The sequence below is a fragment of the Mugil cephalus genome, chromosome 13, assembly GCF_022458985.1.
Source record: "Mugil cephalus isolate CIBA_MC_2020 chromosome 13, CIBA_Mcephalus_1.1, whole genome shotgun sequence".
In the NCBI taxonomy this organism is placed as follows: Eukaryota; Metazoa; Chordata; class Actinopteri; order Mugiliformes; family Mugilidae; genus Mugil; species Mugil cephalus.
In genome coordinates, this window is record NC_061782.1 from 4354937 (window position 1) to 4643294 (window position 288358).

Sequence of the window (288358 nt, forward strand, 5' to 3'; positions counted from 1 at the left end):
TACTACTAGTGTAGATTTCACATCCATTTCTTACAGTGTAGGAAAATACTGTGTGTGGCTGGAGATTAGAAAATATTTAAAAATAAATAAAAGGGATCTTTAAAGAGAGAGTAAGGGACAGATGTGTTGTGTTAGTTTATGAATAAGTCACAAACTCATTTTAAAAAAATAAAGTGCAAATCTTCTAATTTCAAACCTCTAATACATGAAGTTTTAAGGTTCCTGATTAACTTTTTGTTACTTTTTCCTTTTAAACTAACTTTCTGCACAGAGTTTGAACTAATTTTATCAGCTAAAGTCAGTTTAACTTAGCTGTAAAAGATGCTAGCTTAGCCGAAGCACACATCACCTGAGTTTGTACATTGATTTTGCATTTTTAGATGTGAATGATGACGAGACGTTGATTATTTAACTGATATTTATTGTTTCCCATACGAACTAATATGGATCTGGAAAAGTGGATTAGCCTCAGTTTTGGTTCATTTCAGGTAAGATACATGTAGCTAAATAAAAGATGCTAATGCTGTGAGCTTTTCTGAGAAGTAACGTTAGCCATACAATAATCTCCATGATCAACTGTCACCGTAACCATGGAGACTTCCTCTAGAAATCCCTAAATAAAGATAAAAAGTCTTTCCCGTTTTTTTTAAAGTCTGTTTATTTATATAAAGACATGAATAAAACATAAGAGACATCTGCTGCATGAAAGCGCTTTGATTACAACGATGATTTTAAAGTAAAAAAAACAAATTAAAAAAAATTAATAATAAATCAATCGTTCTTAAGCCAACTGAGTATCATCAGGTTTGCAGAGCTGAAGTGACGCTGGGCTTTAACACGTATTAACTGTACGGTAGGAACAGTACTCAAGTCAGTTTTTAGCTTTCGGCTCGGAGGAAACTCTTCTCCTCCCGGGCGCAGTGGTTAAACGTCCAAACAAAACAGTACACAAGTAATCTAATTACACACAGGATACGATTAAGGCAGATAAGAAAGTACAACGTAGAAAACGTAAAAGGTCAACGTACAGCAGCAAATCCTCACGGAGCTTCAGTCTCGACTACAAGTGGCAGCAGTTTGGTTTTAAATCAAGTGTTTTTTTCAGGCCAGTGTGAGGTCGGACGACTCTTTGTCATCGATCACACTGAAGACTCCAGCTTTCTCCTTCGTGGTTTTCTTTTGCTTACCTGGAAACATAAAAATAAACAGGAGTCGGTAAGTAGTAGTTGAAGCCTCTAAATCAGAATAAAAAGGTCAGAAAGGATCCTGTTTTTTTCAAAATACCCAAAAGTTATTAGTTTTCTTTCTTTATTTCAAATATGCAAAACAAAAGAATGAAAAAGAACCAAAAGACAGAAAAAAGAGAAGTAATATCAGTATTAATATTTCATTATTCAGTGTTTTCTTCCTCCTCTGCTAATACATTATTTACAGAAGCACATTCTGAAAAACACAATAATAACCAAGTAATATTTAAAGTGCTTTTCACACCTCGTCCCAACACTGTTCCTAATTTATTGCACATTATAAGAGCGTAATAACCTTCAGGGAGACGGGCAAGTAAGAAAACCGCCCTAATGACCATATTAACTGTAAAGTGCAACGTCTCAGCTTTCAGAAACCTGCCATTCCTGCTACTAGCGACACATTCAGGCTTTAAAAAGGCTGAAAGGTTGAACCTCATCCTAATTACGCTCACACCCGACATCATAACGTGTCTCCGGTCACACGAGGGCGACTCTGAGGGAGCTGGAAATTCACTAAAGACGTGTTAAAACTTGAGGAACAATCAACTCAGATAAGAATAAAAACCTCTCTGGGTCATAATGTGCAGCGTTTGGTGCCTCAATAGTTTTACATCTTGCTCTGAGAGTCCATGAAATTACAAAAATATACCTTGTTTTTTTTAATAGGGTGAGATTTTTAATTTGTCTTGTCCCTGTAGCTGTTAATTTCATAAATGATTTAGTTAATTAACAAATTAAAATGACTGAAAATTAACACAATATGTAGGTATTGGATTTCCAGGTATTTACAGGGGGATATTTCTTTTTATCACTCCATAAATCACAAAATACAGAAGTTTTTAGGAGTACAATGTTCTATGAATCAGGCTCTGGATGATGTATGAGAACGTCCCTCTGTAAATACCTGCAGAATGTATTTAGGGATAAATCTGGAACGTTTGGTTTGTCTAAGTGATACTGAAGTGGAGATTTCTGGCTCAGAGCAGCAAGAAAAACTCATTTTGAGAAAAGGGCCTTTAAAGTTTTACATTGAAAAATCATGTATATTTTAAAGATTTTGCAAAACCAAATCTACTCAAATCCTCCAAAACATATCATATAATCAAATCAACACACACAATATCAAAATACCAGATTCAATTTTCAATAAGTTCATTCAATGATGATCCATCTCTATTGTCTCCTTTTAAAGACAGTTTACGTCCAGATGAACTTCCCGTCTCCTCTCCTCCATCCGTCTTTTCTTGCTAATTTCAGCTGTAATTTTATTTTTAGAGAAGACTTCACAGTTTTTAGAAAAGACTTCACGGTTTTTAGAGAAGACTTCACAGTCACGTGATGCTTTTGAACGAATCACATTGTCAGCAAATCGACACCAACCAATGAGAGTTCGAGTTTAGCTTCAGATCTGCGTTGTTACTTTTTATGATTGGTTTTTAAATACAGAGACTATGACCATATTAGGACCTGACATTATTCTGTAGGAGATAAAAAGCTTCACAACGTTACCTCATACGCTGGATAGAGACGAGGTTTAGAAAGCTGAGTTTTAGCCAATTTAGGTGTAAATTAGAGGCAGAACAGAGACTAAGTTTAGTGAAATGAACTCACAAATGTGAATTTCGAACATTTTTTTTTCATAGAAGACGTGTTAATGAAGCAAAAAACTCTCAAAATTGATCAGTTTATGCTCGACCTGTCCTGCCTTAACGTCATCCCTGGAGATTTAGACCAAATAGGAAGAAGGAAGGAGGAAGGAGGACAGATGTTAGACAGGTGTGTACTCACCCAGTAAGTCACTGCGATCCAGTAAAGTCTCCAGGTCTTTGTCACTGATCACCTTCCCCCTGGAAGCTTTCACCTCTCTGAATGAGACAAACAGACCAACGTTAGTCCCACTCAACTAAACCCACTCAACTAAACTCCTTTTAAAAAACATATCTAATTCCTTACTTCTCCATGTCTCTGACTTTGAGCAGCTCCCTCAGTTCATCCAGATCGATGCAGCTCTTGCTTTGGTTCAGTTCTGCCTTCCTGCCTTTGAACTTATCTGTGGAGCAAACACACAAAAATTCAGACCTTCAATAAAATATTTCATCATCATCATCATCATCATCACCCTCTCAGTCCGGAGATCAGTGTAGATTCATCTCATTAAAAAGACGGAGCCGCTCACTCTTGGGGATCACCATCATCTCCAGCTTCCTCTTGGCGGCCGCCCGCTCCCGGATCTTCTGGTCCACGGTGTTGGCCGTGACCAGGCGGTAAACCACCACCGGTTTGGTCTGACCGATGCGGTGGCAGCGGTCCTGAGCCTGCAGGTCGGCCTGGGGGTTCTGAGAGAACAAGAAGCAGGAGACACTTAAAAACTGTCCCCGTTCTTTTAGAAACACAGGTGTGTGATTGTTTATTAATTTAATCTGCACCCACCCAGTCGCTGTCGAAGATGATGACGGTGTCGGCAGCCGTCAGGTTGATCCCCAGACCTCCGGCCCTGGTGCTCAGCAGGAAGATGAAGACCTCGGGATCTTTGGAAAACCTCGTCATCTGGAGGAGAAAGTAAAAGAAACGCGCTGAAAACAGCCTCATAAGAGTCTCAGGCTGTTGCACCATGTCGGTAAATTTCCCAGTGTGAAGATTTTCAGTACAGTTTCGCGGTTTCGCGGATGTTTTTAGTACAGTTTTTAAATGTTTTTTTTGTTTGTTTGTTTGTTTTTTAACGGTGCATTTTACAGTGCATTGTGTTCTATCAAAATGCAGATTAATACACCAATGCACAAGGCTCGTGTGTACATTTTAAAGTTTAAAAGGTGATAGTACGCCTGAGCAGTAGACCTTTAAAATAGTGTGTATTTTGCTTTTTTATTTAGTTTTTTTTCAGACTTACATTGCGAAAAATTCGTATTTCGGAAAGAAAAGTAATAGGATACCGATCCCGATCGATCGATCGCACGTTTTGATATATAACTCGTCAGTTAAGGGACGGAAAAAAGGGAGGAAGATGAAAAATAAAAATAATAATAAGAAACACGTGGGATAACAATAGAAAAAATAAATAAAGCTGACTATTTCACAGATTTCGCCTATCGCAGGTTCTTTTTAGAACGTAACCCCCGCGTTAAACGTATATTATGACATATTATGTATATTATGACTCCATGTGAGATTAAATCAGGGTTTATCAGGTTTGAACAAGTGAAATTTAAGACTTTTTAAGACAATTAAAGGTTTAATTTAAGAGATTTAAGGAAAATCAGAGACTCAGAATTACTTAAAATAACAAAATATATTCTCATTCAACTATCAGCTCAGGACGTCTCTGGGGTTCTCCACTAACGAAGAACAGGAACTTAACAAACCTACAATGCAAAATATGCTCGTATTTATAATTCTGACTTTTTAAGAAATGCCTGGGACATCAGAACCTACGTTTTCGTCTCTGTCTGCGTAGGACATGCTGCCGTCCAGCCGGCTGTACTGGAAGCCCCTCAGGTAGCAGTAATCCATCAGAATATCCAAGATGGACGTCATTTGACTGAAGATAAGAACCTGGACAACAACAAGCAATCAGTACAAATCTGTTTTCAGCCACAACATTATGACCACTGACAGGAGACGTGAATAACATTTAAACCATCGTGTTTCAATTCATATGTTCTGCTGGGAAACGTTTGCACCTGGGATTCATTCATACTGTTGTTGCTTAGACATGTAGCACCCACCGAGACTAGACCAGACCCCCCACCCCATAGCAATGACATTCCTTGATGGCAGCAGGATGCACCAACTAGAATATGTTAAATAACTTCAAGTTGTGCAGGTGGTGACGGACTGAAACATGTTTCATTCCTCTGGAGGCTCCTACTTTTACAAACCTGCGCAAACCTGCGCATCTGATGATTCATTCATTCATGTACCAGCAGACTCAGGTCTGTTCATGCGTTCAGTTTATGGGCCCCTCTACTCTACGCCTCAGGTAAAAGGAGTCAGTATATTCTGGTGTTTTTTTTTACCTTATGTCCTCTTTCTTTCAGAGCCGGCAGCAGCCTGTCCAGAATGAGGAACTTGCCAGAGCTCTGCACCAGCTGCTCATCAACCTGAAAGGAGGACAGGGTGAGGAGAAGAAGCACTGGAGCATGTTAGCGTCTAATAATAATAATAACATTTGCACCGAGATGAGTGCACTCAGGTGACTTAGCAGTACCTTGAACTCCTGTGTAGCCGGGTCGAGGGGGTACTCCACCAGGTACGGGTGGTTACAACATCTCTTTAGCAACATGAAAATATTCTGCAGCTTCAGGTTTATCTGAGCGTCCAGCGGACTCTGGACATCCAGGACAGGACGGGAGCTGGAGGAGATGGGACGAAGTGTGAGCGTTCTGATCCAATCAGGGAGATATATACATATATGCGTAAGTAAAGGAGTTACATCAGTACTTACTCCTGATCCATCTCCTTGCGGACACTCTCCAGATATTTCTCCAGGTCGTGCGGCGTGTCTTTGTCCGTTTCTTTGTAGTCCACCACACTCCTAGTGCGACGCTTCGGTCTGCCGCTGGAGGTCAACGCCACGGGACCTTCAGTCTGAATAAACCAGTAAAGAACGGACCGTTTTCACCAGTTAACAAAAAGAAACCAGAGGATGAGCGACGTCATTCCTCCTGCTAAGTTGTGGACAGTGTGGAGAAGCTCAGCCAATAAGTGTTTGATTTGTACGACATCTTCAAAGAATAAGAAGCTACAAAAACATGGAGGCACCAATATATCAATTAACATAAACTAGTACATAACACACTTTAGAGAGACTGAAAAGACAGATTTTAAGTATCATGTGGACGTGATATCAACATGGAAACCTCCTAGAAGACAGGTGAGGAGTCCAGCTACCGTGACATGTCTGTCCTACGTTAATACAACTAAAGTCCCACTGAAACGCACCTGAAAAGACATGCTAAAGCTAACGCTAGCAGAGGAACGGTCCAAATCCTCTGGACATCTAACAACACACTGTGAAGTGCTATTAAATGCTACTGATGGTGCTGAGGTACAGCCTGTTTTTATACAGTCTATACATATCTGCAGCTCACAGTTTGTAGCACATGAACCGTCTGTTTGTATTCACATTATAAACATCTAAAACAAAGATAAGGCTCAATACTTAAAAATATTAGAATGTCAATAAATAATTAACTATTAATCATAACCAGTGTAGCGGACACTGACTTTATTATATAATAATTATATTATCTTCTGGATCTAATTCATAGGAAGTTTTCATTTTGATGCACTGAAGGGAGAAACTGCCGTGGGAACCAATTTTAAACAAACTACAGTAATTACAGTAAGAGGTGAACACCAAACCTCCAAAACTAGACATTTAAGACACAGCTGCATGTGTGTGTCCCACTATTAGCTGGCATGTGGTACCTTTTCCTGTCCCAGCACCTTTGCGATGGTCTTGTTGACCACAGCGCTGTAGAGGGCTTCCTGTTTGGCCGTGAGAGGAGCGTAGACGATGATCTCCTTTTTGGGAGGAACCTCGAGTGTCACGTCTGACTTCAGCCTCCTCAGCAGGAAGGGAGTGAGGATCTGAAACAACAGAGGAAGAAGAAACTTTGAGGATGGGCAGAATTTAATGGGATTCATGTCATCGATGTGGACTGAAACAATGAAACTTGAGGAAGCTGCAAAAACTGAAGTATCTAAAGTATCTAAAGCTCTGTTTGCACACAATTAGTTTTAAATATTAAATATATTAAACCTGCTACTTTGCAAATTATAATGGATAAACACAGTTATTTATACATATTTTACCAGCTCTTAATGTTGCTATAACTTGTCGATTTTGCTGTTATGTTGATGTCTGTGTATAGCACTGAAATTTCCGGGGAAGATGAGCAGTAAACAGGCGAATGGGTCAAAGATATCACAACTTTGCATCCTAACATCTGTCCAAACTTTGATTTTACAGCACATCTTTCATAATTATTAAGTGACAAGAGGCAGAAAAAAGCTGTGAATGAAACAAAAGTCTTGAAAATGTAAAAATTAAATTACAGAAATGTCAATTTGCACTGGTCTATTAAAGGGTCCAACCTCTATATTAGTACAAATCACCTGAGGTCCCCAGATAAAACTAGTCCCGTGCAAACAGGGCTTAACTCTCCCTTATAATTAACATAAATAATAATGATCTGACGCTGCTGAGGACCGACCTGGTGCAACATGCTCAGGATGTTCTGCTCCCGTTCATCCACCTCTTTGGACTCACTCAGGGTGTTGATGTCGAACCACGACTCAAAGCTGCAGGAGACAAGAGGTCAGATCAGAACAAAGGTTTTTTTACACGTTTGAGATGATGTCTAGAGTCTCGAACGTCAAACTTTAAGTCACAGCCTCTAACTGACCCTAAATAAAGTCCCTAAAAACTTCAAACTCACCTCTTGAGGTCATCGAAGACCTCTGGCAGGAGGAAGTTGAGGAGGGACCAGAGCTCTGCCAGGTTGTTCTGCAGAGGCGTTCCCGTCAGCAGCAGCTTGTTGTCGGTGGGCAGAGACTTCAGCTCCCGCACCAGACGACAGTTCAGGTTCTTGATCCTGTGGCCCTCGTCCACTATCAGGTACTTCCACTGGTGGTGCTGTGGGGGGCAGAAAATAAGACGTAGAACGATGTGAACGAGAGAGAGAACTACATTTTGTCTTCTTGCATTTAAGGAAAAGTCGACAACGTGTATAGTAAAGGATAAACTGGAGTCCTACCTGCAGGAATTTTCTGTCTCTCATGGCGATCTCGAAGGACGTGACGACGACGGGACACATGTTGAGGGGCCCCTGAGGCCTTCGGATCTGCTTCAGCAGCTTGGTCCTCTCTGCATGATGGCCGTGGTAAAGCAGCACAGACACCTGAGAGAAAACACACATATACGAGGTTTTTTCCTTTGTTTTTATGGCTCAGTTATAGATTATTTAAATGTAAAACTTAAAGCTCGACTCCCAGAGACTAGAAGTCAGACTGATTCGCCCTCTTACCTCGGGGGTGAAGCGGTTGAATTCACTGATCCAGTTGGGCAGCGTGGAGAGAGGGGCCACCACCAGGAAGGGGCCCGTTACCTTCTTCTGTATCATCATGGCGATGTGGGCGATGCACTGGATGGTCTTCCCCAGTCCCATCTCGTCAGCCAGGATGCCGTTGATGCCGTTCTCCCACAGCATCTGGCAGAATAGAAGGAAACAACACATGGGTTGTTGATTCACAAAATCTCCTGAGGTCATTTTTCCAACTAGTGTTTCTGTTTCTGTGTTGAACTCACCCTTAACCACTCGATGCCCTCGATCTGGTACCACCTCATGACGCCGCCGGTGAAAAGCAGCGGCTGCTGCGCGGGGACCGGCTTCCCGTTCACCTTCCTGTCGGGATGCAGGAGGTGCTTGGCGTTGTCTCGCACCGTCTCCGACAGCCGGTTCTTGATGTCCTGGTTGGAATCGCTCATCTTCTCGATGTCCTCGGCCTCCAGCTTCTTGTTGGCTCCGTGCTAACGTCGCAACACAACAACAGCAACGTCTGGTCACTGGGTTTTATCACGCATTTTATAACAATAATATAAGACGAGTGTCAAATAAACTCTAAATAAAACAGAATTTACAATTTTCTGTCTGAGTGACTTCGTTTTCCAGAGAAAAGTTGTTCCATAGAGCAAACATGTTTAGTCACGTTCTGACTCTACAGGGACGTGGTTTTGATTTATGGCAGATCTAAAATAAATAAAAGACCAGATTTGGCAACAAAATGCTGCTATTGCTGCAATTTGCCTCCGTCTTGAATTATTAAGTGAATCTCAGTGATTTCTGTGGATGAACGTGGACGTGGGGACAATATGAAGTGGCTTTAATTAATTTAATTAATTCAAATCCAAACTGCAGTGAGGAACAAAAAGTAATTGGACTTAAAAGCTGCTGCTATTTCTTTGTGAATTAAACACATGAATGTTCAGAGGTGATACCATGTGGGGATTGAACACACAAACACACACACGACAACGAGTTAAATTAACAAAAACCACAGGAATCACTTTATCTCCAGCCATGATTGTAGTTCTATTGGAATGAGAATACATTTATACAAACGATTTCACTCCCGACCTGCTGAATTATTAAAATATTAAATTAATTAACAGTAAAAATAAAATAAAAAAAAGAACCGTTACCGTTTCCTCCACTTTTGCTTTCTTAGCTTGCGACATGATTTCCTGGAAGACAGAACCCAACGTGAGAAAATAAATAAATGACAAAACAAATGAAATACAAAAAGAGAAACGACACTCACCTCTTTTGACATGACGTCTGCTATTTTATAGTCTTCATCCCTCCTCCTCTTCTTTTTATCTGGAAATAAACACAAACCTGTTCATGAGTGGATGTGCAGGGTTTGATCTCATCTTCTAATAATTTAATAGGAAAAGATCTGCTCACCTTTCTCAGTCTCTGCACTAGTGGTGGGTTTTATCTAAAAAAAAATAAATAAATAAAGATGAAATGTGTGAATAATGTAGAAAGAGTATTTTAATGCTAAGCTAAAATGTTTCTCAGTAAAAAAAAACAACCCTCACCTTCTTGGTTTTCTTTTCAAACTTCTCCTTCTTGAGTTTCTCCTGAAATCATTTAAGGTGAAGCAGATCGTCAGGTGATGGTGACGCTACTGGATCAGGAGGTTTGTAGAGTTTCACACCGAACACACACACAAACAGACACACACACTCTTTCTGTACCTCGTTTTGTTGCTGCTCCATTTTCATCAGCAGGAATTTAGCGTAGATGTTGCTCTTCTGGAGCAGATGCTGCAGCCTCTTGAAGCGCATGTCGTGTGACTCCCTGTCCAGCGACTTCCGGGCCTTGAAAACAATCGCATGTTAATGACAAATCCCGACATCAGACCAGACATTTGACCCCATGTCCACACACACCTTATCCATCATCTCCTTCTCCTTCCTCTCCCCTTCCTCCATCAGCTGCTTCTCTTCTTCCTCCATCTCCTTCGTGATGATCGCTTCGGGCGTCACGCTCTCAGATTTCACGGTCACGTCTTTAAAGGAACAACAGTGACGGTCACAATGAGTGTGTGTGTGTCCACAGACAAGTTAGACAACTGATGTGACAAAATATTAGGCACACCAGTGAAAATGAATGCAGTGCTGCACTTCACGACTGTTTTAATGTCCATCTGATGTTAAAGCAGCATCAGAAAGGTGGTTTTTCAACTGGATGATCATTTTGGAGGATGGATGTATATATATATATCTTTTAATACTCAGTATAGGAGATGCACGTCCATTTCTGATCTTAAATAATTAAAGTTTTGGATTCATAAAGGTTTTTCTCATCTTCCTTGTATTTGTCATAGATCACATGTGAACCGTGTGACTGGGTCAAGTCCAATGAATAGAGACGTCAAAGTTAATGTGGAGTGTGGAGAGGGAAGCTCGTCCCTCGTGTTCTCTACTCCAGAAATGTTCTGGTCCTCCAACGCTGCCATAAACTCCCTAACCCTCTCTGAACCCTCTCCAAGATTAACCTGAGTGGACCTGGCGCTTTATATTTTTTTGTCTTCAATTTTGGTACCACCTTGTAAAACATTCACGTCTCATAATTTACAAATTTTCTGCCCGACTTCATTTCCTGGAGTTAAGTTCTTCCACACAGCAGGCGTGTTTAGTCACGTGATTTTGGCAGCTTTGACGCTAGCCGACTTATAAATAAAATAAATAATCAGAAAAGATCAACTCGGCTTAAGCCTGATATCAATCTGATCCTCAAAATAATAAAAACATGCATCATTACAGCACTATAGAGGGTATGTACGCGACGTCACAGCCACTGAGTGGCACAAAAAGTGGCAGCTGATCATAGAGATTAGCAGCATTAGTTTCAATCATAGCGTCTAAACGGTAAAATTAATTTAAAAAAAAAAAGGTGAAGAGCTTTTGTGCGATTGACTGAATTTGAAAAGCAGTCGGAGATTTATTTTTTACAGATATTTTACTGCCAAAGAACAGAGAAGTAAATGTATCGCTGCAATTAGAAGAAACAACTGGAATCCAGACACTGAAGCCTGGTGTTGTGGTTCACATTTAGTGTCAAGTGATATTTTCACTAGTGCTGTATCTGATAGACTATCAAGTGTAAGGTCGCGTTGTGTAATATAAGACAGAGATTCTTTCTACTCACCATTGGCAGCGCTGGTCTCCATCGTTGTACCCAGCGGCTGCTCAGACTCATCAGGTTTGGGGCAGTGAGGAGACACACTCCGAGTTTCTCCCTTCGTACTGTCAGCATGAGAAAGGAGACAAAATGAAAGGGGTGAATTTTTCATGAAGGCACAACAACTGTACAGCACGAATAAGACCCTTATAACCTGAGGGGAGTTTCATTCTACAATAACAAAACTATTTAACGTGTTGTCTTTAGGCACAATGAAATACAAAGACTGTATGAAAACAACCACATATAAATAATGTCTCAAAATTAAAATGTCAAAACCCTTTGTTCTATTTTATAAAACTAAGAACATACTAAAGCAAAAGTCATTATTCACACTTTTATTGCTCTGTTACTTCCACACATGACGACAAACGTACTTGTTCTTAATTAAAACACCCATATATTTTATGATTTAGTTGAATTTAAAATGGAGCAGATAATGTACAAAGTACATGATAATTTACTTTGCAATGTTTTGTTTTGAGCTTCGTCCTACACCTTGTTAAAATTCATTTGTTTGAGTGAAGCGGGTTAAATGTTAATCAAATAAACTGAACTGAACTAATGAACATGTTAAAATATTCCAACTATTTCTATCAATTATCTATTTTTTACCTATTTTGAGGAAACTGAAGCTGAAACCTGCTGATAGGAAAAAATGGGATTATCGGTTTAATAATTAATTACCCACGTATGGCATCTTTGTGAACGATTAATAGATTTTACATTCATTCTTAAAACATTTTTTTTTGTGAAATAAAAAGTGTGCACATACTCACTTACTGTTCATTACATAATATCAACACTTTTCTTTTGATCATGTGCGCAAACCTTTAACTTTGGCATCATTCCCAGACTGATATACAGATAAAGACAGATAATCTCATTCATGAGCTAAACACAAAACCCAGTTGTGATTTTTTTTGTGTGTGTGTGTGTGTTGCAATATCAGGTTACATGGTGCAGAATCCTTTGGAAAAGTCCTACACACACATCAATCATTGAAAAAAAAAGAAAAAGGCACCATACCCAGAGTTACAGTTTGGCATAAAACACAGTTTTTAACTAATATTTCAATTAAAGTACAATGCAAAATCTCTGTTAAGATTTTTTCGGTGTCTACTTATATGTTTCAATCTTTACTTTTAACACTGAATTTTTCCAGCCCTGGTAGGATTAAATGGGATTTACCAGTTTTAAATGCTCCTTACATTTCCTCACTCTCTAATAAACAAACAAAATAAACAAAACAAACAAACAAAGTTACCGGAAATTACTTTTTCCACATTTACCTACAACGCCTGTTTGTATTTAAATGCACGTTTTAGGCAACTTACCTGCTCATTATTTCCAACGACGGTCGGCGAAGAGATAAATGAGGCTACTTAAAAGGTATTTTTAAAAAAAGGTACTTTTTAAAATGTTTGTTCTTTTTCTCCACAAAGAGAAAAAAAATGCGTTGCACAAGCACGTTATTTAAGCTAACGTCCTGGAAAGTGGTTGCTAGGATACTCCCTGAGTGTACAGGTACGCGGATGTACAATATAGCTTATTGCCAAAATAAAAACAAAAAAAAACAGAATATATACATATAAGAAAAGAAAACCCTATCAAAAACTCTGTGCAACTATGTAAAAGTGACTGTATGCCTTGCACAGACCCTCCTCGTTTCTGCACCGAAGAGAGTATGAGCGTGTCAAAAGGCGCAGCTAGCTTTAAAATGGAAATACACTTCCGGTCTACACGTGTTTCCAAATAAAACTGCACGGGCAAACGTTACATTGAAAGACCAAGCGCCAGAAGCCGCTTATCTTTTATTTTGAAAGGGGGGAAAGGCACAAAGTCCGCCATCTTGTACGTACGCCCTGACGACTTGACGCAGCTATGAGTTTTATGAGAGGGCGGTGCTAGTGAGTTTCGCGCCAGTCAGGAAGAAACCACCACACATGGGGAGGAGTGCGATGGTTGGAACATAGATATTGTGATATTTTAGAGATTAATCGGCGCGATCATAAAGTAAAAACACATTATATAACCTTTCTACAATTAATTAACTAGATATTTACCTAACAAAGGCAATTTTATGCAAGGATTGAGATACTTTACAGCGCAGTCAACCCCTCCAGGTGGAAATATGTACCAGGCCTAATCTGAATTTTTCTGAACTTTCCCGCGAGTAAAGCGTGCCGGAAAAGCTGTACCTATAGGGTCGACGAGTTCATGTTCTCTGCCATGTGCAGGCTATTAAAACACGTCTGGAGTTTCCTGAGATTAAAGACACTCTGTTTGTTTCTTTGTTTGTTTGATTGATTTTTAACCATTATTCTTTTAAATGCATCATATGCTGTGCAATCTGATGCATTTGCAGTGATTCTGTCAGCTCCTGCAATCATTAAGACAGCTACAGAAACAGGTAAACGAGATGTGAATTACTCAAGAATGGGCAGACAGGTATAAATACCTGTGCATTCAGGTTTCATGGGAAATAAGGTTGCAGAGGCAGCTTTTGTACTTTTGTACTTTCTCTCTGTAGGTGCAGATAAAAGATCAGTCATGTAGCCGAGGTCATGAAGAGCGTTAAAGATATCAGTAAGACCTTAAAAATCAGTTGCAAAATACACTGAGTGCCACTGGAGATCCAAAGTCTTCCTTTGTTCCTCCTCTCCTTGCTTCCTTCTCCACTTAACTCCTTCCTTTCTTCTGTCTTTTCTTCCTTCCTCCCTACATCCTTCTCTGTAAACGGTCCTTCTACTTTCTTCCTTCCTTACAGTTTTATATTCTATATTCTTTTCTATTCTATTTTTAATGTCCTTATATCTTACTGTTTTTATATTTTATCAATTTTATATTTAATTATTCTAATTTATTTGTTTATTTTTTGATCTTTTATAGTTAAAGAAGGACGTCTTTCCATATCGTGCACTTCCTTAATCAGGCCCGTCCAGGTATCTGCTGTAGGTGGATCAGATTTCAACCAGTTTCGTTAGACACCGTATCTTATTCATCCAGCTCTTTCGTTCGTGTTCCCATCTGCCATTGTCTCTCATTTTCTGCAGATTCTGTAATTGCATGGAGGTGAATTATTTTTCAGCTTCCTTCTGCTGCAGTTCCAGCCGGTTGCCTGCAGACGTAGATAAAGTTCCCACTGACAACAATGGCAGTTTTCTTTTTTCTTTTCATACAGTTTTCGTACTTTGTCCTTTTTCCTCACGTCATCCCACTTCTTTACTTTCACCAGCAGCTCCTTTTGTTCCTTCTCAGGGTTTGTTGTCCAGTTTTCTTTCCTTCTGTCTGACACAGCAGCTGCAACATATTGAGCCTCATGCATGGATGTTTTCTTTCTTTATATCTTACTTTTTATTTTTCCTGCATTGAGAGAGAAATAAGACGACACGGCATGAAAAATAGCAACTATATCTGTCCTCACCCGCCCAAGTGTGTTGATGGATTATGTTTTTTCACCTTAAACTGGAAAACTCCCCCAAAGAAACCTGAGAGCAGCAGAAAACCACAAACTGACAAATCACAGCACTTAGCTGACAGGTAACGTTAAACTTGTGAAAACAAGAAGTGAAGAAAATGGAGGAGAAACAGATGAGCAGGAGAAAGAAAAACAAGTCTTTCATTTATTTCTTCTGAAGCCTGAAGACGAAGAAGAGAGCAAATCGTGCAGGAACAGCATCAGTGCAATTTAATGTTTATGTTCAGGAGAAAATTAAAAATGGACGCCGGTCTGTAACAAACTGTCCAGACGTGGACATTCAGCTGGACAGTGACGACCAGAAAACAACGACAACAACAGCAGCAGCAGCGAGACTCGACAACAATAATAAGCATCAAAACACTTTGTCTCTAAAAAATAACTAATTAAAAACCTCATGCGTTTTATAGCTTTAAAGCTGTATCCCCATTTAATGCATCTGGACTTATTGAGGTCATGATGTTAGAGCATGTACACTGATCAGGCATAACATTACGACCACCTTCCTAATATTGTGTAGGTCTCCCTTGTTGCCTTCGAAGGGTTTCCTTATTTTTTAATGTTTTTATTTTGTTTTTTTTGAGTCGTTTCTTCTAAACCATGTTTTGTGCGTCAGGCTGCATCCTGCTTCCATCATGGAAAGTGTCATTTCTATGAGGTGGGGGTGTCTGGTCTGGTCTAGGTGGGGGCTACATGTCTGAGTAACATCCTCATGAATGAATGCCAGGTCCAAGTTTCTATTTTTTATTATTTTTTAAATTTTCCCCCAGAAATTTAAAGTTTCTTTCAATACTAATTAACATGAATCCAACATATTTTAGTAAAGGGATAATAGCTTAATATTGAATGCAAAATGATGATAATAATAATGTATATTTATAAATAGCACTAGGTTGAGTTTAATATAGAACACATATATAGTAGGTGGGGGGTCCCTACTTAATCAGTTTGTGGTCCTTGGTCTGAAAAATGTTGAAGACTCCTGGTTTAAATGTTATTCACTTCTCCTGCCAGTGGTCATAATATTGTGGCAGATTAGTGTAAGAGTAAATAATTGAATTATTTAACAGGTTTTCTTCTTAAAACCAACTATGGGTAAAGATGGTGATGATATCACAGTGTATTATGTTGAGATTAATAAACTCTTGGATCCATTTAATCCTCGTCCTGTTTTAAAACGTCCTCCTTCCTGTTTGTTTCCCCTCCAGCGTTTTCTCTCCTCGTGGCCGAGCCGGCGTCACTGCGAAGGTTTCCAGGAAGTCTTGTTTCTCTTTGTCCAAACGTCCCGTTCGACACTGAAGCTGTTATTTCATTTGTATTTTTTCTGTTTGTTTTTTTAGGGAAGTTGCCGGCTCAGATGCTTCCTCTTGCCCGACAGTAACGGATTATCAGCGATTCCTGCTCTGGTTGTTGTTACCCAACGACTGATGTGGAGCTTTTTAAAATGCGCTTTTTAGGAATTTTTTGTCTGTTTAAGTCTTTATCATATATTTTATATGTATATTAGACATATATGTACTGAGATGACACACACACCAGTTTGCAAACCCGATAAATGATAAATAAAAGACGTTAATCTATCGAAGAATCGTAGACACGTCCTCGCCTCTCATACAGTCTGGTAGTACAATATTTATTTTTCAGTTTAAGTGTTACATGTTGAGCAAGAAACTTACAGTCGTCTTTAGCCACAAATTTAATGCAGAGATAGAAGAGTCAAGACTAATTTTTTTTTTTTTTTTTTTTTTCCAGAATATATTGGGGCACGAACAGAACTGGCAAATCAGATCGAACATTTACTGTATATACTGTACATAATGTTTATGTACATGTACGGTTGCACTATACTTCAGATGCTGGACAGTTCAGACACTGTTGGTGCAGACGTTTGGTGAGGAGGAGGAAGAAGAGGAAGAAGAAAAAGAAAAAAAAAATAATAATAAAAATACTCCTTCAAAATGGGAATAGACGAAGAGAGAGAGAGAGAGAGACGCATGCTGAAAAAAAGACAGCGAGACGATGAGTGAAAGGACAGAGGACGTCCGTACAAACAGAAAAGCATCGATGGAAACGGTTCGTTTACCAGCCCTGCTGCAGGAATGCAGAGAAAGACACATTCACACACCCAAACACACACACACACACACATACGTAACACACATTGTTCTCATCAACCTGCATCCAGACGACTTAATAAAGCCTCTGGAGGTGGAGGGGGGGTCTGAAATCTGAGGGAGGATGATAGGGAGTCGAATTCTATGTGTAGAATCTGTCTTTAATAACAGGACAGTATGACAAAAAAAAAAAAAAAAAAAAGATGCTTTAATTGTTTTTTTTGGTAGTACGGCTACGTGATGGACCAACACAGGAAACTTCACCTTGTTCTCACACACATTTGAATGTGAATCACGTCTGTCCTGTCTCGGTTTTTGTGGTTGGTGGGGGGGGGGGGGGGGGGGGCTTCGCTGGGACACAGTGGAGTTTAGAGGGGGAATGGCAGCCGGGCTGCAAAGTGGAAGTGGTTTCTCTCTTTCTTTTCTTTCCTTTTCTTTCTATCTTTCTCACTCTCTCTTTCTCGCTATTTCTTTCTCTCAGCAGCATCCTCCTGACGAGGCCTTGACCGAAGTGCCCGGGGTCAGCTTCACGTTGGGCTTCTCCCCCCCCGCGGCCGTGGCCCCGGGGCCCATCCTCTTCTTGATCTCAGCAGCCATGGTCATGAAGGCCTGCTCCACATTGGTTGCGTTCTTGGCACTCGTTTCCAAAAAGGGGATTCCCAAAGAGTCTGCAAACTCCTGGACACAGTGGGGGGGGACAGAGACAGAGACAGAGGGACATTCTGCATCATTAAAAGCTCTGACCTAGAGGACAAAGACCTTATACCACAAAAAAAATAGTTCTTGTGGGACACTAAAGTAAATTGGTGGTAAGTTCCACCTTAAATGAGCCTTAAAACAATCAGATTGTAAGTGATGTTCAATACAGAGCAAATTCAGGCTGATATCGGCGATAACGAGCCGATACTTTGTGTAAATACACACCAATGTGTCTGTAAAACTAAAAAAAGAGTATTTCAAATAATAGCTTCATAAAAAATACAGGACATCAGAGTAATTTATTTATTTATTTATTTTAAATTCTGAAGTTTATTGAGGTAGTGGCCTCATTTACTATATAGCTGAGTTATACAAAATATGTGAAAATGTTGTTTCAAACACAAAAAAAAGAAGAAATTAGTAAAATAATAAGAAATAAATGATGTTTAACTATTAATAACTGCTATAAAATGAAAACTTGCATCTTAATTGTGACTCTGTTCTCTCCTCCTCATTATAAACGTCTCGTATTCTGTGTTGTGTTTTAACCTGAGGTTGTGTTTCACAAGGTTTGTTGTGTTGCCACAACTCAACTACAACTAGTTTAGTTACTTTCCACTGTTTTCCTACATCACCTCCAACGACTGAAGTATGAAAAGTATCAATATTTTGATACGAGTATCGGTTTTAGAGCATGAAGGCCTGGTATCGGAAGTATTGATATTTCAGTATCAATTCAGTATTAACTAAAACTAAATCTGCTGCCGTGTGGTTTCTTACCTTCGCTGTTGTGTAATCTACCACCTTCTTTGTCGTCAGGTCGCACTTGTTCCCAACCAACAGTTTGTTGACATTTTCACTGGCGTATCGGTCGATCTCCTGTAGCCACTGTTTGACATTGTTGAAGGACTCCTGCAGCGTGAAACGAACACAACTTAGCAACTACAGGACCGCAGCACATTTTAACACGTTTTTACACTTCACGCTGGGAGTCAGAGTCGGAGGGAAGTCGGCCTTGAACACGACAATTTAAGAAATCAAATCAAAAAAACGACTGTAGATCCACTCACAGGATTTCACTTTTCCCCCTTTTTTTTTTGGGCAGACAAGTATTAAAGTTATTTCTCCCTGGTGGTGAAAAGAAGTCAAGTGAGCGCATGTGACCGCTGATTAGGTAGGTGTGGCGCCCTCACAAGTAAAAGATTTATCACATCACATGTAGGAGGAGGTTCGACTGCCGCCTGCCACCGTTTTATACAACCACAGCGTTAAGTGTTATTGGCCTGAACTGGTGTAAATTGGGAATCAATCATTGAAGAAGTTGCTGCATGAATCTAGTTAATCTAATTAATACATTGGTGCATCCCAGGTTCATGCTGGTCTGGGGCCTTTAAATCAACCAAGCTTTTATCACAACTCGTTCAGATTATTGCACTTTATGTTGGGTTTAGCCAAACGTCACTTTCTCGTCTGCAGCTTTTTCAAAAAAAAAAAATGCTGCTGATCGACTTTTAACTGGAACAAAAAAGACAAGAACACCCAGTTTTGGCTGAACTTCTTTCTTCTTCTTTTGTTTTCAAACGCTCTCTCAGGTCTCGGATCAGTCACTGATGGTCGTCTCCGAGACAAATAGGAAGCTGAGAGGTGACCGAGCTTTTTCAGCCGCTTTCCTCACAAACTCTGGAACAACGTGTCTTTGCGTTATCAGAAAAGCCGACACTTCTTCTTTTTAAATCCTCTCTTAAATTGGCTTTTAACTCAGTTTGAGATGCTACCTCTCATTGTTTTTATTGCTTGTTTTATTATTTTTAATATTGTTTTATCCGGCCAAGTGTGTGCGCACATACAAGGAATTTGAAGAAGTGAAAAGAGGTAACACAACCCTCACCACTACAACCTCTACACCTCCACACAAACCTGCAGATGCTCTGTTTACTTATGTTACTCAGTGACGTTTTATTTTTATGCAGTTGGATTTTTATAATATTCAATAATTTCTCGGGGTTTGGTAAAAGATTCAGGACGTATCAGGACATTATTGAACAACTGGAAACACAGCGATAAAACAAAGTAATTGTGATTCTGATAAATTCCCGCTGCTTAGACTGAAGCCTTGAAGACATAGCACCATAACTTTAGTACTGGGTTTAAAGATTTTTTTTTTCCCAGTTGAAATCGATCTTGATTGGAAAGATCCAACATTGACTCATAAAATCTTCTACATCAGGGGTTTTCAAAGTGTGGGACAGTGAGCTTCATTACTACATGGTTGCATACTGTTGTTAACTAGCACCTCTTTGCAAATAACAATCAGTATGTTTACATGCATGTGGAAAAAAATAAAATATTATTGCCTTAATCTGATTTTAACAACTTAAGTGCATGTAAACGGTTTGTAAATTAATTTTCTCTGGCATGTATACGTCTTAATCAGAGTTTAACTGGACATGATTCACAACTGCTGCGCTAGCGTATGAGCCCGGAACAAAAATATCCAAGAAAGTCGGTCGCAGAAGAAGAAGAAGAAAGAAGGTAAACGGAGAAACTAGAAGAACCACCTGAAGGACAGCGCCATCTATCTGCACCATAAGTAACGCGGACATTACCCACAAGAAAATATTATCCATCTGGTTGTTGGTTTAAATGTTGGTCTGACACATGAACGACTCCAGCTGTTTAATATATAATCGGTCAACCAGAAAAGGGGCTGTAATAACAAACACATATCGCCACCTAGTGTGTAGGAGGAGAACATGTTCCCGTCAGTTATTTGATTTTCTCCGCTGCATGTAAACTGGGACCATATACAGAAAGTCAAATTCAGAGCACAGCTCGATTAAGTGATTGTGCATTATGCATCGTCCAATACCAATACACGAGAAGCCGAACTTTAAATAATCAGGGCCACGCCTCCTCTGAAGTCCTCTGCGCCCCCCCCCCCCCCCCCCCCCCCCCAGGGGAGGCCCCGCCTCAAACTTGTTCTAGACAGATAAACTTTACTGATCCCGAGGGAAATTCAGTGGTGGTCAACTGCTCATACAGATAAAAACCCAGCACAACAACAGCGATAACAAGAAACATATAAATAAATAAATAAACTAGTTATAAGCCTTGAGACAACTACAGTTACTAAAATGAATAAAGCAGCTTCTGGTGTTTTCATTTCTATGCATTATCAGCATCAACTATTAACCACGGCAGAAACTCAATCATCACTTTATGCGAAGCGTTGAAGAAACTGACCTGGTCTGTGACGTCGTAGACAACAATGATACCATGAGCGCCTCTGTAGTAGCTGGACGTGATTGTACGAAACCTCTCCTGTCCTGCTGTATCCCACTGTGAAAGGGAAACGCAGGCAACGCAGCAATTAACTACTACAAATCCAAAATAATACGACCGATATAACCGATAAATATAACCTCATGGTGTATGCAGAGTTTAGATTTTATATGGCCAATCATATAAAAACAACAATAAACGCACTTTATTTAAACTTTATTTAAAAGTAGATCATTAACACACACTATTGACATTTTCATTTATTTAACCGAAGGGGAAGTGTGTTCTAGTTTCTAAATGTTTTACACCTTCACCACGAAATGAGAAGCAAGTAAAAGTAAAATGCAGAGAATTTGATTTGATAGAAAACCTTTACAGAAGCAGGTTACTTACAATCTGAAGTTTAATGGTCTTCCCATCTAGTTCTATGGTTCGTATTTTGAAGTCCACACCAATAGTGCTAATGTAACTTTCTGTGTATGTGTCATCCTGCAGAAAAGAAGAAAAGTTTGATGGGTTACACATATCTTATTGTAGCACAAAATGGCATTAACACACAAAAAAAACAACAACTCACTGCAAATCGGAGAAGGAGGCAAGACTTTCCAACGCCAGAGTCACCAATCAGGAGCAGCTTGAATAAATAGTCACTATGAGGGAAAGACACAAAAGAAATAGCATGTAGTTATAGTCATATGATCCCAGATACGTGCACAACTCGTCTGTCCATCGATATTCAGCAAAGTTAGGCCCCTGATCACACCTGACACTAACGAGTTCCTCCAGAATTTAAAAAAGCAGGGGGGGATATTACGCAAACAGCTGCTGCAATCCAGCGCTGTTACAGAACCACGAACACCAACGTCTGCTGTGTGTGTGTAGAGGGATCGGCCGCGCAGGTAAATAAACGTGGACAATAAAACACAGAATACATCACAGCTGCTTCTTCATCAGGTTCATAGGTGCTTGTGACGCACACAATGTAAAAAAACAAACAAACAAACAAAAAAAAAATACAACTATTTATGCAATTACGTCCCTAAAACCCAAAGCAATTACTGTTTTAACGATTTGTGCTTATTAAACGTGCCCAGATCTCACTCTGAATGTGGTAAACACCGTTTTAAGTTCTCCAGGCAGCACCTGCTGCCACGTTTCACATCTTTGTTTTGCTTTACTGCATCTTGCAGGCGCCTTAATTCAGTGCAGACGTGCTGAATTATTCTGTGCCGCTCTATTTTATTTATTTTTTTTATTTTATTTATAGTGCTTTCTGCTTTAGCCAGGAGCTACCATTAAAAAATTCATTATGTACACACATTATAATGACAATAAATGTTTTAATGTAAATGAAATACTAGTTATGTTAATAATTATTTGTTACAACTGATATAAATAATTAGTTTCCTTGTCTTCTTGTTACAACTTTCTTGGTGGTAGATTTATTTTTAATTAGTTGTGTTCTTTCTCATGGTGTTTGAGTACTTTGCTAACGTTCGTGTATTTTATTTGTGTTGTTGTGTGAGTTGCTGTTTTCTGTCTTGGCCAAACGTCCCTTGGAAAAGACAATATTGTGTCTTAACGGGATCGACCTGGTTAAATAAAGGTTAATAATAACAATTTATATATATATATATATATATATGTATATGTTTGTTTTTTTAAGGAAGTTTGAGTAGGAATAGAGATGCTTCAGCAGGGCAGGAGAAAGTTGGGTGTTGTTATTTGTAAATTCACACACTGAAGTCACAAGTTTAAATTTTAAACCCTGTCTTCACACCCGAGTCTGACGGGACAGGGACAAACAAGGCGTCTGGTTCACTGCCTTCATAAAATACGTGAGAAAAAAAAAGTGTATCTGCTCTACTAATTTAAGTAAATATGGTAAAAATGTTAAGCTAAGTAAATATTTTTTATGCACTGAGCGACAAAACCAACCATCGTCCACCATCATCATCGTCTTCAGCAGCGTCTTGTTGTTTAATGGTTATTTATTTATAAATTCGGACACTTGTGTTACCTCAGAGAGACAGATATGTACATGCACACTGCACACACACACACACACACAAAACAGCACCATCAAATATGATTAAAACACCACCTGGCTTGTGATCAGATTTAGTTGTGACAGACCAGGTCAAAATTTGAACTTTATGCCGTGATGAGAATAAAACACAAATCCTTTCTAACACATTGTAGATGATTTACAAACACAACTTTTAGACTCTTAACCTCTAATGTTAAGTTAAACATAAAAAATAAGATAAAAATGTAAAAGGTTTGAGTTGTATATCTGTGCTTGTTAGATTCAAACCAACATATTTATTTTTTTATATTAGAAAACTGTGTATTTTCAATAAAGAAAAAAGTGATTATTACCATTTTACAGAGATTCTTTCTGCACAATAATCTGCTTTTTATTGCACAGCCTTAACGTGCACAAACTACCTCACCGTCGTAATCTTTTTCAAATATATTATATTATCAATTTTTAGCATTTTTAATTCCTATTCCACACTGTATATACAGAAAGTCCTTATATTTCTGTTTTCCACTGTATATTTTCCAGAGTGCTGTTATTTTTTTGTATATTCTTTCAAACTTGATGCTTTTTGGATATATTCCTGTCTAATTCTGCACTACAGTGACAATTTCTCATACGTGAGATAAATAAACATCGTCCTTATCTAAATGTAAGTTAATGTAGAGCGAAAGGACAATCCTGATACTACACCCGTCAGCTGACACCGGACGTCTGAATATTTTCTCAGTGTTTCTGCTCATTGTTAAACATTCATGTCATTCTCCTTCCATTAAGTCTCCTGTGACTTGTGGACAATGATTGTTCCTATTCAACATTAACCACAGGCTACTCAGTAGCAAGCTGCTAACAAGCCAAACTAAAACAATCCAGGGACCGGGCTACATGAATAACTCACTCTATTACTTTACTTCACTCCTAATTTAGTTCACTTACAGAGTGAACAGTTTGCTCTCTCGGCCCTTTCTTTAATTAATATCCTTTTTAATAGAACTACCAAGAGTTGGGCCTGGTCACGTGACCTCCAACTTCTTCTTCTTCTTCTGTTATGCCGGACCCCTTGTATTTGGGAGAATGGTGCATTAATGTTGCACCCTGAATTGTCGGCTAGTTTTTTTATTATTTTTTTTCCCTTAGACTAATGTACTTCCACAGAGCAGATGTGTTTAGTCATCGTTCCTCTTCTTCTACTTCTGATTTCTGGCAGCTTTGACACTAACCAATCACCATTAAAACAGAAGAAGAAGAAGAAGAAGAAGAAGAAGAAGAAGAAGAAGGAGAAGAAGAAGAAGAAGGAGAAGGAATAAAACGTTGTGACGCAAGGAAGCAAAGTAACATCCTTGAAGAGAACTGGACAAAGTGTCTCAGCGATGTGTCAAGTGTGTGATGTGTTTGTGTTTGACCCTGTTGTCGTTCTTAATGAATAAATCCTCCCCTCGTTGTGTTATGTTGTATGTTTTGTGCCCGTGTGCTCGCACATACGTTGCAACACTACACAGGTGCCTGGTTTTGGTTACAACAAAACATCCGGCTCGGCTTAAGCACGATACCGATGCAATGATACAGATCAGGACACGCCTAATGATGCTGCTAATTAATAATGGTTATTGCACTGACTCATGCAATTTTAACTAAACTAGGTACTAGGACGTGTTTGGACAACCCCAAACCGAGGCTGTGTTTGATTTCCTACCTTTTTTCAGTGACTATTTTGGGTGTGGTCAAACAAAGAGTGATTTTAAAGCTTGTGTGTGTGTGTGTGTGTGTGTGTTGGCTCTGCCTGTCACCGCCTTCAAGGCGTCGGACTCCACCCGACTCCCGGATAATCGAGATGTGGAGCAAACAAAGGGTTGATTAACCATCACTTACCACTACACAACCATCATTTCTACTGAAAAGAAAAGAAAAACCTCAAAGCTTTTCTCCCCTTTATGTAGTTTTAACATGAAATCTGTGGAGGAAGAAACCACTTAAAACTTTTACCCACTAGTAATTAAGATTTAGATAATGTGCCCAATTAGGAAATGTGGTTTCTTCTGTAAATATAGATGAATATAGATGATATAGAATTGATTTTGCCGTGATTGTAAATACACCTGCTCTTATCCAGTTAGTCGTGCTGCATAAATGATAAATCTTCCTAAGTCTTTGTTGAGTTCTTGTGTAAAAACAGTTCTGGACACGACACCATTCATGCATTTAGTCTGTATTTGGTCAGAGTGGTTGTCCCATGAATGGCTCAGATACAGCCACACCCTGAAGTATGCATATCTTTAGATCTTAAGACAAAAAAAAAAAACAGGTGAGTAAAAAAAAAAAACACACCCACATCTACAAAAAAAAAACAGAAACCAACCAAAGCTTAGTGTCGGCCGGGACTTCGATCTCCCCTAGAGTGAAAACCTAATCAGGAAGTTGGGCAGAAGAGGACAGTTCCTACATTTTGCCCAACAGTTGTGGAAAAAAACAGACGTGTCACCCGTGCTTTTGTCTACACAGCATGTTTTTTTTTTCGTCTTCACCTCAAACTTGCAAATTCCATCCATGTTACCACCACTACACCGTGACTATGGTCTGATCCCGGTGGTTTTCTGCAAATAAATCCAAAACATACCATTGACACAAGACAAAAAACTAGTAAAAATCACCACAGTCCTACTAAACTCTGCTCTTATTTTATCCTCCTGCAGCACTTTGTCTCTGCTGTAGCCGTTGTTTAACGTGCCATATAAATAAAGTTGAGTTGGGTAAACAAGTATTCGCTTAAATCCAGGAAAATCATGGCATCATGGAAGATTCATTCCCACCCTGCTCATGGACTGTTTGGCCTCCTTTTCCCCTCAGGATGAAGGCTGCACAGCTTCAGATCCAGAACCAACAGACTCACAAACACTGACACTAATATAATAACAATAATAATAACTGGTGCAAGAACGTTCTTATATATACACAATCTGCATAGTTACCCAGATATTTACTTAACAACACCCACTTTGCGTCACTGCTACAGCTGTTTTGAGATGGTTTAGCGTATTGATCTTGTTAGATCAATAATTTATTCTTTTGTTTTCTATTGTGCTGTAACTAGACCTCAGCACTTCAACTCAAGTTTCTGGAATGACAACAAAAAAAAACAAAAAAAAAACAAAAAAAACATGGAGCCGTGAAATCTTGTAAATTTCCCGTGCAGGGAAAATGTGCTTCCCTTTCATTTTGACACTTCCCATTATTGACCAAGGCTGAATCTTGGACTTTATCTGCAAACATCTCAATCATACCAAGGAGTTAAATCACCAACACAACACACACAAAAAAAAAAAAAAAAAACTGAGGATTAGAGAAATCAACTAAGAGAATTTACATTACTTGCCTAATAAATGGACTATAGGTGGATCAGATTTGGCATTTATTAGCTATTTCTGTTAGAAGGTGTATCAAAGTTATAATAATCTACTCAAACACAACTCTACACGTTCACATTTATGAATGGAAAAGTAGGAACAAAGCATTAAGTAACCGTGTACTCAACATTGCTATGGGGAAATCGGAGGCCTGTTTAGTGGCATGTGACCTACACATGACTGTGGAGGGGCAGCTTCAGCATTACTAGACCATATGACCGACACACGAGACATCAACAACACTGCGTAAAGTGCAAAATATGATAATATATTTAACGTGGTACTGGACCAAGGGTGATTGTAGCAACAGGACCTGTTTGTTCATGATAGACTAATAAAGGAGTGAGCTGTCACAATGACGCACACACACAGACTAAAAAGACAACCCCCGGGAGTCTTTTATTTATTTTTTTTTTATTATATTTTTTTGCCTGATTTAAAGGGGGAAAATTTATTTCAATTGCAAGGAACTAATCTCAACGAAGATAGACGAAGAGAAGCGAAACCGCAGCCATTTAGGCTACAACCCCCGGGGGCTACCATGTAAATAAAGACCGTATAAAATTAAAAATCTTAAGAGTTTACCAGCCAAAAATCCGCTGATATCCATTAAAATGCTCTCGGTGCCTTTCACAAAGAGGTTGACACACAGCTACAGTCAGCTGTTAGCTTCGCTGCTAATATCAAGTTACTCACTCGTTAGCACTTAGCTTTTAAGCTAGCGTACACAAAACGTTAGAAATGAGACTTACTATTCAGGATTCATGGTTGTCTCGGTGTATAGTGTATACAGTCAAACGTCTCCTTTCCTCGGTCCGCAGATGTGTGGGGGAAAAAAAAAAACAGGAGCGGCAGGTAGCTCACACTGGAAGAAAAATAAAAAAAAACACACACAGCCGAGCTAGCAGTTTCTCAGCAAAAAGAACCAAAATGGCCGCCAAAGAAAAACGCTACCATTAGCTAGAGCAATAACACCAAAGGTACGAGGTTTTCTAGTTATCTAATCTTTCTTTTTACAAAGGAAAACAGATTTGTAACTCGTCCCGCGGGCGTAAAACGATCGAGCAAGATTAAACACGGCCAAGATGTGTAGCTAAATGGCTGTGGCTCTTCCTGTGGTTGTCGCTGACTGTGTCGTCTCTGCCACTGAGAGCTGTCAAGTAGTGAAATGCCGATACCTCCGATACCAGACCTCTATGCTCTAAAATCGATTCTCAAACCCAAGTATCGATACTTTTGATACTTCAGTCATTCGAGGTAATGTGAATCATTGAGACGATCCAGGGGCGATTCTAGGTTTAGAGCTTCAGGGCTGATTTAATGTCAAACTATTTTGTTACAAAGCTATAATTTGGTTTATAAAAAATAAAGAAATTTAAATGAGAAGATGAGGTATGAACGACAAGTGCAAAACAAATTAAAAGATATTAAGATGAATAAAGATAGGCAGCCCAGCCTAAGAGACAATATCATTCTATCCTTTGTCTGTCCTTTTGCACTTTGACTTCTTAATTTTAGGGGTGCTGGGACAAACTTAAATAAATAAATAAAAATAAATGTGTGTATGTGCACACATACTTGGCCAATAAAACTGATTTTAATTCCGAATACGAGGCATTTACAATTGTGCAGACAGAAGAGCAAACCATAGTGTAAGAATTACGACTCAAGTTTTCATTTTTATAATAGTTCAATAATTAAACAATAATTTATTTAATGGTCTTATTATTTTACTTTTTTTTTTAGCATTTGAAACAGCATTTTCACATATTTTGCATGACTGTGTCTCTGTTTGATTGTTTCTGTTGCTGTATTAGCTCGGCTATAAAGTAAATGAGGCCACTACCTTCCGATTATACTTTTATTGGACACATTAAGTGTATTTGCACAAAGTATCGGTATCAGATCGGTATCGCTGATTTTTGCTCAGTATCGGATCGGAGAGGAAATCGGTGGTATCGAGCATCACTACTGTCAAGTGGAGGGATTACGTCATTTAGTGAAACGTGGCAAAGAGGAGTCAGCTCGTACCCCGTGTCATTTATTACATATTACACAACTTCCGGACAAATATTTTAACACAAACTTTTAACGCACTCTATTTTTTGTGTATGGATACTATTTAAATTATTGAGCTCTATCCAGAGCAGCTTTTTATTAGTTTAGTTTCGGGGTGAACAGACGTCCCCGATTTCTGGGGACAGTCCCCGTTTTGGATGACCTGTCCCCTGGCTAAAGCTTTCCCCAGAAAACGTCCCTTATTTTAGCGTTTTATGAATGAGGAAAAATAAATGTTGCGCGCAGACTCCAACAACAGTTATTACGGTGGTCAGATAAAAAGTGCTTAGTGAGCATGTTGCACACAGACTACAATTATTACGGTATATTGCTCACAGCAGTTTATGTTAAATTACATCGTAATTGTCCCTGTTTCTTCATTTCTTCTTGATAATATTTTATTATTACTATTATTTCTATAACAGAATATTTACTTAAATGATATAAAGCCACTTGAACATATCTTTTTCCAATTTAAGATCAGTAATTGAGATTTTATGGTGATCTGCATATTTCTCTCTAGTCATGTAACAGGTATTCTGGATATATAAGGGGGTGGGATGAGAGTTTTGTTTTATTTAAAGAGCTATTTAAGTAGACAACAAACAAACAAAAAGCACCTGACACATAGAATTTGGGATTTTTTTTATCCTTATTCCTTATTGATCCTTATTCCTAATGAATTATCTTAATTTCATCTTTACTATTATAATGTTTTGCTTCTCTGTTTGTTTGTTTCATATATGTGTGTCCATCCTCCACTATTTACCTATATTCATATTATGCATCATGGCTAATACACCAATACCATAATATTCACCCATTTATTTTCACATATAATTATACTATGACCACTATATCCGTCACAAATGTTCTTCCTGTCTCGTTGACCTTAGTTCTCGCTCAGTCTCTGGGTTTTGTGAAGTGCCTTCAAACGTCTCGAGCTAATATTTAAACAGACGATTGTCAGATTCCACCTGTTGTAATATTAACCTTGTTTAGGGTTTGCACAAAAGGAGGATTTTAACCTGCGGGCCTACTCCTGCCGGATGTGGGAAAAATAAATAAACCATTTGTTTTTGACAGTTCAGTACATTATGACACGCTGAAACGTCTTATTTCCCATTTTTATTTCTCAAAAACCATTCATGAATCATGGAATAGAGGCACTTTAAACATACTAAACTTTTTTTTTAAGAGTCAGCAATTTTAAGGAGTAGCTGAGGCCACAGACTTCATGAACTAGGTTCATTTTCACATACAGTTCATTGCTGATGACATGATATATAAGGAATGCAGTTTTTCCAGGGTTCCTCCAAACAAGGACACACTGGTTTAGGTGTGTCATCTCTCACCTATATAACCTCCTGTTGGTGTCTCTGGAGAAGCACAACACAGTTTTATAGGTGATAAGAAAACTGAGCAGATGGCGGCTCACTTGGTCTGACGATAAAAGTCTGAAGAAGTTCCTGTTATATGTATTTTTATATGTTATTATAAGGTGTGAAGTGTTTGACTGGGGGGTTGTGCTGCAGGGTAACAATTGAGTTTGTGGTATTTTGGACATGACATCCAGGACACTTCACTGTTAAGACTTCTTGAGGTGTCGTGGGCCTAAAGTAATGAAACATCAGTGAAAACCCCAATGATTTGTCGCATACCACCTACTGCTGTAGGCTAGGCTAGTTAGCTTGTGTCTTCTTGTGTTTTACTTCCAATCTTGGCAGAAGGGAGAGATGTTGGTTGAAGTGTAGTTGCATCTCCCATAACTTCTTACCTGCTGCTGTTGGCTAGGCTAGTTAGCTGGTGTTTTCTGGTGTTTTACTTCCGTGGCTAGGCTAGTTAGCTGGTGTCTTCTTGCTGATTGCTAGTTGGTAGCTAGCCTGCTGGATGGTTTTCAGTTGGACTGGTCTTCTAAATGAGGGATTGTAAGATCTTATCCTGCGTATTAATGAATATTGTGTGAATATAGAGTGGGCGTCATAACGTTTTGCTGTATTTATTGCCCTCTTTGCAATAATGTTAAACTAATTGGCCATTTCAGGCTTTGATATTCTCTATTAAAGACGGCAGTAGCAGTATTTTTTTGTGTGTGTGTGTGTGTGGTGAAAAGATCTGGAGTCATTATGTTGGGAAGTGGACCAATCAAATCATTTGCTTGAATTTGTTTACAACAAAATGTCTCCAACCGGTTGTAAGACCAACCTAATTATATGCAGAACTATTTCTTTCTCTGTATTTGTTTAAAACGTGACCCATAATAAAATCCTAATGAGAACAGAACACTAAACATAAACTCGAGAGGAGCTCCAGCAGGTGACACTAACCAGATTAATCAGCTACCACTTCAAGCAATCATTACCTTGAGTTAAATGCTGACTGAGAGGTTCCAAGTAGCTCTGCACTGCTTGGAATAAATTCAGAGGTCGCTTTTTACAGTGTAGCACATAAAAGAAAGAAGCATCCCTGACCCCAACCATAAATTATAACATTCGTCTTAAAACCAAGGCTTAACAGGTTTTAATTAACCTATTAACTAAAATGAATGAAACCTTCCCTGTTTTTTGGTTTTGCAGAAATCCCACCCACTAACATGGAGGCCTGTGGTTTTAATGCTAAAAAAACTGGTGACGAGGGTCCAGAAAAAAAAAAAACGTCCCCACAACATAAGTGTTCTGCAAGAGTTTGGTCCCCACAACGTAATAAAAACAAGAACCATCTGATGCACAGCTCACGTTTCCCCTCAGCTCTGATTGCATAATTACTTAAAAACTTGTGTTTATTTTGAAACATACACTACATGGACAAAATCATCCAGCCACACCTGTTAAAAACAAAAATTGTGCAGTGGTAGATTCATGGATTGGGTTTTCAGGAGGCCAGAGATGCTTCATACAAGCCTTGCATCGAATGTAGTGGTTCCAAACGCAGATGGTGATGTGTTTTGTTGTTTTAACAGTTTTTTACGTTTTGTTTTGTTGCTTTTGGTTTTTTTATTGTGTACTATATGTTGACGTCCTTGCAAAAGAGATTCTGAATCTCAATGGGATCATTTCCTGATTAAATGAAATAAAATAACCTTAAACACGTTTAGGAAAATGCTAAGCTTTTTTAACTCTGTGGCAACAGTTTGTGTTAAGGTTCCTTTTACTCCATATTCCAACACGATTGGGTCCCAGTTCACAAAGCAAACACTCATGGTTTCGATGAGTTTGGGGTGGAAGGTTTGGGATGAGATTTTGAGCTAAGTCTTTATATCATTGCACAAATTCCTGTAGAAACCATCCAAAAATGTTATGTAAAGCCTTCCAAGAAGAGTAATAGCTGATATAAGTTGTTTTTTCTTCTGTTTGTTTTAATGCCTTCAATCCGTACCCTGAAATGTGCTGTCCTGCTGCGCCCCCGTGTGGTGGAGGACTGTAGTGACATCCTGAAGGAGAAAAGAGATTTAAAAGTTATTAACATGAGGAGAGACTCATTTGTCAGGATGCTCATATTGTCTCCTTTAGAACTTGTGCTTTTTATAGGATCTTGGGTTCAGATCAACTCATTCGCAGCTGTCTATGCATGCATGTTAATTTATACTCAAGTATGCTTGAGTACAAGTATAGCACGTATACAAAGGACCATGTACTTGTAGTGTACTGGAAAGTATATTAATTTAATGGATTAAATTGGAACATTTTTAAGTTTACAAACCTACACTTTCAAGTATACAACAAGTTCACTCATCTATATACTACTAGTGTATGAGGGATATCACATTATGAACTTAGAATTACTAAAACTAAAGAATACTTTCTTCTTTCTGGTGTTTTTCCAGTTGAAACCTAAAGTATTTGCTTAGCATATTACTGGTAGCATACTATTTATATACTTCTTAAAGTGTTCTTAACTCATACTGTATGTACATTAGACTGCAATGTATTTACAAAATCACAAGACAGAACGTTCACAACAAGTTTGATATATTGAAATAAACTACTTCTCAACACATCATCATGTCCCCCGGGTAGAACCAGGCAGTAAATGGTTCGCTCCACCTGCAGGATCCTAATCTCCTGCAAAGCTCTTTAAGCTCCCACAGGTTGTTTTGTCTCTGAGTCACAGCAAAGATGAGCTACGGGGACCGCTACACCTCGTCGTCCTACAGGAAGATTTTTGGGGACAATCCTCGGTTCTCTGACTCCTCCGGCCGCATGGGCAGCGCGTCTCCACGCGGGTCCGCGGGGCTCAGACCCGCGGCCGCGTCCCGCAGCGGCGCGTCCGGCCTGAGCCTTTACAAGAGGACGGGCCGGTCCTCCGTGTCCTTCTCCGCGATGCCCATGGGCTCCCTGGACCTGTCCCAGACCTCCGTGGTCAACAATGAGTTCAAAGTGATCCGGACTAACGAGAAGGAGCAGCTGCAGGTATGGGGGCAGATTACAAGAATAGAATAGAAGTGGTGATTCATTTAATTTCCTGCACATCAGTAAATGACTTTAGGCATGTTAGACTATCTTAACATAAATAAAAGTGTTGTCATTTGCTTGAGTGTTGCTAAGTGTCCATCTAGTTTTTATAAAAATACACAAAAGTACATCAAACTGATGCTTAACCAACACAAAACTGTTTTTCCAAAATGATTCAAAACGACCACAAAGAATTTTATTTATATTATTGCAAAGTTTCACTTATAAGGAGAAGAAGAAAAAAAAAATATATGAACTTAATTCAAAATTCTTCTTTCTATTTAATTTATTCATCATTGGTAAGTGGAGTCCATGCATTTAGATCCACAAACACGCCAGAATATCTCATTTTGTGCAAAGTTTCCGATGACTAACTGTACGGTTATACCAAAAATATATTTGTAGCATAAAACTTTGCATTTAAACATTAAACTGAGTGTAAACAGACGCCAGACCAACTCAAAAAGCCACAAACTGACTCAAAAATTATTGAAAATACCACAAATAAATGCATTTTATTTATATTACCGGAAAGATTCACTTATATATACAAATTAAAAATAAAAAATAAAAGTTAAAAACTGATAGTAGCTGTTTATATATATAAAAAAACAATTAGTCAGAAGATAAGTATGAATGTATAGTATTTATGTGATATGTGTTATTTATCAGTATGTTATATTTATATATATTATATTTAATACAGAAAATGAATCAAATGACTCTTTGTACTGTGAAATAGGCTTAAACTATAACATGTTAGATCATTTTGGAGGCACAATATTAGGAAGGTGATCATAATGTTATGCCTGATCGGTGTAGACGGTTCTGCAGCTCAAAGAAAGTCGGGTTTAGAAGCTTTTTGGAGGTGGAACTAGAAGATTATAGAGTACACGATGTCAGGAGCTTCTACAGATGATGTTGTCGTTTTCTTTTTGTTTAAAATTGCTCGACGATAAACAAGCGTTCATCCCGCCACGTAGGGTTTGAATGACCGATTCGCCATGTTCATCGATAAAGTCAGGCACCTGGAGCAGCAGAACAAAGTGCTGGAGACGGAGCTGGTGAGCCTGAGGCAGAAGCAGACCGAGCCGTCCCGGGTGGCTCATCTTTACCAGCAGGAGCTGAGGGGTCTGCGCTCGAAGCTGGAGGAGCTGAGCAGGGAGAAGGACTGCGTCCTGATCGAGAAGAACAACATGGAGGACGAGCTGCAGGTAACACCACGGTTTTAGAGGTTAACCTCTGTGCACGAGTTGTGTTTGCGTAAGCGCTGCATGATGCAATATGTCATTTTCAACCGACACGTTTTGTTCAACCCAACCAAACCCAACAACTTCTTATTTTTTAGAGTGAGTTTTGTGACAGAAACTTCCGAGTCTTGGCTTTCAAAAGAGACCAAGACCATGAATGAGCTCCAACATGTTCATGAACAGCATTCAGTTTATTTTAAGAATGTCCTAAGGACATAGGCTGGAAATTTACTGTCTCTTAACTCTTAACCTTCCTCCCTTTAATGTCTCATTTCAGAAGCTCAGTGTGAAGTACGATGAGGAGGTGAGGGCGCGGGAGGAGGCCGAGCAGACCCTGAGGTCCTTCAGGAAGGACGTGGACGACGCCACGGCCGTCCGCCTGGACCTGGAGCGCCGCCTGGAGTCGCTGATGGACGAAATCGCCTTCCTCAAGAAGGTGCACGAGGAGGAGATCCAGGAGCTGACCAGCATGATGGAGGCGCAGCAGGGCGCCGTGGAGTTCGAGCTCGCCAAGCCGGACCTCACCTCGGCCCTGAAGGAGATCCGCAACCAGTACGAGTCCATCGCCTCCAAGAACCTGCAGTCGGCCGAGGAGTGGTACAAGGGCAAGTTCGCCAGCCTGAGCGAGCAGGCCACCAGGAACAACGAGGCCGTGAGGGCCAGCAGGGAGGAGATCAACGAGTTCAGGAGGCAGCTGCAGTCCAAGACCATTGAGATAGAGACCATGAGGGGAACCAACGAGTCTCTGGAGAGGCAGATCGCGGAGATGGAGGAGGCGCACAACGTCGAGGTCACAGCCATGCAGGCAAGCGATCATAGAGCTCACCGGGATGACAGCAGTTTGTTGGAAACAGAGGGTTTAGGGCGACTGGTGTTTTCTGAGTATCACTAAAACAAACAACTCTTGCACTCGGCCCAACGTAAGACGTCATTACCGTCCGCGTTTCTGCAGAATAATAGGATTGGAAGTGAGTAGATCTCGGGCTCAAGTTCATCGCCGAGTCACGGCTTGAGCAAAGCTGTTAGGTAACCGAGCGCAGCGTGACATCCCACACGTCTAGCGTAGAGTCGCCTCTACTCATAAGGTGACTACGATAGATGATAGATTCATGGTTTCTCTATCTGACTGTGGTAGATACTTCAGAGTCTTGGCTTTGAAAAGAGACCAAGACCATGCATGAGCTCCAAAATGTTCAGTTCACTTTGGGTGTGTCCTAAATAGGAGTTTTTCTGCAAAAAAAGGCTGGAATGGTAAAGGGTCAAACTAAACAGCTGTGGAAGCTTTAGAGCAGGAGGGTCAAACTCATTTTAGTTACATGCAGCTCAATTTGATCTCAAGGGGGCCAGACCAGTACAATAAAACATATAAATAACAACAACTGCAGACATCATGAAGATGGGTCTCAGTGTCGTGTTATATCTGCAACTCCACAACTTTTTTTTTGCAAATCCATCCCTCTCACACTCATTTTACACTGATTTACATTATATACTGTAGTTGTTGCATGGAACGGATTATTATGACTGCTGAAACGTTTTAAATAGTTTGGGGGAAACTCATTTATTTTGTTTTTATTATACTAAGAGAAAGGAAACAGGTGGGGACAGACATAGCCTAGTTCATTTATTGATCTTTATATGTACATGTGGTGAAGCCTGTGAAGGTTCTCAGTCGTCCAGGTCGCGGTAAATATTCAAAAAACTCGAAAGAAAATCACTTGGACTTTCTTGTAGACGTTTCATCCCAGTAGATTCTTTGGTTTTAAAGTATTGGTGGAGGAGTTGGGCTTTAACTGAGTGTTAAACCTGTAGTTGGATCAGACTATTTGTTCTTGTCCTTTTTCCTCCGATGAATGGTGCGTTCATGACTAATCTGGATGGTGTCTTCTCTGCACGGTGCAATGCATCAGGAACTAACTTAACTCCTCACCCCTCGATTAGAACTGAAGAGATGAGTCTTAAACTCAAAAAAAAGTCCAGTTGCATTTGCTTTTCTTTCATTTTAGACCTGGAAGACTGAGAATCTGCACAGGAAATTTGCTCATAAAGTGGAGTAGAGAGATAAACGATTCCTTCTTCCTGTAAGAATGACCGGTTTAAAACCGTCCTGACTTCCTCTCTGAGGTGACGATGAAGGTCTATCTCAGGTTCAGCGTGAAGTCTGCGACCTTCAGTGTGGCTCAGTCGGACGAGAACAGACGCTGCGTGTGCGAATTAGATTAACCTCCGACCTGCTAAATCGGATACAGCGAGGCCACCTGGCCTTTCACTGCGGGCCTTTCTTTGCAGGAAGGTCTTCCAAACTTCAGATGACCTCTCTTGATTGTCTGATTGTCGTATCTCCCCCCCCCCCACACACGTTTATCAGGACACCATCGGGCACCTGGACACCGAGCTGAGGAACCTGAAGAGCGAGATGGCTCAACACCTGAGAGAGTATCAGGACCTGCTCAACGTCAAGATGGCTTTGGACATAGAGATAGCGGCTTACAGGTTTGATCATTCACAAAAATGCTTTTAATAGCTCCTCCTGTCCAGTCTGGTAATAACGCTCTCTCTCTTAGGAAACTTCTGGAGGGAGAGGAGACTCACTTTAACTCGGGGATGTCGTTCAGCTCCTCCAGCTACGTCTACCAGGCGGCTAAAGTCCCGGCCGACTTCTCCAAGAGCAGCCAGAAGGAGAAAGACGGAGCCATGAAGGAGCTGAGGGAGGACAAGGACGAGAACTCCAACAACTGAGGACTCGCAGACACGACGATCCGTTCAACCTTCATAGTCAAACGATGTGTATTTGTAACGGTGTAATATTCTCAGGATTTAGATCATCATTCAAAGTAAAAAAATCAATGGTTTGTGAGTATTGATAGTGACATAAGTGTCCGACGTTAAACAGAGGAACGTAGCTGAATATTTACACCACACGTCCTCCCCGGTAAATATGTGACCAAGTAATGAAAAAAGACTTTTAATCCAAGTGCTATAAATGGGAGATTAAACCATTAACACATTAGTTAAAATATGATGAACAGCACAGATGCAGATGTCAACCACTTGTTCTCGTTTCAGATTCACTGGAAAATACAACAAATAAAAATGACATGAGAAAATGTGGCTTTTTTTAATATATTTATTTTTAAATCTTAGATTGAACGTGAATCTTATCTTACAGAAGGTTCTGGGTTCAAAGTTTGCATGCTCTGTCAAGGCACATGAATGAATGAATGAATGAATGAATGAATGTCGGGTCCAAAATTTTCCCCAACAGAACAACGAATTGTCACAAGATGTTATTCACTTCTATCGTCAGTGGTCATAATGTTGTGGCTGATCGACATTATGACCGTGAATGTCATTTACATTATTTCACATCATAAAATCTCAGGTTAACTTTAATTTGTACATTTCTAAAAATCGTGAAACGTGGATGAATGAGGAAACGTTTTTTCAGTTGTCGCACGTATTTATTTTATTCATTCAAATTGACAAAAATCAAGTAGAAAAACGTCTTTACACAAACTCCAGACACAGCTCATAAATGTGTGAATTAATTAAATGAGACTTGAGATATAATTAAACACAGATCCCAAAGCTGGAGAAAAGTACATACACACATACATACATACAAAAAACAAAAAAAAACCTTTGGTAGTTGTGGTGTTTTATTCATTTCATTCATTTCAAGCCCTTATAATAAAAATGAACAAAGATATAGAGATAGCGAGGTCCCTGTTTTCTGACAACATAAGAAAACTCTTAGTTCCAGTTTCAGCTACAGCAGCGAGAGTTTTCTGACTGAAGATTCACTCATTCAGAATCAAGTAAATCCATTTTTTTGTAAGTGTTGGTGCTTAAGTAGAGTTAAATATGGAAGTGAACTGTCTTTAACAGCACTTCTCAGATGGTTATGCAGTAGTTACAGTTAGTAGCATTAATGACAAATGCAAAAAACTTCACATTATGAGTCTGACAAAACGTTCCCAGAGTTCAGTTCAGGAGGGGAGGACCAAACCGAAGTGTAGCACCAGTAACCCGTCCTGGTGGAGCGGAGAGGAGGAAATAAAGAGGTCAAAAAAAAGGATCATTAAAGGCCCAACTATTAACACATTAAAATATAAACCGGTTCCTACCTGTAGTGCTTCTTCACCCACGTCGTTCTGGATGTCTTTAAGTGACTGGCAGTGGTCTAAGAGATGGTCTCCACAAACGACGTCCACCTGCAAAGACAAAGGGAGCTCTATTAATGTCTAAAAAACAAAAAAAAATAAACAAAAATGTAAAGAACAGGGTTTCTGCAGGTTTGAACAAGTGGAATTTAACACCTTTTTAATTTAAAACCTGCATAAAATACAAAAAATAAGGAAAATAATAACATTTATTGTCATTGGCTGAACTCTGGATTCCACCTCCAGGTCTTTTTTGTAGTTTTATTTCCACTAATAGCTACATTACTGCTAATAGTTATATTTCACAAAGAACCACACGGATCTAACTGTGAAATGCATTAAACATAAAGTGAATAAATAAAAGGACGTGAGGATTTAAGACTAAATGTAATAACTATGCAAAATATGCTCGTATTTAAGACCTCTTCAAGACCTTAAATGGGGATTATCAAATTTAAGGCTTATTAGTACTGAAGGAAACACACAACTAGGGAAGAGGAACCAGGGATGGAGGCATTTTTAAAGTGATCGGCATCAGGCTTCAGTCAAGCCTGATCTTTAGTAGTTATTTAGTTCTGGTCTGGCTTATAGGAGGTTTATACTTCTGCAGACACCTACACAAACCACAAGAGCTATGATGGGTCCATTTGGTTGTAGTGTGTTTCCGTCTGCATCTCCATCTCTGCAACTTTCAAATTGATTGTTTTGGAAGAATAAAGATGGAGGAAAGATTAAGTGAGGAGGTTCGGAGGAACAAACATTAGTATGACCAAGTTTCAGTCGCCAACAAGTGTTTGGGTTTGGAGTCGTTACAGAACGAGCCGGACTGACGGGACACTATAAGTGTCTGTGGAGCGGGAGGAAGGAGTTCAAGTCCAGGAACATCCTGCTCCTGCTCCACCTCTACAACATCATCACTGGCCTTAAGGATCAGTTTGTTGAGTCAAGTAGAGTCCACCACCCGCATGCAACGACGTACAGGATCACAAACCAAACCAAACACAGGTCCCTTGTTGTTTGCTAGCGTCAAAGCTGCCAAAAACCAAAGAACAAGAAGATGCAATGTGGATGTTTGGTGAGGTCATCATTCAGTACAGCCAACTTGATCCGATTTAACATCTGATTGGCCAATACCAACTATTAAATGATTGGTATTGGATCCGAGGAGGGAAAGAAACCTGATTGGGGCGTTAAAGTGTTGTAATACCTAATGTATGAGGATAAGAGTGACAGCAGCTCTGGTTTAATGGACAGTGACCTCTGAGTTTGTCCAGTCAGATCAGAGCAGCGGAGCCGGGAAATCAGTGTAAGCTGCTAATCCTCGTCCACGTGTGACTAAATATAAAACACACAACCCCATCACTGACTGAGCAGCCACATTTATTTTCAGGACAGTGGGACACTTCTAATTAGCAGACTGATATTTATAATCGCGCTCGGAGACAAGGCATGTGAGGCACGGCACTAATCGTTTGATTAAATCAGATTAAAGTTGTTCTGATGGAGAGTCGAGCTCCAGTGACGCCTCCTGTATCTGGAAGACGTCTTCAATTAGGTGTGTGACAAAAGAAACCTCTCTATTATTCTGTCTAAAACAAAAAAAAGGATTAGTTTTAACCTGTGGACCTCCGGTAACTTCTAATAATAGAGCGCAAAGTTGAGATGTAGCTGAACTATCTACTCGTTTGGACCAGGGATGAAACCATTAAATCATTTATAAATGTGTTCATTGGTAAAGTTGGAGCTGATTTAAATACTGACAGGTCGCTGGTAATTTCTTCCCCGGGATAAATAGTATCAAATATACATTTTATCATCCATTGTAATTTGCAAAGTAATTAAAACTGTCTGATGCAGTGGGGTGAGATGGAAAGTAGCAGAGCCACAACTACAGAACGTGAATTTGCGTAAAACACAGAGTTTGTTTATGTGTCACATGAAACACAGATGTTAAGAGGTAATATCTGAATTTCTACTAACTTTTAATAGAGAGCAAACAAAATCATTGACATCAAGTTCTTCTTTTTCAGCTACAAAAACATCTGTTTTTATATGAACCGAATAACGTCTGTTTTCTGGTTAAATTCTCTTCCTGATTTCTTTTTTTTCATACATTAAAAGAACAAATCAAATATCTAAATCACATAAACTCTTATTTGTTGTTTATTTTAGAGTCTAAAACCATCGTCCCTCAACTGGGGTCTAAGCAATAAATAAAATCCTAACAAACATTTTACCAATACTTGGTACCATAATGACATAATGGTAGTAACCATTTTAATTACCACCTCTTAGCTCTATTGAAAAGTCAAACGTGTTCATCTTTTTGCAGAAAAACTGCTGAAAGAAGATGTTTTTGCTTCTACATGTTTCAATTCAGTGATGTTTTCATTATGATAATTATGTGACAGTTTGTTGTGAATTTAATTTTATATTGGTTCATTTATTTCTTATATTTATAATATTTAAATTAATATTCTGTTCAACTTGCATGTAACAAAATGCCTTATGGCAACATTTTCGGATAAAGTTTGTGTGTTTTCATTCTTTAAGCACTTGTAATGTTTCAAAAGTACCAGTTTGACATCGATATCGGATAAAACGTTAACGATACTCATCCCTACACTGCAAAAAAAGGAAAAAATCCATGTATCAAAGAAAACATCTTATATTTTATTCAGAGACAAGAACTTTGTGCTTGTTTTAAGAATTTTTGTCAAGCAAAAAATAGCTTAACTCATTGGCAGATTTTCTTTTCTTAATACACGATGATTTGATGGAATATAAGAACATTTTGCTTCTTTCTAGTGAAGCTGTTTTTGCAGTAGTTTTAACATGAATCATCAGGTACCAACCAGTGAAGTAACACATGTTTCCTGCAGGAGTTAACACTCTTAGCCCTGAGGTCCTTCCTAACACACGCCCCCTGTTGTACAAGCCTACGCTAAACTTTAATACCGATTTCCTGTGGACTGTTCCAAGTGAGAAGAACGGGGATCAAAGCCTCAACCACGTCACTTTGTGAACTCATTAGCCGCTCACCTGGCAGGACGAGCTCAGCTCCATCTTCCTCCTGATGAACAGCTCCACGTGGCGGATGGTGGCGTCGCCGGACACACGGACGTAGCGCCGCTCCAGCGGCTAAACGGGGACAAGGAGATCAGGGTTAAAACCCCCATATATCTGTGTATATTTCAATAAATACACACATTTAGAATGAAAACAAATGTGTTTCTCTGTGTGGAAATTACACTTGAAGTCATATTTGGTGACTCACAGTTCAGAGCATCATGTCAGAAGATATCAACTAGTCAGAAGCTTTATAAGCGTTTTTTACCCATTCATTTTATTTATTTGAACAACAAAGAAGCAGAAAAGTAAAGCAATACTGAGAGAACTTTCTTCCTGAAATCATATCCAACATGTCCTTGATTTGTAGGATAAATAAAACAGCTCAAAATGTCCAAAAACTCCCTCAAATTCGCTGCTACAAGACACGACTACCAATCTAAAAAGAAACATTAGGTGTTAAATGTCTTTACCTTGTAGTTGTCGATACCTTCTTCAGCTCTGAAAACAAAGAAAAGATCCAAGATGAGCAAAAACTTTATCGTACAGACGTTCAAACCTTCATTCAGAGCTAAATACCGGGTTGAAAGTTTTTCCTTAGAGTAAACGAAAGATGAGTATAATAATAATAATAATAATAATAAATTTTATCTGTATTGCACTTTATATTTTAGCAATCTCAAAGTGCTACAGAGCAATAAATGAAAGATGATCAAGAAAATAGTTAAGATAAATGATAAATACATTCAGCACAAAGTTTTTTTTTAAAAAAGATGTGTTTGTTTCTAGGTTTTGTTTAAAAACAGCTGTAAGTCTGTGGGGCCCTCAAGTGGTCAGGGAGGGAGAAAGATGTTCTGTGCTCACATTTTCAAGATGATTCCCACCAGCGACAGACCAGATAGCACCAATTAACCTTCACATAAAACTCGTTTGTTGGTATTTTGTAAATGGACACAGATGCTGAGTCTTTACTGACAAACATCACCAATAAATACCAAAGTGCAAAGTCCTGGGATTAAACATGGACCCAGACTGATGTTCCTGACTTTGTCGGAGTTTTGAATGTGGTGCAAAGTGTTGCCCAGATGCTTAGAGATGTTATGAGCGACTGAGTTTAAGCTGCTGACGATGGGTCTGAGAGGAGCCTCCTGGTATTTTGAGTCGTCTGTAAATACACCAAGTGGCCTCACCCAGGTAGTAACTGTCCACTGACTTCTCCTTTTTCCAACTGTTGCAGGTAGTTTATTATTATAGGAATCAAGACTACAAACACAGACATGAAGCACCTGCTCACCTTTTTTTTTTTTTTTTAAATTTGAATAAACAACTTGAGCCCTAACCCACAGTTTAGGCTTCTGCGTTAAATCCTGCATAATAATAAACCGGCTGAAAAGTGACTCTGCATGGGTCGAATACTCAGTCGACCTAATAGACAGTGATAAAAGCTTCAACAAGAGAGGTGTGCTCCACTTTTATTTATTATTTTTATAACTTTATTTTAAGTTTCCATTTCCCCAACTTGCCTTGTTGTGCAGTTGATTTTGTTTATTATGCTACTACTTCACACAACGTCTGCAGGAACTAAGCATCTCACGTCGAAGGTGAACTTGATTCAGAGAAGTTTCTGTGCTTGTGCAGCCACATTGATACGACTTTATTTACTCACGACCGTATAAATCCTCACCCGACAAACTCCAGCAGCAGAGACACATCCAGCTCAGGAGGAATGGTGAACACAGACTGGGGAACGTTTTCCTTCCTCTGCTTCTTCAACACAACAGGACACTGAGGGGAGGCCGTCACTGCGTAAAAGGAGAGAGAAGATTAAATGATTATGAAAATAACTGTTAATGAATGAATGTCAACAAGAAATTAACCCGTTATCTAACGTATTTCACCTGGTTTTGGCACCTCAAGGCCTCTCTCTTTGTAGAAGTTGCACATTTGTTCTCTTTCAGCTGCAAAAAAAAAGTGATCAATAATTACATTAAATACATGTGTGTGTGTGTGTGTGTGTGTCTATAATGTGTGTGCATGTGTCTGTACTCACACTCCTCCAGGAAGGGAACCATTTTGTAAACAATATCCTGCAGCTGACGGTCGGGCCTGCAGGAAAGGAAAAGAAAAGCTTTATTTTATATATTTTTTTAATTATATTTTAAGGAAAATAAGGTGTAAGTAAGAAAATATAAGCACATAATTGTAACTCTGCATTATTAAAGTCATTCAATGGGGACACAAGGTGAAATATAAGTGCACCCACCTGATGTTGTACAGAGGTTGTGTCTGGTGGACCACGATGCTGCAGGTTGGACACCTGTTGCTGTAGAAGAAGTGCTTCACGATGCAGCTTTTGCAAACTAAGAGAAGACAAAGGACGAGAAAATGACAAAACAGATTAGGGAAGAAGTTTACGTGTATGAACTAACGTTGATTGTGATTATCGCAGTCTGATGATTTGGTCGGATCTGACCAGACTCTTGTCAAACAGGGAGAGAGCAGATAAATGATGAAAATCATAAGACATAAGATTCATAAGATGCTTATTTCACAGGCTACAGAAAATGCATCTGTTCAGGGTTTCAGCGTAGGTGTGTTCACCTATCGAGCTTTATAACTTTATAACGTGCTACAAGGAGATCATAAATCAAAACTCCCAGACACAGCACGTCGTTGTCAAGGTAACGTCACGTGAAAAGGAGGTAAGTGCTGTTCTGTTTCTATTTACGGGATCTGGAGCCCTTTAGACTCTCGTGCTCAACCACTTACAGCTGATGTTGCTTAAGTCAAATGAGGGTTGAGGGCCTGAGACTTTAGGGAGCGGATTTGATCTGCAAACCTCCTCAGTTAACTTTTCCTCCAAGTCTTACATCTTTATTGATCCAAAACAACCAATTTGAATGGATTTGGAGATGGATAAACAGTTGGAAATACCAAAACGGAAACATGATATTACCAAGCAGATCAATCGTAACACATTTGTACGAATCTGTTTGGCGAAATTCGGACAAAATTTCAGCAAAGGTTTCAGTTGCCATTGTTGTAAAGTGAAGCAGGAAAATTAACCCAACTTGCAAAAAAGACACAGCACCGACTAGTGTTTGGGTGGAGTTGTTATAAAGCCTATGGACGTAGGTCACAGTACTTAAAAAAAGCCTTAAGTATAAGTGTTTAATAATCTATTTGCAACATCTAACTTATGTTATAACGTGGACACTTCTGTACTATTTGGTATCTATGTATCTTACATCTTATTTTTTATATATTACTTCTTATTCTACTTGTATTTGACTGTCACCTTGTAACTGTTGCTTTATGGGAGCAACAAAACGATTCCCATGAAGGAATAAAAAACGTATTTTGATTGTGATTACCACCCTTTGGTTAATCATAAAACACTGCAGCGAGTCCACTTCTGCTACGAACTCACATGTGTGAAGACACTCTGTGATGGTGGTGGCGTCGATGAGGAAACCGAGGCACAGAGAACAGCGAATGTATGGGTAGAACTGATTGAGGGGGAGCATGGTCTGTGGAAAAGGAAATAAAAGTAAACAGACATGTACTTTTTTAATGTCAATGTTGCAGCAGCAATCACACACTAGACAAATCTGTACACACAATGTTTACATGAAAAATAACATGCTGATGAGTTGCACAGAAAGATTTCTTGCAGCAGTCCTTGAGACAATGAAGTCTGGAAATGTGTGCAACTTTATGCATTTAAAATACATGCAATCACAAGAAGCCAGCTCTCTATTTTCCATGCATCTGTGTTTGCAGGAAGTCTGCATGGTCGTGAGTTGTCAGCGTGAAAACAAGACTCTAGTTGTGAATGAAATAAAGTGGAAGAGAGAGAGATTGGTTTGATTGTGAGATGAAGTTTGTGTTACCTCGTCCTCTGAGTCGCTCTCGGATATGTTTGTTGACTCTTCATGACTCCTGCGACTAAACGGAGGCGAAGACATTTCCAGCAACACTACACCACACTTTGCTTATCTCGTTCAGTCATGAGAACAAAATGGCAAATTATTAGTATTTTACTTAATTGTTGTTGTTTCTTTTAGCGCGAAGTTCAACTTTGCTCAAAACGTCGAAGGTTGAGTGAACTGGCTAAAAAAATAACACTTGAAATACTTAAAAATAAGCTACATATGCTAACTTTAGCTCCTTCTTCTCGCTCAACGTTCCCAACTCGCGCTCTTGTTCCGCGAGCCCAGCGGCGAAAACTTCCGGCCGTAGACCTTCAGAATAAATGTGACGCGACTTGTACCACTGAGGAAAGTAACTTAAAAATGAGATACATTTCCTGCATGCATATAATATAAGAGCAATAACGTAATATAAAACAAAATATACCAACTCGGTGTTTTCTATGTTTCGCTAATAGGTACAAACGGAAATTTACAAATTCAGCGGATATATTTTGAAGGCGCCGTGACTCCTCCATGTTACCGGTGTCGGAACTTGAGCCAAACTAAAACACTAAAATAAATTATTTTTTGTTTGTTTGTTTTGTTTTTGTTTTCAATGATGGCTTGAGTCATTTTTATGTAGTTATTATAATGTTGAAGAACAGGATAATTTTCGTTTTAGTAAGTCATTTGACGCTATAGAAACAGGATGTGACGCAATGGCGACCACCCGTTGCCATGCCAACCTCTCCGTAAAGCGTTCTGTGGGGCTGTGAGAGTAAACAATTTTTAAAGGTAAATTCAGTGTATAATCCAACATTTCTTTGTAACTGGTGGAGATAGAGTAGACTGTAGTAAATTAAACGAAAACACGAGTCAGTCTGGAGGTCAGTGTGTGTATAAAAGATTGTATTATCTGTATTTTGTTTCTTATTTGTGAGTTTTACACTGATTTTTAATGGGGAAGCAATACCAAGTGTATTGTTTCTTTCTCTTTCGTTTTTGCCATTTAAAAAGTCAGAAATAAGCCTGGTGATGAAATTTCAGCTCCCTAGGTTGTTTAAATTCCCTGATCTTAAAACTCTGATTTAGCTAAACCGTAACTTAAAATTAAGTATTCTTCTAATAGATAATCCCACCAGCAAGCAGCACAGACATTGTTCTACATCATGCATCATTGCACATGGTTTTATGCTGCAGCAGATCAAACCTCTCTTACTGGAGGTCATGGGCCCCTGAGTGCACATAGTCACTGTAAAAAATCGTTGTTATAAAACCTCATTTCAGTGGCATAAGACATAGTTCAAAGGCCTTCAGTTCACAGATCTAGTTCTCTCCATGTCAAACCAAGCAACTAAATGTGCAGAATATATTTACATGCAAAAAAAAACAATGCTGCATAGATGAAAACATATTTGGATAATTGCAGGAAAACTCATTCTTTCAGTATTTGTAGGTGAAAAGTAAACTTTCACTCCTTCGTTTCAGTCTGACAGCATTACACCTTCATGTGTCTGCAGTGGAAAGATTGCACCTTGTTCTCCGAGGAGTGTCGGCAGGAAGGAGCAGCTGAACAGGAAATGGAAAAAGTTAACACACTTACAGCCTGTCGCAGGCATCTCACGACGCCGTTAGACACAAAGGAGGGGGAGATGACATTTTAGAGATGGAAGACTGGCTTGATTCGAAGCCCAGATAAACACGATTAAATCACAAAACTTGGCAGCTGTCGTGACTTTTGTGGAAAAGACGTTCTGCTTACAAACTCGTTATTTTTATTTTTAGATTCAATGAAAACACATTAGTTCAAGGGATCTACGGAGAGAACTGCAGCCACAATTTTCAGGTCATGAATATGAGCAAATTCCAACATTCACGCAAAACTCCTGAGAAAATATCAACTGGCCACCAAAAATGTTACTAATATTATTTTTTTTGTTTGCTTGTTTTTTGTTTCTCATTTAGGAATTTTGCATCGCTTGTTTAAACTATGGGCAACAAATACCAAGTACCTTCATTCATTCTCATTTGTTTGCCACTAACATAATCAAAAATAAGCCTTATTGTGACTAAAGAATACGAGAATTGTCTTTTAAGTGAAATTTTGAAATGTGCTCAGCTTCCTAAGTTGTTTAAATTCCCTGGATAAATCCTCCAGACACATACATTGTTTTTGCTCCTATTTTTTGTGGATGGGGTGAAGATGATTGCCGATTTAACTAAGCTATTAAATGTGAAACAGTGGTTGCAAGTTTGTCACCACTGACTTATCAGTAGGTCAGACAGGAAGCTTGAATCACTGTTAGTTGACAGATTTAACAGATTGAGTGTTAGGTGGTGGGCTACACTTTTATAAGCAGGACGGTGTTTATCTTTGTTTTCTCTTAATGGTGTCAGTGTGGTGCGTGAGAATCAGCTTCAAAAGATGGTTCAGGTCATCTTGCATCTGAAAGATAGAAATCTGTGTGTTTGCTGACTCAGAGAAGACAGTAGACGGAGAGGAAAGAACCACAATCTGTTTAGTGTGCAGATGCATGAAGATGGCACAGCAACAAAACATGCATACATGCTTTGCTTCAGTTAAACCAGTGGGTGTCAAATTCATTTTAGTTCAAGGGGGCCAGTTTGATCTTGAGTAAGTCGGACCCGGACCAGAGGACATGATCTTTCTTTTTCTCCACTGACTGAAGAGAAGTACCAGCAAAAAGGACTGGACATCAGCAGATCAGCAGGGAGTTAGAGACGTTTGTCTCAGTGAGGGACAAGAGGACACTGGATAAACACCAGACTATAGGGGGCAGCGGAGGGAGCTCTTTCTCCAACATCCTCATCCAGCTCCACTCCCACAGTCAATGCTACAGGACGTCATTTATACCGAACTCTATCCAGCTGTAAAATAACTCACCTTTCTGTAACAAATAGGTCAATGTTATTACTGAACCTTATTTATCCTTCCTATGTAAAAAAATAAAAATACAGCCCATACATTTGTGAAATATCGCATTAAGAATCACTCTTAGGTCTCCAGGTGCAATTTCTTTTCATACAGTCACGGACAAAATACTAAACAAATCCTAAAACAGCCAATAAAAACTTAAAATTGATTGGTTCCATAAACATACGTACGAAATTTTGAATATTTTTGGCATTTGGTCCCAATGATCCACTGTCTCTTAATAAAAGACACAATTTTTGTTTTTCGCTTTGAACTTATGAAAGTTCTTCACAGACAATAACGACTAAAACATGGAACCTAACGCTGGAAACAACAGTTTATTCATTTTCTGTTTAGTTTTGAACACATTCTCTGTTATTTGTTGACTTTGATACCGACAATGTTGAGAAGTGACGCGTTGAAACTGTTAAGAATTTGGTTTTGTTAGTTTTCCTTGAAAACAATCAACAACAAAAAAATATATATATATAATTTGTATTTGTTTGTGAAGCCTAATGCAGCTACACCCTCTGAAACATAAATATTTCATGAAAATATTTGAGATGTGTAAAATTTGTGTAAAATTTTAAGGGTGTCCAAAAGCTTTTTTCCACCACTGTATATGATATATATTTACTTGTGTCTCTTTGTCTTGTACATTTGTTTATATGCAAATCTTACACTATTTTACTTTATTTTATCAGATATTTACTTATATTTTATTCTGATTTATTTTACTTTATTTTCATTTTTACTTATGGTTTTAGTAGTGTAGTGTTTTTTATGTGAAACTGAGGTGCTGGGACCAAGTCTCCTCCCTCGTGGATGATTAAGTCTAATGCTAACATGGTTATGACGGTAATGCTAATATGCTAAAATGCTTTTGGGGTGTAATGTTTACTTTTTTTAGCCTTAACTTGATTTTCGCGTAGTCGACTTCTGACGTTGTGCATTTTAGACTTTTTAAAAAATATCATAACCACCTACAACAAAGATAAGGCACCAACATATCCAAATATTATCATCACAATAAGTGATTAAACAGCATCAACACGTAGGAAAACTTAAAATAAAAAGACCAGATTTCACGTTACCTTATGAAACACTGGTTATATTTTTTTTTTTTTCTAAAGCCAGAAAAAGTGACAGACGTTACAGTTTCCACATAAAGAGAGTGATGTTCACGTAGTACCACAGTCAGGAAACAGCTCAAACTGTCTCTTCTATGTCTATTTATATCCCTCCAGCTCTGCAGAGCCGTTCTTTGGCCACTGGGGAGCTCAGGTTTCCCTCGAAGAATGATCGATTGACGTCTGACATCCAACTGTTGACAGAAGCGACACACTTTTATGCACTATATACTGTAAAGCCTGTCATGATACAAAACAGCTCCTCTGAAGATAACTTTAAAAAATGATGTATGTACACGTCCAGTCACTTAGGTCCTGGGTTCTCCCGTCAGATCCTACAGGCCGACGCTACCTCCACTCATGGCAGGATGGAGACGGCAAACGGATGCAGCCAAAATGTCCACATCCCTCCTGTCGGTTTATCTTATTTCGTTAATAGGCCGCATTTCGATTGCTTCCTTCATTACAGTTTCTGAGTGCGCAATTCGATTTGGGGCTGAGAGACGAGAGGAGGTTCTGGTATCTCCGTAACCGGGGTTAGTCTGGTTGGTTGAAATCTCCTTCTTCTTTCCAGATGGTTACACCGGCACACTGACGAAGATCTGCACATCAGGGTAAAAACATTTCTGCGTGGCAGAGCTGCTCTGGAGTCAGAAATAAACTCGTTTAATTTAGTTACAGGAATAACACTGCACTAACTAGGGCCCGTGCATTCAAGTTATTGTGCGTTAATTGGACCCATTTCCCCCTGTGAATACTTGTCCATGTCCTGATCACATCTTGTGGATGATGATACAAGGATGTTGGCAATGAGGGCGAAAAAGTTTGACCAATAAACTACTGTTCTGACAACTCGATTTTTTAAACCACCTCCGAATCATTTTGTGCCAGAAACTGAAGCAGACTCTACACTTGGTTCCTGTTTTGTGATATTTTGCTTTGTTCTCCTTTGATATTCTGTCATAACCTGGAGTTCAAGCAAACTTTAGGCCTTTATCCTCCCAATGAAACACATTTATCTCTCATCAGCCCGTCTTGACAAACAAATATTGATGTGATTTGCTTTTAGTGGCCTTTTTTAGACGATATGCAGCTTTAAGGCACTTGTGCATTAGCTTATAAGGATCTGGCTATGTACTAAAAAAAATGCAGTATCTCAGCTTGATAGTAATCACAAATGACAAGTATTAGTGAAATGTCACATCTGGGACCACTTATGTCCCCTTACACAGGTTATAAAGGTTATTTGGCTCCGTATTGATGGATTAATTGTCACGTTTAAATTAATCTACGCTTCCAAAACAGCTCTGCCGCAGAAAAATGTTTGCGTAACTAAAGCTACATTCTGTTGGGCAGAAAGGAAGACGTCCGTCTCTCAGACCTCCAGGAGACTCTGGGGCCGCTCGGGTGCCTGAGGGGAGTCGGGTCGGAGGCGACAGATGGGCTTGTTGCACATGGGGCACACGCTGCGGATCTCTAACCACTTCAGCAGACACCTGAGAAAGAGCAGAAAGAGGAGACGGAGAGTTTGCAAAGTTACGCAGGAGGAGAAGTCTCTGCAAAATAAAGATCATGTATTGAAGAAGACGATGAAGGCCACTGAAAAAAAATGTAGTAAAAGCAAATTCATTGGTCTGACTGTAATCTCAGAATTCTGAGAAAAAAAGATGATTTCTGAGATTCTGAGACTTTTTTCTCAGAATTCTGACTTTAATCACAGACTTCTGAGAAAAAAGTCCCAGAATTCTGAGACAAGAGTCAGACTTCTGAGATTAAAGTCAGAATTCTAAGAAAAAAAGTCAGAATTCTGTAATTTAAGTCGGTCATCTGAGATTAAAGCCAGAATTCTGAGAAAAAAAGCCTCAGAATTCTGAGAAAAAAGTCTCAGAAATCAGACTTTTTTTCTAACAATTCTGAGATGAAAGTCAGAATTATGAGAAAAAAGTCTCAGAATCTCAGAATTCTGACTTTTTTCTCAGAATTCTGAGACTAAAGCCAGAATTATGAGAGAATAGTCAGAATTCTGAGAAAAAAGTCTCAGAATCTCAAAAGTCTGAACTCGGTCAGAAAAATAAATAAATAAATAAATTGCTCTAACTATGATTTTTTTTTTTTTTTTCAGTGGTCCTAATCCAGTGCTGTAGAAATCAACTGGTCTCCTGGGTGGAGTTCATTCACTGATCAATCATTCTTGTCATTTAACCTTGTACTACAGTTTAACTCATCCTTATATTAGGTATTGTGAGTCAGTTTGGGTTCCTACATGTGCTACTGTCTCAGTAAGATTTAATTAATAATTTTGAGAATGATTTCTCAAATGAATAGATGTTACCCTTCAGCTTCTTTATTCAGAAGATACACATTTTTATCTACGACATCAACAAATACTAAATTTATATATTTATATATGCATTTAACTCACGATTGGCCAGATGTTTTTCAAAACTTTGTCTTTTTTTTCCATCTGATATTCACTCTTACTCCACTAGACAGTCTAAAGACATTCATTCCCTTCATGTCGGTATCGTCCTTAGCTCAACATTCACCGCGTTCTAGACGACCATCTCTTTGTAATCTGCCAGCATCTCTCAAAGCTTCACTGGTAATCCTCAAAGACCACATGAAAAAGTACTGAATCACTCATCTTTAGCCTGGTGTTATCATTTCTTATCACTTTTCTGTTTGGCTATTTATTTGTTTGTTCACTGCCAGTGTGAGTCTCATTTTTCTTTTGATGTTTTGATAGTGGAGGTTCTTTGATGAACCTTCAGTGGCACATTTCTTCTTTCCTATTTTAACATGTATGCAAATAAACATAATTAAACTAAAACGAAAGAGAAGCTGGCAGATCGAGTCCGGGAAGAAACGCAGGATATTTACACAGCGCACACATGCTCTGGATATAGAATGTAAATGTTGGAAACCTGTCTTGAAGCCGCCGGGGTCACGCCTTTGCTGCAGGGTGGAAGTGATCGTGTTCAAACATGCAGGGACACAAGTTCACAAATCTTTTTTTTTTTTTTTTTCTGTAGAAACATGATGGATATTCCCCTGTAACGTAATTCTCCGAATACTTGAGACATCTGCTGAAAGGCAGGATCTCGGTATAAATTGGAATTTGCAGCAGATTTGCAGTCATCTCTTTGAACTGGTTGGTCGAGATTTTTTGAACGAGACGTCTTTTGCGCGTCGTTGAGAAATCAAGGCCAGAATAATATTTTTTTTAGGTGGAGCTCGATTTGCTAACTGAATAACTGAACCTTAAAAGCTTCCAGCACATGAGTCAATAAAACAAACAGAGAAATGGATCACGGCAGGATGTTTTTCAGCTCTGTTGTGCACGCTAACAATTATTATATTATATTATTAGACTGTAAAGTATTCAAATATTATCGATCTATTAAGACCAGATGGGATCAAATAAATCTGTACTTCCTCCCACTTCTTTTTCGAATATGTAGAATAGGTTTATTTCAGTTTATGCTTACTTTCATTTTCATGTTGTGCTATTTAGGTTCATTATGTCCCTTGGTGTGTGTGTAAGTGTGGAGCCGGATGAAAGGTTGTTAACTTACTTCTTGTGAAAAGCGTGGGAACATGGACACACTCCCAGCTCGTCCTTGGTGCGAAACTCCTCTAAACACACCGCACACGTTTGCTAAAAAGAGGAAATGATGAGAGTTAGCTCAGAGCTGAAATGCCCAGTACATTCAATCATAACTCCTTAATTCAGCCAGTGTAGCGCAGCTACAGAGTGTCACAGCCATTAGGAGACAATTCAAAAGGAAGCATCATTGGGCTGGTGTATATACCAGACTTTTACCTTCTTCTCCAAAGAATAAACTTCTGCCAAATTAGTTAGTTTGTTTTTACAGATCCTTATCCTGTTCTGTAAAGACTTTACTTTATTGTTTTTAGTTTTTTTTTTTCCTGGATCTGATTATAGTCACAGAATTTGGATTAAAAAAGTCATGAAATAAACATTTTATAACTACATCCAGTCTTAATTATCTCAGATATTTTAAATATCTTGTATAGTTTCTTACATATAGTCATATATTGTCTTTAAATCCATATTTATTGCACTACATACATACATATTTAGTACACCGTACATCTTTGAACATGAAAATTATGTCCTCACTCATGGACATGGGGATTATTTCACTCGATATTATAATAAAATCACCAATATGTGACAAAATATGTTAATTTCCATGTCTGTACGTTGCCGTGCAAAAGCTGAATTGCAAATTACGAAGTACCGAGGTCCTCAATCGAGTATTTGCTAGTTAAAAAAGTTATAGCTCGTTACTATTGATAGAATTTGTGTGTCATATCAAACTAGAGAAGTTATTAGACATAAATAAACAAGTTTCAACTGTAAAATTTGATGAGGTTTTGAGCCTTGTTTTTTTGTTTTTGTTTTTTCATATTACAAAACAACTTACGTGGGTTTATTGCTCTGGTAGCTAAGACAGCCATAAAGGTTCATAGTAATATTATTCCACTATTATTCCACTTAGCATTTTGAAAACAAATACCTGCAGTAGAATAAAGTAATAAGATATTTAGTGAATAAATACCAGAATAAGTGCTAAAGCCTGTTTCTGATATGCCTGTATAACACTTAAAAACGTCGTAATTAACTCGTGATTAGCTTCATTGCTAATCACGAGAGGTTAGAACATTTTATTTCTTTTTATTTAATGGTTCCACAGTCTTATTTATAATGTAAACTGCTTTTTATTTGCTTTATTATAACTTGAAACAACACATTATGATTTCCACATATTTTGGTCATCTGTTCATTTTTTTTTATTTATTTTTTTTTTTTTGATAAATGTTTATTCCATCAAAGCATATTCAACTTACTCCGAGGAGGCTCAGCTTCTTCCCTGCACCTTTTAAAACAACCTGTTGAGGAGAATAAATGTGGGAAATGTAGTTTACTGCATAAAAAAAAGATTTCAAAAAATGCAAATGAAGATTGTTAAAAGTGAAAACATTACCTCATTGTATCCATACTGCTCTCTTGCTCCTTGTTTTCTCAGCCTGTGGAACGCAAACAAAGTTATCGTGCAGCCATTTGGAGTCATAATAAGTGTCCTGGTCCCGTATCTGTCTGCATCAGGACATGTCCTGCCACGCTTATATGAATCAGCTGGGACACTCAGGCAGTCCTGGAATTCATACAATGCCAAGTACAAGTAACAGCCTGTGCCTCTGCTCTCACACTGAGCAGAACTGTAACACTGGCGGGGGTTTGCAGAAATTCAGCTTCATCCAACTGCTGAAAGACTAAATAGTGCCCATTTAACCATTATTTGGTTAAAATAAATCTGTTTATCATGGAATACTGAAAAGTCGTAAATCTAAACTCAGCTATTTAGAATGTTTTTTTGTTGTTTTATCGCTTTTATTATTTATCATACTTTTACTCATTTACTTATTTCTTGTGATCAAATATTCTTATTGACGTTTTCTTTTTTATATAGGGTATGAACTGACGTCACTTCCGCCTGGGGCCACGCCCCCCTGAGTGAAATGTATTATTAAATACAGCGAGACCGGGAGAAATGTGGATTATCAGATCAAATTAAGGACAAATTGGACTCGACAATGATCCATTCGACCCAATATGGATTTGGAAAAAGTGGATTAGCCTGAGTTTCAGTTAGTTTCAGTGAGTTTTAGGTCATTTCAGTCACGATAAATGTAGCTAAATAAAAGATGCTAATGCTAAGAGCTTTACTGGGAAGTAACGTTAGCCATAGCAAATATTCGTAACCATGGAGACGTCCGCTTGCTGTGACGTCACGTGCATACTCGCCCTATACAGCGAGATAAACAGTCCACAGCCACTCAGGTAAGCTATGACAAAATATATTAATTTAAATCATCTTGCAATTCATTTTTTATGTTTTTTGTTTGTTTGTTTGTTTGTTTCGCATTATGGATCCAGGCTGTAGAAATTTGGTTGAGCTGTACTTTTAATTCTTGTAATGACCCCTTGTAAAGCACTTTAGTTCACCTGTGGGTTGTTGTAAAGTGCTATTAAATAAATAAAGTACATTTACATTTACAGTTATGTTAGAAATGTCCTTTCACCCTTTATAGGCCACTCATTGATTTCAAAAAGAAAAACAAGATGAATGAATTTACCACATATGACTCCATAAGAGGCAAAGAAATGTAAACATGTATTTTGGGGCATTAGAATATAAGAGCTGATTCAGGCACTTGTCAACATTTTCACATTAGACAATATTAGGCCACTTCTTCTTGTTCATGGTACCTGGTAATAACTCAGTTCTGCTCAGTGTTAATGCAGAGGTGGACCTTGCAGACCACACTTGACCCTGATTATGGTTCCTTACACCATAAAGGGTTAAAAAAATAAAACAAAAAACACCTCTGTCTCCTCTGTCAGCAAAACGTTAACATCCACGTAGATGCATAAAAACACAGCCTTCCTTTCAGTTCTTTAGCAGAACTGATCAAATCAAAATCCACATTCATTTCACTCGACTCAACCTTCTCTAATGCTCCTCGATCCATGACCCAGCTAAGCTTTTACGTAACGTTTTCTCACGGCGCGTTAATGCCTCGTCAAATATTTGGCCGACAGTTCACCTGACAAAACATAAACCACTTCTGCGCGGCGTCGAACAGACAGGTTTTTCCTGAAATCCAGAAAAGAAAGCTGACAGCAGCGCGCTGACCTGACCTCAGTCTGTCTGCAGTCGCCTTAAGCAGCGTACGCCTTGTGATTTGTCAAGCGAAAAACAACACATCATGTACAATATGGGCGTGTAATTAGATGACGGCCTCAGGCGTTGGTAGCTCATGAAAATATTTAGAAACTCTCAGCGTTTATAGAAGATTTATTAGCCGATTAGCTTTGCGCATGTGAAACTAGCCTATAATACAAGTATATGTGATCTTATAATTATCTTATAACTGTAATAATATTACAATTACAATCAGGTTTTAAATAGAAATAGAGAATTCTACAGTTACAAGCTTATTATATAACATGTTCAAAAAAAGGAGGAATTTTGCTTGAGGGGAGGCAAAGGCTGCTTACGTCGCACAGTTTGACACACGGCTGCGTCTCACCTGAACAGGTAGCAGCAGAACAGGAGGCTGAGCATGAGGACGAAGAGGCCGATGCCCAGGATGATGATGTAGACGTTGAGGGGCAGGTGGAAGAGCATCGGCTCGGACGTCATCTTGCAGTGAGGCTCGGAGTCCCGCGATCGAAGGTCACACAAACACCCTGAGAGGACGGGAAATAAACTGTTTTAAGTTTGCGTGTGCATGAAGTACACATGGTATAGTACCACTCCACACAACAGTAACGCTTTTACAACTTCCCTCAACGTTTTTCTCAACAAATTAAGTTGTATATCTTAGTCCACACCTCAAACATCCAATTACCTGCACCTGCATATATAGATACACACAATCTCCCCTTAACCCGCTCAAAATAGACTTTAGATCTTCTCTGAGGTGTGGTCTCGTTAGTGAAAGTCTCTCTGTGTTGGGAGAAACTGATTATGCTCCTGCAGAGATCTTCCGGGCCAGTCGAAACATTTTGTTGGCCACATGTGGTGATGGAGAGAAGAGATAACTGGTTGTAAAGACGAGCTGATTGCATGAAGAGGTATTTTTGTTTTTACTCTGTTTTGCCTGAAACACGTCCCATAATGCCTCTTGCTGGTAAAAGGTTGGATCCTCTTTTTTACTTCAGAACTGAATTAATTCTTTGTGGCATATTTTCAACGAGATGTTGCGCACTTTCCTCAGAGATTTTGATCCATTTTCAGACCATTCTCTGTTAAACCATAGAGATGGTTGTGTGTGAAAATCCCAGTAGATCAGCAGTTTCTGAAATACTCTACAACCAGACCACGTTCAAAGTCACTTAAATCCTCTTTCTTCCTCATTCTGATGCTCGGTTTGAACTTCACCAAGTTGTCTTGATCACCTCTACATGAATAAATGCATTGAATTCCAGCTATGTGATTGGCTGATTAGCTGTTTGTGTTAACAAGCAAATGAACATGTGTATCTAATAAAGTGGGGAATGAGTGTATGTATATAATAGCCTCACAAATTCCCTCTGGATAAAAAAAGTATCTTATCAAACCTCATCTAATTTAGCTGTGATAGGTTAAGTGTGAGGTTTGGTCCAGTTTTTGGAATAGTAGAGGAACATAGATCGGGATGAATGTGGCTAAAGTCTCCAGGGAAAAAGAAGAAAAAGAGAACTTGTGTATATGTTGATCAGATATATTTTAAATTTAAATCCTGAAATATCCATTCAATATGCATTAACACTAACCAACAATAATCTTTTGTGCAAACAGATCATAGCTCAGTTCACTAAAAGGTGATGACGCACGATATCCATCACTTCAACATGAGATATAAATTTCATGAAAGTCTCGGCACAAAGAACAAGGCTCTGAACGCTGGATAAAACCGCCGGTAATAATTCAAATGCACATTCATGCTTCTACACGTAAAAACGCTGCATTGAAACGCGAAGCACAATAAACAAAGCCACGCTATGACCGTGCGTAAAGGATAAAGCCGACATTATGTAGGGTTGGGAATGCAGGCAGATTTAACAGAGGAAGAATGCGTATGCTGCGTCTGCACTCGCTGTTGTTCGCAGCGAATAGTTTGCACATTTTATAGCGACGTGGGAGGGAGTCTGTGTTTTTTTTTAATGTCTTTGTGAGCAGAAAAGCTCCTCATCCTCATCCATCTCGGCTCCGTTTGAGCATCTTTAAAGCATCATTTCCTCTCATCACAGACACTTGGAAGACGTTTTCTGATGTAAAGGGACTCGCTGGTGAACATATGGAGCATTCACGTTCACGGGACAGTTTGACATTTCTGCACCAATATTTACAGCCCCTGGATCAGCTCCATCACGTGCCCCGCGGGGCTTTCACAACAAGCCCCCGCCGTACGTCGCCCTCCCTGCCTTGACGAGCCCATACTTAGAAAATTTTCCACTTCCCTGCAGTGGAGAGGATGTGGGGTTAAATTTAAGGAGTATCTGCATAACTTGCAAGGCCTGGCTGGCACACATACCCCACACGCCGCTGCTGCTGCTGCGAAAGCCTCTTGTTTCCAACTGCAACGTAACACCGCTTCAGCTGCATGGAGGTTTTTTTTTTTTTTTTAAACTTGGGTGAAAGTTGAGATATGAGTGCATGGTTACTTTTTCTCTCTAGTATGCGTTCGCCATCCTGTGAAATCCACACTGCGAAGTAAACAAAGTGTCCCACTTGCTTTTTTGACCCACGTCTCTGGTGTCTCAGCTTGTGCAGAAAAAAAAAAAGTGTTTTCACCCCGAGGGGGTTTCGAACCTGGCACTTTTCATTCCACACAAACGCACGTCAACCTCGCACTGCGGCAATTAACTCTTTTCTTGAGGTGAAGAGCAGCAACTCGGAGGCGCTGGCGTTGGCGGCCTCGTGGTTCAGAAGTCGTTCTCTAATGGACAAGGTGGGGGAGTTTGGAGGGAGGGTTTGGTGAAGGAAGAAGAGGCGGCTGTAATCTTAGCACGATGTTAGTAAATCATTGATAGTGGAGCACTGGAGGGTTGGCCATTTGGCCGGGGGACAGGATTGAACGGGAGGAGCTTTAATGGGAAAAAACGGTCGAGTCCTGAAATGGAAGATTTTGGTCTAATGTTTGATATGTCAGTGATAAGAGTCATTTATATTTACTTCTATTTCTATTTCTTGTGGATTTGTACATATGCAAATCTTGTAAACTTAAGTGTGCACTACTGTATTTTATATTTTTTTTAATTATATCAATAATAATCATTTATATTTATTTTATTTTATTTTATTTTAACATTTATTTGATTTTAATTTTACACTTATTTTTCTTTGTTTATTTTATTTTATAATATTAATAATAATCATTTTTTTTATTTTTGCATTTATTTTATTTCATTTTTATATTTTACAATTTTATATTTATTTTTTTATTTTTATATATTTTTGTATTTATTTAATTTTTATAATAATTTATTTTTATTTTTATTTATATTTGTTAGCTTACAACTGTCTTACACCAAGACAGTTTTTTTTTTTTTTTATGTGCAACTGAGCTCCCGTGACCAAACAATTTCTCTTGTGGTTCAGTAAAGTCTAAATCAGAGCAGGTAGAAACAACAGCAAATTATAAATCGCTTGCAGGAAAACATATTTAGCATCATCCAATCCAAAGCAGTTGGATGCAACAAACTAAATGCAACAGTTTTATGAGATGAAGCTGAATATATTAGAGAAACCATGCAGCTGAAAACCCAGTTTTGTGAAGTGTCACGCATGGAGATGTGTTTCACAGTTGTGTTTGTGCAGTGCATTAGGAGCCGGATGTGTCTAATTGACCATTAGTCATTCATCCAACTCTAATTTGATATTATTAGGGTTGAACATTCTGTTATATTTGGGTCATATTCACCTATAGTTGTGTTGTGTATTAATTTGGCTTTGAACTTGGTTTAAATGTGTGGTGTGCACATACAAAACACTTAACACACACAGGTGAAGCCGGTGTAGCTGGTTCATATTTACCTTCGCACCATTTGACAGGATACATGAAATGAGCAGATGCTCGTGTGGCAGGACGTCCTTGTTATTATAATAACCGAAAGTCTGCGTCCGACAACTTCTCCGGGGGTTGTTTTGTGGAAGTCTCTCTCTCTCCGTGTGGCCGCCGCCTCACAGCTCCAGATTGTGTTACCTCGACAGTTGTTGAGTGCAGATGTGCGGCGAGTTAAAGGAGTCAGGACATCTGATTAGCGGTTCCCGGTTCCTCCTGGAGGAGACGTCAAGCCAAACAAGAGGCTGCTTATTCGCCCGTGAACGATGTGTCGGTATGATCCAGATTCAAACAGCTGGATGTTTTAACGGAGGTAGAAGTGTCGGTGTAGTTCTACCTCTCAGTGCATGACACAGAAACACAAAGGAAGACGCTGACGTCTCTGATGAGACGAGGAAATGTGCTCCAGGTCCAGCTTTTTTTTGGTGCTTTGTCTCCGCTTCAAAACATTGTCACAAGGCTCCGTCCCTCCTCCTCCTCCTCCTCCTCCTCCTGCTGCTGCTGCTGCTGCTTCTCACTCTCTCTTTCTTAGATGTCCATGTCGCTCTGATCCTCTCTGGCCGGGAAAAACCCGGCGTTGCCAATTATGGAGAGACAAAGGGAGAGGACATGGATGGGTTCCCCCTCCAGCAAACACAACCAGGCAGCCCCGGGCCAGACACCCAGCCTTTCACCGCTCCCGTGGAAAGTAGCAGCTCCTCATCTCCTCCTCATCTCCTCCTCCTTCCTCCTCCTCCTCCTCCGAACAGGGAGGTATGTAACACAGGAAGACAAACGTGGCCGTTGTTAATGGAGACTCCCCTCTCCCTCTCTCTCTCTCCCTCTCGTCTGGCTGTGTTTCCTCTCTTCTCCACTTCTTCTTCTTCTCGTCCACGGCAGCTCTGAGTTTGTAAACAGATCCCTGCTCATGTGATTCGCTGCCTGCATCACAGCTCTGCTTTCACCGCCCCCTCTTTCCTCCCTCCCTCCCTCCCTTCTCGCTCGCCTGCATGCCCTCCTTTCACCCTTCACCCTCCCCTTTCTCTCTCTCTCTCTTTCTCTCTCTCATCACCTTCTTCCTTTGCAGCTGCAGCCTGTTATTGAGGTGGCTGCAGAGAGGATGGCAGATCCTAGTCTGATTGATTACATGCCATTAGTTTGAGCTCTCTTTGTTTTATACCTGGATCATAACCCGACTTTTAAAATAAAACCGTGTCCACCTCGGCTGGACTGGACCGGACAGATGTTAAGACGGAGAGAAGTCAAACCAGACGGGCAGAGAAAGATGAGGAGCTACTACTATATGGGTCAATATATATAATTGTGGGACTTTTAACAGAGTTGACAGGCGTCATTTTGTCTGTTTTCAGGCCTAAAATCAACATGGCCGCCTACAACCAATCACCACGCGGTGATTTTACAGAAAGATTCTTCCAAATATTATAGTTACAAATGTATTTATTCATAAATACGTCGTAGTAACACTGCTGACATGTGATAGATCCACACATTACTTTATATTAAATAACTAATAAAGAGGAGGAAGAACAAACCTCAGAGCAGCTCATGTGATTTGGATTTAACTGGGATGTCATGTGTTTGTACACAGATACAGTTTGTTATTTTGCATATAAAATTTCATATATTGTCCAAAAAAATAAATATCTGTCAAGATTATCTCAACTTAACATTTACATTTTATTGATATCCAGTCATTTTTTATTAATTATTTGTTTCCATAATAAATAATTACACATTTTGTAAAGATATGATCATAATGAACATAAAAAAACATGAGTTTTTTAGCTTTTAATAAAAAAATATGCAAGATATATCCCATGGACTTCAAAGGTCCCTCTATAATATATTGACCTTGCTATTGATGAACAGATGGACGGATGCAATTACATGTAAATACACAAACTATGAGCCGGTTTCCCTCCCTCTGGGGAAGCGCTGCAGAGAAATCAAAGCTCCGCACTCATAAACAGTTTCTATCCAAAAGTAATAAGTGAGATAAATGCTTATTGACTCCGGGCCGTTTATTCTCACCACCGATCGATGCTGGACACTGGCACCGAACCCATTAAACACACAATCTACCTCACTTTAAATAACACACACCATCTTTAGACAATTAAATGTTCTGCCTTTGGACGTAGCTCCCACCTAGACCAGACCAGACCAGACCCCCCCACCTCATAGTAGTGACACTCCTTAAAGGCAGCATGATGCAGCCTGACACAATAACTGTTTAGGAACAACTTAAAAAAAAACATGAAGAACAGCACAAGGTCTAAAATTCACTACATCCCAAACTGATCAGGTATGTTTTGATCCCCTCCACTCAACCCATAGAAGGAAGGTGGTCATAATGTTATGCCTGATGTGTATGTACTCATATATTATTGTGTTTCTCATATCTGGACCTTTACTGTGACTTTTAGAGACTTCTCATCTGACCAAAGGACTGGAGCCAAAGGGGCGAGAGGTCAAATAAACTAATACTAAACTAATAATGATGCACCAGAAAAACGGCCTAATCTTCCACCAGCCAGTTTATTTAATAATTTCCTGTTATTAGACGGGAAATACTCTCAATACAGAACATCAGAGTCTATAACTTATTCTCTGTTAATAAATCTGAAATTAAAATATAAGTAAAAGAACTGAGGTTATAACGAAAACCAGACACGTGCTCCGTAGGCAAAATGTTAAGTAGAAGTTTTATTCATGATTTCTTTACTTATTAACGACACCTTTTTTAATATAGTTTGAAGTTCATCATAGAAGTGAATAACCACAACTTTATTAACTTTATTAACTAAAAAAAAAGACAAAGAACAGAGAATTCAATGTGTGTGGCAGGAAAACAATGTTGTGCAGTGAAAGGAAAAATATCAACATAACTATTCCACTAACACCAGAGTCATGTATATTAGAAGAACTTCCTCTTGTTGTGCATGATCACAAAGAAAATAATTATAAACAACTGGATCTGTTCAAAAGATCCATCAGAGAAGAAATGGTGATGATGAATGTAAAAAAAAAAAAGGCCTTCAGGTTGGAAATTAGCTAAAGTCATCATGATGTTCATATTATACATCATTTATTTTACTTCATCTTCCTTTAGATGTTGCACATGATGTTTGCTGCTATTAGTATTTACAACAAAAGCATAAGAAAACTGAAGAGGATTCAGTGTGTGTGGCAAGAAAACAAGTTCACACAGTCGTTTATTTACTAACTTCATTAGACCGATGCATATTTTATTTAATGTCTTTTTTCCTCTACACACTTAGAAGGTAGGAGGTGAAAACTTATTTCTTCTACAGCGTCTAAGCGACCGTCCAGAACACAAACAGCTGCAGAGGATGAATGAATGAACTGTATTTACGTGGTATAATTACCTTTTTATCTGGTAACGCCTTCCTGTGCTGCTATTAAACTGATTGTTGTGGGATTTTGCTCCATCGCAGCAGCTTCTGAGAATTTGCTTTCATCTCGTTTCAAACATTTACATCCACTGCATTTCTTTTATTCACTGATCATCTCCACAATACTGAGCTGTTGTTACTGAGCTCTTTACCTTCGTCACAGCGCGATCGCTGTCATTTACCTCGTTACTCTGAACTGTAGCTTCTTATGTGAGTTTGTTGAACAGGTTTGGTTCATTCTGATGCTCGTTTCTTATTCTAGTTTGAGAAAATAATGTAATAGACCCTGTGTCCCATTCAGATATCGTCACATCGTGCATTAGTCTGACTGACTGAGACGTTCTGGTCTGTTCGCTAGTAAAAATTCTGCAAGAAGCATCATCAAGAATGAAACACAAACAACTTTTAATTCATGTTTTGTAAAACTGTCTCTAATAAAGTCGCAATCCTCTGCATTAAACTCTTAAAGCAGCTCTACTTTCGGTTACTTTTCCTCAAATATCATGAAGTCTCATGTAATCTTGATGATAGAAATGAAAATTAAGACACTTTTACAATTTTTAAAACCCTCACATGAGAGTATAGTAGCATGTAGTAGTGTCTCCTTTCAGTAATCTGACAGCGCCCCCTAGAGGAAGGTAAAGTAACCAGCAGTGTCAAAATTCAGCAAAAGTAAATGTTTAAAACAGTTTTTAACATTTTAATCAATGATACTGTTTGACTGCATGGGAACCACTTTTCTTTTTTATTCTTTTTTAAGGAGGTTTGATGGTGTAGGTTTTACTATGATTAACCACAAACACAAAAAAGTCTATTTGTCAAAAGAAAAAAGCGACATTTGGAACTTGAAATGAAGCAAGAAAGTAAAAATCCCTGTTTTTAACTCTCACTTAAAATCACAGATATAAAAAGAAAGACAAACACTGAGTTGGCTCCTGAATTAACAGGGCGTCAAACTTATTTTAGTTTGGAGAACACATACAGCTCAGTTAATCTCAACATTTTAATCTCAAGTGGGCTTCACCAGTAAGATAGTAACATAATAACCTATAAATAACGACAGTCCAGACCTTTTCCATTTGTTTGTTTGAATAAGTAAATTGGAAGAATGTTTACATTATGAAATATAAGTGTAATTTGGGTAAATTGATGTTGGTTGTTTAGTCCTGGTCTAGTCTATTTCTGAAACAGTGGATAAATTAGAGATATTAGTTATTTTCTATGTTTTCTACGTCATTTTGGTACCAGATCAGACCTTCTGCTTTCAGCCCCCGGACCGTATGTTTGACACATGGGCTCTAAAAACATGCTTGTTAGTTTAAGTGGTGATTCTAAAAATCGGCCAGTGATAGACTCCCTTCCTGTCCAGGAAACATGAGAATAGAGGATGTTAAGTAGGTACAGTAATAGAAAATAAATAAGTCGGTGAACTGGAACAACACTTATCAAAGGTCATGTTTAGTTTAGTCATTTGAAAAGCAGAAAATAGTGCAGCAAAGAATATTTCCCCCCTGAAATGTAGAGTTATGAAGTATGAAGGAGCAGAAAATGAAAAAAAATCAAATATTAATATTTTCACTGTACAGCACTTTTGTGTTTATTTAAATTGTGCTTTATAAATACATTTGATTATATTGGAATACTAATAATAATTATGTACTTAAACTTGAGTAAATATCCAGATCAAATGCCCATTAAAGATAAATATTAATTACAGAAACTGTCACTAGAATAATTAACACAGAGGTTCACATCTGAAGAATAAATCTATGGATGAATCTCAGGAAATGGAAGGATTAGACAGATAGATACCATCCACTACCATCTCTTAAAAGCTCCTGCAGGTGACATGACTCTGTGTTGTAGTTGAAGTCTGAGGTGTAAATAGGACGTGACCCTCTCAGCATCATTCCTGTCCAGATGTGAAATAGTCCAATTAAATGGAGCAGGTAGAGGATGTAACGCATTGGGTCCAGTGAAATCAAAACACTTATGAGCAATGAGAAATACTGATTTAAATCACAATTACAATTTCACATAAAGCATATTAACCCTTATATTGTGTCAGGATCCAATCTGACCCGTTTGAAAGGTAAAATGTGTAAAAAGATCCTTTTTTTCTTCATGATATCCTCAAGAACAGCTATTGTAACACAACTGAAGAATCATCTGTGGTGTTATAGGTTATTTAATCCAGTGTTTACATGAATATGAATGGATAACAAGTTATAGATATGAGGGTGTTTTTGTTTTTGATAATTTTGTGCAGCTTTCCACCACATTATAAGGTTTAAGTCATTCATATGCGTATATAGTGGGACTTGCAGTGTTTCATTTCTCCAGCAGGCGGCGCTCCCGGATCAAACATCAGACTTGGTTTCAACGCTGGTTCTGCAGAAGATGGCGCTGTTATTTGTTTATATAATGTCCTGACCACACAGACAGCACTGACTGGAGCAGCAGGCTTATCAAAAGGCAATAAAGTGTCCTCATCCCACGTTAACAGATACGAACTCCTGTACAGATCATATAAAGCAGATGAAACGATATGAGGTCAAAAACATTCCCGGGAGCCTGATTCATAACTGACATGTTGACTTGTCTCTGTCACATCAGCATTGTTGCGCAATACCACCCATGTAAAAAAAAAAATGTCCCGCTTTCATTTCTCTTTTTCCCAGACACGAGCGGCCGGTGCCAAGGATTTTCAGGTGGCAGCAGCAGCAGCGCGACAAATTACAAATTTTGTTTGTTTTGTTTTCGTTTTTAGTCGATTGCCACACAGGAGGTCAGCCCCCTAGTGTGGTGCAATGATAATATATGTAAATGGACTGGCCCCAACCAGACGGAACAAGATTTAACCAGCCTGCGCCTGACTGAGGTTGCTTACCTTCCAAACTTCACACACGTTTGACAACAAATTCCTGCGCTGCACTAAGTCAGGCCGGTTGTGTGTGTGTGTGTGTGTGTGTGTGTGTGTGTGTGAGTGGACAGCGAGGGCCTGCAGGCAGCAAACAGAACTACTCTCTGAATGAAATTACATGAATTATCGTAGTACTACATCTATTTTTAACTCCATCGGACTGACGTGCACTTTTAAGTGTGGCCTACTTCGAGTGGGGAAAGAATAAGTAAAACCCAGCTCTGATTGTATGTTTTGCTTTGTGGAAAATCATTTTTTCATCAAACAACTTCATTCACTACATTTTTTTTAATATTATTTGACAGCAAGTGAAGGCAAACACACAAACTTGTGCAGAGTTTTGTTTGAAAAGTCATCTTTGCATGCTTATTTTTACTTGTAACAGTAAAAAATAACAAATATGGACAACTGTGAGCATGCAGTTTCACAACCATACAAATATGGTTGGGTATGGTTGAACTTCAGACAACTGAGTGGCAAAAAAAAACAGAAAAAGAAAAGTGGGCTGGCTGTATGAAACAGTGTGAGGTTTCTAGGAATGTAAGGGGCACGTAGGCGCAAAAGCAAATGGCGTTGCACGAATCCACACACACACACACACATAGATAATAGGCTTTGAAATCTTGTTTGTTAATAACAAAGGCTCGGATATAGGCCAACACTCTCTGTCTGGGGAGGGAAAGGGGAGGGAAGGGGTGAGGCTGATCCAAGGACACGCGGTGCATAGACAGAACAGGTGAATTACTGCTATATCTTGGAACTTTTTTTTTTTGTGTTCCCCCCAGATTAAAATATGTGCAATACTCTGCAGGTGAGTGTGACTGTCACTTCACAGTTAATGAATATAACAATTAGTAAATGCACTTTTTTTTAAAGGTGGTTGCGAATGAGACGTTTTAATTTCACGAGCAAACCGAATGAAGACATGTGCAACTTTTTAAAAATAGAAAGTGCACATGCAGCACTTTTGGGGGCGTCGTGCTCGGTGAAATGACCAAAAACGACCCGTGCAGAGCAGAGAGGGACGGAAGGTATATAAAAAAAAAAAAAAAAGCGGTAAGACGACGGTGTTGCTGGGTAAACACCAGCCCCACAAGACAAGACGCCCTTCGAAGAATCCTCTCTGAACCCACTTCACTGTGTGTGTGTGTGTGCGCAGGCTACTGTCTCCACTACACACCAAATCCAGTATTTTTCCATCAAGTAGCGCGCTGAGCCACGTGATCGCTGAAGAAGAAAAAAAAAAAAAAACACACACACAAAAAAAAAAGAAGAAGACTGCTGTCATGTTTGCATCCTCGAAATTGACAGCGGTGCACGCAATTAGGGAAAAACGCACATCCTTACGCACGCTGCATGTGCGCAGTGCGCGCATTATGCAAACATAATATGCACGCACTTTATGCATTTAATTGCGCATTTAAAGCCTTACTTTCTTTTTTGCATCGTTAAACATATTCATCCTCCAGGTCGTTTTCTAACCCCGTGCCGTTCATGATCGCGTAAACCACTCCCACTCGTGGCTGGTGGAAAATTACCAGCTTGTAAAAAAGCAACAGGCAAAATGAATGGCAGTTGCGGGTTTTTTTCTCCTGACTAACAAGTGTACGTGCACTGACAGCTCAAATGAAAGTGTCATTTTTTAAAAAAAAAAAAAAAAGTAGCGGTGCAGCCGTGGATGGATGGATGTATGAGTTGAGGGGGGGTGTAATAAGTGGATAAAAAAAAAGTCGTTAAATTGGATTTAATGTTTCATGCGTCGTCGCAGCGTACGCGTGTTTGCAACGCTGCAAAAAATAAAATAAAAAAATATTAAAATTTTTGTTAATAAATGCGGCTGCGTGGATTAAGACGACGTGAATTTGAGAGTGGCGTTAAAATTAAATTTATTCTGCTTATATTTCTGCCATTCGCGGAGTCGTGTACGAGTCCGTTCTGCGTTGGGAGTCTGCCCTCCTTTTTCTCTCCGGGGGGGCGGAGCGGCAGCGTGGGCGCTTGAGCGAATTGAAATTGACTGACAGCTCTCTCCGCCAATCAGAGGCCAAGTAGGAAGTCTCCTCCGATCGGGCGGCCAATCGCGGCGCGGTGTGGGCGGGACCCAAAGTCCAAACTTTACGCGGCGCCATCGGCTGAAAACTAAACCGAGATGGAATCTCCCAGTCTGAACCGGTTTCAACCGGTTGTGAGTTAGTTGAGAGAGAGGAGAGGAGGCGAAGGCACACAACCTCTATACCGCCCCGCTGGATATATATATAAAAATATATAAATATAAATATATAAAAAAAATACATTAAAAGTAACGAATTAATTAACTCAATCAAGGTTTTTTTGCTTTGTCTCGTAAAATGTATCGGAGTTACAGATTGCTGGCGTTGCCGTGGTAGCAGTTTGGGAATCCACATCAGTGGTTCTGACCAGCCAGACATCACTCACTTGCTGGAGCTGGAGATAGTCAACGCTGCAGAAAATAGGAAAAATCTCTCCCAACTAAAGATACCGAAGTGCTCACTTTACCTTTATAGCTTCTCTCTGGGCAAACGCCACCTCTTTTCAGTCAGAGCCTCGGACTTTAGGTAGGTAATAACTGGGGTGAAGTGCTAAAAAAAAAAAAAAAAAAGAAAGAAAACTGCCATGCTGTGATTAACCTTTTTTTGCTATACGCGGAATAAATTGTGTTAATTTTTTTTTATTTAGAGCGGATTAAGTTGTGTTTTAGTTTACATAGTCACGATAATAAACGCTAATTCAAAACGCAGTAGCATCAGTGGCACCGAGTAGCCTTCGACTGACCGCTAGCTAGCATTCAGCTCTTGGACTCGGATTACCTAAGAGGAAGTACTGTAACTTTACTTTTTATTTATCCTTTTTTTTAAAAAAAAAACAAACTAAGCAGCTTGTCACGTTACATTGCAGATGACGGCGTGTGTGTTTAAATTAAATCCGTGCCTCTCTTCCCACCACGACAGTGAGCGTGATGTGAGCGGATGTCACATTTACGTTGCTAAGTCGTTAGCCGCCGCTAACTTTAACCTGAAAGGGGGAAACATATAAATAAATAAATAGTCAGTGAAAGGGTTAAGGGTTTTGTAGTCTTGCTGTGGATCCGGAGCAAGTTAAAAGCAGCTGTGATGGGCTGAATATATTAATGTATGGAGCGTCCTGCGTCCTCCCTGCTTATCCTGGTGGTGGGTGGGAGTGGTTGTAGTGAGCCACATGGCTGCTAAAGCACGCCATTAGCACACATTAGAAAGAGCACAGTTAAACACTTTTTGTTAAAACTCAGTCAAAAAAAAAGTAAAAAAAGTCCTTTAACTGTATTGATTGTGCAGTTGTTGTCGGTGATTGCTGTGCGTTTGTGTCGCGGGGTGGGTGTTTTGGAGGCACTTGCAGATGTAAACAACGTGACGTCGCCTTGTTTATCAGGCACATGGCTCGTTTAATCGTGTTAAAATGGTCGTGGAATAAATAGTGTGTGATCGGTGGGAGAGAGAGAGAGACAGAGAGAGAGTGTGCAGGGCAATGTGTCTCCACTTCAGGGTCTATTGTTAGGTTTTGTTTGTTTTAAACCAACCGGGGAATGTCATTGAGTTTTATGAATGGTTTACTCAACTGTTTACTGATCAATATTGACCCATTCCTTTTTATTATTATTATTATTATTATTATTTGAAAGATAGTGGGGACACTTCCAAAAGAGCTCAGTATCAATAGTAAAGTTAAGGTTAATTGACCCTTTTTAGAGAAGTGTCTACAATGTTATGAGCCTCTTGAGTGTGAGAATTGAGTGAATTTGTCTTTCCTGCTTGGTTTGTGCTCCCCTGCAAGTCCTGACTCCTGGTGCAAACCAAAAACAGCCAATTTGCCCTTTTTCTAAACTGAGCCCAGCAGAAGAAATGACAGAATTCTCATTCCTCTCGTACACTTTTTCTGAACAGCATGTGATACCGTGAGCTTCTTAAAATGCCGGCTCACTGGTGGGTCTAGGGGATGTTTGTTATACGGTCAGCTGTTTTGGAATTGTTTCTAAACACACAGTTCACATGACTTTGCTCTTTGAATGTGTTCACTGCACTCATGACCCCTCCCTCTGTTGTCCTTGTTGCAGAGCTCTATGCCAGCAATTATGACAATGTTAGCAGACCATGCAGCACAGCAGCTGCTGGACTTCAACCAGAAACTGGATATCAACCTGCTGGATAATGTAGTGAACTGTCTATATCATGGGGTGGGACCACAGGTATGTTGTGTCTTTCTATTAATTCATGCATGACCTAAAATAATAATCTCTACATTTGTTTCTCCTCGCACATTTTTATCTGTAAAGTAAATCTTATCCGGGAGTGACAGATACACATGATTGTCATATGACATGAGTCTGTAAATGACTCAGTATGTTTACATGCACGTGAAAAAAAAAAAAAAATTGCCTTAATCAGACTCTAACTGGAAAATGTAAGCACAAGTAAACACGTTACTCTGACTAATATCTGACAAAGACACTCAGAAAATGAAGATTTGGGAATCAATCTACACCAGCATGTATACGCCGTAATGAGAGTTAAACTAGACAATGCGTGCGCACACACATGCTCCACAACTGATGCGCTGGCGTATGACCCTGGAACAAAAACATCCAAGAAAACCTTTCGCAGACCAAGAGGGATACAGGGCACATTACGTACAGTATTAAAAAGCTGTTCTATTATCCATCATGTTGTTGTTTGAAATGCCAGTCTGCCACTTGAAGCACTCCAGTTGTTTATTATATGATGTAATAGGTCGACTGGAAAAGGGGGTCGTATTAACCCGTTGACCAGATACATATTGCCACCTAGTGTGGAGGAGGAGTAGGAGGAGGAGGAGGAGGATTTGTTCCCGTCAGTTATTTGATTGTCTCCGTTGCATGTAAACTGTGACGAGTGCTGCATTCAGAAAGTCGAATTTTGAGCATAGCTTGATTAAGTTGTGCATGTAAACGCACTGACTGTTTAAGTCTCTTAAATGTCATCTCGTCGTACGTCTAAGGTGTCATCCTCGTTTGTTTCACAGCAAAGAATGGCACAGGAAGTGTTAACACACTTAAAAGAGCACCCGGACGCCTGGACGAGAGTGGACACCATCCTTGAATTTTCCCAGAACATGAACACCAAAGTAAGCTCGCTGCAGCCTTGAAAGTCAGCAAAAAGACACTTGCTTATGCTTTGAGGAAGAACTAATTTCTTTGGAAAGTACACACAAAAAAAAAACAAACAAAATAAGCATTATGCTATGTCACAACGGTTTGCTTTTACCATATCTTTTATATAAACGATGCTTTATGGTGGGTTTTTATAGACACACATACCACAGAACCACTTAACTCCGGCAGAAGTAGAGTATTGGTCATATTTATTTATTTAGTGCTGGACTAACAGATCAAACGCACCAAACAGACATCAAAGAAGTATTGGCAATAAATTCAGACTGTGGTATTGCATCACGTCGCCTGCGTCTGAACCAAAAGTTGCATTTGAATGAACACACCGCAAAGACTACAGACAATGACCGAGTGTTAGGTGCATTTTCTGCATGCATCAGTAGTTAAATCACTACCAGTAGGTGGCGTTAGTCTGTTCTCACCATTTAAAATGAGGCAGCCAGGACTGACTGGGAGGAACTGGAAACTATTGTGCAGAGATTGCCTCCTGAATCACCCTGATTCATTTGATTGGTGCACTCGTTCACTTAACCTGAACGGCCTTTAGAGTTGTTTTTTTACAAACTGATTCTTTTGCATTTACTTTTTTACGACCAGAGTTGTAAAAAAAAATAGAGAGCACAGATAAAAAAGCTGCCACTACAATTATAATAACACAATTATTGGTTAATGATTAACATCCCAGGGTCCTTTCAAGCTTGTATTCGAAGTCCACAAATCACTTCCTGTGCCTTTACAATGTGTCCACAGATAAGTGTGCACCGATACAGGTGGTGAAGCAAACTGTGAGTTATTAAGTCTTCGACTTTCCAAGTATTCAGGTGCATTGGAAGATCAGATAAATTGAAATTGACTGTGATATTTAAAAAAGATCAGTCGTAATCTTATATGATGAAATAACACATCCACTGCTTCCTCAAAGTAATGATGACATTTGCCTTTTTCCTTGCTACGTTTGCCTGTAAATATTGCTTTTAACACTGACATTGATTACTAATGTTTAAGTTGATGTATTAACATTTTCTTCCCTAGTTCTTATTCGTAATTTGCCAAATAAATAGGGGCATTAGAAAAGAGGAAACAAAAAGGTAAACACTTCTTGAATTCTGCCTTTACCTTGATATTAGTTCAAAAAAAGAGCATAATTTCAAAGCACCTTTGAGCTTCTGCCTTTTTCCTCGTAACTACAATAATCGTTATATATGAAAATGTAAATGAATTCAAGCTGTGACTATTTGACATTAATCACAATGTTCCATTATGTTTATGGCTTGTAATAGGAAGAAAAGTGGTGTGTCATCCTGTGCATCATGACACAGCTAGGCTTTGACGGCAGGCCTCCACAAGGTCTACCCTTTTTTAAATTCCCTTTGACTGAATTCTGTTCATCCGTTTCTATTGCATCTGTTTCATTGGACACAGGCAGGGTGCAGGCTGCAGTCAGTAGGATCCATTATAGTAGAGAGACAATTTTTATTTTTAAGAGACTTTATTTCACCTGTAGGGATCATGATGCTATTTCCCTCCCTCAACCCTGTCGCTGTCTTCGCAACCTTTTCTCCATCTCCCCTCCCCCTTTTTTAAAGATATGCTTTAGCTAAAACACTACTAAGCAACTTAATGATTTCTTCTTACCTCTTGTGATGTGTTATGCGCTGTAGGTCATCATAAAACCCTTCGACTTATCCCACAGTGGGGAAATTAAAGGTGTAAAAAAACAACTTATTGACGTGTTTACACCTGGTATTAACATGTACCTTGGGTGACCACAGTCGTTCACACATAAAATTGGACGGCGTCTCTAATAAATAGATCTCTATTTAATAATATATGTTATTTTTACACACAGGTACAGATCTTTTCATATTCAGTATCAGACGATCTGAGTATTGATCCGATCTTAAATAGGCAAAATTTAGTAAAATAGTCACAGTAGCTAAAGCTAAAGCTAAAGTTAGCACAGTTTCAGAACCGCAAACTATGCGATTTACTAATTTAAGATTTAAGATGCCAAAGTAAAGGATCAAATGAAATAACATGAGAATAAAATGCAACGTGCTGAAAGAACGCGGCCAAATGTGCTTCGGGAAATCGGATCTCAAATCTCGATGCTTTCACACCTGTATCTAAAGCTGCATACTTGTAATTAGATTACCCTGCACACATGTTAATACCAGGTCTGCACAAGAGAAACACTCGGTGTGTCTGTAAAGGAGATTTCACTTTTAATCTTTCCACCGTGCATCGTCTGCAGCACGTCGCTAACCCTGTTTTAAATCCTATTTACATGCACATTCATTAATATTTTTTAAATCTTTGTTCTCCTGAAATGATCCTACAGGTGAAAGAGTTCTCAGATGAAGTAACACTAGATCAAAGACTAACTTTTAAACTAAGTGTTGTCTTTTTTTTTTTTTTTTTTTTTTTTTCTTAATGCTTCAAAATCAGTAAATCATAAATTGATACAGAATAAACCTGTGGTTGGTCTTGCTGTTCCTTGTGACACACCAGTTAAATAGATCTGATTTAGTCTTTGCTTAGATGTGAATGAACTATTATTTTTATTAATAAAACAGTATAATCGCATAGTTTGGGGTTGGGTATCGACAACTTTTTATTACTTTGGATTCGGTCGTTGATTCTCGTCCAGACTGAGTAGTGGTTCAGATCTTGGTGTGGTATTGTGGTAAAGAACAAACTTTATTTTTGCACTTTTTTTTTAGTAGATTTTAGTCTGAACAACAAAATCTTTCTGGTTGAGCCAAATTAAGCATCGGCATCATAGGTTCTTGTGTTGTTTATTCTATATTGCTGCAAATTTGCACGTTAGATCTATAAGTTTGGAGGCTTATAAGACTGAAAGGTGGTTTTATTATTATTATTATTTTATTTTTCATAGTGGTGATCTGTAGAAACGAGGAATTGTCCGAGTTTCTTTTCGTCACTGCTGCATCTGTTCAAACGAATGAGCGGGCAGCGTTTTTCATGTTGTTCCAAATGTGGCCATGTCCTTTATTTACTTATTACCTGTCTGTCTTACTATAAACACCGTACCTGTGTGACACATGCTCCACCTGTGAGATAGACCCAAGAAGCACTGGTGGGTTCACACTTTACGTTCACGAATCAAAATCGAGTTGGAACAAATTTTGACAAACCAGTTCTCGATGCCCAACCCTGCATAGTTTGTGTAGCCTTGTTAGAGTGATACTGAACATGAACTTTATTTCTTTTTGATCATTAGACTCAGCTAGAAAGCAACAACAAAAAAAAAAATAAAAAGAAAAGAAAAGCTGGTTAATGGGTTGGTGTATTTTTCTGCTGTCTGGTGTGATGCTGGGAGAAACAGCAGGACTTCTGCAGTGTTCCAGCTTTCTGCTGCTTGTAGAGATTAAAAAAAGGAAAAGGGGAAAAAAACTGCAAGTGAATATTGTGCATACAACAAATCTGCATGAAAGATGTGGTTCACTCCAGTCCAATTTAGAAATGTTATGACAGGCTGGTCCACTTCATACTGTTTATTGGTTTGTATTAAAATAAGACACAGTTGCATGTTGTTGAATGTTATGGCTCCATCCTAACGCGTCTCCCTCCTTGCATGTTACAGTACTATGCTCTTCAGATTCTGGAAACGGTTATCAAAACGAGATGGAAGATTCTCCCCAGAAATCAGTGTGAAGGTAAAACTTTATTTATGGCACAGTTCCCTCGTTCTATCTGAGTTTTTTTTTTTTTTTTTTTTTTTTTTTCTGTTCTTAAATGTGACGTGTGGTTGCCATGTTGAGGAGAATTCCTCTTCCAAGCATGCTGGTTTGCTTTCTGCTCCACTAGCTTGCACTGGCTGCTGCAGAAAGGTTGGACTATGCTCAGTTTTTCTAGAGGAAACAACCCAAAAACATCCCAGCACTTATTTTTTTGTAATGATACGCAAAGGGGCATCTTTTGAGGAAGTTAAAGTTTAAACGTTGAGGCTCTCGTGTTTGTAATTTTTAAAACATTCAGGTGGAATACGCCTTTAAACGAGTCCCTTACTCTCATTGTACACATCAGAGAACAAAGAATGAGTTATTGGCGTGTCCCCGGAGGCCTTTTTTATTTTTATTTTTAAACTACCAGTAAAGGCTGCCACATGGGAGCTTTGTAAGAAATCCAGATGTCCATTAATAACCGTAGACATGTGAAGCTGTTAAATGCAATAGAGCTTGTTGTGGATTATGTTATAAAGTTGCTGCCATCTTACTCAGGGGACGACTTTCACTGTGTAAATAATCCCTGCGTCTTCCAGAGGCTTTGCTAAACACAGACGAAGGTTATATATGCATCATAATTTATATTTCTGTACAAAATCTTAAAAAAGAACCCCAACATTCAGACTTTGCACCCAAGGTCGATTGATAGTAGTAATATGATATTTGTATCCCAAGATATCGACTGGTCTATATCTATATAAATATATATACTATTTCCTCCAGTGCTGCTTCTTCTTCTTCTCCTTCTTCTTCTTCCAATGTCAAAAATCATCACACGTCTGCTGTGTGTGGAAGTACGTTACTGTGAAAAAAGGAAGTCGGCCAGAAAGTTATAAATTGTGCAATGTGAACATTCGTCGAGGAGATTACAAGGAAGATAGGAATTTTTTTTTTTTTGTGTTTTGTTTATTGGGATTTTGCTCGACCAGTGTTGAAGAAGATCACAAGATCGATGTCGGATCGGCGTGACATCGCTAATATTTACAGTACATGGAATATATAAAGTGCAGTAGGTGATACTGAGCTAACCGTACAGTAACGTGATGTCACAGAGTGTTGTTGACCTGTATTGTTTACGCTGCCTGGTCCAAAAAAAAAAAAAAGGTCTCACACTAATATTTCATTGGCCTTTAGCCCTTAGCTTTGATTACAACACTCATTCGCTGCGGCATTGTTTCGTTAAGAAGCTTCTACAATCACACGAGACTCATTTCCATCCAGTGTCGCAATAACTTCTCACCAAAGATGTTTTTTGCTTTATTGCCGATGGGAGAGTCCGACCACAGCACAAAAGGCTTCTCCAGCAACCTCCCAGAGATTCTCAATGGGGTTAAGGACCGGACTCTGGTGTGAAAACGATCCGGTGTCACGCTCCCTGAAACACTCTGTCACTATCTGAGCCCCATAAATCCTGCCACGGTCGTCTTGGAATATACTCGCGCCGCCAGGGAAAAATCGAAATGCACGTTGAAGAAATGAGAAGCTACTCGTTGCATCAACTGGGGGTTAAATAACTTGTTGCCAGCTGAAAGATAATCACCTTCGTAGTGATTATCCAGTCCTTATGTATTTGCTCAGTTAAATCCAGGTGGGAACTTTTTTATTTTTTTTATTTTTTTTTGACCAAGGCTGTGCACTTGGTGTTGAAAGTAATTCCACGTAATTTAGATTCCATGAATTTCTGTTCTCTGGCCCGTTGCAGCGGCAGGTTCATCGACCGTTTTGAGATCTGTTTCCTGGTAAGATGGCAGCAATATGATAACGTAACACGAGAGCGTGGTTCCTATCTGCAGCTCTGTTTCTGTGCCTATATCTTAGAAACCTAGAGTGGGTTTCAAACTTTAAACCACATGTTGCAGTTGTGTCGCTGCTGTCATTTTGTTATGGTTATGACAAGAAAAAGACTCCTTAATTGTTGCGTAATTGCCAATTTTGCTTGTTACTTAGCGCCTACGACAATTTTTTAAAAACGGAGTGGGATTAAAATTGTCTCTAAAAAGCAATTAAATTAAATTAACAATCACATGCAAATCACTCGATTCTGCCTTCCTCTATTCTTTTATAATTTTGCTCAAAAATTATTATTTTTTTTTCCCCATTGACCTAAGACTTGCCTACTTCTGACCGTAGATACCTGAGTTTTGTTCAAGTGGCAAACGCAGTGCAGGCCGACCGGCAAGTATGTCTCCCCCCCCCACCTTGTGACAGGGTACTGCCTTGTTTTCAGCTCCTCTCTCTTAAGCCTAAAATAGTAAAAGCTACAATCTAGATATATAAATTAATGCGAGGGAGTTGAAAACTCTTTTTTTTTTAACAAGTGACAAATCTTCAATATGTGTGAAAACACCCGGGGAACTGGAACTTCCACTGAACTGACCAAAAAAAAGAAACGTTTTCCCCTCCAGAGGTTCAGTGGTAGTTGCACCCCACATCCATGTTTTTTAGCAACTGGCTTTGCAACAGTATGAACATGGACGACCACACCTTTTTCTTTTTCTTTTTTTTTTGGTAGAAATACGCTGCTAAAATTGGCAGATTGAGATAGTTGTGAGCCAGCACACTCTGTTAGGATTACTGAGTAATGTGCTCCAGGCAGCTCGACATGTCAGGATTTATGGACGTTCCCCGTTTTTATTGGTGCACGCTAACAGTCCCCTTCTCCATATCCTTGTGTATTTTGGCAGGTATTAAAAAGTATGTCGTTGGCCTCATTATCAAGACTTCATCAGACGCATCAAATGTTGAGGTGAGTAAACAATTTTTAAATCGAACGTGCATTATATTTTTTTTTGGAGAAATTGTTGAGAAGAGTTTGCACACGATATCGTGGAAGGATTAGGCACCTGTTTAAAGTTTAAGCTCTGTTCAAACTGGCTTTAAAATAGAAAAAATGGAAAAATAACATTAGCAAATGCTTGACTGCATTGTGGCAGTTTAATGTTTTACTTGGTGCAACGGCATTGGACTCGGTTCCTTCTGCATTTGACATTGAGATTCTGATAAACGATATATTGGACGATTAAAAAGCAGTTTTTAATGGTTTAAATATTCCAAACGCTTGTTACAAAGCTTTAAATTGAAAGGGAGAACATTTTACTATATTCAAATACTTTTATTATCAGAACTCGTGAAGAATAAGCAGCATATGAACATTTTAAACATAACATATATCATAAACATGATAAATATTAACTTTGACCAGACAGTTTTGTACGTTTTTGCGGTGCGTTATGCTAATTTGCTCCGATCTTATCTAGTCTGTTAACATGCAGCCGCCCGAATGAGTGTAATATTAGTTTGAGGTGCTGTAACTTTACTGTCACGTTCATTGTGCTGTTACTGACTTGGTTAAAGTCTTTAGCAGGGTAATATTTAAGCTAATTAGCCTAGCTTTGGCTGAATACCGATTACTCTCTAATATCTATAATCGGTCAGTTTCTAGCACTAATTAGTCCATCGTTCAACCCTTTTTAAACTAATACGACACAGAAACCAAACCAAAAGCCTGTGGTTCAAAACTACAATAAGTATAATTAAATAAAAAATAAGTAAAAATACATCTTGGGGTGTGATCTTACTGTGATTTTTATTGAACTGGCCAAAAAAATGTGATACCAGAAATAAAAGTTGAACAGTTCCCTTCAGCGCTGGCAGACAAATATTGTAACATTTGCTTTTAGTGAGAAGGTTTCTTGTTGTGAAAATGACAGATTGGTGGTGGCAGCTAAATGAAAACAAACAATACCACTGGCTGCTGTCAGTGTTTAGCTTCCTGCTGGGATGCCACTTTCCAGACATGTTGCCGGCGTTTGCATCAGTCTCAAGTATTAAAAAAACCACCTGACACATTACACTCAACTGGACAGACATTCGCCAGTTTTATTATTCAGGTTCTTCAACCAACAATATTTCACCACCACGTTCTCAGCAGCGATTGTTTGAACTGGTTATGGTGCAAAACATTCTGTAAATAGACCTAGATGCCAAAAGAAAACAACATTTAAGCCTGACTTCACCTCTTATTTTAGTTTGAGGGATATAATTCTAGGATAAACACAAACGCCGGTGTTTACTTAGTTACTCCCTGGGCTGTGTTGCTGCTTCTTAGACAATATGAAACATTAAAATCGAACGTTTAATGTTTTGTTCTATCGTTTTAAGCTCGTCTGTCAAATGAACGTCTCAGTGATGTGATGAAACGACCTGTTGTGAACTTGACGCACTGTCGAGAGTTTAATTTATACATTTCTCTCCTCTTTCTTCGTTTTACAGAAAGAAAAGGTGTACATTGGGAAGCTGAACATGATTCTTGTTCAGGTAGGTTTCGGCACAAGTGACAAGTCAATCAAAACTACTTTCAGAACCAAATCTCAAATCCTCTTTTGCTGCTAGTGTCCTTTTTATTATTTTTCTGTGGCAAATATGATGTTTTTAAGTCGTAGATCGTCCATCTACACATGATTATACACGGTTCTCTTTATACAAAGACTCAGTTACTCGCTGCTTTGAACATTTGAAAAGCCAGAGTTAAGGGGCTAAGACACTTATGATATACTGAACTATGCCTGCACCTTAACTCGAGACTTTCTGCTGTGTTTATTCACTAAAATACACTATGATCCTTCACTAGTTCTTCGCTGTGTTAAGTAATAAAGGTATAATAGTGCTGACTGTGTTAATGACAGTGCATGTATATCAAGATCTGTCCTGTAACTTCTAAATGTTAAACAGTTTTGAGGATCTTTACATTAAGCTTGATGTAATGTGAGTTTAGGCCTCGTGTTCCTTCCTTTGTAGTGATGCCTTCTAACCTGAAGATGTCACTCTTTAATTAAAAAGTTCATGATTTCTTATTAAAAACTGGACATTAATTCACTTTGGAATCCTCGGCCGACGTAAACCATGTCACCGTGATCCCACTGTCGTAAACGCTGAGCCGTAGATGTATCTGAAAGGACTGAAGAGCCGGTGACTCACTGATTTTTTTTTTTTGGTGCGTTTCATGTATATTTGTGCGAGGGAGCAAAACGGATTGGCTCAGCGGCTCCACGAGTGACTTTGCATTAATCCCAGAGACAATGAGTCACTGCTTGCGTCAGCTGAGCTAACATTGTTTTGGCCTTGAGGGACCAAAAGAGCTGCTGACTTCACACTTGGGAGGCTGTTGTTTAAAATATTGGTGTGCACATGTATGATGGCGTTTGAGCAGGAGGGTTTGGTTACATCATGAAATGACATGAAATTTACTAGAACATTTTCCTTCTTAGCAGATTGAATAATCTAACCCCGAGTTTTCTGTGTCATGTTGCCTGCAGATCCTGAAGCAGGAGTGGCCCAAGCACTGGCCCACCTTCATCAGTGACATTGTGGGCGCGAGTCGCACCAGCGAGAGCCTTTGTCAGAACAACATGGTCATTTTGAAGCTGCTCAGCGAGGAGGTGTTTGACTTCTCCAGTGGCCAGATGACCCAGGTCAAGGCCAAGCACCTTAAAGACAGGTCAGCATTGGATCACAGAATATGTCTTAATGTCAAGAGATGCAAATACGCTAATTAATTATTGAAATTATAAGACATTTAGACATTTATTTGATGGTGCTGCAGGACTTATTGGCCGGCTGTCTTTTGTGAGCGGAACAGTTTTATTACTCCTGTCAAGTCGGTTCTGACTTTCATTTTCAATGTTGACTTAATTACAAGCAGTTGTGCGGTCTGTTGTGCACATGACTCTTAAGAGCTGTTTAAATTGGTTTCTCAGCTGTTGGCTGCACAGCAGAGGAAGCTTTGAATATTAACATCTCTCCATATGATGAGTTTTATTTCGCTCGGCCCTGTAAATGTCGCTTGTCAAGCTTGACTGTTGTTGTTGTTGTTGTTGTGTCAGTACGACATCCTGGCTGCAGTTTATTGTTCCCTCTCTGTATTCAAGATGGTCCCAGTGATGTTTTCTAGCTGTATAATTAACTAGGAGATAAGGTGATTAAAAAGAAAGGAGTGTGGCCATATATCTCGTCTATTTTTATTTCAGGATGCACATGTTCTTCATTATGTCCTTTCTTTCTTTCAGCATGTGCAATGAATTCTCCCAGATATTCCAGCTTTGTCAATTTGTCATGGTAAGAACATCCTCATTTTTTCTGAACCTATTAAAACACTGTTGTGCAATCTGTTGTCATCTGTTACACAACAGAGGCCGATCTTCAGTTGTTTCTATTTATTCTGTTTTGTATGTGTGTGTATCCCATAGGAAAATTCCCAGAATGCCCCTCTGGTCCACGCCACCCTCGAGACTCTTCTGCGTTTTCTCAACTGGATTCCTCTGGGATACATCTTTGAAACCAAACTGATCAGCACTCTGGTTTATAAGGTACAGACACCGTGGACACACTTCAGTATTATTTAGACATTTTAGTTCAAGTGAATCAGAAGCATAGACTGTATATAAATATGTACAACGTGTCTCCACTTCCTTGCATTGAACAAACTGATGTTATTTATGGCGTCGACATCTTGCACCTCTGGTCTGATGAGTTTGGCACGAGAATGGAGCCATTTAATTAATATTTTTAATTAATACTTCTCTTTTCTACCTCGAACAAGTAACAGAAAAAAGTAAAAAAAGAAAAAAGTTAATATGGGACAATTTTCCAGAGCGATTAGCACAGCAACTGGTGGTCGTGTCACATCCGGTTTCTACTGAACTTGAACATGCATCAGCATCATATTAACTACCTAAAATAACAGAAACCATCTTTGGAAAAAATATAGTTAGTTTGGCCCAAGTCCCGCCCACTAATATGAAGGGGGTGGAGCTTATGACCTAAACTGCAGCCAGACACTAGGGGGAGCTCTACTTTGATTTTGACGAGCTGTCATGGCGTCCGTATTTATACAGTCTATGGTCCGAACAGACACACATGGTGAAGGAAAATAACTTTAATCTGTTTGAACTGTGTGCAGTTCTTGAACGTGCCCATGTTTCGCAACGTGACGCTGAAGTGCCTGACGGAAATCGCCGGCGTGAGCGTCAGCCAGTACGAGGAGCAGTTTGTCACCCTCTTCACACTGACCATGTGTCAGCTCAAACAGGTCAAACAACAGACTCACGCAAAAGAGCTGATAGTGTTGTTGTTTTTTCGTCTCTTGAGTTTTAACCCACGTCCTTTTCTTTAGATGTTGCCGCTGAACACGAACATTCGTCTGGCCTACGCCAACGGGAAAGACGACGAGCAGAACTTCATCCAGAACCTCAGTCTGTTCCTGTGCACGTTCCTCAAAGAACACGGGCAGCTCATCGAGAAGCGGCTCAACCTCAGAGAGACGTTAATGGAGGTGAGAGACGAAGAGTTTTCTGCGTTTATCTTGTGACAGAACAGTTTGAACGTTATCAGGGACGTCTGCATCGGTGTCAGGGCTGATCCAGGCCTCTCCTCTTATAATAGCTTCATCTTCTCCTCCTTCTTTTCCTTCTCCTTCCTTTTCTGTTTTAATAGCCATTCTCCTTCTTCTCCTCCTTAATCTTTATCTCCTCCATCTTAATCTCATTCTCCTTCTGCTCCTCCTCCTTCTTTTCCCTCCTTCTCCTTCCTCTTCTGTTTTAATGGCCTCTTATTTTCTTCTCCTCCTCCTCCTCCTTAATCTTCATCACCTCCATCTTATTCTCCTCCTCCTTCTGCTCCTCTTTTTTCTACTCTTCTGTTTATATATTTTCCTCCTTCTTCCTCATCTGTGTTTAGTAGGCGTTGTCTTCTATTCCCTCTCCTTCTCCTCCTCCTTCTCTATCCTATTCTCATTCTCCTCCTCCTCCTTTTCCTTCCTTCTTCTCCCTCTTCTATTTTTAAAAGCTGTTGGCTTCTCCTCCTCCTCCTCCTTCACCTTCTTTTGTCCTTCTTCTTCCTCTTCTATTTTTAGGAGGCGTTGGCTTCTTCTCCTCCTTATTCTCCTTCTTCATCTCTTTTCCTTCTCCATTTTATTCTCATTCTTCTTCTCCTCCGTCTTCTTCCTCTTCTATTTTTAGGAGGCGTTGGCTTCTTCTCCTCCTCCTTCTTCATCTTCTCTTTTTCCTCCTTTTCCATTTTATTCTCATTCTTCTTCTCCTCCGTCTTCTTACTCTTCTGTTTTTAATAGAGTTTGACTTCTTATATTTTCTCTTCTTTCCCATCTCCTCCTCTTCCTCCTCCTCTTTTCTTCTTCTCTTGTCTTTTTCTTGCTGCCAAAAAAATAATCTTAAGCCAGAACCAAACACGGGTGACGTCCCCACTCATAATTCATGTCCGTGCTCCTCCTCAGGCCCTCCACTACATGCTCCTGGTGTCGGAGGTGGAGGAGACGGAGATCTTCAAAATCTGTCTGGAGTATTGGAACCACTTGGCGGCCGAGCTCTACAGAGAAAGTCCGTTCTCCACGTCCACGTCCCCTCTGCTGTCCGGCAACCAGCACTTTGACGTGCCACCGCGCAGACAGCTCTATCTCCCCGTCCTCTCCAAGGTACGTCCCGTCTATACTCGACTTAACCGACTTAACCTTACGTGGCTTTCACGGATATCAGCGACAAAGCGTTTCCTGGTGGAGGTGACACAGTTTTCGGGTTTCACGTTTTGTCCTTCCCCGTCTCTTGTGGCAGGTGCGTCTGCTGATGGTGAGTCGGATGGCGAAGCCGGAGGAGGTGCTGGTGGTGGAGAATGACCAGGGGGAGGTGGTCAGAGAGTTCATGAAAGACACCGACTCCATCAACCTCTACAAGAACATGAGGGAAACCCTCGGTATGTTTAGCTCTTAATTTATGGCGACTTGACTTTCATTCACTCCTGCACGTCACTCATCACCGATCTTTTAATTTTAAGTTTTAAGTATTGGACGATCTTAAATAAACTTAATGTCCTCCCCTTATCTTCGTCATCCAAGTTGGTAGATCTCCTACTACCTCCTCACCCATTCACATCCGTATTGCATTGTCAAATTTCGATTTTCGCTTTGGATCAATAAAGATGAGACACATCGAGGACTGAGGAGGTTCAGAGATACAGTCTGAAGGTGAAGCAGGAAGTAGAACCAAAAAAGACACAGCTCCAACTAGAGTTTTTAGGTGTTGTTGTTACAGAACAAGCCGTTAATGACACAAGTAGAAATGTCTACGTACAGATGTTAATGCATTTGTGTCCTGCTGTACCTTAACTGAGCCTTAAGTGACTTAATTTTCCAGACTTAAGTTCTTCCACACAGCAGACGACATGTTTAGTCACGTGATCTTGGATCTTCCTCTTTGATTTTTGTCAGATTTGATAGAAGAAGTTGTTTTAACATTACAGGGATGTTGTTTTTGACCTCATGTGCTCTAGTTTTCTAACAGAGTCCAAAGAAATACAGGCTTGATAGATAGAGATGTAAACTAGCAACTCTTTCTGATGGCAGCATTGAGACTTCAGGGTCCTAATCTTTATCTATATAACACCAGTTAATGCAGTTGTCAGATAAATATCTGACAAAATTGTGCTCGTGATCTTTATCATTTTTACCGCTTCCTGTTTCCCGGATGTTTTTTTTAGCGTCTGATAACACAGATGTATTTTTGTGTGTTTTTTTGCAGTGTACCTGACTCATTTGGATTACGCAGACACCGAACGCATCATGACAGAGAAGCTTCACAACCAGGTGAACGGCACCGAATGGTCCTGGAAGAACCTGAACACGCTGTGTTGGGCCATCGGCTCCATCAGTGGGGCCATGCACGAAGAGGACGAGAAGAGGTTCCTGGTCACTGTGATTAAGGTAGTTCACCGCACACATGACCGCCTTTATTTATTTATTTACTTATCAGGAACAATACTTACGACACTGCCACAGACAAGTGGGAAATGTAAGAATAACGTGTGCAACCTTTGTCCGGCCTTTTAAATACTATAAGACAATACAAAGATTAAAAAAACCTGATAAGATTTACATTAAATAAGTTAAAATATCTGAATGGCTACTGATAAAGTAAAAATATTAATGTTCACGTCTTTTAAGCTGCTGCTTAAAGCAGAAGCTACACTTCTTCAGTTCTGTGTTAGAGCGGTAAAGAGATTCAGAGGTTTGTTCCTTTCATTTGCTGTGTTTCCATTACCACTAAAAATGCGCAGAACTTGAATATTGCAGTAAAAAAAACTGATAATGGAAACGCTTACATTTTGGAAAGCTTCTCAAATATCGTTAAAACACCTTTATTCTCTCATGAGGTGGTTTTTCAGGCGCCTCGATGTAAAAGTGACATGGAAACGCTGGTTTTTGCATTTCCTCATGAATTATCATTCACAAAACCCCGTTCAATGGAAACATGTACGATTCAATTTGTCAAAGTTTCAGAAATATTGCTTTTATGTTGTGAAACGCGGCCACTGAGAAGGACGATTGCTGCACTCTGGGATTTTTACAGTTCTGCTTAATTGCAATTCTCGTCATTGTTTGGCTGTTTTCTGTCCTTACGATGAACTGAGAGACTGAGGCCGCACATTTAATCCTTAACCCTTTACCCGGCATTGATCTTTTTTGTGTGGTAGTAGACAATAAAATGCTTAATTTCTCATCGTGTACCCATTTTCTAACCATTGCTAGTCATTCAATTTGTAAGATACACAAATTTGCCCATGTGTGAACACATTGTATATATACAAACATCTATAGTTTTTGAGATATAGAGCTTTTGAACAGATGACTTTAGATTGAAAATACACATCATACAGCTTCAGTGTTCATATTGTATTAATCTGTACAATCTTGTGAACATTTTAGTAATATAGATTGAAAATCAATGACGTTTAGTTGTGTTTAATCGTATTTGATAGTGTGGAAGCGAAAAAACAACTTTCAAAAAGGAGACGTGTACAAAATGATGATTATTATTATTATTATACTTTTGAATGATTCTGTTGTTTCTGATCTAAATGTTCAGGGGAAGTTTCTGTGTTTCTGAATAAGCTCGTGTTCGTTTTTCAGGACCTGCTGGGTCTGTGTGAGCAGAAACGAGGGAAGGACAACAAGGCCATCATCGCCTCCAACATCATGTACATCGTGGGCCAGTATCCACGCTTCCTCAGAGCCCACTGGAAGTTCCTCAAGACCGTCGTCAACAAGCTGTTTGAGTTCATGCACGGTGAGAACGTTAAAAAAACGTCCTCCACCAGCCTCAGGGATAAGAGTCAGTGGTTTGATGGATGGATTTTAAATTCTTCCTCTGGTTTTTTTTTTAGAAACCCACGACGGAGTCCAGGACATGGCCTGTGACACCTTCATCAAGATCGCCCAGAAGTGCCGGCGCCACTTCATCCAGGTGCAGGTCGGCGAGGTGATGCCCTTCATCGACGAGATTCTCAACAACATCAACACCATCATCTGTGACCTTCAGCCTCAGCAGGTCTGGGAGTAAATGATCACCAGCGCTTTCAGCTTATTTTCTTTTTAAATAATCAAGTTTATACGCTGAAGACTCCGTTTTCCCATGAGTTAATGTCGTCTGTTTCCTCAAGATCTTGAATTATTTATCTCCGGAAATGTTATCTAGCAAACATTAAAACTCACTTTGCAGTAGCCCTGTTACATTATGATATTATTATTGTTACACATCCATCAGTCAACATGGCAGGTCACATATGATGGAACTATCTAAAATGAAATATATCGAGATCTTGAGAAATCACAGGAAAACGGAGGAAATAATATGTATGAATGCATGACAGCTTATTTATTTATTTATTTATTTATTGTTTGATTTATTGTGCAGGTTCACACGTTTTATGAGGCCGTAGGTTATATGATCGGGGCCCAGACAGACCAGACTGTTCAGGAGCACCTGATTGAGAAATACATGCTGCTGCCCAATCAAGTGTGGGACAGCATCATCCAGCAAGCCACCAAAGTAAGACGGCGACGTACGAGCATTTCATTCATCACACAGACTAAACGGGGAACAGAGACTTAACCTTCCGCCTCCTTCCTCCTGCAGAACGTGGACATCCTGAAGGACCCAGAGACGGTGAAGCAGCTGGGCAGCATCCTGAAGACCAACGTCAGGGCCTGTAAGGCCGTGGGACACCCCTTCGTCATCCAGCTGGGACGGATTTACCTTGACATGCTCAACGTCTACAAGTGCCTCAGCGAGAACATCTCCGCTGCTATTCAGACAAACGGTAACCGACGACGACGACTTCTCTTTTCTCTTTCTTTTAAGTCATTATGCAGCAGACTGGTAACATGTCAGGAGGTTCATAGGACAATATCAGAGACAATGGAGACAATTTCTGGGGTTAGAAGTATTATTGTCTTTAAAATGGTCAGATCGGTACCTGGTCTCCAGCCAAGTCTGATCTTTTCAAGGCCAAAAGAAGAGAAAAGTTTCCCAGAGACACAGATGTTACAGAATATTTCTGAAGTAGAGAACATTTACTAAAAAACTGTAGCACGGTGCACATGTGATCTAGGAAAATACAAGGAAGATAAGAAAACGCTTTATGAGACTTAAAGAGAGCAGAATTTTGTGTATTTAAGATCAGATCGGTGTTGGATCAAGGGGCCTTTGAATGGGTTGTGTACGTACCTGTGCACAGATGTGTGCATTGATGGACTGTGTTGCTTCTTTGTTGTTTGGACATGCAGTGTTTTGTCAGATTGAAATTTGAAAAAGAAGGTAAAACTCACTAACACAAGCTTCGGTGTTTAACAAAACTTCACGAGACCCTGGTTTTGTTTCAATTATGATATTTACCCAACTATTAATAACTTATTATGTAAATTTTTATGGCACATCAAATATCAGTCTGTCTTAAAATTACCGTAATAATTCAGATTTAAGATTTAGCCTCAAATAGCAGAACCTGTTCTTATGAACATAATCTGTTTGAAAGATGAACAAATGTGTGTACGATTAAATAACGTATCAGTGTATTTGAATAAAACCGTTGAATCGCAATCCAACTTTATATATTTGCTCATGATTCAATTTTCTATTTTATTTTACTAGGTAATACTTATATTTTATTTTATCTTAATCTTATTTTATGTCTTTTTACCAGTGGTTCTTCTTTGTGCAGCTAAGCTACTGTGACCAAGTTATTTCCCTTGTGGATCGTTACAGTCTGTCTAAGTGTAATTGTAAATCTTTATGCTGCTGTTTTCTCCGGGTGTTTGTGGAGAAACGTGCAGAAACGTTTCCGATTCGTTACAAGACCGACGAGCCGCCGTAGTATTAATGTTTGTATGGGAAACACTGGACTTTTATTTTGTGCTGCAGCTGAAATTAATTATGGCTTCTGCTTGTGTTTGGTTGCATTCGGCCTTTTTTTTTTTTATTTGCAGACCTGCAAGGCTTAGTTTGTGTTTTCTTTTCTTGCTTACGCCTGTTTTGGTGACTCATCCCCGAGTCTTTTTATTGCTTAAACGGGAGGAGAGGTGCAGTAGTGCCAGTAATAATGAAGTATCAAGGATTTTCTCACTCGCACCGGCTGCTGATTCAGAGCAGAACAGAAAAAAGGCGAATCCATGTAGGAGGGACGAGCCAAAAGTCTTAACCAGTCCTTCTGTGAATAATGCGCTGGTCAGTCTGACTTTGAGGCTTTTGTTTCTAGAAGAGATGCAGATGGATGAATCATGTGGGAACAGGCACCAGCGCTGAATTGTTGGGTTTGCTGTGTAAATAATATAACATTGACGGTGGCATTTGTTGTTAATCCTGTAAATAATAAATCCATTATGTCTGTTTATTCATTTGTTTGAAAAGGCTTAAACGTGGCAAAAGCTTAACGCATGATTTAGTGTCAAAGCAGCAGCTACAGTACCTCAATATAAACCATTCAGCTCCGCCTGTTTGGACTTCGTTTAACAAACTACGTGCTGCATTTATCTGAAAACACCCGCTGCGTTTAAAACCTTTCATTCTCATCCTCACCGCTAAGTAACCTCCTCTCTTCCTGTTTATGTTTTTTTTGTTCCAGGTGAGATGGTGACCAAACAGCCGCTGATCCGGAGCATGAGAACAGTGAAACGAGAAACTCTGAAGCTGATCTCGGGCTGGGTCAGTCGATCAAACGACCCACAGATGGTAAGAAGTCACTCGGAGACACATGGGAGACCTGTAATTTACGTGATAACGAGGAACATGTTGGACGTTCGGCCCTGAAGATGCGGCGGCCATGTTTAATAAACATGTCGATGTGGTGACCACAGGTGACACATTTATACGAGATGCTGCAAACTGTGGCAATCAGTGAAAACAGCTGCATCGGTGGAGCTAATCCAGTTGGTATTTTTAGATCAAACGCAACCTTTTCATTCCCTCTGTCGTAGACGTGTCTGTATCTGAATATTAATTAATAAGTCGTTGTTGCTCAACATATTTCGAGGACTGAGCTTCTTTTTCAACTGCACTTCACATACCCATTAAAAAAATAATAATTATTGCCTTAATCCCACTTTAACTGGACAAACCTAAACGCCGACTACAAGCTGATTAAGAACCAGATAATGAGATTGGAAATCGATTTTCTCCAGCATCCTGAGGGATAGCGCCATCTTATCTGCACTGGAAGTAGTGCACACATTACGTACGAGATTAAAAAAGCTGAACTATTATTTATCTGCTTGTTGTTTTAAATGCCCGTCGGCCACATGAACGACAATTGTTTATTATATGATGCATCAGGTCAACCAGAAAAGGGGTCGTATTAACCCGCTGAAAAGACACATATCGCCACCTAGTGTGTAGGAGGACGACGTGTTCCTGTCGATTTTCTCCTTTGAGAGTAAACTGGGTCAAGGACTACTTTCAGAAAGTAGAATTTCAAGCATAGCTCTATTAAGCTGTGCACGCAGTGAGTGACGTTTCTGTCAGAATAAGCTTGTTAATAATAATTCCTTTTTATGTTACTACGACCTCGGCCCGAACGTAGATCAGGGAACCAGAAACTGATCGAAGCAGCAATTGTGCTGTGGAAAGCAAGCAGAATCTAAAGTGTAGTCATGGTGGGTAATTTTACCCTGTGGAGGGTTGTAATAATTGTGAAACGTCCTTTGGAGTTTAAACTTCCAGAAAAGTAGCTGAAGAAGAACAACAATGAGCAGAAATAAGAGAAGAACTCATTTATTGCTCTATTTGCCACCAGAACAAGCAGCTGAATAAATTGCAGCAACGATATTTAGTTTGAATTGTTGCTTTAATGACACATGGGTATAAACCAGACATATTTGTCCACTCACGTGTAGATAAGAGCAATAATATTTGACTGAATCCAATTGCAGGGTGCACAGGTGATTAAAAGAATAGATAAGAAAATCGCTTCAGATCGGCTGAATATTAAAAGATCGGTTCTGGATCGAGGAAAGAGGGGGAAAAACTCGTTATCTGGGTTTGTCCGGCTCTGAAAGTCTCTATCACATCATCACCAGGAACATTATGTCATTACGACCTCGACCCGACCGTAGGTCTGGAAACGAGGGATTGATCGAAGCAGAAGTGTCGTCCTGTCGTGCAGGGTTTAAACGGACAGAAATAAAAAAAAAAAAAAAGAAGAACTTTTTCTGCATTTACTGTCCGTGTAAAATAAGATGAATAAATTGCAGCAATAATATTTAGTCTGCACACATTTGCATAAAAGCTTTAACAGGTCCTGTAACTTTGGGTTAATTGTGTGTCATCTTTTATAAATCCTGCTCCTCGTCTCTGCCGTCCCACGCCAGGTTGGGGAGAACTTTGTCCCGCCGCTGCTGGACGCCGTCCTCATCGACTACCAGCGCAACGTCCCCGCCGCCCGCGAGCCGGAGGTGCTCAGCACCATGGCAACCATCGTCAACAAGCTGGGGGGACACATCACGAGCGAGATACCGCAGATATTCGACGCGGTGTTCGAGTGCACCCTGAACATGATCAACAAGGTACGACAGCACGTGACCCGTGTGGGCGTTTGTGTTTTGACGTTCGGCGCTCGTCGTGTTTTGAACAATCAACATTGACGGATCGATACGGCGGCTTTCAGTCTGAGCAAAGAGCATCTTCAAATAAAGAAAAACTAAGTCAAATCAATATTAGGCTGGGCCACCTTTAGCCTTTTAATGCAGCAGCAGCTGCAGCTGCTCTGTGGATTTAGTTTGTCTGTAAGTCACATTATTCATAAAAACATCTTTCTGCTGCTGAGTGAATTCATCTGTCAAGTTTTTAAATGTCCCGCTAACAAAGTAGTCGCAGTCTTCAGAGAAAACTGAAGCGACCAGAGATGCTGCTGCACTCAAGATACTTTATTAATCCTTCAAGGAAAATGTTTTGTTGCTGTTGCTCCTATAAAGTGAAAGTTGCAAGATGAACAAATAGAGTAAAAAGTTTTATACGCGTTGACGTCAGACCTGATTTGGAAAAGTGGTTTCAGTTAGTTTTTGTTTCAGTTGTGATAAATGTAGCTAAGTAAAAGATGCTAACACATATTAACTGAGAAGTAACGTAGTCGTACAATACTGTAGCATTAAAAGGACGACGAGGAGCAAATATTCAGTTTATTGTTTTATTGTTATTTATTGTTGGAACTGAAATAGTTACTGTCGGCTTTAACTACGACATCCACAAACTTATCTGACAACCCTCCAGGTCGGACTTCATCAATAAATCCAGCATAAATGAATTAACCGGTCAAACTCGTGCACGATCCACTTGAATTAAACTTCTTTCTTATTGTGTTTTTGTACCAGAACTTTGAGGAGTATCCAGAGCACAGGACCCATTTCTTCTACCTTCTCCAAGCTGTGAACTCTCACTGCTTCCCTGCATTCCTGGCCATCCCCCCGGCCCAGTTCAAGCTGGTGCTGGATTCCATCATCTGGGCCTTCAAACACACCATGAGGAACGTGGCCGACACCGGTGAGCAGCAGCAGGAGGAACACACACACACACACACACGCACATTAATGTTTAATACACTGTCCGCTACGTGAAGCTGACGCCGTGTCGGTGTCGCCGCCCCATCAGGTCTTCAGATCCTCTACACGCTGCTGCAGAACGTGGCTCAGGAGGAAGCAGCCGCTCAGAGCTTCTACCAGACGTACTTCTGCGACATCCTGCAGCACATCTTCTCCGTGGTCACCGACACATCACACACTGCCGGTGAGAAAAAAAAAACACTAAAAGATTTATATCAGCCACAACGTTAACACCTGCCCTGACGGGAAACGTTTGCACTTGGCATTCATTCATGTGTTACTTAAGACAGGTTTAGTTTATTAGTTTATTGAGATATGACAAAGTGCCAGTTAATAGAGCAGCTTTATCTCATTAAGCTTCCAGATGTGGTCCCCGGCCAGGTGATAAAGGGCATCCTACACGTGAAATACAATAAAAAAGATATTATCAACATAGGTTTAAAAGGGGGAAAGGAAACAATAAAAAAATATCAGCACAGCTCAGCATGCATCAAGCATGGAGTTGACTTTTAGAGACATGCAAAACACAAAAGCTTCCCCAGGAGTATGAGAACCACAGTCAAATGCTGCACATCACAATATACAAGCACAATTTCATACAGTTCATGCACATCCCTGCAGCATTTACATGCATCAAATATGGTGCACATGCAACATAACAGCCTCCAGCCTGTAGGAATGACTGTTTCTGAGTTTATATTGGTTGATTTGAGCTTTAATTCGGTGAAAAATGAATAAAATCAGGACAGGTAGTGAACAACACTGTCTTAATGTGGCTTTAGGAAGAATTAAATATACTAAAAGTGTGTTTGTTTGTGTGTGTGTGCGCTGCAGGCCTGACGATGCACGCGTCCATCCTGGCGTACATGTTCAACCTGGTGGAGGAGGGGAAGATCACGGCCGCTTTGAACCCGGCCAGCCCCACCAGCAACCAGGTGTTCATCCAGGAGTACGTGGCCAACCTGCTCAAGACTGCCTTCCCACACCTACAAGAGTGAGTGTGAACTGCAGCGCTGCAGCCTCTGAAGTACACAAGTTTGTTCATCATCACTAACGGTCACATGTGCGTCTTTGTGGGGTTTTTTTTAGTGCTCAGGTGAAGGTGTTTGTGACGGGACTGTTCAGCTTAAACCAGGACATTCCCGCCTTCAAGGAGCACCTTAGGGACTTCCTCGTCCAGATAAAGGTGAGGTGTCAACGACGGGAAATCTCTTTTCTCGGTCCCAAAACAAACAAATCTACAGTTACACTTTGAGGCTAATTAAACGTACTGTATGTGAACTGGAACCAGCTCCAGGTTTGTCTGCGCTGTGGGCGCTTTGTGTCTTTCACAGAGGTTATCAGCGACTGCATAGCTCAGTGCTGAGCCGCTGTTTCCACAAATAACATTTTCCTACATGGCCAGGTCGTCCTCCCTCCTCCTTCTACGTATATGGGAGGTTTGTGGCTGCTCGGTTTGTGTCAGTTTGTTGTTGGAATAAAACTGTGAGGGACACACACACAGGCTCAGATATCTGCCAAGTCTTCTTTGGTGGTTATTTTCCAGAGTGTAGTCGTGAAACATTAGTGCTAAAAATAAGATGGGTTGAGAAATGACTGTGCTGCTGTTTTCCTTAAATGAGGTAAACATTTTACCTCGAGCTCTAGTAAAGTAAAGTTGGCTACTGACGCGCTGACGCTGGCGCAGATCAGAATATCACATATCTGAGAATGAATCCAACTACCAGGAACCAGCAAGTCATTTGTCCGATGCTGTAACTCTAACTTAGGATCATCGACTGTATAAATGTGTTTGAACGTGTCTCCACTTCCTTGCGTTGGCTGAACTGCTGATATTTTCCCAGGGATACATGCAGGGCCATCGTGCAAAGTTTGGAGCCAAAGCTACAAGGAAACATTGGATTATACGCCGCATTTGTTTTTAAAAATAGTTTTTACAACTCTCTCAACCCAACGGGATCAACTTTATGTCACCTCCTGTTTCTATAGCGTCAAATAACCAACTAAAACAAAACACATACACAAAAATGACACTTGAACACGATATTAACAGCCTAAAATGACAGAAATCCTTTAAAAAAAAAAAAGTTTGACATGTATTTTAGTGTTTGGCCCATTCGCTAACATGGAGGAGGTGGAGCTTAAGACCTGTACTGCAGCCTCCAGCCACCAGGGGGAGCTGTACTTGCTTTGGTTTCACTTTAGAGGGGTTAAAAAATAACTAAAAGCTCTTATTTGAGCTTAAAAAAAGTGAAGAAACTCATTAAATGGAGAGATTTACTTTTCTCCAGTAGAGGGCAGCGACACGACCACTAGTTCAATCCCAGAAGAAGAAGAAGAAGCATAAAATAACTCAACAGATGCTAACCGCTAGCATGTTAGCCATGTTCCAGTGCATTCACAAGCTGCAAGAAGAAAGTTTCTGCACATATAGACCTAGAAAACTAAACTCTGTCAGCACGGAGGCTCTAGGTTAATTAGAGATGACACTTTTTATTTATCCCACAGTGTGAAGTTAAATCACATGACAAGTTAAAGACGACGTAGCAACGAGACGCAGCATCAACGAGACTTTTGTAGAAACTTCAAACTGTCGACCAGTTTTTAAATTGTGTTTATAAGCCAAGTAATTTATGCTTTTTTTCTGAATATTGTCCTCATGTTTGGTGCAGGAAAAAACAAAAAACAACAAACATGACACCCTGTTTCCTATTGGTGGAATAGGAAATGATGTGTCATCGGTTGCTAAGGAAGAAAGAAGAGTTGTAGGAGTGAGGCTCAGTTCAGTTTATGGAGGAACTGCAGTTCAGAGAGTAGAGAGATTTGGGACAATTACACTTTATTACTTATTGTGACACCTGATAGTTTTGAGAATTGTCGTAAATAGTTGGAGAATATTTATTTTTTAAATGCAAATAGTTGTAAATAACTTTGTTGTTTGCTAAATTTATACATAAGCTTCTGAAATTTACACTTTCTAAGTTCCCGTCAAATATGTTTGTAGTTTTCACAGTGAAAAAAGGCACCAAGGTGAACAGTTTTTAAGTTTTTAAGAGGAAATATAAAGTCTAAAATTTGATAATCCCAATTTTAAAAAAGTCTTAAATCTGAGTCTTAAATTACATCATGTCCATTTATCACCGTGTCATTATTCATTGATTATCTTGACAGTAATTCTAAGTCAAATTTAACGCATAAAGGTGTTAAAAAGTCTTAAATTTAACCCATGAAGGTGTTAAAAAGTCTTAAATTTAACCCATGAAGGTGTTAAAAAGTCTTAAATTTAACTAATGAAGGCGTTAAAAAGTCTTAAATTTAACGCATAAAGGTGTTAAAAAGTCTTAAATTTAACCCATGAAGGCGTTAAAAAGTCTTAAATTTAACCCATGAAGGCGTTAAAAAGTCTTAAATTTAACCCATAAAGGTGTTAAAAAGTCTTAAATTTAACGCATAAAGGTGTTAAAAAGTCTTAAATTTAACTCATAAAGGCGTTAAAAAGTCTTAAATTTAACGCATAAAGGTGTTAAAAAGTCTTAAATTTAACCCATGAAGGCGTTAAAAAGTCTTTAATTTAACCCATGAAGGTGTTAAAAAGTCTTAAATTTAACCCATGAAGGTGTTAAAAAGTCTTAAATTTAACCCATACAGGTGTTAAAAAGTCTTAAATTTAACCCATAAAGGTGTTAAAAAGTCTTAAATTTAACCCATGAAGGTGTTAAAAAGTCTTAAATTTAACCCATAAAGGTGTTAAAAAGTCTTAAATTTAACCCATGAAGGTGTTAAAAAGTCTTAAATTTAACCCATAAAGGTGTTAAAAAGTCTTAAATTTAACCCATAAAGGTGTTAAAAAGTCTTAAATTTAACCCATAAAGGTGTTAAAAAGTCTTAAATTTAACCCATGAAGGCGTTAAAAAGTCTTTAATTTAACCCATGAAGGTGTTAAAAAGTCTTAAATTTAACCCGTGAAGGCGTTAAAAAGTCTTAAATTTAACCCATGAAGGCGTTAAAAAGTCTTAAATTTAACCCGTGAAGGTGTTAAAAAGTCTTAAATTTCACGTGTTCAAACATGAAGTGTTTGTTCAAATTATCCTGCAGAGCGTTGAAGGACGGTAGCGAAGGTAAAAGGTTAAATTAAAACAAATGTGTTCTGTGACCTTCTACTAATATAAAAGTCACTGAAGTTAAATTATTCTCTCTGTTTAATAAATAATCAAAGAATGTAGAAACATATATATTTACGTTAATTAATGACACTGAATAAATGTGATAACTTCATTCATAGAAATCGCTGAGTTACAGTTTAACTCTTTTAATGTACGTAGGAGGACACAGAGCTTTTAACTCTTAAAGTATCTTAAAGTCTCTTAACTTTTCCGTTCACCTCTCGGTTCAGCGTCATGGGCGTAGTCTTGAGACGAGTTGTTGCGCAACATGACCTCATCGTAGCTGCAAACTTTCAGCTCGTGGCCTCAGGAAGGTTTTTAAAGCTCTGCGTAGGAAAACAAATCATTATTCCAGATCTCTTATCCGCTCTGTTATTAAAACTTTTAAATCTAAATCCGTCCATGTGGGAAAGAAACTTGATTTATTATAGAAGCACTAACTTTTTTTTTTAACATTATTGTTCATTTTCTGTTAGCGCACGTAGCAGTTGTGCAAACACCTACATGTTATATTATTGTTGGACAAATAAAGTTGCATTGAATTGAATTCTAGCACAAACATCAATCATCCACCACTAGAGTCGTGTGTTTTCTATAAAGTTGTGTGTATTTGCGCTGTTTTCCAGGAGTTTGCCGGTGAGGACACCTCAGACCTGTTCCTGGAGGAGCGGGAGGCGTCGCTCCGTCAGGCCCAGGAGGAGAAACACAAGATCCAGATGTCGGTGCCGGGCATCCTCAACCCTCACGAGATCCCCGAGGAGATGTGTGACTGAGCTTAAACAGAGAAACAAAAACAAAAAAACTGTACAGTACTCCCACCAACAACAACAACAACAACAACAACAAGCAAACCAACCCTAAACCGCAGCAAACACAACAGAACCCAAGAGAGGCACTTGATTACTCGTCGGAGTCGGAGGAGGAGGAGGAGGAGGAGGAGGAGGAGGAGGAGGCTGCTCAGCCTACATGGACCGGGCCCCGTCCCATTGGATGTTTGTTGACCAAAATAATGCCAATAACATGTAAATGATTTACCGCGTCGCCCTGTGGCCCCTTTTTACATAATCTGCGTTTTCTATGGAGACTTTTTTTGTGTAATTAACTTTCCAGAACTGTTTATCCGAGCTATGTTTTTGTCGGTCGGTCGGTCTCAGACCTGCATGATGAAATCGTAACGATTAGGACAAGTTAACCGTTTTTCCTTTTCCTCCTCCTGCTTCCATGTATTTGTTTATATATAAATATATTATATACAGTCGGCAGGTTTGTTTGTTTGTGGGGGGGGTTAATAATAATAACAACCATCGAGTCGGCTTAGAAGCTTCTAGACGGGACGTTTTGTTCCTCGTTTGGGGGGCGAATGTGAATCAAATGGAAACTGAATGAAGGCTGAGAGACGCTGCTTCGTGCATCAGCATCCGTCGCTCATTGAGTTGCGCTTCCACCTAAAAAAAAAAAAAAACTGAACTGCTGCCGGTAGTTTTTTTTTTATTATTTTTTTTTTTTTTTTTTTTTTTTTTTTTAGGGAAAGCAAAACTTAAAAAAAAAAAAAAAATCTGTGCATATCATCCCAATTGTATAGCATCTTTAATACCATGGGAACATTTTCTTTCTTTTTTCCTTTGTATCGGAAGTTTCTTTTTTGTTGTGGGTGTGTGCGCGTGTGTGCTGTCGCCGAGTCGACATCAGCGTTTTGTTTTCCTCTAAGAGGATTGTTGCTCATTTGTGAGCCTTCATTAATGGGCTGTTTTTAAGGAAGTGGAGCGGAGGTATTTATGGGTTCTCGGTTGGTTGCATCTTTATAACGACTCCTGTTTAACTCAGACGGCTTCAAGGTTTTAAAAATCGTACTAATAATTATTTAGATTGTTTACTGTGCAGCAGCAGTAGTGCTCCAAGACACTACCATTTAGAGCAAAAAAAAATAAAATAAAAACTGGGTTTACATTTAATTTTGTATTTTTTTTTTGCATTTTTCATTTGTACCTGTTTGAGTTCTGTCCAAATAAACAAGAAGCTTCTATTTTATTTTATTTTTTTGCTTTTTTTTTTTTTTTTTTTTTTTTTGTTTTTTGTCAAAATGAATCGCCAACAAGTTTCATTAGTACAGATTGTATAAATCCAAAAAAAAAAAAACAAGCACCCGATCTCTCTAATGGCAAAGTTCCCTTCTCAAGGTGTTAACATTTGTTGTGAACTTTTGAACTGATTAAAGTTGAGAATTTTATAACCCCTGGCTTCAACTTTTATTTCTTCATCCTGAAACCCGATGCGCCGATCAGCCACAACATTATGACCACGGACGGGAGACGTGAGTGACATTTAAACCATTTTGTAACAATTCAGAGTTCTGATTGGAAACTTTTGGACCTGGTTTTCATTCATGTGGATGTTACTTAGACATGTAGCCCCCACCTAGACCAGACCAGACCCCCCCCACCCCACCACATAGCAGTGACGCAGCAGGATGTAGCCTGACACAGACACACAAAGAAAAACGCTTCATGTCGTGTGAACTTTCCTTTTTTTCGCCACTAACTGACCTGGTTTCACCCACAGATGTTCACATTTAAATCCACCCCCCAACTCCACCTGCTTTTTAACACCATTATGTGTTAAATGTAAGACCAGGAGTCTCAGGGACTCAAAACCGATGGACAGATGAACCAGGGACCCCCCCTTCCTACTGTATGTGTTCTATAATAAACTCAGCCTAATGCTATTTATAAATATACATTATTATTATTACCATTTTGCATCCAATATTAAGCTATTATCCCTTATACTTTTACTAAAATATGATGGATTAATGTAAATTTGTATTTAAATAAATTAAAATTTGTGGAGGAAAATTATATATATATATATATAAAAATAAGGAAAATTTGCACCAGAATTACTTCCAAAATAACAAATACAGTAAATGAAGAGGTGATACATGGAAGTAAGACTTGACTCAATGCAATTTAATGCAAAATATGCTCATATTTAAGACTTTTTAAGGCCTTAATAAATTGGGATTATTAAAATGTGGACTTTTTAAGACCTTGTTTCTTTAACGTGCACAAAAACCTGCACGAACTGTAACTTTAAACCACACTTCACACACACACACACAGCTGCACTGATATAAATCCTAAAGAGGCTGATGCTGATGATGAGGACGATGATGATGGATGGACGGATGGACGGACGCCCGCCGCTTCCGCCCAGACGTCCGCGGGGCCAAGGTTGGTTTGGTGTAAACCGATCCGGCCGCTAATCCCCCGTTAACGCGCTGGTATTACACCGAAGGTTACAATGACGCTGGACGGCTGAAAGCTGAGACCCGTCGCCCTCTGATGCAACTTTTTTTTTTATTTAATTTAAAGTTGTCAGATCTGTGGTTTGTTGTGTCACGGGCGTTTTTTTTTTTTTTTTTTTTTTTTTTACTCGTGCACGTTATTTATTTATTTATCTAATTGATTTAACACTGGACGACCTCTTTAACGTGGGAGCAGGACTCGCGTCTGTAACTCGACCCCCTTTCCTCCCCTCCTGACCCACATCCAGACCCCGTCAGCCATTCGTGGCATCCGCTGTCGAGGAGAAGAGGGAACAGCTGGGTTCAGCCCTGTGTCTGCACCGGTGAGGGAGGGGGGCAGGTTATTAATACCCCTGTGAGTAAGTCTGACAGGAAGAGGCAGGTTATCACATACCAGCCTCTTATGGATCCTTCAGTTGTTTCCAGACCAAAAACGAACCCGAGACATTTTAAACGTTTTCTCCTTTTAGTGTTTTTCACTCTTCATCCTCGAATAAATCACCAGGCGGCTCCACACACACACACACAACTTTGTTGTCATCAAACTGGGGCAAAGTTGACCCTGAGCGTCCACTAATTGCCTCCGGAGGATCTGCTGCCCCCCGGTGGACAAATAAATAAAAAGTCCTTGAACGCAGCTCAGAGTCTTTTATTTATTTTTTTTTTGTTTTGTTTTTATTGGTCCCAGAGTCGGACAGAACAGAACAGAACTGAACAGAACTTTACTCTCAACCGTTTCTACAGGAGCCATTTCTGCCAGTGACACAAAATAAAAGAGAAATAAATTAACCTCGTGTTTTAAGATTGTGTTTTTATTCATTCTTGATTTGTTTTACTTTACAATTGACAAATTTACTTCACTTCAAATTGTTTTAACCTGAAATTTTATTTATTCTGCCTCATTGAGATTTTTTTTGCTTAATAATTTTAATTTTTCTACTGAATTTAGTATTTTATTTAATAATTTAATTCATTCATTCTCAATTTACCTCATTATTTTTTTACCTTGTGATTAAGTCGTTGTCAATTTTTATTTTTCTCTCTCATTATTTATATTTTTTCTGTAATATTTATATTTTTTTTACATATTGAGATTTAATGTAATTTTTATTTTTTATGAAATGTTGAAATGTTTATTTATGAGATTTTTTCATATATTTTATTTTGTTTTATTTATTATTTTATTTTTTTCATAAGTTTTACTTAAGTTTTATATTTATTTAACAATTTTTATCTAATGAGTTTTTTTTTACCAAATTTATTAGATTTTTTTCTTTAATTCTTGATTTAGCTGATCTTACCTCATTATTTAGATTTTTAATATATTTTTTTTTACCTCACTCAGATTTTTTTTACTTAATCATTTTAAGTTTTCTACCTCATTTTGAATTTTACTTAATAATTTTGATTTTTTTAACAAATTTTTCAGATTTTATTTTTGTTTAATTCTTGATTTTGTTTTTTTTATCTCACAAGTTTTATTTTACTTTAACTGATTATTTCACTATTTTGATATTTTTTTTTTTAACTTATATATTTTTTTCAACCTCATAATTTTGACGATATTATAGATTTAGATTTATTTCGATTGTTTGAATTATAGTCATTATTTTTTTGCTTTTTACTGGCAGAAGTGGACATTTCTCATGCTGTCTCTTTACTAATCTCAGTCCTTGAAGAAATACTGCGATCGTTTCCTAAGAGCTGGATCCAGAGTCCACCCAGGTTTTTCCTTTTGTTTGTTATTTTGGCCACAGCTGCACAAACAAGCAGCGTGTTGAGAGACAGGAGGATGCAGCCGACAGCGATCGTCACAGAGTCACTGGAGTTAAGCAGAGAGGGGAGGGAGGGGAGGGCGAGGAGGGCGAGGAGGGCGAGGAGGGTGAGGAGGGTGAGGATGCTGGGTTATAAGTGGCGGCCATGCTCAGTGAGACGAAAGCATCGTCTCTTCTTCTTCTTGAACTCTTCCTGTTGTCCAGGTCCAGGTGTTTATGTGGTTCGTATCTGAGCGTAACGTATCTTAGATCTGCAGAGACACAGAAAAAGCAGAAAAAGGAGAAAACGTTTTGTTGATAATTAGATGTGATAATTAGAGGAGCGTACGTGGGGTCGAACGTACCTGGGCGTCTTCTCTGAACTCTGCCTGGTTTGGGAGACGCTCTTAAACTGTGACTCCAGTCTGGAGTAGATTCCTCCTGCAGGCTGTTACAGAGGGAACAAGAGAACGAGGAAAAACAATCAAACATCCGGCAGCAGCTGCAACAACCAGACGTCAGGTCAGAATGAGCTTCACCTCCTTAGTGTCCTTGGATTTATTCTGCTGGTCCTGTTCCCCGAACCTCATCTTAGTCAGGTAGCCCACGATCTCCACCATGCGGCGCTGGTCTGGTGGCAAATAAATAAATAAAAAAATAAATAAATAATAAAAACATCAAAAATATCAATGAAAAATAAAACGTTTTTAGTCTTTACCTTCTTCTCTCTGTGCGTCCTGGTTGTAGCGCATGGACCGAGAACTGTCCCACTTACTTTTCTGGACGCTCACTCTGCAACAAACACACAAACACAACGTAAATGTTTTAGATTATGTTATTTATTTGATGTATTTATTTTATTTTTGTAACTATCTTACACTAGTTTTCTTTTTACTAGTGGTTTATACATCCATATTTTATTTATTTCATTATTTTTATTTTATTTTATTTTATGTTTTATTTATAACTCTTGAATGGGTTTTATTTTTTTTAATTATTTTTCAAGTAGCTTATATCATCATATTTTATTGTTGTTTTTATTCCATTATTTTTTTTATTTTGTTTTATTTTATGTTTTATTTGTAACTCTTGAACGGATTTTATTTTATTATTATTATATTTATTATTATATCATCTTATATCATCATATTTTATTGTTGTTTTTATTTCATTATTTTTTTATTTTTTTTATTTTGTTTTATTTTTTCAACTATCTTGCACAAGTTTTTCTTTTTACTAGTGGTTTATACATCCATATTTTATTTATTTCATTATTATTTTTTATTTTAGTTTAGTTTATAACTCTCTACTAACTTATATTATCATATTTTATTTTTATTCCATTATTTTTATTTTATTTTATTTTTTTTAATTTTTGTAATTTTTTTTCTCTTTACTAGTGGCTTTTATTATCACATTTTATTTTTTAATTTTATTATTTACTTTTTTTAAATTTTTTATTTCATCATTTTTATTTTATGTTGTTTTATCTTATGCTAGTTTTCTTTTCACTAGTGGCTTATATGAATTTATTTTACTTACTACACATTTCAGTGTGGATCAATAAAGTTAAAATACAGACTCACACTTATTTTCCTTTTTTCTCTGTCAGGTGCCTGTAAAAAGAAGATTGATGAGGTTTAACTTATTCCTCCTTCACATTGAACTTCTCTTCTTGACATGTGGTCAGTGTTTAGTTGTGGGCAAACCTTCTGTATATTCTTGTATAAACTCAGCGTCACGTCTGTTAATCCCGCCTGAAACTGAGCAGACGTCAGGACTGGAAACAGCAGCTTATTTCATTAAAGCCTCGTTCTGTGTTTCACGCTATAAATCAAGATCTGGAGGATTCGTTCTTCAGGTGCCACGACTGAGTGGGAAAAGAAAAGAGTCTCTGATGACGTCACTGATAAAAACCCAGGAGAAAGTAATAAATATATATTATACTCCCATATTTTATTTATCTCATTATTATTTTATTTTTGTAACTATCTTGCACAGATTTTCTTTTTTCTAGTAGATTATATTTCCTTATTTTATTTTTTTGTTTTATTTTTTTATTTTGTTTTATTTTTGTAACTATGTGACACTAGTTTTCTTCTTTTTAGTAGATTATATTTTCATATTTTATTGTTGTTTTAATTTATTTTAATTTTCTTTTGTTTTATTTTTATTTCCTTTTATTTTATTTTATTTTTGTTACTATGTTACACAAGTTTTCTTTTTCTAGTAGCTTATATGATCATATTTTATATTTGTTTTATTTTTTATTTTATTTTTTTTTAATTTTTGTTACATTTTAACTATGTTACACTAGTTTTCTTTTGTGTAATATGAAACATATTTTCATATTTTATTTTTGTTTTTAATTTATTTAAATTTTCTTTGTTTTATTTTTATTTCATTTTATTTTATTTTATTTTGTAACTATTTTCTTTTTGTAAAAGCTATATTATCATATTTATTTTTGTTTTTATTTATTTTTCATTTTATTGTGTTTTATTGTTGTAACTATCTTACACTCGTTTTCTGTTTTAGTAGCTTATATATATCTCATTTTATTTTTATTTAGATAGATAGATAGATAGATAGATAGATAGATAGATAGATAGATAGATAGATAGATAGATAGATAGATAGATAGATAGATAGATAGAACTCACATGAACGGTGTGTTGTCTCTGGTCTGTGACTGAGGGAAAGAAAAACAAATTCAGAGAAAACAGATCAACCAACTACATCAATCAGCCATAACATTATGACCACTGACAGGGGAAGTAAATAACATCTTGTGACAACTCAGTTTTCTGCTGGGAAACTTCAGGACCTGGTATTTATTCATGTGGATGTTACTTATACATGTAGCCCCCACCTAGACCAGACCAGACCAGACACCCCCACCCCATAATAATGACACTCCTTGATGGCAGCAAAAACAGTTCAGGAACTCAAAGATGAACCACAGAACAAGTGTTGTGCAGCAGATATAAGTGGATATTGATGAAATCGACGACTCACTTTCTCTGGTTTTTCTTTGCGTTGGAAGTTTGGGGAGGACATTTGTTTCTTCAGAGGTCTGTGGGCCTTCTTGGCCTTTTTAGCAGCTGGAAGCAGAAAAAAACACAAGGAGCAGGATTAAAGAGGTGAAAGGAGGCGTCTGACGCCCCCCGCAGGCCGAGAGGAGGAACTGCTTCACCCTAAAAAAAAAATTAAAAAAATAAAAAAAACCTGGGAAGTGGGGAAGTCAGCCGTGATGAAACGCTTAAAAATAGATGAGGTGAGAGTGGAACAGTGGTGACGAGCTATTATTATCCCCACGTTTCATTATCGCTGCCGCGATTCACAAATGTCTCCGCGCCGGAGCTGGAAAAGTCGAATGACGTTGGTGACCTTTACTACGAGGATGTGATCGGACACGGAGCACGATTTATTATTTTCACCAGACATTTAACAACAGAGGAGTCGATTAACGCTTTTCATTTATGCTTTTCAACCTGAGTCTGTTTATTTAACAAGCGTAACTGGTTTGAGCCTGTTTGAAGTCAAACCTCTCGTACGTCACATTTAGTTTCGCTGCAGGAGACTCGACTTTTTCTTTATTTATTTACACGTCTCCAGAGTCACAGGCAGAAACTGGAGGCAAATATTTGAACAGAGTTCAAGAAGTTTTATTCATATTCACATGTTCAAACCACTAAAAAGACACGTTTAACAGGTAGAAATGGTAAAATCATGTCGAACTTGTTCTAGTTCAGGGGCCAAAACAATAATATGACAGCCTATAAATAACTTTACACTTCGTTAACTTTACTTTAATAGAACATTTTATGAACAATGTGAATTATTGTTAAAGAAGATTAAGTGAAATTGGCGCCATCTACTGTTTAGTTCTGGGTCTCGTTGTTATTTCCACTCAAACAAAGAGGAACAGGTGCCACATTCATGCTGAGGATCCAGACGCGTCACTGTGGTCGAAGGTTTATGCTACAGAAAAACTCTCACAGGAACTTTTATCTCATAAAATTTATACTTTAGAGCAGGAGTGGCATCTTTAAATCAAATTACAGAATTTATAAGTTTTTTTTTTCTTTTGTTTTTGATTTAGATTTTTTTATTTAACAATTTTTATTTTACCTCAACAATTCAAACTGATTAATTCACTATTTATGTTGTTTTTACATATTTTTAATGTTTTTTTTTACTTCGTACTTCGAACACGACACAGATAAACAGAACTAAAACAGCAGCAATCGGCCAGAATAGCATTTATTTCTGTTAAGAAATTTCAGGTTGTTCATCACATGTAAACATTATTATTATATTTGCACTAAAACAAGGGGAAAATTTGTCATTATTTCTAGGTTATTATGTTTTTATGTTACTCGCCTCCTTAACTGAAATTAAATATTTTATGGGATGTCTGACTTTGTAGTATTTATTTATTTATTTATTTATTGTTACCTCACTGAGATTTTTTTACTTAATAATTTAAATTTTCTACTTTAATTTGCGTTTTACTTAATTTTCATTTATTTATTTTTTTATTTTACTATATTTGTTAATATTTTATTTTTGTTTGATTCTTGACTTAGAAGTTTTTTTTTAATTTCCAAATTTTTATTTTATCTTAACATTTCAAAATAATTACTATATTTTTTACGTCATACATATATATTTATTTATCTCATAATTTTATAACATACATTTATTAAGTTATTATGTTACTGGGCTCCTTAACTCAAATTAAATAATTTAATCAGATTTTTTCTTTAATTTTTTTTCTTGATTTTTATTTTCCCTCATTATTTTGGATTTTTTAGTTTGTAGTATTTATTTATTTATTTTTACCTCACTGAGATTCTCATTTGCATTTTACTTAATAATTTTATTTTTTACTGGATTTGTTGGATTTATTTTATTAATTATTCTAAATTTAGATTTTTTTAGCACGTATTTCTCTTAAGAAATTTCAGGTTGTTGAATAAATGTAAACATTTTGATAAAGTTTGCACTGAAACAAGAGGAGGCTGCTGTGTCATTATTAATGTTGAAGGACTTCAAGTATAATTAAGGTAGAAAATTTGTAAAATAACAGCATCTTATGTGATATTAAACCTAGAAGCATGTTCTTTATGTAAAGATGCTGAATGTTTGGGTGCTACTCAGCTCCTCAGTCTAATAAAATAAAGTTAAAAACATGAACCTCTATTTCTCTGATGAATGAACTTCATGACTCTCATTTATAATGATCAACACGATTCATCTCCACCTTGTTTCTTGGACAGCTCCTCCTCGTCTCCGACCTCGTCCTCCGTGACCTCCGACCCCGTGGTGTACTCCTCGTCCTCCGACAGGAGCGACTGCTGCCTCTGGAAGAGCAGACGTCAAAGCGTTTAGAGTTTTCTTTGACTCTGGACACGACAGTGACGTAAATGTGACGAGGACACGGGGGGAAGCTCCTACCAGTTGAAGACTCCAGTTTTTCAAGAGGGAAAACTGGTTAAAAAAAGACAAAAGCAGATGAAGTAAGAAGCGGAAAAAAAGGGGGGAAAGGGACGACGATCACGTGAGTCAAAGTGTCTTACAGCGCTGCCGTCTCCTCTCAGATGTCCCAGCAGAGTCGGCTCCAGGAGGACGTCGCAGTCCTGAACCTTCTCTGCCCCGGACGGACTCTCCTCAGCGCTGTAGTTCACACACACACACACACACATATATATATATGTTATAAACACAAAAACACAGAGAAATAACACAACACACGCTCCGTCTCACCTCTCTGCGGACGCCGTGTTGGACAAACACACGGCGTCTCTGTGCAGCAGCAGGTCGTTGAGGACTCGGGTCTGAGCCGACGCCGCCTCGTCACAGTCCTGCTCCTCGTCCTCGTCCGGGACGTTCACTATGTGGTCGCGCATCTTACAGCCCTGAACGCAAAGGCAGATTTAAAGCTTTAAGTCTGAGAGTTAATTAACCTGTCCTGACCATCGTTAAGACAAAAATACGGTCTGATTTAGAGAAGTCTTGAAGATTCATCTGTCATGTTCAGTATACACACTTTAAAAAGGAAGAAATGCCTTTATTTATACTGTATATTATATATTTTCATTCCATCCTTTTTGCACAGTTCAGCTCAGGAGTTGCACCAGCTACTTACTGTCATGTCTTTCTGTTATATCCCTTATATATACGTATATATATATATATTTTATCCTCCTTTTTAAATCTCAACGTTTGCACATTTTTCCGTACAGTTTCTGCACCAGGTGTTAAATGAGCAGTAAGTGCATGTAGCATGAACAGTGTATATTTATATAAGATGTATGATACAGGTTGTTTTTATAGCATAAGGACGATATTAACAGGTGGGAACCTACGAACAGGTGAGACCATATTTACAGGTGAATGAGCAAAACATACACGATGACTGACTGAGGTGCTGTGAACATATACAGATGCATTGGGTTAAATGTTAGTAAACTAACAATAACATGATTTATACTAGAGGAAATATACAGATGATAAATTAGGAGATAAAATAATATTTCAGAGTTAAATTAAGTGTTGATGTGTCCGTTTCACTCTCCACTGACGCCACTAAAGCGCTGGACGGCAGATAATCTGTGTCTGTGCAGAGTTTCTTTGTGTCCTTCAAACAATGGTGACAGGAAGTGAGCGGGTCCCGTTGGAGCTGGAGACGAGTCCCTGAGCTTGTCCGACCACTCGAGAACGACGAGGACGGAGAAACATTTAGGACCAGTCACAGTCTGACTTTAAATAATAAGCGTGTCTGTGAATTTAACCCTTAAAGGAATGAATAAATGTGCTTTGTGATAATCTGTGATTATGTCACAATTTGAGAAACTGGAAAAATTCAAAGAGATTCTGAAAGCTGAGACGCTGCTTTTTACAGCCAGTGTCATTATGGTTCACTTTCTTATAATATTCAGTAAATTGTAAAGAGTAAATTCTATTTCCTCCTTCACTTTCAACCATGGCGACTGAAGCTTTTGCAGAAATTTCGCGCGTGACGAGAATTTAAGAGGATTCAGGGATAAGTGAGACGACACTTTACGAGAGTTACAGCTCATTCACAAAACACGCTTTAAGAAATATCGCTTTTATTTTGCATAAAACTAATGGAGCGTAGATGGTGTTGTGTTCTGTCCAGTAAAATCTCTGAATAAAACAGTGGACAAATCAGGGACAGCAGTTATTTTCATTGACGGATTACAATCTAATTACAGTGTAGTTTTCGCTCTTTGCAAATTCATGCTCCAAATTCATGGGCCAGATCTGACCCTGTGGTGGACCGCTGTTGGTCCACAGGCTGTATGTTTGACACCTGTGAGTCTGTGTAGGTCTAAACCTCCTACTAGAGTGTTTATAACACAGGTTCATAACGAATACCGGTATTTTTCTTTCGCGTACGGAACAAAGCGCCGTGAGACACTGTTTCAGACCGAACCATTTTCAATGTAGCGATTCTAGACTAACATGTGCGTCGGTTGTTATTTTTTATTTTTTTTAAGGTGACCAGACGTCCCAGATTTCTGGGGACAGTCCCTGTTTTGGACGACTTGTCCCCCAGCTATAACTGTCCCCTGAAAATGTCCCCAATTTTAGCTTTTTATGAACGAGAAAAAAACGTTGCACACAGACTACAAGTATTACGGTAGCCGGTCTCGCTACTATTGACATCACATTAAATATGTTTATATATGAATAAATAAAATAAATGTACTGCATTAATTCCTCTTTCAATGAGTGCAATATGTTGTGATTATGCATGAAAAAAAAAATACTGTGATATATATTTCTTATCATACCACCCTCAATAAAGCTTCAGGTTACAATATAAACCACAGATCCAAGACAGGAGCTTAAATCTAAAAAGCAAGTCCTCATAATGCATATTTTTGCATAAAAAGTTGGTTTAAGGTTGTGTTTGTGTCCGTACCTTGGGAATCCCGGTGGGGTCGAAGCGGAGGACCCTCTGGCTGCAGCAGGGATATATCCCTGCGCCGTGCCAGCCTTTCTCTGCAGCCATGCCCGGGTAGAACACGCTGTCCGGGTGGTACCTGCAGTGAGTCAGCTCGGAACAAACAAACACCTGCACACACACACACGCACATCACATTAATAAAATCAAGCCCTAATCCCGTCATAGCTTTTTTTTTTTTACACACACACACACACACTCTGACCTGTTGACACCTGGAGCAGGTGAGGTAGTTGATGGCGCCCCAGATCCTCCAGTAAACCAGGACCCAGGACTTGAGCTCCTCATACAGGGATGTGATGTATTCATGCACGTCCCAGCTCTTCTGTCTGCAAACAAACACACAAGCATGAAGAACTAAACCCAGCAGGAGATCAGGAATCAGCGGCGTGTAAATACCTCGTGTGTGTGTAGATGATTTCTCCCCTCGCATCCACGTTGATTTTCCCCGGGACACAGGAAATCTTCCTCTCCGTGTCTTTGGTCAGAAGCTTAAGGCACAGAGCACATCTGGGACGGGACGGGAAAACAAAGCGGAGATGAAAACACACCGACTTCTTACAGACTCACGAAACCGAGGAGCTCGTTCTCACCTGTAGAGAGACGAGGCGTTTCCCGGGGAATCTCTGCTCTGGTAGTTGGGATCGAAGAGACGCTCGATTTTCTTCTGGAACAGTTTGCTTTAAAGGGAACAGAAGGAATGATACTGTAGACAAAACGTACTGCAGGAGATGTAAGGACGCCTCCTATCTCACTGCATGAAGCTGATCCTAGCAATGACTAGGGGTGGGACAAAATATTGATATGGCAATATATTGCGATACAACATCGATTTTGAGTGTTTCTTAATATCAATTTTAAAAGAAAAACTCATGTTTTGGGTCGACTGTGAATGACATTTGTAGACACTTCAAATGGAAGGAAGAACTAATAAGTTGTTTTGACATTTAAGTGGCAAGAAACTTGATCCACTTTTCTGCACAAGTGCAACAGATTGAAAATTGATCTTTCGAATTAATATTGTTTTTTTGACTCAATTTGCATTTAAAAGCTGCATTTATTTCCCAGCTCAACTATGTAGAATATTGCAATATAACTCAACATCATAATGTCACAGTAATGTATCGTATCGTGACTCGAGTATCGTGATACGTATCGTATCGTGAGGACCTTCCCACTCTTAGCAGAGACACACACATTAAAACGCTCTAGGGTTGAGTTACCAGTAATTAGAAGCTCCTGTAATATTCCATTTATTAGCACTTCTGATTAGTTTTTGTTGCATTAAATCAGTCGTACAGACAGTATTTTTCCACATAAATACCTTGAAACCCTGTTATAGTGTAATTTAAGTTTTTCATGTGTTATACGGGAGCTACACTCACATGTCGTGCTAAAAACAACAGCCTGGTAAAACTGGCAAACTGTGACTAATAGTGTATTTTTATCTACATTTAAATTAAACAATTAAAACTTTTGAATATTTTTTATAAATTTCCACCTCATGTGATCTTGTAGATTTCATCAGTGTAAATAATTCTAGTTCAATTTATCTGTTCGATTTACAATTTGTGTAACTTAATCAGCCTAAATTTAGTTTAACATTATAGTAATAATAATAATAATAGTTAATTAAATTTTTTTAATGTCATTGCACTCAAAAAAAAAACAAGTTTGCACCAAGTTATATTTGGACAAGACGAGAGCGTTCATGGAGGCGGCCATCTTGTTTTTCGACTCCTGTAACTGGAACTGGAATAACTCAGGTTCCCAGGACTCTGGACTTTTCTTTTACACCCATTAACAGCTGGAGGCGGCGTCTCCTCACCTCTTGAACTTGTCTTTCTTGTCCCTGATGTCGTCGGCCTCGTTGTGGTTGAACAGCTCGGCGATCCTCGTGGCCAGGTTGCTGTTGATGCAGTTCATGTTGCAGGGCGTGGCGACGATGGCGCTCATGTGTTTGTGGCAGTACTGGATGCACTCCTCCACCTGAGCACGGACACGGGGGGGGGGGTCACTCAGAGGGAAGGCAGATTTTTATATTTTAAATCATCCTACATAGACTCTAATCTAATTTACCAGCGCTAGCAATTCTACACAAGAAAATTTTACTGCACAGTTTCTACAGAACAGCTAAACTCTACACTCATGCAGCACCGACGTCACAAAGCTCGATGAACAGGCCTTTTGTTTTTTCATATGAGAATCGTGACCAAATTCACATTTAACTTTTCCTTCAGTCAAAAAACAAAACAAAAGACCTGAACACGACACCACACCCAGCGTCACATATCACAACACTTACTAACGTATCCATCTTCAAGAACTCGGAGGAGATCAGGATTGAGATCACATTGCTGGGCTCTGTAACCGAACAAACACCACATGACCAACAAAACAACGCACAACACGCGGCCAGTGACCCACAAAAAAACACACGATAAATCAAGCACCATCCACGGATTCACACAAACAGGTGGAGTAAGAGGCAGCTCGGGCCATTACCATTGTGTAACAATGTGAGATCCGTGTATTGTTTTTAGGTTCATTTATTACCGAGCCGGGGCTTGTCCTTGTTCCCCTCTCCGGCCGAGTTCCTCCTCACGTAGTTCATGAGCCAGTCGAAGATCTGGACGTCGCAGTGGACCGAGATGTCCACCTCCTCCCACCTCTGGGCGTCCACGGACAAATACTCGGCAAAGTAACGCATCTCCTTCACCAGAAGGTCCCTGGGACACGTGAAGTCCTGCTTCAGGTTCTTGGTCTCGTCGCACACGTGGATGACCATGTTGGGACTGGACGGGACAGGACAGGACAGGACAACATCCACGGGTTTAAAAAAAAAAGTTTTCTTTCTCACACATTTCACGCAGTTCGATAAGAGACGAAAACGTTAATTATAGAAACTCACTCTCGAGGCTTCTGGGGTTTGTCCTCCTCCTCTGTTGAGGCTCTTTTCTCCTTCTTCTCTGCAGCAGCGCCCCTTCGTGAGGGCATCGACTTGCCTGCGGACACCAGTGGAAAAACATAAAGTTCACTATGGTTATTATAGCGACACACACCGATCAGCCACAACATTATGACCGCTGACGGGAGACGTGAATAACATCGAGCATCTTGTGACAATTCAGTGTTCTGATGGGAAACTTTTAGGACCTGGCATTCATTCATTTGTGTGGACTTTACTTAGACATGTAGCCCCCACCTGGATCAGACCAGACCCCACCACCAGCTCCCACCCCAGAACTATGACACCCAGCAGGATGCAGCCTGACACAGACGCACAAAAAAAGGAACAACTAAAAAAGATAAATCCTAAACTGATCAAGTATCTGTGGGATGATTCACGGAGGCCCCTCCCTCAAAGGCCCCCCCACTAACAACATTGTGTTACCAGACACAAAAGGAGACCCTCACAAGGCCCATTTCCAATCCCCTGCGGAGTCACAAGGGAGAGTTACACAACATCAGGGAGGTTGCTGGGCATCATCCTCCTCATCCTTTTCTTAACTTCAAATGTAGATGTTTTTGTGAAGCACTTTTTAATGTTGATTTGAAAGCGCCATGCACATAAAGATCCTGGTCATAATGTTGTGGCTGATCTCTTGTATTTCCAGTCATGCTTTGCAGGTTTTACCTGTGCGTTCTGACAGTGGCACTAACTGACCTGTGACTTTGCCGCTGCTGCTCTGGCTGATTCCTCTCTCCTCCACCTCCCCGGCCTCCAGCAGCGTGGACAGGCCGTCCGAGGGGGAGCTGCTTCCCCCCGTCAGGGCGTTACACTGGTGGTCCACATGAGGAAACCCCCCCGTGCTCTTCAGCTCCTCAAATCGACGGGCGCACTGTAAGAATCGCACCGGGAATCAAAATTATTTCCTATCGCCAGTTCAGGCCTGACGACGCTAAAACCAGGGGGTGGGACAGACGGGGCCGGACGAGACAGACGCTCATAGTTACCCGGCGTTCCAGTTACCTCCTTGGGAGTGAAGCCTGGTACCAGCTTGGATACGCTGTCCCAGTTTATGGGCTGTGGCACCCCCCACAGGGATCCCAGCACCATGTCCAGAACCAGAACGTTGTTGTTGTCATAGGGGAAGTTGTTGTTGTCCGAACAGAAGCGACTCATCTCTGCAGAGACGACGGGGGAAAAAGAAGCAGAACTTAAATTCGAACTGAATTCATAGAAAAAATTAACTTTCAACTAGTTTCTAGTGTATTTTTTTTTCTTTTCATGCAACGAATTTTAAAATCTGATCTCAACTTTCTAACTGAGAGGATTTGATCCTTTTCTTTGTGTTAAAATTTAACTGCTTAGACAAACAAATGAAATGAGACATAAAATTAATAATAATAAACTACTAATCCTTTACTTACCCCATATGGGGAAACAACTCTATTTGCCCCTTTTGTTCACACAGTTTTAATTTAGATTTTTAGTTTTTAGCAATTTTTGTATAACTCTATTGTTTTATTATTTTTCTTTTCTTAGCTTAAAATGCAGATTTTTTATGTTTTTGTGAAGCACTTTTTAATGTTGATTTCAATCAAATAAAGATTTATTATTATTATAAACCTGTGACCCTTCGATCCCAAAGCTCTTACCACTCCCCCATAAGTACACAGATCCTAGATGATGGCTAAAATAATACGTAAAACCCTTTTTTGCAATAACTTTTGTCAGTTTTCATTGAAGTTTAGACATATTTGCTGCTCAGGACAACGGTGATAAAAACAAAATAACTGCACAATTAATTTCTGGAGGAGCCTACCCATCAACTACAGGACATTTACAGGACCAGGGTTATCAGGAGATCCTGCAACACAACATATTTATTTCAAGATGCATATTTTTCTTGTCCCTTGTGTTTTTATATTTTTTTATATTGCATTCTATATTGTTTTACTGTATGTGACAATAAAAAATTTTCATACATCGACTTAAACAATAATTCACACAATTTCCACATGCATTACAAAGAGTGGTGCCAAATGGATGCACAGCACAAATTAATTCTCTACCACCAAATACATGAAAGGTCACAGCATCCTGGAGGATCAGAGGAGCTTTGCTCTAGGATGTGGCTGCTAGCAGCAGAAGATGAGGTCGAGGATTTGTGCATTATGTAGACATTTGCTGATGCATGCATATGATGCACATTTACAATATACAGCAAATAAATAATAATAAAAAATAAATGAAATAAACGACGCACTGTGAGGTGCAGCAGTGATGCTACCGCAGGCCGAGTCCCTCCGTCCTCCTGCAGCATCAACACACACATGTTCCTGGGTCAAAATAAAACAACAGGCTCTTTGCGGAACATATCAGCACAAACAACAGGGACGGTACATACTTATCTGGTGTGAGAGGTGTTCTCCAAGGTCGTCTCGTACAGTAAATTAAGCAGGTAAAGTTTTAGATCGCTGTGCGCGAATGATGCTGATGCGCTAATGGTAGCTAACTTGGACGGGACAGGATCTGCTGCCTTCATGTACTCCCCGTATATTCCAAAATACAAGCTCCATGCGTTATAATGCGTTATTATGCCGAATAGTATCGATTCAGGTGCTGCGCTTTAAATAAAAATAAGGCAAGTACTTTTATAAAAAGGGACGTTAGGTTAAAATATAAGGCATACACAGCGATAATCTAAATTTAGTCATTTTGGTGCAGTAGCTACTCGGTGACATTTATTTCCGATAGTCATGGAAGGCAACATTAGCATCGTTCACCTAGCATTCCGGCTAGCCGCGTAAGTAGCTACTTAGCATAGACGTTTGAATATTATTAAGCCAGTATGTGCACGGAAAATGCTACCGACAGGTCACACTACGTACAAAAGAAAAAAAAAAAATATTAGAAATAAAATAATTTCGACAAATATTGACGGTGGCGTCAGCGCGTTGTCGCACTGCAGCAGGTTACGCGTCCTGTTGCTTGGAGACAGCGGCGTCACGCCCGTAAACGGTTTTTTAACTTGAATCTTTTTAAAAAATAAAAAAATATATTTTAAGCATCTTAAACACGGTTTAAGTTGATGCTAAGTGAAATCCTAGCGAACATAATAATAATAATAACAATAATAATAATAATAATAAAAATAATAATAATTCCGACAAAATCTGACTCAATAAATATACAATAAAACACAATTGGGTCGAAATGATTTTTTTATATTTTTAATTTCAAAATAATTCTATTAAATATTTACAAAATTACTTTATGTGGCTATCAACCTGTTGACATTGTGCAAAATTAGCCCCATTTTCATTGCGGATGAAAACAAATCCATTAGCGTCACAGAGAGAAGACCAAACAGAAGACAGACCAAGCAGCGACCAGGTGAGGGCCAAAGGCAAACACACGAGGCTAACCATGATTACATTATCAAACAACTCACATTGGCTTTGTCCTTTCACTGTCAGTACAAAGATGATGTACCAGTGCACCTCGTTATCATAAAACATTATTAGAGAGCACACAGACTTTCCTGTACAAACTCCCGACTACAGAAATGTAAAGATAATGTTATCATTTGAGCTACAAACATAACAGTGCACCAGAGAACCTGTGTGTGGAAACCATTTTTTTTTTACCTGTTAGATCATCAGAAGGTGTAGCTTGTACCTTCCAAAAACATCTACCATCAGCTAAATACTGGTCAAGCTCCAGAGCTAAACATCAGAGCACAAGAAAAAGTTACACATGCACAAACATCACAGGTCGGTCTTCTCTGGGATGTTTATCAGAGTACTGGGAGGTAAGCTGGAGCTGGACGTCCTCAGGCTGAAGGAAGCGGGTGTTTCTCTGAACGCCGACTCCAGCAGCTCCTCCGAGGAAGCTGAGGTGGACTCTGCAGTGAGGCCCGGGGTAAAGCTTGGGTCTGGAACCGATATTTGATGTGCAGCCGAGGCCGTTTCAGAGGCTGGCATGTTCCCTTGCTGGGCCTGAGCGAGCCTTTCCGCCTCCGCGTGCTTGCGGCCTCTTCTCTTGCCGAGGATCTTCACGTAGTTGGCTGGGACGAGTCCTGTGGTCTCACCGTCGACGCTGCCCAGCAGCCAGCCACGCACCCTGGGCTGTTGCTCTAAACACAAGGAGAAGAAGAATAAAACATTGATGTTTCTTGCTACAGTGGCACATGATTTCAAGCATATTAACAGTTTATTGAACCAGCTGTTTTGGTGGCGACATGTTCAGCCATTTTTGTGTGAGGACCAAATATTATACAACTAAACAGCGCTCACCTTTAGGCGCGAGGTTGAGCATGTCTCCGGCACGCAGAGAAATCTCCTCCTCAGAAGCAGCCGAGAAGTCGTACTCTGCCCTGGCCACCACGTGGTCGTCCTCCCCGCTGGCCCAGTCAGTAGCTAAGCAACAAACATGCAGGAGATTTTCACGTATTGCAGATGACAGCAAAAGACAGGCAGAATCAGTAGTAGCTAAAACACTGAGTTACTTCTCTAACAGAATATCTTTTCATTTATGTTTGATGTATAGCTTGTTGCAACAACAAGCTGGTTGGCTTGTGCATAGATGATTCAGTTAAAATAACATCTGGAGGTACCACATGTTAAATGTCTCACCGCTTTCTTCAGCGCTAGGGCTGGAGCTCAGCAGTTTCCAGATTAAGTAAGGTCCACCCAAGACTACAGCAAAAAACAGAAATATTGGCCAGGACTTAACAGTCTGCTCCTCCATCCCCGCTCCAAGGCCTCTGGAGGAACCTGCAGCCAGGGCATCACTCGAACTGTCAGCCCACAAGTCCTCAACCTCGGCGTCCGACCTACGCCCTAGAAGCCTCAGCAGCCGTCGGTATATGTAACGCAGCGTGCGCACCAGAGCGAAAGCCGACAAAACTCGGGTGAGGTGAGCACGCAGCCGCGTCAGGTGATTGGCTACATCCAGCACGGCGCGGAAACTGTTATACACGGCCGAAAAGGTGGCGTCCAGCATCATGCTAACCGAAGAGAAGGCCTGGACGATGCTCTCGATGGACTGGAAGGCACCGCGGCTGCTCTCCTCCGCCTGCTGCACAAACCGACTCGGGGCAACTTCGTCGTTGCGAGGGAAGCGGCTGTACCCTCCCATGCCGAAGCCTCCGCCACCATAGCTGTAGGGGCTGTAGCCACCGTACATGGAGGTCCCGTACGGGCTGTAGGACGAGGAGAAGGAGTTGTAGGAGCTGTAGGCTGTGGGACGGTAAGACTGCTGGACGGGACGAGGGGGTACCGGGGGAGCCATCCTGGTCATCACAGGAGGGCCAGCAGAAGAGGAGGGGCCTGCAGCCAGGCCAAAGTCTGTAGATCTGTTTGGTTCAGATACAGGATTAGAATAATTTGTGCTGTTTTATACTTTTACATTTAGCACAATAGATGTTGTGTAGTTATAACAATGATACACATATGACCCTATTACACGTGCATTAAACTGAAGTAAGCTAATGTTTCCTTTACCAGCAATCGGAGATAAAGGGAAAAAATACTTTAGGGAAACAAATAAAAATGTGATTTCTTTCTCCTTTCCTTTATTAAAGAAAATGAGAAACACTTTGTGTACACCAGAAGAAGACATTTGACAGGGCCTTGTTGGTTAGCAATTTGTCCAGCTCGGACAATTTACTTTAAATACTCGCGGTTACGTATTTTTTTCCCCTAAACAAATGTATATGCGACTTATTTACTGGTAATTATTTCTAAACCCCGTGTCAAAGTTTCTAGAAACTGCTCGATTGTCGATTGTGAAACAACTTTAGCATTAGCATTAGCATTAGCATTCGCCAGCAACGACTGCAAAGTCCAAGCTACGGCCCGTTTACCTGTAAGTCATGGGTGGACCCATAGCGCCCGGAATCCGCCTCTCCCACGGCTTTGGTGGAGGCTGTGAATCCATCGCAAAAATTCTGGCCCAAGTCAACAAAGCAAAAAAAAAAATATTGCGTAGCCCTCCCCGGACAGCTACTGCTCTGTTCCAGTCCACTTCCGGGAATTCTTCTTCTTCTTTGGTTGTTTGGTTGACAAAACGAGTTTAAAGGGACATTACCGCCACCAACTGGTGATAGATAGATAGATAGATAGATAGATAGATAGATAGATAGATAGATAGATAGATAGATAGATAGATAGATAGATAGATAGATAGATAGATAGATAGATAGATAGATAGATAGATAGAAATAATAAAAAAAATAATAATAAATATGGATATAAAGACATGTAGTAATATAAAATGTATACCGCCACCTATAATAAATCGGTTTAAAGACAGTATATGAGTATGACACTATATAAAATATATATAAAATACATACTGCTTGTTTTTGTAATCATTCTTCCTCAGACATTGTAATTCACGCATCGTCCATATGAGCACATAATCACACAGGGACTAAAATTGCTGTAACAATATTGGGTTTACTCATGAATGTGTCACCATCTGACAAATATTGACAGCGTCACAGAGGATATTTCCGATAGCCCCTAAAGGGCTGTGATATTCATTTACAATGTGTTAAAGCACAACAATTAATTCTCGTTCATTATTTTATTCATTGACCTACATATAATACTAATTAAATTAAAGATTAAACAAAAGCAGTTGATCTTGGGCCTGAGCTGAGGAGCTGGGGAAAAGTCAATTATTTATCACAACACGAATCATCCCCCAAAACTTCATTAACAACCAAGTATTTTGTATTTTACCTTCAACGGGGCTTTTAATGCATGTTTCACGTCTCTCCAGCAGAGGACGCTGTAACTCATCATACCACCCGCTCACCTTGACGCAACATTTCCAGCCTCTAATATTACAGGTGAAAAGGGAATTTCCCCGCCTTGTGGTTAAAAAAACAAAGCCCAGAGAGTATCTTAACTTAACTGAAATCCAGTCACTCTGACAAACAAAAATCTGAACAAAAAAACTTGCAAACTTACGCTGTGATGTGGTTTTTTATTTACTCATGTGGACAGACTCAGATACACAGTGCGCTGAGGTTTGTTCGTCATGTGCAGGATTGACACAGGCCGCTGACATGTTGTGGTGAAGCTGCATAAGTTGCACAAGACGTAAGAGCAAAACTACAAAAAAAAAATACAAAATAAAAGGAAAATGTGATATTAAATAGAACTGGAAAGTGTTTAGATGACTTGGCACCATTTCCTTTACGGTTATTTCCTTTATCAGTCTGTAAAGGATCCAATTATTCTATGAGGCAACACCTCTCTTACAATAGTTGAATCATTTCAGTCTCTCAGTCTACTGTCAGTAGGTGGAGACCTTGCCACTGAGAGGGAACGCTAAACCCCCCCGGTGCTTACGACAAAAAGGAGTCCCGCCTCTTTGAGCAATCGCCAGCTCTCAGAAACGTCACTTCGTGTCGTAGTAGGGTTGTGCGAGGCGAGGGGGCGACCTGTGACTACGCTTCTTGCGAGCGTGAGGAAAGCTTGCTGGCGGCATTAGTGCAGAGGTGTACGGTGCGGTTTCAGGAGGGAGTCCTGTGATGTCAAGTGTTGCCGTGGGAGTTTGGGGGCCGAGCTGTCACTTTAGATTCTCTAAAAGGTGGTGGTGGTGGTGGTGGGAGGGGGGTTAGGACGACAGAAGGCGCCTGAGTGTCGCCAGAGTGTAGGTGTGTGAGGTAAAAGCTGTTGTTTGTGGTGATGTCAGGATCCCTGTGCTGATGAGAGCTGATGATGGTCCTGGTATTTAGGGCTTTGTTGTTTCGCAGCTGTGACCTTTTTGTAAAAAAGGGGTCAGAAAAACAGAGAAAGGTCTCCACATTTAAGACATCAACAGGTTTGACATAGAAACGCTCGAGTTATTAAATGTTCCAAAATAGGTGGAAACGCAGAACATGACGTCTACGTGTGATTTGGGGGCACGTAAACATGCCGCCGGGTTTTCGGTTTTTCAGTTCATCCCAAATGAACGTGCAACGGAGAAAAATAAAACATTATGGAGTAATTAAGTTTATTAACCATAATGTCTGAAAACAAAAGGTGGTTTTAAACAAATCTGCAGGGACACACACACACAAAAAAAGAAATAGAAAGGATTTGTAATAGAAAATCACTTTATGTCGACCACATTACTGCGCCCACAGCATCATCTCTGTCTGTCAGACCAGACCATAAAGTTGACACTTCTCTTCTACTGAGGGAGACAAAATGGAAAAAAAAAAGAAAAAAGAGAGAGACAGACATTTGCATAAGAAGAAGGAGGAGGCTAGTAAACACTATCGCAATGGAATCTAGAGAAGATAATATGACATCTGCCTGTTAAACATATGCTAATAAGCTAATATAAATAAATAAGAACTAAACAAAGAAAGCATTGTTACCTTAATTTCTAAACTGAAGAATGAGCCAAAAGTAGATCAACCTAAACTAAGACTGTCCCCTCCTCATACATTCATGCACTAGTGTCGCATTTTATATATTATGTTTTACTTTTGTTCTATTTTTCTTGACGTATGTGCTCTGTCAGAGTTTGGGATTCTGGGAGAGCCAGACATTTGTCAAAAGGTCAGATATTTTTAAGCTGCCCGGACCCATTTGCCCCGCAAAATTTGCCGGGCCGGCCACAAACTTACCCTGTATATTCCTGTGTTTCTGCAACAATCCCTACGCTTCCCCCCCCCCCCGTGATCTTTATCTGTTTCTGTTCCAGAGAACGTATGCCACGACCCAGAAGCCGCTACGACTTCCCTCACAGTGTGGCATTCCTTCACTCGCCCTGAACTTCCAGTGTTTCTGCTGTGTTTTTGGCGGCCTGCACGCTGCACCGGGCTGAAAGTGATGTGGGTACTTTCTTCTTCTCCCTTCTGTCGTCGTTTAACGGCAAAAAACTGGAACTGTCAAGAGGCGAAAATATTTGTGGAACATACAGAAGCCAATTCGACTTGTGTGTGTGTGTGCATTTAACACTTGTGTGACTCAGTGTGAAGCCGATCGGACTAAACATCTATTTATAGGCAATGTCTTTTTTTTTTTCTTTTTTTTTTTATTGTGTCTTAAAGTTCATTCTGAAAAAGAAGCGGCTGAAAACAAGAAAAAAAAAATGATTTACGTAAACAGAAAAAAAAAGCCAGACAGTGAGAATATTACATCTGTCTGTTAAACATGAGACCAGCCTCTAGTTTAGCATTAAAAAAAAAAATAAAAATTGAACAGTTCCCTAAATGTCTAATTATTACTTAAACTGAAACTCGCTCAAACAACAGTAACCTCAGACAAAGCCAAAAGTAAATTGCAATATTGTCGCTTCTTCTCTAAAAAAAAGTGGAACCATCGAGACACAAAATGAAAGAATATCGGCGGAACATATAGAAATCAGTTAATCCTTTGTGGGTGTTTGACACTTGTGCGTGTGAACCCCAGTGTGTTGACTCAGCGTGAAGCCGCTCAGACAAAAGAAAATCAGTAAATAAAAAAATAAAAAAAGGAAAAGGAAAAAGACAGTTGTGATGGAGACAGTGTTGACAGGCTATGTTGCTATGTACAGTAAAAAGGCAGAAGCTGAGAAAATGAGAGGGGAGAAGTTTAAAAGGGACATAAGTTACCTTCAGCAGTTTTAAGATCAGCTTTCAGGATAATTACATTAAGATGAAATCAAACAGGGAGTTAAACTGGACTAGTCGGCCTTAAACAGAATTTGTTTATGTGTGTTTCAAAAGTTCAAGTTGCCCTACATGGACTAATTCTGCCCGTAGCTTTAGCTTTAGCTTTAGCCTTTTTAGGTTAATTAGATTAAGATGAAATCAAATGAAATAGCCTTGTTTATGTGTTGTTACTTATTATTCTTTTATTATTATTCTTACATGTGCTATTTCAGCCCTTAGCTTAACTTTAGCTTTAGCTTTAGCCAAGATAATTCCTTAATAACATAACTTGTTCATGTGTTGTCTTTCTTTTTCAACTTAAGTTCAAGCAGCCTCACGTGGACTAATTCTGCCCGTAGCCTTAGCTTTAGCTTTAGCTTTAGCTAAGGCTAATGCAAGTTTTAATATCTGTTTAAGATGATAACATTAGGATGAAATCAAACGGAGGGTTAACTTACGGTGGTTAGTCTTAAACCTCGTTTATGTCTTGTTCTTTTTCAGTTTAAGTACGAGCAGCCCTACATGGACTATTTCCGCCCTTAGCTTAGCTTTGTTTTAGCCAATGCCAGTTGTAAGACTTTTTAAATTAATTACATTAAGATGAAATCAAATACAGGATTAAGCTAGGCTAGCTGGCCTTAAACATAACTCGTAATTCTTTTCCAATTTAAGTTCAAGTGGCCCTACATTGCATAATTCTGCCCTTAGCTTGTCTTAGCTTTGCTTTAACTGTAACCAAGGCTAATACCAGTTTTAAGATTTTCTTTTAGGGTTAAGCTAGGCTAGTTAGTCTTAAGCTGAACTTGTTTATGTGAGGTTACTTTTTTTTCAGTTTAAGTTCAAGTAGCTAATTCTGTCCTCAACTTTAGCTTAACTTAGCTTTGCTTTAGCTTTAACCACAGCTAATACTAGTACTAAGACAATTTTTAGGTTAATTACATTAAGATGAATCAAATAGGGCTGTAGTAGGCTAATATATACTATAATAGGCTAGTTGTCCTCAACTTGTGTATGTGTTGTTTTTCTTTTTCAATTTAAGTACAAGCAGCCCTACATGGACTAATTCTACCCTTAGCCTTAGCTTAGCTTTAGCCAAGGCTAATGCCAGTTATAAGACCCTTTTTAAGTTCATTACATTAAGATTAAATCAAATAAAGTTTTTTGTTGTTTTTTGTGCAATTCAATTTCAAGCAGCCTTACATGAGCTAATCCTGTCGTTAGCTTAGCTTAAGGCTAAGGCCAGTTTCAAGGCAGATTTATCTAATGTATCAGAGCTGCATCATCTGCAGTGTTGCCAGATGGTTTCCAGCAGAAACACTGTTAAGCAAAACCAACCAAAACATTCGATCCATATTTCGTTCAGTACTTTAACCACCCAGATGCTTATGGCAGCATAAAAAAAATCAAAAGTCAAAGTCACAGTAATCATCCAGCAACAAACTGCAAGCAGCCACTTACATTTAACTACTATGAAGACATTTGATGCTTATCATATGTTAAATGAAAAAGTTCAAACCTGCCTAATTGGGCATGAAGTGCATTTTAGAGGTTTAATTATGGTGCAGATAGACCATAAGACTGTATATAAGTTTATGGTGCACATGAAGCTACAACATGGATCTGACACAGAAGCTACTTTTTAAAGTTTTTATCATGTTTTTTTTGGAGAGTTATGTATTTGCACAGGATGATGGTTTTCTTTCTGAAATCAAAAAGCCAAAGCACTACTCTGCAGTGTGCTATTTACCACGCTGGTTCTCTCACTTCTCCTTTACGAGTGAGCATATTTAAAAATAGAAATGGCGGCTAACTTAATAAAATCTGTAAAAACAAACAAACAAAAAAAAAAAAACGAGGCTGTATTTGTTGAAATCCACTACACTACACTACACTACACTACACAGCCTCACTCTGTTACTGGTCAAACATTCGCAGTCAGAGCTTTGTGTGGGATTTTCCCTCTTCTGAAACATGAGTTAGGTCTTGCACGAGGAGCTTCTAGCAACACATACGGCGCAATACCTATAATTAAAATGTGCTGCAGGAAGTTTGCAAATTGTAGGATCAGAGAGTGGAAGTAATCACCGTTCTCCGCGTTTCACAGAGAAGTCTCGACTGGAAAAAGAGAAGCACGGGCTCTATATGTGGCCATTGTTGGGCTGATTCTGGAGACGGTGATTTTAACGAGGTGGATGGACCTGTTGGAGCTTGCATGACATTTGCGTTAGTGAGTTTTATTTCAAAAAATGTTGTGTTATATTAATATATAGAAAATCGCCAACAGCTGAGGAACAGAAACTGCTTTATTTCAGGAAGTGCACAAAAAAAAAAACATGTTTTAAGTCCATATATGAGTGTAATGACAAAATAACTCATGTGAATAAATGTGGGTAGATACCATTAAAATGTGACTACAGGGAGGATACTCATGTGTAGTAACGTCGCCCTAATTTGGTGAGATGACTCAGTGACTCAGGTGTGACCGAGCGCTGGTGCTGTCAACAAACACTTGCAGCGACAGAGAGAAAGAGGTGGTTTTGCAAAAAGGAAAGGGGGGTGAGGGGGGAGGGCCGCAGAGGGAAGGGGGAGGAGACAGAGCAGCAGAGAAGGGGCATTACGGGAAATAGGTGGCTAAACAGGTCTAGCTTGCCTTTTCCAGGACATGGTTAGGAAATAGTGAGAAGCATTGACTGTGACGAGCGACAGGACAGACACACAACAAACGCGCCGCACACATGCATGTGCAGCCGCACACATGCATGTGCAGCCGCACACACGTGAAACGTTTGCACCACCGACAACTTTAACTCTGACAAGTCGTGAACCTGATTTTGATGCAACTCCCTGTGCACGAAGTGAAATAACCTTGATGAATTACTTCACCGCCCTGTCTCGGAGAGGACATCCTGTCCTTTCTGTGTTACCAATAATTGGGATGGGATGCGGCAACACCTTCTTCGATTACACAGCTCATGGGCGGCTGACGTGATGATTAAGTTTCATTAATATGTTGCATCAACAACAATCAAATGCACAGTCTGAACACAGTGTACAAGAGTCGGAAATACCCAGAAAAAGAACTGAGGCAACAGTGGCAAAAATACACTCATCTTTAGTAGGAATGAACCTTGAGCAGAATCCAGATAAAGAAAGAAGGAGGTTAAAAAGAAGAAATTAACGGAGAAAAGAGAATCATAACCTAGAAAGAAGTTAAATGCCATGCTACACAACGTGACAGTTAGTTACGTGGTTCATGCAACACTGATAATAGGCGAACCAGCGTTCAAACTAGTAAACGTTACATATCAGTAGAGACTCGACTTTAGCAAAGATTGTGGAGTCTAGTAGAACGATTTTACAAAGGCTCAACAGGTCACAGTGAACGGGCTGTAGTTTCCCCACCACTGATCTAGACCATTTTATTTGTATGTTAATGCACCCTTTTATTTATAAATTTATTCTTATTGTTTATTCCATTTATTCAAATTTTTCTCATTTATTTATTTATTCAAATTTTATTTTTTATTTATTTATTCAAATTTTATTTATATTTTGTAATTTTAATTTAATTTTAAATTAATAAATTTTGATTATTTTTATACTAATTTTATTTCGTATTTATTTATTAAAATTTTACTTTTTATTTATTTACTCTAATGTGAATTTTATTTATATTTTCAAATTTTAATTGAATTTTAAAATAATTTATTTTAATATTTTTTTTATTTTAATATATAGTTATTTTTTTATAATTTTAATTTTAATCCTTTAACGACGATCTTCAGTTTAGCTGATAAACACAGAATCTTTAGCCCTATGTAACCCTAACCCTTTCATTTTTTTTTTAAAGTTGACCTGGAGTTGCTCGGTTGGGAGCTGATTGTGCATTTTCTGTGCGCAAGGCACCAAACTCTGCACGTTGTTGTTCTTCTGCACCATGTTTTTATGTCACCAGATCAACCAGGACTAAAATCTTGAACACTAGATCAATCTGCCTCCGGCCCCAGTGAACCCAAACCTAAAACTTGTGAGTGGATTCTCACAGTATCCTGTGCAGAGATGTTAAATCAAGGTTTACTGTGGTTCCGAGACAGGAAGGAAGCGACATACAACATTTCTTCTCAGTACAGTATACAAGAGAAAACAAGCCTCTCCAGTTCAGCACATCCTGGGTTCCTTGGTAATGACGCTTCAGGACGCACTAGTCGTAAAAGTACCGAGTTTTTACTGTACATCGAAAGTAGAATTTTTCAAGAAAGGAGATTAGAATCGAAAACTTAAATTTGCATCCTATCAACATTCATCGCTTAATTTGCGGTGAAAATGTGAAGTTTTTCATAAAATTCTTCATAACTTGAGGCTAAATCAACTCATATTGTTAACGTGACCTCTTATCTTTTGCCACAAAAGGTCAAGAGTGAACACGCGGCACAGACATAGACATTTATTTAAAATGTGTTATTAAGGGCAGAGCTGCTGACGCCTCGGCGTCTTACGTCATATCGACCTAAATAAAACATATATCTATTAATCTGCAGTTCAATTTGTGGAGTTTCCTCCCGTGTCAGCAAGCGTCTGATCAATCTAATGCTTCTGAGCCGGTTGAAAGATTTTATCCAGACGCTCTGTGGATATTTTTTTTTCTTTTTACAGTCTTGACTCAAGATTATTGTACCACTGGGGTAAAGGTGAATTTCACATCTGTATGGGACTGAACTGCTTCGGTTGCAGACGCGAGGAAAAGACAAGTCGATAGATGTCGAGTAAGAAGCGTTAGGAGGAGGATTTATAAGTGTGCATTAGCCCGTTAGCTACTCGCCAGTGACCGTGTGCTGGAAAATACTCGCTTTAAGTCTAAAACTGAGCTGTTACTAAATGATTTAAATCATATATTAGGATTTTCTGGGGATTTCAGACAAACAAAAGTTGATAAGACAACACAGTTGTCAACCTGACATTACTCAACAGTAGCAACTATACACTTCCCTTTTCCAGTAGCATGACTCATCTTATCATTTCATGTCCAGAAATCAGAAAGAGTACCGAATAAAAATAGATTTTTTTTTAATAAAATATCATGATTGGGCACAAAACTGTGAGTTTGCTAAACAAGGAGCATAAACAGAATTTTACTTCATAATATTCTTGCTGGATTAAATAACTTTGACCATCACGTACCCAGATTCCCCCGACTAACAACACACATTGCGTTACCAGAAACAAACACAGGACACCTTCAGAAGGCCCATGTCCACTCTACGATGAGTCACAACTGTTTTGGAGACTATTTTGGAGACTAGAATAATAGGGAAGGTGGTCATAATGTTATGCCTGATCGGTGTACGATATAAGACATGAGGATTGTAAACAAAGATACTATTTGTGAATATTCTCTGATGCTGAACGTTTATTTTTTTATTTGTGACCTGAAGGTTTCAGTTGAGCAAAAACTTAGTTTCGATGCTCGGGGCTGTAAAACTGTTTCATTTCATATTTCTTCTTCATTTTTTTTTTTTTTTTTTTTTTTTTGTATATAGTTTTGTCTGCCCGAGACACAAGGGAATTGCATTTTGACCACAACCAAAATCAAAATGAAACAAGTATCACGAGGACGCAGGCTGAATGCAGCTTAAACTGAAAGTGCAAAGTCACTTGACTCAGTCTGATGATCATGTTGTTGAGACATGTATCTGTCAGAGAGACTCGTTCACCCCACGAAACGTAACACACCTGAAGATCCTCATCACAAACCCTTCACGGATTAAGTGATGTTGAAGTCGCGTCCCAACACATCTGCCTGCATAAGCTTATTTTTTTTTAGTTTACTTCATTTATACAGCACCTTAAAAGAAAAGAACTTCACATTCAACATGTCATATAAAAGATGTAAAATACAGATGAACATCAATGTATCAAGAAAGGAGATGTTGTGTCTTTGGATAATTTTTTTCATGTTTATAGACTGAATAGAAGTGGGCCTATAGTTGAACCCTGAGGAACCCCACATGTAATATAAGCAGGTGCGCAGGAGGAGCTACCAATGGAAACAGTGAATTGTTGAGGAAATCAACTTTTACTTGTTGCAAAGTTGCAAAGGGTCAGTTCAAACACCTTTAAATCATTAATTACAGTTACATTAAACAGTGTGTAGCCCTATAAATGTTATATTAGCAGGCAACAGACAGTTGATGGTACATGCACACGAGTGAGTTTTAATTAAGTTCTTGACTGTATTTCTAGCATTTTTGTTGTCTTTTTCTTTTTATTAACTCATATAGATATATTTTTACTTTAATTCTGTGTTTCTATAAAGCACTTTGTAAAGTTGTTTTTTAAAGAAAAAGTGCTATATGATTATTATCAATATGAATATTATGAATGCACTCTGAGGTGTGAATAATATGTTTGGTTCTCTCCTCAGCCAACTTACAATCAAAAAACAAAGCAGATGATGTAGACATTCGACCTGCCAGAAACAATGACGGTGCACTTCTACAGTGAAATCACTGAGTAAATCTCAGTTGCTGCAGCCTCTTCTAAAAGCAACAACAAACTGAAGCCTCAATGAGCTGCAAGCTTCCAGGACTCTGAAATGTGCTGCTAAGATTATGGCTGGTGCTTCTCACCCTGGACACGGATGCAAATCTATAGACCCCTTCACAGTTTGTAAACAATGTGAAGGGGTTTTTTTGAGGGGCGGGGCTTAACTGGAGGCAAAACATGAAACACTATAGCCTGTAAACGCCGGCTAGCGTATTTCAGGAGGATATACTAATAAAGTCTGGTCTGTCTTTATCAAGTGAAGTCTCTCCAACAAAGATATTACAGGAAGTAAGTTGAACCACTGTGGAGGGTAATGTAGTAAATGCAACTTGTGCTTGGACGCCCCTGAAACACACAACTAAAAATGCGTTAGCGAGCGGTTAGCATTAGCATTAACATGTAACAAGAATCCTCCAAATAATGATTAACTTAACTTTATATTAGTCATAATTACGTTTTCCAGGCTGAAACTGACGATGCATTTTATATTAATCTGATCTGATATGAAGTGTGCGCGTTGTTGTGATTGTCTTACTCCAAATGTTTCTTTTAATCGCCAAAGCCAAACTAAAGTTGTCTACACCTGGCATTGGCTGGTGTGTGATAAAACTTCAAGTTAGAGTTTTTGTTTGTTTTTGTAGTTTTGGCTCCAAAAATACAGCAAGACAACATTTTCCTGGTTGACAGTGACAGTTTTTCGTCTCAAGCTTCGCTCTGTTTTGCCTCCAGCTAATGTTGTGACGTCACACTCAGGCCATTTGTTTTATCTCATCTTAATTTACAGTTTTTTTATGCAACAAAAACCAAGGCTATTTTCTTACTTGGCAATAAATTAGAAAAATGTATCCTTTAAATGTTCTGAAAAGAAAAAAATACATAATATAAAACTGCTCGTATATAAAATGACACACTTTATTTATTAAGATTGATCATACAGATAATAAGGAAAAACACAGAAATAGTTACACGTACAGAGCTGAAATATAATATACCAAACAAACTTTTCTGGAGAAGTAAGAAAATACGTTAGCCGGGCTAAGTTTGACAAAGTTGCCTCACGAGAGAAGGTGTTTGTCGATCAATCCATAAGCGACATATATATATTTATTTTTATTTTTTTGGGGTTCATCCTCCCTAAGAGCATCAACTGTTAAACATGTGTGTATCTATAAAACATGTTAGAAATGCTCTGAGAACTCTGGATAACACATCCATGTGATCGCTGTTATGACATAGTCATTACAGAGGAAAGACACCACTGAATGTGCTTCCTCCCACTTCCTCAATGGAAATTTCAGTACCTCGCCAGTCCTTGAGTGTTTCAGCAGGGTCACTGCTTCCACTCTCAACTGTGGCTAACATGTATGTACAGAGTGCACAAACAACACAACAAATAATAATTAAAAAAAAAAAAAAAAAAAAAGATTTTTGTACTGAGACGTAAGTAAGATACGAGCAACTTCTACAAAGAAACAAAAAAAAAAAGTCAACCCGTGACAATAAAGCAATAAAAGTAATTACCCTCACTTGTGTCTCAACCCCAACAACAAAACATTTGTCATACACTAAGTTGACAGTGAATCCTACTTCACTGGGGAAAATAATAATCAAATAAAGAAAGTAATACATTCACTTCTTCAATAATGTAACTCTTGCTTGGAAACAATATGCGATAAAGTCACCAACAACAATAAAAAACATGGTTCAACCCCTTTAGAGGTTTCGACAAAAAACCTGGAGAACAGCTGGAAGCAAAACCAACCAATCAAGCACGCAACAATTAAATCAGAGGTTGGGGCACCAAAATGACAAAGACTTTTGTCTTCAACTCCTCGTCTTAAATTTATCCAGAAAGTCCATTTGCTTGATGTTGTTTGTGAACGACGATGACCCATTGTCATTGCCACAAAACCTTACATGTATGGATCGAACTCTCACTGAGCAAACGCCTGCTGAGCCTCGGGTGAAGCAAAATTTCTGACTTTGCAAAAAAAAAAAAAGAAAGAAACAAGATGAGTGTTCTTGTTGGAGCTGCTTTCGTTTTTCATTTCTTGGCGCCTTTCACTCGGTTTGCCGAGTCGCTTTAATCCAGTCGGACAAATTCTGAAAGTGTCCATCCGAGGGCATGCCGTTGTTCATGTAAGGATTCTGCAGATTCGTGAGAGCCTGGGTGGCGCCGCTGCCGTCCTGCCTCAGCAGATTCATGTTGGTGCCGTTGCTCATGGGACGAGGCAGCAGGTTGTGGTAAGTATTTCCTTGGCTTTCCCTCGGGGAGTGCATGACGGACGCGTGGCTTTCCTGCCCCACCGTGATCTGGGGCTCCTGCTTCAGCTGGAAGCCGCCCTGAGATCCTCCTCCCACCAGACCCTTCAGGAAGTCGTCCCCTTCCATCCCCTCCAGGAAAGGGTAGGAGCCCAGGCCCTGTGAGACGACTCTGCCACCGTTGTAGGAGTTCTGAACTGCGTTGACTGCACCGAAAGTGCTCCACATTGTTTGGAGACCTTGGTTCTGGCCGCCCATGTGGTTCTGGGCCTGCGTCTCGGAGGAGAGGTCGTCCCGTTGATGCTGCTGGTGGAAGAGCTGCTGGGACTCTGACTGGTTCATGGCGGCGGCCTGAGGACCCGTGTCCAAGCACTGCAAGTCCTGCGTGGAGAGCTGAGGGAGGGCGTTGTTGGTGTCACAGCTGCTGTGGGAGTAACCGGACCCACGGTTCGGCTGCTGCTGCTGCTGCTGCCTGCTGCCGTTAGCACGTAGCAGATTGCTCATGGAGCCGGACGGGTTTACGGTGACCGTGTCCACCGAGAGCGCCGAGTTGGGACTCGCCCAAGAAGAGCTGCTGTGTAGACTTGAAGCCTGCGACGTCATCATCACGTTGTGGCTGCCTGGGTTGTAGGGCTGGTTGAACACGTTGAGTTGCTGCTGCATCGTCGGCGGGGTCTGCCTTAGGTATATGTTGTCTAAAATACACAGTTGCATTTAAAACAACGGTAGGGCGGCATTATTAGAAGATGCTAACATATTTAGCTCAAACGCTTACCTTTCCTCATGTGGCCGAGGTTACTCTGAGGCACCGCCTTTGGCCTGTTCATAGCCAGACCTGCAAAAGGACCACCTAAAAAGAGAAAGAGTCTCCGTTACAACACGTACTATACATCTATACTTGCACAGACATGCAGAATACGACACATTTATTGAATATTCAGTCTCAGGGCGCTTACTTGACAATCCTGATATCTTCATTAAATGCTCTCTTCTTCGTTTCTTCTCGTTGTAGCCGTAAGGATCTGCAGCAAACACGGATTGTTACCACACGTCACCAGAATATGAAAGAAATCATCAAAGAAAGAAGGTGATTATTTCTCACCTTTGTCGTCGGGCAGGTATCTGAAATCCATCGGCTCACTGACTTCCTGGTCGGAAGGTCGGCGCAGCTGCATGTGCACCGTGATCGACTCCGTGATGGAGGTGTTGTAGTAGGACGGCGTCTTGAAGACGATGGCGACCTGGCGGTGGACGTCCGCCTGGGAGAAGGAGCCTTTGGCCTCCCAGCCGTCGGAGGAGAAGAATCGCACCTCGATGTCGTCTGTGGGAAATGTGGGGTGGGATGGGATGGCCAGAGAGGAAAAACTGAATCAACATGCAAAGAGATGTGGGCGGGCGAACAGTGGCTACGAAAAGTAAAAATGAATTGGGGGTGAAGATGAACGGAGAGGGAAGGGAAACCAATTAAACTACGCGGGATGCAGTAAAATGTGCAAGGTACATTAACAGCAATTACCTTTTTGTACTTTATCGCACAGTAGGAAGATCTCGTCTCCTCCTTTAACAGTCCCACTGTTTCTGTTGACCCGACAGATCCTGAGCTCCGCCGTGTTCGGCGCCCCTGAAGACGCAGAGAAACGATTTGCACATATGAAACCCCGACACACTGCAGGGGCCGACACTGATAACATCAGAATCTGCTTTGAGAAGCGTGGCTCGGCGTGGCCGGTTTCAAAGTTTGCCTTTGTTGTGCAGAACAAAAACACATATTGAGCCGTACAGTTGAATCCTCAGCAGGTTGAGTCACATGTCACATGCCTGCTGCTGTCAGAAGAGGAAGTGCTCCATGGTAACAATGTTGTTTGAGGGTTGGTGCGTATAAAGAACTTCCTCTTTTTTCTGTGAGCGCGTGCATGTGCGTACGAGGAACAGCAAACTAGTTCGCTAAGAGCAATAATTGAGACAGTGTTGAGGCAGAATCTACGCAGGTTTAGCAACAAACACCGGCATGAACTAAACGTACTGTATGTGCAATCACAGCTACTTGTGTAACGTCCCAAGTCTTACACACTGCAGTTATTAGTCCTTTGATAAAAGGGACTTAAACAGTAGTATAATAGCATATTTACTCTTGAAATAGAAAGTCAACAGAACCATATGGCTGCCACAGCTGATCTGGGGCGTGATGTAAGCGTGTTTGGTGCGAGCTCGGAGAACTCACTGTTGTCGTAGATGGGGTTGGTGACGATGGGGTTGAGGCCCCGGGTGCAGTGGCCGTTCTCGTCCTGCAGGAAAACCTGGATGCACAGACGAACCACGTTCAGGTCGTACTCCTCCGTCTGCAGCAGCTGCTCCCGCGGCACTGAGGTCAAACACAAACACACACATCTTTTATAAGCTAATCATTCTAAAATACTTAACACAGCAGCCGTGGCTTGTTCCCTGTTATTATTGGGTTAATTTGGCACTTGTTTGCTATTTGCACTTCTGGGTTAGACAATAAAGTCGACTCTAAATCTAATCTAATGGTCGGTGTCGGGGCGAGACGAGAGCAAACACAGATGTTTGCCAAAGGTATTGAAATATAACAAACTATCAGCAGCACAGGCGAAGAGATCAAGTCACGGCTGTGATACGTGACACGTTGTGTTTTTATAGGTTCACTTCACTTTTTTATATACTATCATTGTCGTTGCATTAATGTCTTTACAGCTGGTGGTCGAGGTATTTTATGGACCGTGAGTATCAGTCACTATCTGGGCTTTGAAGGTAAAACTAATGGGAATATAAGCCAATTAACGGTTAATTAACATGTTGGAACCACCAAACTCTCCCTAGTAAGAAGGATTTTAGACTTGTTCAGCGTAAATCTTAAACCTTTTGATCATAAACATCTGCAGGACTAGAGAGAATCTTTCTGTAGCTCAACTGAGACGTGCATTTTTCCCGTTTCTCTTTCAAGAATGGCGACTGACACTTTCACTGAAGACGAGTCGTGTAAATGTAAACCGTCCATCTTTATTGATCCAAATAACTCATTTGAGAAGCAGCAGGATGATGTGTACATCAGCAACTCAACACAGAAGCCTAAACCGCCTATTATACTGAAGTTTTTCAACCACTATATCATCATTACTGCAATAATTCAGCGGGATACAGGTGCGCGGTTAAAACTCTAACGTGTCAAACGTGTATTAGATAGTTCGGTTGATTAGTCGCTGTCGTTCTGTTGGTGGTTTTCCCACAAAAAAACCTCATGTTTGGGTCAAAACGAACGCGTCACAGAGACGCACTTCGCTTGCGTCCTCGGCCTACTTTCTCAACTGCACACTTTCGCACACATACATACATACATGCACGAGAGCGTCACACACACACACACGCCGCCCTCAGAGGCAACACGCAAACACGCACACCTTTTGCAGCGGGGAGAGCTCTGACTGAGACGCCCACGCACACACACAGACACACACACACACACACACACAGACACAACAGGCTTTCACATCTGCCAACTTTCTCTCCTTCCACCACCACCTCTCGATTTCTGTCCCTGTCGCGCTAAAGGTCTAGGCCATCCCCGCCTACACGGCCCGTTGCCACGGTGACGCCGCGCGACGTCACCATGGAGTGGAAAAAGTGCGTGCCTCTCTCTGAGTGAGCGTATATGCACGACACACAGCCAGAGATGAGAGGGTGCACGAGTGACCGTGGCGGTTCCTGACGTGTGTGAAAGTGGTGGGACCCGAGTCGGCGTCTCAAACTTACTCAACAAAATTATTATTTTTATTGTTATTATTATTTTAGGGTTTTGAAACGGCTGCAATGACAATAAAACGTACAGTAAGTGTGACTGGATGTGTTGTGTTGAGTGTGAACATCATGCTAGCTGCTGCTGCTGGAAATCCTTCAGAAGGAGTAAAACTAAAACTTAACGCTTGTTTTGGAGGTTTAGAAGATTTATCTGTAGGTTAAACGTGGAAGCCGTGGTGGTTTGCTGTTGTTAAAGTACCAAAACAGCAACCGAGACGTGTAAACGAGCCAAAACATTGTGACCACTGACAGGAAAAGCAAAGCAACATCGACCATCTTGTGAGAAGTCAGTGTTTTGATGGGGAAACTTTTTGGACCCGTCGTTCATTCGTGTGGATGTTACTTAGAAACACACACTAAGAACCTCCACCTCATAGCAACGACACTCCTTGATGACCCCTGACACAGACACACACACACACACACAAAAACGCTTCAGATACAACTAAAAACTAAACAAAACAGCAAATTCACTAGATCCCAAACTGATTAAGCATCTGTGGGATGATCCACACATACAAACACAGGACGCCCTCATAAGGCCCAAGTCCATTCTTTGTTGTGGAGACCTACACAATATTACAAAGGCGGTCATAATGTTATGCCTGATTGGTGACCAGACACTCATCAGTGATTATTGTTTAACCCTTTCCTCTGGTGCGTCGCCGAGCGGGTTTTACGAATGCAACTAACTGTTACACAGTAGTTTACGAGGGGTCTCGAAAGTGCAGGTCGTCAGGTTTTGTCTGCAGCAGCAGCAGCAGTGGGAGGCAGACACACACACACACACACACACACACACACACACAGAGTGGAGAAACCGAAGGAGGGAGACGTGTCGACGGAACTATCAGAACAAATATTGATGGAACATGGTGCGATCTGCATGTGTTGGTGGAGTGGTGCATGCTAACGGGTCCGAGGCGAAGCGCTGGACGGACAGGTGCAGGAAAGTGGGTTTTTGCCGTGGGTGGAAGTGGTGCATGCGTGACAGAAGGGAAACTGGGCCCAGAGTCATGAGGCATTTCTCTGCTGCATGGGGACGTTATAAGGGGGGTGGCGGGGGGGGGGGGGGGGGGGGGGGGGTGGAGGGAGGGGGTTGGCGGTGTGGTTTTAGGGTTTTGGCATGGGTGGGGTGGGGGCCGCTGATTAGGTAGTCTGACTGTGGGAGCAAATTGTGAGAGTGAGAAAGACGTGGAGGCAGGTGACGAGCTCCACCGCAGCAAGTGTCTCCACTGCGTGACTCACAATTTCATCTCGTTTCACAAAATGCAAAAGTCTGGTTGAGGCAATACCTACAGAGTCACATCATCTACAGTCAGGAGGACACAAAGACGACTAAAAGACAAAGTGCAAAATGTAAATCAATTCGATTAATTGTATTCTGTAGAGGTAACGCCAAAGGCTGCGCTTCACATTTACATTGTCCAACAGCTGGACAACCGGTTCCCGGCACTGAACCGAAAGAGTTGCGTGGGTGGAGTGATATTTAAAAAGAAAGAAGAAGTTGGACGAAAACGAGAGAAATTGACATTTTAGCGTCGAAAACAGGCGAAATCCACGGGGCTCGAGTCAGGATTCGGGAAAAGCTCTCAAGACCCGTAGAAAACAACCAAACAAAGAACGTCTGAATGAAGACCAGGGGACAAAAAAAAAAAACGGGCAAACTTTACACTGTAGGTCAGATTTTCAGATTGTGAAATGGACCAGTTCCCCTTTGCGAGCTTGTGAAAACGGGGAAATTCAACAGCAGCGATTGTGGGAACAAGTCGCGGCAGATCTCCCTCGTACAGGTGAGGGCGAGACCACGTCCACTCTCAGACCTCAGAGACGTGAGGGGAAGGGAAGTCAGCGAGGGTGAGTGAGGAAGGGAGAGGGGAAGAGGGAGGAAGAGGGGGAGGACTATTTTATCTCCCCCCCACCCCCCCACTCCGACACAGGAAGCAGCTGAGTTTCACAGCAGAAGTGAAGTGAACTAAAGTGAGTGGAAGGTTCGAGCTGCGAAAAAAATAAAAAAAAAAACAGAAACAAAAAAGAAGCAGCAATAAATAAACACCGATCAGAGTCTGAGGCGGCGTCGCCATGACGACCTCCGGCCAAGCTATAAGCGGCTCTGCGCGTGATGTCACCAGCTACCAGCGAACCCGGGGAGAGGCCGCCTCTAACGGAGCGGGAGGTGTGCTCGTTTGGCGTGAGATGCTAAAAGCGTCGGATCACGTAGGAGACATCTGTGTCACAGTTTCACACTCTTTAATTAAGTCCATCACCTCATCGGACTACGCTGGTGTCAAAGTCAAATATCACCATGTCTCAGTGCCTCCGCCCACGCGAACAGGAACGGAGCAAGAAAATACAAATATGTACAAGTATGCAAAGTACATCCAGTTAGGTCTGCACTGTTTTTGGACGCTGGGCGTTTTTTTTTACTTTAGACGTTCAGCGGAAAGTGTTCAAGTTATAAAAAGAACATGGTCTGAGAGGTTTTAATCAAAGCTGGACTTATGAAACCTTAAGATTTAGCTAACGAGTTACGCACATTATTAGCAAAAAGCAAAGTATTTGACTCCCACGCTAAGAAATACGATTAATCACAATTAAACATTATTCATTTTTAGTCTGTGTCAGGAGCGTGCACTGCAAACTGAATCATTAAAATGTAAAAATATAACTGTATGACGTATATTTTCTATCTATGATCATCTGTTCGAAAGCGCCGTAGCTTTAAGGACGGCTTTAAACCAGGCGTGCACCGCGTCAAACTGTGGAATTCATTACAGAAAGAGCTGAAGACGTGTGTAAATGCTCCTCGGTTTAAAAACCGTGTGACAGACGATTCCTTTTGTTATTGAGCGTCGAGTAATTGACCGACGGACCATGTGTGTGTGTTTATGTTTTAAGGCATCATAAGATTTCCTTCTTCCTGCTCCTTTCTAATCACGGTGCCGCACTTTTGATCTGTTTTGTTTTGTTTTCAGTTTGAGTCTGTGCGTAGCCATGTGTGACGTAATACTAATAATAATAATAATAAAAATATTCCTCGTTAATGAAGCAGGTCAAAGCTCCTGAGGTGGAATCTGCCGCTCGCTGTGAGTTTAGTTGACGCGAAACATAAACGCACGGAAAATGAAGCCGGACCCGTTCTGCAGCGGCTTAGACGACACTGAAAGGAATCTGACGCAGAATGACGGGAAGGAAAGAGTACGTTGGGAAGGGTTGGGTTGATACGAAGAATTTCGTCATCGGTGCAAAAACGCGCGACGCCCAGGGTCACGGGAGTGACACAAGCATGGACGCACTGATCCAGATGCACCACGGCCGCCTGGATGCTGCTGCCGCCGCTGCTGCTGCAGATGCTGCAGATGCTGCAGATGGACCTGACACATAGCGTGAACGCAACCCAGGGGGCTTTTGAAGGTAAAGAAGTGGAAACCTCATCCTGATCGAGCTGCAATGCACCGAACAAAAAAAAAAAAAAGAAAAAAAAAAAAACCTCAAAGAAACTAGAGGCAGCTGCAGTGGAGGTCTGACAAAGGAGGAAACCCATGACTGCGATGAGGTCCACACTACTTCAGGCGCTCATTCACATCTTTACTCATGAGGGGGTGAAATTTTTCCCTCTTCCACACTGTGGTTCCTTCAACTGAAGCCGAGAGTGTGCAGCTATTTTACTCCACTACCACGACCTCGTTGTGCTCGTCAATGAAACTTGGTGGCACAGCATGCAAATTTTTCTTCTTGATGCAAATCAAAAAGACACGATAACGTTTCGTATCTGCAACGACTGTAAGCGATCAGAGATCAGCCTTAAAAAAAAAAAAAAAAAAAACTAAAAAGCGTGCGTCTATAGGCGCGATTCCTTAAAACCTCCTAATACCCTCCACTGTGTTTTCAGACCTGTAAAGCACCCTACCCTACTTTTATCATCATCTCCGAGAGCCGGGGGAACTCCCTGGGTCCAACCCTCCCCCTTTTTAATGAATCCTGCATTCCCAGCTCTCACGTGGCATCCTGCACTCGGCTGAATTGAGCAACTGTGACCAAGAATGGGGAAGTAGCTCAACGCCTGTTTGTACACGAGAACCGCTGTGTGTGTGTGTGTCTGTCTGCTGGCGAGTACCGCAGCATGAAGAGCGCGCAGGAAAGGAAATGGCAAACACCGTGCAGATAGCGCAGTGGAGAGGAGAGAGGGCAGATATCTGAGCCGATGCGAGGAAAATCTGCTCGGCTGCGTGAAACCGGCGCTTGAGGACAGTTCTCGAGAATTGTTTTGAGCCCGTTTAGCGGTAAAAAACAGACAATCTGCTTTAAAAAAAACCATACACTCATTTACTGGAGCTCATTGTTACGTCACCTTTTACATCAAATTATCAGAGATACGGTGGTATCGAGATAAAGCCATTTTTATTTATTGTTTACTTTTTAAACCCATTAGATTAAGCAGAAACCACTCAATCTTTACTATATGTAGCTAGATTTAATTTGTTATTTGCTGTTTTTATATATGGAATTAAGGTTATTTGCTTTAAACGGAAACAGGACAGTAATGCATCCTGGATGGCCGTAATCACGCCAACGGAAAAGACATTGCATGTGGCTTCGTTACGGTAATCTCACCTCTTCCTCTAGTCTTCGGTTAAAGTTAATAAACTCTTATAACGTGCAGTAAACTGTAAATAACTTGTGAGACGTTGCGAGTTGAAGGCATTCTGGACGAAAAAAGGCAAAAGAATTTAATCGTAGCTCGTTTTCTGACCTTTTTATAGACAGAATATTCAAAAAAAAAAAAAAAGTCCTTCTGTGTTTTCTGTTTACCTCCTCTCAGAAATCACCTAGTTTTCTAAAGCTTGGTTGTGTTGTGACCTTGCAGCCACAGCTGGGCCTTCTGGGCCACTGGATGAGTCAGTAAATTACTAACGAACTAAGAGTGGGCCCTCCTGCTCATTAAACCATTGAACCGTAAAGCCGTCTTTCGCTTCCTTTGATTAGAGGAACCTTTAAAGTACGTATCAACGAAAGTTTTTATAGAATAAAGACGCCGCTCGACTCAGCTACAAATGTCCAACTGAGGTTCGTCCTCAGAGAGTTAAAAACGAAGGACGAGAGTCTGAGAAGCTGATCTCATAAAAAAATAAATAAATACTGAATGGTGCAAGCTTTCATCAGACCTAAGAATAAAAGAGGAAGTTTATAAGTGTTTCACGCTACCGTCTGTTCATATATGCTCAATATTCTGAACTTGCTGAAGCAACCGAACAAACAACGACTGATCACAAATAAAGTTGAGTATTATCCCCAAAAAACTGAAATCACCTGCAGAGTAATTCACATTTAGGGCGTTTTTTTAGCCGTTTCTGAGCCGCCAAGAGGAGGATTTATTACGACTGAAGCTGTACAACGAGTCCTACTACGGTCCCTCTTGAGAGTAGGTGTGACATTTGCATGCTTCTCCTTTTAGAGCCAGATGTTAGTGGGCTCAGTGACGTCTGCTTTCAGGTTTTCCCAGACGCCCACACATCACAGGAGGTCATTTTCTAACAACGTCTGTGTTGTAAAACGTGTTAAAAAGTCGGTTATATATATTTAACCATATTAACATCTGCCCTAAAGAATCCACCACATCTGTGGGGATGCAAACAAAAGCCGAGGAGAATCAGGAGGAAGAAGGCGAGGAGGGATCTGGACTCACCGTTGAAGGGGTTGATGCCTCTGGTCATCCTCTGTACGATCGCATCCTTCACTTCCCTCCTCCTCACGCACTGGATCCCCAGATTCTGGAAACTGTGTCAATGTTAACACAACAACAACAACATAAGAAACTGATACTGCGGATTAAAATAAACAAACACACACGCCTGAGTGAACACAAGTTAAAAAAAAAGAAAAAGGTTTGTGTGTGTAAAGGTCAAAGCTCGTGACGTAATTTATTCTCGCTCGTCCAGTCAGGCTGGTAAACAACGCGTCGCATTATTCATTCACGACTTTCACAAATTTTAAAAAACTTTAAACAGCTGCCTTTCGGCTCCGCTTTGTTCGTTTAAGTTTCGCGACAGAAATCCAGGAGGGATTCGCAAGATTATACAAAACAAAAAGATACTGACTCATTCATACTCTCGTGCATACGCTCCACTACTCACACACACACACACACACACAAACTTTGCTTTTTCTCTCTAACACACAGCAAATATGGGTGATGTCACTTGGGGAATTCCCACTTAGCTACCCTCATCACAGACATGGTTTGACAAATATGCTTTGTGTGTGTGTGTGTGTGTGTGTGTGTGTGTGTGTGTGTGTGTGCAGTTAGCTGTATGAGTTTCTCTTGTCTGTATCTGAGAGGTCATTGATTGATTCACACTCTTCCTCTTCTGAAACCATCCAGCGAAACGTGAAATACGAGGAGCAAACTGATCAAACCGAGAGTGTTTATTGTGACGACAGCGCTGCTGATTAAGACTGAGACTTGGGTGCTAATTGCTCCAGATGACAACAACAACTATTACTACTACTGCTACTACAGTGCGGGCTTGTGTTTTATTTTTGTTTTTTTGTGGGGGGTTTTGTGTGCGTGGACAGCGGTGGCTGCAGGGTAGATATCGATCACTCACGCGATCACTCTGCGGTCTGGTCCGAACTCGGCCTCGTAGAATCCGTCCTTGCAGTCCTTCCCCACCAGGTCGTGAGGGTGCGGTCGGTACGGCTCGTTCTTGGTCACCAGAAAAACCCGCACCTTCCCCTTGCCTGAATAATTGAGGATCTGTGGAGAAAGTATACGTGTGTTGACATATATATATATATGTGTGTGTGTATGTATGTATATATATATATAGCAGTTGTCGTGTGTTTTCCTACAACACCGACACACCACTCGGCGGGAACTCAAACCACTTTTCCAGTGTTCCTCATTCACGCTAAAACCACACGGCTGCAACATTAGGTTAAGTATTTCCAAAGGATAACTTGGTGAGAGGAAAGAAACTTCCAACCTTAGCTGGGATTAGGGGGTAAATTTCCGATCTATGGTTAGGGTTAGGGTTATGGTTGGAGTCAAGGAGATCACAAATAAGGCTCAGATTATTTCTGACATAAGGTACATTGGTGCGTTTTCAACACTTCACAACTTAAGTCTGTTAATCTGGGATAAACCATCTCCTCCAATTTAGAGTTAGAGGGTTAGGGTTGGATTTAAAAAATACTTAAGTCATTAAACAAAAATGAAAATTAGCTATAGAGTAATTCAAATTTGGTGTGTTTTTAACTTTACACTTTGGAGGGTTGGAGTGCAAAGGAGATCACAACTAAGGTTCAGTAATTTCCAAAAAAAAAACAATTCAATTAGCTGGAAAGTAATGCACATTTGGTGCATTATTGGTTTTTGAAAAATTTTTTTTTATGGTAACCATTGTTCACTTCACAACTTATTCTGTTAAAGTGGCGGGAACCAAACTCTCAACCTTTGGAATTAGATGATAACCATGTCCTCCAATTTAGAGTTAGAGCAATAGGGTTGGAGTCCAAAGACGATAAAAAATATTTAAGTAATTTAAAAAAAAAAAAAAAACTTAAATTAGCTGCAGAGTCACTCAAATTTGGTGTGTTTTCACTTTAAAGTTCAGTCTGTTGAAGGGGTGGGAACCAAACTCCCATCCTTTGGAATTAGATGGGAAACGTCTCCTCCAATTTGGGGTTAGAGGTCTAGGGTTGGAGTCCAAAAGAGATCGCAAATAATATTCAGTTAATTTCCCGCCCAAAAAAAATGAAATTAGCTGGAAAATAATGTACATTTGGTGTGTTATGAGTGTTTTTAGCAGCATTTTGGGCATTTTTTCACTTAGTCTGCTCAGGGGAAACAAACCTCCAACTCTGGGATAAGGCGGCAACCATCTCCTCCAATTTAGGGTTAGAGGGTTAGGGTTGGAGTCCAAAGGAAATAAACTTAAGTCATTTCTAAAAACAAACTTAAATTAACTGCAGAGTAACTCAAATTTGGTGTGTTTTTTAACTTTACACTTTAGTCTGTCGAAGGGGCGGGAAGCAAACTCCCATCCTTTGCAATTGGATGGTGACCATCTCCTCCTAATTTAGGGTTAGAGTCCCTCTGACTGACTGACCTGTAGACTCGGGTACGTCCTGTTGTTGTCGGAGCTCTTCTCTCCGGGGATGCTTCCAGCCGAGCGACCCTCACACTTGTACCTGAAGCGCATTCCCCTCTGCTTGGGCTGCTCGAAGATCTGGATCGCCGGCTCGGCCACTGTGGGACCAGGAGACGACAGAGTCAGTGAAGGGATTTGGATACGAGTTGAAAAGAATCTGGCAGGGATTTGCTTTTTTGATGTGTTTTTTTTTTTGTATTTTATTTTATGGTTTTGAGTTTCCTGACACTCGGGTTTGGGTTTTAGCAGGTGTTTCAGAGAGGAGATGCCAGCAGAAAGGCCACAGCTGACATCTGAACCTTCCCTGCGACAACAACAAATCTGTGGTGAGCGAGGCTCGTCGAGGTGGACGTGATGTCAGTAAAGAGCGAGAAGTCGTGTCGAAATGTTTCCCTACACACCTAAATGTTTGGGTAAGATGGTTCCTGAAGCTGACTGCAAGTCAAGAGTTGTCTTATGTAACCTGGATCTCTAGAAATCTCTCGGTTTCGTACTAATTTAACCCGATCGGGTGCAGCAGGGGCGCCTTTTTTTTTTTTTTTTTTTATGCTACAAATTCTCAAACTGATTCTTGTTACTGAAAAAGGGAAAAACGTCGGGGTCTGTACCTTCGAACAAAAGCGCAAAGAGGGGTTCACTTCGCATGAAACAAAAACCAGACCCACATGATGCCTGTGTGAGAGGCAGAGAGGAACTAAAACTGATCCGGGAAGTGTTTCTGTTTTTTTTTTTTTTTTTTCTTTTCTTCTCTTTTGGGTGCACAGCGTTTAACAAACCGATACAACGCAACACCCGAATCCAAATTCAAGAATTCAACAATGATGTAAAAAAAAAAAAAAAAAAAAAAAACAACAACGCAGCAGACGATCCAACAAGCAGGCCGACAAGTCGAGTTACATTTCTAAAAGACTAAAAGGAAATTAGCCAACAATACTCATAATAACACAAACAACTCAAAAGAAAATCGGCCCGTGTTCCTCATTTTTTTGCAGCTACTTCAATGCAGAACTAACACATGTAACACACAATACATAGAAAAAGCACCACAAACCATAAAGATAAGGATAACTTCTGGTTTACACATGCTGGAAACGCAGGTTTGAATCAACAATGAATGCTAATAAACCAGAAGAAAAGAGGAAGTGGTACTGCATACACGCACACACATTTATATATAGTCAGTGATTTTTTTTTTTTAATTTATTTTTGTTTTTTCTTCTTAACTTTAAGAACACACAAGCAGAAAATTGGGAAAGTGGACTTACTCAGGTGTGGATCGTCCCCTAGCAAGGAGGGCATGATAACTGAGGAGGAAAATGTGACATATAGGAACAAATTAGGCAAATATGCATGCAAATCAGCTACACCTGTACTCAAGAGTGGTGAGAACACGACTAGATAAATAAATAAATAAATAAATAGATAGACAAATAAACAATACATCTGTTGTGTGTGTACAACTTTTGTGTTGTTTGACTAATGATTACACTGTCAATCACTGCGGAGGAGGAAGATTATTTAGCTTTAACAATCACCAGAGTTGTTACAGTAAACACACAAGTATTTAAAATGTCTTTGTGTTGTTCTACGGTAAATGAAGGTGTTGCCACTCACCGTCCATGGTGCACGCACACACTGTGTCTCTTGTGTCTGTCTCCGTCTGTGTTTCAGGCTATTGTGTCTCTGAGGAGAGCTTGGAAGTGAATGACTGACAGCGGGTAGGAGATTATTTTTCTCTTAGTTGGACCGAGGGGGGAATTCCCCTCCGTCACAGCCTCCTCCGACCAATCAGGAGCCGCCTGACGCGCAAAGGGGGAAGTTTTTTAAAGGGCCAGTAACACATTTTAAATTAACTTTATCAACTTTTTTATTTAACCGAGTTACAGGTAGATTCCTTAACAGGTTTACGCGAGATAAAAAACGAACTCGTCGCGCACCGATCAGCCATAACATTATGACCAACTACAGGAGATCTGAGTAACGTTGAATCATCCTGTGACGAGTCAATGGGAAGTTTAATGGGAAGCGTTTGGACCTGGGATTCATTCATGTATACATGTAGCATCTACCTAGACCAGACCAGATGAAACCAGACCAGACTAGGCCAGACACCCCCACCCGATAGCAATGACACTCCTTGATGACAACATGATGCTGCCTGACACAAAAACACTTTAGGAACAATTACAAAAACAAATACGAAGAACATCACAAGGTGTCGTTGACCTGGCCTCCAAATTCACTAGATCCCAACCTGATCAAACATCTCACTAACCCCCACTAACACAAAAATTCACCCTCAGAAGGTGTCATGTTCAGTCTCTGATGTTTCGGGGGCACAAAAAGGGAGACCTGCACGATATTAGGAAGGCGGTCATAATGTTATGCCTGATTGGTGTATGTGTGGGTTCCACCAAAGAAGAACTCTGCGTCACAGTAGTGACATTATATACGTAAATATGGAAATAATAAAGCGGTAATAAGTAATAAAACCCACATTAAAGACACCAGCTCCACTTAACTCGACTAACGGACGCAGTTATTTCTCACGCTGAGACTTAAAAGTTCATTCTTTTTCTCCACAAGGTTCGAATCAGATCATTTCTGAGGTGTCGTTCAGGTGCATTTAAACTTTTCCTACTTTGGTTTAAAAACAGGAATTTAAAGTTGATTTTCTAAAGGTGGCAAATATTCAGGTAAGCTCACACATGAAATAGATGGAAACATCCAGGACGTAGCAATAAATAAATAAATACACAACATTCAATATTTTTTTTTTTTTTTTTTTTTTTTTTTTTTTTTTTTTTAGGGGTTTTAATGGGTGTACAGATTCAATTAAAGGAAGTGATAAACACATACAAAAATACCCTTTCAATACATTTTTAGAAACAAACATCTACATGACCTGTTTTGTTAAATGCTTCCAAACAGCAAGGCATGGGTTGTCTGAAACAGAGTGGTGCCGTTTTTCTTTTTTCCCAAAAAAAAAAAAAAAAGAGAGACCTAACCTGCTATGAACGCTATTTAAAAAAAAAAAAGAAGAAAAAAAAATGAAAATCACATGGTACAAATAGGCAAATATAAATAAACTGTTAAGAAAAACCCCCGTTAATGAAGAATATGCCTTTTTGAAAAAACTGTTTCTCTGTACATTTAGTTGGGGAAACTGACGCTGGAAGAAAAAAAAAACAACAACAACAACAAAGCCTGTGTCCAAACTCTCTACCTGCTCCAGGGAAGGAAGGAAGGAAGGAAGGAAGGAAGGAAGCGGGCGCCCGCTCAGCATCTTCTGACATTTCGCTGTATACATACATCCTCTGTGCTGAAAATCAATCAAAACAAAAAAGAAACAAAAACAAAAAACGAAAAGACACCCAGCTTCAAGATGGAGGGTTGGGCCCCAAGGCAAGAAAAAGGTTGTCTCCTGACCCCCCCCCTCTCTCTTTTTTATTTTCCCCCCCTCACCACCACCCCAGGACCAGGAGACGCCTTTTTTTTTTTATTATTTTTTTATTTTAAGAACCTCCACAGGAGGCGCAGAGGGTTTAACACCCAAAAAACGAAGGGAATTCTGTCTCTCTCCAACACAAACATCTATGAATGAATGAATGAACGCTCACACACAGTCGACCATAATATGCATGCACACATCCTCCCCCCCCCCCAGCCACAAAACACAAAACAAACTTTCCAATGGACATGACATGCGTTCACAACCAGGACCTGGTTATATCAAGCTTCACAAGCACACGATGTGGAGGAGAGGAGGAGGAGGAGGAGGAGGAGGAGGAGGAGGAGGAGGTGGTGGTGGGGTTTATGTTTTTGTTATCTAGTCCTCCTGAACGGACTAAGAGAGTTATGTGTCTCCGTCAACAACAGGTAAATATTTAAACACTTTCCTGCCTAAAACTGTTCAGCGCTCACTATTTATATTCATATATATATATATTTTTTCTCATCTAGGCCTCGAACACACACACGGTAAAACTCATCGACCACTCGTCAGCGCAGATGAACTGAAGGATTCTGATATGATTCTCTCGTCGATGTTCTGCACACCCTCCTTTCCTCCCTTCCTTCCTCCCTCACTTCCTTCCTCCCTCCCTCCCTTCCTTCCTCCCCCCCCCCGGCCTCCCGCCGCTGGCTGTGAGGAGGAGGAGGAGGAGGACGTTCTCGTCTTTACCGGGCACCTGAGAAGCTCCGACGTCGCTTTTATCGTCACCGTACGTACTTACTGCAAGTCCAGAGACTAACCTGGAGTCCTCCTCTTTGGGGAGGGGGGGGGGGGGAGCTGAGCTGGTCCAGTGAGTTCGTGATTTTCCGTCACATGCAGGCAAAAACCCCCTCAGTAAATCTATAAATCCTCCTCACGACTGCAACCAAACCTGTACAATGTCTACAAAATAAAAAAAAAAAAAAAAAAAAAAAACCCTACAGGGCTGGAGACACGTTTTTGTTTTGGACAAGCAGTATAGAAAAAAAAAAAAGAAAAGAAAAGAAATTACATTTTTTCAATATTTTTTTTCCTTTTTAGATAAAACTACAGTAGAATGGTCAAAAGACTTAACAGTGATGTTTTTTGCTCTTTTTTTCTTCTTTTTTTTCCTTTTTAAAGACAAAAATATTATGTACAACAACATTTACTGTACAGTCTGGGACAAAAGAAAAAAAAAATATGGGATGAAAAAAATATATAATATAATAAATCAGCAATACACTAGAAGAGTGTGTAGCAAGCATCAATAAATGTTCTGTTTTTGCTTCTTTTTTTTTGTGTTTTTTTTGTTTGTTTTTTTTTTAAAACGTGTTACCGGGAGGAAAAAAAAGGGGAAAACGAAAAAAGAAGAAGAAGAAGAAGAAGAAGAACCGCTCATTTTCCATCTGTACTGTGTACATGTAAAGACAGAGAGAGAGAGAGAAGACAGAGAAGAGAGAGGAGAGAGGAGTAAAAACTGCAGCTTTAGTTCTCGTGTGATATCTCCGTGACAGCCGGGTTTTAAACACCCTCCCCGCTGGCGAAGTGCGACAGCGTCGACCGAATCCCCCCCCCCTTATCCACTGGCAAATCTGTAATCTCGGTAAAGATTTGAGGTGAGGTGTCTTGTCCTGCGGCGGCTTCACGCGTCAGACCGACCCCGACCGACCTGAACACACTAGTTTACTCTTCGACCGTTAAAGCCCCACCTCTGTGTTTTTTTTTTGTCTGAATCCAGGCTGACGCCAGCGCGTTTCAGGCTATGTGGATTCGGGCCTTCTCCGTCTCTTTCAGCCTCTTGCTCTGCTCCTCCAGCGTCGGGGACAGGGGTCTCTTGGCGCCGGCGCCGTTCAGGGGGTCGGCCCCTCGGCTCACTAGCGTCGGGATGGAGCTGCCCACGGGGGGCGCCATGTGTTTGGATGCCACGTGTTCTACGGGGGAGGAAACAAACAAAAACAATTCTTTCATCACCAGATCTTGTTGTTTCTTTCATCATTTGACGGCTAAATTAAAATTAAATAAATAATATAATTAAGCTCCTATTCTCCAGGGCAAAAATGTTCCGTATCACAGTGTATGAGCAATATTTTCCACCTGTAGAAAACCACTAAGAAAAGGCAAAATCAACTTTCGACAACTATGAGCTCCCACGTCCCTCAAACACATCAGTCCATCTATTTGTAACCAGGACCCACACAGATGTTTGACTACAAAGGTAGAATAGAATTAATAGAATAGAACATCAACATAAGTTATAGAGAGTATGTATGTGATGTCACAGCTAGTGAAGTCTCCATGGTAACAGCCACTGAGTGGCAGAAAGTGACAGTTGATCATGGAGATTAGCAGCATTAGTTTCAATCACAGGCTTTAATAGCGTCTAAATTGTAAAATTAATTTTAAAAAAAGGTGAAGAGCTGTTGTGTGATTGACTGAACCAACAGATTTGAAAAAGCAGCGAGAGATATATTTTATATTTTTAACAGATATCTTCCAAAGAGCAGAGAAATAAATGTATCGCTGCATTAGAAGAAACAACTGGAATCCAGACACAGAAACCTGGTGTTGTGGTTCACATTTAATGTCAGGTAATATTACTTTATGCTGTATTTATTGATGACGTCAAACCTTAGGCTACTTCTTGAGTTACGTTCTGTCCGATACATTTGAGGATGTTGTTGTTTTGGTGTCATTACGGTCGACAGTAACTATTTCAGTTCCAACAATAAATAACAATAAAACTGAATATTTGTGATCGCTCCTCGTCATCCTTTTAACGCTACAGTATTGTTTGGTTAACGTTACTTCTCAGTAAAGCTCTTAGCGTTAGCATCTGTTATTTAACTACATTTATCGTAACTGAAACTGAGGCTAATCCACTTTTCTAAATCCATACTAGTGCGTATGGATCATTGTCCTTAATTTGATCTGTTAATCCACATTTTTCCTGGTCTCTGTATTTGCTGCTTCCCCATGTTTTTACCACTTGAGGGGGGCATATACGTATATATGTATATGTTAACATGTCTGTGCAAAAGAGGTGAGTGGTATAGTTGACCGAACATCTTTACATTTTACAATTTTTACAAGGGAGCGTTTTAACATTTAAACAGCGGCGTTGTAGAGTCTTAACGGGGACTTAATGGTACTTTATGTATTACTTCTATAATATTACTTAATATAGTATGATATAACGGTTACCTGGGGGGCTAGCGAACTATAGGATGAAATGAATGTGACGTTTACTTTTGTTCAGTTTATTGAGATTTTCAGGTAAATGGATGCTAACAGGCGGCTCATATTTCTGCATTAAGTTTAGATTAGATTAGATTAGATTAGATTGGTGACAACGCAGACACCTTTGCAGAAATGTAAGTACAGGATGCAGTGACGCAGAGCTGTGATCCTAGCATGTTTCCGCTGTAGTATTTTCAGCTGCTTCTCAGTCCCTGCAATTTTCAGACTGAGTTTTTTGGATCAATACAGAATCTGTAAGGACGTATTGGAGACACAGAGATTTGTATGACTCCTGCAAAATGTCAGCAAAGGTTACAGACGCCATTGTTGAAAGGGAAGCAGGAAGTAGAAACAAAAAATGAATCTGACACAGCGCCGAACCGATGAGTTCACAAGTATAAATGGTTCACACCGACGTTGGCTTCGTGCACAGGTTACTGTCCTACAATATTGATTCTTAACAACGATTTTAAAAGAAAAAGAAAAAGTCATGTTTTGTGCCGATTGTGAACAACTTCCGCACCTCCAACACCACTTTTTCTGTATAAGTGAAATAAATAAGAACTGGATCATTTGGATTAATACTGTTTTTTGACTCAGTTTGTCTAATGAATTATCACTGTCATCAGACGTACATATATACAACACATATTTTAAGCTGCATTTAAAAAATTTCAGTGAACTATGTAGAATATTGCAATATATCGCTATATCATAATATCGCAATAATGTATCGTATTGTGACTCAAGTATCGTGATACGTATCGTATCGTGAAGCTCCAAAAAAAAAAGTGAGAATTGCATGTGGAAAAACACAGTGGATATATATATAGATATATCTATATATATCTATATATCTATATCTATATATAGCTACAGATATATATATAGATATAGATATATCTATATCTATATAGATATATATATATCTATATCTATATAGATATATCTATATCTATCTATCTATATATCTATATAATCTATATATATATATATCTCTATATCTATATATATATATATAAAAAATAATCCACCAAAAAGTTACAATAGTCGGTTTTTGATCAAATATGATTTATGTGAGAATCTTTGCACAATTTTATATAAATCTGGCACCAACGTCTGCACCAGGAGCCAGACTGAACATGGATAAATAGCACCTCCTTTACATTCTGTGCTGTTCTGCTCAACAAACTCAACCCTGGATTTAAATTATTCTAAGCGCCGAGCACCCTGATGATAATTACTGGATTTAACAGTGAAGAAATCGATACTCACTTGAGCCGATGACAGGAATGGACATGCCCTTTTCTTCGCTGGCAGTGGGAGCGTCTGTGGTGAAGGTGCCCTCAAACACCGGGGGCTTGGGAGGTGTGATGCTACGGAAAATGGACACGGCCAGACATCAGAAACTCACGCAAATAATAATAATAAAAAAATTAAAACTAGATAAATATAAATGACCCTCACTTGTGGCGGTTGAGAGCCAGTTTAATGGAATTTTTCACGACCCGACAGCTGTTGCTGGCTGGGAGCGGTGAGGAGGCGTCTGGCAGCTCCATGCTGGGAAGTCTCTGAGGTAGGAAACGGCCACATTATGAAAATCACAAAGCTCGATTTGAAGTAAATATACAGCTTCGTTAACAGCTGCCACCACAGGGACGAGAGCGGATCAGGTTACCTGTGTTCTTGAGGTATCGATGGTTGGAATGGGCTTTGCCTTTGATCCAGAAAGAGGCGTCTAATGGAAAAGAGAAACGAAATGTTTTTGTTTTTTTTAATTTGTCTTTTGACATTACGTTGCATATAGTTAAAAACAACACCTACAACATTAGGTCCATCTCCATGTGGGTCAGATGGTGGATAAGGCTCTTTGAATGCAGAGTCGTCATTCAACACCACCTGCAGCGAAAGTGTCAGAAATGTGATTAATGCACAAATAACAAATCATGTCTGAACTGAACTGAAAACTCTTTTATTTATTTATTTATTTTTTTAAATGACCTCTGTGTCCGTGTGCCTCTTGGCCTGGTCTTCCTGTGTGGGCGAGGCTGGTCTGTTGGCGGGAGCCCCGTTGACGGAGTCGTCCAGGCCGTTGAGCTCCTCTCTGGGGCTGCTGGTGGCGTTGGGCTTCACGGCGCCGCTGACGGAGCTGCTGGCTGGCGGGGAAGGAGGCCTCGCTTTCGCCGCGGACTCTAACAAAACGAGGACAGATGAGGAGGAATTAAGAGCAGCACGCAGGAAGGAACCATTAGCACAACATACGAAATACTTCTATATTTATGTATTGTCTTAATTATGACGCCTCTGGACAAATGGGAGATGGATTTAATCAATTACAGACAGGGAAACTTAGATATATCGTTCTCTAATTCAAACTTAAAGTAAGACTTTCTATGATCAAAGCTGACACAGACCCCACATCTGATCGATGCTACTCTCTTACACATGTCTGAAGCTTTGTTTTTTTCTGGCAGTCAATCTTTAAGACAAAGACTCTTGATAAAGGTTCCCATCTTTAGACGTGGGAAAGAACTGTGTTGGCTTTCTGCTCTCTGCTAGCTACAAGACTATTACTATTGAAATGGAAAGACCCAATACTTCCAACATTCAGTCCCTGAGTTAAGGAGTTTCATGAACCATATCAAGATGGAGAAAATCAGATACATAATCAGGGGATCTTTCTTAATGTTTGTTGAAGATATGAAGGCAGATAACGTAAAACTGATCAGGTAAAAAGATCAAAAATGAATTGTAGTCTCTAGATTTGAAAGTATAAACCTGTGCTTTTTGTTTCATACTATCCCTCTGTGTGCTAAACTCTGACACACTGACTCACTTGAGCCAATGACGGGGATAGACATGCCCTGGTCTTTGGCAGTAGGTGGTGGTGCAGCAGCAGCAGCAGATGCAGCGGATGCAGCAGCAGATGCAGCAGCAGTGGGTGCAGCAGTGGGAACAGCGGCCGGCAGCGGAGAGGCCTCCACGAAAAGCTGCTTGGGAGGACTGACGCTGTAAAAACAGAAAAGAGAGTTAAAGAGTTAACATAAACATCTGGGGGGAAAATAACTGCAGCTTTTGACATAAATATAAAAGCTAAAAATGAAAATAATTGTGTCCCACCTGTCATCTGTGTCGGAGGCAGGCTTGCAGGGTTTGCTGGTCGGGGAGCTAAAGGGGGTCCCTGAGTCTGTGTCTCTGGAGCTGTCCAGGTGACTGTTGTCCAGAGAAATCCGCTTAGAGCTCCCGCCATTAGAGCTCCGGTTCAACTCCACTATGCTCTGCAGGAAAGAGGCGAATATTCAATAAAAGGGAAATAAGGGAAGTTAACGAAATGATGGAGAAATGACTCTGTCGCACCCTCTTCTTCTTCTGCACCAGTTCAGGAGGAAGGTAGTGGTGGAGCTGTTTCTTCTTCACGTGCGTCGCTTCAATCTTCATCCCGTCCTTCAGCATGTTGATGTTGTTGGCTTGTCTGTAGACTGTAGAGACAAACATAACTCGACCTTGGTTCATTACTATTTTCATATAGTTCTTAGCGGTTTACTTCTTATGAGAGGACCTACCGGTGTCTGTGAAGGACTGGATGTCGTACGTCAGGTCAATGTTGACGCTCTCTGCGTTCTCCACCTTCTTGAAGATGATCCCGATAAACCACATGGACACAAAGTCGTTCCTGTTGCAGACAAACACAAAGAGCGCGTTGGCATTTATCCTAAAGGCTTTAGAATATTATACGATATATGTACGTGGACTGAGGGGGGACTCACTCGTTGCGGTTCTCTTTGGACCCGGGGAAGGACTGGGGGTTGACGTGAGCCAAGGTGATGTACTCGTTCCTCTCCAGGTTTCCCACCAGGACGCGGATCTTTGACTCCACCAGACCGATCCTGAGGGCGAAGAGTCGATGAGAGATGTTTTCATGACTAAACCGATTAAACAGATTAACACTGACATGTGTCAGAGGTGCAACACGTGTTTTGAAGTTGCTCAAAGCGCTAGGAGACGCTGCACTGGTTTAATCTTAAAAAGCTGTTGGACATGAAACTGAGCTGTGAATACTTGGGGAAGTGAATCATGTCACTGCCAGTACAACAATGAAAAAATGTATTCCAACTAAATCTGAAGATGCATCATCAATGAGACGGTGCATCAGTAATCTGAAACATATGTAAGAAAGAAACCTTTAGTCTTCCCATAAAAATATTCCCTCGTTGTATGTGGCTGATCGTGGCTCTATGGTTCCTCCTGGACCAACACCAATGTGACGTTTCTTTGTGTTTACACACACCGATCAGGCAGTTATGACTAATTAAAGAATGGACGTGGGCCTTGTGAGCGTGTCCTGGGTTTGTGTCTGGTAACAGGATGTTTTAATGGGGAGGGGGGCCTTAGGGTCCTATGGATCCAGTGAACTTAGAGGCCAGGTCAATGTGGTTTTTGTGTGTCTGTGTCAGGGCGGCATCCTGCTGCCATCAAGAAGTGTCATTTCTATGTGGTGGGGGGGCTTGGGGGGTTGGGTGTCTGGTCTGGTCTGGTGTAGGCGGGTGCTTCATGTCGAAATAACACCAACATGAGTGAACACCAGCAGCAACGTTGAATTATCACAACAACGGTTGATGTAATTTCCTCCTACAGTCATAATGTTGTGGCTGATCGATTTAAATGAGAGTAATGAACACCCTGGAGAAGGCTGTTTGCCACTTTGCGTGGGTTGGATCTCAATGTCTTTTTCTCCCTTGTTACATGCATAAAAAAAAAAAAATAAAAAACAAAAACTTCCTGAGCAGCCGAAGTTCGAAGATGAAGGAGACGTCACCGTCACACGTGTGATCATCATCTCGACCTTTGACACTTACCATTCTAGGTGGTTTTCTTCTGTGGACGCGCTGGCAGTCAGAACAATGTAATGCCTGCGGCAAACAAACAAAAAAAGCAAAACAAGCACATTAGTCAACTTTGACTCAGCGCATCAGAGCTTTTACGAAAAACTCAAAAATACTATGTTACAGTTACGATGAAAATCGGCTCCGAGATCAGGTCAAACAACCTTGCGCTGATGTAACCACGGCATCAAACTGTGACACTCTGACAATCAAAACGTTCCCTCTCGACACCCACCACAACGTCACCCCCTAAACAATCCCACTACTGCAAATGAATGGGTGTCAAACGCAGCACCAGCAGTGCAGTGTGTGTGTGTGTGTGTGTGTGTGTGTGTGTGTGTGTGGGAAAAACGATTCACCAACGGTCTGACCACAGTCAGGATGACTCAAATGTGCCCAAACTAAATACTCAAAACAATAACTTGGCAGGAAAATTAAAAAGAAAAAAAAAAAAAAAAAAACAGAAAAAAGTTGCATCAGTTATTTTCCGTTGTTTCAAACGCATCAAACTGTTGTTGTCACATAACTTGACAAATATTTACACAAGCGTGTACCCAGTTTGTGCGTAAAACAACTGTAATATGCAGAAAAAATAAAAAGGAAAGTAAATCCACCTACTTGTACTTTTGGAAAAAGTTTGGTGGCTCAAAGAGTTTGGACCATTCAGCTTTGCCCTGAAGGATCTCGTCTGTGACGCTGAGGCCTGGTCATGACGACAACAACACACACACACACGGAAACACAAAGAAATCCTGTTAAATAATTCAGGTCAGGAGTCAAAGTGGTGCTTGAGGTGCTGGTTTTCCTGCTGCTAAAGTAAAATGTAACTTAAGATTAAAATGAAAACGGACTAATTGGGGAGGGAGCATCGATCGAGCCGTTACCGTATTTGAACTCCTCGCTCATGATGGTGCGCGTCGACGTGGAGACGTTGTACGTGGAGTTCTGTTGTGGGTACGCGGGGGTGATGATGGGCATCAGGTGGTATCTGTCGGAGGGGTTCACCTAAAAAAAAAAAAAAAAACAAACAAAAAAAAAAAAAAAAAAAAAAAAAAAAAACACACGACGCAGAGGTGATAGTTTGTTTTCACTGCAGAAATGAGTCTTTACCAGCACAACACATTCTACCCGCAAACATAAAAGAGGGAGCTTGCACCATGAAAACCAGAAAAAAAACACAGCGTACGCCCCGAGTTACTTTACGGGCTTCACCTTTCTCTCATTTGCATTTTCTGCTTTGAGAGATGTGGGTTCAGAGAAACCAAAGAAACACATTCTGAGATGAGATGCGTGCCCCTCTCTCAGCATCACGTTGTCGTACACTTCATTTCTTACACCTGCATCACTTACAATTACTTCATAATCAAAGCAAAGTCTGTTTTTTACGGAGCGACTGACTCTCGCGGGCGCTCTTGCCGTGAAATCATTTTAACTTTAATCATCATTTACTTGGTTTTTGCAACTTGATTTAGCGTTAGAGATTTTCATTAAAGTCTCAGTCAACATTTTCAAAATTGTACCTAAAACTATAAAAAAAAAAGCCCTTAACAAGCAAGAGACACCGATAGACACTTAATAATATGTATTTATTGCTGAAGGGACACAAACATGAAACAGTATTTACATCAGCTGGAGGTTTCTCAGTTAAGGGAATTTGTTTGGGATCTGTAGATTTATGGGGGGAAGGAGGGAGGGAGTGAAAAGCTCCTGCTCTTATACACATTAACGTCACGCTGAGGTGTTGATGCCAGTCGCTACAATTAGTAGTTTCCACAAGTTGCTCATTTAACAAAAAATCAAAGATGCAGATCATACAAATGCAAAACAATGATTAGCAACTTAGCTACAGGGAGGAAGGAATATATTCCTCTTTCTTCCTCTTCTGTTTGTACATTAAAAACTGTACATGCAACAAGTCATTTACTATTGGAGCAACAACACGCTTTTATTATTATTTTTTTTTATTAAAACACAGTGTGTACGTTGTTGGAAGGTTCTTCTTCAGTTCTCCTCTCTACGCTTTACACGAGACGTTATTAATCGTTAAATAAAGGTTGAGATGAGGAGACACTCGCAGCAGGAGGCGATTAAAGAACAAGTGACATATCAAGACGTCTTTGGGCCTTAAATAATTACTGGCATTCGTCTGATTGACTTAAATACACATAGAGCAGCTGTGCTATACGGTTGCTTATGTTAGTAAATAAATAAATAAATAAATAAATAAATAAAACAAGCAAAGAAAAAACCAAGACGTCCACGTGGGAAGTCTTCCTGCTCCGAGCTGCTCTGGGATTCCTCCTCCGAGCAGAGTTAACAGTATTGAAGCTCATGATGGGGACCCGATCAAAGTCATGGTCACATGAGGACAGAGGAATGAGGAGACATGTAAGAAGATAAATTAAATGTACCTCCACTCTAGATGTAGAGCTAAATAAGTAAATTAATTAAAAAAAAAATTAATAAAAACACCAATAAACTGTTTAAAGCTCTGTCCAGATTTTGTGTTTTCGGTGCCTACGCAGAAAACATAATGGGCATAACAACATTATCAGAAACACAGGTGTCATACTCACTCTAGGATCCCACACAGGTAAATTCAGATTGCTGTCTTCAGGCTGTTTCAATAGCACAGGATTCGGCCATTCCCTACGAGGAGGAGGACGCATGTGCAAAGTTGAGAAATGCTGCCATCAAGTGGAAGACGACGATAAAAAGCAGAAAAATAATAATAATTCAGAGGGTGAACTTCTCACCATTTGGAAAAGACCAAGAAGAACTTATGGACGAGCGTGGCAGCCACAGCGTTGGGATAGAGCTGGCAGGTCCTGGCCACCAACATGGCCCACGAGACTCCACCCAGGAAGCCCAGCATGTTGGAGTAGATCCCCCGACCTGCAGCAACACGACACAATCCAACGGTTTCAAATGATGCATCTCATCCTCAAGACAAACAACACATAAAAGGAGCACACGCACTAATAAAATACCACAAAGTAAAAGTGAATCAGGCCTTTGAAGAGCACTTACGTTTCGCCCACAGTTTAATCGCTCTCAATGTCAGTCTGAAGTTTTCTTTGTTTGGCACCAGGTACAAAATTTCATCAGTTACTCGACAACCTGGAAAAAAAAAAAAAAAGAGGATAAAATATATGATATCTGGCTGCAAATGTGCATCGCTTCTGAAAATGACACTAGCAGCAGCAACAAACCGTTAAGGCTGCGAATGCACCGAATGTCCAGGTTTCTCAGGATGGAGTCGCCCCTCAGGTCCAGGTTGTCTGGGATGGACTGTAAGGCCAGTCTGGCAAAAAGCAGATCAATCTGTGCAGACGGACAAGAGCACAAGACAGAGGAGATGAAAATCAATCTCCTCATCGACACAGCAGACTATTTCTGATGTTGTGGATTCTGCAGTGCACAAATTAATTCATCTGATTTTCAAAAAACACGTCCAAAGGCACAAAAATGGCCCTAATTATAAACTGAACCATCGACCGGTTGCATGAAACCATCAAAGCCGCTTTAACCTGAACGCATTTTACATCTAAAGTCTGATCCAAAGAGGAAATGAAAACCATAACTCTTCACTCGGACACTGGGAAGGTAACAGGACGGCTACAGGCTAATGGAGCGTTTGCACAAGCACCGATAGAAGCTGCGACACCTTTTCAATGGAAATATGAGCGTATGACACTTGCTGACGTGCAGAATGAAAGATGAGATGGCTTCAACTTTTTTTTTTTGGTTGCTCCTTTGACGCACCACCCAAACACATGCATTTGCTTCACCCATTCCTGTGTTATATATATATATATACACACACACACACACACACACACACACACACACACACACACACACTACAGCCAATGCTCGTTCCAAAAAGTCCCCGTTGAGGACAAATGGAAAACTTGAGTGACTGAGTTGTAGCTTTTGTTGCTCGTAGAGTGAATAACGCTGGACATTTACTCACCTCAATTCCATCAAATTTGAATTTTATCACCGGTACAAAAGCATCCTCAACAGCCTAGAAACACAGACAAAAACGACATTAGCTATTACAAACTTGGGACATATCATAGAGAAGAATCTTTAGAAGAGTTTTAGAAAGTAAAAATATCAAGAAGACTTACCCTGAGATCTTTAATCTCTTCGTGCTGTTTCAATTTCTCAAAGAAAGACTGGAAAAAGTCGCTTCTCTCTACGTGACGTGGAGCCACACATAAGGCGTCAATATCAGCTCCTGCAAGAAGAAGTTACTTCAATCACTGGAGTCTGTGTTGGTCACTGTGTTGTGACGCTTCATGGCTTTCATCAAATACTATATTTAATATAATAAATATAAATTACATGATTAAAGAAGTGTGTGATTAAGACAACATGCCCCCTGTTTAATACTGTGTAAACGCCAAAAAATGTCTCGGAGACTTTGAGTCAAGGACTAAATTATGAGATAAGACCTTCGTGGATCTGACTTATTCTTCAGATTGAGATCTAGGGAATTTGAAGGTCAAGTCAATGCACTGAACTCACTTTTTTTTTTTTTAAACAGAAGAATGAAGGATGTCCGAGTCCCAATCTCACGTTCAATTAACTAAATTTCCTCGTCTGAAGATTCATAAAAGCTTTTCTTATCTTACTTGTATTCTTCTACATCACATATACACCATATTCTAACAGTTTTGCTAGTTATTTATTTTATTTTGTTCAGGTTTCTGTCCTGGCACGTAAAATATTTGCTTGTTAGTTAATTAGATTTTCAGTTTTTCCTTTCAATAACCAGCTCAATCGTACACAAGGACGCATCATTTAATATAATTTAAAACGCTTACGCAGAATGACACAATATGAATGAATACACACACACACACAACACAAAATGTTCTTTTCAAACAACAATATTCACTGAAATCACCCTGATGAAGTCTGCATTCACAAATTTCTAAAATTGTCCAGCTCAAATTCCACTAAAAAATGTCCCACGACAAAATTAGGTTAATTTTCCAAAAGAAAAATCAGGTCAGTTCAAACAAAAGATTTAGTTCAGGTTACGTTGACCAAGTTAAAGTAATTTGTGGTCGTTTTAAATGGTTTTAAGGAGTATTGTGACTAACTTTGGTCCGGGTTTTGAGGTGAATTGTGTGGTTACCGGATAGTTTATGGCAGAGGATTTTAAAACGGAATAAAACCACAACATACCACCCAAAGACCAACCTCACTGAAAGAGTAAACCAGTTCTTAAAGGGGATGATCACCTCATTTGTAGAGGGTCTTAACTGGTTTCTCCGCTCCACAAGTGTTCTGGTCATAACCCTCTCATAATATTTTTCACTGTTGTCTTGAGTAAACATTTTCTCTTCCATTAGACTCAGTTTTTATTGCTGATTCGATGCAGCCTTTGTCTGAGTGCACTCGACGTATTCCATGTTTTCTTTTTTCTTTTTCTTGTGGCAAATCAAGTTGTTGTCACTGAACAATGATCTCCTGCTACCACATTTCCAAACATGCACAATGCTTTAAAAATGTCTGTCTGATCCACATTTTCTTTCAAGTACTTCACCACAGCAGACACATACTCAACTACAACAATAATAAACTAGTTAATAGACTCAACTGAACAAAGAATTGTTTGTTGCAGCCCTAAACCAAAGCTACACTTTAGGATTATACCCTCTGACCTGATGTGCCAGATGTTTTTTTTTTTAAACAAAACTAGAGGATGTTGTGAAAACGGAGAGAACTTTCCAAAACTTCTTAGCAGGGGTTTGGATGAACTGTTTGTCTGTCACCACAGATTGTCTTCATGACTAAAAAAAAAAAACAACCATAGCTGCCAGAAATTACTCTGACACCTTGTTCTGCATTCTTCTACAGGGGCGCTGATGTAAAGTTGAACTGGAAATGTCAGCACACGTAGGGTCAAACATTGCGGAGGAACTGGCCAAAAGCAAAGCCATATACAAGATGAGCCAACATTATCCAATACTGTGAAAACACCACAAATATCTGAAACCAATGACAACATTAATCCTTTCAAAATCTCTAGTGTCAAAACTTAAATATTTAAAAAAACACAACAACAATCCAACACTGCAAACCGAAGCCGACTGTGAGTGTCACTGATCTCTAACATGATTTAACTTCTCTGAGTCTGGTTTTTGTCCCAATCAGGAATAACAGTTCAAATTTGTTAAACACACCACATTCACACCGATGCCGTCGGGTCATATTAAGCCTTTGTTTACGCAGCTTTCTGACCCCCTGAACTGGTCTTTTCAAAAACAATCAATGGCAGATGAATATGACAATACCAGGCATGTGCTTCAGCGTAGCCGAGGCAAACTGAGCTGTTCAAAAAAAACACAACCAGCCTGCCTGGAAAAGGGTCGAGCGGTTTTGTGGTAGTAATGTTGTGCAGCTACATTTGGATAACTTCAAATCTGGGAGGTTAAAATATTGACACAATGACTACACATACCTTTTGTGTGAACTCCAAGCCGGTACGAACCAAATGTAAATATCTTGCCTCCAACACAGCTAATAGCCGATGGTGGAAGGTTCTGAAAAGAGGAAAGAAGCACAATTAATTAAAGTCAGTGTGACTTCTTTTCCCTTTAAATGGTGCAACAGCAGAATAACTTCATAACTTCAGTTAATGACTGGATGTTTTACAAAGTTTCTCATTCACACACACACAAACACACACCGATGACGTCAGAGCCGCCATTCAAAGGTGCTCATCTGGCATCGGGAGCAGTGTTGGGATTCAGTACCTGCCCCACAGTTACTATTAATGACTCAGAAATCATGGTTTTTACTCAAAGAGAATCCAGCGCTACAGCAGAACCTACCTTTAATTCACTGATCTCTGCAATCCACTCTTTAACAAAGTTATTCAACTTCCCAAGAACGGCAAGTCTGAAACGAAACACAGCTTTTTACAGTCCAACAATCCACAGAATGGAAACAACAGTCATAAAGTGTCCATTTAAGCATCAATTATACACCCAGTAGACAGTTCATTAGATACACCACTTGTGAATGCATTCTAATACAACAGTCCTGCACTTTTCGTTATGGTATTCGGTATTTGTTTACAATAAAAACTGCCTAAAACGCATCCTGAAACCTGAAAAAACAACTTTTAGCTGGAAAAACTGAGTAGAACCCAACTCATATGTGGGGTGTTTTGATTGAGGCTGACAGAGTAGAAACAAAAACTGATTTAAATGTGCTTGTGTAGCGTTGGACTGACACGTGTGTCCATTATTCTGGCAAGCCCATTTTAGTCAGTGGTCTAAGCTAAAGAACTGAAACACTTTAGTGTTTAATTCAATCCACTTTAACAGCACTACAAACGACATCGTCATCACACAGTTGAATTATCACGTTTCTGACTCAGTTTCAACAAAAACTTAACACTGTTATATTATGATGTATTGTCAGTAGCGTGCCTAATGTTTTGTCAAGTGATAGTCATTTTGGAGAAACGTGGACAAGGTGTTTATTGAGACTAGTTCATTAAATCACAAGGTGTTTATTTTGTCAGATACAGTAGCTCTGTACTTGTAAACAAACAAAACAAACTAATTGTACACGATGTTCCTCACCTGTGGTTCAATTCCTCTTCGTCTTCAAACACCCCAAAAGGTTTCATAGCATCACAGAGTTTCTTGGTGTACTGGTGGTCTATTTCTCGTGGGGGTGCGAGGCTAATGGCGGAGGTGATGCCGTAGTGTTTCTGAGGCTGCTGCCCACCAGGCATGGTGCTGTGAGGAACACGACACAGATAAATGACACACACCTCCACCTGACAAGACCAGACGCTCACATTAAATCCTGCATTTAAACAATGAAACCCAGACGTGAACCCCTGCATGTTCACTACTTCTCTCCTACTATTACTACTACTATGTTTTTCCCCTTTGCTGTTGTTAGTTGTATCCAGCCTCTGGTGTTTCCTCGCCTACAATAGTGTTGCTCTTGTTTTAATGAATGCTGTTTTTGTTTGTGCTGCTTCACAGAGTCTTAAATTGTGTGTCTGTCTGTGTATGTGTGTGTTGGGGGTTAAGGGGTGCAGGCGGGATTATTGTGTGAAGCACTTTGTGCTGCGTTTTGTATGAAAAGTGCCACGCAAATAACGTCTGACTGGTGTGACTGATATCATCGAGAACGCATGTGTAAACAGTCCACATCCGCTCAATTTACGTTACTAGAAAATAAGTAAATAAATAATAAAACTATCACCGAGTCCAGATTTGTGTGCAAATGCAAATATAAAAAAAAGCAACAGAAACATTTTCCACTATTCAACAGATGGAGGCGAACGTTAGACTCCACAAACAGGTTGGAAACGAGTTAGCAGGAAGCTAACTGGCTAACTGTCTGCTACGGAAGAAACGGCAGAAGTAATTGGTCTCTTTCCGGTTTTACTTTTTTTAAAGTTGACAATTCGCTAAATAAAGCACACAACTGGGAATTGAGGCACGTTTAGAGTGTAGTTACTCGACGGTGAGCTAGTGAGTTAGCCAGCTAGCCAGCTAACGGTGACCGCGGGCCTTGTTTGGTTGGTTGTTGTGACAGTTGGCTAACGTTAGCATTTAGCCTATTCTTCAGGTCTGCCTCAAACGACACCGAAACACGTTCACAAATGGGAAATATGATGCATGCACGGCTTACCTTGACATTTCTTTCATGACAATCTTAAAAAAAGGTCGCACTGTGTCTGCCGTAAACACGTAAAAAAAACCCACACACACCAGGAAAGTCAGCAAGTGGGAGCGATAACAGCCTCGACCTGATTACAACAATGGTCACTTCTTTCCTGAGAGCAGTTCAAACCTTCCCACTGAACCGGAATCACTTCTTATACAATAACGTATCGGGCTCGTTAGCCCGAAACAATATTCATATCTTATACACCCGCAAAAAAAAAATGCTAGCGACTGCACATACGTTTAATTTGTGCTTGTGAATTTATAAATCCCAAACTACAAATCTAGCGGTGTTTTTTTTTTTTTTTTTTTTTTTTTGAAGGGGGGAGACGCAACACGCCGAGCTGCAACTGACGTCATGACGCAACGTCTACCAACCACGTGACCGGCTGAGGCCTTTAGCTACCAGTTAAATGTTGACTAGGGGTTATTTTGTTTAATTTGGGGGCCACATACAGTCAGTTTTACCTCCGGACCAGCAACATAACAGAATAATAACCTTTAAGTAACGATAACTCCAGATGTTTTCCATTTGTTTTAGTGCAAAGAAGAATAAGTAAACTGGGAGAATGTTTACATTTAGCAAACGGTGCTTTGAACAAAATGAAATGTCTTAAGAAAAATAAGTGTAATTTAGGCACATTGCTGTTTAGTCCTGGGTCTCAGTGTTGCATTCTGTCCACTTCTCTTACTGAAACAGTGGATAAATTTGGAGTAGCAGTTTTTTCCCCCACCTCCTCACTTCCTTCTTCTTTGGGATAGGAGAAACTTTTTTTTTCCAATTGTTTGTATGTCTGGTACATGTGAAGAAATAAAGCTGACTTTGACTTCTAAGTAATTTCGCACTTAGCAAATTCATGCTACTTGCCACTTGGCCTGCAGGCCATATGTTTGACACCTGTGTTATAGACCTACAACCTTGATATGTAATATTTGTAAGGTAAGACAAGAGAAATCAGACAGAATAGCAAATTACCAGAGTGGTTTTAGGAAGGGGCGAAAAAAGTTTTCAGTCATCCAGGCGATTCAGTGATCTAAAAGGTGTTTAAAACTGGATTTGTAGAGTTTTGAGGGGAGAAAGGGGAGAAACACAGGCGCAGACAAACAAAGAATCAGTAATTGCAGTTGTCTTTGATATAGAAAAGCCATGCAACTTTTTATTTTTGGTAGGAAAACTGAAGTAAGGATCATAGTTGAGATATCAAATCAAGTCCATTATTAATGATGTCTTCTCAAATATCCTGACAAATTTAGGAATCAGACAATGGAGCTCTGGAAGAGTGAGAGGAACAAATACCCAACAAATAATTGGGAAAATGCAAAAAGAAACTGATGATGTAGCAAAGTGGGATTATGACAAGTTTTCTGCAGGAAAACACGAAAACAATGTGCTTCACCAGGAAAAGAATCTGGCAAGAACTTAAATTAAATATGTACGGGGAGGATCTGTGACGCACTGTTCAGCAGGTCGAGGATGGGGAGTGAGATGTTTGTCATTAAAAAGTTTATATGTTGCATTAATAAAATCTAAATATAGATTATGGGAGTGTAGCACATGGTTCAGCAGCGAGGAGTCATTTGTTGTGGAGCGTTTACGTCAACACCAGTAAGAGCATTGCAGGTGATGACAGGAGGAATGACTGGAGCTCAGGAGGAAGCAATTAATTATTAATTATTGGGTTTGCAGGGACAGACAAATAGTCATTCAACAAAACAAACGCTGCGGGATGTCTGGGAACACAGGAAGACTCTCACTGAACATTTTGCACAGGCAGGGAAAAAAAAATAGCAAAAGAACTGTCAGTGGAAAGGTTTCAAGTGAGTCAAGCAGTTTAATTTCTGAGAACAGTGCCATAAGAACTAAAGTGCCCTGAAGTAGATTTGTTCCTTCTTGAGTTTGGGAAAAGGAGGACAGTAGATATATTGAATGCGTCCAGCTTTTGAATAATAGAAAGGGTCTACACAGATGGTACCAAAAAGGCCAGATTTAGGGAGATGGTGAATGATATTACTGTTACAGTTGAGTCCGTTTTTGTTTTGTTTTTTGTTTTAATTGGGAAGCAGCAGCTACAGCACAGCTAGCTCTAAAATGCTACACACACCTGTAGCACAATGTGGGCTGGAAGAGGTGGAGAGAGTTATAGTTCAAATGGGGAGTTGTGCAATTTAGCCAAAAAATAAAAAAATAAAAATAGGGATGAAATAGTCGCAGTATGAAGCAAATAGTGGAAGAAAGCTACTCTGAGGCCTAACACCTGGGAGATTTGAGCTAATGCTAAACAGAGCAGTGCTAACGGTGATAAACAGGAACAACAGGACGTTATTATCAGACTCAGATAAGAAAAAAATAAATAACCATTTAAAAAGAAGCATAATTTTTAAGAAATAGATGCACAGTAGAAAGTTGATGAAGGTCAGAAAGTGGCATCATATCTGATATTTGTCAGTGTTTACTTAGATTTGAGAAGATGTTGCCTTCAGAGGTTAAAATAAATGAAAAGTACTGGATAAAGATTTAGTTTTATTGCATTAATAGAAGCAAATGGAAGCAAACTTGTGGGAGAGAACGTGATTGTGGCGAATGTAACAAGGATGCACAGTGGAGATTAGCAAAGTGCTGGATATATAGAAGAGAAACACACAAATAAACAACGGAGACATAAGATAGTTGATAAGCCGTCATAATAAACATAGACCTAACACAAAGCAGATATAAGTAGATTATAGCCTGCAGTTTCTGCAAACACAACTGAAGTGTTTTGATAAAAATGTCTTGATTGTTCACATAAGTGAAGATAGTTTTTCTACATCAAAAGACCTGAGAGCTGAAAGTATACGAGGAATGTTGGGGAAAGATGAGATAACATATAGTTCTTCTTTACCGGCCCCAACTGAGGGAAGTTTACAGGATCACAGGAGGAGAAATGCTCAGGGAAATTCAAATTTCAAAATAAGAAGTGTTGTATCACGCTAAGCTCTGGTGTGTGTGGTCTACTGGTAGCAGACTTTGCTGCAAATGACGATGGATGGATTTGAGAACGCTCCTTAATTTCACTAGTTATTCAAGTTTAATTCAATAAGGATGAAATAAAGTGTCAGGAGTCAGTGTGAAAGAGCTGGAGGATGTGGGATATCGATTTGAGGAAGCAAAACCAAAACCTTGTTCTCGGAACAGTGTAAAAGCACCAAAACGCTGTCAAAATAAAAACTTGAATCACGCCCGAAAAGAAGAAGTAAGTGTCGTTGTGTTGCTCTGGAGTCCAACAGGAAACAGATCCTCACAGAAAAAACAAAAAAAAAAAACTGTTCCTCTTCAGGGTGTGTGATTCTTGGTGTTTTTGTTTAGGTTTTTATTTTGTTACTTTTTGGTTTGTTTGCATTTTTTTTTGGCCAAATTTTTTGGTCACAATCACAATCAGTTAATCAAACTTTATTTATGCAGCACCTTTCATACACAGGATACAGCCCAAAGTGCTTTTCATAAAAACTAAACAAAAACAAGAGACCACACACACACACACACACACACACACACACACACACTTGTGTTTGCTATGTTTGTGAGGACTCTCATTGGCGTAATACATTCCTCAGCCCCTTCCTCTAACCTTAACCATCTCAACTAAACATCAAACCCTAACGTAACCTTCACCCTAAAACTGAGTTTTAACAATTAAACAGCCTCGTAAAGAAGTGAGGAAACGCTATCCCACCCTCAGCACCTTAAAGCTGAGGAAACACGAGAGACATAAAAATAACTGCATAAATTATAATAAATATAATCAATTAAATTCAATTAAAATGTATACTAAAATAATAAAATAAGTTCAAATGAGTTAAAGGTCAGACTAATAAGATAAAATATTAAATAAATAAATAAAATTAACAAAAAAAATTAAATAACCATAAAAAAAATAAGTAAAATTCAGTAAAATGTCAGACAAAAAAGATAAAATATTAAATAAATAAATAAAATAACCAGACTAAAAGATAATAATAATAAAAAAATAAGTAAAATTCAGTAAAAAGTCAGACAAAAAAGTATATATAAATAAATAAATATATATATATAATAACATTATCCAATCCAACTTTTTACAGCATTAAATTGCATGTCTCAGTCCATTCATTGCATTTATGAACTTTTTGTAAATAATACAAGCAATGTAAATTAATTATTTACATTTATTTATTAATTTACTACATGAAATATAGACAGGCTTCTTCCTGGTCTGTCTCTTCGTAAAACTCATCTCTTGTCCCTGACCTTTAACACCCTGTAGGATGAAGATTTAATTTCATTGTTTTGTCTTATCTTATTGTGTAGCTGTATTTATAATTTATCTTGTATTTATGAGAGTTGTCACATCTTTTCTTTATTCTCCTCTAAGGCACTTTGGTACGCTGGTTGTTTTTATAAATAAAGTTGGATTGGACTGGATAATATCAGTAGATTTACACTTGAGTAAAACTATGTAAAACACTATAAATAACGGCCGTAAACTAAAATAGAAAAGCAGATGTTACAGCGTGATTATAGTTTTAATATAAACCTGTTGGGCATGTTGTTTCTGAAATGCAGACATGCTGTGGCAGGAAAACCCGCCTGAACACACTTCAGTTTGGTCTGGAGGATCCTTATCACCACCGACCCCCCAGTCTCATTCAGTGAGGGGGGGGGGTGAGGTTCATCTCAGGCCACAGGAATCAGCCGCTCCCAGAGGAGCTTTAGTTTTAACCTGGTGCGTCAAACAGCTCCATGTATCAGACAGTTTAAAACATTACATCTACTGTGAAATGTTTCAGTCTGAGCTGCGTATGATCCTGTCGCTCTCTGATGTGAACACGACGTTGCTCATGTTTCCCGGAAAATAAGTTGTCATCTCGTTTCAGTGTGAAGGCTTTACTTAGTCACTTATTATGACAGAACTTGGGACCTTTCACCCTCCTGTCGGGGAAACAAAGCTCCTCCCCCAGTGAATGACTGACTGATCTACGCCCACTTCTGCATTTTGGACTTTCAATGACAACACACACATATATATATATATATATTTTTTTTTTAGCAGTTGAGAGGTCAGTCACAGAGATTTGACGCTGCAGCCCGAAGCAGAAATGAGCGACCGTCCTCTCTTGGTGAACGTAGACAGCTGGATAACACAGAACCAAAATGCATTTCTGCCACCGGTTTGCAACAAGCTCATGTGAGTTAAGACATATTACTTTTCACATTAAACCGTGTGTAATTTCAGTGGGTTCCTCTTTGCAAAGTCAAATATTAGCACGACATGTGGAATTAGAAAAGATCCCCTGTTTGAGGAAATGTAATAAGCTCATGATTGTTTTTAATTCCTTTTTTTTTTTTTTACTATTATTTTTCAGGCACTTCTCCCAGTTGCTCATCATGTTTGTTGGAGGCCCTAATACCAGAAAGGATTATCACATAGAGGAAGGGGAGGAGGTGAGACAGAGACGCATTGAGCTGCTCTATCTTAATTACGTCTCGTGCATTTAATGGGGAACAATTAAATGCAAATGTGGCCTTCAGGTCTTAAAGCGGCTCCCTGTTAAACTGCATGATCTCCCAATGACCAGGGCAAGTTCCACCACAGTGTTGCAACTCTTGCACCAATTTCTTTGCCAGGCATCCGAAAATAGTTGTTTTTAGTTGTAATGGGAACATTCGCTGCCGGGACTTTGAAGTTTCCTGAGTGTGTCACAGTCACATAAAAAGAGGCTGTAGCTCCGACGTAAACATGAAGCTTTTAAGAATTTTAATCATTTTCTTTGTGCAGTTTTGTACTTTTCTGGCTCTCGGGTTGTTTTCTGCACCATGCAAACAACTTTTAATGTTTGCATGCAACTCTCTGTTTTATAACTGATCCTATCTTCTAATCATATTGACAAACCACTCAACCTCAGTTAAAAATCCAGCTACAGAGACTGAAAACACAGAGCTCATCCATACGAAAGCCAGATTCTCCACTTCTTTCTTCTTTCATCAATGCAGGTGTTGGAGTGACAATGATAAAGAACTGATAATGCTCATGTAAACTAAGTCTATTGCGCCTCACATCACAGCTCGGTGCTGGAGGAGTCTTTAGGCTTCAGCCTTTGGTCCTTAACACACATGCCAACAAAAGTTTAACAACAGCACAACAGCTCCAATCTAAACTAAACTATTAGTTTCTCAGAGAGAGAGAGGGAGAAAAAACATCAGCGAGCAAACTATTGACTGTGCTGTGTTGGTGCTGAGTGTTAAAGTAAATAGATCTTTATTTGGTAACTTACAGGCAGTGGTTAGTCAAATCTAACAAATTAAATGACAAATTATCGCACCAGAAGCCTAAAATTATCGCATTTTTCAGGAAAATTATCGTATATACCCAGTTTGACGTTTATCAGAAACATCTGCTACAGTGAAACTTTACTAGAGACCACATAGTGTATCTCATAATGCAGTTTTACCTTTAAATAAACTAACAGCACTGTTTGTGTTTGCTAATAGCCGTGAATCGAAAGGGTCAAATTATCGTACTTTATGGGATTTTTGTACGTCATTGTACAAATACGATAATTATTGCATGTCTGGTATGTCTGGCAGTGGATCATAGCACTGCAATGGAAGAGAGGGGGCACTGCAAGTTTTTGTTATGTCATCATAGACAAGAGTGTTTATTTTTTTAGTTGTTTTTTTAGTTTGTTTTATTAGGGCTTCTGGGACAAAGTTTAGCACTAAAAATGGACCAGACACACCAAGGTTCACAATTCAATATGTGCACTTAGGTTGATTTTACAGTACTTTCTACTTCACAGTATTTTAAAGGGAATAATTATACTTTTTTCTTCATCCAAGAGTTGCAGCAAATTAAGTTACAGCTCTTAAACTTATATATAATATGCTTGTATGCTTTAAATACTTCATTTTGTTTTGCTTTTAACTTAAATCATTATTATTTCATGTTAAAATATCTCCAGTACAGTTCCTGCAAAAACCGACATGCATTCTTAATATGCAAGAGTACTTCCCAGTGCATTTAACCGGTTCTGTCCCTCATCTTTCTTCCGCTCCCTGTTTTTAAATAGTTATTTTACCAGCTGAAGGGCGACATGTGTCTGAAGGTGATTGAAAATGGCAAACATAAGGACGTGCACATCAAAGAGGGAGAGGTGAGGTTTGACTATTTATCTATATTATCGCCTTTCAGCCTCACATTTACAGTATCGCCACATTTTGATGCTGTTGTTCCCTTTAAAAACTAGGAAACGTTCACTTTTCTTTACACTCTTTGTAGATGTTTCTGCTGCCGGCTCGGATCCCCCACTCCCCCCAGAGACAGGCCAACACCGTGGGGCTGGTGGTGGAGAGGAGGCGGCTGCTGACTGAGACCGACTGTCTGAGGTTAACTGCCGAGACTTTTACCTTTTCCTCATCTCAAAGTCAGACAATAGCAGAAAATAGAGGACAGGACACTTAATCTATACAGAAGTGCAGACAAACTAAAAGTGTGAATGATGCAATGCAGGCACGTAGCAGCACTAACATTAGAGTGTGTTGTTGCTTTCAGGTACTATGTGGACAACACCACTGATATTCTGTTTGAGAAGTGGTTCTACTGTCAGGATCTAGGAACCCAACTGGTGCCGATAATTAAAGAGTAAGACGTCGCCTCTCGCCTCGACAAACTCTCTCCACTGGATTTGAGAATGAGTTTAAATAAATGTTGTTGCTTCTTACTCGCAGGTTCATGGCGTCGAAGCAGTGCAAAACAGGAAAACCTGATCCGAGTGAGTTACGGACAACGAATGACTGAATGATGCCGATAAGCTTGTTGTGACCGATCAGGAAAATGTAAACTTTGAAAAATGGAAACATGTTTATGCTTTTTCATCTTCGCAGATGAAATCTTCAGAGAGCCGCCTTTCCAGATGAACACCATGAACGTGATGTCACCCTTTTCCTTCAAAGACTGGCTGAACAAACAGAGGCCGTGCCTGGGCAACGGATCCGTCAGCATGTTCGGAGCTCAGTTTGAGACAGAGGTATTCTCAGCTATTTATTTATTTATTTTTTTGCTCAGGAATCAAATTCAGACAGCGGCTGTTTCAGACTTACAGGCGGTTTAAGCTTCTGCACCAACACCTGTGTGGAGGGAGTAGAAACAAAAATGAACCCGGGTGGTGTTTTTACAGAGCGAGAATTTTTCAGATCTTAAAACAGGAGTCTTCAATGATTTTCAGGCCAAGAACCCACAAACCGATGGAGAGATTAAGTAGGGACCCCTCATCTACGATATATGTTCTAAACTCAGCCTATAGCACTACTCATAATAATACATTATTATCACCATTTAATCATTTAAAATAATTTATTTCAATATTATAAACAGGTTCAAATATAGATTTTTTTTTATTTCAAACATGTGCAGGTAAAATAATTGACAAATTTTAACTTTAAACATGACTAAATGTACTAGAGTCAGTGAATCAGTCATTTTGCACTCAGTACTTGGCTGCACTGTTTGCTATAATGTTACTATAATTTCATTCAAGTACCTTCTTCAGCTCTAAAAGACGAGTGGAGGAGTTTAGGAGGTTTAAAGTGGAACAAACTCTCTTGTCTAGAGTCTGTTAAGGACTAGAGATCGCAGAAAGAGGACAGGTTTAAAATTTTTATCTTCAAAGGCCACATTTTAAAGTGTGAACAGTTTTTCCAAAATGTGACTAATATACTGTGTATGAAGCGTGAGATGCTTATTATTTACACTATAAGCGCCACAGACACTTAGATACTTAGAGACGGTTGCCGTGGCGTTAAGGGTCCCAGTGACTCGTCTTCAGCTGATTTTGACACAAAATTGAAATAGAAAGTGAAACTGAAGATTAAATTATGTTGTGTTTTATGATTCTAAATTTAGAGCAGGACCAGATGTAATGTGTTGATGATGATGATGATGATGATGATGATGATGATGATGATGATGACTACAACAGGTGATGGTGTTTGGAGCTGGGCTGACGGAGACGTCGCTGCACCAACATGACGTGTGGATTTGGCAGCTGGTGCGTGTGCAGAGCATGTCCCAACATACGGTCGACTCAGATGTGTTTAATGACATGTCTCACCCTCCTCTCCTCAGGAGGGATCCTCACGTGTGACCATGCATGAGCAGGAGCTCACACTTTCTGCAGGAGACAGTTTGCTCATCCCCGAGCAGAGCCAGTGAGTCAAGATTATTAATAAACCAATTCCACTCAGCGTGCAAATTGTTTGATCTAATGCGTCTTTCCAGATGTTCATTTAATTTAATTTGATAATTTATTGAATTGGGACAATGCATATTAATCAACATTGGTGCATTAAGCATCGGTGTAAATTACCACAAATGCTAATTTTCAGTCATCTGGTTCAAGTCCCGCATCGGACGCCCTTTCCTGCGTCTCTGCCTCAACATTTCCTGTCTGTCTCCACTGCCACTTTCAAATAAAGGCTAAAAAAAAAACAAAAAAAAAACAGACGTAGACAGACAATATCAAAACAAACACCACAATTACAAAAAGATGAATAAACCAAGAACCCTGAGGGCAGATTAAGAGCAGAGTTTAGGCCACATGAGTTCATGTCTGATTCATTTTTAATCATTATTTGAGGTTTATTTATTTTTTTTTAAGTTTAATCCAAAATCACATTCAACATATCTGCTGTTTTTCAAGTTTTACAGGACAATGTGCTTCTTATAGGGGCATGATAACAGTTATGAAACAATAAAGTAGACATGGACTATAATGACAGAAAAAATAAAACAAAATAAGATAATTAAATACAAATAAATAACCATCAGATTGATAATATAGGTCGGATTTATATCAGTCTACGCCCATAGCAGGACTCCACCTTCTACTGAAGTCTGATGTTTGTTCCATTTGATATATTTTCCTTTATTTTTACTGTGATGCATTTAATTTATGTTGCTAGTGCTGTATCTGTAACACATGTTTATTTTTTGGTAATAGACCTAGTAGAGCCACCATTGGATCCAGTGTGTGTTTCCATGTTTGAGATGTTTTAACGCTGTTCTCTCCAGAGTAATAAGTGGTTTTTAATGTGTGTCTTTTGTGTAGATACCAGTGGCAGCGCGACGAGGCGACCGTTGCCTTGTTGGTCATCCAAAACCCAGAGCGGAAGCGACTCTAACATCACACACAGTTCACACGTTAGCGGAGAACTATCGGACAATAAGAAGCATTATGTGCTGTACTCATTTAGATTTTTGCCAATAGTTAATAAAATGTTTTAATGTACATACGAGCTGTTATTTATCATTAAAGCAGCTCTCACATTCTTTTTGTCCCCGCTTGTATTTTTTTTATTTATGTTGCAAGAAATGAATTCATCCATAAACATGTTGAGGAGTCGACGTGAATAATGTGCTTTTTGTTTTAACACACTCTTTCCTTGTTCGTCATCAGCTTCTTAAAAAAAAAATCCCTTAGAATAAAGACGGAGTTTCGACAAGTATCAACAATATTATGTCGTCGCCAGATGATTCTCTTTAGGTTACTTCTGGCAGGCTCTTATTTAAAACAACATTGTGTAAGGCGCATATTTCCCTGTAATTTCACCAGTCATCCGGTTACGTGTCCAGGTGTGTGCAGGTGTTATCAGATATACAGTAGCTTCCTATTACACAGCTGCAGGTAAAAAGATCGTGGAAAGTATGAGCTCATGAGATTAAATCGACTAAATGATTTTAAAAAAATTGTTGTTTTTTTTTTTATTATTATTATTAAAAAGGTGTTTTTCACAGGGAGTAACCACTACTACATAAAGCTCCCATTCCCATTAGTATCTGTGGTATTTTATTACCGACTAATGTTTAATGGAGCGTTGCTTGTTCAGCCACGCATACACCTCTGGCTCCTACGCTACAGGAATGTCAGCATGTGACTTTCCTGGCACTATCGGGGGGAAACTGCCTCTGATCATTTCTTCCTGGTAGTTTTCAGCATTTCTTTTTAAAGACACATCCTTGTTTAGGAGTTGGGAGGAAAAGTACTGACAGCACTTAGCTTAGCATGAAGTCCTGCAGGAGGAGGAGGAAACGGTTTAATTTATACTCCGTAAGGAGCACCCTGTTAGACGGTTGGTAAAGTCAGACCCAGATACAGGAGACGAAGGAAGCAGAATTACTAAGAACTCAAAAACCAGAACTTACTTTGTTTACGCAAGTACAAAAAAAACATGAGGAAGCACAAGGGACTGATTTGCAAAGACGAAAAGTGGAAACATCATAGGTGACATGACAGAGTACAAAGGTAAAGACGGGGCTATGAATATGGGCCAAAAAAACGGGACAAAAGGTGAAACTAATGAAGGAGAAGCAGGAGAAAGTTTCCAACAATGAAAGGCAAGAAAGACCAAGGAAGAATTGTCTTATTTATCAGACCTTTAGCTGCAGTATTGGAAAAGTCTTCAGAGAAATAACCCGACTACACTATCCCATCTAACAACATGCTGTGGAGTACAGTTAAATGCTATTGGTCGGCTTTCTAATCTTATTATTTTGACTTATTTGACTTATGTTGTTGACTCCACCATATCGGCAGGAAAACTCTGAGGAAAATGAACAGTGGCCGCGCTGATTTCTGCACCATAAACAGAAACAAAATGACCCCGTACGAGGCAAAACTCAACAGATGACACACCACAGACTCTTATCATCCCCCAGGCTTTTTTTTTTTTATGTTGTTAAGCATTGAAACAGCCGGCGGGGGACAATGTTCCTGACCTGGAGTATCCAGATATATAGAACTACCTCATTAACTTTCCTTCATTTGACTCTGGAGTCACTGAAAGTATTCAAGAGTCTGGAGGATCCAAATGACACAGTCAGGCTTCAGGATCCAGCTTTGGGGTTTGTCGGCTAAAAACAGCGTCTCTTTGTCATGACAGAAGCATAATGTAACGAGCTAATCACTTTACTAAATAGTCTCTGTTTTATTCCAACCTTTTATGACGTCAACACAGTTTAAATGAATGTCTAAATGCACCAACATACATTAAATTATTCCTTTATTTTTATTTATTATACATGTGCATTCTACTGCGTAATAATAATCACAATAACAAGTAACTGTTTAATCACTGTGAGTAGTTTTACTGCTGAATGAGCAACATGTCTTTGTAATCCATGTTATAAACATTAGACTAACTTTCCTTTATGAAAAGAAATCTGTTTGACATCGTGTTAAAATAAATAAATAAGACATGACACTTGGAAAACGCTGGATTCTGTCCCTGATATAAAGTGATCGCTACACAAGACAAACCCATTTAGTTTTATGGCATTAGTCCACATCTGCCATGTTGCAGGATCTTTGGGAATCCCATAAAACCAGTTCCACTTTGCTTGTCCCCGACTGTTCTTGAATCCTGGCTCACAACAGCCGCAGGTTAATTAGTTAGTTTCTTGCAGTTGCCAAACCAAATAGTCATTAGAGAAGCGCACTTTCCTGCCAATATGGCAGCGTTGTGCTCTATAAAGGGAAGTCTATTCTATTCTATTCTATTCTATTCTATTCTATTCTATTTTATTCTGCTAAGTTGCAGCCTGTTTTTATACAGGCTATACGTATCTGCATGTAATCAGGTCAAGAACTTGACTTGACCTTCACTACATAACAGTCAACTTTACAAAATCGTGCAACCTCTTGTCAGATCATCAATTTTTAACTATACAAATGTCAAGAATTTACAGATTTAATTTTTCTACAAACAGGTTAAAGAGTCATTCGTTGTGAAGCCTCATCCTCAGCGTGTTCCTGATCACGTGCTGCTCCGCCAGAAACGCCGCCACAGTCCAGGGCACCGCGTATTCCAGAGTCACCAGTCCTCCCAGGTTGTACGTATAATGCGAGTAGTCCCATGGACATGCTCCCAGCAGCCTCAGCGCCGCCCCCCAGCTGAACTCCCAGAAGTAGATGAACGCGGTGTGAGCCGCCAGTCGGACGGGCAGCGGCTGACGCTGAGCCAGCAGCCGGGCCCTCAGCTTTTCCATGAAGTAGATGGCGGTGGCGTACATGGGCAGCGCCCACAGGCTGCTGTGCCCGGCCAGCCTCCGGTCCCGGGTGCTGCACCAGTCCAGCACGGCGGTGAAGGCCACCTCGCAGAGGCAGCCGTGCAGCGCGTACACGTAGAGGCGGACGAGGGCGGAGAGGGGACGAGAGGCGCCGCTGACCTGAGCTTCGTCGTCAAAACCAGAGTCTGTCACAAAGAAACCGAAATGAATGTGTGTCTTTTAGCCGACTTCATGACGTTTAGCACGCTGTTGCTTGTGCAAAGAGTTGCAGTTGCATAAAGTTTCACCCTATATGATAGATACGTTGCAAGGGAAGAAAAAAATGGCACCAAACACTAGACGCCCATTCGCCTTTTCCTGTGAATTTAGCATCAGACTCACAATCAGCTTAAATAAGTGGTGGCAGATCCAGACGAGCCGGTGATGGACTGGATTATTGCCATGTAGATCAGATATGTGGATAATAATTCACTATTTAAGACGACTCTTCAAATATAAATTAATTGCATATTTTTAGAGTCCAAATAAAACTGAGAAAGACTCTTTAAAAAAAAAAAAGCAATATGTTTGTTTTCTTACTTTAAATGATGCACCTCTTTGTTTTTATGGTAAATACGAAGCTTCTCTCCATTAGCTTAGCTCTGGAAAAGCTACGCTAACTCTGACAGAACTTGTTTGTTTTATTTGTGCAGCACCTGGAAATAATAGTGCGTAACGAAATATCGCATGTGCAATACTACCTCTTGTGCAATACTACAATGTCACTTTAAATTTTTATTTATTAATTTATTTTTTTAACCATGCCTCACTTGTTTATTTATTTCTTTGTCATACCTTATCTGCTGTTTTACAGTTTTATTTTATGTACCGCTCTTCGCCTTCGGGGATAAATAAAGTTTTTTCTGATTCTGATATAATAGATGGTTCCACGTCGTTTCTCTAATTAAGGCTTCGTTCACACGTGGTGGAAAAAGAGGAGCAGCAGACTTGCTCCTCTCGTTCTGTACGAGATCGTATTGTTATAATTTTAACAATGTGACATGCAATAAGTCAACTTTATTTATGTAGCACATTTCACACGACGGCCGTAAAGAAAATGTGCTTCAAATTAAATGCAAAGATAGAACATATGATAAAATATAAAATGACATACAAGATAAAATATTACATATATAATAACACACAAAAAGGAAGAGGGCAATAATAATAATAATAATAATTCTCAAAAGTACATTAAAAGTAATTAAAAGCTTGATTTACTTTTAAACGAGTTCCAGAGAGAAGGAACGTAGTGACTGACAGCATCATAGACGGATCTAAGGGTTTATATTCAGTGAGCGTGTCAATAACATGGGAAGGAGTCAGGCCATTAAAACATTAAAAAACAATAAGAAGTACTTTGGTTTTGCAATTTACAGACAAATACTCAGGAAAACCAGAGAAAAAGGATTGTTTTCATACGTGTGAATGTGATTTGTCACCACAGTCTCTCCACTCTCTATGAACACCACCGTCAACACTTATTCCACTCTCTCCAGCCCCCACAGCCTCTCATCTCAACGTACACTCAGTACGTTTACATGCACATGAATGACACAGATTATTGCCCTAATCGGACTCTGAACAACTTAAGTGCATGTAAACACGCTACTCTGATTAAGACACTAACATATTGACATTGGAAATTAGCTTTTCTCCAGCATGTATACGCCTTAATCGGACTATAACCGGATACCAATGACTGTGAGAGTCATGTTTTTTGACTTCTCCAGTGCTTTCAACACCTTCTGTCCGGCTCTACTGGGTGGAGAAGATGACAGTGTGTTGTGGATTGAAGACTATCCGAGTAACGGACCACAGTGTCGGACTTCAAACCACTGCTCAGAGACCGGTCATCTCGAGAGGCTTTCTGATAACTCAGCGGTGGTTGGATGTATCAGAGGGTGATGAGGTGGAGAACACGACTGTTGTCTAAGACAAAGGACAACAAGTATCTGGGGGTTCACACTGACGATAAGCTGGACTGGAGGAAGAACAACATCTCTACTTCCTGAGGCGGTTAAGGTCTTTCAACATCTGCAGGACTAGCTATCTTCTATGCTGTTGTGTGCTGAGTTCACTGTTGACTTGTATACATTGGATGTGGGGTTAGGGGGTGTGATTGCGTATCTGTCCGTATGTGTGTCTATGTGTTGGCCTGGAGAGCCGCTTCGCCTAGAATCACAATCTTTGTCCCTCAGTCCGGAGACAACCTTGGTTTGGGTCCCAAACAGAGTCAACTATTATCAGGTGTCTGTGGAAAGAGCGTCTCACTGCAGTGATCTTCAGGGAAGTTGCTGTTCCATAAAAAGGTCTTGCCCGAGGCCAGTGCTGTGTGAGGGCGCCAAAACCAGATAAGATTGGGATTGTTTGGTCTTTGTGGAAAGTAGACGCGTTCTTTTGCACGACTACTCTGTTTGTCCATTCTTGTCTCCGAATCGATCCATTCTCCTTTGCAAAGCCGAAAGTTTCTCCATGACGTTACCCAATTTGCGGTCAATAGCCACAGTCTCTGAGCGCCGACAGCTCTGCCCACCGCTACAGTCATGGCGGGCAGCTTTGTGGGGGTTTCGACAGCTGATTTCCTCGATAAATCAGGGTAATGCCTAATCCAATCTATAATTATTTCATTTTAACTTCTTTAAGTTCTTTATTTGGTCATTTCAGAGTAAAACGAGACACTAAACTACATACATTTAAATAAAGAAGAAAGAAATATTCTACTTATTTTACCTGCCTACATTGCTCTTTGTTCTGAACACTGGGTCTAATTAAGTAACTCTGATTGTAGTAAAGTCAGCTAATGGTCGGTTTTGACTATATTGGTATTGGCTCTGTGTTTATGGGATGTATCTTCTACTTTGATTTACCTCCATAACTGTAATGAATGATAATTAAATACTTTAATTAAAAAGTAAAAAAAAAATGGACAGAAAGGTGGAAGAGAGTCTGTATTCACACCGTGCATTAAAATACATTAGCCTATTATTTATTTATCTTACTTATCTGAAATAACTTGAACACTTACAGCTTCCATACACATCCTGGACATTCCCTTTTTTTTATCATTATTATTATTTTAATCAGGCTATTTGCAGTTGTATTCCAAGGGCTGATGTTAATAAAAGGTCTGAACAGCCACAATCAACACTCTCTGTCATAAAGTTGTACAGTCGCTAATCGTACATAGCTTTTAAATACATAGAATGACAACTGATAACCGTTCGCTGTTTGTCACTCATCCACAGGACAGACAACAGAGCAGCACATGCTCTAATGTGGATTAACAGGTAGAAATCCCTGCTTAACATATTAGAGACTTGGAGAACCTTCAGCAGGTTTTCACTCTGGGCTTTAAAACTACCATCAAACACAGCTCGGGGACCTGCTACCATCAATAATTTTTCCTCAAATAAAGCAATAAAGTCAATGTTAGTTTAATATTAGCGGTGTAAACACAACTGAACCTCTTCAGTATTTCACACAGTGCAACAGAAATAAATACGCAGCGAGAATATCAACTAAAACGTGAAACTGTGCCTCTCTTCAGCCATTAAAGAAAGTATTAAAAATGCAGTTTACAGTTATAATTACCTTGAGCTCGTCTCACTTTTAGCTGTCTCGTCTCCATCCCTGTCCAGCATATGGGTCACTGTGCCTTTGTAATCCCTCTACTTCCCTATATGTGTGTGTGTGTCTGTGTGTGTGTGTAAGTGCACGTGTGTGTGTGTGTGTGTGTGTGTGTGGATCTTGAGCTAAACATTAAGCTGCTCCATGTTATCGGAGTGAGACAGTGATGTCCCTGTCACAGGTTAGAGGAGTGAACTGAGGGAGAAACTCGGGATGCAAACCTGGACCGATTCAAGAACAAGTGTGTGTTTAGCACTTAGCGCCGGGTACTATAGTCCTGACCCTGAAGTGGCTCCTTGCATGTTCTCTTTATAAAACACATGCACAAGTGTGTAAATAAATGTGTTGTTCTCAAAGCTGACTGTCACACCGAAACCTTTGGTATGTGTATAACACTGTAGCTGAGTCATGTTGCGGGTCGGATCAGGGGTTTATCAGTGAGCCACAGTACCTGGGTGTGTCAGACAAACCGCAGTCAAATACAGTATTGACATACAGTATAATAAAACAAAAAAAAAATAAAAAATAGATGGATACAAAACTGGCTGTGCTGATGCTTTGGCGTAGTCAAAACCATGTCAGCGACTGTGTAGATGTGCATGGTTCAGAAAGAATGATGATGCCATGACTTATACTGCGCATGACTAACTGTGCATTCCCACTAGAATAAGAATTAGAATTAGAATTAGAATTAAAGAATTTTGGGGAAATTGTAGTTTGTAAAGTAGTAAAGAGTAAAGAGTGGACTGCATGAAAAAGAAATAACGAGATAAAACTAGAGTAGAATAAACAACATATAAACAATACACACTAGGATGTAACATCAAATGCTGTAGCATGTATCAGCACTTTTCCACCTATAGACCCCTTCATGGTTTGTAAACAATGTGACGTTTTTTTTTAAGGGGGCGGGGCTTAGCTGGAGGCAAAACATCTCAAACACTATAGCCTGTAAACGCTGGTTAGCATGTTTCAAAAGACTGCTTTGGCAAGAATGGACGAGGAAAACGCAGGAGGATGCAGAGGGGACGAAGTCTGGTCTGTCTTTATCGAGCAAAGCCTCTCCAACAAAGATATTACAAGAAGTAAGTGGAACCACTGTGGAGGGTAATGTAGCAAATCCAACGTTGTGTTAGCAGTTAGCAGTGAATCAAGAATCCTCCAAATAATGGTTAAACGATGACTAAATGACGTTTAGTCTAACCCAGGGGTTGGCAACCTTCAACACTCAAAGAGCCATTTGGATCCGTTTGCCACAGAAAAGAAAACACTGGGAGCCACAAAACCCCTTTGACATCTAAAATGAAGACAACACTGCATATATCGTTTTCACCTCTATGCTAGGCTTATAGTGTGTTGCATTTATGAAATGAAATAACTGCTACATAGAAAACGAAATTGCATTTATGTAACATAACAGGGATTTATCCGTGGTTGTCTTACCTGGGGACGAAAAGTCCAATAAATAGCGGGCTGGACCTGCCGGCGGGTGTCGCGCGTCGGCAGTTGTGACGTATATTTTGAGCGACAAAAAAAATTGAATACTTTTTATTTTAATGTTAAAAGATCACAATCAATTCAAATTTAGAATTATATTAAAAAAAAACTAACGCACTAAAATAAAAATACATTTTAATTAAATACTCGATCGCAACTAGTAAATGTGCCGCAATGCACTGTGGGAGTTCAGTGTGGTGAGGCGTTCAGTGACATTCAGTTGTTGTGTAGCTCTCGCTCGTTCACTGATGAGTGACTAGTTGCCGCTATTCAGAGGCAGTTGATGTTTATTGTCTCACTCCAGTCCTTTCTTTTAATCGCTAAAGCCAAATCAATCATATGTAATTAGTAGATTTAAAGTCCATCTTCCTCCTTAATTGTAAAATATATCTTATACATGCTTTATTAAAGCAGGTTAATGCTGTGAGTACGGTAAAGACATTTATGCTATGTTATGAAAATGTCTAATCATTGAAATAAAAAAAGCATGGAGTATAATCACTAAACTCTGACACGCGAGTTTAAATGAGACGCATTCAGAAAGAGGCCAACATGCTCTACTACACAATACACTAAACTGTAGTACAGCTGCAGCCAGTGTAACCATCCCACTTCTCCGAGAGCAGATGTCCATCCTGATATGCTGCCAGTGCTGGGTCTTGTGTGTTTGTTTTGTGTGTACTCCAATAAAACAGTTGAATGAACGGCAGATCCCTCGATCAGAGTCCAGTGATTCTAGCAAACACACCTTTGGGAGCATGAATGGGGACTGAACCGATGGAAGGAAGTCAGTGACCATAAAGTCACCGACAGCTCACAAAGGTGGGACAGTGGTGAGGTGGAGGGGGTGGATGATGGTGCTACTCTTTGCATGCTTCATTTTTGAATATTGAGCTGGGTAAAGAGTTGCAAGGTGCTTTGTCTCCTATATTTAATTAAAAATATTCAGACTTCAAGAAAGAGCAATAACAATTGTGAACAAAAGCTCTTACATTGAATCATCAAACCCACTGTTCATCAAACTGAAAGCCCTAAAATTCAAAGATCTAGTCAACGTCAAAACTGTAACTTTATTTTAATTTGTTACTTTTAACCCAGTGCTTCTCCAACTTCTTTTTTGGTCATTCCCCACTTTGAACACGTATTTTCAGTCCCCACTTGCCAGAGTCTCCCCAAAAATCCTGACTAGTAACACATTTTTAAATTTATAGACCCCTTCAAAAACAATGTGACATTTTTTGAGGGGCGGGGCTTAGCTGGAGGCAAAACATGTCAGACTCTATAGCTTGTAAACGCCGGTTAGCATTTTTCAATGGACTGTTTTTGGCTGGAATGAAAAGGAAAACATATATTTCATAAAACACTCACTCCCTGAAATTGTGAATGTTATTTTAAAAAGTGGGCTCTGACTGATGGGACTGGGGTTCTTGTAAAGAAAGAAGACGCATTAAATTGAATATTTCTTGCCTTGTGTCACACCCCACTTGTCTCACACTTTGAGAAGCATCGGTTGTAACCTGTTCGAACAATTTGTTGTTGTCTGCAGAGTGGTTTGTGGTTATGAGTCATTTAAAACTCCTTCATGGTAAGAAAATAAATGTGTTCACTGTCATACAGTATTAGAAGGGATACAAAACTGATTTGTTAAAACAAATTCATCAGTGTGCACATGAATTTCAAATTAACTTTCTCACAGTACTTTTATTTTGGAATGTAATTTGTTTGTGTAGAGGGCCAATAGACCTTCATCCTTCAGATGGGACAGTTCCCTACTTCCTACAAGAACGAGGTGGATCATTTGATGCAACAAATTTCTGTTCAGTACAGTTCAAGAGATCGTTGTGGACTACAGAAGGTAGAAGACAGACATTTAGTCTTTACTGATAGGAGGGGACTGTGTGGGGGGTGAACGAGTTTCCTGGTGACCCTGTAGAGGTTATCCTGGTCTACTGTCTGTATGTGTGTGTGTGGTTCTTCAGAGGGAAAGCTCCTAAAGGTCACCCAGAGAATCACATTCCCTCCTTCTCCCCTTTCTGGAAGAACTGGGACAGCTCACATGGCCTCAGGAAAGCTCAGAATATACTGGTCACAACCTTTTAGAAACAGCTGCCGTCATTCAGACCATATATGAATGATCTGCTTCCCCCAAACTATGGAACGCTCTCCCACTATCCTTGAGATCCTTAGATTCCTGTGATGTGTTAACAAAACCGCTGGAAACATTTTCATTTAGACAGACGTTTAGTTGAATTACTGTTTTTACCTCATTTCATATTGTCCTTTGAGCCTTTTATTGTTTGTTGTCCATTAATGAACGTTAATGAATTTCTTTATCAATTTACTTCTACTTTTTATGCTATTTCATTTTTATTTGCTCTTATTTTGCGTACTTATTTTATTGTTTTTATCTGTGATAGATGCAATATAAATAAAGTTATCATTATTATTATATTATATATTATTATTATTTAGGTCGATTAAAAATACTTAACTAAATCCACAGCTGTATTAATCTCCTGAAGCCTAAAGTTTTGTTTTGTTTGCAACACATTCATAATTTCTCCAAGATATTTAGAATATTTAGGATTAGCAGAACTTAATTATAAAAACTTAGGAGGTAGTTTTTGGGATAAAACAAAAGAAATCCTCTTTGTGGACACTGGGATTATTTTATTGTGTAGTACAATGACGTCATCAATATGCTTAAAATGTATAAAACTACTTCAATACCTGAACATTACTGAGCAAAATGACCACTAGATTACAGACAAAAGCGTCCATTTATGAGGACAACAGGTCTAAATGAAGCAGAATAAGCTGCAACAAACCTAAAACTTAATGTCCTCATATGAGGACGCAGGGCCTCAAGAGTTTAAATGCTGCTAAAACATAATTAACCTCCTGAGACCCTGTGTCCTCATAAGTGGACACCATTGTCTACCATGCAGTGTTAGCAAAGGACCAATTCACTAAACGATGTACAAACATGGCACCCGGCATTTCAGCGGATTCATTCCACAGCCAATCACGGGACAAATGTGAACAAGGTTCAAAAGCTCATCAAGTTTTACAGTTGAAACTTGTTTATTTCTTCTTATTAACTTTTCTAGTTACAAGCTACCGTGTTGTTAATTAGCAAGTAGGGTTTGAAGACATTGAGGTTTCATTGCTCGTAATTCTGTCTTTGCACAGCCATGTTCAGGTACTGAAATAAATAGTTTTATATTTACACATGATGGTGACTTTATTGTATTAATGTAAATGAAATGAAATAATCCCAGTGTCCACATGTGAGGACATCGTTCTTTTCCAAAACTACTTCCTGTTCAAAGATGGTGCTTGGTTTTAATACTTTTTAGGTCCTACTGATCCCAAATACCTTGGAGAAATTAAAAATGATCAATCAAATAAAAGCTCTGGTCTCAGGAGGTTAATTAATGAATGAATTAATTCAGGGATTGTGTGATAACTGTGGACAACAGATGTCTGTGTGTGTTTTTCATGTCTTAGGATATAATTTATATTCTGTTTTCACACTAAATGGTCTGCATTACATTGTGCATGTTAAAAAAAAAATACAGATATTCTACTCTGTTTACTTGTATATACTGTACATGTCCTTGTGTGTTGCTATTAACTAGTACATAACAATAAAACTCTCTGTTCTATGGTTCTATTCTATTCTAATTAGTACTATAATAAGGGAAGTACATGCCCCTGTTGTGCGATTGTGCGTCTTGTCGATTTTCAGATTTCTTTGGAATCATTATGACTATCATGTCATAACAAGCCCGGGGGGGGGAAACACCGCTTTCACAACACTGGCTTAAGGATCTTATCTACTTGCAACACTTTCACTGTGTGAGCCTGGGATCTGCACCGACGATCGTCTTCTAACAGCCGAATCGATTGTCAGCACCCGGTAAGTACTTAAATCTAAACTTTGAGCCTCCGACTGTGTATCAACTTTGAGTTTAAGCCGTTGAAACTACTTAAAAACTTACTTAAAACTGTCCAAATTGACTTTTTAGCTGTTTTAGGTGCAAGTACGGAACAAGCAGGGACAGACATTTGTCAATAAATACGCCTTTTTGGGTTCTTTCCCAAGAGTCGGGCGAGAATATCGATATGATTCCCCTCGTCTTTCCACTAAATGTGAAGTTAGTTACAGGTAGAGAGTTGGTTTAGTTTAGCAAAACTCTCTGACTAACGAAGCAATGAGGAAAAAGAAAACGAGAGTCTGGTTCTGCAGGAACACTGGTTTACTGGCGCCTTACGCTGCACCAAATAATCCTTCACGTACCAAGCCTTCCAAAAAGACAAACGGTATTTTCAACAAATAAAATACATGTTAATAAAATGTATTTATTGGTGAACTTTCAAGCTGGTACAAAGTGGATTTTATTGCCTTTGGACAAAGCCAATCTGGCTGGTCCTTGTGTTTTGTGTATTACAGTACATTCAGATTTTGTCAACATTACAAACTACTGTATTTATCCATTTGCTTAATTAAATCTTAAATTTTTTAACCCATTTTCTCTTCGTCTCTCCTAATCGAAGGCTCCAAAATCATACGATCTGCTGAAAATAAGGAGCTGTTGAAAAGCCTGGGAGGTGATCCTGCCCTCAGCTGAAATGGTGAATAAAAGTGCCACCTCAATCCACTGCCTTTCTACCGACCATGACGCTAACGCAGATATGTTCCTGCAGATCCTCATGATCATCGAGATGATCATGGGCCTGCCAGGAAGCGTGCTAGCCTTGTGGATTTTCTGTTTTCGCATTAGGGTCTGGAAGCCGCACATTATCTTCCTCTTCAACCTGGTTTTAGCTGACTTCCTGCTCCTCGTCAGCGTGCCCTTTCGCATCGACGTCCACCACCGACAGGAGGGCTGGGTCCTGGGGCCGACGTGGTGCAGCATCAACCTCTTTATGCTCAACGTCAATCGCACTGCCAGCATCGCGTTCATGACGGTCGTTGCACTGGACCGCTACTTTAAGGTCGTCCACCCGCTTCGCAGCATCAGCAAAATGAGCTCAGCTCAGGCTCTGTGGCTCACGGGGCTCATATGGATTGCTGTGTTTGTCCTCGGGACTCCGCTGCTGGCCACCAACCTACTCCACGAGCACGGCAACGCCAACCGCTGTCGCAGCTTCGACTCATACGAAGTGACCCCTCTGCCTATAAAGATATATTACGTGTCCTACATTGTAGAGTTCTTCCTGCCCTGGCTCTTGTTGCTCTTCTGCTCTGCCCAGATCATCTTCCACCTGCACCGACGGAAAGTGAACAACAAGAAGTGGGTGCGTTGTGCCGTCAGAGCAGTGGTGGTGATCAGCGTAGTGTTCACTTTATGCTTCATGCCGAGCGTCATCACAGGCCTGTTGGGGTCCTACATCAAAGTAGCAAGACCGAATGACTGCAAAACCTACATCCGGGTCACGCGGTTCTTTAAGATCTGCATCGGCTTCACCTACCTCAACAGCGCCTTGGATCCCATCATCTACGTGTTCTCCAGCTCCGTGTTTCGAGCCACCTTGAGGAACGTCATCAGTTTTAAAAAGAAAGAGACGAGGCCGGCCAGCTCCACCTACTAAAAGACAAAGATAGTTGTCTCATTATTACAATAGGTCTTTTCATCTTCTCCAAAAAATAAAAAAAAAAGAAAAAAGGCAGAAGAAGCTGACCTTTGTGTGTAGGAAGTAGAGAGTACATAGACTGCGAATGTGGATTGATTAGCAAGAAGTTGTGAGCCGAAAAAAACAATGTTGTTACTGAACTAATGCATTAACTACTTTCTATATAGTGTGCTGCAAACAACGTCAAATTCAAAAATAGCAGCACTTAAACGCATCAGCTGGAGGTGGTCATAATGTTGTGCCTGATCAGTTTATTCTGCAGCTAAAGAAGAAGCAACCATATGTCTTGCGAGCTGTTCTAACACATGTAGATCTGATGTACATACACAGTAATTTCTGTTTTCCAATGATTTTATTTTTCCACATATTATTTTTCTAGTTTCCTGTTTTGTTGTTTTCTAAATTCCTGTTGATGTATGTGACATGATGCTGCTGTGTCATTTTGAATTTCTTCTGCTCAGTAAAGGTTTATCTTACTGTACGTTATTAATTGTACACACATATACATTAGAAATGACAAAAGCTTTTTTATACCAATGTCAGCATTAATAAAAACAATGAAATGTGATTGTGTGTCAATCATTTAATCTTTCTCGTCCTGCACAGAACGTCTCCTGATGCTGATATATAGAGGCTGATATTTGTACTTATATACTTATAAAAGCTATAATTTAAAAAGGTAGTTGTATTTTGCATTTTATTCTGTATAATATATATCGATCTAACTAGAAGCCTACCAATTGGACATGTAACATTTATTTAATTAATCAAGATAATCCTTTAATTTATCACACGGTCTCTGACAGCAGACGAGAAAAAAACTGTGCAACAAAAAACAATTGTGCAAAGACTATCCGAGATAGATAGATCTGGTGTGTGAGATGGTGTCCTATGTAGGGGGACATCCCGGCTTTCCCAGTGATCTACCATTGGCTTGGAGGTGCAACAACAGCTTTGCATTTTGCAATCCAACCATGCAAAGATCATGGAAGTTGCATGTCTGCAAAGGTGCAAAGCTATTCAACAAATATTTAGAGGTGTTTTTCATGCAGCGTGCATGACATCATGGTCCCCTCCTTCATCCAGGGCCAATCCGCGCCTTCAGTGGGAGGAAATCAAGAGCCATTGGAAACATTATGTAAATTAAAATTACCTTTTATCAAGCCACTGTAATGATTATTGTTCGCAGTCCTTCTGCCCGTTAACAAAGCTGACACGTTTCAGCACCGCTTAACACTAACCCAGGTTTTTCGTTGCTAATTAATGTTGCTACTTAATTAATTTTGCTTTTTATGTCGGTGAAGTGGAACGAATTCAACGCTGAGATACAAACATGAACAAAGTCGAGTTATGCCTGATTGTTCATAAACCCAACTGCGGGCTGAACGTAGTGAGCTCCAGTGGCGCAATCGGTTAGCGCGCGGTACTTATATGACAGTACACTGTAGAGCAATGCCGAGGTTGTGAGTTCGAGCCTCACCTGGAGCAGTGTTTTAATCCTCTATACTTTTGGGTTTATCTTGTTTTACACACGCTAGGAAGCGTACAAACGTGTACGAAACGTAAATCCACTCTTTAACAAATAAATCACAACTTACACAGGGGTTATCATTGTGACAGCGTAGGGACTGCTCGCACGCGTCCCGTTTAATTCACATATTATTATTAACAGCCACGCAGTTTATACACCGACTTTATATATTATAATATATAAAACGGTTAACTTGCGCGTCAATTTTGAGAATAATGTGCCAAATCTGTGGACGCTGAAGTGGTAATTGGGCTTCACCGACAGTAGGGGGCAGCATCTCTCCATGTCTGGACCAACACACTCTTTGAGAAGTGAACTACTAAACCCATAATTAAAATGGTAACACTCCTGACAAATATTGCATCTAGTAGGATATGAGCTTTCATATGTGTTAAAAGTCAAAAGACGAAGAAATAATAAATATCAAAACTCTAAAGTAGTATATTTGCTGTGTATTTATTTGACGTTTCCTGGTTGTTTTATTTTCCGCCACTAGAGGTCGATGTTGTCCACTGTTTTCATTTCATTTTATTTATTTTTTTATGTCATTTTTTTTTTTTTTTTTTTTTTTTTGGACGTGCTCTTTTTTCCTGATGCTTGACTGTGACTGGCTGTTTCCTCAGTTTGAATGAAAACAGCCCTCATCTCACTTCTGGACTCTGGTGGTTCATCCATCTCTCCGCACGTTTCACACAAGCCTGCTGATATGGACTGTCTGAATATTTTATAATAAATAAAGCCTAATGAGACATCTGAATGGTTCCTTCGGCCCCTGATGCACATTAAAAATAGATATAAAAAAAAGAAGCTGTGCAGGAGAAGAGCTGTCGGGTATTAGTTATATTATATTTATGGAAAGATGCACAGATAGGGTTAAATATCAATGCAGCACACGTAGTTCTTTTAACCACAAGGTGAATGAGCGTCAATGAAGTATATTACTGTTAAAAAACATGTTCTGCTAAGAGACTTGTTCCATTATGATCACTTGAGGCCAGATGCAATGAGCATTAGATCATTATTTTGAAAAAAGAAGTCTTAAGTGTGGGACCGACACTGCTCAAGCCATTACCCGGTCTCTGATCCAACTACACACTTTTTTTTTTCTTTCTTACATTTTCACAGCCGTCCCTATCATCACTGCACTCTACCTGTTTGTCCAAACATTCGCAGGAAACCCGTTTCAATCTGCTGATGTTTTCTTTTCTGCCCTTCCTCCCATAACTGATTTCTTTCTCCCTTTAGCCCCCGAGCTTTTTTTTTTTCCAAACCGGCTTTTTTCTATTTCCAAACACGCGCTTTTATCTGCAGCGTACATGTGAGGATAAAACGAGAAAAGTGAGACGGCTGGGTGAAGAATGAACTTCGGAGTGTTTTCACAGCGAGATAACAACCGCTGACACATAGCCTTCGATGTAATTACGCTGTACAGCTGAGTGGATGCAGATGAACTAAGAAAGCTAAGTGTTAAAGTCAATATGTTTGAAAGTATGAGGAACAAACTGAGCCAGAGCTCGGGTTTGGGATTTTATTTTGCAGGTGAAAGGACGAGCTCCACGGGCCTATAACGAGGCCGACATGACATAATCAGAAGGCTTCGTGGTTTTGTCGTTTTGCTGGTTTCTAACTATTCTGTCTGGAAGCTAAAGCGTTAGCTTGGTCCATACTTCATGTATGTACTTACAAGCTAATAAATGTTGAACCTTTAGCTACAGATCTAGCATTAGCATGCTCAGTTTAGTGGAAACCTCATGATTTAACACAAACCTTAGTATTTTCTATTAGTTCTAATACTCTAACAGCTACAAACACTGAGAATTTATTTATTGTTATTATTTTAGTCAGTTTTTTTAAACACATTGCAACGACAAACACGAGTTCCAACAGTAGCTTTTAATAACTGATCAACATAGAGACAAGACTTTGCACAATCACAGCACAATAATTGTTAAATATTTAAAATATTTATAGACTAAAATGGTTGAAGTTTCATTCCCTGAAAAATATGACTTAATTACTTGACTGAAATGAATATTAATGAGAGGAATGAATTCGATGAGGACGAACTGAAGGGAAATATTTATGATTATGTTTAATTATTTATTTAAACTCATATTCTGACTATTTTATATTGGATTTGTCTGCATAAATAAATAAATAAATAAAACACCAAATTATTTAGGAGGGCTTATGGATGCCAGTGATCTGCCACAACATTAAAACCACTGACAGGAGAAGTAAATGACATCGATCATCTTGGACCTGGCATTCATTCAGCCAGACACAGACACACAAAAACTCTTTAGGAACAACAAAAAAAACATGAAGGACAGCACAAGGTGTTGGGATGATCCACAGAGGACCCTCCTCTCATAACCCCCCATCACTAACAACACTGTGTTACCAGGACACGCTCAATAGGCCGACGTTCATTCTCTGATGAGTCACGACTGTTTTGGAGACACTGCATAACATTAGGAAGGAGGTCACAGGTGCCTTCGCACTAAATTAGACGTAGACTTAGACTTAGACAGACTTCAATGATGCACTTATTTCCCTCTAACACGGTAGCTTAGCTAAAGTGTAAGTACCGTCCCCAAACAATAGGACCTTGTGTAACAGGACAATACATCCACCTCATTGTCTGCACATCCTCTTTATTCTGTTTGCATTAAGTCAGAATTATCAGACAATGCTTTGGTCTCGATTGTGCAGCAGGTTCACGTCAACGAACGTCTTTCTGTCTGTACATTTGTGTTTGTCCGGGACATATATGGGTCATCCTGTTTTTTTTTTTGTGTGTGTGTGCGTATAATTACCATTCAATTATGAAGCTTCGATGACAGTTCGCGATAAAAGACACACCTGAGAATAAACAGAACCCTGAGGCAAACTGAGAGTTTGTAGACGTTGCGTGCGGCAAGACCTGTTCTCCTTTTTTCGCCGCCGCTCACAGCATCTGACCTGCAGCGTTAATCGCCTGCACTCACAAACCAGAGCAATCAGATCGAAAAATATCACAATCGACCGCAGGGGGGGTGTTTGTGTTTGATAAACTCAAAGAAGCTCATCCACGCGTTTAGACTAGCAGCTCCGGAGCGATTGCTCCACACACGAACGATCTGAAAAGTGTGGGAACACATGCGCTGATTGAAACTCCCTCAGAACATGGCAGCAGCGCGACACCAGGGCTGCAAACAGCCTGTTGTGATGTCGCCGCCGCCCCCGGTTTTTGTTGCTAACCACACGGGGCCGTAACTCACCGCCGTCTTTGGACTCGCTATCAAGCCGTCTGACAGCTTCCAGGCCCAGCTGTTATGTATTGTGGCCCCTCGGGGCCCTGCTGCTCATTACGTGTGAAGGTATAATTATTATCATTATGTTTCTTTATTTTTTTCCTTTCCACTGCTCCCTCGAAAAGCCTAGAGCGACTTCCACTGATGAAGTGCCTGTCAAGTCGCCGAAAAGGAAGTGAGGTCATTTTGCCTGGCTGCACACCAGCGCACTCTTTGAGGTTAAAGGTGTGTCTTGTCAGAAACGGACGTGTGTGTGTGTTGGAAGAGGAGGATGGAGATATTGTTGCGTTCCTTGGAAGCTAATCATGCCCCGTGAAGAGCTGCTGCTCTTTCAGGGGAAGTGTGTGAATTTCAGTGGGGGTCGTCTGGTGAAGAATTTCCCAGATGTGCCGTTTTTTTTTGCATTTTTTTTTTTAAACCTCTACGTAAACAGTGAACGTCTCACACGCTTTATCGCCATCATCAATTGCCTTGCCGTGTGTGTTTGTGTGAAAATCTGAGCGGGACGTTGCGCAAGATCGAGGCTCGCTCAGATTGAAAGTATAAGCGAAGCGGCAGAAGGTGCTTCCCATGATTCTGTAACACAACACTGAGGGGAAAATACTGCAAGGTGCTCGTTCCAGAGCGTGAAGATCGTTTCGGCCGTTCCTCGGACGGAAACCTCTTAATTATGCGTCTTGCTACAGATACATCGGTGCACTGGTTGTGGACATTGACTATTATCCTCCTTTGTTGAAAACATGATGAAGTAAATGGTCTCCCACTCATAGAGCTCCACAGCGCCGTCTAACTACGCCAGCAATGGACGTCTCGACTGGTATCGGTTCTGATCCAGGCCTTTTTTTAAAAGGATCAGGTCGGTATCAGATAGTTATTTAAAGTTTACCTTAGATGAAAACAATAAATCCTCTTTGGGCCAAATTTACTAAAGCATAGGTCTTCAACAGGAGGTCAATGGAGAAACTGTACATTTTTAATTTTCCCCCACACATTTAAATTTCTTTAAATAGAATAGAACAGAACAGAATGAGCTTTATTGTCATTGTACATTGTACAACGAGACTGGAGATTGTAAATACATGTTAACATGAATCCAACATATTTAAGTACAGGGATAAATGGAGGCAGAACACGTCGTCTTTCTTTCAGTACTTCACTCATTCAGAGATACAGGACCTGTCAATCTAAGCCTCCTGTACACACTAGGCCCCGCCCCCATCGCTGCTGAGCCAATCGCGTTCACTCGGTCTGCAATATTAGCAGAAGAGAAGCTAACAGTGACGCTCGCTCCCATCAGCCAACTACTGAGGCCAAAATGGATCATTTTGTTTTATTTTATTCATCTTTTAATATAATATTGCATTTCAAAAAAAATAAATTGAACATGAGAACTGAATCCCTACTTTATCTCTCAACAGTTTGGGGTTCCTTGGTCTTAAAAAAGTTGAAGACCCCTGTACTAAAGGATTGCGTGCAAAAAAATGTGTGCAAACTAACATCCAAACTGATTTACTAACAGGTTTGCGTCTTTCAAAGGTGTAAAATAAGCGCAACGGATATGCAATATTCGTTTGCGTCTTGGTAAATCACCCAAAAACCACATTTCCAGCCCACACGCAAAATCCTTGGTGGCGCACGTAAATTAGTGCACGTGAGTTGGGATTTTAGTTGAGCCGGGCCTTTGTCTTCTCCTTCTGTTTTAATGGTGGTTGGCAACAGTTAAAGCTACCAAACAAATTTAAGACTAAACGTGACTGAACACGTCTGCTGTGTGGAACAACTTTACGCTAGAAAATGAAGGCGGTCATGCAGAAATCTGTAAATTATGAGATGTGTTTGTTTGGTGAGGTTGTGGTTGCTGACATTTTGTTCATTTAAGATCGTTACTGAATATTAAAAGATCGTATCGGATCAGGAGGGACAACAAAAGTAGCAATTTAAGAGTTTTGCATCTACGGTAAAATGCATCTCAAACCATCTTGATCTCTGCAGAACTAGATTTCTCTGCTTTCTCTTCATTTCCAGGAAATTTTCCAAAGGATTAGGAAACATTAGAGGCGTTTCCACCGCAAGGGACCGGGGTCTAAATTAAATACAGAGTAAATTATTTTACCGGCCAACAAAAAAAAAAAAAGTCCCAGCGCAGAGGTTAATATTTTTACAGGAACTGAACGTTTCTGATTGGAGGCCTCCAAAACTCCGCAGCAATTTGTTTTAATGATCGGTTTTCTCAATAACTTGTAAAAAATCTGGTTGCTCAATAATGGCCTCATTGTTTATGTGCGGTTACTGTGAATTACCGCCACCTGCTGGACGGGGGTGGAGCGGGTCGTCAGCAGAGCGGCTGCTTCTCGCTGAGGGTTTATAGATTGCGCTGAAAGCGTGACGGCCAAAAGTCTGAAAGAACGTTTCAGTTCCCGTATTTGGAAAATGTCACCGTAGATTTCTTCTCCACGGCATAATGCTCACATGCTGTAGATGTTAGATAAAAAAAAAAAGGTAAAAAAGCAAGTGCTCCTACATTCTTTCACTTACTTTAACAACCTGTACAGAAACTTAAAATAAACTTTTGCGTGCAGCGGTTTTAACAGTAATTTGTGTGTAATGAAAAGCGAGAGCAGCAGCAGCAGCAGGTGGGCGCTGGAAAAACTTGCACGGTAGTCCAAGTTTTTTTATGTGGACGTGAACATCGAGTCCGGAGGAGCCAGGTGCACTTAAGAAGTGGAGTGCCCGCAAAGTGTGCGTCGAGGACCAGGGCGTGTTGTAAAGGCTTCGCTGGCCGCGTTCCCTGCTGCACCTCCTTAACCTAATTAAACATCCCTCCGACAGCCGGCCTCTTCTGCCAAAACACACACACATGCACGAACACATGCACGCACACATGCATGCATGCTCACATCGGCCCTGGAAATTACCGCGCATGTAAAGGATCTGCGGCTCTTCATTCGCCGCCTCCGCAGATATGCAACATTTACAAATCAGAGTTATGGCTGCACATAAATAAACTCCCTCCTTTTTCGCTTTACATCCAGGAAACGATTTCAGTTCCCAGCAAACGTTTGAGCCCCTCATTTGTCAAAGGGGAAATAAAAACGGCACTGGGAGTATTATCATCTTGGCTGTACAGGCTGTTTGAACCCCCCCCCCTCCCTCCTTCCAACCCTCCTTCTCTCCTGGACTCTGGATTCTGGATTGTGGTCTGGTGAGCGACCACATCCTCCACGACGAGGCCGCCCGTCCAGATACATGTCACAGCGCCGGGTTAAGAGTTGGTCTGACTGATGTGTGCACGGAGGATCCACGGAGGATCCCGTCTCCAGGACACGAGGAGGATTCGTCCGTGCAGAAACTCCTTCTGCCACACAAACACAACTAATCTGATTCCCTCCGGTCACAGCGACTTGTTTTTATTTCCCGCTTTGTTGCCATGACAGAAACCATAATCTTCACTTTGGCGCGAGGCAGGTGCGTTTCATCAGCCCTCCCCTCGGCCCTTAATGTGGACCCCATCATTTATAATACGTCCATTGTGTCTCCGTCCGAGCTCGCCGCGTAACAATCACAGTGTGAGTCAAATACGAATAGTATAAATAACAGAGAGATGACCTTTGATACAGGAAGCGGACTGTCTAATCCAGTGCCAGAGGTTGCTGCGTAGTCCAGAAAAACGCTGCCAGCGAAACGTCAGCGTGGGCGGAAAAAGAAGAGAAACATGAATGATTTGTGTGTTGGTGTGTTTATTGTGCATGTGTGTGAGAGGCGACGTGTGTTTGGTGCGTAACTTTAACTGAATGCGTAATCTTTTTTTTCCTCCAGCGTTCGTATATATATATATATATATACACACCAATCAGCCGTAACATTATGACCACTGACAGGAGAAATGAAAAACATCTTGAGACAATTCTTGCTATGAAACTTTTGGACCTGGTATTAATTCATGTGGATGTTACTTAGACATGTAGCACCCACCTAGACCAGACCAGACCCCCCCACCCCCCCACTCCAACCCATAGCAATGACCCTCCTTGATGGAAACAGCCTGACACACACACAAAAACAGTTTGGGAACAACTTAAACAAAACAAGAAGAACATCACAAGGTGTTGACCTGGCCTCCAAATTCACCAAAATGATCACGTATCTGTGGGATGATCCACTATAAAGGCCCCACCCCTCAAAGGCAAACAAGCAACAACCACAGGACACCCTCAGAAGATGTTCTTTTGTTTTTTCTTCTTAAAGTGTCATCGCGTATCACGTATAATTTACAGATGCACAGCGCAGGCTTTCGTATATATTTCTCGTCGTAAAAGTTTTCGGAGTTTTCTGTGCGTTCGTGCATGTGTGCGTGCATGTGTGTGCGTTAGCCCTGCATGTTGTGCGGATCTGTCGGCGCCCGGGCCTATCGCTCCCCCGTGGGCACATGAAGGGCGGTATGGTGGCTGGGGGCCGGGAGCTGCTGACATGAGCGCCCAGTTCAAAGAGATCGCGCAGAAGATGCAGCCAGAGAGGGAACACAGCCGCCTTTATATTCACCTTGGCCGAGCCTGGGAAAACTTTGCAGCCACCTCCTCCTCCTCCCCCCTCATCTTCTCCCCCCTCTCCCCTCCTCCTGCATCCTGCCTGGCTTCAGACGTGGAGGCAAGTGGACTTACAGGTGCTGCTCAGACTCCCTGTAATGGGCCAAAATCTGTAATCTGACAGAAAAAAAAAACGGGGAGAGTGTGGTGTGTGAAAATACCACAAGTCTGTCACAAATGTTGAAAGACTAATCTCGACGTTTCTTATCGGAGTCAGAGATTAAAAAAAACCCCGACCGTGCGATGTAAAGCTGTTTAAGGGTAATTTAACAGTAAATTCTTGGCGCAAATTACACGTCCAGTCACGATATTATAGGCTACTATCAGCTGGAGGCGAAGCTTGTGCTGTTAAAGCAGAGATTTAGGTCACTAACGTACGCGCTTCGTGTCGTCTCGTGTGTGCACCAGCATATTTAACGTACAGTATATGTTTGTGTTCCTGGAAGTTCAACGAGGAGTCAGATATCTCTCTTTCCACTGAACTCCGGCTTTTGCACAACACAGAGTGAAACCATGGCGACGGCTCAAACGCTTTCCCTGCTGCGATGTCTCTCCTTTCACGGCCCGCTTCGCGAGGCGAAAACACTCGCGTCCCCCTCGCGTTGCCATACGAAGGAAACTATTTATGAAACAAAACCAAGTCGAATTTTAAATTAAAAAATAAACGAGAGGATCGGATTTTAAAGATCAGCATCGGCGTTGAAACACCTTCGTTTTTTTGTCACACGTCACATGTAAATATGCAGAGCTGTGACTCTGGGGTTACAGATGTAACCACAGTTCTATGAGTGTTTGAATCCCGGTGAACTCCTCCCACCCACTCCACAACCCACTGGCCCACTTTCAGACTCATTCGACCAAAACGCACCACAGAATGTGACAGGAGGCCGTGGTCACTGTAAACATTTCAGACTCAGCTATAATTTAATGCAACCGTCCTCTGAAAATGGGGTTTTTATGCATCTTACGTTTTTTATTTTCTATATATTTTTATATGGTTCATGCAACCATTCATTTCCTGTAACTGTTTGTCCTCTGGAAACTAACTACCTGAACTGACTGAAACTGAGGTTAATCCACTTTTCCAAATAAGGGGGTTCCTCTAGCACAAAGCCGTCTTCTTATACGATTTCTGTCTCACGAGTGAGACCTCTGTGCTTTGCGAGGATCTTTGCCAGGTGCCGTTTTCTCCGGCTTCACCCTCATTGGGAGATTGGTGACGTAGACGCCCAGGATTGGCTGCACTCGAGGGCCAATTCAAATACGCCGTCTGTCCAGGTGACAGTGGTCTGTAGTGGACCCCCCCTGAGATTTGTAAAGTTGGTGAAAGTTTGTGCCAGACACGGGGGGTTGACACCTGTAAGTTTCTCGCATCCTTTGTTTGAATTTAGAAAGAAGCAGTAAAGGGCGAAGTGCCATTTTCTTTTTGCAGCTGTATTTTCTCCTGTTTTTTATTTATTTTTTGAAGTTGAGGGTTTATTTAGTGTCTCTGTGACGTGAGAGAGCCGGTGTGTTGTTTGTTATTTTGGCCTTTGTTGACCCTGAAGTCGTGCTTCACTTTGTGTATACACATTTGTACATAGTTCACTTGTCACTGGTGTTGTTTTCTGTTTGTAATTAGACGGATGACCTTTGATTGCATTGCATTGCCTCATCTTTTTATGTTCTGTCCTGGAAACCGGGGCGTAACACACTTTTTGAGTCTAAAAAAAATCTTGATATTAACTAATATTATTACTACATGTGAAACTAAATTTATGCTACTTAAGATACACAAATTGTAAATGGAACAGATACGTTGAACCAACTCATGAGTTTTTTACTAGTATTATTTACAGTGACGAAATCTACAAGACCACACGAGGTGGAAATTTATAAAAAATGAAATATTAAAATGTAATTGTTTAATGTAAATGTAGAAATAAATAGATTATTAATCACAGTTTTCCACGATGGTGTTTCACTCTGTTTCATTTTTACCAGAATAGCCTGTTTTTATCCGTTGTTAGTGCGACATGGGCTTGTAGTTCCCATATAACACATGAAAAACTTAAATTACACTATATTCAACATATGTATGTGGAAAAATACTGTTTGTACGACTGATTCAATGAGACAGAAACTAATCAGAAGTCATAATAAACGGAATATTACAGGAGCTTCTAATTACTTTACGCCATAAGTAAAAGTACCAAGTTTACTACTTTAATATAAGTATAGTATTAAATATATATGTAGAAATATCAGGATAACTGCTTTCTGGCCACATGTCAATGTTCATGGACCATTTGTTATTTGATAGTTCGTATGGATCATTGTCGAGTCCAATTGTCCTTAATTTGATCTGATCATCCACATTTTTCCTGGTTTCTCTGTATTTACTGATAAATTTCACCGTGGAAGTGACGTCACAAACCCTCTAAAACACCAATAAGAAAAGGTATTTATCAAAAACTAGTCTGTAAATAATTCATTAAAGCTCAGAAGTGATGATAAATAGTGATGAATCCACTAAAACTGCAAAGACATGTCCAAGAAAATTATATAACTATTGTGACTTTCTTCAGACTCTTTTTAAAAAACAACTGCTCCGTGTTTTCATTCCTCTGTACGTAACAGCACGTTGTCTTGCATTATTTTTTGAGGCAGGAAGTGGAAAAACAAACCCCGGTATTTAAAGCCACGCCTGTCACTGTCAGCGACCACCTTCAGGAATCCACACCGGTGACATGTGGAACCGCTCCACGCTGACGTGGGAGGCGTTCATGACCTGCCGCTTCAGAGGAGCGCGTACATTAACAGCACCGTTAAACAGTTAAACCCTTTTAGTGCGCAGCGCACCCTTCTCGTTTTTCATCTTTTTACGAGAGTCTGCCGTTCGTCATCCTCATCATCCTCATCATCATCGGCTCCTTCCTCTCGCCCTGGCACTGCGGCGGCGGCGTGGACCGGACGCTCCAGTTTCCACTGGCTGAAGTGTTCCCACTGGTGTTACTGGTACACTCCCATTAGCTCTCCTCCTCCTCCTCCTCCTCCTCCTCTCTGTCCTATATACAGGCTGGCTGTCACCTCTGTGCTTCTGGTTTACAACATCTGGCCGTGGATGCTGCCGTACTTGTTGCCACGGCGTCCTGCCATGCCCCGGAGGCCGCGTTCAGTTTAAGTACAACCATCCTTTTCCCCGGCAACACTGAACCATACACGCATCCCAGGATGTTTTTTGAACTCCTACTTTTGAAAGACTATGATAACAACTAGGAGCTTAAGTGTACGTTGGCAGGGGGCTGGGCAGGTGTCACTCAGAGAGGGCCCTCGCTGTTTTATTATTAGCGCTTCACGCTATGAATGTGGCTATTCAGCAGAGGCTGTGTTTTCCTGTGGGGTTGAGGGGAGGAGCCTCTGACTGGCTGAGGTCGGTCGCGTAGAGCAGCGCCAGTGTCTGATGTGAGCGGTCCGGGGGGTGTCGCTTGTTTGCGAAGGGAGGCTGACATCACTCCTTCCAGGGTCCGGGGGGGTGGGGCGAGGCGGAGGGGGGTGGGAGGGGGGCGAGGGGGGTGAGGGGGGGTTGTTATTGTTGCTGTTCTCGGCCCAGAGGAGCTGAAGCCAAGGTGAGCGTTTCTGTGGCACTTTTTTACATCACACACACTTTGACAGAGGCCGGGACACACACTCACAACACACAAGAGACACAAGATTCAGGTCGAGTTTATGTGTTGAGAAATCTTTGCGCCGATCAGGCATAACATTATGACCACCTCACTAATACTGTGGCCTCTGTGTGGATCATCCCACAGATACTGGGATCGAGTGGATTTGGAGGCCAGGGCAAACACTTTGTGGTGTTCCTCATGTTGTTTTTAGTTGTTCCTTAAGAGTTTTTGTGTGTGTGTCTTTGTCAGACTGCAATGCTATTGGTCTGGTCTAGGTGGGTGCTACATATCTACGTACTATCTGGTCCAAAAGTTTCCCAGCAGAACGATTAATAGTCACAAGATGATTAAAATGTCATTTACTTCTGTCCTGTCGGTGGTCATAATGTTATGGCTGATTGGTGCACATATCGGAGGGGGGACAAAAATGATTGTGCATTCAGTTAAAGTGTATGCAAACACACCAAATGATGACACTTCCAAATAGTTTAAGTTGCCCCACGTGCATGTTGCACAAAATATGAATATATTTATAAAAAATACAGAACAATACTTGTGCAATATTAGTCGTGCATAAGGTTGTGGTTGACTTTTTGTGCATTGAGTGTCACATGTTGGGGGGGGTTCAGAGTGTTCAGAGTTCGCATGAATTAAAGAAAGATTGACACACAGGAAGATCATTTCCAGCTTAATTACAGAGCGAGGGCCTGACACCGCTGCGTTATCACTCCTAGAGAAAACCACCAGTTATGGCTCGACATCAGCTGTAAATCTGCCCGTCTTAATAAACCAGAGCTGCGTTACAGGCACAGGGCTGGTGCACAGTCTGAGCTCCACTATGGTCTTGCCCCCATATGTTGCCCAGACTCTTGGGATAAACACATTAAATTTATGAGGCCTGACACCACAGAGCGGGCAAGGCAGCCGTCATTTTATTTTTTTACCAAGTACTGTTTAAAGGTGCAATCTGGATTTTATTTGACCGTCAGCAATCACATATGGATTAAAAAAAAAAGGTTGGAGTTCGGATGGGAAATGAGCCTCATTAAATTTTTTTTTTAAGCTTATAGGAACTTGATTGAAGCGTTGAACGTGCTGTGAAAACACGTCTTTGGCGCTGGAGTGCAGGTATAACAAGATTTGAGGGGTGTATGATTTTAAAATGATGCAAAATAAGTGTAAATACTTCATAAAATTAAAGTACATTTGGTCCTTTCTTGAAGAGGTCGTTTGGTTTATAGGGAACAACTTCCAGTTAGAGAGATGAAACATCTTGAACAAACTTTAAAAGTCCATAAAGATTAATAAAGCTACAGAAAACCGGTGAAAAACGAAATATTAACAGTTAAAAGTTTAGCCAATCTTACTCACTCATAGTGTTTCTACAGTGTAGAATTCAAAACACGAATCCCTCTGCACCATTCACCTCCCATAGATTATTAAAAGTAGCCAAACAGGGACATTTTCTGAATAAAAACACTAACTCACAACTACGCAAATGAGAACATTTGTGTTTCATTATGGGGCAACTTGAGGGTCCTACAGCCAATCAGAGCCGTCGCGTTGAGCCAACGAATTCAAAACTTGATTCGCTCTGCAGACCTTTGCCAGAACGTAATCAGTTCCCAAGGGAGCGGTTTCAGGCCAGCTTCCATTTATTCATTCATTTTTCGTATGAGCTGCGTGTCCTCTGGAGTCTCTGGGAGGCTGGAGTTTATCCCAGATGTCATTATGAGAGGGGGGGGGGGGGACGTCCTGGACAGGTCTAACACAGAGAGACAGACAACCATTCACAGCACTAAAAAAATATATTGTGTTTTCTTGTTTTACTCCAATGAACCTTTGACCAGATTCACTTGTTGACTGAAAATCCATCCAGGTGAAAACCTCATGGAGCTGGTTAATTCCTGTCATCGAGGCTAAAAGTGGCTGCATGGAGGAAACACATTCAACACTTTATGAAATAAATCTACGATATTCTCGCTTCCTCTATAATTATTATTTCCATATTTATTAGCAAGAAATGAACCAGACTTTAACATGAAAATCATGAGTTTAATGCTCTTTTATATAAGATTTCTCCTTTTATTCTCCATTTTTATGATATAACAGGTTAGTTTATTACAGGTCGTATAGAGGGTATGAATGTGACGTCACAGAGACAGTTGAACATGGAGATTAGCAGCCTTAGATTGAATCAAAGGCTTTAACAGCATCTAAATTGTAAAATTAAAAAAAAGGTGAAGAGCTGTTTTGTGATTGATTTGAAAAGCACTCAGAGATATATATATATTTTTTACAGGCTCCCGAAAACCAAAGAGAAGTAAACGGATCGTTAAATGGAAAGTAAAGCTCTTAGCGTTAGCATCTTTTATTTAGCTACATTTATCATAACTGAAATGACCTAAAACTAACTTAAACTGAGGCTAATCCACTTTTCCAAATTCATACTAGTTCACATGGATCATTGTCGAGTCCTGTTGTTCTTAATTTGACCTGATAATCCACGTTTTTCCCGGCATATTTCACACAGAAACATGTCCACCATGTTTTTGCCACTCAGTGGGCGTGGCCCCGGGAGGAAGTGATGTCAATGCATACTTTCTATTTAGGCTTAGGACCATGTAACTTTTTTTTTTTATAAAAGCAGCTATGATAAAGTCATCCCGACCTCCTGCATCCACAGCTGCTACTACATGAACCCACACTTCCTCTGTGCACTAACAAACGAAGCTTCTCCTACGTACAGAAAGTAAAAAAAAAAGCTGGTGCTGCTGAGTGCCTGTGCACGCTCACACGTTCATTTGTGACGGTTTCAAACGTCGGCGTTTGGTTATGTCACGTGGAACGAAAACATTCCCTCTTCCATTTCAGTGTGGAATGAAAACAGCCGTCAGTCTGACTGTCTGTCTGCCAGTCTCTCCCCCCGTGTGTGTGTGGATGTACTCAGAGCCTTGGGTGGAGATTAGCTCTGGTATTAATGGGATGTCCCTTGCTGCATGTCCCCCGTCCCCCGTCCCCCCCACCACACATTCCACCGTCCCAAACATACACGCTCCCATACACGACCTCATGTGACCCTCCCTCCCCTCCCCTCCCCTCCAAACCCCGGCCTTCTTGAAACACACACACGATCACACACACATTCGCCCTTCGGCAACGTTTCACCCCCCCCCCCCACCCTCCCATCCCTCCCTCGCAGGTCTTTGCACATCAGAGCAGGGCCTCCAGACCTGTTTAAACCAACAGACAGCTACTATTGTCCCACAGCTTGATCTGGAGTGTGCGTGTTGATTTGGCCCCGGCCAGTAGGTTAGAATAAGATTTGGACAGTGTTGGATCCCCTCTAATCCCCAGAAAAGCAGAGGTAAAGCTGAGACCCCTGGCACCTTCGCCTTCATCTGCATACACGCATGCATTCATCTACACACACACAGCGCGTTGGTTTCCAGATGGCAGATTAGTCGTTGTCTTCCATTACCTAAAAGGATCTGGTCACACCAGAAATTCGTCTGGTAAAAACTCATCCGTGTTTTCCTGCTAAAACCTTCGGAGCTTTTTCTGACACATTGAAAACAAAACTGAGTTCTGCTTTGTTCAGTTTATAGTTTCCCAAGTTTTCTTAGAGTTTCCTCTGCACCCTTCACTTCATCTAATCCATTTATTCAATTAAGTTTTTAAGTAAAGAAACATGTAGATATGTAGACTCTAACAACGTGGCCTGAACGTTAGAGGGGGGCGATACTGGCAATTTTGGTATCAATACGATACCAAGGAAATACAGGACTAGTTTCGCCGATACCAGTGTCGATACTTTTTCTTGAAGCGTCTTTGTAATTTAGTTGATTATGATTATGATAAAATGCAGTAGAAATGCAAACAAACAAGGTCTTCTTAACTAATTACAATATGAAATAATTTAACAGTATAACATTTAAATAATTCCCCACTTTACTTCACACAATTGTTTGTTAGAAAAAAGTGCAAAATAAGAAAAAGAAACAATGTAACAAGATTATAAACAGAACAACACAACAGTAATGGAAAATAAAGTCAGTTGAGCAAAATAAGTAAACAAAAGCAACAATGTAATGATAAATTTTGAGTCCGAGTTCATCATCAGTTCCTGTTGTGCGATGCTGCTGTGATGTTAAGATCTGAGTATCAAACTCTGTTCATATCCACCTTTTACTACAGGTGGAGGATGGAGAAGCTCCTGACGCACACACACTTAGAGAGAAGTTTCTCGCATGAACTCGTTGTGCTGCTATCGATCCGACACCGATACAGGCCTTGGTATCGATATTACCGATATTTAGAAATGTAAGTGCATGTAGCAGCGATGCAGATCTTATAGAAGCCGATAACGTAATAACTGGTCTATGATGTAATAAAAGTCCTGAACCAATAACGTGATAATCTACCAATATCATTTTATTTAACTAGTTATTATTGGATATAACCATGAAAATGTCTTTGTTTCCTCTTTGTTGCCTTCACTTCCTTTTGCCATTTAACTTCCAAAACATATATTTACACAAAGTCAGTTACTCATACAGTTCACAGAGACCAGTGATATGGAAACTATGCCTCTTTGAGGATGATGTATTCTCCAACGTAATCTCAATTAAACCTTCTTAATGCCATCAATCCCTACTTCAGGAACATGAGGATAAACGAGATGTTCTCCACCGAAACCTCAGTCAGATCATCACAAAGAACGGATACGTGCAACAATCATCCACCTGCTCTACATGGACTTCGACCTACCAGAGGGCAACATAGGTGACATCCAAGTTAGCTACAAGTACCTCGGTGTCCCACAGGCTAATGGAAACCACGAGGACGTCGACCACAACCAAATACCTCCAGAGATTCAAGGCAAGGCCGTAAATCCTCCTACAGAGGAGCGCACATAAAACACAACTAATAAACTCCAATTGTTGACTGACTGTTTCCTTTAAATGGTGCGTGCATAAAATCCATGTCACCAAACCCCCGGAGAGAGAAGAATCCACTAAAACTGCAAAAACAAAAACACTCACATAGACGTTACCCTCATCTATGTCTGATGGTTCATGGTATTCAGTCATAAGACGTATCAGTCCACACAGACTAAAGGCAACTTAGAAATAAAAAAAAAAAAGATGTGGCTAACCACGCTGAGAGGAACGAAGAGACATCAGAGAGAGAAACCGAGAGGCCACACTCAGTCCCTCTATATATATGTTATTCCTTTTGTAATCATCATACCTTTTTATTTCCCACACTCTCTGTATTGGATGTCGCCCCCCCCCCTCCCTCTCGTTCGCTCGCTTCCTGTTTCCATGATGCATAATACATGATAACGGATTAATTCAAAAACCCCTGCAACCTCTCGTGTCCGTGGCCGGTTTTTAGAGGAAAGAGTTAAGCCATGGGGTGTAGCTGTAATGCACACTGCCCCAGCGAATTGACTTTAAATGGGGGGAAAGGAAGTCAGAAACACTGCAAACGGTTTTGATTTATGGGAGCCGAACCACATTTGATATTCATTTCCGCAGCTGTGGCCAGCTAAAAAAACTGCCTGCAAATAGACTCGTACTGACAATAGGGCAGTGTAGCCCCCCTGTGTGTGTCTAAGTGTGTGTCTGTGTGTGTGTCTGTGTGTGTGTGTGTGTGCGTCCCAGAGCCTGCGTGCGTCACTCCTATTTTAGGAATGTTTTGGGGCTCTTTCAGTCAAATTCGCCGCAGATGTTTCTGATTCGCCAAACACACATAATAAGTAATTATTGAAAACACCTTTCGGTTGCCCAGGGTTGTGCGCTGCTTCGTTCTGTGTAATCGAAGCTGTGGTTTTTCTCAGAGAGAGCGCACGATCCAAGAGTTTATTGAAAGCCAGCAAAAATAACCCTGCAGTCAGAGTTTCCTGAGAGGAGAAGAGGGAGAGAGAGAGAGAGAGAGAGAGAGAAAAGGGAGCTTAGAGAAATATTCCTGATGCCGCCTCGGTGAAAAGACACACAGAGAGAGAGAGAAAGAGGGAGAGGGAGGAGGAGATGGAGAGATGAAGAGAGGAGGATCAGCAGTAATCATAGCCAGTCAGGTGGAAAGAAGATGAGAAGATTTGGTGGAAGAAAAGACATCGCTCAGCGTCGGGATGACTGACTGACTGACTGACTGACTGACTGAGGCTCCGCAGACAACTAGCCGTGAAAACTAAAATATTTACCTCTGACAAAGCATAATTTAAGTGCAATTTGTTAAGAAAACACATTTACGGCAATTGTGCGTTCGCAGCCGGAGAGCAACAAGCTACGACACCTTTCCAGTGGACGTGAAGCGACGAGCTGCCACGCGTGGGCGAGACGTTGCTTCGTCAAAGCTGCCGTGTTACAAACCAAAAAAATAAAATTTCTGGGATATTGATCCGGTCAGAGGGTTGTTAGCAGGTTTCAGCTGCTTTGGGCGTTGATGACGTTAACAGGTGCACTAGAGCGGCGACAATGAGGCGACCACACACTGGGACCTGGTGCACGATATATTAGCTGGGTTCACGTGGAGCCAAATATTCCAGTTACGAACAAATTAGAAGCTTAAACCGAATCAAAAAGGTCCATATAAACACCTCGTTCTGATTAAAGAAATTTAATTTGGTTTCACTGGGGGCAGAATGTTCCTTTTCCTGTAATAAAGTCACGTAAACGGTGGATCAGAACGAAGTCCGGCTCCGTTCTGTCTGAGCATGAGTTCGAGGAGAAACTAGACCAGGGGAGCAGGCAGCAAAACCTTTGACATGAACACAAAGTGGGTGCTACCGATTTGAACCAGAGAGAGTCTGTCCAACCAGGGACGTCTGAGCTGTCCCTCTATGCTGATTGGTTCTGAGCTGGTCACGTGTTTCACGGGCGCCATGTTAGATCCATCTAACCAATATTCACCCACAGAGAAGTGGCAATAACGGAGGATTAAAAGTTAAAATATACCAGAGTGAACCAGCCTACGGCTCCAGCACAGGATCAGGAAAACACGGAGGAAACTGTGAGGTAAATGTCAACGTCTCTCTTTGACGTTTGTTAAGATTTTATACAGGAAAAATAAAGTCACACCATCATTAATGTGAACGTTGATCTCAAAAACACCCAACACAGGTTTACAAATGAATGAAGTTAACCCAGCCTTATGCTAGCCTTATGCTAGGCTTATGCTAGCTAGTAGAATAATAGCAGCTAGCATCATATATACCGTGAAACCCATGTGTTCATGTAATTTATGTCCATGTAGATTGACACATGTAATTGACATGTAACTTTACCTCAGTTACCACTAAGTTATTATGGTTAACGTGCTAGTGCTATAATGATAATACTAATGAAAACACTAAATAACAGTAAGACTAGTTTAATTTTCACCATTTTTTAGTATTTATAATTTGAACATTGAGACTGAGGAGAAGGTAAACACGGCTCCATGACTGATGAGGTGATTGGGCTACAAAGCATTTTACAGGCTCATTTAAGATATTTAAAGTAAGTAGACGCTGGGATATTTAAGTGAGGACCTTTTACATATCGACCTACGTTGGCAGTAACATTTATAGGCCTGTTAATGGTAAAAATAAGACATTTATTTCAACATCCGCCCCCATAGGGTCACACTGTAGAATCTAACCTCTGATGTAGCAAACATGGCGCCCAATGGTTTGAGTTGGCTCAGACTCTGTCTAATATACGGCTCTGGTTCCAACTAATCTAATTTAAGATGCGATGATTAATGCGGTGAACAATGGCAGTGACGGGAACAGTAGTCACCACTTTGGTTCTCACCACCCATAGTCGACCGTGATGATAGCAGAGGAGCTAAAAAATGTTTGTTTCAGTGTATTGAAATGAATAACCTAGTGAATAAACTAGTTCTGGCGTGTTTCTTTAATTATTTCCATTTCTCAGTTACAACCAAATATGATGGAAATGCTATAAAATATGTGGAATAGTAATTACAGCGTCACCTGTCAGAATAAAATCAGCGCTACCATTTCCCTCCAGCTAGTAGCTAGTAGCTCCACGTACCAGCGACTTCAGAGCTGCAGAGGATCACATGTCTACAAATTGGTGTGTGTGTGCGCGATTCTGTGTGGGTGTCTGACTGATTGTTCTCCATGTGGGTGTTTGTGTTCTGCATGTGTGCACGTCATTTAGAGAGAGAAAGAGATTGGAGACGGGATGGGGAGGGAGGGAGGGAGGGAGGGTGACAGGCTGGATCTGATTACAGGTTGGAATGGCTGGAAGGGGTTTGCGGTACAGCGCTTTCTCAACAGTGCATTCCTGGGTGCAAGCTGGGGCAGGATCCACAGCTACGAGCCGGCCTCTGCCAGAGGGACTGACAAAAAAAAAAAAAAAAAGAGGACGTTGTCAGAACAAGCAGCAGGTCAAGACTTACATTTAGTACATTTAGTGGGCCCCTTGCTAGATAGCAGGATAGAAGATGAGTCATTCACACGTACGGTGCCAGGGTCCGTGACACTGGTTTTTAACAGGCCTCCTGTGTTACCGATATTTTTTTATTTTTTTATTTTGCAGCTCCTAGGTCTGGAACGAGCGGTTTATTGTTTCTGGATTGCCAGGTGGATGTTGAATTTACACTCCCCCTGAAACTGTCAACGCTGGAGCAGCGGCGACCTCGGCGCTCACCTTTTTTTTTTTTAAAGGTTCGCTGGTCGGTTGGTGCAGGGGCGAAGGCGAAGGCGAAGGAAAAGGAGGGGGGGGAGGGGGGTAAGGTCTCGTATGCCAACGTTACCAGCAGGAAACATCTGACAAAATGTGTGCAAAGCAGCACTTTTAAAAGTCAGCAGCTGTGTGCCCAGCGTGACCCCCTGAGTACGGGAAAGAATTAAAACCAAAAAAAAAACAAGAAAACTTTCACCTGCTCCGTCCGGGAACACGCTGCTGTAAATGTCACCGGCGTGAACCTGGCATCACACACGGACCAACGCGTTTGAATGGAGGTTTTTGTGAAGACGTTCATTGACGCGATGCTAACGTGCTAACACAGGGGTGTTCAACATGCGGCCCTCCAGTGCGAAAAATGAAAGTTTTCTAATTCTCCCACTGTTTTAGTACAAATACGAACTATAAAGTTACCCCACCTACATTAAAAACAGCTCATACTATAACTAATCTCTGCACCTAGAATAAGATGTTCGCCTTTAAATGGCCGTAATAACATGGGTAAATAGCAGCAGACTGTGCAGTTCATGAATAATAAACAGAAGCTGTTGAGACGTGGTATTTTATGAAAAAAATGTATATAAGATAAAATAAAGTAGTATTAGCCAATAAAACAAACTTAGAATAAACTGTTGACTTTCTATGTAACTTTTCTAGCTTTTATAAAGTTACATCTGGATTCTTATTCAGTAATAAAGAATCAAAATTGATGAAATTATAGAACGATGCAAAGTCAGGGTAGGAATGGAGATTAAAAAACAACGCAAACACATACTATCTTACTTGAACGCTGCCTCGTTTGTTTGTAATATATATTTTTTATATACTCTTATTTTTATTCTTTAGTCCACCCTTACATGTACCATGTGTGTGTGATTGATGAACGTCTCCGCCGCTGTTAACAATGCAATGAATAAAGGCCTATCTTATCTTAGCTTAACTTATCTTAACTTGTTTGAAACGTGCAAAAGTATTTCCGATTTGTTATGAGACTGTGGCAAAGTGCCACAGCGTCAACACTGTGTGTGGGAAACCCCTGGGAAACGAGACTGAGACCCAGAACTAAACAGAGCGCAGCCCAAACGGCACCTTTTATTATTATTATGAAGGGTAGATCTTTAAATATAAACGTTCTCTCTATAGAGGGTATGTACGTGACGTCAGCCAGCGAAGTCTCCATGGTTACGGCCACTGAGTGACCAACAGTGACAGTTGAACGTGGAGATTAGCAGCATTAGTTTGAATCACAGGCTTTAATAGCGACTAAACTGTAAAAGAAAAGAGAAACCTGGTGTCGTGGTTCACATTTAGTGTCAGGTGATGTTAATTTATGGCGTATTTATTGATGATGTCAGACCTTAAGTTACTTCTTGAGTTTTGTCGTAGTTACGACTACTTCTGTTCCAACAAGAAATAACAATAAAACAATAAAGTGAAAATTTGTGATCACTCCTCGTCGTCCGTTTAACGCTACAGTATTGTTTGGCTAACGTTGCTTCTCAGTAAAGCTCTTATGTTAGCATCTTATATTTATCCACATTTATCTTAACTGAAATGATCTAAAACGAAGTGAAACTGAGGCTAATCAACTTTTCCAAATTCATACTAGTTCATATGGATCATTGTTGAGTCCTGTTGTCCTTAATTTGATCTGATGATCCACATTTTTCCTGGTCTCTCTGTATTTACTGCTACATTTCTCCATGTTTTTGCCACTCAGGTGGGCAGTGATTGATGTCAGTGCATATCCTGTTTTTACTCTTTGCACTAAAACTAAGAAAATAAATGTAGATGTTGTAATTTTTAGGGTATTCTAAGGTTTTGTTACTGGTCCGGGTCCACATGAGGTCAAATTGAGCTATTTGACAGTCCTGCGCTAACACCTCAGGTGCCCTTACTTTAACCCTGAAAAAGAAAACTACAACGAGCAAGAGCAACAACAACACAAAAAAATTTTTAAATCCGCCCTTTCCCTGGCGATCAGACAGTAATAAGCCAAACATCTATCTTTCCAGATGTCTGTTACTTACACTAACTGTCTGTCTGTTTGTACATGTCAGGTAACAACAGACTGTTTCTCTTCCTGCCTCTCCAGATTCATGGCCTTTACTCCCCTCCTTTCACACACACACACACACACACACACACACACACACACACACACACACACACACACACACACACACACACACACACACACAATAGCACTCCCTTTGCGTCAACGTGAGGCCGAGGTTTTGACACGAGTCAGTGAACAACATAGAGGTTCCCATGCTGAAAGCTGATAAGGAAGCCTTCCTTCCCCTGCCAGCTCCTCTCCAGAGGTGCCAAGCAGTGTGTGTGTGTTTTTGTGTGTTTTGTGTAAGTAAGTGTGTGTGTGTGTGTGAGTGTGTAGCAGCTGGGAAAGGTGAGTGGGAGTGGGAGGAGTGTTGTGATGCAGGCCCTCGCCCAGGCCTTTTGTTCCTTGTAGCGCTCCTGCCACCGTGGCTGCTGACGGCAAACACCTCCACCGACTCACAAAAGAAACTCACTTCTCGTCCTCCTCGTCTTTATGTTTGATTTACTACAAGAAGGAAATAACATTAACTTGTCTGCGCGCCCCTCCCTCCCCTCCCCTCTCCTCGCTCTTTGTTCGCAGGTTTGTTTACTATTCTCAGTACGGAAAATCCTTCAGGAATGTGGAGGAAGTGGGTGTTTCCTTCAGGACCTTGTTTTTTTTTTTTTTTTTTTGAGTGGGGTTGGGTGGAGGGGAACCAGATACATGAGGTAGATGTTGCTGGTGGGAGTGGGTTCCAGTGTCCCACAGTGCTTCAGGTTGTTGTAGGTAGGCGGGGAGGTAATTTATCATCGTTCCTCGAGCTGCATTAATTACAGGGATTAGTCCAATAAATTAAGCTGCAGGCCACACCTGAAAGGACGAGGCGAGAAGGATGAAGGAAAACATTATTTAGTAATTATCCACGGATGATAATAATACCAGTTTGACCAAATGGTCGAAGTAAAATTTTATTCCAGCTCTCACCTTTAAATAAACACAATAGAAACTAATGCTTTGCACCAATGAAATCTATATTCTTGAGCTGAATAAACATGCTCCTCTCTTATGTGGGGTTCCACAGGGGTCGGTGCTGGGTCCTCTCTTATTCTCCTTATATCTTCTCCCACTTGGTTTCATTCTCAGGAAGCGTGGTGGTATTTTATTCCACTGCTATGCTGATGACTGCCACATCTATGCCCCCCCCCCCCCGTAAAAAAAGGCTGATTCATTCTCCCTAAAGCCACTATTAAACTGTCTAAATGATGTCAAGTCCTTGGGCGGCTCTCAAACTTTTTAAATTTCCCCCCCAGTCGATCTGGGTTTTACTTGGTTCCAGTTTGTCAAATCTGTTGTAAAGTGATCTGAGAGTAAAAGTGGATGCAGATCTTAAGTTCAACAGTCAGATTAAAGCTGTTCTTCTAGTAAAGGCAGCTGGCAAAAAAATATAACCTGTTCTCCAAAGACAGCACTTTGTGACCACTAGGTTGGCTATCCATCCATTTTAGAATCAATTTTAATCAGTTCTTTTATTTGCTTTTAAATCCCCACATACATCTTGGCCCCATCGTACGTCTCATCTCTCAGGTCAGATGACCGGCTGCTCCTGAAGGTTCCCAAATCTGAAGCTGAAGCTCAGAGGAAACCGAGACAGAGATTTCTGTTGCAGCTCCAAAACTGTGGAACGAACTGCCGCTGCCTCCACACTGTCTTATTTTAAAACTCCTGTTAAAACTGACCTCTTGTTGCTCCTTTTTATGTGCACGGATATTTTATTTTGGGATGGACTCTCTATTTATTTATTTATTATGTTTTATCTTTAGTATTTTTTGTGTTTATTTAAAATATGCTTTATGAGTAAATTGAATTGGACATACTATGAGCTGCAGACATGTATAGCCTGTATAAAAACAGGCTGCATATCAGCACCACTGTATTACATTCTCCTTTATTTACTTATTTATAAATTAAGACCTATTTTAGCCCCTATGAAACTGTAATTTAAAGGATTTTTTAATTTTTTATTATGAATGTAAGTCAATGATGATATATTCAGGTGCGAATTAAAGTTAAAGTCGATTCCTAATTGCCATGGACCACTGTCGGCCGGTCCCTGTCTTTAGTTTACAGCTGGTGCTACAATTGTTGACCTTTGACCTCCTCCTCCCAGTAAAGAAACACCTCTGTGATTACTCGTCCATACACCTGGGCGGTTACCTGCAGCCTTCCTCCCTGACCTCAAGCAGCTTTCGGCCCCTGTGCACGGATCTCAGCCGGTGTTCAGGGCTGTTTATGTTCGAGGGGATTATAAGAGAACAAACCCAGGCTGAGGAAAACATGACGGCAGTAGCAGCGAACGTAATAATACCATTAGCTCCTGGCACCTGGTCAGGAAACAAAACAACTGTGAGTGTCAAAAAAAATAAATAAATGTGGAAGGTCACAACCTCTCCGATGGATGCTTGAGTGGATGATGCTTCTCTCGCCAACCCTCGCCAACCGCCACCCCCATCTCCACCTCAACCCTCTGCAAATACATACTCAAGGCATGGTCATGTAAAAAAGGGGCTGAATCATCCGTGTTAATGAGAGCCTTAGATTTCCATGCTGCTCTCCTTCTGACTGCGTCTGCGTCTCTGCCTCGACCACTTTAGAGCTTCAGCTGCCCACAGAAATGCCCACGAGGGAATGCCTGCTTCCTGACTCCGTGAGCTGCTTTCTACATGTGTGTGTGTTTGTGTGTGTGTGTGTGTGCGCGCTCGATCAGCTTGTGTACCTCTTCTTCTTCTTCTTTTTGTGTGTGTGTGTGTCGACTCATAGAAAGTAGGCGCCCTGGGTTGCAACATCTGATATAAACTTGGCTCAAATCTGTATTTGTTATGAAGTGGCAACCGGGAAAAGCTATGAATGTGTGTGATGTCAACATGAACTTGACGTAATTTTGTATTATCTGGTGAAACAAGCGGCAGGTCTGGTTTGGATCAGGGTACATTCATTTTTAATCCTTGAGGTTTCTGCTTTTTTACGTAGCTGCGATTTACAGTAAAGTTTTCGTGTTTTTCTTGATGTTGGAGGGAGGGAGGGGGAGTCATACATGTTTGCAGGTGATGATCTGATTGAGCTGAAGGAATCTGGCCTCCCATCTTCCAGTCGGTGCATCTCTCAGCGCTCTGCAGCAGCAGATGAGAGTCCCACCCGTCTGCAGCAGGTGATCACAGGCCTGTCACCCTGGTATGTGGCTGTTAACCCTCAGCACAGGAGCGCTGCTGCTGGTGGTATCACTGGCTGGACATTTATATCCCACTGATATGTACATTGATATGTAGAACAGGAGTCTTCAACGTTTTTCAGAACAAGGACCCCCAAACTGATGTAGAGATTAAGTAGGGACCATCTACCCAATGTATGTGCTCTATATATATATATATATATATATATATATATATATATATATATAAAATATATATATATATTATTTTGCATTCAGTATTAAGGTATTCAAATATTTCTTTTACTTCAAACATGCAACAGCTTAGTTAGCTTATTAGCTTCTGCTAATATTGCACCTATGGCTCTTGCTGTGAACCTGACATAGAGTCATCGGGTAATATGCAGCCTTGTGATTGGCTCAGCAGCGATCGGGGGGCGGGGCCTACTGCGTACAGGAAGCTAGTGTGGCACAGGAGGCAACTCTTGTACTGATGAATGGGTGAAGTAATGTCTCTTCTGCCTTCATTTATCCCTTCACTAATATATGTTGGATTCATGTTAATGTGTATTTAAAGAAGTTTAATTTTGTGGGGGAAAACCGTGGGGCACAATTTGAAAAATATGTATGTTAAAAAAACTGTCTAATCAACCAAAGATTTTGCGGTGATTTTGGAGGTAGACCCAGAATTTACTATTGGTTTCAGTAAAAATTCAAATTCATCCTGTCAGCTTTTGTTTTCAACCTGGCATCTGAGACATACATTATTATTATTATTATTGTTATTATTAGTTTAATGAATTGGGACAATGCACATTAAACATTGATGCTTTAGTCGTCAGTGTAAAAGCAGCAGACTTAGCACAAATGCTAATTTTCTGCTGTTGTCCCAAGGCAGGTACACAACACAGATACAGAAGACAACAAACAAACAACAGATACACATAAACAATATTATGACAAAACCTTTGAGCCACAAGAACCCAGAGAGTTTGCATCAGATTAATAAAACTATTCATGCTGTGTGGGTACATGTGTGGTTTATTTTTAACCAGTTTGAGATTTTTATTTTTTTTTATTTCATTTTAAAAGCAAGTAGTTGTCGTAGTTTCTGATGTGTGCTGGTAACTTGTTCCAGGAAATGTGTTCCTCTTATGGATAAGACCATTTGGGAGAATTTAGTCCAGCTCTGTCTGAGGATTTTTAGCTACATGCAGGCCTCTATGGTGCTATACTGCACAAACAAACTGTTCTTATATTCAATCAAATCATCTTGTATCCAAAAATAATAATAATCTGGCAATGGTTTAAGCTTTGCTTGAAAAAACAAAACTTTAAAAAAAGCCTCTGAACAAAACATTAGGTGTATTTATTTGATTCAAAGATATTTTACTTTCTTAAAACTCCCTTTGTTTTGCAGAGTTAATGTCAGGTCGGGAGGGGAGTTGAGGTTGTAGGTGAGGACCCAGATGCAGGACTATTGATGAGGCAGGATCTCCAAAACAAAAGGTACTTAATAATTAACGAAAAACGCTGCGCATGGCAGGAAAACCAAAAAACAAAAATACAAAAGAACCATCAGACACGGCAAGGTAACATGGAACATGATGTGGAACAAGGACGAGGAAAAACATGGAACATGACGTGAGGCGTAACATTAATGACACGACAAGGAACAAAGGGAAAGGCAGGGCTATATATACAGATGAGGACTGAGGGATGACAAGACACAGGTGAGACACATGATGACAATCAACGCAGGTGACACAAATTAACAATCAAGAGACAAAGAGGCACAAGACAGGAAACTAGGAAACGTGACAAAATAAAACAGGAAACAACATGACGTGGATAGACATGAAACTTTGACAGTCAAAGCCGAGGATACAGCCACAAAGACCTAATAATAAGCAGTGATCATTAAGATCCTGAACCTGATTCTAAAACATACCGGGAGCCAGTGGAGATAAACTAATCAAACCCAGAGTGGTGTGATCCATTTTCCTGCTTCTGGATAAAAGTCTGGCAGCTGAATCTTAGACCGACTGAAATTGATTTAGTGCTCAAGCAGGTAAAAAGGTTGTTGCTGTAACCCAGAAATAATTAAATAAAATAATGTCTCCGTTGTGTCATTAAAAGATTAATTAGAGGCTTGATTTCAGAACAACACACCAGTGATGAAGCATAGATGCTCGTGATGGTTGAGGCCTCTCATGTGGGCTATGAAGGATGTTCTTTGAAGATCAGACACGGATGAATAAATCTAGTTTACAGTCCACAGACTGACATTCACCAGAAATATACGTCCACACACACACTTCACAGATATTTCTCTCTCTCCATCTGACTCCTGCACAGGATTTTTTTTGTTCCCACCACCAAACGCTCGCTGTGTCATCAGCCATATTTTCATTTCATTAAGAACAACTTTCTCCAGCCACAAACTTAGACTGTTTTAGATTCTAGAAGACGAGAATGCACCATAAATCCATCTCATCTGTGCACCAGTGAGCTTCCATAAAAACTACACCAGCGTTTGGAAAAGATCTGACGAGAGGAGAGGATTCACCGTCGCTAATAACGGAGTAAATGACTGAACTAACAGGCCGGTGTTTAACCGCAGTGTTCACCACCATTATCAAACTGGCTGTAATCAGATCTGAGTCAGGAGGAGGAGGAGGAGGAGGTTGTAGAGATACAGGAGGAGGTGGGTAGCTCTGGTTTAGGGATCTGTGCATGTGTGTGTGTGGTTCAGGTGTAATTGCCACCTATAGAGCCCCCTGGGATGAGCGAGCTGTAAATGGGTGTGACTGGTGGGCGGGAGGGCGTTAATTAGACCAAAACACAGACCACGAAAACCTCTAGATCACAATGTTCTGATTGAAAAACAATCTCCTGCTCGTCTGGACGATCCAGAAAGTGCACGTTTTTTTTTTTTAATTCTACACACGATGCATGGATGGTTTTAATTACCTCACTCTCCCCCGCGGTAATAGATACTTGGGCCATAATTAATATAAACAGAACATATGGCAGGATACTCTGTCTCGTGCTGATTTTGTTTAAGGTATAAAGCATGCCTCATTAATTCACCTCGTGTTGTTTAGACTGTACTTAACGTTGGAATAACAATTCACATTGTTCGATAAGTGCAGAAATGTCAAGCAACAGAATGTGAGCATATTTTTAAGGGTATAACTAAATTTAATACTTTGGTTTTTCATTTAATGTAAATAAATGTCACTTATACTAATATATGTCAAATGTTTTAGAACACTTCACTAGGTCTTTCGTCATTTTATTTTTATATTGAAATGTATGAAGTTTAATGTCTCATTTTACTTTGAAATTAAAGCATAGAGCAAACAACCAAAGAAGAAGAATGAAATATGAATTCACATGATGCTAATTAAGCTAACGAGAGCTTGGTCATTCTACAAGGAAGCAACTAGGAATATGGCAGAGGGAAATATGATAGTTATGGATGTAAAAGTCAAGTTTAATCTATAAAAATATAAAATATATCTGACTGCTTTTCAAATCTGTTGGTTCAGTCAATTGCACAACAGCTCTTCACATGTTTTTTTTAATTAATTTTACAATTTAGATGCTATTAAAGCCTTTGGTTCAAGCTAATGCTGCTAATCTCTATGATGAGCTGCCACGTTTTGCCACTCAGTGGCCGTTACCATGGAGACTTCCCCGGCTGTGACATCACGTACATACCCTCTATTGATGATACCATTTAAAACATTTAATTTAATCTGAGTATATTGACGTGAAGTGGAAACGATTAACTTTGCAAATGTAGGAATCGCAACAAAACACTGAAGAACCCGAAGCGTCGCATCGACCACATGGCTGCACTTTTGTCTTTGCTTTCTCAACTGTAAACGTTTAAGTCCCAGTCGAGTTTCCCCCCTGACCCGGCATCTGCTGCCACGGCGTCCCACAATGCGGCCCTGGTGCCAGGGGAAGTGTAGTTTGGTCTCATTGTGTTTCCACCACGCCACATCCACAATGGCATGAATGAAGTCTCGCTGGGTGAGACGGGCGACGGAGGAAACCGAAGCAGCTGGGGCGCAACGAGCCAAGAGGTTTTCAATTGCAAAGAGAACATTGTTCCGCTTTTGTCTTACAACTTTAGCAACAATAACAACAGAAAACACGCAGTGTTTGTCACCGTGCTTTTCCTCGACCCCACGTCTCCGACGTTCCCAGAGAGACGTTGTTATTTCTGGTTTTCGTCGAGCCATTCAGAGAGCATCCTTGTTTTCTGCCTACGTCACAATCATCGAGCCTCTTCCTGCTATTTGGAGAAATAATAATGTGATAGTATCAATGAGAAGCAGAGGGCGTGCTCGCATACAGGACCACATACTGAGCTGAGGTTTCTTTGGATTACAGCTTTAAATAAACAGTGTTACGTGGCTAACCCGTTAAATGGCCACCCAGGCTCCTGTCGGACAAGGATTCCACTTCTACACAAGTATTTGAATAAGAAGATGAGGCATTTTGGCTTTTAGATTTCTAGCAGCAGTTACATTTTTCAAAGGCTTTTTGGAAAGCTAAACTTGTCTTGGGCCCATTGTAAAACAATCCGTTGGCCTGTTTTACTGCTGTTACTGCCTGTGTGCAGAGGTCAGACATCAACGTGCTTGTATGCTGCCTTCAGCTGGAACTTGTGAGGTTATGACGTTGTTTATGCAAGAAAAAAAGTTAATCAGGTGGAACGAGCAGGTAACTTAACGTAGGAAATGTAAAGGTCTAATGAAAAGATGGGGCCTGAAACTTTAGAAATGGAGAAAACTGACAAAATGTCCACAAATATGACTCAAATATTTAAAAGAATTTCCACTTATGAGGTCTTGAATAACACGGAGCATCAGTAGAGCTGAACGTCTTCAGAAAAACCAGTTCACCAGAGGGTCTCATCTAGCCCACGGGATGAATTTCAAAGTACAAAAATGACACTGAAGACATTGATTGCAAATTTTTCCAATAAAGGTTAAAGTGTTGTTCCTGGGTTTCACACCTTTGCTGCTGTAAGGATGCGTTTTCTGTCCTTGTTGTTGCAGGAATTTCACCATGAATGCTCTTCAATAAAGTAGTTCAGGTCATACCAGACATGGGGGTGGCATGTCCAAATTTTCCATGAGCCAATTTTTCCACATAGGAGCAGGGGTCAGATCCTTCGTCTTTTTTGGGTATGCTCAGTATGTGCACATTATTACGGTGACTTCTGCAGCTAAACGTTTAGGTCCTCTTCTCCAGTTCGTCCTCAGTATCCTGCAGCTTGATGATGTTTTTGCCTCAGAAATACGGCTGCTACGTTCTTCAATAAAAGGTTGAACGTTCTTAATTTCTGCAAAGCACCTCGTTCATTTCTGTTTGGAAGTTTTGTTTAAAAGACGTTAAAGCATTCACGGCGTCTGCAATGGAAGGGTTTTCCATGTTTTCTGTAGTGTTGACGTTACTTGTTGTGGTGGTGTTGCCAAGTTGCTCTATTTTTAGGCTAAATATTAGAAGTTAGTTTATTGCAGAATTAGCAGTGGAGCAGGATCACGCGGCTGCCATTACCCAAAGACCATTCCTGGGTATCACATAGTTTTACTAAGAGTTGTGGACACGACACTGAGACCTAGAATGACACTTTTGCAGCAAATGAACTTCTTTTTCTTAAGAAACGTGCAGTTGTTCGTTACAAGTTTTGTTTTGCTCATTGAATCTAAATATTTTCTTAACGTACTTTTTTTTTGCACTAAAACGAAGGGAAACATTTGGAGTTGTGGTTATTTATAGGTTAATATGCTGTTTAGTTACGGGTCCGGCCCCCTCGAGATCAAACTGGGCTGCATGCAAAATGACTTTAACAGTCTTGTGTTTTGAGGCAAAGAGTTGGAATCCAAACACAGACGCCAGGTGGAGCAGGAACAGGGAACAAGTAACTTTAATGAACCTTGGAGCTTCAGAACAAAACGTCCTGCAGTTGTTGTGAGACAAGGGAAAAATAAGAAGAAAGAAGGAACAAGCAGGAACGACGACATACCAAAGGAATGAAATGGCAGGATTATATATATATATAAATATATTTACATCTGGACAGAGGAGTTAACAAGACACAGACACAACTAATGAAGATCAAGCGCACAAGAAGAAACCAATAAAACAATTAGAGGAGGAAAACACGACAAGTAAAACACAGACAAGAAATGCCGAGTTAGAACTTTACAGAATCAACTCACTACGATGACACGTCTCAGCTGTGAAGTTATTAACAAGTTAAGAATTCTACATACATAGATGAGTGTTAAGCTAATTAGCTGTCAGCATATTAGCTAAGACAATACCATAATTTGTCTAAAAGAATTGCACAACAGCACTAAAATAAGTCCTTCAGTTGAGGAAAAGGGCATAAATATGTGTTTGATGTTGAGTAATGTTGGTAAAAAGGGGCAGCTACATGTTGTGTAACTATGTTCTTGGCTGAGTTTTTAGCGTTTTTACGACTTTTTCGTGCCCCATATGGCTATTTAATTGAATTCAGTTTCATTTTATTTATTATATACTGTCAATAACAATATAAGTTGTCTCAAAACACTTTACAAAAACCAGTCCGAAACCACCAGAACAAGCACGAAAGGAAAACCTTCAAGCAGAACCCATCCCACCAAAGAACCGACTGTTTTCATTTTTATTTCTGTAGCGTCAGTAACAATCCAAATAGTTTTAAGATATTTTACAGAAAGAAGAACTCAAACCCCCAAACAAGCTTTGAAGAGGAGGAAAACCTTGAGCGGAACCCAGTTCATATGGGAGAACCCATTAGCTTGAGGCCACTCAGGTAGAATAGAAGAGATGGATGAGAAGGAGCATTTAATATATTGTCGTAGGAAAGTTTAGTAGGTATACAGAGTGCTCAAAATGTGCTTGGAGACTTCGAACGTAATTTTGCATTTTAAACGTCTCATGACAGCACGATAGGATTGCGAAACATGAATGTTATACCGCATTCTAACCGATAGTCCCTTGCTAACACAATGAACCACTTCAGAGATCATTGTTTAACTCAACACTGAACGCACACTGCTGTGACTTGTCAGTAAACACATTGTGAAGAAAACAAAACATATAATTGACAATGAAGTCTCACAGATTAGGTTTATAAACTCAAAGGAGGCTGACTGTTGTTGTTGAGGTCTGATTGATTTAGGTAAATCAGACCGGAGGGATGTTATTATGGGTAAGTGAATCATCTTCATTGCGCCAACCGCAGGCCTGTTCATGTCTCAGAAGAGTTGGTAACCAGTAAAGTCAGTTATGGGGGAGTTGACGTGACGTGGCGGTTATGCACACAATATGAACCGAGGTGAGGGCACGGGAGGGTTGCTCAAGCTTTATGTTGACATCTGACTCTTGTGGAGGTTATATTAGCTGCGCAAAGCTGTGCTCGTTTGCACGCCAGCTAGCTGGCTAGCTAACGGCAGCACATAGCAAGCTGTCTATCATATGTCAAGAGTGACAAGAAACAAGTAAAATCTGTGAAGGCTACAGAGATTTATATGTCCAAAATAGGTTCCTGAGGGCTGGTGGAAGAGTTGGGGTTTAAATACGAGCATCTGTCTACTGTAGCCATTAGCGTTAGGGTTACTAGGTAGGGTTAGGGTCACTAGGTAGGGTTAGGGTTACTAATGAGCCAGTAGTCAAGCGAGTTTCTGATGGGTAACACCCTCAATTGTGCACATTTTGCCCACAACTCCATACAACTAATCTAGACATGAACAAAGTACCTGGATGAAATCCAGGGTTAGGGTTACTAGTTAGACCCTAGTTAAGTGAGTTTCTGATGGATAACACCCTCAATTGTGCACATTTTAACCCCAACTCCCCACAACTAATTCAAAACCGAAGAAACTACCTGGATAAAACATTTTCGAGAAACTCTACAAGTCCAGTTGCTTTTCTTTTGGATGAGAAACAAGTAGGATACAAACTGAATGGATAAACACCTGGATAAATGTGAGCAGAACGTTCTTGCAGGGATTTTTTTTTAAAATGAATGCATTGCTGAGGAGAAGAAGCAGTTTCAGAGCAAAGATTTGTGACTGTACATCCAACACCTGCTGCTGCTGCTGCTGCTGCTTCCTAATGTATTACTGCCACAGTTACACACACACACACACACGTCCTAAAGCAGCTGCAGAATTCAGATGTTAAACTTAAAAAAATAAATAAACCCACATTCTATCTGTACGTCAAGTTCCTACAGTTCTGAAATGAGAAATGAGTACCGGACAAGCAAGGGTAAGCTCCACGTCAGCGTCAAGTGACCCTCAAGGCAAAATGCTGACAAGCAGTCATGCACACATATTGTATCCCCTTACAAACACTCACAGATTTACAGCCCTCGGTCCTGGAGGCATGACTTACTCGCTGTCTCTGAGACGTAGCCACTCACCCAGAAAATAATGACCCTTGGAGAGGCAGTCAATCAATGCTGCCCAAAGAACATTCGGTCTGGAAAGCTGTGAATTTACGAGAGGACTCTGGGTTTTCCCGTAAGAGACGCAGCCACACATTTTGGCCCTGGAGGACGCTTAAATATCTGTCAGTGCACTTTTGGTTGCTGTAAACATCGTATCCAGAGTTTGGCCGAGGTCACGCAAAAAAAGGCTGGTTCAATTCATCTTGTAGTGCCAATTATGTTTTAGTTTCCGTGAATATCATGTTTGCCGGAGTCGGAATGCCCTCCCAGGGATGCACCCTTCTTAGAAACTTGCATTCCTCAATACCAGGTCAACCCGTCCATCTTTTGACTCCTAGTTTACATCGAAGGAAAAGTAATTTTGGTTTTAAAGTGGAGTCAACAGCTGTGAGCATTTGATCCTGTTTGACTCCTGTCCTCAGGCTACAGCTGTAAATAAAAATGGCCTCTATTTTTCTTGTTGTCATCTGGTAATCGTGGTAATCTGGGTAATATAGAAACAGAGTCAACTCTTTTTTTTTTTTTTCAGTTCAGGGTGTCTATGGAAATATTTAAAACACTTAAAAAACAAAACAAAAGAAACTTGAAATTGTACGGTCCTGACGTGTAATTATCTCAACAGTTCTGCTCGTCTCCTGCTGTCATGAAATGACTCGGAGCGAGAGCTGTCACATTTAGCCAAAATAAACCTACGCTGAATGTTTTGCGGATCAGCCAAAACCAATTAAACAAGAACACATCCAGTCATGTGTTAACAAATCTACGCCGGGAGCAGGTCGCGTCTTGCTCAGCCTCACCTACAGCAGAGTTCAGTGCTCACTGAATGCTCTGTCTGGCAACTGGGATTTCCTTTTTCCTTCACTGGAGTCCGCACGTTTTTTTTTTGTTATTTTGGGAGATGGGCCTGATGTAGACAAGTTGACATCATAACGTGTTGCAAGAACATAAATTATTTGTTACTGTTGTCTGTCTCATTGACTGACGTTCCACTTTGAGCTGGATTTCCAGCAATTTCCCAGGCTCAGTACAAGCTAGACATTTTTTTTTTAAATGTGAGAAAAGAGCTGCTTTATCCTTTGCAACTGAAGCCTTAATATCTTGTGCACTTTTGTGATAAACTGATGTCAAGGATTGTGCAATTTTGAGTGCATTTACTGTTCTAAACCTAATCCTAAGTGGCGTTAAGTTAAGCTTTTGGCATCTTTTTAGCCAATGTGTTAATAAAATAGGATTAAGTCAGGAAAATAGTTGTCAGATCACTAGGGAAAGTTGAGCTAGGAAAAAAAAAGATAAAAAACGTGGGTATGGCAAATATTTCTTTATGTGATATATACTTTATATGATGGCAAAATCAGAAGTATGTGAATGCAGCTCTGATAGTGTACCTTTGGAAGGTAAATATGTGTACTATAGGAGGACATATATGAATTTTTTGAAATTGGGGAACGGTTATGTACCTTGTTACCCTCCAAAAGGTGCACAATGAGTAAAGATGAAGCCCACACTACTGTGACTGTGTCAGTCCTGAAATACAAGAAAAGTACTACTGCAATGCATCTGAAAAGACATGCTAAGGCTAAGTGGACAACTTAACCTAACGTCCTGTGGTAACGGAGAGAAGGAGGCTATTATTAGACCTTTAGCTGCAGTACACGGAGAAGCCTTCGGAAAAATTCGGAGAAACTACCATGTTAGCTGCCTGTTTGCAGCCTGTTTTTATACAGGCTATACATATGTGCAGGTCACAGTACGTAGGACATGAGCTGTATGTTCTCTGCATATGTACACAGGTCAAGAACATAGATTTCATTGTTGCAAACCTTTACTTTCTACTTGACTTTCACCATATAACAGTTTCAGGACTTTATAAGGCCTGAAGTTGTGCAGCCCCCCTAGTAGAAAGACACTCAAACGTTTTACCCATAGTCCTCCTCACTGTGACATTTAAAAAAAATCAAGAGAGGAATCGTGAACTCACAATGTCATCATTCAAACTTTCATCACGCTGCTTTTTCACTGAGCACATATGTAACTTATTGCTTTCTCAGGACATTCTTGCAGATGTCTCATAAAAATCTCTTCCCGTTTCATTCTCTGGCTGGTGTCTCGAGTACAAGTTCTCAAATGAAAATAAAGGGGTGGGGTGAGGGGGGGGAATCGATGGATCACTGCTCAGAGTAATTACGTCAAAGACCTGGTAATCAGAACAAACTGTACGATGCGTCTGTGAGAAAGGAAGTGGAGCTTTGACATCACTAGGAGCTCATTTACATAAGTATTCTTTAGGATCTTCAGTGTCGCTTCTTCAGTTCTTGATGACAAATGGAGAGTTTATGTTCTTATTAGGAAGATATGTGGCTGCTGCCCACCTGAAACCCACATGACCTGGGTCTGTTAACAGCCAGATACTTGGAGGAATTTGTTTTAATCTTATTTTTCGCCCAATCAATTGACCCATTAATGGCCGCCTCGTATCAACTCTGCATTTCAAGGTCTGGGATGAGTTTGTCAAGAGCCAGTATACTGGGTTGGCACATCTCTGCAGTGGCAAACTTTTGTGGGATGATGATGTGAGCCAACAGTGGTGAGTACCTGCGAATAAGCACTTTGATCTGTAGCTCGGTGCCAGATACCACAGGGCACCCTCGGTCTTGTCTCGGCACGTCGGAGCTATTTAGGTCGCACGCAAAGACGGCACCGGCGGCGTGTTGCGAATGGGTGATCATTTTGGCTCATTGTTTTACAGCAGCCAGTCCTGTGCTTGGGAAAACATGAATCTGTGTCATTATGTGAAAACATGGTTTCCATCAAAAGTCAGGGTGGTGGCAAACATACGGCTCGTGGGACGAAGATGGGCCGACAGAGCGTGTAATTGAACAAAGGAAGTAGTAGAAGATGAAGGAGGATGAGGTTGAGGAGCAGAACCTGAATGATGCCAGTCTCTTATAATCAAAATCTTTATTACTCAAATGTCACAGGATCGAGCCGCTGCAAATACAACACTGTTTGAAAACAGTCTCTGGTATTAGGTGGAACATTTTTAGTGCTACCCAACAGTCAGAAGGCTTAGTGACCAACTACCAGTGTGTTAGGGCTCCTAACAAAAGCATAATAATATATTATTACAGTTTAAAGAAAATCAAAAAGGACTTGAAATTAAAAGTTTTATGAGCCTTGGACAATGACTTGGACCAGACACTGAGTATAAAACTTAACCAAGAGTGAGAGGATCTGTAGGCGCCGACCAAACCAAGATGGTGATTCATGGAGATGGTGTCGGTCAATGCTGGCAGAAAAAAAGATGTCTCACTTCCCATGGTACCTAGGAATGAGTACCAATGCTCCACAATGGCGCCAGTGCTGATCGTTAGTAACCAGATCGAAAAGCAATTAGCCCCCTTAGCTCTAATGCTACATGTGACATCACTTCAGTTCTTCACCTGCATGGATGTAAGTGAACCTTCAAAATGCCTAAGGCTAAATGTTTATCTGCACTTCATCTCAAAAGATGCAGACAACGTGCAACAAGTGCTCGAAGGAGATATTGTGGTAACGCCTCAAATTTGATTAAACATCTGATGATGCATAGCTTTGTTTTTTTACTATTTTTTAAGAGCTGAGAAATGTAGCGTCTTTGATAGCCTGCTAGACCCCACAACAAGCTAGCAGCATCCCTGGAGAGGAGACACCCCCTCCACCCCGAGTCCATTAGTTCCAGGCCCATGTTACCCAGAAAAGACCAGACATCTGTTTGCAGAGCAACTGCTGAAAGTTTAAAGTGAAAAGTGAAAGTTGATTGGAAATAGTGTAAAATCTTGTTCTCTGTGTTGCTGCTGTTTGTATTATGACAGTTCAATTTAATATTATAATGGTTAATATATTTCTTAGTCTTATTTGTATTTACTCTACTGGCCAAAAGTCTTAGAACACTTCAATAAGTTTAAGTTAAGTTTAATGTCTCATTTCACTCTGAAATTAAAGCATAGACAAAAACAAAGACAATCATGGAATCGATACATAACCCAAAATCTATTCTAAACTTTGGACTCATCACAGTATCATCTTTATCTGTGAATGTGTGATGAATGTGTGTCTTTTGTAGGGAGCTTTGCTTTCACTCTTCTGTCCAGTTCATCACAAACCAGCTCCATGGGGTTAAAGTCTAGAGACTGGGCCATGGTCCACTCCATGTTCTCAAGCTTTCCATCTAGTTTTTTATCCTGAGGTAGTTCTGGTGGAGCTTGGACTAAAGTTTTGGGTCATTATCTTGATATTGAGGATATTTCAATTCATATTCTGCCCAACTTGCATGTCACAAAACACCTTAAAAATAAAAAAGGGCACAGTTTTTGGACAAAGTTTGTATGTTTTCCATTCTTAAAGTACCAGTTTGGCAGCGGCATCGGATAAAATCTTAACCTAATCGTACCATCATCATCATCATCATCATCATCATCTGTGTGTATTCATGGTGGTGGTTCAAGTAGTGAGGGTATTCATTGTTGTTGTTCCACACCTTTGCATGCAAAGGTGTGATTAGTTGTGCACCTCTTTGTGTTTCTGTGTTAGTGTGCCACAGTTAGTTAGATGGTGTGTGTGCGTGTGTGTGTGTTTTACCAGCAGGCCTGTGGTATGGCTGAGGGCCCGGCCATGAGAATCAGCAGGATGACATCAGAGGACAAACTGTACTCATAACAATGTTCGTTTCCACGCAAACAGATGGACACTTTGGCGCTTTCTCCAGGGCGCCGGCAATCAACAGCATCATCTCCTTTGGGGGGTGTGAGGGGTGGGGGGGAGGAGGAGGAGGAGGGCGTCCAATTATGTCGTCCTGTTAGCCTTGAACTCCACGCTAACTGCAAACTAACATTTCATACCGACTTCCTTTTGTTTTCCATTTGAGCCTCTTTGTCTTTTTCCTCTCCGTTCTTTCCATCCCTCCTCCTCCTCCTCCTCCTTGTCTGTTTCTCTCTTTCTCTTCCTCTCTGCGCTCCTGGTGATGGCTGTTTTTCTTGGCGGCCGAAGAGGCGCGATGACGGTTTGGTTCCCGGTGACACTGCACATTTATTTTCCCCCTTCTTTCTCCCTCTTCCACTCTTCGCTTCCTTTCCCTGACGGTCTATTCCTGGCCGGTGACTCTGCGTCCCAAACAGTTTATAGGCGTCGCTCTCCCAAGGCGTCGCGCTCATTATTTCCCCATCACAACATCTTTCTCCGCCTGTGATGTTTGTATCTGCTCCCTAACGCTGGTGAGCGTATACATTCACATGTCACTTTGTGTATATTTCAGTCTGAAGGTGTCCCCCGAAGCATCTCCTTTTTCTTCTCAAATCGCAGCTTCAGTCCCACAGAAAGCCGGGAAGTGTTATGCAATTACTTTTTATCCATTTATTTTTCTAATAGACGCTGCACATGTGTGTGTGTGTTTCAGTGTGCGGGTGCCATGATTGGCGATCCATCTCCAGGGCATCTGCTCTCTATTATGTCTTTTAATGGATGTCAGATAACAACATGACGAATGGACGCAGAACACACCGGGAGCTCCCTCAGCCTGCCCACTGGGGGAGCTAGAGACTTGTGAGGGTGGTGGGGAAGAGAATAACTTTTCTATTTTTCCACATCCCCTTTCTTTACTTCCCACAAGCCCCCTCCCCTTCCTAAAAAAAAAAAAAAAACCCGAAGCCAAGTCAAATTTTGATGATAATTTTTATGATTTGTGTTGGCTCTGCTGCCGTGCCAGATGGGTGGGATTTGCCACATTAGAACAATACAGTGAGTTCCACAGCTATTAGACAATCATTTGAAAGTATTCGAAAGTCAGTTTGTTGAACTTTCCCGTGACTGGCGACTTAACTAAACACTAGTTGTGAAGCTTTAAAAAACGTGCGAGCCTAAAACGCTGGTGTTTTGCAAGCGGGTTCATTTAAATGCTCAGGAGTGATTTGACCTCCGCTCTGTTAGTCTTTCTGTCGGGTCCCATTTATTTCATAATGTCTTCTCTTTGGCTTCGGGTTTTTCTCTTCTCAGTCGCAGTTAGCTCATTACAGAATGACCAATAACACAAAAACAATGCCGGGCTGACCCATTTAAATGCGCGGCGTCTCTGTTCAGCCTCACTACGAGTTAAGACGAAGCAATTCTGGTACAAATGACAAGTGACACATCAAATATAGTCGGAAATTAGTGTGAAATAGTGACAAAGCTGGTCGGCTAGACTTTAACTGTTCTTGATGCTCATTGGCTGCAGACTTGTAGACCTGTAAAACATTCTCATTTTATTGAAAATGAACATTTTATTCACGATTAGTTTAATTTATCAGCAGTTGAACCTCTATTTTTATTCAACACCGATCAGCCACAACATTAAAACCGTCTGCAGAAGTGAATAACATATTGGGCATATTGTTACAATTCAGTGTTCTGCCGGGAAACTTTTGGACCTGGAATTCATTAGTGTGGATGTTCCTTAGACAGGTAGCATCCACTAGGACCAGACCAGACTAACAACTAACAACAGCCTGTTCCCAGACACCACAGGACACCATCAAAAGGCCCATGTCCATTCTCTGATGAGTCACAACTGCTTTGGAAGGAAAACCTGCACAACATTAGGAAGGTGGTCATAATGTTATGCCTGATCGGTGTAACTTAAATACATTTTGGAAGACGTCTAAAAATAACAGTGTCAGAGTCCGAGATGATCAACTATAACTGACTGGAGGTCCATAAAGGAACCCATTCATCAGTTCTACCAGATAATGTGTCTCAGCTCATTTTGACAGATTATCAGACTTTACTTTATGAGCTATACGTTTTTTTTTGTTTAAGTCCAGAAGACCTCTGGTGAAGTAGGAGAGCTGTCTCTGGTTTGTTCCTCTGACAGAAAAGATTAATCCCCCCGACCATTTTCTCTTGTACAACATTTTCTCTCGTCTTTTTCTCCTCCTGGATCCCTCTCACTTTTCCAGATGGTCTTTTCACACTCCATTCATTCTGCTGGGAGAGCAGGAAGTCAAGCCTGCGAGGGAGACGGGGACTTGTCCCCTTTGGACGTACATAGGTATCCACCCGTTTGGAAATGAAATGAAGCTCTTGTGTTCCTGGGAAACCTCCGGGGCGAGTGATGTCAAGCTGGCCACCAAGTCACTGCTGATTTAAAAGCATTTAATTCCACTTTTTTTTTATTATCACACCAGAACTTTGCGAGACACTTTAATCTGCATCTGGCTACTAGTGCTTGGTTTAGCGTAAGGTATTTTTATCGGTTGTACGCGGTGTTGTATTGCAACCATAAAGACGTGTCACACAATCCCATCTCTCCCTCTGTGTACACCCGGTCTCCTTCTTTACCTCCACTCCAGCCGTCCCACCCCCACACTCAGTCTGTTTCTCATTGCTTCTTCTCTGTTTGGGCGCCAGACTGCGTCAGAAGCTCCCTGTGGCCTCTTCAAATAAAGACAGTAATGCACATGACTACTCAACCGAGCGCTATTCCAGTAACCATCCTCCTCTGACACGAATCAGGTGCGCCGGTCGGATTCGTGTCGCATGTTACGGGCCCCTCTTTGAGCCCGTCGGAGAGCGGAGGGCTCCTGGAAACAACCCCGTTTACGACTGCTGAGTGTTTGAAATGCAACACTGCTCACACAGAGCACACAGGTCTTCAATTAAGGCCCAGTGCAGAATACAGTCATACATCTGTAGCCACGTTCCAGTTTTCAAAAACGTTCACACCTGAAAAACTAATCTGAGCGTTTGACATGGGGGATGCTGAAGTGCAGGCAGAACAAAAAGCTGCAGATAAAAGGTCATGCACTCAGGATTACTGACACACACTGTGAATAAAGCTCTACAAATATCCAGCAGGTTAGAAACAGATGCCTGTTGTGCTCTGCCCTGTGGTGTAGGGCACGCGTATATTTATGAGCCTATATGTCTCTTTTTATTGCCTCTATTCTTATCTACGCCTGATTGTGCATGCACACACAAGGAATCCCTACGTAACGACCTGTGCGAATCCTTATCGGTGAATCTCACTTAAGAGTGACGTGTGTTAATAGTGATTGCCGCCATCGTGACAGGCCCGGACACGCGCCGTCAGCCCAGAGCGTTCATTAGTCAGAGGTTAGAGGTTGGGAGGTGGCGCTGAGAGACACACCTAATCCTCGTCTACAGATACAGATCAGGCTGGAGCATCGTCATAGACGGAGGTGATTCTCTTCCCCCGTTCACGTCTCTGTGATTACCATGCAAGAAAAGCACAGATCCACAAATCTACCCTACATTTCTGCAACTAAACAAGTTTCTGAAAGCACCTTTTTTAATCTTTCCTATGTTTATAATATACATTTACTTCTGTCTCCATCTCTTCTGCATTTGTTCATATGAAAAGTTGGTAATTTTTTAATTTTTTTTGCACTTTATGTTTCTCTCTCAATAGTGTTTTTATGTGCAACTAAGCTACTGTGACCAAGCAACTTTGCTTGATGATGAATAAACTCTACATTAAAACAAGGTAACTTGTGGAGTACCTCAGGCATCTGTACTCGGTCCCGATATCTTTTCAAACTTTTCAGCCTTTTGAGAAAACCTGTGCAAATCCTCCCTGTTTATAATATATATTTACTTCTGTCTCTACTTCTTGCACATATGCAAACTTTGTAAAGTTTTTTGAATTTTATTTTTTATCTTGTTTTTGGTTTAGCTTTCATTTTACTTGTTGTTCTCAAGACTAAGCTACTGTGACCGAGCAATTTTCCTTGTGGATGAATAAAATCTAAAATAAAACAAGCTAACTCGTGGAGTACCTCAGGCATCCTTACTCGGTCCCAATACCTTTTCAAACTTTTCAGCTTTTTGAGAAAAACTTTTTTTTTAACAAGTGCTAATAGAATAAAATGTTAAATGAACATTTCCAGTCTACAGGAAAATAAGCATCAGATTATCCTCCTATTACAATAGCCTTCCTCATTTTTTTGTAACACAGAGAACCCTGCTGCCTCTGATTCTGTTCTGAATCCTGTCTTTCATTACTGATGCCACCTTTCATCTTTGGTGGCTGGATATGCAGATCCTTGATGAGGGAAAACCCATGAGGTAAACTTTTTGGAATGTTTAAAAACAAGACCTATAGGAGTCTTATGGAGAATTAAGTGGGATTTCTAGAGGGTTGGTTGGCTAATAAATGCAGGCTTGTCGGATCCTGCTTTAGCCACAGAAAGTGATGCCTGCTGGCAGGGAGAGCAACGCACCCCTGCACGTAAACGAAAGTGCATGCACATGCCTCGGACCTCGGCTTGTGAGATAAAAACTTGCATCAATTTGTCAGGAGCCCTCTCAATCCGATTGGCCGGCACATAAATGAAATAACAGATCAGTGGAAACTGCACTGAAAGGAACACAGGGAGCTATCACTGGGCTTTTGAAAACACGCTGACATGGCCATCTGAGAGAATGAAAAGCAGTCTAGTGTGTAAAGAGAGGGCGGAAAATACCACAGCTTTAGATCTGGGTTTTTTAAACTCCAACTAAAGATGTGTTTTCTTCTCTGTAAACACGGAACCAGTAACAAACAGAACATATCTTGAGGTGCAGTTTCAGTGCATTGCACGGGTAATTACTCCAAATTCAGGCTTGAAACAGAAATCTTTAGGGAAACTGTGACGATTCCAGCTGCTCACTTTTTGAAGTTTTATCACACACACAGCGGTAATAGAACATTGACCCATATAAATTTACCAGTGACATACTCTTAACATACCTTCTACTTCTGTAATCCTGAACATTTTAGTGATTTACATGACACCCCCCCAAAGAAAGGCAGGCCTCTACAGTGTCACTAACTACCGGTCCAACAAGTCCGTTATCAAAAACAACAACTGGTAACGTAACGGTTAGATCAGGCTCTTCTGGAAGTCATTCAGATTTCACTGCAGCACCAAAACAAAGAAACAACAACTGGATTGTCTATGAATGCAGACATTAAAGTCTACAAGAGCGACAGGTATTGACGGCTAGTCAAAAACTGGCTAAATGAGAGTGTTCTCTCTCTCTGTGTTTGGTCTAGTGTCGCCCAATTGCCCAATTTAGAGGATGCTCTAAATTGCAGGTGTATGCAGTTTAATGTCTGTGAAATGAAAGCATAGACCAAATAAACAACCGAAGTTAAAAAAAATAAATAAATCATTGAATCTCAATATATAACCCAAAATATATTCTAAACTTTCCACACATCACGGTAACCATTTTAAAACGTGAACACACTTCACCTCCAGCACAAACCAGCTCCATGGGGTTAAAGTCTAGAGACTGGACCATGGTCTATTCCATGTTTTCAAGCTTTCCATCTTGTTTTTTATCCTGAGGTAGTTCTGGTAGAGCTTGGACTAAAGTTTTGGGTCATTATCTTGATGTAGGATGAAGCTCTGATATACCAGAGGATATTGGTGCTGATACTTTTGACCAGTTTTATCCATCTATATAAAAATATGAAAATGGTGTCTCAGTCCCCATTCACATCTATTCACACTGTATCTTGAGTCTGGAGTTTCTGGTTGTGTAATGGGTCACCAGAGAACTGCTAGTTGGCAAAAAGGAGGATACCACCCAGGTTCATCTGAACAACTTCCTCTAATTGCAGGTGAGTATGTGGTTGTTAACAGACCCGAGTCGTTTGAGTTTCAGGTGGGCACCACCCACAGATGTTCCTAATAAAAAACTCCCCACCAGTCATTTTGAGCTGAAGAAGCTGCCTGGATGAAACGTCAAAAAAAAAAAAAAAAGCTAATTGGAACAGGAACCCAACAATTTAGAAAGAGTTTCTGAATCTGAGCATTTCTAATGACGTGCACAGACAAATAACCCAATGTTCTAGCTTAGCTGAGTCATTCCATCAGCTGTTTATGCAAAGCAGTTTGAGTCTTTTCTTTCAGCACTTACAAGTCACGCATCTTGCCAAGTTTCCACCAAAAGAGCTGCGTCACCTGCTGACCAGCTGTGTTTTAATGACTTTCTTTCTTCATTTTTTTTTTTTTTTTTTTTTTTGTGTGTGAGAACAAATTGAGAAGTTTCTTCCCGTCTTTATTTAAAGCTAAGCTAATCATTTTCTGGCTCAGGCTGCTCCATAGTTTGCTACCATCTACACTCAGCTACGTGACTGCTAATCGGAGATCCCTGTAAACTCATTAACAACGGCATTATTTCGCAGAAAAGGGGGTTATTTCGTGTGTCCTCACTCCCTATCCCCGTACGAGACTCAATCACCATCACACTTATATTCTCCCCATTCCCTAACAATCACCTCAGCGCTCTTTCATCTCCCTCAAAGAATGCACATTCTCCAGATAGAGAAAGAACAAAGCTGCTTTCTGTGGATGTGTTGGAAACAGAGAAATATAGAGAGGGAACTCGTGCATGAGCATGAATGGAGCTAAGGGGGAAAAAAAAAACAAAATAGCGGATGAATGAGACGCCTGATTATTATTTTGGCAGGTTTACATTGCAGGAATCCCTCCATCATCTAGTCCTGTGAAGAAGGAGAAAAATATTTAGATATAAGGAGATTCTATTTAAGGCCTAGAGTGCGAGTTAGTGAGTGATATAAAGAGACAGAGAGAGAAAGCAAGAGAGAGGTACTGTCGGTTATGTTTGCACCTTTTCGCTGAGCTGTTTACTCAGTGAACTCAAGGAAAACAGAGCTAAGCGTTGTTTTTAAATGTCAGGAGCTAATTGGACAGTTTGTGTGTGCGTGTTAGTGTCTGCGGGCCCTCACAACGTTGTCACTGTGAAGCCAGACTGGTGATAACTAGCGTGTTAAAATCCTGCTTCTATGTGGAAAAAAAAAAAAAAGAAAGAAACCTACACATCTCATAATGTCCAAAAATTCAAAATGCAAAAACCGAGCGTAATGTTCCATGTTTCTGTCGACAGGAGGGCGATGGTCAGGTGGAAATCGAGCCAACACAGAAGGGCCAAAAAGTGCACTTTGGTTCCTTGAACGGTTACTTGAATGGTGCTGGCTGCAGGAACAAATCAATCCTTGTGGAGCTTGATGTTAAAGCTTTACAGCAGAAATAAACACATTTACAGCCTGGTACAGAACGTTTCTCTTCTCACGACAGCTGAAAGGACGTTGGAGCAGACGATTGTTTGTGTGCAAGGCACAAGGTAATCAAGTTACCTCCAGAATCCAACACTGGGAAAGACCCAATGTGTTACACCGATCAGCCACAACATTAAAACCACTGTCAACAGACGTACGTTGATCATCTTTTGCACCTATTTAGACCCCCAATTTATAGCAATGGAACAACTCAAAAAACATCACAAGGTGTTGACCTGACCTCCTAATTCACTAGATCCCAAACTGACGCCCCCTCAAGGACCCCACAGGACACAATCTGAACGTCCACGTCCATTCTCTGGAGGCAAAAAAAACGGGAGGCCTACACAATAATAAGGACGGTGGTCATAATGTTATGCCGGATCGGTGTATGAGGTAGGCTCTCGGGCATCCATGTGGAGAGGAGGTGAGCTGGATGTTTGGAAGGAGGGGGGGGGGTGCTGATTGAGGAAGGACTGGAGGAGGCGAGCGCAGGAAAAAAATAAGAAACAGCTGGTCGTACTGAGTCACTGGTGTCTTGACAAATGGAGACGGAGGAGATTGGTTACTGAGTGACTGCACTGCTGCGCGGACTGAATGAATTCACTTTTTTTTTCCCCCTCTTCTTATAGTTCTTTAAACAAATATTGCTATCATCTGCTCTGAATTATTATGTACGGTTGGACTCATAGGGATCATTGCTCTTATTTCCCCCTGTTGAGCTGCTCTAACGGTTTCTCGTACGTCCATGTGTCCGGCAATTCAGAAATGAGGCCCAAGGTAGATTGAACATATTCTGTTCAGGGTGGGAAACTCACTAAAACATCATCAAAAAAAGTATTTGAAGGGTCCAAATTCACTGCCTCACTGGCTCTTCTGGTTTCTTTCTAGTGCTAGTAAACTGTCGCACTCAGTCTATAGTGTAGAACGGTCACACTTGACAAGACAATAAACCGAGTTTAGGCTCAGATGTAGCTAAAGAATGGTACCAAACACAGACTGTAAAAAAATAAATAAATGCATGATATGTGTCCATTTCCTTCCACTGGTCAAACTGACCTGCCCACATTTCCTCTAGAGTCATTTACATTTGGTTAATATCTGTTCTACCCAGTTCGCAGAGCGGTTGGCATGGCAACTGTCAATCATCATGGTGATACGTCCTGTTTTTACTGTGAGAATGAGGGTTTTTCGATCGAGGACCCAAATGCAGGACAAGGGAGATGACGAGGCCGAGGTACCAAACAACAGGTATTTAACTAAACAAAAAACTCAACAAAAAGCGTTGCAGGGTGCAGATTAATCCAAGCTACACAAAAGGCAAAAGAATCATGAACATGGCACGGATCTTGGAGACGAAAACATGGCATGAGACACAGGAACATGGGGACTAAAGCAGGACGTGAGCGAAGGCAGGGCTACATGTACACACATGGGCACAGGGATAACGAGACACAGGTGAAGCTAATGAGGGTAATCACACCAGGAGAAACCAACAAGCAGTCAAGGAAAACACGGGGAGAAACGCTAAACACGAAACCAAGAAACTTAACGAAATAAAACAGGAAACTCAGAACACAGAACAGACATAATCATAATCATGACATTTATAGTAGCCAACTAAAACACTGGGGGAAACTCCACCGTTTTCCTGTGAACAAAAACGGAGGAAGTTATGGGAGCAGAAGATTAAAAAGAAGAACTGGACGTCAACTGATTTCTCCCTATTATGTGATGAAAATGTCAATGTCTCTGTTTGATGTTGTTAAGATTTTATATAGGAAAAATACAGTCATACCATCGTTAATGTGAACCTTGATCTCAAAAACGCCGAACACCACTTTACGAATGAACGAAGTTTGAAGTTAACCAAGCTTTATGCTAGCCTCATGCTAGCTAGTTATCTAGACTTAAGGCTTAGAAAAATGGAGAAGGTAAACACAGCTCCATGACTGATGAGGTGATTGGGCTACAAAGCATTTTACAGGCTGTAAAATGTAAAATGTAAAAAACAAAAAATAAAAAATGGGTGACACATCTCACACTTTCTTCCATTGGCCAAACTGAGTTTCCCATGATTCCTCTAGAGTCATTTACATTCGGTTAATATCTGTTCTACCTCCACCCACTTCACAGAGCGGTTGGCATGGCAACTGTCAATCAGCACGGTGTCACACAAACTTCTCATTCAAGTCCCAGTCACTTCCACGAAGGGGGCGGAGCTTGTGACCTATACTTAGTAGCCAGCAGCCACCAGGGGGAGCTGTACTTGCTTTGGCTTCTTCTTTGAGGAGCTGTCATGATTAGTAGATAGTAGTAAGTAAGGAGAAACCCTGTTTTTTTTTTTTTGTTTTTTCTTTTTGGAGGTTTGGCCATAACAACAACTTAGTAGTGAACTCAATTCACTAGACTTGTCCTGATTATTATCCGGGACAATCCAGTCGTTTGGACAGGCTTCATGTTATGATGTATACACCTCATCTGAGCACCATGGAGTTAAATTTGTTTACAATATATTGGCCCTGAGTGGCTGTGTACCTATCCAAACATAGCTCAGAGGTATTTCCTTCTCTTTATCAGCTGAAACAATAATGAAATCCGGACTCATATTTTGATAAGAACTGATTTTGCCTACGCCAGACCTGGCTGGGCTATGGGCGACTAAATCTACCCAGAATAGCACATTTTCCATCTTAACGGAGACTTTATCACCGGTATTTCAGTCATGCTCCCTCTCAGTCTGCCTGAACTGGCCGCCTGCTGTTGTTACAGCCATGTCGCCTTGTTTTCCAGATATCAGCTGCGACTTTGCCAGTGCAATCGCCAAAACTATTACTGCGAGATCCAAATCAGATGCTGGCCACTTGTCAGTATTTCTGGTCCAAATCAAAGTCGTTCATCAGCCTCGGTCACAGTCCCTTGTTCTGGACGGGAAACAAACATTTGTAAGAGTTTGCAGCAACGCTTTTGATACTCTTTTTCTGACGCTGTTTAATTTGATTCATTTTAGAAAGTCGAAGGTCGTAAACACCGATTTTTATGTGGAAAAGACATCAGTCGTGCAGTTGTGTAGCAGTGAATTAAGGCCCCGGCGTTTTAACACTCCATGAATCATGTTGCGACTCCTCTGTGGATCGTGAACCTTCGACTGAGAAGCACTTTGTTACTGGACGGAGGAAGCCACTGACGGATGGAGAAAACAAATGGCGGCGTTTCGAGGTTGGATTCCGAGCAGGGACAGAGAATTGCGGGGCAAACCCTCGTCCCTCACAAATCATAGGGGGGAGTGCGAGTTTGGTCAATTAGTGGCCGGTTTGTTGCTGTAATTCAGGGTTCAGCCTGTACTCTGCAAACCCCCCCTCCCTCCCTCCCCTGCTGCTCCCCACCTCTTATTTTTACTCCTCAAGACCCCCATACCCCTCCAAGTCTGCCCCACATTCAACCCTATAATTTGCGTGAAAGATTCAGCGGCTGTTATTGTTATTGAATTCCCAATAATGTAGCTGTAATTACAATTAAGTGCAGGCGACTGGAGCTCGCGGCTCTGCTGCAGGAGCCATTCCGGGGCCAGTGGGATGCAGAGGCCGATGCCAGGGTGGGAGGTGGGAAGGTCATTGGCTGACTTTTATACTGCACACAGGGCAGCAATCATCACATTTATAGATGGCTCACCACTCTCCGCGGGCCCGGGCCAAACGCTGCCAGGTTTAAAGCCGGCCAGCGGGCTACTCACCAACATTAAATTAATTTCACCCAAAGGGAGTTCCACAGGCACGCCACAATTTACAGGGACGTGAATGTTTAGTGAGAGAGGGTGGTGCATATGTGTGTTGAATGCATATTTTAGCATGTTAACATGTAGGGGACGATGGATTTTGGCTAATGGACCTACTTCTCTGTGCGAGTTCATGCCTTGTATGAGCGCTCTTCGCTGCAGCGTGACAGCCATGACTCAAGCGTTTGCCATCTTTTATGAATTTTCACCAGATCGCATCGACGTAATCTGTTCCACAACGTTTCTGTGTTTGTCAGCGTTGCTAAGTGACAACGCTATGATTAGCGATCATGAATGGAGGGCTATTTGGCTTCTGTGAAGGTTGACAGCGATGACGTCGTACACGCAGCTTTTATTCCTTTATTCCTCTAAGTCAGTATCCTGTCAGGATGTGTGTCTGACAGACTTGAAGTTCAGTAACGCTGGCGCTCTGACTTTGGTGATAAAACACATTTTAGATTTTAGCCTAGCGTCTATTCTCATGGCATTTGACACTTAGTCGAGTGGCCAGTTTGAGATCACAAGCTAAGACGTTAGCCTTCCAATTTACATCAAGTAAAGAAGGGATAAGATTAATGACCGTAAATGCAAGGTGTGCCAACATGCACCAATCAGCCATAACATTAAAACCACCGTCACGAGAAGAGAATAACATTGATCATCTTGTGACAATTTCGGACCTGGTATTCATTCATTCGTTTGGATTTTACTTGGACATGTAGCGCCTACTTAGACCAGACCAGACACCCCCCACCCCATAATAATGACAGTCCTTGATGACGCAGCCTGACACACAAAACAACTGCACAAGGTGTTGACTTGGCCTCCAATTTCACTAGATCCCAAACTGATCAAGTATCTGTGTGATAGCATTTTTTTTTTCCTTTCCTGGAAAAGTCTAAGGTAGCTGTTATCGTCTGTGTAGAGTGTTAAAAATAAGACTTTTTGTTCCAAGTCAACATAAGAGCCAGCGAACTTCTCCTATGGAAAGTGGAAAAATCTTCAATGCATTCGACACACGTGGCAGAACAGCTCTACGAATACTGCGTTAATTAACTGACTTTGTGACTGAATGTTTCCAGAATGTGTAGGAACACAGGTAAACACATTTCCAGTTGAAAAGACTGAACCGCTTTGATTCGTTGGTGCCAGCTTCTTTGGCTGCATCGCAAATTCATGTTTTTGCGTAATGATGAGAACAAAGATGAAGGTTGGGATGTTTAATATGGCAATAATTCCTCATATACAAGCAACATTTAAGAGATGGTAAATCCACAAGTGGTCTTTTAACCATTTATAGTCATTGCAAACAGCACAGGTTGCATGTTTGTGCACAGTTTTTTTTTTAACATTGCACAACGACCAGACAATATTGAGGGTTTAACAGTGCAAAGCTGCAACTTGTCTCTGTAAGCACCTTGGTATTTACAATGAACTTAGAGGAATAATCTCTAGATAATTGAATGTGACGCTGCAGCAGCAGCGGTATCTATCTGTGAGGTAGAAAAGAGAATCAGAAAGAAAAAAGAATAATTTCCAATGTGTCAACTGGTTCTTTGAGCTGGAGGCACGTAGAGTGAGTGAAAATCTCAATGAAAGCTTTGAGAAACTACTTTGTGAATGCCTCTGTCTGTCTGGATCCTCCTTAAATCCCGGTCTAGTATTACTGTACATTCCTCTTTAGTCTGCGACTGTGAAAAGAGGCAGCACTCCCACGGTTTTCCAGACATTTGAAAACGACCTTTTCCCGGCCTGTAAACGATGCGCCGCGATTCCGCGTCCCTTCACCGGCCTGAACTTGTGTAGCCGCGCGACCTCCGACCCCCACATGGCGCGGAGACTTGTTGACACAGTGAGCAGAGAGGAGATGGGCTGCAGCCCGTGGCAGCCTCTCAGCGATTGCCAATAAAGCAGCACAGTGATTTACTTGGGCCACTGCAGCCAAAAATAAGCAGAATAGAGTTAAACTTGTCCTTGGCAAAGAAAGACGTCTGATTCTTGATTGTGCCTTGGCCAAGAACATCTCTCTTTGCCTCTAGTGTACACAAACACAGACACACACATTTGCTCTCTTTCAGTGTGATTCGTCCTCGATGTGTGTGTGTGTGTGAGCTTGTATAAGTGCTCGCTCAGACCCAACATGTGTTGTGGCTCATCAGGCCAGAACATGGAAACTGTGAGTGGATGCAGATGTTGAGAAGCGGAGAAGATGTTTTTTTTTTTTTTTTTTTTTGGTTGGTTTTAACGTGCTTCCTCGCGCTCCTCTCACAGGCTGCATACTTGTGTCCATCACCTCTTCTCTCTTTACACTGATCCCCTGAGGTTTAGGGCCTCAAAGTAGAGGCAGAAATCCTGGACTTTATCCAAAAAGAAAAAAAAAGGACCTAGTGGAAAACCTAGCCAAACCTGAAGTGCAAACATTATTACCTGATCCGAATGAACCTGAGGATAATTAGACCCAATCCCAAAATGTGGCTGACCCCAAACAAACCGTGACAGAGAAAGAACACAAACTTAAGCAACAGCATGCGGTCAGGCCACTCTGGGATTTAACGCGGTGATGGTGATTTTCAGGGTAACGAGGTCACTCTCTGTGGAAATGTGTGTGTGTGCACCTTTTTATAAACTGCTGCAGCCCCGAAATTTATCTTGGATGTGCCGTCTCCAAAAGGTTTTGCGGTCGAATATCTGCAAAAATATTCTGCGATACAAGCAGCCAGTGGAAGAAGCCTCTAAGGCTCCAAGTTCATGTAATTTCCTCTCAGTGTTTGCCATGGAAACCTTGTTCAAGATATTATATTTTACCCAGGTGCAAATGGACTAACAATTCCAAACGGATAAAATCCATAAAAGTTTTTAATGACCTAACAAAAGCAGATGATGGAATTATACAGCTCTGTAACCCATTAGACTTTCAGGTACAGAAAAAGAACTGAGAAGGTTTTTTTTTTTCCCACTAAAAGCTGAGCTGAATCAGAGCAGACCCTTTGAATTGGTTGGTAATTCAATCAGGAGGCAGTTTAGCTTCAATTATAAAGGTGGTAAATAAATTAAAACCCAAGTACAGTGACTGAATCTGAAAACATCTGGTTTCCAAATCTTGCCCTTTTGTCCAGGTGGATAAGTTTTAAAATCCATGGCTGGTGGGCGTGTGTTTGCTAGCAACAGACAGTAGGATCTCTATGCATACTGTCTGTTGTGTCGGTGCGTCTGTGCTGATGTTGTGTTTAATCACTGACAGCAACACAACACAGGAGCTTTACGGACAAATTATCCAAAATATAGAAAAGGTTTTATGGGAGTTCTGTATTTATTTATTTGTATTTTATCCTAACAGTTAAGGTGGGGAGCTTGTGAGTATTTTCCAGAGTAGAAAAAACATTTAAAAAATAATTTTATACAGTGATCAGTCATTTGACAATTTCCTAATATTTTGTAGGTCTCTCTTGTGCCTCCTAAACTAATCAGAGAATGGACATGGGCCTTCTGAGGGTGTCCTGTGGTGTCTGGTAACACAATGTTGTGTTTTGGGTCCTATGAGATGAGGAGGGCATTCATTATTACACAGGATGAGAAGTTACAATCTCTTGAGCCAAGATCTGAGGCAAAACACATCTGGAAGCCCAGTCCTACCAAAAAAAAAACAAACAAAAAAAAAACGCATGCTAGCCGTCAGCTACTAACTAGCAATCAACAAGAAGACACGAGCTAACTAGCCTAGCCAACAGCAGTAGGCAGAATGCAACGCATCATCGAGGTTTTCAAGTGGGCACCTCCTTCACTGATGTTTGGTTAAGTTAGGCCCATGATACCTCAAGAAGACTTAACAGTCAGTGAGTTTATATGCAGAGCTTAATCAAGCTCAAAATTAGATTTTCTCACTACAGTCCTTGTCCCAGTTTACATGCAGCGCAAGAAAATCGAATAACTGTTCTCCATCTCCACACGTGTCTTTTCAGTGGGAAAATACCACGTTAATACGGCCAGTTTTCCGGTTGACCTATTACGTGATATAATAAACAAGAGTCGTTCATGCGTCAGACCGGCATTTCAAACAACAACCAGACGGATAATAGTACATTTTTTGATCTCGTACGTAATGTTCACGCTACTTCTGGTGCAGATAAGTTGCAGCGGCTCCGTTTAGCTTCTTCTTCTTCTGCAACTAGTTTTCTTGGATGTTTTTGTTTCAGGGTCACACGCCAGCACCGTGGTTGTGGAGCATTAGCACATGCATTATCCGATTGGAAAACTGCGGTTACCGTATACATGCCGGAGAAAATCGAATTCCAAATGCGTTATCTGGGTGTCTCAATCGGATAATGAGAACTCCGATTTTAATCTGAGTAACGTGTTTACATGTTCTCCTGTTAGAGTCCGATTAAGGCAATAATTTGTTTTTTTCACGTGCATGTAAACGCACTGAGTGAGTTCCAGTGTCCTGGAGTCCTGAAGCCCCCCCCCAATGCTGCCACCACACAACCATGTGACTTTCAACTGAGAGATTAGCTTAGTCCTACTACTAACTACTAAAACTACTGAGCTAGCCTTACCTTTACCTGAGTGGTTTTAGTAGTTTTCAGTTTGGGATCTACCAAATTTGGAGGCGAGGTCTTTGGCCTTTGACTTTGTGCTGTTCTTCATGTTTTCTTTTTTGTTGTTGTTGTTGTTGTTCCTAAACTATCAAAGGGTGTACTTTCAATGGGGTTGGGGGTGTCTGGTCTGGTCTAGGTGGGTGCTACATGTCTAAGTAACATCCACATGAATGAATACCAGGTCCAAAAGTTTACCAACAGCACACTGAATTGTCACAAGATGCTAAATTGTATTCATTTATCCTTGTTGTGGTTCGTGCTCAGGGAGCAATCAAGACAAAATAATCTGAGATAAAGCTCAAAAACACGTCAACACGACTGCTGGCAAAACCGTTTTCTTCCAGGAAATAATCAAATCCAAAGTGGAGCATCTGCAGCGAGTGAGGGCACAGTTCTGTGGCTCATGTACCAGCGTTGTGTTTATGAACAACATGTTCAGCTTGATCAAGTGTGTATGCTGAGTGGAAATCAACACCTGTAATGGAGACCAGAGATGTACACAGTAGTAATGAAACTAATGTTTACACACATGTATTGATTTGTTTTATGTAGTTAGATACACATTTTTGTACCATTTTGTCACAGTTATGGGACAATAGTGTTCGGATTTGATGAACACTGCACTGCTTCACCTCCACCAGTTACAAAGAAATGGTGGATTACACACTATACTTTTTTCACCATTATAGATTCAAAGTTCATGCTAACTACTGGAAATCTTCCCCTCATAGCTTGAGTGTTGTTAACTTACATTAATGCCCTTACAGTCTCACAAAACAAAATCTTTAGACAGACTAAAACTAATTCCTACTCTAGCACGGAGTGGTTGTCAATGGCAACTGTTAGTAATCATGATGTCACATCATGTTTTTATAGTGTCTAATCATGTTTTTATAGCGTCTAACAACTAAAACGAAACTTCTGAGAAAAATGGACACTTAAACATACACCTGCATTATATTACCTACTTAAAATATCTACGTGCATTTTAGTCTTTGGCTTTGACACAAGTAACATGGAGGGGGTGGAGCTTATGACCTGAATTGCAACCAGACACCAGGGGGAGCTATACTTTGCTTTGGCTTCAACTTTGAGGAGCTGTCATGGCGTCCACTTTCCATACTGTCTTTGGTTCATGCAATATGCAGTAGGCTCATCCTGCTGACACTGAACTGTATCTACACTATGCCATTGCCTAAAAGCTAACCTTCTAGCTAACATTTCAGTTAGGTTTGCTGGCTTTTGACTGTTGGTACAGGGAAGACTCTGTAATGTGATCAGGACATGGACGACGATGACACAGTTGTCAGTGATGCTGATGACAGCAGTGATTCGTGCTACATTACTTGTTTTCAGCACCTTGAGTGAGCGGACGGCCGACACATACTTGTAATGTTAGTTTAACTTCTTGCTGCCACTTGGACAAATGAAGCCTTTAAAACACTCCTCTCATTCTGCTTTCACCCTCTCCTTTTTCCCTCTTGTCCCATCACCCTTTCCGCTGAGGACCTACAGACCTTATGCAACTCAATGAAAACACAATTTTTGAGAAATTAAGTCAAATAAACTGATGCAAACCAAATTCAAATAAGGAGCGTTATGTAAGAATGAGGTCCTTGGAATGGACATGGCTTCCCAAGACTAGTATTTATTTTCATTGCCTTTGGGTCGGCTTTGCCTGTGAACACCGTGTCCAATGAGGATGGAAAGCAAATGAGAAATTCATTTAATCTTAGCAACAGTCCCCAAACCCACATCTTAAACATACACCAAAGAGATTATTTTCCCCCAACAAGCTGCCCTCAATTAATCAACTGTTTTTCCAAGTCAATTTGCTGACGGCTATTGAAATCTTGTGATGCATAAGTAGGTGTCAGTTCATGTGGGTGTTATTTTTGCCGGTTCGTCCCAGCACGTTGGGATCTTACCTGTGAACCGCAGGCTTTAACTGCCTCTGTCTCTGCTGTTGACTGTGGACGGGGCTGCAGAGTCACACCGTCGTGTTCTGACAGGAGTCAACACTGATAATCCCTGAGACACAATGCCTGGCCTGACATGACGAGTGATGCATGATTCTGGATTGGGAGGTTTTTGCATGAGGTTCTGATCTGTGCAATTCTAACAAGCTCCATCAATCAGAAGGCCAACTTCATCATTTTTTTTTTTTATTATTATTACTCGAACATGACAGTTGAACTTGCCATGACCTGAACTTTTACAAATCTGAGAGTGTGATAATAAAAAGATTCAGGGTTAGACTAAGAAAGGACTCAGAATCCACTAGTAGTTTGGGCAGCATGGCAAAGAAAGGCTGAATGACTCTGAATGTCAGGCACTGGTGGCAGGACTCATTTAGAAGACTGGCAGGTTGGCCTTGTAACAAAAACCCTCTAGTGCCCTGGCAAGAGGCCAGGGCCTAAGCTGGAGCTAGGACAGGAAGCCAGTGATGAAGGTATATAGGAACTGAACATTTGTCTCAAACTGGTTTCTTTTATGATTAAAGAGCTTTTTTTTTCATCTTCAACTTTCAACATAGTGCTAATGTGGATTGTGACGTTATGTTTAACCCTATGGATATAACCCGTGAATGGTTGTTTGTCTTCCAGTGACCTGTCAAGGGTGTGCTCCACCTCTTCCCCAACGATAGCTGGGATAGGCTCCACCCATTTAGAGCAGGGTTGTGAGGTGTTCCAAAACAACAACATGTTAGCTATTGTGGTTTGACATCAATTTCCAAAAAGACTACTAATAACTATTTCTGCATACTAATGTTTAAAGGTGCCCATTTGCCAATAAATGTAAATAAAAAAGAGCTAAAAGAGCCATTGCTATGCAGAACAGAAACTGCATTTCCAAAAACTCAGACATAGAACAATTAAGAATGAATTATTGTCTATTATCTAGAGGAACATAAAGAAAAACTTATAAATGCACTCTGCAGTACTCGCAGAATGTTGTTGTACAGAAGAAGCAAACTTCCTTGCAATGCTTAACACATGTTGCGCATTATAAGTTCATTGTGTTGCAAATGAGCTGTAGCATCCCATTCCTTTCCAGTAGCTGGAACTTTGATTTGTTCCTACCACCAGAGTGGAGCTAAAACTTTGGGAATGCAACCCCCAAAAGCTAGAAATGCTGTAAAGTACAGTACCTTCTTGGCCACAATGCAACAAAACCAAATAAATCTAAAAATATGGCCAGAAAAATGTTCCAAAAACAAGATATAAAGCTAACTAAACAAGTGCAATATTAAGAAATGAGCGTGAAGACACTGAGGGACATCCACAGTTCTCTTCGTGCATGTTTGTCTGACTTAGAAAGTGATATCACTCCCCCCTCCAATAAGCGCCTGGCCCGCTTGCCTCGCTGTGTCAGGCTAAACATTGACATTGGCTACGCAGCGAGTGGCTCGAATAGATCGTGAAAGGAGATTAACGTTTCCCCCTGAACGCAGACTAAACTCTGCCCGGCTTTCCGTCTGATCCGTTGATGTGTTACACGGAGCAAAAAGGACGCAGATGAAACGAGGAGAGGAGGACGATGATGAAGAGGAGCATGTGTATGACCCCCTGAGGAAGGCAATGTTCCACGCACATTTCAGCTGACACCCCATTTCGGCCCCTGTTCAAGTCATTTGGTAATCCCAAAAACGAGGCCTCGTTCCCAAAGCAAACACGGCCGAATGACCCTTGTCCACCTCAGCTACGAATATGAGACACAGGTGCTGCTCTTTCCTCCCAGCTGGCTGCTATAACTGTTATCTTTGTATATAAATAACAAGATATATTAATGTCTTGTTCTGAACTACAATGAAAGGAATAACTGCGCAGCACTAAGCCTTGAGCCAGTGTTTATCGGTTATGTAAGCATGACAATGCCACAGAGGGCCCTTGCTGTGGTGGATAGGACAAAAAAACATTCATCTTCCCTTCCCCTCGGTCCTTCCATCCTTCACTCTGTGCCCTCTTCCTGTAGCTGACCTCAGCACTGACATCTGCCCGGCCCAACCCACTGTCCCGACCTTTGCGTTAATCAAGCGGATGGGGAAGTGTCAAAGGGAACCGGCCGGGTCAGGCTGGGTCTCGGTCCTGGGATCCCTGGTTCCTGGCTGCCCGGCGAGCCCGCCGTCCCTCCCTGTATTGAGCCCTTCACATGTGTTTCCTGTTGTTTTTCAGGACCAGCAGCGCTGCACTGGCCCACTGCACCAGAGCAGAGACCTTTTCCTGCGGCTTTGTTTGGCCTGGCCTCTGGGAATGACTTAAATTTAGGTGTGTATGACAGAATACCCCACCACCGCCACCACCACCACCACCACCACCCCTCGCACTTGATGTGTGCGCCACAGACGGTGTCTCTGGTGAAGTCTGGCCTCTTTTTCTTTTTACGCCTCCCGTCAACTCTCTGTCACAGTGTATAAAGAAGAAGATCAGGTTTCTACTTCTCTGAGGAGGTTGGGAAAAGGTAAAGGAAACTGATTTAAAAATGATGAGATTTTCATCCGGTTCAGCCTTGACCTTGAAAAGTGTACAATACCTTCACTCAGGATCTACTTTTTTTCCAGTGAGAACTGAGCTCAGTTAAGGCGACAGAGCTTCAACCAGTACTTTGGAGGGAAACGATGTGTTTTATAGGCCCATCATCCACCCCGTCAACCTCCTATTCATTCAAGTTTAGTTCAGAAATTAAACAAGTCTGCTGCGTGGAAAATCTTTAGTCAGGCAGATATTTGTCAATTGTAAATGTGAATGTTTTGTGAGGTGGAAGTAGGAGACCACCATTCAATACTATCAGATCAGAAAAATAAATGAATAAAATTGAATATGCCAAGTCCACTTTGGCAAACGCTGCACTTAAACATCAACAAACACTGAAGGTTGTGTTTAGAAGAAGAGAAAAGTTTCCGGGAGACATCGTCAAGGATTAAAATTATTCCAGAGAGGGTTTGGGAGTTTATGGCGTTGGATGAGCAGAACGTTTTCTGGTGCAGAGAGAACACAGGTTTTCAGGAGCCAAGCTACGAGCTACCCTCTCCACACTACATTAACACTGACAGAAATATTTACTGGACTTCAACCAGTGGCATGGTGCACATATGATCTGGGAGAATACTAGAAAACCCTTTATGAATCTCCAGGGGAGGAACTTTTTTTTTTTAAATTTATGATCTGATCGGGACTCAATATTAAAAGATGGGGATCAGATCAGGGTGCAAAAAAATATAAATACACACTTATCATACTTTGTATTTGAAGAGCATCAGGAACTTGGTAGGAACATCAGCCTGTGGAAGCGATTAAACAATGTCTCCCGCTAAACTCCATTCAGAAAAACAGGTCTAATCTTTTTAAGAGATGCGATGGATACTCCAAAGACATTTGTTCTGAACGATCGTTTTCGAGTTAGTCTCTCTCAATAATAATGGACAAAACATATTGGTTTTATGATGTACAAGGTTGTTGAACGGGAAAAAAACAAACACAAAGTGAGTCTGCAGTGTCTACATGGGTGAATAAACCCCTCAGAGTGTGCTTGAAGACTATGGCGTGTCTCAATTCACAGGCAGTCAGGGACAAAACCACAGCTCTGGAATATTAACCAGTGGAAATTGAACATCTATTTTTACCAAATTATCTGCATCTGTTTATCTTTTGCAACGCCTCTGGTTTTTCCATAAAGAGGTGGGTTGGGGGTGGGAATGTAGAGACTTTTATTGGAAGCAGCAGCAGCAGCAGCAGGATTCATCTGCTCCCCCCCCCCTCGGGCCCACTTTCCTTACGCTGGGACTGGAGATGTTTTTCACCGTGGCCTCTTTTAATTGAAAAGACACCAAAACCTGAACCGCTAGAGCAGAACATGGCTCTCTCACATTCTGAGGCCCTTCGGTGTTACCCCCCCAAAATGTTTTCCATCAAGGATCCGGCACGTTAATTGACAGTGTGGCGAGGAACTAAAAAACAGGACCAAAAAAAAAAATGGCATCTCTTCTTCCCCCTCCTCCTAGTGACCACCAGTCTTTACCCCTGCTCCCTCAGTTTGGGTATTCCTCCTCCTCCTCCTCCTCTTTCCTGACACAGCAGTCTGTGCCAGTGTGTGACATCACAGCACACATCTCCAGAAAATGCCAGAATATTCCCAGCAGCAAATAGAGGAGGGACAACAGAATGGTTTCCATATGGGACACACACACACACACCTTTCTCTCCAACCTCTCCCCGTCTTTCCACAGAGGGGATGATGGGCTGGATGGCAGCACAAGAAGCAGGAGAAGGAAGAAAACTGGCAGTTTATCTTTTCCAAGTCAAATTCAAAACGGGGCTTTCATCTGCAGCCAGTGCACGCTGTTTGCCCACAGCTGAGCCCGCCCTCCCCCGAAATCCATCATTTTATCATTTCTGCATAGACAGGAAAGACTTCTCATCAGGCTTCGTTCTCTCCTGCCCAGTGATTGAGGAAATGGTAACTGGATCTCGGTGCTGGGTCGCTCTTCTTCCAGCCACCACAGGTTTGGCTTGGCTGGGGGCCATCTCGCTGCCTGACACTCCATAGCATGGGAACATCCTGCCTCCCTGGCCCGGCCTGGCCTGGCCTGACTGACTGAGTGACTGCAGCCCCAACTCACTGCACACACCAACCAAGCCACACACTCACAAATAATTTATTTATCTGTGTCCACATCAATGGAAGATAAACAGAAAAGACACATTTTTCAAGAAACACTGTTTCCACATGGCGCTGAGGGAAGAAACAGGTTGTCACAGCAGTAAGAAATAGTGCAGCAGCAGTGTGTGTGTGTGTGTGTGTGTGTCTGTGTGTGTGTTTGATTGTACTCCAGCGGAGTGGAGCAAAAAGAGGCCTGCACGAAGAGATTAATGAATGCCTGCCCTTTGTTCTTTCGCAGAACAGGGGGTTTATGGCCCTACAGTAACACTCGAAGCAGGCTTTGATTTATAGCGCCTCAGTCGGAGCGAAAGGCGGCCCACAGATGGAAAAATGTGTGTTATTTGCTGGTGCGTGTGTTTGAGCATGTGTGTCTGTGTACATCTGTGCATTTGTAGATGCGCAAGAAAGAGGAGCCCTCTTCAAAGGGGCTCCAAATGCCAACGGAGTGGAGCCTCGGTTTGGCTGCCTTGTTATTTTTTCCCATTAATCATAGTTAATGTCCATCTAATGCTTCCAGAGCTGCCCCGTTAGCTGGCTGCAGGACGTCATCAGAAAGGAGAAACAATAAAAATGGAGGAGGAGGAGGAGGTAAACAAGCTCAGGCCTGACAAGCCCTGAACCTGCAGCTATTACTCTGTTTATTGATGACTTCTGATTGGGTTCAAATATTTCAATTGTTGGATCACTGTGTCCACATCAAAGAAAAATGTTCTCATTTAAACTTCTGGCGAGCTCAGCGAATTAACAAATTCCTGGCCTGCTGTCTGCGAACTATGTAAAGAAGGGAGGAGAGAACTGGTGGAGGTGGTCAAGCAACAAGTGACTCAAGAGAATCACTGCAAAAAGGAGCTGCTCAAGTTTAATGGGAGATTTTACTCCCCCAATAAAGTCCTTTGTAAGGGTGGTGGAAAGTCTCATACGTGGTGATTTAAAATGACAGAAAGCTAAGGTAATACACAATCAGGCATAACATTATGACCACCTTCCTAATAGTGTGTAAGTCTCCCTTGTGCCTCCAAAACAGTTGTAACTCATCAGAGAATGGACATGGACCTTCTCCTGTGGTGTCTGGAAACAGAATGTTATTAGTGGGGGTCTTTGGGTCCTGTGGGTTGAGGGGAGGGGCCTTGATCAGTTTATGACCTAGTGAATTTAAAGGCCAGGTCAACACACTGTCCTGTTCTTCATGTTTTTTGTTTTTTTTAGTTGTTCTTAAAGCGTGTTTTTGTGTGTCTGTGTCCGTCTGAATCTTCCTGGGGATGGCTGCTGTCTTTAAGGAGTGTCATTGCTATGGGGTGGGGGGTGCCTGGTCTGGTCAAGGTGGGTGCTACATGTCTAAATAACATCCACATGAATAAATGTCAGGTCCAAGGTTTCCCAGCAGAACAATGAATTGTCACAAGATGGTTGATGATATTCACTACTCCTGTTTCCATAATATTGTGGCTGATCGGTACCGTACATGGTCAATCTGGCAAGATTATTTTGTATAATGCCTGGACTGATTAGCAGGGTGGTAACGGGTGAGCAGAAGGTGGGGGAGTTGGGATGAGTGAGAAAGTTTGAAAGCATAACAGGTGTAGTAGCTCGTCTGAAGAGCAGAGTTATCGTATCCTATTACTCTGGGACCTACTTTACAAGTCTGGGCTCTGTTATGCCATAAAAAGTAAAGAGTTTTCGGTTGGTATCAGGCGGGGATAGACCCTGGCTCCTTTGTTTGCGCCACATTTGCTCTTCCACATATGCTGCAGGGGGAGGAGGAATAAGAGGTTAATGGGTTTGATTTCACAAGACTGACAGACTCACCCTGACGTCTGTGAGTGTTTACTTTGGAAAGAGCTTTCAGAATTGTTTGGCAAAAGCTTTCCGCAGCTCTGACTCATTAGATCAGCGAAAGAATGGGGAATCATTTTAAATCACTCAAAGCAATAAAAAAATTCAAAAAATAAAACAAGGGTTTTCATGTCATTGATGACATGTTGGCAATTGGCTCGTCGCAGTAGGATAAATAAAGTCCTGGCGTGGTACATGAGAAACAGGATCTCGTGTTTAGATTAAAAGGGATATTGCACAATTTATTCAAACTCCGTATGTGCCAGCGATTAAAGCTGGACGAGGAATGAACTCTGTTGCACGAGCGTGGTTCTTGCCATGTGGATCGAGGAATACCTGCAGAACATGGCAACACAAGTTCAGAAGTTGTAAACTAGCAAATACAATGTAGTTCTAGCTAGCACAGCTAGCATCTTTCCTCAGGTAGAACCTTCTTCTGACCCTTGACAGACACAACACCAGTGTAATTAAATCAAGCTAAGTCAAGTCCTTATTATTCACTGTAGGACTATAAACTTCTCTGCTACAGCCAGAGGTTCTAGCGGTAGATGGTAACTGTGGATTGGCTTTAATTGCGTCATTACCACATTGTTCTACGTGTGCCAACTAACCATATGACACTTACACCTAGTATGCCATAACAATCAATATTTAATCCTGCTCAAGCTAAACCAATAAAAATCTAAAATGATGTTGTAAAGACTCTGTGGGTGAAATTAGACCCTGTACCAGTCTGCGGGTCAAATCATGTTGGCCGGCTGGATGAGGTGTTTGACACAAGAGCAACAGTGACGTAGTCATACAATTTTATGACAAAATGGCCCTGATTGGTTGCAGATTGGTTGCAAATTCCTAATGGCATGTTGAGCTGAATGCACACACTACACAACTTAGTCTTGATTGTCAGATTGTGAAAATACTTGGAGTACGTACTTACAGACCTGCTTCAGTAGATTTTTGTATGATGACTGAAAGATCAGGGATCACACACGAGGGCGACAGTTGAGTTTGTGGCACTGTAACCAAAGTTATATAGACAGCATTAATCTCTCCTATATCTCATCCTGGTATGTTTTGTCGCCACTGTCCTGCTCTCACTGTTCGGCATCGTTGTTTTGTTGTCCTCTGATGCTATTTCCGGTGTCCCACCCTGTCTCTCTTTCATTGACTGCTTGCAACACATGTTGGGTTGGTAATAAACCAAAATTAAAACATAGTTGACTGGCGCTGAGGTCAGGTCAAGTCTGTTCCTGTTTCTGATAAGAAGTGAGTCTGGCTACGCCAGAGGGGATGTGGCAAGACAACATGAATTAAAATAAATTAAAAGAGCCCCAATCAAACCTAGAAACCGCATAAAATATGGCACTTCTACACTTACACCTGATAGTTTCCTATGTTATGGATGTTCTAACCCTATTCTAATTGCCATACTTTAAATTAGAGTAGTATCTTAGCTTTGTGAATTATAATGTCTCACTTTAAAGTTACAAGTGAACACGCTCACACACTTCTCCACTCACTTCATGACTGCTCTGATTCTAAATTGTTGCTTTTGTTTATTTTCATAAAAGCTTTTACCAGAGCTCTTCATAAGAGACCTTATCTGGTTTGAGGGGAAGAACGGGAACATTTCCCATTTCAGATAAGAACAGAAACGAACAAGAGAGTCAGAATGAGTCAGAGGATTCATGGATGATATGTGCCCCAACACTCTCCTTCAGCGGAAATTCCCTCATCATGACTTCTGTTAAGATAATAATTGTTGTGTCCAACATTTCCATAGCAATGTTAACAAAGTTCATCACCAGACACCAGAACTGGAAGAACTTTAAGAAAGATAAAACATCCATGCTGACACTGATGTTTTTATACCGCCTCCATTAACCAATCCTCAGACTGGATTTTAATTTTTGCTTCAGAGGCTGCAGATGATGACGACGTGTTGAAGACGCTGAGTGAAGCCGTTTATCCCTAAACAAGGTTATATATCTGTAAGTCCAACATTAAGCAGTAATTCTCCCCAAAAGGCGGTTGGTCTTGGCTGGAAGTGCAGAGTGTGATTCTGAACAGCATGTGAGGTGCTAAAGAACGATGAACATCCGTGACTTAAAGGAAACCGAACGGCCAATCTGCTCAGTGCACATGTGCGTATTTGTGTGTGTGTTTCAGGGCTATAGGTCAAGCTATTTAGCGCAGACATTTTCAATGAGATTAGGAACATAATCGCATTCACGAGGGAAACTGTTAGAATCAGTCTAGACTGGTAGGGTGACCCATTAGTTTTTAAGAGCAGTTCAACCACTCCTATTAGGAGTGAAAAGGCAGCGGCGTGAGTGCTAATTCATCACAGTGAATGAGGTCAGTGCATGTTGTTCTGACTGAAATGTAAAACTGTGCATTAGGCTACCAGAAATTATATTGTTTGTATGAAACCTGTAGAAAAGTGCAGTGTAGACACATCTGACACAGTTAGAAAAGCTTTGTTGCCATGAAAACGTATTAGACAGGTTGTCTGAGTTGCTAAATGCATGTTAATTCAAATTTGTATTGGATAAAGAAAACAGTTTTCCTTGGTATGCTAATAATAGTAATGGCTAAGTAACATTTTTTTACCAGGAAAGGCAACTTCCTTGTGTCCAGCTACAGTAATTCGAATACTGCAATAATTTACTTGTTCTTCTTGGCACTATAACAAATGAAAAAAAAAATCTGGAGTTATCGTTGCTTGTTATTTTCCTGGTCCAGATTTGCTTGAGATGAAATTGGGTTGTATGTGGCCCCCAAACTACAATGACTTTGACACCCCTGGTTTAGACGTGCTCACAGTTCAACAGGTGTTCCTCACTACGGGTCTCATCCAAGCCCAAAATACACAACAACTGTGTCTTAGAATAGGTCTTCATCCAGTCCAATAAAAGTTGCCCCACTACTTCACATCTGAACCACTAGGAAATGTGTATTTGAAGCCTTCCCTCTGCCTTCTCTCTGTTGCATTTCTGCTCTCTGTTCTATTACCTCGGTGGATGTTTGTTCAGTCAAATACAACTTTGGTTAATTATATTCCTGAGTAAAAGAGCTTTGTTTGCTGAGCAGGAGACTGATGCAGACGACCTCCATCCAGCTCTGGTGGCAACATCAAAAGCTCTTTCAAAGCTTTTCAACGAATCCATGCTATGAAAATGGTCTTTACATAATCACAAAGAGCACATTCCTGCAGATGAATGGAACAAAAGTGAAATAAATAAATAAATAAATACTGGTGTTTTGTGATTATGTAATGTGAACCCACTATCTCAGCTGGTAATAAAGAGACTTCCCACAAAAACCAACAACATCAGTCCTGTCAGCAAATGAAGTAGAAGCAGAGAAATGGAACAGAATAGGGAAAAAAGCCCAAAAAGCACAAGTATTAGACTCAGCCACTGTAGTAATTATGAATCTTGTACATTTGGACTTAATGAGTTTTGATTATAGATCCATAGAGTCTATAGAGGGAGGAGGTCAGGGTAGCTGGACGGGACCACCGAACATCGGACTTGACTCATGAGTTTTCTGCCTGCTTCCAGTTCCGTAACAACTGTAAATGGTTGTTTCTGCGATCATGATCATCACCTTACTTTACCTTACCAATGTATTTAGAAGTTTTTATTGTAATTATGGCGTTGAAGGTTGGCTTAACCTTAATGTAACAGTGTTATTCCAAACCCAGAGTTTCCGTGACTAACCGGGGTATTTTTGGGTCTAAAACAAGCCAAATGTAAATCATAGTGATGTTGGATTTATCCTTTCTTTTACATTTTTGTGGAAAGTGAGTGACAAATATACGATCTCTGAACTTGGTTGAGGCTGTGTTTACACTGACCAGGCTGATTGTAGTAAAGAAAAATGTTTTATGCTCTTAAGGCCATAAGTGGACGTATTATTTCACCCTAATTCATTATGCGGGATGACAACTACTCCATGTGTACGTCCAGATTACTTGAAAAAAAGAACTTTCAACCAACGTTATCGCCCCAGCAAAGACCATGACCTCAACATCATTTATCAGTCTGACTCCTGACAGGAAGACTGTTCTTTAAGATGCTTGAAACAATCTACCCACCCAGCATAAAGGCAGAGACATACTTAAAAATATAACTTTTATCTTGGATAAAGTGACAAACACAAACTCTTTGCAGGCATATATTCTTCCATGCACTATATTTTATAACAAGAAATTCTGTGGCATGATGGTTTGCAGACATTTTAAGCTGTGGCAACACAAAATCATTTTAGTATTTTCTTGGCATTTGTTGCAGAATGCATCTGTAAACCAGTAAAAAAGGCTCATTCTCCAGATGCCTTGGATCCTGGATGCGGCATGAGTTCACTGCCACAAATGAAACAAAACTCAGGAAATCTATTTACATCAAATAACAAACAAAATGTATCTGGCTGATCTTAACTACCTCAAGCGACTGAGCTTGGTCTCTGGACTGGAAGCTTAAAGAATAGCGCTTGGGACCTTGAAGGATGGAGTCGCACAAACATGAAGCCCTATACATTCGTACATGAAAGTGCACCCATGAACTCAGAAGCACACAGGCCACTTGCATTCCACGGGCATGAAAGGGCTTTTAGGTTTACACCAGAACAAACAGAGGAGGGCTTCGTCTCCTGTGTTTATCTGTACAATGCTTGTTTCCATGACTGCCTCCCCGCTCGCAGCAAGAAACAAGACTTTGCTTATGAGGATCAGCAGCAAACATAAATAAGGGGCTGAGACATGCTGTGATTTCTAATGGTCATTTGCACACAGACTCTTATCTTAATCTGCTAACGAAAAAAATGCCTTTCAGCATGTTGTTTTGTATTAATGTCCCACAGTATAAATGTTAGTTCTCTAAAGTATCGGCGCGGTCACGGCGCTCGTCCACGGCCTGTACCTGTCAGTGCGAGGCTGTTAGCATTTAACGGCTACTGTTGCTAATTAACGGCTAACCGTTAGCACGAAGCTAAGGCTCAAAAAGTAGCTCTTACCACGTAGTATCGTTCAATTTGGACTCTGAAAAAAGCCGGGGCTCCACTATAGATGACTCAACAAACTTGTGTAACTCATTAATATTATGACTTCTAATTTATTTGCTTCCGCTCGTCGCTGACGTAGCTTCCCGCTGCGCAAATCGGAAGATCGGCTTCCGTTTCTGGGCAACAGTTTCTAAGCAACGGGCTGAACTCATTACGTGCCCTACGTGCTGTCTTCACGTACAGTCAGGTTGCTCGGAGATTTGACAAGAAGCCCAAAGGTTTTCTTAACAAGACAGTTGAGCAAAGTTGTCTACATTTACTATGTTTACCATGTGGACTTACTAACTGTAATCTTCAAAACTTTAAAACAGATATTTAAAAAAAAAATGTAATTCATTCACATGTATCTCTCTTGTATCCCTGGTTTGTATACTTTCATTTGTATTTGAATGCAGGATGCTAAGTTCACTTCATTTGCTGTTGCTGCTGCTGCTGCTCATATAAAAATAGGAAAAATACAGGTTTACTGATATTCTAATGTCATCACAGGAATGGCAGAATGGTGTGTCAGTGTACAATACATGAAATACTGAAAGAAGTAATGCAACCAGAAGGAGCAGCTACAGTGAGCTGTTAGATGAAGAGCTGCAGCACGAAATCAGGGATAAGCTCATTTATTAAAACAAAAAGAGCTTAAAGAGAGCCAAATTATTTCTATTGTTCTGTATTTTCAGGACAGTTTTCCAGGTTCAGTTTGGATTTCTTGCTAAACTTGTGTTCATAGTGACAAAGATAGAAATGAATAATTTCTTCCTCCCGTTTCGCTGGTATTGTTTTGACTCGAGCATGGCAGGAAGCAGCACTCATCCGCCAGCAGTTTACAGTCCTGAAAGTAACCGAATATGAAACAGGCTGTTGCTCCTGGAAAAGAGAACGTGTTCTCAGTTTCCTCCCCTGGTCGACTGTAACCTCCAGTATGTGTATATTCGTGTTTTTTTTTTATGACTGCCCTACATTCCTGTAAACCTCAGCGTCTTGTAGTATTGTCATAAACCATATCGGTGTAATGCAATAAGTCCAAAATGGCAGCCTGGTCTGGGAAAGTACAGTCCTCTGCTTTATATCAGTTTGTAGAGGGTGGATGTGGTTGGCCGATAGGGATAATGGAGTTTGTACTTCTTTCTGTGTGTGTATACTAGTATGTGTACAGTACTTGTGTGTCGGGTCTAACCAGCGCCCGCCTCGCTCCATTTGCCATCGAACCCCAGCTGAAATAAATAACACATGGGAGCTGTTTTCATGCTCCCTTAAAAAGCTCAATTTTCTCCATGACTCCTCACTGTCTCTCCTCTACCCTCTGCCTATCCCTCATTCCACCCCTTTGTGCTTGGACTGACCAATCGACCTCAAAATTTCCATTCAGAAAAGAAAAGAAAAACCAAAATAAACACGATGTGGAAGGAGGGGTGAGGGGTGGTGAGGGGGTAAAAGAAGTGAAACAGCATTTGCGTGCATGCTAGTGATGGGAGGGCAAACGCTGTGCCAACTGTGTTATGGTTGGCAAACCTTGAAGTGCCTGATCAGTGGAGGGAAAAGAAAAAATACAAAAAAAAACAACAACACAGAAGTGGAGCGACAGGCTGCCATACGGTGTGGTCACCGGTCGCTGTATGTTTAACCATGGGAGAAATTTCATGTGGTTGCAATTTTCATATTAAAGTAATGGGTCTCTATCAGTTTCTGAGGTGCACGGATGAAGGAGGGGGGACGGGGGGGAGGCCTACGCACCGTGCTCTTTGCAAATGCGTGTGTGAGCATATATGTACATTTACAGTAATGCCGAGGCTATACGTGTCGGGAGATATACCATAATTCACCTCATAATGGCGTCTATTAATGGCACTTCAGTAAATGCCACAGTAAATGTTGTACCAGATAGTGTGTGAAGAGGAAAATACAGCGCCCTTGAGTACCATTCTCAATTTTCAGAGTTACAGGGGTGTAATTTTGGCCATTTTCCTCAAGCATTAGGGCTCAGGCTACTGGATAAGCTCTAATATACTGTACATGTGTGAGAAATAGTTTTTTATTGAAATAAATCCGAAAAAGGCACCACTTAGTGTCAACCGGTGCTCAGTTTAATGTTCATTTTAATGAAATAGAAGTCTGGTCTGTCCCAGCTTCTTAAACCGGGGGTGTCAAACATGCGGCGCGTGGGCCAAAACCATCCCACAAGATGATCGAATGTGGCCCGTGAAGATGAAGAAGGAAGGAGGAAGAGAGAAAAGAGGGTGAGGATAAGGAGAAGTAGATGAGGAAAGAGGAATGAATAGAGTAAGGAAGAAGAAGAGGAGGAGTATTCCTACTTTGTCCACTAAGAGTTTTGGACAAATATCTAAACATTTCCAGTACCAAACCAGTTGTTATCGTCACTGGAGCGAGGATGAAACACAGCTAACCACTCCTCAGTGACATTACACAGCAGCTGTACAGGACTCACAGGTTTCATGTGTGCTAAGTCAATCAGCGTCGTCTCTGCGGTAACGTTAGCTGAAGCCTTGTCTGGCAGATGAATATAAAACATTTTGTTCCTAAAATTTAAAAATCGTATCTCCACATGTGACATATATTGTTTTGTGCTTTTTTTTTTTATGTACAAGCAGCAGCAGGGAATGCCATAACATGTCAGCGTAGGGAAAAGGGATTCGGTTCATTTGGTTTTTGTAGCTATTATCATATCAGGGCCCTTCAATCCCTCTCTCTCAGTGAACTTTGGAGGGCCTGGTGGGGGGGATCAGTTTGGGATCTAAAGAATTTGGAGGCCAGGTCAACACCTTGTGATGTTTTTCATGATTTTTGAAGCGTTTCTGTGGCTCCATCCTGCTGGAGATGGCTGCCACCATCAAGGACTGTCATTGCTATGGGGTGGGGGGTGTCTGGTCTGGTCTAGGTGGGTGCTACATGTCAATATCCACAAGAATGAATGTCCAAAAGTTGTCCAAAAACACTGAATTGTCCCACAGTGATCAATGTTATTCACTTCTCCCGTCAGTGGTCATAATGTTGTGGCTGACTGGTGTAAATCTGGCCTCATGTCAGCTCCTGTGGGTCTAACACACTGTGTGCGTTTTGTCTTTAGCAATGCAAGCTGACACTTTCCAGCTTCTCTACAGCAAATTACAACAAATTCTTCTCTACTGACAAGACGACCTCTGACCTTTCATCTGCAGATCTGCAGAAACGAATCTGGCATTTAGGAAATACTATTACATGTACATCATGGTTTTATTAGCGCTTTTTTTTTTTTTAAAGGATACTAAAACATTTTTGTTGGCTGCTTCGAGAAAAAAATACTACAGGACAGTTACAGCCTTCTTTTTTTATTCACTTTCTTCTGATGTGACTAGATTTACATGCATGCAGCGTGACTAACGCTACGCTGTTATGCCGAACGTCTGGTTCCAGCGATGAGAAACGACTTTCATGTCTCCAGAGATGTTATCCTAATTACTAATAAGAAAATAAGTCAGCACATTTTGCAATGTCGCATGAGATCAGGTCTCACCGAGTGAAGTGTTTTGGCATGAAAATAATGTCAAACATATTTGATTCCACTTCAAGAACACGGGTACATTAAAACGCGGCTCGCTCGCAATTCAAATGTTGGATTGGGATTTGTGGACAAATTTATGTGACTGGAAACAATAACTGAGCTGTGCTGATTAATGTTGCACCCCCTCTTGACAAGATGTCGTGCCTTTAAACAAAGAAAACTGTGTGTCGCCTCCGACTGCTGCATCACTGGTATGTGCTTTTGACCCGTGCCAATAAAAATTAGGTTTGATATAACTATCAGCTCTCTGGCAACGCAAACAGAGATCCACTGATATATGAGAGGGGGAAAAACCACGGAGGAGCAGCGAGAGAACAAAACAAAAGAGGAATGTTTGTATTTCTGCGCTATACGTCAGGTCCGTCTCATTACTCCAAGCCCCTGATATTTGCTGGGTTTTCCCACGTTCTTCATAAAACCGTGTGGTTTTGGTTGCCTCATGTCCAGATGGCGTTTCTCCTCCTGGCTGTCCATGTTAGGGAGGTAACAGGTCTGAGTCAGTACAGCAGGATTAGTGGTAATGGAGCTAATCCAAGGAGATGGAGGGGGAAGCTGGTAACTTCAAAATTACGAAAACACATGCCTCCAGATCAATGAAGATGAGAATTTAGCTTGAGTGTTTCTCCGTCTGTGAACGGGTGCAATCGTGTATACACACTCTTGATTTTGCTGAAACTGGACTGAACATGCACAAACATCCGGAACCGCAATAACATCGTAACCTACACTCGTAACCTGTCAGTCCTTTGCATACATCTTTGCAACTTTTGTACACATTACCCTGCTAAAAGTCACCACCCTAACTCATACTCATGTTAGCTTGTGACGCTCTCTGTTCTGTTTAATGTCTTTTTAAAAGTGCATTGTCTCCCACGTCTTGTGCACTGTCTGTATTGTGTTGTTTGTCTTTGCACTGTCTGCACTGTCTGCACTGTTTGCACTGTTTTGTATTGTCTGCATTAGTTTGGACATGCACACTTTATTCTCACTTCCCTGTATCAAACTTTGTCCTGAGTATTCATGTAACTCCACGGTCCTGGAGGAACATCCTCTCATCTCACTATGTACTGAACCTGCTAAATATGGTTGAAATGACAATAAAAACCTCTTTGACCTTTGACTTTTAGAATTTCAAACAGAGTTCAGGGGCCAAGAAAATTAGGCTTTCTGTACCTTTAAGGCCTGTAACAAACTTAATTTTCCTGTAAAAAACACAAAAATCTCAATGGTTGCTATCATGAGATGGATGTAGATGAGAAAGAAGATCTAGCAAGACTGTACATGGATGAAGGATGAAATTAGGGAGTGCAGCCAGCCTACAGTCAGTTTTACTGACCTCAGTCTGTGCTCGAGAAGCTGAAGAACATCCCTCGTTTACATCCTTCAGGTTTTACCTTTCACTCTCCCTCTGTCAGTGACTGACAGTTGTATCTTGGCCTCACGAAGGGACTGATACCTGTATCTAAAACTAAGCTAACTAAGGCCACGCCCCCCTGAATGGCAAAAACATGGTGAAATGTATCAGTAAATATAGTGAGGCTGATCAAATTAAGGACAACTGGACTTGACGATGATCCATACGAACTAGTATGGATTTGGAAAAGTGGATTAACCTTAATTTCAGTTACTTTGAGTTGGTTTTAGATAATTTCAGTTATGATAAATGTAGCTAAATAAAAGATGCTAACACTAAAAGCTTTTCTGAGAAGTAACATTAGCCATACAATACTGTAGCATTAAAAGGATGAGGAGGAGTGATCACAAATATTCTGTTTATTGTTATTTATTGTTGGAACTAAAATAGTTACTGTGTCAATATTACCTGACACTAAATGTGAACCACAACACCAGGTTTCTCAGTAATGCAGTGATCCATTTACTTCTCTTTTCTTTGTCAGTCGGAAATATTTGTAAAATATATCTCTGACTGCTTCTCTTCTCCATTTTTGCAATTAATTTTACAATTAAGCCTGTGATTCAAGCTAATGCTGCTAATCTCCATGCACAACTGTCACTTTTTGTCACTCAGTGGCCGTAACCATGGAGACTTCACGTGCATGCCGTCTGTTAGGAGCTAGCCTTGAATTGAAAAAGTCCTCAGGTGGAAACAAGTCTACTTGTTTTTGTTCGGCTTTGGTTTTAGATAAACCAGGAGCTGGATGAGTCTTGGGAGGCACAGTGGTGTGGTGGTTAGCACCGATGCCTCGCATGTGTCTGCATGGGTTCTCTTCAGGTTCTCTGGCTTCATCCCACCATCCAAAGACATGCTCGATAGGTTAACTGGTGATTCTCAGTGTGTAAGAGTGTGAATGGTTCATACTCATGGTTCATATAAGGATCCCAGCAGAAATGCAAAGTGTGTCAAACGTGGTGTAATGGAATGTGCATTTTCAAGTTGTAATAGTAGAGCTCGTTCTGCAATTTGTTGTCTCCACGTCGTTTATTACGTGACCAACTTTTATGAACTTCTGAATGTTGGTTAAAACCCCTTCAACATAAAACCTGAGGGTTGTAAACCTCAGCACTAAGACACACACTTCTTTGACACTAAGCTCACATCCACCCCCCTTCTTCTGCCTGCAAACGTCTCCCCTGTGAAACACGACCGCGGGGACAATCATCATTCCTCAGCTATTAGCACCAAATCTTTGGCCGGCTCTGAATGTGAGGACGTGTTGTGTTGTCAGCTGGAGGGCTCTGGTTTCAACCCCAGATGAGTGGAAAAAGGGGTCAGTGACGCCTGTCAACGACCCCCAACGGCCCGCGGTCTCCCGGCCTGGGACTGCTCAATGACCCCCATTACGTGTCACTGAAGAACCAAAATGGCCTCTGCTTTAGATTTCCACCCTGGGGTCTTTATTGTGATTGTTGCTTGGCTGAAACTCAAGAGTTTTTCTTTATGAGTGCTCACTGGAAGCAAGAGCAAGCAGTTGAAGATACGGCTAAGATACACATGCGCCGATAGGAGTAATTTACTATGAAATGCAATCAGGTTCTCGGAAACCTTTTCAAAGGTCTAATTTTCCTCTGCTGATGCCAGAGATAGACGGCTGTAACTTGATAGAAGTCTTGGGGTTGTTGAGATTTTTTAAATGGCATTGAAATTAAAAAGAAGTTTCTTCAGATAAAAGCGCTGGAAGACACTTCAGCGTAGTGTAACGGTGACCAAAATAAATTGCTCCTGCCTGAGACAGTTTGATGTTTAAAGCCAACACAGAAATTAAGAAAGTTGAACAGGTTAAAATTGAAAAGATCTTCTATGAACTAACAGTCTAAACTTTCCACTAGAAATGTGCCACAGTATCTGTTTCCCCTACGCTCATTTTTTGTCGAGTTCTTTTCCTCAAACCTCTAAGTCGCTGGGTCAATATTTGCCTCTAACCTGTGTGTATTACCATCCGTTTTTACTGAAGTGCAGCCATCACTGGGGTCAACCTCACAGAGAATATGTTGGGATTGCAAAAAGTGGGTGTTGTGGCTGTTTTTGTTTTTCAGACTCCCATTTGTTAGCTCCTAAAGTTTTGCAGCAATGGCAAAGCGGTCATAAAGTAATGGCATATTCCTGATAACAAGTTTATATCGTGATACCTAAAAAAAGCCAGGAGCAAAAGAGCTATTAGAAAAAGTTATTAATGAGGGTTAATCAAGTAAGACTCGTGAAGAAAGTTGAAGATTTGTAGATATCTGGGAAACAGACATCACTGTTATTTAGCAATTTAACAATTTAATTACAAAAAGTTTTGTGTTTGTTTCATCTCGACCGATTTCAGTTGAGATTATACCTGTTGCACAAAAACCGGTAGTTGACTCAGGCAGGACTAATCTGTCCCTCCTCGCTGCCCACTCCACAATGCTATCAGCAAAACACACATTAATGAGTCAGGCTTCAACCCTTGTGGTCAGCTGATGTCACCGTAACCACGGAAACATAGATTAGTTCATAATTATCACGTGAGCAAGTATGAACAGTCTGCTGGTGATGATCCAGACTCTACATATAATCCCTAGACAAATAAGTCTGTTACAGCTCTGTTGTAGGACACATAAACTCCTCTCCTTCATACACACCAATCAGGCATAACATTATGACCACCTTCCTATTGTTGTGCAGGTCTCACTTGTTCCTCCAAAACAGTTGTGGCTCTTTAGAGAATGGACACGGATCTTCTGAGTGAATTTGGAGGCCACCTTATGCATTTTTGTGTGTGTGTGTCAGGCTACATCACTGCTATGGGGTGGTGGTCTGGTCTGGTCTAGGTGGGTGTTACATGTCTAAGTAACATCCACAGGAACGAATGTCACGTCCAAAAACTTCCCAGCACAAAAAAAGAATTGTCAGAAGATGGTTTAAATGTTATTTACCTCTCCTGTCGGCGGTCATAATGTTGTGGCTGATCGGTGTAAACCTGATCTCATCCTGAGCTCTGCAATCTCCCAAAGCCAAAGCTGTTTGTGTAAAATTAGAAGTAAAAAACCACATCCTCTCTGATTGAATCTGTGTGGACCTGCTGGGTCTCTGGGTGGCTGTGCAAACAAACCGAGGGAGATCATTACAGCCTGGCTCCTCCGTGGCGACACACACACACACACACAAACACACACCTAAAGTTTGAGGGAATGCAATCCTACACTCTTATCTCTAATCCTTATCTTTACTTGGAGCTAATCAGCCACACACACACACACACACACACACACTTTTAAAATGTTTGTTTTATTTCCTATGTTTACTCATGGTGAGATAGAACAGTAAAGTAGTGGGGTTTGTTGAAAAAAGGCACCACACAACATAAACATGTCATTAGAAATTAAATTCACAAATCAGTATTTTCTGTGTTAGATCATAAGTGTGACATAAGGAGTCTCAAAGAAACTAAAATTATTCCAGGAGCCAGATGAAAAACCTTTGATCTCCAGGTCTATTAGGAAAAATCATGACTCTACAGCCGAGGAAGGAGAATTAAACACGGACTTGTTATTTGTGTGTTATTCCTCATATTGTTCACTGATTTCTGAGCTAACTAATTTAGCCAGCTTTTATTACTTTCTGATGAATGTCACTTTCTTTCTGTCTTACTTCCTTTACTAAACTCACCACATAAATGTATCATAATCTCATAATTAGGAATATTTCATCATATAAGGGCAGATCTGTATTTTGGCAAGAGAAGAATCATTACAGAACTCCAGCAAGCAAAAGGAAAACGCATTTACAAAAAAACATCCTAAATCTTTCCAGATGCTCAACATGTTCAACTGGGAGTCAATTTAAAAAGAAAAGTTATATAATTATGACTTCTTTGCATGATGTTACATGTTCTTTTTATGATTTGTTAACAAAAGCAGATAGATTTGTGGGACAATTGCTGAAAGGCACATTAATCTATTCCGTTCTCAGTAGTCCCATAGAGAGAAACTCCATTCTCACCATTTCATGTGTTCATTTATTCAGTGTTCGATGCTTTGGTACTTCTTTAAAAAAAAAATGCATGATTGCTGGCACGTGGAAACACTGAGAGACGGCTCAAATTGTCGTGGCTTGGGAACCTGAACCTTCCTTCCATCATAAATTTGCCTTGGCAAGCTTTGGTAACCGGTTCCCTGAACACATTGACTACAGCTCAAGACGTTATTAAGATATCTGTGAATATAACACATTAATACAGGAAAGCATATTCATGTATTAATGTATTCATGCATTCATGTGATGTGGCCCACCTGCAGCACTTTGATGCAGCAGTAACATGCCTCTGCGACCAAAACTCTCCGTAAACTGAAGTTAAATTTGCAAAAAAAAATATATGTGGAATGAGTTCAGAGCTCAGGCTTCAGTGAGCCAGGCCGCCTACGTGACCGCTGACTTGGAAGCTGCTCGCTAATGGCTTCTCGTGTGACTGTGGGAAAGTGTTGTCTGTGATAAAAGCGAGGAAGATGAGTCAGATGAGTCAGAGGGGGACATCAGAATAGCAGCATATCTTGTTTGGACAGGGGTTTCCTCGATGGTAGAACCAATGACAGGCAGGTTAACTACCGCTGCCCTCAGTGATCAGCGGAGGACAGGATGTTTGGCTCGAAGCGTGATTCTTTTTGGGGCCGACTCACTGACTATAAAGAGTGAATCGGATAATAAGTAGGGCAGTCAAGCTCCGTCCATGAGAAAATGAAGCTAGTTGGCTAACTTTGCATTAGTCGCTAACTTTGAGTTAGTTTTAATCTTCATGGAGTTCATAACTTTGTGTTAGTATTAACCTTGAGTTCTTAAGCTTTCTATTACTAACTAACTTTGCTGTTGTCACAAACAAGTTTCTCTCAAAGTTTCTGATACTGGGTTAGTCACTTCAGCCCTATTGGCACAGGATTAGTTTTACCTGCGGACCTCCGGTGATTTCTAATAATCACAAAGGCCGTCTGTGATTTTAATCCTGTGTGAATCGTCCATGTCCGTGATTTGTAAAGTAAAAATTACACAAAATTCTCTGAAAATATTAATACAGTGTGATAATTCAAAGGTTGGACAGATGTTAGAGCTCAAAATTGAGATGTCGCTGAACTATTCACCCGTATAGACCGATCTGCAAAGTAATTGAAACTATCTCTGGTGCAGTGGAGTAAGATGGAAAGTAGCAGAGCCATAACAACGGAACATAAATTAGAGTAAAACACAGAGTTTGTTTAAAACACAGACGCAGGAGGTAATATCTGAATCACAGGACGTCCTCAGGTAAAACTAAACAGTTACAAAGTTCAAATAAGTCCTTTGGTTCCTAGCTTCCCATCAGCTTATTAGTTTATTTGGTTATCAGTTGCCAACTTTGTGTTCGTTACAAACCTTATGTTGGTTACAAACTTCAAGTTAGCTTCATTTAGTTCCAAACTTCGTCAGTCACCAACTTTATTTTTGTTAAAATTACAAGTTACATAGTAATTTCATTTAGGTCCTAACTTTGCATTTTGAGCTATTGAGGCTAAGTTTGGTCATAAACTTAGTAAGTGGGTAGTTTCATTTACTTCCTTACTTTGTGTCTGTTGCTAACTTCAGAGGTAGTGGCTAACGTTTAGTTCTTGATTTTGTTTTAGTTGCAACTCTGACTTTTTTCACAAAATAACTTTGCTTTTATACAGTTTCTATTAATCATAGTTTCTACGTAACCTGGGGAAATTGCCATAGCTTCTATTTACCAAAGTTCTTTAATGTAAAATCCTGCTGCTATATCTGCACATATCCAGTGGTCAATAGTCATTGTTTACAGTGGAACACAATAATTGTCTCTATGTCTGTCACATAAAATTAACAAACGTTAATTTGTTATTAATTTAGTACCTAACGTTTTGCTGGTTGCCAAGTTTCAGGACGTTTTTTTACAAATCTGCAGGTGTTACTGTTCCATGAAGCCATAAAGATAAAATGAAAAACTGCAGAATTCGATGATAACTTCCTGTTAGTTTAAAACGTAACCCTTCCACCCCACCTCAGCTTACAGAATCACATGGCAATGGTAAGAAGCCCCATCCCAACACTTCACCTGCTGTTCCCAGCATACCTCTGTCAGCTGCAGTAATCCCGGGAGCCGTGCACAGTATAAACATACACAGTGGATTACATTCAGGGTGTGTGTGTGAGTGTGGGATAAAAGAGAATCCATTTGCGAGGAGGCTGTGTGTCTTGATGAGCGACCCTCTCTCCAGGTAGGCCCATTCATCACTGTATGCACGGGGCTTACTGTAGATCCCCGTGGCTGTGTACGACGGGGCCACCCAAACTTTCTGTGCGCTCCTTTTACTTCTTTTTTATTTTTTTTTTCATTTCTTTCACAGATCATTTCTATTCAAGGGAGATCGAATGCCTAAAATAGTGGAAAATTTAAATGCTTCCACACACACACACACACACACACACGGCCCACCCAAAGACAAATTAATGGAACATGCAAATATCCAGCGGGATTGTCCAGATCTGTCCCTCCTACTGTGTCTCATTCACATGCACAAGGTCCATTAATATGAACGTCAAAGGGTTTGTACTGTATGCACCATTTTAATGGTAATGCATGAGAAAATGAGTCCTCCCCCCTGGAGAATGAAACGAGAGGATGGGACTCTACATCCCCCGCTCTACCTCCTCACTGGACCACCTTCTGATATCCTGACCTGGGAAGGGTGGGCGTTGCGGGGGTTTTTAGAGAATGCGAGGCCCAGTTCTTCTCTTCTACTCAGCCCAACTCAACAACAGCTGAAATGCCTTGCAGATTTGGCTTTGCTCTTTGTGAGCTCCAAAAACATCGAAGGGGGGCGGCGGGGGGAGGCGGGGTGGACCTTGGGGAACTGTTTATGCGTGTGATTTTATGAAACTGTGCAGCTGTGTCTGTGTAGCGACCACGCAGCCACAATGGTAATCATAAATTATTTGGGGTTTTATGTGTACATGTGCATCTAGTGTGTGAGGTGTTTGTCCTCGCCACATTTAATTCGTTAACAGCAACAACAAGTCATGATTAGACTCAATTGACTTGTCAAAATGGAAACGGAAAGACAACATGTTTTTGAGTGTATGTTTTGGATGCGAGAAGAGAGAGTGATCCAAAGGTGTGGAGAGGAGCGACTGAACGATCTGGAACTGATGGTGGACAGTCTCCAGTACAACTATGAGGATCAGGATTTTACAAATTACTGCAAAACAACCTTGTTTTAACTGCGTAATATTATCAGAAAAGGGAACAATCTGTCCTAATAGCACTCGAAACAGCCTCCAGCTTCTCCAAAAAGCATCAGTAAGAAGACTAGACTTAGCAATTAAAGCTAATGTTTCTCCGCTTTTAGCTTCCCTTGTTTGGTACATTGTAAAATCCGGGACTGATTTACAAAAAAATCCTTCTACTTGTGGGTTTGAGAGTATTGATTTCACTCTCTCTAGTCGGCTTTTGACACGGTCGACCACAAAATTATGACAAATAGACTTCATAATCTGGTTGGAATGTTTGGTTCGGTCCTAAAATGATTTTCCTCTTACCTTTACGACAGAACTTTTAGTGTATCTCTGAACCATATTTGAATCTGAATCCACTGAGCTGTTTTGTGGGGTCCCTCAGGGCTCTGTCCTCGGACCCATTCTGTTCTTGAGAGTTTAACAATATTTCATATCATCACTATGCTGATGATACACAGTTGTATTTCTCATTCAAGGGCAATGAATTCCATATATTGTCCTCTTTGATTAACTCCCTGGCTACCATCAATCAGTGGCTAAGTGATAATCATGTTAAATTAAACTCAGATAAGAAGGAAAAGAATCATTACTGTCCCTGATAATATTAACCCTAAGATAAGGCAAGATTATTATTGTTTTGCATTCAATATTAAGCTATTTAAATAATACACAGCTTCCAAATATTATTATTATTATTTATTTTTAATACTTAAAACATGTGCAACAGCAGAATAATGAATGAATGAATGAAAAATGAATAAAACTAAGTGATCCATTTTGGCTGTTAGCTTCTCTTCTGCTAATATTGCAGAGTGCTTCTGGATTTCCCCTTCAGGACTGAATAGGTGTTGAAAACCTCCGGCTATTGTGTAGCTGATCCGGGCACCCTTCAGATTAAACTGGCCTGCATGTGGCCCCTGAAGTAAAATGGAGTCTGACACCCCTGTGGTAAATGGTTTTGTATTTATGTAGCACTTTTCTACCAAGTGGTACTCAAAACGTTTTACAGTCAGAATGACACTCGCTTCTCAGTGCGAGGGAGCTCAAGGAAACTTCAACATGTGGTCAGTGCATTGACCAACCAGGCATTGACCCACTAACCCTCTGGTCCGCGGACAACCAACTCTACCTACGGAGCCAAATAAAAAAGCAGCCTGGATATTTATGAGTAAGATTTGTAGTGGGTAATTTCTGTGTTTTTGTTTGTCATTATCTCCTTTCTCTCTGGTTTGAAGCACTAGGTCACATACGACATATCCCAGTTTGTCCGAGTTTGGCAATATTTAAATCAGAATTTGACCATAGCTGGATGGTTAATTTTTCACAGATGATGAGATCACACAAAAACCACACACACTGTTACAGAGAAATGCTTGAAAATGTCCAAGGGCTCCATTAAAACCAAGGCATTCAAACCAAATGTAATGGACTAGAAGCTTGTTTCTGCATGACCTCTTTCCAAATCATGGGTCCACCACTGTAATATGCAATATTCAATCATATGTTTTATAATCTAATGATGTGTATGCTTATGAAGGCTACTCAGTCACAGCTTTTTTTTACAAAAAAAAAAAAAAACTGCACAAAACCCACTATCCAACTGGTGATTTAGACTGTCAACACTCAGCTCAAAGTGTTTGTTCACTAACTACACACACCACGCAAATTGCAAATACAAGTTCCAGCAGGGTTAATAAAGCAGCCATACACATATCTGCACATACCTGTGGGCATCTGCCAAGAATCAGATTTTTACATCCATGCTCACACTTCTCAACACAGATCTAATCAGCAGCTCTGAGTTTCTGTGCATTACCTCCTGCACCTGCACACGGAGCGTTTCTCTCCCCCTTTTTTTTACGACTTATGTAAAGACTGCATGTGTGTGTGTGTGTGTGTGTGTGTGTGTGTGTGTTTAGGGGAGAGAAAAGACTTGGTGACATTAAACACGGCTGACGGGGAGTGGGCAGAATAAACAAGGTCCCGAATAGAAAGGCTACCCTTCAAACACTCTGTACTCAGCGCATAGGCCCAGGATCAACTGTGTTTACCAAAGTCCTGGGGATACAGAGGGGGTGAGACAAAGAGTGGGAGAGGAGACAGAACCGATGGAAGAAGTGAATAGCTGAATGTCTATTGACCCGTTGTTGCCTGTAGTTTACACAGATTCTGTTTGGAGAAAGCTAAGTTTAGTGTTTCCATCCGCAATAGTAGTTTATCTGTGTATTCTCCCATGAAGTCTTTTGTGCCTTTCTCACTCTTATAATAGAAATGAAGTTTGTGCAACTTCAATGTGTGACAGAGAGTTTTCAGCGTGTCTCCTTTCATGTGATAACTGTTGGTGTTTGTTAAAACAAGCATTATAGTTCAGGACATTTCGTGTGGGAGCAGATGTCTCTTCAGAGACACTCATGGTTTCAGTTTGTGTCGCAGACAGAGTCTGACTTGGAATTACAGATGGTGCAGACACTGTTTTACTCGATAGCTGTAGCACCAACAAATGCTAGCTAGATGGCAAGACTGTTTGATGGAAACAGGTTAAAGCATATACAGCTAGCTATAGCCTTCACAGGACTAGTTATGCATTAGCTAGCTGCTGCTACCATAACGTATGTTAATGGCAGCAGCGGCTAGCTAATGCATAGCTATAATGCTAACAGTATAGGTACCTTTAGCATTATGGTAAGGTCACCTGATTTCTGACATTAAATCATTTACAGCTTGGTTAACAAGATGAAAAGAAGAAACATATTTTAACTGCCATGACTAAAATGTCGTAATAGTAAACATGTTTTTTCTCATTCATAAAACATTAATATTGGGTCTTTTTTTGGGGACAGCTTTAGTTGGGGGACAGGTCATCTAAAATGAGGACTGTACTCTACATTATAAGGGGCATCTAGCTGACGTTAAAAGATAAAAAGAACTCATCAGCATCCAGATTATGCTTTTAAACCTGTATGTGGACACTCCACTTGTGTTATTCAGTGTTTTTCACAGTCTGCCCGATTGGTGCAGCCAAGAACACAACAATAATTCTCCATTTTCCACGATCTACTTCCGTCCGTTTGCTTTGTTTGCCGTGTGCCTCCAACATGGCGACCTCCGGATGGACAACGCACCATGAAAACCCTCAATATCTGATTAATGCCTGACACTGGTACTGTGGAATATTTGTCCATAAACCAACCTCACTTACAAATATTTATCCCCGGTACTTTGACCTATTCACCACAATGTCTGTTTGGTAGAGTTCTTTATACTGTTTATTTTGTTTTGATCTTTTGTTTTCATGCCATCTTCTTTTGTATTTGACTTTAAACACTGTGTGACATTAAGGACATTATTCTGGTCCATATAACAACAGGTAGAGCTTGGATTTAACACATTTGAGACATACTTGTTAATAACAGTATCAATAAAGTTTTATTTGCAGCGTAGTAAGAACATTTCAACTGAAGTGTTGTTTGAAAAAAGGGCCACTAGTGGGAATAATCAACTAAAGTACACTATGGGTGGACAATGAGCAACAACTTTAAACAACCCAGAAGTTTCTAAAGATTAAAGAAAAAGGTGGATTATTCTCCAATGGTCGGTGAGTCATTTGATCTTATCTTCAACAGAGGAAGCTGTGGTTAAGTTCTGGCAGAACAGGAACCCCGTGGCCAATCGCTGCATGGACAGGATGCTCAGAGAGTAATAAAAGGCAACATTTTACTTGTGCTGGTTGTTGGATCACTTTTAAGCTCCTGAAAATGCAGGGATTTGAATAAAAATAGGCTGACATTCATAAATGTTCATGATATTTTCATTCAGACCCTTGAATTAAAAATGAGCGTAAACACTTGAAGCAAATAATATGTACGTATAACAAAAAAGTTTCAGTGTCCATGAATAAATGTGTTTTTTTCTGCACATTTTAACATTTAAGACAATTTGATTAGATTAGATTTAGTTTAGAAACACTTTCTGCATTGATCTGGATTATAACTATAAGCTCGTCGCCTGTTCATATTCTATTCTAGTGCCGAGTTTAATTTGTGTGTCCCAACGAAATGCCGTGAGAATGAGAAGAATGGGGACATCTGATTGAGGCCTCCTTTGATTTTAATCTGTGCTGCTCTTTAAGATTTCTACGTAAGACAAAGAGAGGCAGGTTGCTGGATTTGGCTGTCGAGGGATGTTTTTCTGATGATTCTTGATTTGTAACGTGAAAGAACGTCACAAATCACATGACTTCCCAGATGAATGTAGTGTTCATATTGTTTTTATATTTTAAACGAGGTGCTTAAATGCTGTACTAAAATGCAGTACTTTAACCAGTGTTCAGTAAATTCTGTGAAGGTTTGGTGCAGACTTTTATGGACCCCTCCAAAATAAAAGATCTTGGCATTATTACTAGTAAATTTGCTTTAGTAATAAATGTACCATCATGTCATTTGAAAAACTCATTCCTGTGACTCTCAAGATGAATACACATTTTATTAATCTTCATGTTTTATAATTACTGTCAATGAAACGTCATTGTCTTTATGTAGTCTGCCACAGAACTTGTTCGCTAGTTTTGCTTGCCCACCATCTACTGCCTGAAATAATCAGACCAGATGAGATAAACCAGGCAGAAACCTCAGGGTATGAATGAGGAAGCCCATGCAGAAGTGCAAAAAAACTGATATACAAAGATTTGTATGACTTGTTTGTATGAAAGTTTCAGTCGCCATTGCTGAAAATGAAGCAGGAAGTAGAAACAAAAGTTAAGTTTTTATCGTCAGATGTTAGTTGATGAACATTTTTGTCATCGTCTTCGTTACCAAAATCAACAGTGGATGAACAATAATGTAAAAAAGTAATAATGTTTACTTGCAAAGCTAATAACTAATGCTAAATGTGACTAAACTGACGTGGAGAACCTGGCTAACATTTTACCATCTTTGCATCAGCATTTTAATTAAACTTGTTTTTAAACTTGTTTTTATCCCATTTTAATATTTTCCAATGAATTTTTGTAAAAGTACAACGTCTATCTTACACGACTGGGCCGAGCAGCATAAATTGTAGTAGCAGTCACTGAACAATTTGGTGCAGGCTGTTTACATTTCTATCATCATCTTGTGTGTCTTGGTATATACGTCTATGCATGTACAGTATGAGGTGAACTTTATGTATTGTGGTGTATTTCCAGGGTGTTTCTCTACGCATTAAACTATGATATCATCTCCCAATCACAAGCGTCTTCCACCGGGACAGGAAATTGTGCAGAAAGTCCAAGTTTATTACAGGAGCAGCAGTTCAAAGACGGCGTAAAGAAAAGACTCAGACAAATCTGTACATTTATGAAAGTGGAATCCATCTCACACCATACATCACTCCTTTTCTCAGTACTTTAAGACCACTGTGCTGCAGCCACAATATGAACTCATAAATCAGAAGTTGTCCTCGGGACTGGAGGAGGTTGGCTCCTTCTGCCGTAAAAGCCTGAGAGATTGAACCATCTCTCTGCTCTGTGGCTGACACGATAAATGTTCAGTTAATTTAAAGACTTGGTTCCTCAGTTCACATTTGAAGCTTTTTCTTCCCTGAAATTAAAACCAGGCAATGTAAGTTAACATTTTATTGAATATGACGGGCAAGACTTTGAACAGCATAATTGAGAAGGTCAGAATCAGCCTGCACTTTATTAAGAATTGAAATGTTATTTTGCGCTTGGATTACCCTAAAAATATGTATGAGTACTGTCCTCACAAATACACTGATGCACAAGTTATCTCAGGAATATGTGCTCAGACATTTGGAGCACTTTAATTTGAAGTTTGTGTCACGAATAGTAGCAAAAGAAGGAGAAAGATTCAAATGTAAGACACTAAAGGGAGAGAGGAGTGAAACAAAAATTACTTCAATAGAAGATTAAACACCAGAACTGTCAAGGTAAAACAAACACACACATCCAAAAAAAAAAAAAAGGAAACTGCTGAAAATCAAAAACTAAGACAAGAACACAAGGGACACAAGGGACACAGAGAACAAAGACAAATGCAGGTCTATATATAGGCAACACTGGGCAGAGGGGGCAAAGGGACACAGGTGAAACTAATTAGGGCGGAGATTAGTTTATTTATTATTACATATTACAGAGCTGCTGAAAGATGGAGTTTAACTCAATGATAATTAAAAGTTGCAGTGACTCTTCATTGACTATATCTCTATTCGCACGGGACTAGTTTTACCTGAGAATGTCCGTGATTTGTAAAGTAAAAAGTACACAGAGGTCCTCTGATAAAACTAATCCAGTGCAAATCGACATCTCTGTGATTTAGAGGTGAGTTTTTATTCGTTTGTGACTTTTGTTTGATTTGCAGATTTTTTCTGACCCTTGTCACTTCAGAATCATGAAGGATGTGCTATAATGTGGGATGTGCTTCATCCCAACTACCATCAAGGCTGCACAACACCAGCCTGAGTTAACAATAACTCACAACCGAGACTGTCTTTGTGACCTGTTTTGTCCCTTTTACAGATTCTAATTTGCTTTTTTGCACTAATTACCAAAATGTCCATGTTCACTATCCTAACAATTATATTATATTCCAAATTTTTTGGCAGCAATTTTGAAGTTCCCTGCCCACCCTGTATATACTCACTGTCAGAGTGCTGTATATTCTTGTGTATTGTGTATTATTTCATACCTAAGTCTGTGCTACTGTGACAACATAATTTCCCATACTTGGGATAAGTTAACATTGTCTTATGTCTTAATTCAAAGCTTGGACAGATGTTACAACGTAAAGTTGAGATGTCGCTGAACTATACGCCCATTTACATGGATGAAACCACTGAATCAGTCATTAATGTGTTCATCTGTAAAGGTGGAGCTGATTTAAATACTAACAGGTCGTCGTTAACGTCTTCCCCGGGATAAAAACTAGAATAAATATATTTTTGTCATCCATCATAATTTGCAAAGTAGTTAAAACCGTCTCTGATGCAGTGGGGTGAGATGGAAAGTAGCAGAGCCATAACAATGAAATGTGAATTTGAGTAAAACTCAGAGTTTGTGATGTGAATGTGAATGAACCACATGAAACACAGACGTAGGGAGTAATATATGAATCACAGGACGTCCTCAGGTAAAACTAAACCTGTGCAAATAGGGCTCAAGAAAGATAGTAATGAGCATGACGGCTGTTAAAATTAACACTGGTCCAAATAAAACCTTTCACAGTCTGGTATAGAGCATCTCCAAATGAGCAGAAACTAAATAAACTGTCCTGGTTATTACTATAGTGCAGTAGGTCGCAAGAGTTTTAATTAAAAAATTGTGATATGCTTTGAACTTTGAACTAATTCATTAGTTTTTCTTGTTCAGTTCTTAAAAACGAATACATTTTGTTCATTATTCCATCATTTATCATTTTACTCAGATCATAAAGACACTTAGAAGTTCATAAAACACAAAAGATTTTAAATCACAGGTTCTGTTCAAATGTTACGCAACCAGATAATGATCCAAAATATACACACACACACAGAAGTATTCCAGAGACTTGACAGAAAAACACAGAGGACAATAGACACGGGTGTCAGGTTGCTGTGAAAGTGTGAAAACTTGGCATTACGCCACACACGCACACACATACCTCTTCCCTATCTTTCCTCATTGTTTACCCCGCTCCCTCCCCCTTTCTCACCCCTCCCACGTTCCTCTAATACAGCCTCAGTAATCAAAGAGTTAATCATAATCCCCAGACTGTGCAGATACACAAGCGTCCTTTGTTCCAGCATGAAAAAAAAAAAAAAAAAACGTAGTGGAGCACAGATAGAGAGACAAATCTTGAGTCACGTTTGTGCTCAGTTAAGCTTTTAAAATATTTTAAATGTTCTGTACTGAAACAAGCTCTCTGCACTTCAAATGAAAATCACCACGGGGCTTTACGCCCGCAGTAATCTGTGAGGGTTTAAGTGTTTTAGTTCGGGTCACACATTGATGACTTGTGCATGTGTGTGAACACGCGTGGCTGATCCGGAGCCTAAATCTTAAAAAGTTATGAAGAAAGTTAGTCAGCCGTGCAGCCTGTGAGAACATTTGGCCCCGCTCCAAACTAAACAAGGGAACCGCACCGTTAATTTATGGCAGGTTAACTACAAGCAAAACAACATATAAAATGTGCTGCTTTCATCCGCCCAGTTCGTGCGTGTGCATGTGGAACGGATCCCTTCTGATGGCAGAATGAAGAGATTGTTCTTTTCCATCCAGTTCCACCAGTGTGAGGCCGTGTGTGCGTGTGCAGACAGGTTTCAGCCTTTAACTGTGTCATGTGTCATTCAGAGAAAACAAACAGCAAACTGCCTGCTTTCATTAGAGCGCTGCCTACCTGCTGCGTAATTACGCCGCTTCATTTCACATTAATAAACAGACGCAGTCCTGCCAGTTGTTCTTCAGATGCTGACGCCAAGCGACACCTGCGACTTACCTGAGTCAACATCTGATTGAGTCCGATCCTTCATTTTAGAACAAATACCCGCAAAACTAATGTTTTTGTATCATACCTCAACAGGTTAACCTGGTCATTGTGTGTTTTGTCTTGTGTCTTGTGCTTTGCGTAGCCTTTGTGCATTTAAAGCAGCCTTGAATCTCTGGCTCGTCCCTCGACTGTATTAGAGGAAACCATTTATATCTCAGCAGCACCTCGAGACTAATCCATGCTGCAGTGCATTATATGTTGAGTTAACCCAGACGTCACTTGCTCGACAACAGCTGGTTCACAACTCTGCTTAAAGTAATTAGTTACACTACTAGTTATATTACTTTGAGACTCCATGACCTCAGGTGATGTCATGGTCTATACCTTAATTGCCAATTAACACTATAAAGCACAAATTTTTATTCTAAAAATAGGACATGCACACAGTCTGGTTTATACTCTTTAATTCAAGAAAGTTGGAGGTTGGACTTGACAACATCTTCTTACAGCGATAACTGGGCCCAGCTCAAATTTCACAAGTCACACTCTTTTCTTTTCTTCCGACAAATTGAAAGTAGTGGGCAAATTTACATCTTTCAAATGGTGTTTCCATTTTCTGTCCTTCTTTGTGGACTTTGGACTTTTTGGCAACGTGTTAAATTTTTTGGTCCCGGTTGATTTTAAGATATTTGTTTTTAAAAGTCTTCGCAGCCTCGACCCTGCGCGCTCTCTCTCTGGTCGACGGATCAGTCGATGTTAGTCGGCTCAAACTCAAAGAGGAAACTGAGAGGTAACTGTGCTTTTATATCAGTCGAACTTGACCAACTCAAAGCTCATTTAAAGTAATGCTGTATCGATGTGAGTCATTGACACTTGTGCCTCCGTCAGTCTGGTTCGCTCTGTAACAACTCCACCCAAACACTAGTCGGCGCTGTGTCTTTTCAAGTCGAGTCAACTTTACGTGCAACACAATGCAGGATTAAAATGACCTTCCTCAAAGGCCTATGGTGCAGCAACTATATATTTATATATAAAATGTGCAAATGGTGAAAATATATAAAATATAAAAATATATCCTACATATGTAAAGTAGAATAAAGAGATAAATACTGAGTAAACATGACAATATACAATATACATAAAGTGGTTGATGCAACCCAGAGTTTAATAGTGCAGAAAACAATGAGTGGAGTGTATATATATATGTATATATACACACACATAACATAGATGTCAGTGATGAACTGTGAGGCATAAATGACCAGAGAGTACTGACCAGTAACACTCGACTTCATTTTTGCTTCTACAGCTTCACTTTCAACAATAATGACTAATGATGTTTGATACCACCGATTTCCGATACTGAGTAAAAGAGGCTGGTATCGGCGATACCAATGCAATACTGATACTTTGTGTAAATAAATTAAAAAAAAAAAACAATCAATCATTTCAATTTAACCTGAGGTGTTTCACAAGGTTTGTTGTGTTGCCACAACTCACTCCACTGTGTTCCTACATTACCTCCAATAACTGAAGTATCGAAAGTATCGATATTTTTGATTTGAGAATCGATTTTAGAGCACGAAGCTCTACTATCGGAAGTATCTACATTTCAGTATCGATGCGCACATCACTGACAGCGACTGAAATCTTCACTGAAAATTCGCCGAAGACGAGTCACATAAATGTTTGTGTCTTCTCAGTTAACTTTTCCTTGATGTGTTCCATTTTATTATTCAATTCAAAAACTGCAGAGGTGGAGAAGCAGCTGGAAATACTGAAGTGGAAACACGCTACTACAGCTCTTTCTCCATTGATGTGATGTGTAGTTCAATTTCTGGGGAGTTGCACATCAGGTTATGACGTCACGTCTATTTGAGGTCTATTTGGGGTCTATTTGGGGTCTGGGCTGTCACGAAACTAGCATAAACCACCTACCACTACTTGTTTTTAAATCGTCTCTTAAAGTGCATGTCTCCCCTTTGACTTTTAACTCGAGATGTCGATTCTTATTGTTTTTATTTTCTTAATTTAGTTTCTGATCTGTTCTCACGTCTGTGTGCAGCACTTAGGCCAAACGAGTTGTTTTTAAAGTGCTTTAAAGAATATCAAGAGTCGAGTGTTTATTTGTGTTCTCATCAGATGTTCTATAGCTGTGAAGCACCAAGAGGTTTTTAACGAACAGCTTATGTAGGCTAACTTAAAAAACACTTCTCTTCAAGCTTCAAAGAAAACCGATTCTCTTTTTGAATTTTTTTTTTTTTCCATGAAGGCCACACCATTTCCTGTATAAGCAGCAAGACTATGGAAAAAAAAATAAATAATCATCTTCCATTCTTCTTCTTCTTCTTCTTCTCCTCTCTCCGTGTCTTAACTTGTCAGGTTTTTATCCTGCTGCGTGTACCAGGAAATTGCTCCATTCGTCACAAGTTTGTTTATATCGCTGACTCCTTATCGACGCAGCTAAACACACACACACACGCACACGCACACACACACACACACACACACACGGCCACAAATACAGTAGATAAACTCAAACACGATCTCAGATGTACCCAGATGCCCTCCGCACCCTCACACATGGTATTTACAGTAAATCCAGACACGCTCACCCATAAAAAAATAAAAAATAAAAGATCATGTGTGTATATTTATTTACATTTAAGGTCATATTGTTCTTCTTTGTCCCAGAGCTTCTGGACGGGGGGGGGGGAGTGCGATGACGAACCTTGAGGTCCTGCAACATGTTTCCTGTTTACACTGCGCTACACAATTACTACCCAGCTGACTCATTGTGTGGGCTTACAGCACATGAGTGTGTATAGCGCCGTGTGCGTTTGCATGCGTCGACATGTCTGCCTGCAGCCTCGCTGCGTTAAATCCCCCAGAAACTGGTTCGTGTTTTTTTATTTTATTTCTGGATATAACTGGACAATGGCGAGCAGCAGCGGCGCGGCAGCGGCCTTGTTTCTACTGGAACCAAACTGGACCTGAAATAATAATAATAGCAGGGGCTTGGAGTACAGTTTTATTATTTTTCAATGCAGGAAAAAAATAAACTACTCTGATATTACTGTCATACGTGTTGTGTTATGGTGGTTGGGGGCTGTGGTGGGGGGGGGTCGGCTCAGCCTGCTACAGAAAACACAGAGGAATAAATACAGGCCCAGTGTGAAAAGGTTGACGGGGGCTATTTTAAAAAGCAGGAAGAAGAAAGGAAGCTCGTTTCAGGAGGAATATCTGTGTATTAAAGACGACTTCTTCCTAGAAACTAAGACTGATAAACTCTGGTGGAGCTGTGTGATTTTTATTTGAACAGACTTGCACAGTTCAAGCTGTTTTGTTGCCGTTTTTATTTATATTTCTACTTTATTTATCTTGTTTATTTCCATCCATACTGTTTTACGTAGTGTCTATACAGTGGGGGAAATAAGTATTTGATCCCCTGCTGAATTTGTAAGTTTGCCCACTTCCATAGAAATGATCAGACTCTGGTTTTTATGGTTGTTTACTGGTTATGGGTATAGACAGAATATCAGTCGAAAATGCATAAAAAACACACAATCTAAAAGTTATAAATTGTTATGTATTTTATTAAGGGAAATAAGTATTTGATCCCCAAGCACAACACAAGTCAGTACTTTGTAGAGAAACCTTTGTTGGCAAGCACAGCGATGAGACGTTTCTTGTAGTTGGTCACCAGGTTTGCACACAGCGCAGGAGGGATTTTGGCCCATTCATCTTTACAGACAGTCTCTAAATCCTTCAAGTTTCTTGGCTGCCTCTTGGAAACTCGGAGCTTCAGCTCCCTCCACAGGTTTTCGATCGGGTTAAGGTCTGGAGACTGACTAGGCCACTCCATGACCTTAATATGCTTCTTCTTGAGCCACTCCTTTGTTGTCCTGGCAGTATGTTTTGGGTCATTGTCATGTTGGAAAACCCACCCACGAGGCATCTTCAGTGTTCTTGCTGAGGAAAGAAGATTTTTGTCCAAGATGTTACAGTACATGGCTGCATTCATTGGCCCCATAATGCGGTGAAGTTGCCCTGTACCCTTTGCTGAAAAACAGCCCCAAAACATGATGTTTCCACCTCCATGCTTAACCGTGGGTATGGTGTTCTTTGGGTCATACTCACGTTTTTTCATCCTCCAAACACGGCGGGTCAAGTTAATGCCAAATAGCTCAACTTTGGTTTCGTCAGACCACAGCACTTTCTCCCAAGCCTTCTCTGAGTCATTTAGATGTTCACTGGCAAACTTAAGGCGGGCCTGTACATGTGCCTTCTTGAGCAGGGGGACCTTGCGGGCACTGCAAGAGTTCAATCCATAACGGCGCAGTGTGTTGCCAACTGTTTTCTTGGTGACGGAGGTCCCAACTGCTTCCAGATCATTAACAAGCTCCTGCCGTGCTGTTTTAGGCTGCTCCCTCACCTTTCTCATCATCATCCTCACTCCATGAGGCGAGATTTTGCGGGGAGCTCCAGACCGAGGACAGTTGATGGTCCTTTTATGGGTCTTCCACTTGCGAATAATGGCACCAATAGTTGTCACCTTCTCACCAAGCCTTTTGCTGATGGTTTTGTAACCTATACCAGCCTTGTGCAGGTCTACAATCTTGTCCCTGACATCTTTTGACAGCTCTTTGGTCTTGCCCATGGTGCTGTAGAAGTTGGAATGTAAGAAACTGATTCTTAGAGCAGGTGTGCTTTATATACATGACGAGTTAAGATCAGGAGTATTGGTAATTAGTTGACTGAGCACAGCTGTGTGCCACATGCGCACCAGCCAATCGGTAGGAGCCTGAATTCTAAGTGAATTGTTGGGGATCAAATACTTATTTCCCTTAATAAAATACATAACAATTTATAACTTTTAGATTGTGTGTTTTTTATGCATTTTCGATTGATATTCTGTCTATACCCATAACCAGTAAACAACCATAAAATCCAGAGTCTGATCATTTCTATGGAAGTGGGCAAACTTACAAATTCAGCAGGGGATCAAATACTTATTTCCCCCACTGTATATTACAGTCACTATGGGTAATATTCCTGATTGAGTGCGCAATTCATTCAGTTTCATGCTTCTTTATGGTTGTGAATGACAAATTAAAATCCTTGAGTCCTTGAACTTGACTCTTCACAAGTTTCATGTAACCGTTTACATACCGTTTACGTACAAAAAAAAAAACAAAAATGTTCATGTGCAAGGAATGGAAACAGTAAAACATGCAGGACAAAGTCACCAATGACTGGACTTGATCCAGGGCCCAGACCTAGACCTTCACTCTCAGCCACCAAGCTGGAGATAAACATCAGCCACAACATTATGACCACTGACAGGAGAAGTGAATATCACTGAACCATCTTGTGACAATTCAATGTTCTGTTAGGAAACTTTTGGATCTTATTTAGACATGTAGCGTCCACCTAGACCAGACCAGACCCCCCCACCCCTCCCTACCCCATAGCAATGACACCCCCCATCAGGATGCAGTCTGACACGACACACATAAAATAACACTTTAGGAAAATGTCAAAAAAACATGAAGAACAGCACGAGGTGTTGACCTGGCCTCTAAATTCACTAAACTAATCCCAAACTGATGAAGGCCCCTCCCCTCAAGGTCATAATGTTATGCCTGATCGATGTGTATAACTGGATAAGCCCTGCAGAGATGTCATTCATCAGCTTGTGCACTGTTAAGGTGATGCTATAGGTACAGTGTGATAAAGTGTCTAAGGCGTAAACACTCCCTGGATCGGGGGCCATGGTTCAGGTCTGGGTTTTGTTTTTGCCATAAAGTCTCTCAGTATTTGTATTAATGGTGTTTAAACCAGCCACAAAGGCACGTGTCCAACCCTGTGGGGCAGTTATACCCCTGAAGACCCCTTCTGGCATATTCAAAGAGCCATTAAGTGTGTTATCCCACTGGAACCACATACAGGTATGATCATAAATTTTTAAAAAGTCACTTCTTCTTTTTCTTCTTCTGCTGCTGCGTGCGACATAGAAGTGGAGTCGAGCCGTGTGTGCGTGCTGGAAAGAATCCATCGAGGAACTATATTTCCGGCCAAACTGACGGGTAAAACACATTTCTCTGCACATGCTCTAGTGATTGTGTATTAGTCATCTCTCCTCTGCGCTGCCTTCGTCCCAGGACACTGACTGGACTATTTAACTGAGTAATGGAGCCAGCAGATGTTCTGTCAGCTCTGTCTGTGATGCACTTTGTCTTCTTTTTATTTTATTGTATTTTCTTTTAAATGATAGTGTCTGTTTGTAAATTATGAAATTAAATGACTGTCCCTGTGCATAACCTTTCCGTGCTTTATTTTCCTTTCATTTAATTTCATTTTCTTTCCTTTTCTTTCCCCTCCTTTCCTTTTATTTCCTTTCCTTTCTTCATTTCTTTTTATTTTCTCTCCCCAATTCTTTTCCTTTCCTTTCCTTTGATTTAATTTCCTTTCCTTCATTTCCCTTCTCTTGCTTTCCTTTCCTTCATTTCCCTTCTTTTGCTTTCCTTTCCTTTCCTTTCCTTTCCTTTCCTTTCCTTTCCTTTCCTTTCCTTTCCTTTCCTTTCCTTTCCTTTCCTCCTCCTCTAATGTCACTCCTAAAGCTCCAATTAAGCCCGACTCTGCTTTGATTTTGCAAAACAAGGACTTCTTTTAGGGGGGACCCTCCGAAGTCCATCTGGAAGAACTTTAAACGTTGTTCCAACAATCTGCCAAAATGTCTTTATAGCTTCAAAGCCAAGAAGCAAGAAAAAAAGGAAGAAAAAAAACCTAAAATGAAAAACGAGTGCGTTCATGCAATCTGTCTGAGATGTAACAGGGTGTAGCAATCAGTATTCTATTATTTTTTTTTTTATTTTGTTGAAGGATGCTAGAAGTTGTGCACGTATTTGGGTGGATCGGTCTGCTGCAGGATGATAAAGTGAGTTGCTAAAAGAGCAAGATTGGAACTCTGAGAGAAAGATAGCGAGTTTTAAGGGTGAAAAGGAGATCAGATGTCTCAAAGCGAGCTGGAGGAGAACAAACACATGAGTCAGGAGTGAAATGAATGTGGAGACTGGAAGAATGTTGAAATCAAGATGTTAAGAGTCTGAAATGACACTCAGGTTGACAGGAACGATCCCGCTCTTCCTCTGTTTATTATTTCATCCGAGCCACGGCAATTAATCACCCATCGGCCCTCACATGCACAAAAATGTCCTCCTCTCGGCTTGTTGAAAACCGACCTCTGCAGCTCTTTTTCTTTTTTACCGTTTTCTTTCTTTTTTTTTTTTGTTGCGCGCGCAGTACGTGAGAATAACTCATTAATCCGAGTGGCGTTTCGCTTTAGGAGATGCACCGGCGACCTGCGTGAGGTACTGTGTCAGAGGTACAAGTGTTTAACGCAGCTCAAGTGTGCACTTAGAAGGTGCACACGGTCCAAGCCAAACAGTCCTGCAGGTTTTGATTTCAGACCTGCTACGGCCTTAAATGGCTAAGTCAACATGAAGTCAACAGGAGAGCGCTACAGCTGCTAAATGCTCGTAGGCTGCGTTCAAAAGGCAGATAGGTGGTGCACACGTTTCCACACTTGTGTGTGCACAAGTGTGTATAATGGCTTGACCTGCATTTAACCGTAGATATAGGAGCCAAGAATGATGATGCATTTTGAACAGCTGGTGGTGGTGCTTCTGCCAGACGGAGATTTTGGAGTTTCTTACATGATTTGTCTGGTAGATACGAGGTTTCACATCCATTAGCCTCCTGATTCAAACTGATAAACCTGTTTGTTTCCTGAATTACTCATAGTCTCAAACTCATGTGTCAAAGTTGCAAGACACAACATGAAGATGTTACGTGCAACTTATGCATTGTTAGCTGTAGTTCCCTCCCCCTCAGCCGGTCAAGTTTCCACACTTGCAGCGGTCTCTCATTTTAGTACATTCCTCAGATCAGAATTGAAATTCGTCACATCATTGTGTCACTTGTGCACTTCAGAAAAGCCGTTTCTCATTCCTTTCCTGCAAACGGCTTTGGTGCATCCATGCAAATGATCGTGTACAATTCTCTGCTGTTTCCCACATTGTCAGTTGCGATTACCTGTATCAACTTTATTATGTCTGATTGATGCAGGATAAAAGCAACAGATCTAGTTTTATCCATTTCGTGGATGAGTTTCACCGTAGGTTCCATTTCCATCTAGTTTTAGTGGTTTCATTGTCACATGATCACAAATCCAATTATTTTACTGCTGCACAAACCATGTTTGAAGTTTCCTGGTTTAACTGAGATATTCAGTCCGATGTTGGTACGTTGGGTAGATGATACTGATGTGTGATATGAGCAATTTCCTTTCCGATAATGAGTAAAATTCAGGCTGGTATCGCCGATACCAGTCAGAATCAGATGAATCAGAATCACTTTATTGATCCCAGATACTTTTCGTTACAGCAGCTCCTACTCAAAGTGAACCAGTGATAAGAACAAAGAGCAATGTAGGAAATAACAATAAGAAAGTAGACAATTATAGTAAGAATTCATGCATCAATGTAAAAAAAAATATAAGAAATATATGTAACAGTATGTACAAGTATAAGTGAACCTGTGTTTTGAGTTGTTGCTCTATAGCAACATTGAATATGGAGTATTGCATAGTGGGAAATTACTGCACATGGTGAGTCCAGAGTCCAGTAATTTATAAGGAAATATGTACAAGTTTATGTGTAATGTGTTCCTACATTACCTCCAATGACTGAAGTATCAAATGTATTGATGTTTTGATTTGAGAATCGATTTTAGAGCATAAAGACTTGGTATCGATGCACACATCACTGATTTAAAGTCTTACTGTGAAAAGTTAGATGGACTGAGGCTGTTGGAGGTTTGGAGCAGTAAAGCCTCATCAGGACACTTTTAGGACCTTGCTGACTCTTTACCACTGCAGCTCAATCACCACAAAGAATTATCCAGCGGCTCCACAGAGATTTACAGCATCTTTCAGGTCTTTGTTTTCTGTTACACAACTTCACTCTTCCAGTTCTGCTCCATTATCACAACAATACTGGTTACGAGTGTAGGAAGCTGTGTTTAGTCAAACAAAAATCTGCAACAAACTCGCTGCATGTTATACCTCAGAGCACAGTGTGAACACTAAAGACACAGGTGTTGAGACAGGTAGTTTTTTCAGTAGTCTGTGGAGCTGTGAATAAAACAAATTAATACAAATGTATTGAAAAGGTGACGGCTTCATAAAAGTTCATGTATATTTCCATTTCTCGTAGCTTTACACTGTACTAGCCTGCACCTCCACCAGAATGACTGAAGTATCACAAGTATCGATATTTTGATTTGAGAATCGGTTTTAGAGCACAAAAACCTGGTATCGATATTTCAGTATCGGTGGAGCAGAGGGAGGCCAACTTAAATGCGACTCCATATGTTTCTCTGCAGAGCAGCAGCCACTTATTTCACTCACGTACCTAACAGCATATAAAAGTGATCCTACACGGAGGTAGTTTAGTGAAAATGGGCCTATTATTGTCACTTACACATCGTATGCTTCATTACATTTAATCCAGCAGTGACTGACAATGCTTCATGCTCCGCTTTGTTTTATCCCTCACGTCTTCCTTCGCCTCGGTCGTCATCTGCCTCCCAGTCAGTCTCAGCTTATGAGCTGTCAGTCAACACTGGCTGACTTTCCTCCGGTCACGGCGAACAAATGATCTCCACTCCTCCCCTCTAATTGCTCGCAGCGCTGAAACACGCCATAACGCTCGGCGATTTACATTGAGCTCATGCTCCGTTTTTATCCGTGCGCCCCACCAGCACATATTCCTCTGTCATCGGAGTCTTTCCACACACCCTCGCTAATAACTTATAGGAGCTGTTTCTGATATACGCCAGCCAGAGGCAGCACTCAAAATACTTTATTATTATTTCATTATTATTTTTTTTAGATCTGCGCTGAATAATGGCATTTTATACAGTTTAATAAGTGGTGTTTATGGCACAGCAAGGCCAATGGAGAGGCCTGCTGCTTCTAATATATTTCAAACAAAAAGGCTTTTATTGATTGTTGGACTGAGCCTTTTTTTTTTTTTTGTGTACGGTGCGCTCACATAAAGGTCACGGTCATAAAAATATAACACACATGCGTACGCACACCTTCAGGCGAACCGAAAGAAGCTGAGAAAGCGGGGAAGAAAGAACGGCAGAAGTGTTATTTGCTTTACGGAGACATGAGTCTGTATAATGAAATATGTAACTGCATGTCATACTGTACACACTGTATACACTGTGTATGGAAAACAGATCTGTGTGATGGGGGGGCACCCACAAGTCCAGGCCGCAGCTGGTTGTGTTTAGACTGTCATGTGCGGCGCTGTGGTCGGTGCAGCCAGAATGACAGACAAAGAGACGCACAGATGGACGGACGGAGAAGTTACTACACTCCAAACGGATCCATTGACGTTTTACACAAAGTTTGAGGCTGTGTGGCTCCTGGTGGCTCATTGTAACACTCAAGTAGCTGTTTCCTGAATGAAGTGGGTGTAAATCTTTACTTAAGGGTCACACGCTGATCCGCCATAACATTATGACCACCTTACTGATGTTGTATAGGTTTCCCTTGTGCCTCCAAAACTGTTGTGACTCATCAGAGGATGGACGTGGGCGTCTGGTACAAGAATGTTGTTAGTGGGTCATATGTTTTTTAAGTTGTTCCTGAAGTGTGTGTCTGTGTCAGGCTGCATCCTGCTGAGGATGTCTGCTGCCACCAAGACTAAAGTTATTTTTCACCACTGCCATCAATCAGACTTCTAAACAGCTGACAGATGTCTGCATATTTGCACTACTCGTTTTCTACTTTTAAGATTTTATATTGTTAGACATACGTGCTGATGGCAAAGACGAACTTCCATTGTACACATACTGTGCACATGTCAAAACCTCTTTGAATCTTGAATCAAGGAGTGTCATCGCTATGGGGGTGGGGG

The 288358-nt window shown here is 40.5% G+C and overlaps 13 protein-coding genes, 1 long non-coding RNA gene and 1 other non-coding gene across 21 annotated transcripts; 6 read left to right on the forward strand and 9 right to left on the reverse strand.

Moving 5' to 3' along the window:
* Positions 1–638: 638 nt before the first annotated feature.
* hells (helicase, lymphoid specific) lies at positions 639–13206 on the reverse strand. Its single transcript, XM_047602566.1, has 23 exons — positions 12838–13206; positions 11468–11565; positions 10207–10325; positions 10012–10134; positions 9853–9894; positions 9716–9749; positions 9570–9628; positions 9451–9492; positions 8557–8778; positions 8276–8458; positions 8006–8149; positions 7688–7884; positions 7463–7550; positions 6675–6836; positions 5689–5831; positions 5452–5596; positions 5261–5344; positions 4677–4796; positions 3678–3794; positions 3424–3583; positions 3201–3297; positions 3036–3112; positions 639–1187 (listed from the first exon to the last, which is right to left on the reverse strand). The coding sequence occupies exons 1-23, from the start codon at positions 12843–12845 to the stop codon at positions 1102–1104; spliced, it is 2550 nt and encodes an 849-aa protein (XP_047458522.1). The 5' UTR covers positions 12846–13206; the 3' UTR covers positions 639–1101.
* Positions 13207–16593: 3387 nt separating this feature from the next.
* Positions 16594–27676, reverse strand: LOC125018562 (ras-related protein ORAB-1-like). The gene is made up of 6 exons (XM_047602567.1): positions 27274–27676; positions 21654–21726; positions 21470–21565; positions 21038–21133; positions 18575–18706; positions 16594–17773 (listed from the first exon to the last, which is right to left on the reverse strand). Exons 1-6 carry the CDS (start codon positions 27285–27287, stop codon positions 17573–17575), a joined length of 612 nt encoding a protein of 203 aa, XP_047458523.1. The 5' UTR covers positions 27288–27676; the 3' UTR covers positions 16594–17572.
* Positions 27677–32649: 4973 nt separating this feature from the next.
* Positions 32650–37170, forward strand: LOC125019209 (alpha-internexin-like). Its single transcript, XM_047603783.1, has 5 exons — positions 32650–32988; positions 34014–34244; positions 34558–35085; positions 36649–36773; positions 36845–37170. Exons 1-5 carry the CDS (start codon positions 32695–32697, stop codon positions 37017–37019), a joined length of 1353 nt encoding a protein of 450 aa, XP_047459739.1. The 5' UTR covers positions 32650–32694; the 3' UTR covers positions 37020–37170.
* A 315-nt stretch (positions 37171–37485) lies between these two features.
* Positions 37486–45747, reverse strand: pcgf6 (polycomb group ring finger 6). The gene is made up of 10 exons (XM_047603784.1): positions 45406–45747; positions 44943–45042; positions 43776–43872; positions 43563–43618; positions 43411–43470; positions 43197–43314; positions 41986–42013; positions 41486–41584; positions 38408–38494; positions 37486–38314 (listed from the first exon to the last, which is right to left on the reverse strand). The coding sequence occupies exons 1-10, from the start codon at positions 45478–45480 to the stop codon at positions 38270–38272; spliced, it is 765 nt and encodes a 254-aa protein (XP_047459740.1). The 5' UTR covers positions 45481–45747; the 3' UTR covers positions 37486–38269.
* Positions 45748–46165: 418 nt separating this feature from the next.
* On the forward strand, positions 46166–49431 carry LOC125018966. Its single transcript, XR_007114008.1, has 2 exons — positions 46166–46221; positions 46915–49431. It is a non-coding gene; the product is annotated as an uncharacterized LOC125018966 (long non-coding RNA).
* LOC125018965 (RING finger protein 122-like) lies at positions 47928–61018 on the reverse strand. The gene is made up of 6 exons (XM_047603433.1): positions 60105–61018; positions 56614–56773; positions 54504–54546; positions 54367–54408; positions 53067–53149; positions 47928–50987 (listed from the first exon to the last, which is right to left on the reverse strand). Exons 1-6 carry the CDS (start codon positions 60127–60129, stop codon positions 50867–50869), a joined length of 474 nt encoding a protein of 157 aa, XP_047459389.1. The 5' UTR covers positions 60130–61018; the 3' UTR covers positions 47928–50866.
* Positions 61019–68152: 7134 nt separating this feature from the next.
* Positions 68153–98740, forward strand: xpo1b (exportin 1 (CRM1 homolog, yeast) b). Of its 2 annotated transcripts, XM_047603411.1 has the most exons (25): positions 68153–69044; positions 70577–70708; positions 71521–71622; positions 75276–75348; positions 78102–78163; positions 79690–79734; positions 80733–80914; positions 81483–81531; positions 81663–81782; positions 82376–82504; positions 82589–82747; positions 83705–83902; positions 84039–84177; positions 85002–85183; positions 86390–86546; positions 86644–86807; positions 87174–87308; positions 87396–87579; positions 89380–89486; positions 91121–91315; positions 92120–92288; positions 92397–92531; positions 93182–93341; positions 93437–93533; positions 97137–98740. In XM_047603411.1, the coding sequence occupies exons 2-25, from the start codon at positions 70583–70585 to the stop codon at positions 97281–97283; spliced, it is 3216 nt and encodes a 1071-aa protein (XP_047459367.1). In that variant the 5' UTR covers positions 68153–69044; positions 70577–70582; the 3' UTR covers positions 97284–98740. The 2 variants fall into 2 exon arrangements, with proteins under 2 accessions (XP_047459367.1, XP_047459368.1); XM_047603412.1 differs by lacking the exons at positions 68153–69044; positions 70577–70708; positions 71521–71622; positions 75276–75348 and adding an exon at positions 76558–77005.
* Positions 98741–101432: 2692 nt separating this feature from the next.
* sanbr (SANT and BTB domain regulator of CSR) lies at positions 101433–115388 on the reverse strand. 6 transcript variants are annotated; one of them, XM_047602240.1, is made up of 23 exons: positions 114922–115388; positions 114781–114828; positions 114337–114381; positions 113541–113695; positions 113235–113409; positions 112479–112572; positions 112124–112362; positions 111873–111931; positions 111396–111556; positions 110161–110247; positions 109967–110077; positions 109773–109896; positions 109526–109678; positions 107341–107492; positions 107154–107250; positions 107032–107064; positions 106838–106937; positions 104587–104672; positions 104232–104260; positions 102287–102360; positions 102108–102199; positions 101934–102016; positions 101433–101840 (listed from the first exon to the last, which is right to left on the reverse strand). In XM_047602240.1, the coding sequence occupies exons 3-23, from the start codon at positions 114338–114340 to the stop codon at positions 101804–101806; spliced, it is 2145 nt and encodes a 714-aa protein (XP_047458196.1). In that variant the 5' UTR covers positions 114341–114381; positions 114781–114828; positions 114922–115388; the 3' UTR covers positions 101433–101803. The 6 variants fall into 6 exon arrangements, with proteins under 6 accessions (XP_047458196.1, XP_047458197.1, XP_047458199.1 ...); XM_047602241.1 differs by having other exon boundaries at positions 114781–114853; XM_047602243.1 differs by lacking the exon at positions 114337–114381 and having other exon boundaries at positions 114781–114853.
* A 343-nt stretch (positions 115389–115731) lies between these two features.
* On the reverse strand, positions 115732–118554 carry pex13 (peroxisomal biogenesis factor 13). The gene is made up of 4 exons (XM_047603987.1): positions 118384–118554; positions 117152–117873; positions 116813–116935; positions 115732–116652 (listed from the first exon to the last, which is right to left on the reverse strand). The coding sequence occupies exons 1-4, from the start codon at positions 118455–118457 to the stop codon at positions 116285–116287; spliced, it is 1287 nt and encodes a 428-aa protein (XP_047459943.1). The 5' UTR covers positions 118458–118554; the 3' UTR covers positions 115732–116284.
* Positions 118555–129594: 11040 nt separating this feature from the next.
* Positions 129595–144654, reverse strand: rel (v-rel avian reticuloendotheliosis viral oncogene homolog). Its single transcript, XM_047603756.1, has 11 exons — positions 144546–144654; positions 144197–144235; positions 142890–143029; positions 141387–141535; positions 140465–140556; positions 133187–133327; positions 132482–132586; positions 132068–132286; positions 131922–131987; positions 131741–131815; positions 129595–131660 (listed from the first exon to the last, which is right to left on the reverse strand). The coding sequence occupies exons 1-11, from the start codon at positions 144550–144552 to the stop codon at positions 130765–130767; spliced, it is 1929 nt and encodes a 642-aa protein (XP_047459712.1). The 5' UTR covers positions 144553–144654; the 3' UTR covers positions 129595–130764.
* A 1408-nt stretch (positions 144655–146062) lies between these two features.
* On the reverse strand, positions 146063–163540 carry papolg (poly(A) polymerase gamma). The gene is made up of 24 exons (XM_047603668.1): positions 163209–163540; positions 162140–162298; positions 161381–161447; positions 161008–161089; positions 158663–158772; positions 158503–158556; positions 157739–157850; positions 157557–157646; positions 157283–157421; positions 157103–157175; positions 155411–155531; positions 155145–155229; positions 154500–154553; positions 153411–153530; positions 153207–153316; positions 153001–153122; positions 152764–152921; positions 152480–152652; positions 151645–151835; positions 151468–151542; positions 151322–151381; positions 151111–151214; positions 150919–151019; positions 146063–148337 (listed from the first exon to the last, which is right to left on the reverse strand). Exons 1-24 carry the CDS (start codon positions 163223–163225, stop codon positions 148162–148164), a joined length of 2553 nt encoding a protein of 850 aa, XP_047459624.1. The 5' UTR covers positions 163226–163540; the 3' UTR covers positions 146063–148161.
* Positions 163541–168277: 4737 nt separating this feature from the next.
* Positions 168278–173586, forward strand: haao (3-hydroxyanthranilate 3,4-dioxygenase). Its single transcript, XM_047602193.1, has 10 exons — positions 168278–168447; positions 168626–168704; positions 170330–170413; positions 170539–170645; positions 170812–170901; positions 170988–171031; positions 171144–171286; positions 172238–172306; positions 172384–172466; positions 173366–173586. Exons 1-10 carry the CDS (start codon positions 168359–168361, stop codon positions 173436–173438), a joined length of 861 nt encoding a protein of 286 aa, XP_047458149.1. The 5' UTR covers positions 168278–168358; the 3' UTR covers positions 173439–173586.
* Positions 173587–175299: 1713 nt separating this feature from the next.
* Positions 175300–180079, reverse strand: LOC125018378 (transmembrane protein 229B-like). The gene is made up of 2 exons (XM_047602194.1): positions 179956–180079; positions 175300–176507 (listed from the first exon to the last, which is right to left on the reverse strand). The coding sequence occupies exons 1-2, from the start codon at positions 179990–179992 to the stop codon at positions 176032–176034; spliced, it is 513 nt and encodes a 170-aa protein (XP_047458150.1). The 5' UTR covers positions 179993–180079; the 3' UTR covers positions 175300–176031.
* Positions 180080–181018: 939 nt separating this feature from the next.
* Positions 181019–187696, forward strand: hcar1-3 (hydroxycarboxylic acid receptor 1-3). Its single transcript, XM_047603473.1, has 3 exons — positions 181019–181076; positions 185240–185410; positions 186049–187696. The coding sequence occupies exon 3, from the start codon at positions 186124–186126 to the stop codon at positions 187084–187086; it is 963 nt and encodes a 320-aa protein (XP_047459429.1). The 5' UTR covers positions 181019–181076; positions 185240–185410; positions 186049–186123; the 3' UTR covers positions 187087–187696.
* An 826-nt stretch (positions 187697–188522) lies between these two features.
* On the forward strand, positions 188523–188616 carry trnai-uau. The gene is made up of 2 exons: positions 188523–188560; positions 188581–188616. It is a non-coding gene; the product is annotated as a tRNA-Ile (tRNA).
* Positions 188617–288358: the final 99742 nt, after the last annotated feature.

What these genes read in the sequence shown, in the direction of transcription:
- sanbr (XM_047602240.1), bottom strand. An exon ending in CAGGCTTCACTCCCAAGGAG is followed by an intron (nt 113,410 to 113,540) that starts GTAACTGGAACG and finishes CGATTCTTACAG; the next exon opens with TGCGCCCGTCGATTTGAGGA. An exon ending in GCAAAGAAAAACCAGAGAAA is followed by an intron (nt 104,261 to 104,586) that starts GTGAGTCGTCGA and finishes TCTTTCCCTCAG; the next exon opens with TCACAGACCAGAGACAACAC.
- hcar1-3 (XM_047603473.1), top strand. Translation starts at nt 186,124, where the DNA reads ATGGTGAATAAAAGTGCCACCTCAATCCACTGCCTTTCTACCGACCAT.
- haao (XM_047602193.1), top strand. Translation starts at nt 168,359, where the DNA reads ATGAGCGACCGTCCTCTCTTGGTGAACGTAGACAGCTGGATAACACAG. An exon ending in ACTGAGACCGACTGTCTGAG is followed by an intron (nt 170,646 to 170,811) that starts GTTAACTGCCGA and finishes TGTTGCTTTCAG; the next exon opens with GTACTATGTGGACAACACCA. An exon ending in CTGGTGCCGATAATTAAAGA is followed by an intron (nt 170,902 to 170,987) that starts GTAAGACGTCGC and finishes TCTTACTCGCAG; the next exon opens with GTTCATGGCGTCGAAGCAGT.
- pcgf6 (XM_047603784.1), bottom strand. Translation starts at nt 45,480, where the DNA reads ATGTCTTCGCCTCCGTTTAGTCGCAGGAGTCATGAAGAGTCAACAAAC. An exon ending in GGTTCCCTTCCTGGAGGAGT is followed by an intron (nt 43,471 to 43,562) that starts GTGAGTACAGAC and finishes TTTTTTTTGCAG; the next exon opens with CTGAAAGAGAACAAATGTGC. An exon ending in TGGGTGAAGAAGCACTACAG is followed by an intron (nt 38,315 to 38,407) that starts GTAGGAACCGGT and finishes CCGCTCCACCAG; the next exon opens with GACGGGTTACTGGTGCTACA.
- LOC125019209 (XM_047603783.1), top strand. Translation starts at nt 32,695, where the DNA reads ATGAGCTACGGGGACCGCTACACCTCGTCGTCCTACAGGAAGATTTTT. An exon ending in ACATGGAGGACGAGCTGCAG is followed by an intron (nt 34,245 to 34,557) that starts GTAACACCACGG and finishes GTCTCATTTCAG; the next exon opens with AAGCTCAGTGTGAAGTACGA. An exon ending in TCGAGGTCACAGCCATGCAG is followed by an intron (nt 35,086 to 36,648) that starts GCAAGCGATCAT and finishes CACGTTTATCAG; the next exon opens with GACACCATCGGGCACCTGGA.
- LOC125018378 (XM_047602194.1), bottom strand. Translation starts at nt 179,992, where the DNA reads ATGGAGACGAGACAGCTAAAAGTGAGACGAGCTCAAG. An exon ending in AAAAGTGAGACGAGCTCAAG is followed by an intron (nt 176,508 to 179,955) that starts GTAATTATAACT and finishes TCTTTGTGACAG; the next exon opens with ACTCTGGTTTTGACGACGAA.
- LOC125018562 (XM_047602567.1), bottom strand. An exon ending in AGACCATTAAACTTCAGATT is followed by an intron (nt 21,134 to 21,469) that starts GTAAGTAACCTG and finishes TCCCTTTCACAG; the next exon opens with TGGGATACAGCAGGACAGGA. An exon ending in TCTACGACGTCACAGACCAG is followed by an intron (nt 18,707 to 21,037) that starts GTCAGTTTCTTC and finishes TTCACGCTGCAG; the next exon opens with GAGTCCTTCAACAATGTCAA.
- pex13 (XM_047603987.1), bottom strand. Translation starts at nt 118,457, where the DNA reads ATGGATTCACAGCCTCCACCAAAGCCGTGGGAGAGGCGGATTCCGGGC. An exon ending in GGTCCACCCATGACTTACAG is followed by an intron (nt 117,874 to 118,383) that starts GTAAACGGGCCG and finishes TGAACCAAACAG; the next exon opens with ATCTACAGACTTTGGCCTGG. An exon ending in GCTCAACCTCGCGCCTAAAG is followed by an intron (nt 116,653 to 116,812) that starts GTGAGCGCTGTT and finishes CCTTGTGTTTAG; the next exon opens with AGCAACAGCCCAGGGTGCGT.
- hells (XM_047602566.1), bottom strand. An exon ending in CAGACGTCATGTCAAAAGAG is followed by an intron (nt 9,493 to 9,569) that starts GTGAGTGTCGTT and finishes TCTGTCTTCCAG; the next exon opens with GAAATCATGTCGCAAGCTAA. An exon ending in AAAGTCAGAGACATGGAGAA is followed by an intron (nt 3,113 to 3,200) that starts GTAAGGAATTAG and finishes TGTCTCATTCAG; the next exon opens with AGAGGTGAAAGCTTCCAGGG.
- xpo1b (XM_047603411.1), top strand. Translation starts at nt 70,583, where the DNA reads ATGCCAGCAATTATGACAATGTTAGCAGACCATGCAGCACAGCAGCTG. An exon ending in ATCATGGGGTGGGACCACAG is followed by an intron (nt 70,709 to 71,520) that starts GTATGTTGTGTC and finishes TTTGTTTCACAG; the next exon opens with CAAAGAATGGCACAGGAAGT. An exon ending in GCTGTTTGAGTTCATGCACG is followed by an intron (nt 86,547 to 86,643) that starts GTGAGAACGTTA and finishes TTTTTTTTTTAG; the next exon opens with AAACCCACGACGGAGTCCAG.
- LOC125018965 (XM_047603433.1), bottom strand. Translation starts at nt 60,129, where the DNA reads ATGTATCCTGTCAAATGGTGCGAAG. An exon ending in TTCTGCTGCTACCTGTTCAG is followed by an intron (nt 54,547 to 56,613) that starts GTGAGACGCAGC and finishes TGCGTTCCACAG; the next exon opens with GCTGAGAAAACAAGGAGCAA. An exon ending in AGCAGTATGGATACAATGAG is followed by an intron (nt 54,409 to 54,503) that starts GTAATGTTTTCA and finishes TCTCCTCAACAG; the next exon opens with GTTGTTTTAAAAGGTGCAGG.
- rel (XM_047603756.1), bottom strand. An exon ending in AGGCATCAACCCCTTCAACG is followed by an intron (nt 133,328 to 140,464) that starts GTGAGTCCAGAT and finishes GTTTGACCTCAG; the next exon opens with TGCCGCGGGAGCAGCTGCTG. An exon ending in GTGCGATAAAGTACAAAAAG is followed by an intron (nt 132,287 to 132,481) that starts GTAATTGCTGTT and finishes CATTTCCCACAG; the next exon opens with ACGACATCGAGGTGCGATTC.
- papolg (XM_047603668.1), bottom strand. An exon ending in TATCCCCGTCATTGGCTCAA is followed by an intron (nt 151,836 to 152,479) that starts GTGAGTCAGTGT and finishes TCGTTTTGTTAG; the next exon opens with AGTCCGCGGCGAAAGCGAGG. An exon ending in TCGATACCTCAAGAACACAG is followed by an intron (nt 151,215 to 151,321) that starts GTAACCTGATCC and finishes TTCCTACCTCAG; the next exon opens with AGACTTCCCAGCATGGAGCT.